At 42.4% G+C, this 288,358-nt stretch overlaps 4 protein-coding genes across 13 annotated transcripts in view; 1 reads left to right on the top strand and 3 right to left on the bottom strand.

The window, feature by feature from the left end:
- Positions 1 to 10,090: 10,090 nt before the first annotated feature.
- Positions 10,091 to 14,728, bottom strand: OTOR (otoraplin; the record flags this gene model as incomplete). The annotated part of the gene is made up of 4 exons (XM_082755467.1): positions 10,091 to 10,137; positions 13,295 to 13,405; positions 13,994 to 14,133; positions 14,605 to 14,728. The coding sequence occupies 4 exons, from the start codon at positions 14,726 to 14,728 to the stop codon at positions 10,114 to 10,116; spliced, it is 399 nt and encodes a 132-aa protein (XP_082611593.1). The 3' UTR covers positions 10,091 to 10,113.
- Positions 14,729 to 17,539: 2,811 nt separating this feature from the next.
- Positions 17,540 to 24,116, bottom strand: SNRPB2 (small nuclear ribonucleoprotein polypeptide B2). The gene is made up of 6 exons (XM_082758287.1): positions 23,982 to 24,116; positions 22,410 to 22,582; positions 20,521 to 20,661; positions 19,333 to 19,386; positions 18,618 to 18,706; positions 17,540 to 18,107 (listed from the first exon to the last, which is right to left on the bottom strand). The coding sequence occupies exons 1-6, from the start codon at positions 24,043 to 24,045 to the stop codon at positions 17,948 to 17,950; spliced, it is 681 nt and encodes a 226-aa protein (XP_082614413.1). The 5' UTR covers positions 24,046 to 24,116; the 3' UTR covers positions 17,540 to 17,947.
- A 29,125-nt stretch (positions 24,117 to 53,241) lies between these two features.
- Positions 53,242 to 191,794, top strand: KIF16B (kinesin family member 16B). Of its 10 annotated transcripts, none has more exons than XM_082756865.1 (27): positions 53,242 to 53,418; positions 66,728 to 66,797; positions 67,777 to 67,890; positions 72,455 to 72,571; positions 76,410 to 76,507; positions 77,012 to 77,121; positions 77,763 to 77,905; positions 79,292 to 79,460; positions 79,623 to 79,754; positions 82,577 to 82,752; positions 85,606 to 85,671; positions 88,753 to 88,812; positions 113,725 to 113,844; positions 114,403 to 114,454; positions 115,730 to 115,867; positions 120,434 to 120,516; positions 120,710 to 120,798; positions 128,400 to 128,432; positions 128,760 to 128,813; positions 130,258 to 131,613; positions 135,119 to 135,289; positions 136,127 to 136,232; positions 136,761 to 136,811; positions 144,108 to 144,230; positions 150,587 to 150,676; positions 174,500 to 174,583; positions 190,303 to 191,793. In XM_082756865.1, the coding sequence occupies exons 1-27, from the start codon at positions 53,372 to 53,374 to the stop codon at positions 190,459 to 190,461; spliced, it is 4,011 nt and encodes a 1,336-aa protein (XP_082612991.1). In that variant the 5' UTR covers positions 53,242 to 53,371; the 3' UTR covers positions 190,462 to 191,793. The 10 variants fall into 10 exon arrangements, with proteins under 10 accessions (XP_082612991.1, XP_082612992.1, XP_082612993.1 ...); XM_082756866.1 differs by having other exon boundaries at positions 135,131 to 135,289; positions 190,303 to 191,792; XM_082756867.1 differs by lacking the exon at positions 174,500 to 174,583 and having other exon boundaries at positions 190,303 to 191,794.
- A 63,047-nt stretch (positions 191,795 to 254,841) lies between these two features.
- MACROD2 (mono-ADP ribosylhydrolase 2) overlaps positions 254,842 to 288,358 on the bottom strand; it is an 852,361-nt gene continuing 818,844 nt past the window's right edge. The window contains exons 17-19 of the mRNA XM_082757433.1: positions 262,604 to 262,687; positions 256,929 to 256,997; positions 254,842 to 255,076 (exon numbers count right to left, since the gene is read on the bottom strand). Coding sequence (XP_082613559.1) covers positions 256,936 to 256,997; positions 262,604 to 262,687 — 146 coding nt within the window. The 3' untranslated portion in view covers positions 254,842 to 255,076; positions 256,929 to 256,935. The remainder of the gene's footprint in view (positions 255,077 to 256,928; positions 256,998 to 262,603; positions 262,688 to 288,358) is intronic.

Genomic DNA, 288,358 nt, shown 5'->3' with positions numbered 1-288,358 from the left:
GCAAGTACACAGAACCCTGCTGCTTGAAGTTGCACTGCAATCAATACAAACTGAAAACCAAAGCAATGAGCTCCATTACATCACGAGGACATTGAATCCATCATGCACTGCACCTCCCACAATGAGAAAGGCTTTAAAAGCTGCCAATCTTCCCAATCACACCAGCTGCTCTTCACACAATGCCAGCCATCAACGGCTACCAAATTAAGCAAAATGAGAAAGCCACTGCCCGCACCCTGCAGTCAGGGGCCTCACTACTGCCAGATTTAAGTTTCAGCCAGCTAGAGCCAAAATACCGCAATCAGCTCAAGGTAGAACAGAGCAGAACTGCAGAAAGCACAGCATGAGGAACACTTAAAGCAGCCTACCCTTCACTTGTCTTTGCAACAAACAGTCATAGGGGTATTTAGTTGACAGGCAGAGAGTGGGAAACAATCAATATATAAATTTGCAGGAAGTCAAAGTAAGGATTTTTCCACTACACTTCTTTAAGCTTCTCCATAAACTGTACCAGCTAGGTACTCGTGCAACATGGCTTTTCTGAGAAAGTTCCAGAGATGTCCTGCAATACTCCTTACGTTCACTAATCACGTCTGGAACAACTCCTCTTAGTGTCTTAACACTACCATTTACTCAAGTTGTATAAACCCTCAACAATCAAAACACTGAAAACAATTCAATCTTTTCCTGGTGCCCAATTTTGTCTAGCCCCCACAAACGAAGCTAAACACATGGAAGAGTTTGCTCAGCAGCACATTACGACTATTCACATGCACGTATGTATGTGTGCCGCAAACAGCAACAGATGACCCAGCTTAACAGCCTGAACCACAGATTTATTAGCTCACTACCATGGTTGTTCCAAGTATCCATGAATAGCTACTGGCTCCTGCATTTTCCTCTCACCCTTAAAACAGGTGAAAAAAACAAGGTATTGTGAACAGAGCTCTGTAGCTGGAACAAAAGGTAGCAGTTCAGGCCCTTAAGAACACATAGCATCTGCTGACACTTCTACAGTACCAACCAGAAGCTGGCAAAAGCATATTGGACTTGTTCCGGCAGAAAACCACATCTCACCCAGGGAAAAAGGGGATGGTAATGCCTTAGGGAGAGAGATTTTACAGTCTTCCCTCTATTGATTAGGTTTAATAACATAAGGCTCTCACAGTACATGCAGCTTTCCCTGTTGAAAAGCGTGACACTTGGACCACAACACTCTGACCTTTTCTCCCAAGTTAACAGCGTGATCCACAAGTCTGTCTATACTGTAAAAGGCAGCATAAGGAAGATATCTTCGAGCTAGCTAAAAACAAACTGCAGGCTTTAGAGTTACAACACTGCAATGCTCTGCAAAAGCCGTTTATTAGGTTGAAAATAGGGCGGATTTACACTAGGTACAATGTCACTCATGTGGCCAAGCATTTTTTGAGTCACGCCCATAGTTTGGGACACCGTAACTTGACATTGTTTAGGTAGAGTAAAGTCTGGTACACGCTGAGTATTCTTGCAGAACACAGAGTGGAACAGCACAAATATACTGTGGGTAGATTAATCCATGGTGGCTGAGATGAGCTTTGAAAAGCAACCAAGCAGGCTTGTGAAAGAAGAATCCATCCAGAGTTACTAAATGCAAAGACATCATCTCTGGTCCGAGGTGCATGGTGATAACCCATCACCTAACTCAGGCTGGCTGCATTCATCAATGCACAGCCATGATTCCCACGCCTGTTCCCCCAGTTTGGATCTTCTCCTACGTCAGGTCTGCCTCTCTGAGTTCTTGAGGAGTTCCAGTCCTCTCCCTGCCCTGGTATCATTCGGTCTCTCACTGCTACTGTTCAGCCCACAGTCCTCTCACCCCCATCGGTATCAGTTGAGCCCAGAATTTTCTGTATTAGTAGACTGCTACATTCGCTGTAGTCTTGCCTTGAGCTACAGCCACCTTTCTTGGTCCACGAACATGGCAGACAGAGCACCCCTCATGACTGTAAATTATTTCAAATTATTACTATTGCACTTTCACAACCAAACATCCCATGACTCCTGAGAACTGAGCCCAGGTTCTAATATTCACTGTCTCCTACACAGAAAAAAACAGGCTAAATTTTAGCAAGATGGGTTGTACACCAAGGTGAAAGGGCAGCACCACAGTAAGAGGTCAGGTTAACTATACAGCCAAAGTCACGGGAAACAGGTCTGTAGCAGAAATGGAAACCAATTACAGGTCTCAACTACTTGAGTAAGGTCTGCTCCTCCAGGGATTGCTTAACCTCTCTGCTTAAAGAGTTTCAGAGGAGCTGCAGCCCAAATCAAGAAGTTTTGCCAGTCTCTGCAGCTCCAATTGTACAGTATGAGGAAGACACATTGAAGACTTTGTGACTTAGCATCTTCTGCTTTTACTGTTATTTTGCATACTGCTACAACCCCCCAAAAGTTATCTCTCTCTTCTCAATATTGCTTTGCATTTTGAATCACAGGCAACTTTTTTTTTTTTTTTTTTTTTAAAAGAGACAATAGAAAACAATGGGGATATTTACAGATATCCTTAAAGAGGTCAGCTTACAATTTCTCTATTACAGTTCCTTCTAGAGATCTCATAGAACTGCATGTGGAATATTGCAAAGATCCATTTGCACATGAAAGACAATGCAAATAAATTTAATGTTTTCATTGGCATCAAAATCAATACAGGCTGTACGGTATACAGAACTAGACTGATGGTACATCAGACCAGTGCTTACAATTTCACATTTTTAGCTCTAATTGCAGCAGCCTGTCTAACGTAGAAGAACCCAGGTGCCAAGCTAGCTGCATTTAGTTTGCACCAAGGAGCGTCCCTGTTCACAAAGAAGTGTAAACAAGAAGGCAGTGGTAGGTTACATCACCTACAAGCATTTAAACAGCTACTGGATATTTCTCTCAATGTGAAGATTTTCAAAATATGCTAGAAGTCAGAAGGATGTATGAGGTTTTCCTTCAATGAAACTTGCTTAATGAGAAACTTCTCTATTCTGCATGAGAACTAGGAGCCATCCTATTCTGACACCAGTTGTTGCCCCAGTAATCTTCAGAAGTGAAGGCAGCTTTCAACTACCAGGAATTAGAAATAGGAATTTGCTGTATCCTGGTTGAGTATCCAGACCCCTCGTTTATTACACACGCAGATTGCAGTCTCCACCTCTGTTTCCTAAAATCCTAGCTAGAACTTGAGCAGCATCAGCCAACGAAAAATCACTGAATGTAATCAGTATGTAATAATCACTGAATGTCATCAGTAGCAAACTGACCGCTGTGGGCTATGCTCCCCTACAGCCACTAGGGGACGGACTAGCTGCCCTTCTCTTCCATAGTACTATTCAAAGGATATGCTATATAGGAGGAAAAAAAAAAATCTATTTGAGTAGAGGTGAATACTATACACGCAAACTTAGTACATCCTTTAAGCAATTTTACACACTCCTGTATAAAAAAAAAAAAAAAAAAAAAAAAACAAACAAAAAAAAAAAACAAACAAACAAAAAAAACACATAGCAGAGCAGTTTCCTGTTAAGGGAAGCAGCCTCATCTCAAAAAAATTTTTGAAGTCTTCTAAAAAATTTTAACAACAATACTACTGTTGTTTGAGGGCCTGATAACAGGCAGCATTTTACTGAGCCACACACCAAAACAAGCATTACGGTACAAAGGGGAGAGCTGCCTTTAAACTGCATTCTCACTGCTCTGTTGCATATGACAAGCTTTACAGTCTGTGCAATTGTTCAAGGCTAGGTGTTCTTTTGCGTTTTACAGTCTTCTGAGACATCGACACCTTCATCTAAGTGATACTGAAGAACTCCAATATTATGTGTATATACATATATATTCAGTGCTATTTACTAAACATTCACAGAGTTTTACCTAATACCATATATTTTGAGCTCCTGCTTTTCACGGGCTGGCAGTATAATTTCAGTCTGAGCAGGAAAAGCAATCAGCTTCACACTGGTTCCTTGTGATTTGTACTGACATAATACTATTCATTCCAAAGCCATTTTTTTCCACCCACTCCTAAAAAAACCTGCTATTTCTAAACCCAAAAGCCATTTAGTTCCATAAGTTCATCAGTCACCTTTGAGGGCTGGGGACAAAGCCATATCACACTGGTTCTAGACAACAAAGCAAGAGTGGGAGGCTGTAAAGGAAGAAAACCCTGCAGACATGTGGCTACAGATAAATCATCCCTCCTTCGCCACCCCTCCACCCTCAAAAAAAAACAAAAACAACAACTAGGAGCCTTCCAGTCTAAATCAGGAACAGTGTAATAGCAAGCACAATTTTTCAGAATCAGCTCAGGCCCAAAGACTGGCAATATTCTCCAGTTACTCTTTTCCTTAGTTTTCTCTGTCACACATACCCTACAGCAGGTGCAATTCTCACCTGTTGTTTCACTTGAAGTATAAAGTTCCTCACGAAGAAGCTACCTCCACCAGCTCTGACACCTCAAGTATTTTTAAACCATTCCTCTACCACCTTTTGGCACATCCACACTGGCATTTTGGTTTGAAGCAGAAAGTTGCCTTTCCAGCAAAACCTCTCCTCCATTTCCTCTTAAGGCACGGTGCAGAACAGCCTCACCACACATTTACTGTGTTCTTCAAGAACAAGTTGCAATGAGAGGTTTAACCCCAGGAATGCATCTCACATGTTCCCTCGCCAGGGATGTGTGGCTACAGGAGCAGACCAGACAAAACCCACACATCAGTATAGAACAAGAATCATGAATTTGCCCAGAGAGGTTGTGGAGGTTGTGGAGTTTCCTTCTCTGGAGATATTCAAGACCCATCTAGATGCCTATCTGTGCAGCCTGCTCTAGGGAAGCTGCTTTGGCAGAGCAGTTGAACCCAATGATCTCTGGAGGTCCCTTCCAACCCCTACAACTCTCTGATTTTGTGACTTTAGGGCCAGTTACACTTCTCACTATGCTTTGGGTCATGCTACTTGCTGATGGAGATACAGCCTAGCAGCACCCACAATCTCACTTCACAGCCAAGCCCAGCACAAAAGTCCTTTTTGTACTACTCTGTACTACTTTTTGTAATACTCTGTAACAGGGGCTCCGAAACCTCACGGTCATAAAAGATTCAAACTCACATCAGAAAGACTTCTCGCAAAAAAACAGCGCAGGTGAAGCAGAACACAGGCACCCCCATTTCAAGTGAGAACATTGCTTCTCATCTTCTTTTACTCCTGCATTCACATTACCTGTCAGCCTGAGCCCCCCTCTCAGCCTATATTCATAGCCCCTGCCTTCCTCTGCTCCCTCCAGGGTGGTGATTTTCACAGCTGCTGCTGCTAGTCACCCTTTGATCCCAGCCAGGGCAGCAGCGAGCCCTTCATTAGGCTATACCAGGGCAGCTGGGGATGTAGTTTTGCCCTCCTCCAAAGCCCTCATGCTGCAACCCATGAGCAGAAAGGGACTTGGCACGCACCGTCTGTGCTGCCTGCTGCTTTCTGTCGCTGACGGTTGTTGCGCTGAGTTGGCCAACATGCTGGTAGCACCACCACGCTGTGGCACAGGCGCCTCGCACGCTGTCTGCCACAGGACCAGCTGCACTTCAGGAACACACAGTGCTAGCGTTGCCAGAGTGCATTGGCATGACAAAATTGCGGTTGCAGGAACGCATTTTCTGTGGGAAAAACACATTGCAGGAAAGCCCTCAGTGAACTTGCCATCTTTCATAAGCCCCGAGGCATGTTTATCATTTGCAGAATAGATAATAAGATGATTAAAGCAGTGTATATAATTAGGAGAAAATCTCCGGTGTAAAACATTAGTGTCATCGGGAGTAAGGATTAGATAAGTTTGTTTAAATCCTTCATAACCTCAGTCATCTTTATTGTCACCAGCAAGCCAAACCAGAAACCTGGCCTGCTGCTGTCATTTGAGCATGTTCTGCAGAGAGCCGGTGGGGTGGCACGGGGCCACCAACATGATTGCGGAGGCTGGGGGAGCTGGGCTTGCTCTTCCCGGGATGAAACTGCTTCAGGGGGACATAGAAACAGCCCCCAGCAACTACAAGGGGGTTATTAAGAGGATGGATTTGGGCTCTTTATTGAGGTGCTCCGTGGGGGAAAAGGGACAACGGACAGAAATTCCATTGGGGTGGGGGGTTGGGGAGTTTTAGATAAGGAAAATAATTTTCATAAGATTAATTATTGGAGGTTTTCAGGAGAGCCCTGGGGGCCCTCGGCGGCAGGGATGTGCTCGGCGATGCTTGGCCAGGCGAGCCGCTAGATGTCAGCCTGCGCTCACTCAACAACGCTGCACCCACCGGCAGACAAGGCTCAAGCCCCATCGCAGCGGGGAGGCTTTCTTAATTACAACAAGCTTTTTACTTCACGTAATGACTGAGGGGCGTTACGCTTCTTCAAAACCAGCCCTGCTGAGAAATACACAGCATTTCTGGATCGCCACCCAAATAGATACCACGAGATCACAAGTTAAACAGGGTGGTTTAAGGCCACATCAAGAGTCCTCCACAGTCTTCTTTAAGCACAAAACATAACACACAGAACAAGCTGTGAGCGTATTTCCCCTATGCTGGGATAAAACGAATGAAAATAGACTATAAGGTCTTGTTATATGGCTACCACACACCGCATGTAAGATATTTTGTACATTTTACTAAAACAATAGTGGAGAAATTGCTGGGGTTTCCATAAGGAAACTGCAAGGGGAATAATCACTGTAGGGGAAAAAGAAAAGCTAGAAAATCAAAAGCATCCTCCGCTGCCTGCTAGCATAATATTGATTCTCCTCTCCTTCTCCTGAAAGTTGGTTCCTGTTTATTTCAGCCAGGTACGCTACAGCATGAACACTTAGGGGTCTGAATGGCAAGCTGTGTTGTTCTGAAATGAGCTTCACCTAGGAATGTGAAATGCAGAAAGCAGATCTGTGTTCAGTGTCAAAACTATCGATCTTCAGCTGTCAGGTTTACATTAATAGTGCTGCCAACTGCAAGTACTCAAAAGTTTTCTGCAGACATCCTATGCTCCCTTGTTATTTCTTCCTCCCCCGGATCTCATTGTACAAGTCTGGGATCATTTTGTTTACTTTTCGTGCCAGTGCTGTTAAGATTATGGTTGTCACACTTCCACTCCTTTGTGCCGGGCAGAAACTCAGACTTTGCTTTAAAAACAAGAGAGATTCTCAAGCAATAATCAGGTCTCAACAGTGGGAATTTTAAATTAACCAAACTTTGTGAAATTTGCAATAAAATAATGAAAAATGTCATACTGAAAATAGAGCCACGCGATGATTTAAGTAAATGAACAACAGTGGGGACACATCTTCTCTTGAGAGAGATGAGTATGTCCGACTGCAACATCTCCACCCTTCTGAGCAGAGACACCGTCTCTTGCAAAGCAAATCTACCCAACACGCTTTCTCTGTGCAGCATTTATATAGTGAAGAGATTGCCCCCAGAGCAGCAATGGCCATAAAGATCAGGAATTGCTGCATTTGTTGTACCACATCCCTGGTGACTAGTGAATGAAGTCACAATTCTCCCTCGGACAACTTAAAAAAGGATCCAGCCAATAAGTTACATGATGAAGCTATAAATTTATCTAGTCTGTCATACCAGAGTTCAGACTGTAGCATAGGTCACCAATGCTTGTGAGATGACAGTTTTACACAAAGTGGACGTATAAAACAAATACCTATGACATTGTGCAGACAAAAGGTGCTATAAAGCTTCATTAAATTGGAAACCATCCAACAGTTGCACATTAGAGAATGAACTCAGTAGACAAGTAGCTTCATCAGTACAAAGCTGCTTCACAGCTAGGTGCTTTAGGAATACCACACAAAGTGAACCCTTAGCTGTCTTTGCTCTGAATTAGGTTTTCAAGTAGCTAAGACAGACTTTGATGCCTATTGCAAGCCTACTGAGTTTTTTTTGTGTGTGTGTGTGTGTGTGCACAGAAGAGATGACCACAGAACAGTGTCTCTAAAGACAGGGAAAAGGTAAAAAGAAAGAAATAGCCAATGAGCCACCATCCACGTTCTCCTACTAAGGCCTCAGACTCGCCATAATAGGAAAAGAAAAAAAGAAAAAAAAAAGCATTGCAGGTTGTTTTTCACTGATAGTCCAAATGTTGTCCTTTGTGCAAGCTCAAAAAGGGAAATATATGTAATGTGTACCTACTCCCTGTTGTATGTATCCTGTACAGAAAGAATTCTCTTCCTTAGTTGTTGTGTTGTTGTCCTGAAGCATCCATAAGCTGGTTGTGGAGTTATCAGGAGCTGAAAGCAGTTGTCTGTAAGCTTTTCTTTACAGGGACGTGGGTTAAGGATTACGTGCAATGTCTAGGGTTATAAACACTGGTCTCATCTTGTACCATGTAGAGCCCAGTTATGGCATGGAGCTCCTGCACTGTAAATGGGGATTATAGTGCCTTTGTGGAGAAACGTATATAAAGCTTACACAACCGTCTTGTATATATCTATGCAGAACTGCATATGTTAACAACTCTAAGGGACTATCTGAGATGACATGAGGAAAAACTTGTATTTTCCAATAACAATTGCTAAACATCACCTCACCATTTTTGTTCATGTGCAATTTCATGTTTTGCTTGTTCTCAAACACCTAGTGCTGTGTACTCTTCATGTTCTCGTGGCTTCTAGCATGTACCCAGGGTAGGATGCATTAAGCCTGTCTAAAACAAATGCATACAAACACCTTGTTTGGAAATCTGAGCCCCAGCGCCTCCTCACACGGCCGCCTCGTCCCCACAGAGTCTCCTGCCTGGCACCACGGCCTTGTGGCAGGCGGGGCGAGGCGCGGGCCCGGTGCCATGTTGAGCATTACCCCTCACCTCTCTCCCCTCATGCACCTGGTGACACACTGGTGACACTGTCCCAGACACAGTAAAGCCCACCTTTAGTTTCTATCAGTTCCTCCAGCAGAGGATAGCGCTTGCAACAAAAAATGATTAACAGATGGCTCAACAAGAGAACGTATTTTTAACATTTATTTCATACATATTATGAGGCTGTGTCAGCAAAATGCAGGTCAAGATGCCAAGTGCTGGGTCCTCCACCTGGGGTGCAATAACCCCCAGCAGAGCTACAGGCTGGGAGATGAGTGGTTGGAGAGCTGCCTGGCGGAGAAAGACCTGGGAGTGATGGTGGATAGTCGGCTGAATATGAGCCAGCAGTGTGCTCAGGTGGCCAAGAAGGCCAACGGCATCCTGGCTTGTATCAGGAACAGTGTGACCAGCAGGGCTAGGGAGGTGATCGTCCCCCTGTACTCGGCTCTGGTGAGGCCGCACCTCGAGTACTGTGTTCAGTTTTGGGCCCCTCGCTACAAGAAGGACATCGAGGTGCTTGAGCAGGTGCAGAGAAGGGCGACGAAGCTGGTGAGGGGCCTGGAGAACAAGTCCTACGAGGAGCGGCTGAGGGAGCTGGGCTTGTTCAGCCTGGAGAAGAGGAGGCTCAGGGGCGACCTTATCGCTCTCTACAGGTACCTTAAAGGAGGCTGTAGCGAGGTGGGGGTTGGCCTGTTCTCCCACGTGCCTGGTGACAGGACGAGGGGGAATGGGCTTAAGTTGAGCCAGGGGAGTTTTAGGTTAGATGTTAGGAAGAACTTCTTCATTAAAAGGGTTGTGAGGCATTGGAACAGGCTGCCCAGGGAAGTGGTGGAGTCACCATCCCTGGAGGTCTTTAAAAGACGTTTAGATGTAGAGCTTAGGGATATGGTTTAGTGGGGACTGTTAGCGTTAGGTCAGAGGTTGGACTCTATGATCTTGAAACTCTGTGATTCTGTGAAGATAGCACATCCCATTTTATATATAGCATATTTATGCCACTCAGACATACAATAATTCAAAGGCTAGGTTTATTAACAAGCAAAGAATATGCAGATAAAAAAAAAATAATATAAAGAATAAAGTCCTGTTATGAGGCCTTTCCTCCTACCCCAAATAACTCCCTTTAAATCAACTGTTGCATTTGAAACACTACTTATCTTATAAACATCGATTAAAAATATGTATGTTCAGTGAGAGGGTCCATGTTTCTTTGTCAGCTTTTCTTGTAGCACCCTAGAGATTACGTAGCCATCTTCAGCACTATTCGCAGAAGAAATCAATGTCCTGAAAAAGAGTTAAAAGGAAAGATCTTTTGAGATTACTGAAGGATTAACATCCTTTTATCATCCCCCAAAGGTAGATAAGTAGATGCAAACACTGAATACACTGTAATATACTCAAAGTATGTTCTCTATAAATTAACTTCACAATTCCAGAGAAAAAAAGTCTTTTTTTCTTTCAACTCCTTTTATGTAGTTGGGATGATTTGTTCCTGCCATAAATCTTTAAAGTGAATTAGGCAATGCCATGTTCTTTCTTATTTCATGCAAATCCTTTATCTTTTTGTTTTGTATTCCCACATCCATATTTGGATTTATTAAGAGTTGTATGTAACCCCTTATCCTTAAACTGTTCCTAATCACACATGAAAAGAACACCTTAAACAGACTGAGGCTGTTACACTTCCTCTAGAGAAATCCCACTAAGAAAATAAATGCCTTTTTTTTTGCTTGAAAACTTCCAGCAAGCGATACATTTTCACAGCATATTGCTTTAATCTAGCTTTCTGCTAGCATTTTACATAGCCACGTAGATCTCATCTTGATTCTACTGTAGAGAAGTGTCACCTCATGCTGCTGAAACCGAGCAACATAGACATTAGACCAACCTATCACATGTACCTGTCCCCTGGAAGCAGAAGACACGGAGCTGTTTCAGAGCAGATGCTTACTGGTAATAAAAGTACTTTCATCTTAGCTAGCAAATGGCCAATTTTAAGTGATTGAGGGAAGAAAGGCAATCCAAGACCACTTTGTAGTACACATTCTATTGTATTGAATCTGTTGTGTTCAGTGCAATTCAGAAGTAGCAGCACTGAGAAAAACATCTTCCAAGACTTATCACTTGAAACAGCCACCGATAGGCATGGATTACCTAACACTGCAAAAAGGATGCTGACGGAAGTTCACAAGCCCAAGAATTTATTAGGAGGGTCTGTAGCTGATGGCATACATTGACTCCAGTTGTGAGAAGTTACTTTTTGGGGAAAAAAAAAAGTGAAAGGAGAGACAATGACATGAAGACCCCAATGCTAATGTCCTCTTTCCTGCTGCAGTGGAGAGGAGCACGTCCCCCTTTGATCTCCTTTCCTCCCCACACATCAAGCTGACTATTGAGTGGCTTACTCAGTGCTGTTATCAGGCAGGTGCATGCTGATTGATCATTAAGCTTTGGGCATCATCGGGTGCCCCAGTGCAAATGAAACAATGCAGTAAAGGGGTAGGAAAAAGAGTGGCTGGAGAAGGTGGTTCTCATACCACTTCCTGAGAGAACCCATGGTAGCAACAGCCCTGGGCTTCACAGGTCCAAGACCAGGAAAGCAAGGGAAAATACTGCCAACAGCTTAACATTGAATTACTGCCAAGAGCTCTGTAACTGAAGGGTTACAGAGCTGCAAGCACAAGACTGGCTACTGACTTGCAAATAGGAGACTGGTGGCATTAGAGGCATATAAGAGCTGTGCAATAGTAGCTCTTGTATAAGACAGTAACCTTTAAAGGAGAAGCAGTGCTGCCCATACAGATTGGTCAAGATGTGCTGTAGACAGTTTTAAAGGTAATCCTGCAGTCAGACTCTTAAGGTCATGTTTGCAACATACAACCAAGAACAGAGGAACTAGGAAAAGAACTGCTACAACAAGTTTTTGTCACAAAGTTCCTGTATAGCAAGAATGTGAAATGAGAATGAAATGAGTGTGAAGCTCAGTGTCCTTAGTTCCGCAGGAGGGCTGGATGAAGAACTTCTACTTGCCAGTTAAAGTTCTGCATTGCAGCCTGGCAATGTCCCATTCTGGACCCTCAGCCAGCCTGCAGGCTGAGACATCACTTTAACCTGCCTCTGCTTCCAATTCAGCTTGCTGTTCAGCAGACTGGCTGTCATATTGTTGAGTAAAGAGCTTAGAAACATATTTTAGTCATTCTTTCATGTTCTGTGACTAATTGCTACAATGCTTCTGGGCCAAATTCAGAATATTCTAATACAGTGTCAAGAAAAGCAATCACTTACTTCAAGATTTTCATTTGCTCATATGAAAGTTGTCTGACATTAATAATGCAAATCCTAGCGACTATTAACGTGAAACTAAGTTCTTCATTTTGCTTATTTCCTGTGTTAATGAAACCCACCTAGTAATCCGGAGCTAGGATTAAAGACTCCATATGTGATTTCAAGACTGACTCACTAATCATTGTATTTTGCTGTACACTTCAAAATAGAATGTAACTAAATATTCAATATTACTGAAGGTAGTTATTGGAAACCTACCGTTCAATTTGTTTTAAGCACAGACATAGGTTACCAGTAACGTTACTTGTAAGCCAGACCACATCAGCCTGTGAGAAAGGACCCTCCTCTTCCACTCTTCTGTGAGATGTGTTTCAGACCTTCAGTAAAATTAAGAACTGTCTGCTATACAACATACTACTGTATGATCAGGGAGAACCATTCTTTCAGAAGTGCAGCCTACTTAAAGACATGTTTTCCATGGCTTTGCAATTCAACTTTTTTTAAAATGTACTAAGAACTTTTGCTATCAGACAGCAAGCATACTCTTCTCATACACATACCGTACTCTGAACACAAAGTTTTATTCTTTAAGTTGCGTCCAACATTTTAACCCATTTTTACTATGGAAAACAAGAACTAAAAAATACATCTTTCTGAATGAAGAGTGGAAAAGTGAGTTTTCACATACAGTTGTTTGCCAGGGACCTCCTCTCACTGAAGTGGGAGATGTCCAGGGGGGTAAAATTAAAGTTATAAAAATGGCAATCAAAGCGCACAATTAATAGAAAATGGGGTTGGACACGTTAATAAAATATGCAGCACAATGTCCAGATTCCAAAGAAGAAAAACATTTGCAACACATTGCAAGAAGCTCAGGTAACAGGCTGATGTGGCCTTGCAGCTGTACCATTCAAATCAATAGGAACTCTAATAGTATCAAGGCCGCAACGCAGCATTTGCAATGTCTACAATATGAGAGCTTATGTTAGGATTTTATTGAGGCTATTTGCCTGTATAAAGGCCCAAAGATTGCATCCCTAAGCATCTGTGATATGCTACAATCAACTGCCACAATTATGATTTGTTTTTACAGCAAATTAGCATTACGCAGCCAAGTATAATTATGCAGCCAGCTGGGCTTCTGCAAATTCCTTACCGTTGTAGGAACTGTCTTATTTGCTTCTTGATAGACATGTTGTTCTGAGACTAAACTGCTAGGGAAATAACCAACCGTCCCCATATGGTCTTCATACTGCTCTCCATAAACCTTGAAGCAAGGAGATGTATAATTAGGTACCTTACAACCATCCTCATCTGGTTTAAGCTAGTTCATAATTTAGTCAGAAGCAGTTACTAATAGCGTTTCTTACTCTGGATATCTTAGTTCTCCAGTTAACTAGCACATGAAATGAACAATTAATTTCCAACATAGGCATGCATTTTTGGAGCAAAGTAATAGTTTACTTCCAGCTATAGTTTATCTGGATTTTTTTTTTTTTAATATACAAAAATACAGGTGATATTTATCTTTTCTTCCCTTAAATTTAAGAGTTTTATGAGCAGCTGTGACAGAAGTTTTTCTCATCCATAGTTTCAGCAAGCACCCACAGAAAAGAACTGTTGAGACATTCCATTAAGGTTCAACACCTAATTCTTGTACAGTTATTGAAGATAACATTACAAAAAAAAAAAAAAAAAAAAAGCCCTCAAGACTCCTCAATCAGTTTCTTCAGTTTTAACACCCACTTTGAAAACTAAATTGTTACATCAAAACCCACACTAGCATCCATTTCTTGACAAAAGTACACGTTAATCTACTTCTGGTTTGCTCATAGACACAAGAATCTCGTCTTACACTTCCAGCCCAGAATTCTCCAGATTCTTTTTCCTTCACTAGTTTTGAGTAAACATAAATCAACTGCCCTTTTTTAATATTAATGAATCTGCAGTCTGGAGCATTATAATCCTCTTCTGCTCTGACAAGGGAAATGGTGTCTAGAAAACAAACAAAAAAAAAGAATGAGCTGGATGAATTTAAGGACATACTTTTATAAAGAGAAATATAACTATATGATGCCTGTGGATGCACACATGTAAAACCACTTCTACAGACAAAAGTAGGTTATTCTGAAATTATTGTCTGCCAAGAATTTGTCCTGCTTATTTTTCCATCTCCAGTAAGCAAATGAACAGCTTAAGAATGTGTATTTCATCGGGATGGGAATCACAGTCCTCCTCTTTACACTTACCTTTCACTCAAGTGAAAAAGGTCCCTTACAAATTTTGTTTGCAGTAAAATGGGATGTGATGTTCTCTATCAATCCTCCCACACTGCTTTCAATTGACAAACCAACCTGGAAATGAGCTAAATAAGCAGAGCAGTTTTCTGTCAAACTCCATCCAAGCTCCGCAATTGTTTTTCAGAATATATTCTCTCATAATTTCAGTTAAAGCAGGATTACTTACAGACACAGTCATCATCAGCACACAGCTTCTTGCTGGCAAGTTTATCCATAAAAATTCCAGTGACAAGGGGATACATTAATCTGAGACACAGAAGCAAGATAACCAAATAAACACGCTGTGTCATTTTTTCCTTTGCCGCAGCACCTCCCAAATGCGGACCGGGTCAAGCGATCCGTATCTTTTATGGAAGAACCAAACATCTGGACAAACATCCCTGGCCAATGGGAAGGGATCGAGGGGACATTCCACTGCTACAGGAGGAGCTGCAGGCAGGAGGAAAGACTCAGGTTCCACTTACAAAACAGAATCCCTTCCCAAACACATTCTGGGTCAGCATTTCAGTGAGCAACTGTATTACTTACACATTCTTCAGCCTTCCGGTAGTCATCCATAGGCTTAATCTTACCTCAAGCAAAAATTGTCTGAGAATGAAAAATTAAGTCGGACTGTGATAAGTGGGAAAGGAAATCACATCCTTTCAAATCCTTCAGTCACTGACAAACCGTCTTCCCTGCACCATAAACCCACCACGGCAGAAATTTCCTCGTTACAGCCCACAGACAGGCCCTATGAGGACCCTAAAACATAGATGCAAATGTAACCCAGTAATAAGGCTTGGCAAGTCAGCCGTTTAAATTGGTGGTCTAAAATTTAAGCATTGCATAGTTGTATAGGCAAGATTTATTTTCCATGGGAAGATGCAGGAGGAGAGCAAAGTACTCAGGTTGTGCCAGGGTAGTGGCCATCTGACTTCTATTTACACAGCTGAACTCAGTTGAGATTTTCAATGCAGGACCCTAAAAACATACCATGCCACTGACTTAAGAGGTGCTCGTTATGCCTTAGAGGACATCCAGAACTGATCTAAGTTACCGAGATCTCATCGTAACATATATGTAAGGAGAAAAATAGGAGTATTATAATTAAAATATATGCACACACACACAAAGAGAAACCTGAGTTACTACACTGTAAGCTGCTCACATCACAGCTGTCACGCTACAAAGCGCTAGTTTGGATCAGTCCTTAGAAGTGACCAAAAGCAAGTGTGTGAATTCCCCAAATGGCACTCCAGCCCATCAGTGCTCTGTGATTCACAAGAAGGCCTGAAGAGCTACCAGCTGTACCATCTTTCAGGCAACTGTCATTGAAAAAACACAGTATTTTTTAAAGAACGAGCATCTTGCTATCATTTCTAACATCACCCTTATATTACAGCTGACTTAACAACATCCTCCTCTAGCCTTCCAGCCCATTACTCCATTACTCCTTCCTCCAACCTCCCATACATCTTCACTTTTGTTCTTCTTCTTTTTTTTTTTTTTTTTTTGCAGACAGCTCCACACAAACCCTTCTAATTGAGTCAAGGTAGAGTGTGGCAGTATGCAAAGGAGTCTCTCATAAATGAAATAGTGGAAAGCAAGAACAGCATCATTAATACCTACAAAATTGCAACTGCAGAGGATAAAACCCGAGGTTAATGACAGAACATAATCACTCTTACTCTTTACAGGTGCACAAACAAAATTCACTTGCAAGTGCTCTAAATTTGTGAATTTACTAAAAAGAATGAAAAATGCATACATGGAAATTAATCATGATTGATGACATTAATCAGGACTACTGGAAAGAGCATCATCTTGCAGTGTGATCTGAGAAAAAGATCAATTTGTTTGTTTTGCAGATCTTGTGCAAAAAAAGTTTCATGTAGCAGTTTCAGATGCCCTGAAACAGCACTTGCTCAGAAATTGTGCCAACGTGCCAAAATACGGAGCTCTGCACGGTTTCATAAAAAGCAATAAAAAACACAGCTCTTCGTCCACAGAACAGTCTGAAGTGAAATCTCTACCTTCTCAGAACAAACTAAGAAAAACAATGTTCTGCAGCTACAACTAAGCCCACACAACACAGGTAGGGACCGCATCAAGCCATGGTAACAAGAAGAGCTACAGCCACCAGCATACTCCCTTTTTCCAGTTGACCTACTTATTCTGGAAACAAAAAAGCCTCAATACTTGCAGTGTAGCTGCTATGCTAATCTGAACATTCTTCCTTGTAGTTTCTGGTCTTCACATCAGGTACTCTAATACTTGCCTGAACCACTTCTGAAGAAAGTCGTGCTGATTCTGTCCCATTACATTTTTGAAAGGGTAGTTAGAGGCCTCACAGAGAAAGAATTTAAGAATTGAGGAATGGTGCAACATGACCAGCACAAACACATCACCCCTTCCTCTCAAATATGGATCTCCAAAGGTCTGATAGAAATACTTCTAGACATCACCATGCAAAACTTACTGTTCCACCAGAAATATGATAATACTTTTAATTAAATTTCATTATTCTCTTAGCCTAAAATATCTTCCTAGGTCCTCCTTCACCTCAACAAAGCACTCCAGCTCTTGAAGCAATTTTTTTCCACGCAAGTATTTATAATAGTTACAGCTCCCAGTACTGCATCTGATTAATTCTCTGCATGTAGTGTATTTCATGTCCAACAAGCCCCTTAACTGTTTTAAACAAATGGAAAAGACCTCAGCAAACCACACACATTAGGACACGCATTTTGAAAAACCCATCTGTCAGACTGTCAAACATATCAGCAATGTCTTTGTATAGAGCAAGAAAGCTTTTCCTAAACCATTTATTAAAACTGCTGGTAAATAACGGAGGACTGGAAAAATAAGCTTTTATGGGCCCTCTATACACTTGCTTCTATTACCAGCCATCATTGCAGAGACAAAACTAAAGAAGTTGAACAATGCTATCGAAGTCTAATCAATGTCTACCAGTACCTGGAGGAAAAAAAAGAAAAAAAAAAAACAGACTCCAACGATAATCTGTTGCTTTTCTGTGAGAGTAATTTTGTCTTAAGACAACAATAATGCCTTAATGCCTTGCCTTAAGACTTAAGATAAAAGTACTGAAAACAGAGTGCTGCGTTCTGAATATGCTGACACTTAGTATACCTGCTCATGCTTTTTGCTCTGAAGAGACGGCTATTTTTCCAGCATTCACTTCTGAGAAACGAAGACCACCTTAAAAGTAGTTAAACCAATATAATTAATTGGCCCTGCACGCCTAACAGATTCAAGGAAAGACAAATTCAAGGAAAAACATCGTTTGAAAACAGCATCAACTATATTTATTTTATAAAAAATGGCATTTTAGCACAAAAGTTTACTATTCAACAGATCCATGGAAGTCCTGCAACTGGCCCAACAGCTGTGGCCATTTTACACAACAGTCTTATCTTTTCTGCATAGAACAGCAAACATGCTAGCTGACCAAAGTATCGTCATGATAAAAAAAATCAATCCAAAGAAGTCCTTTAAAGAGTGCCTAGTTATTTCTTAGCATAAGTGATTTTCATGGCATGAGACGGAGTGATCTTGAATCCTTGGAGGGCATCTCGAGCAGCTCCTGCTTGACATTCATTTTCAAACTCCACAAATGCAATGTCATGGCGCCCAGGCACTAATCGTACTTCTTTAAATCCAGGGAACCTTTAAAAGAAATTGAAAGAGTCAGATATTATTTCCTGGTTTGATAATTTATATCTCTTCAGTAGCTGTAGGACCTTACCATACGCATCTACTAGTATAACAATTACTACTAATAAAAGATTCAACTGAAGAATTTTTTGTATGTCCAGTCCCCATAACTATGGACCTAAGGATCATTCTGTGGAAGTAATTCAATCAGTCTTGCACACATGCAGAAGCAACTAAAGCCAGTTTTGAAACCGTTCCTGATATTGTAAAGTCTTTCATATTGATCACTAACTCAAATCCAGTGCAGACTGATAATAGATAACTTAAACAATCAAAAGCAACTCAAAAGAAAAAAGAAAATTGCACTTGGTTTCTGCACCAAGACATCAGACCTGACATCTGTAATCTTGGCAGTAACACAGAAAACTGAAATACTTTCAAAACCTCTTATTTCTAAAAAATCAACTTGCCAACTGAGACAGCATAAAGGTAACAGAGGGATTCAAAGAACTGAAAACTTACTGATTGAATAACATGGACAGCATCATCTCGTTCGTTTCCTCGGGTAGGTTATTAAGGAAAAGGATATAGTTCGGTGGGTTATCAGGCACCTGCAACAGAAGAACAATGCTCAGCAGATTATCCGCAGCTGTCCACTCCTCTGCAATCTATCTGCATTATTATTTGAACTAAGACTCGTGCATTCTCAGTTTTTACTCAGAATACTGCTAGTTGGGCTTTAGGATACCTTCATGCAATATGCAGGCAAATCCCCATTTGTTTTTTCAAACTGTCTATCTCACAGTGATAAAAATGTAGAGGGTCTCTTGCTTCCACAAAAAAAAATATATAAAAAAATCACATTAATATATTTTCTTAGACACCTTATTTAAACTTGACAGCTCAACAGTTGATGCTGCAGTACTCCACCAAAGCAGGTGCCTGACGACTACCCGTAGGCCATTTTAGATTATTCAGGCCATCCAAGATACCTGCGGGGGAAGTGATGAACTCAAGCCCTCCACAGCTCCCTCTCTGGTAGAGCAGTTGGAGGCCACAATAAATACTCTGTTCGTCTACAGTAGAACTGAACTACTGAGTTTCTTTGAGCAACTGAAAACCATACAAAACACTGGTTTTACTAGAGAGTGTTCTATTAAAACATATTGATTAGAAACCCTGTTAGCTTTTAAGCTTCAGAATCTTTAATGGTTTTGGTCACAAAAACAAGCGTTACCTGCTGATTCTGTGGTGAAGTCCCAGGGGCACTGGCTGAATTTTGTGTTGCTCCCTAGTAAATAAGTACAAAATAGTTTTTAAAAGATATTTTGTTAGAAATATATAAACACACATCACCATGTTTCTGTAAAACTCCAGCAGTATGTTAAGGTTGGTGTGTTTGTTTAATATTTTGATTGATTAAACCATAATCCAAGGAACATTCGTTGTTTATGAAATACCTGCTGTAGGGAAACAACAACATGTGCATTTCACTGAACCCCAAAACCAGACAACAAAAGAAAAAAACATCTAACTAATAGCTATGTCAGCAGAATCACTACTTCTCCACATCATAAAATTCAGTTCTATAAGACAGGAAGTTGTGCTGAAAATGAAGGCCTAGACAGGACACATCTAGTAGAAAAATAAAACCAGATGTTCCACTGATGACAGCAGTTTACAAAGGATAGCTTAAAGCTATTACCATTATCAACAGAGGCAACTAATTCTTCCTAAAAGGTTTGTATATAACCATTGATTTTGAATAAATTGTGAGAAAATTTAATGTTCTACTTGGAAAAAGTTGTTTTCTATGATCGCTCTGATCTCTCCTTAATTGGGTCTTAGCAGGAACAGTAGTGGGGTAACACAATATTCAAACCCTGCACCTTGGTGTTTTCTACTAAACTTGCGGATATAAGTGACTAAACGTTATTAGTTTATGCCAGGACAACCCTTAGTGGAGATATATTCCAAGCCAACTCCTTCCCATCTAACTGTAAATGGGTAATCTTATTCCCTTTTACCCCTTTGCCATTCTTCAGTGTCTGTAGTGCAAATAAGCGTTTAAACATTGAAGGGAAGAGCTGGTTGAGCATTTGAAGATAATACTAAAGCCAACATTAAAGCCACCTCTCGTTAGTTGTTTTTAAAAATAAAAAAATGTTTGTTTCTACTTTGGTTTATTGTACCTTTGCCCTTTATCTTTTTCATCCAAGAACAGGAATGAGAAAGAAATTATAGAAAAGCAGCAAGGACTAAGTAATCGCTCTCTCTCCTGTGTTCTAGTGAGTGATAGAGAGCAGTAGGTATCAACAGACAACAATTCAAAGAACTGAGAAATACTAAAAGACAATAATTAGTCTTCAGAAGAAAAACCTGAATAGCCTGCTCCCCCTTGTTTTTTAAAACAAGAACAGCTTACCTGGATAACCTTTTTATTTGCTGCGTTTGCTGACTGCTCCAGAGATTTGGCCTTCTTCTTTTCCTTCCTTTTTTCTTTATCAGCAAAAGTGCCACGCATTTTAGAGATGATATCAGAGTCTGTTTTTGCATACTGAATACGCTTTTTAAAAGAAAAAATACATTGTTGTTTATTATACCAAAAATCTTGTAGCAACTTTGTTGACAGTGTTCTACTTGTGCACTACTGACATGGTATTTTTATAGAAACTTCTTGTATTAAAAATACTGTTGCAAGTTGTAGGTATGCTTACAGAGTACGCAATCCTCATAATTAATTCTGATCACAACTAGAGAACTTTTTAGGAACTCAGATGGACCACTCATGAGAAGAAATTACTAATTTTACCTCACTCATTGGAATCGGAACTCTAATCAGCTAATGGCACCTTTTTAATGTTTATCAAGGTAACAGCTGTACAAAGCTATATAACGTCAGTTAACAAAACTGCCACCAGATGCTATTTAAAAAAATGAGGGGTTTAAAGCATTCAGGGGCAGGAAGGGGGGTGTTAGGCATTAAGACTCCACAGTAGTTTCTCAGATCTCTGCAGAAAAAATGAGTTCAGTAAAACTCAAATAAAAAAGTGAAGTACTTGCCTTAATTCAACCTGAACTGCACCAATTTTGTCAGCACCACAACTGCATTATTTTTCTTCCCAACAGAGGCTTCCCAACGCACAAATTCACGGAGTTAAACGGATTCGGTTAGAAACTTACAGCTGACATGACATTATATATGTCAATGTGTACACACGTGTGCACACATTTACAATCTTATCACTTATTGGAACTACCTCAATACAGAATTACACAAGGCAAAGATTTTTTTAAGCTTTTATATGTTGCCAGATGTAGTATGCGTGCTGCAGTCATTATTTAAAGAGGAAAGTATGCCCAAAAGCTTACGATGCCTCAATTTATTTATTAGTTTATTTCTTATTAAGTTTTACAGAGCACAAAGATCTTTAAGGGCAAATGACAGAATTAAGCTTGCACAATTCCTCATTAAAGAATTTGTTAGATAATCTGAAAGTGTCAATGAAACAAGCTTGCGGATCAGCAACACAACAGCCTGTGCACTCCTTAACACTCAAAGCCACGAGCTAAAAGCCAGTACAAATATATCCAGCTAGCACTGAAGTCAAGTGAGCCATTTGCATGTTATCAGAGATGCACAGTTATCCAAGCAGGCAACAACAGAAACGTGCCAACTGTTGTGCCATTCTGCCTGTAATCAAGTACACTATTAAATCAGCTTTTCTTGAGTAGTAGTGTTTTTGCATCACGGAAGCGATACCGAAATTTGGTCATTTGGCTTGCTAATCTGATGTATGCACAAGCAAAACTAGTCAACAATTTCAAAAAAAGATATTACTGACCACACCTGCCAATTTCTGGAAAGTAAAACTAGAGATCTTCAGCCTACTCACTGCTGCCTCAAAATGGAAGCATCATAGTCTAACTATGAACAACTTAAGTAATCAATAATGATCATTTCAACAGAAAGCACCGAACTTCAAGAACATTACTACAGGAATTTTATCTGTTCAGCAGAAGACATGACGTGTAAGCTGGAAGCATTTCCGATCTTGAAAACTTCAACCTACCATAGAAAAACATAATGCCATCATTTAAGATACCTAAATGCTAAGTTCAGCCTCACTGTACTTTAAGTACCGTCTCTCCAATCTCTCCTCAAGTTTGCATAAATATATCTATTAATTGAGAGAGGTCATCACTGAATAACAGCACAATTACATGTGACAGCTAATTCCTAAGGTGCAAATACCCAAACACTGCATCATACCACAATAAATTTTTGTTATGTAAAAGTACAAAATAACTCACCATTGGTTTCCCATAAAACGGAAAGCCTTGTAGTTGTCTCAGAGCATTGGTAGATGATCCAAGTTCTTTAAATATAACAAAAGCTTGTCCTCTCATCTTCATAGTCTTCAAAGCCACAATGTCAACCACATGACCAAACTGTGAGAATAATGCATACAAGGACCTCTTCAGCTCTGTTGACGTGTTAAAAAAAAATAAAAAAATATTATAGCCAGTTACATATAAATGTCTGCTTCTAGAGAGTTTGCTGTCCTTTAGGGTCATTTCTGCCACCTTGATCTCACAGTAATAAGTTACATGAGCTTAGTCAGACTGCTGCACAAGCGTAAGTTGATTTGCCTGGTTTTTACAAGTTGGCGTGCAATTCTTGGTTTCATATCACAAACATTCACCTAGCAAAGAAACTGTACCTCCATGCATTTTAACTTTTTAAGACAGCAAAAATTACAGGAGGGTACAAATACACATTCTTGAGTATACGTATATATACACACAAACATACACACTCCAGTATGATGTATTACAGCTATCGAAGACCAATTAGCAAATCAATACCATCGCATGGAACAGTAAAGGGGTATGACTTAAGAATACTGCAAAGAGCTAATCAAAGGCTAAACAAATTTGGACATTTAGTTTCTAACTGTTTAATCAATCCTTTCAAGTGCATCAAATATTTTTCATATTCTATATATGAATGCATTTTCATACGATCACACTGTAACTTGCAGTTGCCACGGATTTATTTTTATTATTTAAAGTCACCTGACATGTCAAATTAAACTTTAATCTTCTCCAATTAAGCTAAATATATCCTCTGTATGGCATAATTATTCTAAGTGACAAGTCCTACGCTTGAAACATTTCAGCTACATAAGAGCACTGCCTCTAGGTTATCGCTGTTGAGACCTGCCAATACCAGCCCAACATCACTTCTTCTGGCTGCTCTTGACCAGCCACAGCTCTATATAAAGAAAAAAAATCAAAATCAACAGGAAGCCAATTAAAGCAACCTGTGAAGTATGATACCTTCCAAAAGCAACAGATGCATAGAAAAATACAAGAATGCAGCTTGCTTCGTCAGCATTTTTTTGGTTTCTTATCGAAATTTTTATCTTTGAATACCTTAAAAAATGTACTTAAAAATGGGATTTGCAGGCTTCATTGGTCATTTGAAATATCGCGTTTAAAAACTATAACCAAACAATTTAATAATGGACACTTATTAGCTTATAGGGCACCTAAAATGCTACAAATAAGCCCTTAACATTTACTTCATTACACAGAACCATCTCGACACATCACTTTATTAGCAGAGCTGCTTCCACTTCCAGGCCATTCCCCGCAGCACCCAGAGGCACCTGAGCAGCACCCAAACGCGGTTTTAAGAACCGGACGGCTCTATACAGTGAATGCAGAGCCAGCTAAAGGATAAGGGATTTTTTATTCAGTTTTTAAAGCACGCTGTGAGGAGCCCAGGTCCCCCCGCCGGCAGCTGGGTCCCGGGGGCTCAGCCCAGCCTGGCCTTCCCGTGCACCTTCCCACCGCAGCGCCCCCCGAGCACAGCGGTACCTTCCTTCTTGATCTTATCGTTTATGTTGTTGATGTAAATGGTGTGGTTGGGTCTGATATCCATCCTCTGCAACGCGTCTCCGACGCAGGGCCCCACAGCCCCTCAGCGACTCAGCTCCGAAATGGCCGCCGCCGCCGCGCGCAGGCGGGGCCGGCGCTGCGCCCAGCGGCCCATGCGCGGCGCGGGCGGCCGCCGCCATCTTGACGCCCCTCAGAGCCAGCTCTGTGGGGTGCTTCAGCCCCGGGGTGAAGCTGACAGAAACTGGGGCTTCCTCAGCCAGATTCTCTCTTTATGGTGTTCTAATAAACAAATATAAACACGTTTAACTCTTGTTTTCGTGTCTTCTGTGGAGAACGAAGAGAAATAACACCTTAAAAATCCCCTCTTAACAAGCATCCAGTAGCTAACGTTTCTTTTTAGATTTCCTTTTCAATATCCCAACTATCCGAACATTTCATTTCTTGAAAGCACTTTGAAAATCCCTGCGGTAGTGGAACCTCTGGATAAATAAACAAGAGAACAGATTGGGGTTGCAGCCTTTGAATTTTTGGAATAATTTTCAGGCTGCATACCTTCGTTTCTATGAATGAACAATGATGCAGTCCCTTCCAGAAATGACTTCAAGTCGTCAGAGTTTAACCTGGCTGCATATCAAAAAGTTACTGGGGAAGGTTATAATCCATAAGAGACGTTGCGTTCAAATTAAACTGTATTTGGTCAGGTCCACACTGAAAAAAAAAAAAAAAAAAAAAAAAAAAAAAAAAAAAAGGCTATTGGAGAGCTCTTGCTTCAGTTGCTTGTCAGGGAAAGTGAACACATTAGTTCCAGATTCTAAAGTGAATTAACAGAGGAGAGAATCACAGAATCACAGAATTTCTAGGTTGGAAGAGACCTCAAGATCATCGAGTCCAACCTCTGACCTAACGCTAGCAGTCCCCACTAAACCATAGCCCTAAGCTCTACATCTAAACGTCTTTTGAAGACGTCCAGGGATGGTGACTCCACCACTTCCCTGGGCAGCCTGTTCCAATGCCTCACAACCCTTTCGGTAAAAAAGTTCTTCATAACATCTAACCTAAAACTCCCCTGGCGCAACTTTAGCTCATTCCCCCTCGTCCTGTCACCAGGCACGTGGGAGAACAGACCAACCCCCACCTCACTACAGCCTCCTTTAAGGTATTGGTAGAGAGCGATAAGGTCGTCCCTGAGCCTCCTCTTCTCCAGGCTGAACAAGCCCAGCTCCCTCAGCCGCTCCTCGTAGGACTTGTTCTCCAGGCCCCTCACCAGCTTCGTCGCCCTTCTCTGCACCCGCTCAAGCACCTCCATGTCCTTCTTGTAGCGAGGGGCCCAAAACTGAACACAGTACTCGAGGTGCGGCCTCACCAGAGCCGAGTACAGGGGGACGATCACCTCCCTAGCCCTGCTGGTCACACTGTTCCTGATACAAGCCAGGATGCCGTTGGCCTTCTTGGCCACCTGAGCACACTGCTGGCTCATATTCAGCCGACTATCCACCATCACTCCCAGGTCCTTCTCTGCCTGGCAGCTCTCCAACCACTCATCTCCCAGCCTGTAGCTCTGCTTGGGGTTATTGCGCCCCAGGTGCAGGACCCGGCACTTGGCCTTGTTGACCTTCATGCAGTTGACCTCAGCCCATTGGTCCAGCAATGAAAAACAAACAAACAAAAAAAACCCACAGCACTTGATTGAGAGTTTAGTGGTGGAAGAGAACAGCGTTATCTTCAGTTGTATAATAGCATTGCATGGTATGGGAAATAGTGCCCATAGAAAGCTGTATGCAATATATACACATAACAAAATGATGATAGACAGCAATTCAAGGCACGCTTTGTGGTCCATTTTAGGGTCCTTTTTTTTTTTTTTTTTAATTGTCATATAAGTATTTAACAAAAAATATCTTTGGAATCCAAGCATGAACAATTTATTTAAAAAAAAAAAAAAAAGTTTTCAGAGAGGCTATGTGCTATTTTATGTGCTGATCAGCAATACAACCCACATAACTCATAATTTAGTAACAAAGTTCAAAACTATTTATTTGTTATTGAATCAATGTAGCTAAGGGAATTTGATTTTCTCCTGGAATCAAAAACAATGACTTATTATAAATGACTTCATTTTAAAGTCTTTAAACTGTTCATAAAGAAACTAAAGAAAATAAACACAAAAAAAACCTCAACCTGACACAGAGTAAGGAAGAATTCATGACTTCTATAATTCTTCCAGTGCAGCGTGCCACACTCATACATGCTCAGCGTCACTTTAAGCACTGCTGATTTATTCTTGCCGAATGCGAATGCAATAAAGCAGAAAGCTGTGCCTTTCCTTTCCTGCTCTTCAGGTGGGATTTCAGCCTGACTGCAGGTTCAATGGAAGCAGCATTCATTTCTCAGGTTGGCTCCCCCACCCCTCCTCAAGATTTATTTGGATTACTTTTGTTTTCATAATCTCCAGGGAGGTACAATACTCTTGTATTCACTACCCCAGTTATTTGTTTAAAAGTCTCTGAAAGCTTGAAATATTGTAAAAATTATTCCAAGTTTCTTAGCAAGAATGCCCATAGCAACTTAGTAAGGAGTTATAATACATCACCAGTATAATGTGCTGGAAACATACTTCCAACTCGAACAGGTAGCCACTTTGCAGAGACTGTCAAGCAGTGCTGGAGAGGCAAAGCAAAGACAGGGTTCTTGAAAAATCTTAGTGTAGTAGCCACAGCTCTTCCCTCTTCTTGCCCTTTGCTCAAGGTCAAGGAAACCTAGCATTTCTTTATTATTGCTGTTGTTTGTTATGCCACCTGTAATAAAAATCCTTTTGTTATTATTTTTCTAAAAACAGCTACTCTAAAATAAAGTACAACAATAACTAAGAGCTGTGAACAGTAGAAATTTCACTTCTGGTTTTAAAGCGTCGCACAGTCTTCACAGCTTTGATGGGGTCCACATACACAAAATGATGCTTCAGACTTGTCACGGTAGTTATCTTGCTTCATTAAGATTGTACAATCATTAAAATAGTTACTCAGATTTATCAGGACAGTAATATCTTTGTCTCAACGTGGGGGGGGGGGGGGGGGGGGGGGGGGGGATCACATGCTACAAAGCATGCATGTGAATGCTTTGTGATGTGGCTGGATTTGCCTTTAGTATTTTGGTTCCACCCTTTGACTGATCTGTTCTGCTGTGTCAGGTATGATAATATAGCACATTGCTAAACAGTGGAAAAGGGACAGACACAATGGACAAAGGGTCAGGAAATACGGAAATTCCCGAGCAAATACCAATGTACATTGGTGGTGCGAGCATCTGCAGAGTCAATGAAATTCATTTCTGCGTGAAACATCGCATCTAAGGCATAAAAGGTTTTTTGAAGGTTGAGCAACTTTCAGATCTATATTCAATTGGAAGGTGCAAAATAGAAGATATTGTGTCCTGTAAATCAGTGGCTGCTGTGCCGTTACGCTGACTGCCATCCACTAGCGTAAATTGCCAGAGGGAGCTGAGGAGGCTGCAGTGATTTACAGATAGTTGTTCAAAGGCTCAGGATACATGATCTCTAAACTAACAAAGCAAAGGGAATGGACAACATGATGGCAGAAGAAATTTAGTATTGACAAGCATGTGGCAAGGCACTTGGAAAAGAATCATTTGAACTACACATAGTGAAGTTCTGAATTAACTGTAACCACTCAGGAAGAAGACCTAGATGACCCTGTCTGGAGGACAATAAAACACCCAGAGCTAGGAAAAAAAGCAAACAAAAACACCACACAGAAGGAAAAATAATGTACTGCAGTTCCCTTAATAAGGCTGCTTCATAATCACTGAAAAGATGCTTGAAGTTATTACTGCTCGGTCTAAAACAAAACCCCATATGTTCCTCTGACATTTATTATTAGCAATTTATATTTCTAATTATTAAATACACTGCCTGCTAAGCCTTTCACTTACTGTGTGACTTAGTCAAGGAAGCTTCACCAACCAAGAGCAAAGTACACCATCACAACCAATTACTACTATTGCTTCAGAGGAAGAGTGCTCTATCTTGATTATAATATGTAAATTTCTGCTTCTTCTCTTGACATCACATTTCCAACTCACCAAGAAAGAAAGAAAGAAAGAAAGAACACTATCTCTTTATAATATATTCTAATTTATGACAATAGAAAGCAATTGCATTGCTTTAAAAGGAACAACTAATTATCATGGTTAAATGAGCCAGAATTAAATTTTAGTTTCTTACCTTTCATAGCTTATGCTGGTTATAACTAGCTATGAAAGGATTACATTTCACCTTTGTGTTTTATTAACCATACTAATAAATAAATAAATAAATAAATTGAACTTAGAGGGGGACTCAACAGGCCATAGAACAAACTTCTTTAACAAAACCCCCATGCAAGCTCGCTAATGAATTAATTACTCTGTTCCCCATCTCAGCTTGGTTTCTTCAATTTAGTGGTCAACAGATGACAGCAATTATCATTGCTATATAAATACCTAAAAGTTTCAGCTAACATCAGGGCTGTTGGAAGCCAGCAACAGCTGTCTTCTCCCATTCCTTCTGCCTGCCCAAAGTAAAATAAAAAACAGAAAGGAAGGGTCTATATCCTAGGGAGCTTACTAAACCCTTAGTAGGCTCTTTAGTTTCTTCTGTGGTCACACACTTTCTAGACTGATCTTTCCTTTATCAGAGAGCCTTTTCCCCCTCTCAGACCAGTTGTTGTTCCTGACAGGTATAGGGCTTTGCGTAGGGTTACATCTTTTAGACTACTTCAATTCCCATAAGGAAAAAAATAAATCAGAAATTACAAGTACATTAAACACCACCCTTGGAAGAACAGAGAATTCCTCACATTTATTCTGTTTAATGTTATGGTAATTCCCCATTCACTGGGGCATGCTAACATACTGAAAAACATGAAATGTGGGTGGTGTTTTTAATTTCATGCAGATGGCTCCAAATTAGGGTGCTTGGGTTTCCCTTTTATTGGCATTGATTGGTGGCAGCATCATCTGTCCTTGCTGACTTTTTGTTGAGAAGAATGGCAGCACTCGTTTGTTTTATTACTCTGCAAGAACACGTGAATTCCTTTCCCTTTTACTTCAGTTTGGGTTAAGTCTTTAGTTTTACTGGAATCAGCATACTAGTACAGGGTAAGTGAGGTGACTAACGTTATTTTGGTATTTTAAGTTAAATTCTTTTAAATCCTACCCCATAGGAAACACTGCAGTATAATGCGATCAAGACTTATCTGCATAGTTACGTGAAGTTGCCTCATATTTTTTTTTCCTTAATCTTACAAATAGCCAATTCTTCACTAAATATCTTTACCCATGTTGATACAAAGCAGTTTTAGCTACAACTCTCGCAGCATCTCCCCAGTGCATGAGCTTCCAGCTCACTGGGGATTTTCTGGCTACAAAATCGGGAGAAGAAACAGAATTATGGTTTCTCTGTGCAACGCGCCCACGAGGGATGCTGGGCACAAGAGGGATGGGCTCTCACCGGGCAAAAAGTCTGGCCAGGAGCAGAGGCAGGAGGCTGGGAGCTGGCTGCAGGGCATGACTTGCTGCAGAGCCAAGCCCAGGCAATGCAGGAGGGAACAGCTGGGGAAGGCACTGCTGCCTGATAGAGGGGAGATGGAGACCAAAGGGTCTGGCTCGGGCTGTCAGAGAGCAGCAAGGGCAGGTTTATGAAGAATGGCAAGCCCAAGAACCGCGCACGGTAAGGCCCAGCAGGGGCACTGTTCTTCAGTACCTGCACAAGATGAGCAGATCTGGCAACAGCAGTGAGAGTCGGCTCCAACACGCTAACCAGCGGACAAGTGAGGAACAAGAAAAGGTCTCAGATGAGTCTGCAGGTCTGGATCTGAGGTACCTGGCCAGACACAGCTCAGGCAAGGACTAGAGGCAACAGACTGGGTCTAAACACACCTCCCACACAAAGACAGCCCTTCTCCCAGCAGTCTGAGCCAAAGTCACAGCTGCACCATGTCAGAGCTGGTGTTGAGCACAGGCAGGTAAACAGCTGGGAGGGATACGATGAGGGCTGTGATGCAGATTGCAAACACCACAGGGACTGCTGATGGTGGAGCCAGGAGCATCATGTGCAAATGGGTGCTGCAGGCATAGTCTGTGCCTCTGAGCTGGCAATGAATTGGAAGTACAAGGCTAGGGGTGATGTGTGTGATGGCCTGGGTAAGCTGTGATGTGCAGGTGATTAGCCAGCATAGGCTGCTTTAAGGAGTTTTGCTGGGTTGGAAGCTAAAGCAATTGCTAGGTATGGTGGTCTCAAGCATCTATTGTTACTGCTCTACTGCTGAAGAAACCTTTCCATAGATGAGGAGAAAATACAGTATGCCCTGGATGGAAGGGCAACTTTCCCTTGGAAATACAGGTTGACTACAAAACTGAGACAAGCTTGTCCAGCAAGAGGGCCTTAAAAGCAGAGAGTTTGTCACCTTGATCCTAACTGAGGGAAGTCTGCCTAGCTGAGGGTTTTCACAGCACTAGCAGCTTGCTGTTAGCATCAAGTGTGGGACTTTATGGACCATAAGATCCTGTAAAGAAGCTCTCAGATTTCCACAGCTTTTTTTTTTTTTTTTTTTTCTCAAGCCAGCTCAGCCTTGAAATTGCTAAGACCCATGCCAGCGTCAAGCTATGAAGCCATAAATAAGCTTGTTTGTTATAAGTCTTGTGCTTAATAATTCCTGCAGCTTAGGCAAACAGCAGTAGTAAGCCTCTCTAACAAATTCTGCCCGGGCTTGTGTTGAAGCTCTGCCAGTTCTCCGTGTGGATACTAAGAAAGCCTGAGAGCTATTTTGATGGTCTCGTTCCTTCAAACATTTATTGACCTAAATCATTGAGTTCTCAGTAACAGCAGGCACTGGGGAGCTGATGGTAAATCATACCATCTCTGGTACTCGAGTTTCAAATTGTAAATTTACCATATCTGGTGGACTCAAGCAGGCCATAAATTCTTCTAGTGTTCCTAAAGCTTGCCTGTCTGTGGAAACGGCTGCTCGTGTTGTGCTGCCTTGTGTTTGCAGCCATGCTGGGATGCAGAGGGCCTTTCGTTGCCTACTTCTCATTTAGCCTTAGCGTGGTGTAGCCCCTTCCAAGTGTTAGGCTTCTCGTGTGCCACATACCCTTAAAAATATATATATATGGTGTAGGTCAAGAGCAGTGTCAAATGGGGCTTCGATCTTCTCTCCGTCAGAATTCCACCCTGGAGCAGCTGTGTGTGTGCATTAGCTTCTGAAAATACTCCGTTCCAGCAATGATTTACGCTGTCCTGCCTTCAGTAACGTAAGAAATAAATCTTAGCTCCGTGAGATGAGATTTTTACCTCTGAAGGAATAAATTTCTCACCTCCGAAGAATGAAATGAGAACAGGTGCTTGGATATATATGGATGTACGGATCTGCTGGCTTAAAATTAAGTGTGCAGGTGGATTAAGACAATCCCTCCTGCTGCATTTCTGCTTACAAAGTAAGACTATACAATATTCAGCAGCCAGCATCCTAAATCAAATAAAATTTTCCTGTTTTCTGACTGGAAGGTAATTATTCCACGTGTAGCTGTTGTAATCTTTCAAGAGAAAAGTAGCAGTGACAAAAACCCAGACATGTCCCAGATCTCCATATTGATAAACACTCTTTGGAACCCCTCTGTTGGCAGGCATAAGAACAGGAGTTGGCCTGTTAGTACCTTGGCACTTCTGTTTCCAACCAATTTAAAAATAATAATAATAAAAAAATAGCTACAAGGCTTTGCTACCAGCCTGGCTGGCTGGCTGGTGTTTAATACTGCCACTCCATTGGGGTTGGAGGGAGACCTATTGTGAATAGCAACAGTTTGTCCCAGATCTGTCGTACATTGTCAAACCAAATATTTTCTAGTCAATAACAGTGGCTGAAAAAGTTCTGGATTAAGGCAGGGTGATTTAACACATAACCCCAGGGACATTTTGAAGGAACTTTAAAAGTCAGATCGCCACAGCGCATGTAATTCCTGAACAAGGCGTCTCATGAGGAGGGAAGTTCTCTGGTGCACAGCAGATCCTGAGCCACAGTTGGGATCTCAGGCTGTCATCTCAGCTTGACTGGCTCGCAAAGTTGGAAGTATACAGGCAAATGTTAATGCCTTCCACACATTTTAGCCCTAATGTCCAATCAATGGTGGTTTGTAAAGGAGTTTTTGCACTGGCAGGAATAGGTTCAAGTAGTTTTGTGGCAATGCAATGTATTTTTGGAGGTTGTCTTGCCCTTTTATGCATCTGCAACTTCCTCTCTTCATCGAGAGGAGACATTATGAAGCTTGAAGTTACAAATCTCGTATGCAAAATATGAGCCCCACAAAGTAAAGGTAGTTGTTCATCTTGGAGAGCCTATGTTTGAATCCAAAACTCATTTTTAGGACAGAAGCAAGACATTAAGCTCTTTATATTAATAGGAACATGAGTTTTTCTGCCCGGAACATGATTCAACAGAGCAGTCAACCATTTCTTTAGCTTTGAAGATGTTGAAATGAACCCTGGATTAAAAAGAACAAGTTCCCAGCCTGTCTCTAAAAATAGTTGCTTAGGGCTAAATTCTCAGTTTCCATTCTGTTACACGAAGATCCAAAGAGACTCATCCTCCCTTCTCAGTTGAGTTCGGTGCTGCCTACTCAAGATTTTCAGTACTCAGTAGCGTACCCCAGACTCTCATATTTTGAGAGGGATTGCACTCCCCTTACATAATATGTGAATCCCATTTTTCTGTCTCAAGGGTGAATGGTGTGAGGCACTTACAAATCATTGCAGATTGTGGTTGTTATCAATTGCCATGTAAATTAAGGCCATGCAAGCACCATATACTGTTTCATCTTCCCTTTCATTTGTAGTCTGGTTACTACTAAATATTACATATTCAGTGAAATGGCCTAAAAAAATATATTACTTTTTAATTTTAACAACTTTTTTTTTTTCTAAGTCTGCCAGTAGTTGACAAAGTAGGAAGATGTGCTTTTCTCTTTCATTCTTGTGAAGTTAGAGGCAGTGCCAATTTAAACTGTGACTGAGGCTCTGCAATGATGCAAGTCTCTCTTACTACTTCAAATTCAGTGATGCAACCTGAGTTTACATTAATTAACTTTCAAGGACCTAACCAATTTAAAACTTCTGTACAATGACAATTATTTGAAAACATTCCTACAGGTTTATTTTCCTCATTTACATTTGTTTGCTCTCTCCATCTCATTCAGAGCAGACAGGACTGGTTTGCTTCTCTCTGCTCTGGAAATTTGCACTAGGAACCAGTGTTAGAATCAGAATTCTGATCTAAGAGCACGATGAAAAATGTTGCACTCCAAGTTGGAAACTGGAGAGGAAAATGTTCATGTATATGTAAGAATTGTACTCAAACAGCTGATTACACCTTTTCTTACACCTTAATAGATGCTTACATCTTTTAAGGGAAAACTTTAAACCTGAAATGCAGCGGGTAGTTTCTACGTTTCCCTTGGGGATAGTGTACTTTTCTGTATTTTGCTTCTATACAAACAGTTCAAGATTTTAAAGTCCTGTTGTCAGTCATACAACCAAACAACCTTGCACGGCATTACAGGTTCCCCCCCAGACAGATCAAGCCCTGAATGCAAGACAAGACAAGTAAATAATGCCAACATGTAAAACTAACTTGTAAATACATTACTTTTTGGCAGGTTTTTTGTGGGGCTTAACTGTACTTTAGTGAGAAGAATGTCTTCTGGTGTGAACTGAAATTATACCTCTATGCCACAATGTCTTTTTTTTTTCTTTTTCTTTCTTTTTTTTTCTTTTTTTTTCTTTTTTTTTTTTTTTTTGTGGAGGGGGAGGGAGGAGGAGGCGTAATTCCTTGTGGACACCTGAAGGAGTTGCAAACTAATAAAATTTAGGTGAAGGGCAAGTTCCTTCTCTTAATTTTTGTTGTTATTGTTTTTGTTTTCTTTTCCATACAGTCTTAAAATGAAGGTCCCATTTTCTGGCCTTTGGCAGATTGTAAGCATGCTGAACACTTCACGTTACGTATATTTGTCTGAAATGATAATATCAGAGCTATAGTCTGCTGCAGGCTCAGAAGTAGCCTATGCCTCAGGTACTGTTTTATGCTTTTGCTTTGGTTACTACATCCTTGTAAGTCTTCAAAAAGGAAATGAAATTATCCCAAACAGAAGAAACACCGTCCAGAAGAAACTTCAGTTGGTAGGGCATGAATTTTCACTGAAACCAAAGGCAGGTGTCTTACTGACTTGAAGAAAGAGGCTTTAATCTATCCTGGTTTGTTTACTAATGAAGGAGCGTGAAAGAGACACATGTCCTTGTACCTGAAGAAGAGGTGAAGGAACAGCCAGTGCAAGGAACAAAAACTTTCAGCCCAATCCTTAACCTGAATAGTAAGTGAGGATCCAGATCCTGGCATTCATACGTGATAGTTTATATGCAGCCAAAGTAAATAGTGTAGTCGGAGGGCTAGATTTTGAAAAGTCCTGCATAAAGAAGAGAACTCAGAAAAGCAAATTTAAATAACATGAATGTCAAGAAAAGTAATTCTGATTGCTGTATTCTTTATCTGTTAGGACTATACAGATGAAAATCTATTATAGCAATTTTGTCTTTAAGGCAATTTTATTTTATTTATTTTATTTATTTTATTTATTTTTTTTTAACAGGCTCCATGCTAATTTTCCTCACAGAACGACTAACAGAAATATGACCCTTGTGCACTTTTTGTAGTTAATTCATTAGGTCAACTCTAACCACTAAGCCCCTTGTCAGGTTATTTCTATAAGGAGCGATTGACGTTAAGACATTGAAGCCAGATAGATGAGCCTATTCCACAAGGTCATGGATTCTAAGCTCCGTTCCCAGTCCTAAAACAAACCAATAAGCCAAAACCCCACAACCTCAGAAGCTCAAGTGCATACAGGTAAGCCTGACTTTGAAGAATGTTCTTAATTATTTGTTAAGATTGAACAAGAGGCTGTGTGAAAAAGGTGCCTTAATGTGAATTCAAATTTTGCCTTGTGGTGAGGAGAAAGAGATTTGGATAGATACTGGAGGCATTATTGTTACTGTCACTAAGTGGAAATCGTGAGAATGTACTGTTCATAAAAGAAATGCTCTTTTCACAATATGCAAGTCAAAAGACTTTAAATTACTAGAAGTTATAGTTCCAAGGAGGTAACTTTAAATAAATAAATAAATTATTGTTGGATGTCTCCCCTTGACCCCTCCATAGAGTGGCTCCCTGAAGAAAAAGCATGAAATGTGTAACCATTAATAGTTTCTGAGGTAGCGTCAGGGGAAGATGTTTTTCCCACTTGTTCACTCTCCCTTTCTTCTCTAGGCGAGTTATGGTAGCTTTCCAAAACTTTCAATGTCCTTCAGATATTCTTCAGATATTCCTTCAATATCCTTCAGATATCCTTCAGACCAGCATGTTCTTATCATTATGTCTCCTGAACGCACTCCGGGTTTTGTCTGAGGTTAAATAAATACTTCAGAGTGTCATCCAGAGATCTGTCCTGAGGCAGGATAGTTATGAGTGGGAGGATATGGGCAGGCATCTAGAGCAGTGGACAACTCCAGTGCTTTGGACATTCACCCCTGAACAACTGGAAAAAAAAAAGGGAAGCCAGGCGGCTGGGATCCCTTGCTGGAGATGCAGGCATTGGCAAAGCAATTGGAGACGGAGCACCACCTTACAGCCTCTGGAGGCGTCTCCTGTCAGCTGGGAAGGAAAGGTGTCCCTACAGGGAAGAACTTGTACGTCTACCAGGCAAGTGGACCACTATGGAGAAGGGAATCCAGTACCTGAGGGAATTAGCCCTATGGGAGGTGATTTATAGGGACCTAGACAACAAAAAAATATTTTGCTTAAGAATATTTTAGAAACAATATTACATTTTTCATGGAAGGCTTTCTCATTTTATAAAATAAACCATACATTTTCCAAGACCAAAAGTTTTATTAAAAAGGTGCTTTCTTCTTTTCTTGCAAGATGCAGGGACTGTTAAGTTCCCTCTGCAGTGCTCCTTTTGCCTCCTTAGTTGTGCTCGAGGTGATGCCTCGTACTGCAGAGCCCCATTCAACTGATGCAGCCTCATTCCTTTGAGGCTAGTAGTTTTTCAGATAAATGTGAAACCGTGATCTTATGGTTGCTGTCTGAAGGGAGATCTGCGTTGCTGCCAAGGATGTGATTTCCAGCACAGGGAGACGTTTCTGCTCTAGCAGCAGTTTTCCTAGCTCACGTAGCAGTAGCATCAAGGTGACAAGAGCCGAGAAAGGTGACTTCTGCAAAGCGGCCAGTGACCTCGGGTAGTGGGATGGCAGGTTTCTCTTTCCTGTGCTTGATTCAGGTATGCACCGAAGCCCTCCAAGAAGGCATGGAGAACTGTCTGTAATGTAGACAGGAGAAGTGATAGTTGAGCCTCAGCTGAACAAGATGGCAATTTTCTCCCTGACTGCAGCTTTTCCCTTGGCTCTGCTGCAGCGCTGTAGCTATTTTCCACTTGCCCTTCCAACCAGACCTTGGGCTGCTGTTACCTTTTTGCCCACTTCCACTGCTACCTTTGTAACCGGGGTTTTTACTGGGAGAGGTGCCGTAAGCCAGGGCAGCATGGGCATCTCCTCAGCCTGAGAGCTACAGGGCAGGACCAGCAGGCAGAGCTAAGCCTGTTTCTGTGAGTTTGTCAGTGAAGGTGTACCTCATGGGTAGCACTGCCTCAAAACACACTGCCTTTTCCTATATACCACCCCCAAACCTGGGATAGCATTAGAAGTATAACGCTACCTTTTCCACGTTACGTAAAATCTCTTCTCTAAAAATGTAGAGCTGTGTAGTCTTTTTCTGTTTGCTAATTGTGAAACCTTTTGGTTTTCTTATTGTCTGGGTTTTAACTATGGAGTAGTCGTCACTAACACCATGTTATAAATCAGTGTTAAACATTCCCAAGGAACAGTGAACCTAAATTTGGTTCACACAAAGCAAATTCCCCCTCTTCCACAGAAAATGCTATGGTCTGTCCTATGCACTATTAATAATGTCGAATAAAGCCCCAAATCTACTTCTGTTCCCACTCTCCTGTACCAGGCCCGGGCTCGCAGCAAAGCCTCCCTCTGGCAGTCTCCCTCCAAGCACCAGATGCTGGTTTGCAAACAGCCCTGGGAGAGACAGCCCGTAGCTTCTCAGCTCTGGCAACTCTGCCTCTAATCTCCGCAAAACAGGGACTGTGAGTGGGAACTGGTGTCCAAAACATGTCTGGGAGAGTAATCAGATGTACTTGGACTTTATCATGCTGCATCCTTGCCTGCTCTTTGTAGCTAAGCAGCAAACAAGACTTGGGACTGTCATTGCCCTTTTAGACTTCGGCAGACCTTGAGCTCTCAATTTCAAGAAGTCTCGCAATGGAGAAATCCATACCCCGGGCAGGGAGTCACCTGTTGTTTAGCCTAAGTGGGTATATCGATGAGGAGAGGATGAATATTGCTCCTAGGTGCCCAGTGCTCACGTCTCTGCACCCTGTGTGACTTCCCCAGGCCTGTGTGGCTGCGAAGGTGTTGTCTCTTGCCCCTGTGTACCAAGACCACAGAGGGCACGATTGTGTCAGGGCTCACCTTGTGGGGTTTGGCTTCCGAAGGACTCACCGAAGAATAAAAACTTACATTTTTTTTTGTGGGATATCTGCTTATATGCAGGAAATGTCCTGGTGCAACTTGTCTCCACAGCCACTGAGCCTGGGTAAGTCAGCTAGGGATGCTGTCACCCCGAGAAATACTGCTAGGAAGCCAGATTATATGCCCTGAACCGTTTCTTCAGGGAATCCATCTTAAACTCATTTTAGGCTAACACAGTCAGAGCCATATATTACATAAAGGGGCTGCTAACCCTTTATATCTGCTAAGTGTGATTGAAACACATTACTCACAGGCTTTCTCACTACCTGGACAGTTTTATCCGAGAAAACAATCGTTGGGGGGAAAAACTCCCTATGCAGACAGTCATAGAACAATGTTAATGACCCAAAAGGTTTCTTTGCTCCGACTTTAAACAAGAGCCAGCTGCCAGAGGGAAAAGCACAGAAAATTGCCTGTTCAAGGGTATGCTTGCATTCTTCCCCAGGATAAACAAATGTTGCCTTAGGGCTTCAAGGTATTAGCAATATTGGCAGCATCAATGCAAACCTCTGTATTGGTTCTTTGTCAATCATATTTTTTCTTGGTAATGGGACTGTGCAATGCATCTTCTCTCTATCTGCATGCTGTAAAACTGACAGCAGTTAGGCATGAGCAAGCCCTTGGGGAAGGCAGACACAGTGCATGGAGTGTGTTCATTTGTTAAATGAGCACTGCAGCATTAACTAAAGCTTCACCAGGGCTGGGGAGGAAGGCTGTAAGGAGTGGGGGATGAATGATGTGCCCATCTGGGGCCAGAGGACTGCAGATACTCTGCATAACCTGAGACAACCAGCCAAGCAGGAATGAAGGAGAGAAGCCTCGTATGAAAATACTGGCAGAAGTTCTCCGTCACCAAGAATGAGGATCAGTATTCTTTCCCTTTTGCTCCATGTCCTTCAAAACTTGTCCTAATACAGGCAATGCTTTTGGTTATCCATTTTCTTTTGGCTTTTTAACCTCTTCAGGTTTCCTAGAGCGAGCAAGGGCTTGCTGGTGCACACTGCTTCAGCCAACAACTGCAGCTGAGAAGAGCTGCTGGTGCCCAGCGAAGTCCACGGCACGGCAGAGAGGTGAGAACTTCTCTGTGCAGCCCCAGTAGGTACCATCACACCGCTACAGGAGGGCTCTGCCCCTTCCTTTTCTCCTCATATCATCTGTGAGGATTTGGGCTCAATTCAGAGCCTCCAAAATGGCAGCTGGAAGGGAAAGCAACGGGGAGGAAAGGAAAAGAAGGAAGTGTGCTCTATTCGAAAACACAAATGTGTATTTGAAAGTGCTTATGAGAGCTGCGAGTTATGCATTGTTGGTCTTTCTCATCCCATGCCTGCTTGGACTAGAAGGAGAAGTCGCTTGGCAAGGGAGCAATCCTCTCCTGATGTGCATTCAGAACGTTGTATAAAATACAACCAGCGTCTCCGTCTGCTTTTCTGCCTTTAGTTATTTCTGCCTTAGTTCTGTGCTAAAAAGGCTTGAGAGTGGTATCGCTCAGATAGTGGAAAGTGTAATGGCTTGTTTTTTGTCTTCTAGTCTTTATATTAACGAAATGATACCTCTGCTTAGAAAGGGAAATACTAATTATGTTCCTTTCTAAAATAAATAACTTCTATCCCCAGTACTAGACTTCTCACATGACCACACATTCATCCTGTAAACTGGGAGGACAAAAATCCAACCATCAAACTATCCAACTGATAGAGCTGAATGTACTGATAAAATCAGGCTTATTCTTCACAATTGGAGCAGAAATGGTATTGTTATCTTTCTGGGTGAAATAATATGCTATGATTTCAAAAAATCTGTGTCTAGATAGAAACAGAAGTGATTTTTAGATAAAAATCACATTAATAATGCTTTCTCTGTACAGTGAAAAAAAAAACAACACCGTGATTTGTGTTTGAGCCTGATATTCCAGGAGCTGATAACTCTGATACGCTCATTCATTTCTGCAAGGCTCTCAGGAAATGTCTAGAGGCTATATGAATAAGGATTGTTAGCATTCATGAAAGTGCCTGGGTGCTTTGTTGCCAGGAAACTGTAATGAAAGTATAGCAATGCCAGCTTGATGATAGGGATACGGGGCTGCTGCATTAATCCTGTGTTTCGCAGACACGAGATCTCTATCATTTGCAAACACGAATGCCTGCACAGGCTGGCAGGGATTTTTGGAAGGTCATTTCGCTAACAGTTTTCTAGAAATGTAGAACATTAAAAACCCCAGCCAACAACAGCATCACCCCAGAGCTCTGAAAAATGTCCTCTGCTGCTTCAGATGCAGTTTTATGGGGTGTTGTGCTTGTGCATAAAGCATTTCTACTGGTTGCTCCTTAGATGTGGGGAGTATGGCCACGGTGACTTGCCTCCGCAAAGACCAGGGACCACCAGGTGTTAGCGGTGGTTAATACACAGAGATGCTCATTTTTACTACAAAAGGCAAAGGAGGGACCTCATTAATTAAGACAGGGCTTTTCTTTATAGGCTTTTGTGTGAGCAGAATTAAGAAAATATCTTTGAGTCACAGGCTATAATGTAATGTATAGGATTTTACCAAAATATGGAGGGTTTTTGTTTTCCCTTCTGCCTTATTTCCTGTTGTTTGCTCAGTGGGAAAGGCATAAGGTTCACATCTACATTTGCAAGACTGTAGTTTTTTAATGGTCTGACCCACACAGGGAACTTTCTGCTGTCCTGCTGACTTTCAAAGGATTAACATGAGTTCCTAGTAAGGGTAATGAATTCTAGTAAGGTTTTGAGTCTCCTTTGTCTTTTAGCAGTCATTCAGAAAAATGTGTTTAAGTTTGTGTAAGAAGCATAGTCAGCTGTGGCAAAGACTACAGAGAAGTTGAAAGTATGTTTTTTAAAGCAACAGCTTTCTCTCACTCGTGTCTTTTGTCATTAGGTTGGGATTTTCAAAGCATGGAAAAGCCCTGGAAATAAAGAAAAGTTCCAGTGTCCTTGGGCTCTGCTGGAATCTGCTGCAGGAGACTTCTTGCAAGTTCAAAGGGCTGATTATAATGAAAGTCCGAGGCTGCTTTTAGTCTTTCTATTCTTTTAATCTTAAGGGAAAGCAATTTTTGTGTATGGCTCTTCTAAAATGACTCCATACATCTTTTATAAATACCCGCTGGAAAGCACAGTTCAGCTGGGTCAGGACGTGGGCAAAGGACATCGGTGCTGGTAGCAGCTGTGGTCTCCTTGCTGCTCCCAGTGCCCATCACCCCGGAGAGCTGTCTCTCCTCTTGGCAGCTGGACTATCATTGCTGTCTTTGCTTGCCATCTTTTTGAAAGCAGCAGGCCGACATCTTGGTCTTAATTATTCAAATAGCACCTCTTAAGGAGTGCTTAAATGATGAGACTTCCCTGAAAAGGTGATGCAGGAGTCATGAATGCTGCAGTGAAAGGCAGCTCCTCGGTAGCACGGAGAGGCTATTTGTAGCTTCTCTTTGGAAATTAGATACTGTGATATGACATTTCCTTTTAGCAATCTTGGGAGGCTCTTCCAGTGCTGATAGCAATCATCTCCAAAGGAGGGAAAAAAAAAAAAAGTGCCCTAACCTCTGGTAAATGTATGTCTTGAGAGAAGCAAAACCAATCTTGTGAGAGGTATTGCCCGGCTTCAGAGGGAAGGAGCCTGAGCGAATGTGCCTGGCATTTTGACCTTTCCAGCCAACGGGACGTGAAAATGTGGAGATGAAAGAGGCAGAACTTGTCCATCAGGTGGGAGCTTCTAATGGAGAACAAAACGGCCCCACCGCATTGTGTTTCCCTTTGTGTTAGAGGCCTCGTCTAAACAGATTCAGGGAAAAAGTGAGATGGTTCCCTGGAAGACCGATGGCCCTGTGAGACAGGTAATGGGTATAGCTGCTGCCGCTCTCTAATAGCAAGCGCTTTCCTGCCATGCCTCCCTATTTCCCCCCCCATTAGAAGGGGTTCTTTCCTCAGGGGGATGAAATCTGATCTTGAGCTGACTTTGTGGTGGGTGGAAGCCTGGCAGATGTCCGTGATGGAGCAACCAAGCGAACTGTCATCAGTCAAAGGGACGTCTTTTGGGACTCTGATAACCGACAGATAACTTTGGGCTGAAAAGGGAGTGGCTGAAAATTGGGATCCTGATTTAGCTTGCAAGCACTGTCACTGTCCAAGGCATCTGGTATTTCTTAGGCTCTTAAGGATCCTCACTTAGGGTCAAATCCCTCCTGTCTTTAATCAGCCCTACCAGCCATACTAAAACTTGCTAGCAAAAGGTCCCACACCCAGGAAGAGTTTATCTACGTTAATTTGGAAAAGGCCTTTTGCTGTGCTAAATTCAATGGCGTGACAGAGCACGGACAAGCTGCCTGCTGCAGGGGTGCCCAGACACCCTCTTCCTGCATGTTTCTCTCCCTGTTTCCATGTTCAATTTGAAGCAGGCCCTTTGGTTTCATCCTGCCCCTGCTGTCAGTGCCAGCAGAGCCACAGTCGCTGGGAGCAGAGGGATGGGCAGAGCAGGAGCAGTGCAGCCTGCGTCTCCTCTGCTGTCAGCATGGGGGGGGGGAACATCCTGACAGCCACGAGCTTTGCCATGTGGGATTAACACCCAGTCTTTGGCCTGTGTGATGATATGAGGAGTTCCATTTCAGCCTGTGAATGGTAAATACACCTTAAAACTGCGCTGACTGTAATTTCAGTACTTCACCAGAATTAATTTCATGCATGAGCAGGTAGCTTTTTGTTCAGAGGCAGGACACATTTTTCCCTAGCATGCCAGACGGGGCTGCTGTGTGAGATAAAATGCCCACGTGCCATTATATTGTCAGTCTTCCCCTCCTCGTTAATCAGGGGAGCGATTAGCTGGGGGTGTGCTGGGGGCCGCTCATCAGTTTTCCAACATGACCCAAGTGTCTGTGCCCTCCTGATCCATCTGTGGGACCTGGGTGTGTTGTTGGTAAAACCTCTGTTCTTGCTCGCTGACTCGTAGCGTTACTGCAGGCGTCTCCTTTCCCTTCTTTCTTGCCACCCTCTTTTACCCACCTTCCCTGTCTGGGCTGCGAATTCCTTGTTCAGAAGGAGCCACGCTGCGCCGCCGCCCCTGCAGTGGGCCTTCTGTCTGACTGAGTGGGTGCTCCGGATGTTTTATATGGCAGCATAAATTGTTATTGCCAATAGGAATATCACCGTATTTATCCCAAGGCAAGGAGGAAAAACATAAATTCTCTCTGGCAGTGCTTATCTGAGAGTATGTGTACAACAATATCCCATGCAAATTTTCTAAGGATGCCATCATTGTTACAGCAGCAGCGATAGTTCTTACATCCAACGTAAATGCTATCACAGGTTTTTAACGCTGTCAAGTATCACTGAAATTCTGTATTAGTGTTTTAGGTGTTTATACACAACTTTTTGCTAATCAAGAAAGTGATATTACTTTAAATAACTGTAGCGCTGCTTCACCTCATATCAAACATGGAAACTATAGCAATTGAAATACTTAAACGTAATGCTAAAAAGAAAATTCTGTACCTGAGTTTTTCTTCTGTTCTGAACTCTAGTGAAGAGTGGTGACTCTTTAATGCAGTCATTATATGGCAGCTCAGAAATGTTTTTAGTGCTTTCTTGCTGGAACCATAGCTCAGCGATTGAAATGCAGCTGGCCCCTCTCCAACAAAATCCTTCTGACTGTGCTTTTAAAGCAGATGATTCTCGCTGGAGCTCATGCATGAGCATACGAGATCTCAGTGGCTGGCTTTGCCCAGCAGTGTTGTATCAGCCAGGGAGATGGTGCTAAGCAGAAAGGTAGACACTTGAAATTAAGAGCAGTCTTAGGGTTCTTCACTCTGCTTCCTGACGTTGCTTTTGCAGCACAGTACAATTTATCTCCACACCATTTTTTAATTTTTATTTTTTTTTAAAGGGAAATATTGGCTACTAGAGGGAGAATAGGTTGTGTTTGCTCTGGACATGCATGATTCTCATTCACACTAAAAACATCTATATGCAATTACTGACACACAAAGCCTGTTTTTCGTGTTCTGATCCATGTGATCCTAATCTAATTTTATCTCATTGAAGAAACACAATGAAGTCAAAATTACAAGCTGTAGTTTCATTAAAATACTTCATTTGACTCAATCTGAGTATAGATTACAGCAACCATCACCAAATGCACTTTGCAGTTATTATTAAAAAATAAATGATGTTACAAGTTGGAGAAATACTTGATAATAAACAAGCCATCTCTGCTCAGTAAAGGTTATTTCTAAAAGAAACTAGCACTGGGTAACACTGGCCACTTGGAAGAGGAAAAAAAAGCTTTCTGGTAGTGTTTAGCTGCTTGCTAAATTCTCCTTAAAACACTCTTTTGTAATATATGCCAGTTCCTTATTATTATTATTATTATTATTATTATTATTATTATTATTATTATTATTATTATTATTATTATTATTATTATTATTATTTCTATCCGGTTGAGCTGTTCAATTCCCTTGTCTGAACATCTCCGTTTCTGTTCGTGGACAGTGAGCGAGATCGGTCCCGCGCTGCCAAGTGAGGAAGAGCAGGCAGTGCGTTGTGAGGGCTCGGTACCCAGCACACTGTGAGGGGATGCTCCCTTTGGGGGAATCGATCTGCAGCTGAAGCAACACGGGCAGGGGTTTTGGAGAGCACACCAAGCTCTACCTACCCAGCTCTTTTTCAAAAGAGGCCAAGTCCTGCGGTCCTTCCTCCTTACTCAGGCCAAGCCGGCCTTTGAAACCAATGGCAGCTTTGCATGATGAAGTTTATTTTATCTTGGGGGGAAAGCGGAGGCAGTTCTATACATCTCCAGGGGCTTGGCAGGAACTGCAGGGATGGATGTATGCAGTGGGCTGCTTGTGCTGCCCCCACAGCGGGCTGAATCCTCCCCTTGTCCACCCCAGACAGGAACACAGCTTGCATTCATCAGCCCGTGGCTCTTCTCACGCTGGTGCTCCCCAAATGTCCCTTTCTTCAGAAGAAGGCCGCCTGCCCCCGCCAGCCCCAGGTAGCGATCTGTCACCACGTGCCTGCCTCTGTTTGCTGTTTGTGTCGTGGCCTCCTCTTTGGTCCCTTGAAATTCTCAGCGTGACTCTGCCGCTGCCACGCTGGGCAGGAGACTCGGCTTGCCGCTGATTGCTCCGAGCCCCGTTAGAAAGCCGGCTATGTTTATTTTTCATGAGCAAGTGTCAGGAAAATGGCTCTTCTGGAGCGCCTAAAGATTTCATTCCAATCGGGTGGAATCCGTAGATCCTTTGAAGATGTGTGCGTTGTCTTTGAAGTACCTTCTGAAATAGTTTTGTTATGGATATTAGCATATTCAGCAGTTCAGGCCTACACCATCTCCTTCCCTGGGGGTTACAGATACGGCTTATCTTCAAAAAGCTGACCTGTACTCAGACTATTTTTCCACTGATCCTAATCTTAACATTAAATACAAGAAGGCTTCGCGTAGAAGCACTGTATTAGGAAATAAACATGCACTATACTAACTCAGAGCGATCTTTCTCAGTGAATTTGGCTTATCCAAATCCTCTGTTTTCTCTGGGAGCATTATTCCAAGAATGCATTCGTCTGTCTTTCCCTGTAGATATTGATCACATCGTACTGAGGTCAATACAAGATTTCTTAATGATTTTCAGAGTTTTACCTTAGACTTTGTATCCATTTATATTTTCCTAGGTTCTAGGTAGGTATTTTTGTTATTTTTTGGGGGGTATAATAATAATTTTAATTTCCACTGAAATCAGAAATACAGAATGAAAGCTGAATTATTACTTTCTGTATGACATCAAGCAAACCTTTTGTGGTCTCCAGAGAAACTTCACAGAATCATCTAGGTTGGAAGAGACCTCCAAGATCACCTAGTCCAGCCTCTGACCTAACACTAACGAGTCCTCCACTAAACACCTCATGCTGTTTAACTTACTCCACACAAGTCATGGCCTCAGTCCACAGCCTGCTGTTCCCCAAGGCTGGTACCTGGAGGACCCTTTCCTGCCTTAAACCCAGATGCCCTGACAGCAGCTGTAGCTGATCCTGGACCTGGCAGGCCAGATGTGCACCTCGCAGCTTTTCTTTCTGGCTGATGAGGTGGTCGCCATCAGCACCCTCTCTTCCGAGGCCTTGGATATGAGATGGCAACAGGTAGCTGCTGAATCTCGTGACTCATTGAAAAGCCTCAGAGAAACCCTGCGCAGCCCCACGCTTCTTCCCTCTTTAATGCCAGCTGTGGAGAAAGCAGCAATAAACATTTCTGTAAAATGGGCACAAACAGTAGGATTTCTCCTCTGTAGAAATGTTTTTTTCACACTTTTTTCTTTAATCTCTATAAGGAGAGACTTGAAATGCGTGGCTATTTTTGGTACCGAGCATTGACACTTCTTAACTCAGTGGCACCAGCCAGAGACAGCTTACGTGTTAATGGATCATGTAAATCCCAGGGTGCCTCCGAGAGAGCATCTCTGAATACAGCATTGCAATAATTCATTAGAAGTTATTAGAGATTTCTGTGGCTTGCTTATCAAGCGCTGTCTTATTACCTTTTGACATAACAGATTGCCTGTGTTAATTGAGTGATGTAACAGAAAACAGAGCAAATGAGGGAGCTCAGAAGCTGCCACTGTACATGAGTTGTAAATAATAAGAACTTGATAGGGAAAAATTATCAGAACATCTCCCTATTATATTTAATAAAGAAACAACAAATTGCTATGTTCTTGGTTGGTTTGGAAAAATAATGGATTGAACAATAGACAGTCTCATTTCTCTTTCCAACTGTGCAGAAATTAAATGTCAACTACAACCACTTATTCTTCATTTCTACTTCTATGTACCATACTTTTTCTTGTCAGACTTCTTAACTGAAAGTGAAGCGAGAGGGGACAAAAACAAGCTCATTTCTGAGAAGCCAACAATACATTTAAAATGCTGGAACGTACTCTCTGAAATTTCTGAGTGCTGCTCGTAATTAGAAAAGTTTCTGGGTAGGACAAACTTTTCCTGTTGTGCAAAGCCATCTCTCCTTAGTAGTATAAAATAGAAATTAAGAGGCTGCGTTTCCAGGGGTAGGATTTGAGGTGACAATTGTATGTCAAAGGGGAAAGTGGTCTCCTGTAAAACATATAGAAATGTAAGCAGTACATTTGTTTCTCTGTTCTTATGTACCTCGTGATTATTCCCACATGAAATAGGTTTAAAATTCTTTGAAACTAAAGGGAGATAAAAAATGCAGCAGAAGGGATATCAATTTGCAGAAGAATAAATGAAGCAATCAGCAGTAGACCAAAAGAGCAGGGAGGCAGAGCAGTGGATTCAGCTCAAAGCTTTGGCTGGAGCTGTTCTGGTTCAGCTCTGGGTCAAATCTAAGAGAACCTGGAAATGGTGCCACGTATCCAGCACTTTGAATGGTTGCTTCATCCAGGTTTGGTTTGATTAGTTCTCCCAGATGGTGAAATTCAAAGGTTATTTACAAATCACTACCTCTTTTGTGCGGTCCAGAAGAGGATTTGTTCTTGATGCTCAACCTGGCAAGCTGAAAGAAGTGATCCCTGCTCCATGAACTGGGCTTTACTCTTGGTTAGATGAGCACCCTGAAGCATTTGTTTCCCTGCTGCTCCCACAGAGCAGCTCACTGCCCCTCGTGCCACGTGTACTCAGGCATCTCCTCCGGGAGAAGCCCAGCATGGTGCAGCACTAACAGCAGATCCAGCAGGAGCCTTACAAGCAGCACCGCTCATTTTCTACATGCAGGAAATTCAGCTGTCTGTACCCAAACGCTGCACTGGCAGTAACTCACCACTCCCCATGTGTGTTCAGCTGCAGCCCTTTCCCCCTCCTGCCACCGCAGCAGCTCCTCCTCACCTCCCTGGCTGCAGGACGAGGTGCTGAGGAAGCCCCAGGGTTTGCTTCCCCAGCTCTGTGCGAGAGCCAGGGGCTGCTGGCTGGGGTGGGTCCTTCTCCTGCTTGGGCAGAAGTGGCCAGCACAGCGTGTTGAGCCTTTCTCCACTGCTCCCCTGGGACAGAGGGAGGAATTGCCTGGGAAATCCTCTGCACCATCCAGCAGGAAGCACCTGCCAGCTTTCTGCTGGAGAAACACAAGGTCAGGAAGCTTTGGGCACGGACGTTTCTCCATGCTCAGTACGGCTGTTAGCCCTTTGCATCCTCTCTCATTATACAGAGGTCTGCACAGGGGAATCAGTGAGGACACCCTTCAACACAGCCACCCAATTCTCTTTCTGCTCTGGCAAGGAATCCAAATAATCACAGTGGATGTGCTACCTGCAGTGGAAATGGGTTTGGACAGCAGCTGCTCTGTCCTCACTGATCTCCTGTGCAAGCATGTCTTGGTGCAGCCTCCAAACACGGTGATGGGCACAGGGCTCTCCAGGAAGGGGGGCACCTCGGGAGGAGGAAGGTGTTTGCCAGCCGTGACATCCAGCTGCTGGATGAGCCAGGAGTTGTGTTGTTTTGTATATTGTCATTGTTATCGCAACCACAGGGGTCAATGGGAGGGATGCAAATAAGAAAGACGTGAGGGGAATGGGCCCACTAACATTTAAAGCCTCACAGGGCTTCCCAAGCGGTGGCCAGGACAGCACTCAGCCTGGCACACAGCCTGATGTGACTCTGCCCACTGCCACCACCACTGGCACTGGGTGCTGCCGCCTCTGCTGCAATTGCTGCCGCTGCTCTCCCTGAGCCACTGGGCTCCTGGTGACCAAAATCCAGCTGCCAAAAACTCCCGGCTCCAACCTCAGCTGCTAGCAGTGCCCTGCCAGATGGGCTGGCTGAAGGACCCCAGCATCCCCAGCCCCAGCGTTTCATTGAAAGCAAAAAGGCAACTGTGGGAAAGAGCAAGAGGGAAGGTGCCAAAATCCGGCACTGGTGGTAGCTCATTAAAACTGTACGGCTCCAAAGGAGAATTTCAAGCTGACAGCTTGATACTTATTTACTTGAAACTTCCTGCTGAGCCCTGCTGGAAATTGAGTAATTCTCCCTGTTTAATGTGGATGCGTGCAGCACTTGGTTTAATTCTTAATAGAGTGCAAACCTTTTTTTTTTTTTTCAACCATCGGGGGATTCCATTTGGATGCTCCACCAGGAAGATATGAAGCAGCTTTGGCAGCCCCCAAGGGAGCAGGGCAGCAGCTAGAAGTATGTAGAAGTTAGCCAGGACAAGTGCAGCTGCCTGAATTGAAGCATCATCTTGGGGACGGCCACCAAAGAGTGACAGCAGCGAGGGCAGCGCAGGCCTCATGGAGGGATGCGTGCTGCTCACTTTTGTTTCTGCAAAGAGTTCAAAAGGGAGATGCAAAGGTGCATGTTCTGTGCCAAGTGGGTGTGAATATACACCTGAAAGTTACCTAGAGAACAAGCCCACAGAAAGAATGGTATGTGGATGAGGAGGAGGATGTCAATGGGCAGGGGCAATGCTGTTTGCTCCTCATGAATTTGACAGCACGATGGGAATTTGACAGCAGCCCGGCCAGGAGGACAATTCCTCTAGCTGAGATAGAGTTCACAACATGTCTTGGTGGGGAAGGCAGAAATGACAGCTAATTCTGCATGGCAAGGTAGATTTTAAAAGCACCCCCAGGCTGTGGCTCACCATGGCGGGGAGCAGCAGGCCTCAGGAGGAAGCTGAGTGAGTGTTTCTCTCCGAAGACTTCACAGGAATCAAGAGAAGGATAACCTGCTTGATGAATTGATCCGTAACGGTGACAAGATAATACCTTGTTCCCAAACACTGGCCACAGAGGACCCTCATGTCACTTTGTGAAACCAGTCTCTTTAGTGGTGACAGCTCGGCTTTCTGCATCAAATTAGTAAATACACGCTCAGAGTATGCAGCTGGGGGGGCTCACAGCGAGCTCCCCGCAAGACAGGGAGATGTCTGTCTGTCTATCTGTCTGTCCCTCCTTTCGGCTGCCAGCTGAATGGATACCTCAGCAAGCTTGGGTAGAAGTCATGGTCTCCAACCTGTTCTCAGGAACATATTTCTAAATGGGATAAAGAGGATTACAGCAAGTAGGATGTCACCACTGGCCAAGCTGTTAATCGCTGCCCTTTGAAGATATTTGCATGTAAAGGGAGTAAAGTTGGAAGGCCTGGGCGAGTAAGGGAAGCTGGGCATAGTCATGGGGAAGGGTGCATCTGAAGGGTGTGAACGAATGAATTTGCATCACTCATTATTAAAGTCCAGGCTGTCATTTTCTGGCCTTGTGACCTGTTTTGCAACCCCAGGAGACAACAGTGTGTGCCTGAGGGCATTTCTGAGTGAGCAGATCCATGGTAAGAGGTCAATTACACTGACCAGGAGCAGAAGGAAGTGCAGAAGACTATGGTCAGGAGTTAGGTCAAGCCCAGTTTGTCTCCTTTGCAGACTCACAGGAACACTAAAGGTCCCATCTCTGAGTCCAAGCCCAATTTCTACAGCAGGCGGAACAGGCTTTCCAAACCAAGAGTGAAAGGTAGCAGAAACTCTTTCTGATAACACAAGGAGGAACCTTGGAAATGCTTCATTAACCGTATCCCAGTGATGTCTTTACTAAATGCATTTATGCCAGGGAAATAAAGGAGTACTTGGGAATGTGCGTTCTTGGGTTTGGTTTGGATTTTGGTTTACACCGTTTGCCACCATTTTCTGAGTGTAAAATATTTAGTACTTAGAAACTGACAGCTGTGCTTTCCACCAGGTTTTCAAGTAAAGGAGGTTAATGCACTTTTTGGGATATGTAAGTGTGCCTTTATGTTTGCTTTTTCATTGATATCTACACACTCTTATCTATAAATGGAAGCCTTAAAAATACCATGTTCTGGCAACTTTTGTAAGACTCGGACTGTGTATAGAGTGACTTCCTTAAAGGCTCAGTCTTCTTCCAAACACCCACCAAAAAGCTTAATTACAGGATGCATCCATAAGGAAGCAGACTTCCTGCTGGATCCCCATCTTCTACAACTAACATGGTAGTTACTGAAATTGCAAAAGATGTTACATGCGTGGTGTGAGAATGTGTCAGACTGAAACAATATGAATTTCAAGGCAAATATTAACTCACTGCTGAACAGAGCCATCAGAGGGGAGAGGGCCCCAGAGACAGAAATGGATCCAAGGAGCAAAATTGTGCTCTCTGTGGATGTTTGTTAAAGATGGGCAAGCAGTGCAGGTGCTGAGTGTCTCTAACCAGAGCAATATTTAACTGAGGGCTGCTTAGTTGTACTGAATGGACTAATCTGTCCCACACTGTTTATGCCACCTCCCTGGCCATAATTTGTGTTGGGCTGAATTACAATCAGAGTGCAGTCAGGGAGGTTTTGCTGCTTTACTCTGGGTGCGTTGCACGTGCGCATCAGCTGCTCCAACTTCCATCTGTAATGGAAGCTTCCTAGTGAAATGGGAAAATATTTTCCATTTCATGGGAGGATCTGCCCAGGCGGGGAAGCTCATTGCGTGCCCTTATGGCTGGCCTTAGGATGCAGCCTTGAACAGCAGTGTGTGGAGATGTGGTCAATGAAAGGTTGTACCAGAGGCCTTGCTTTATAGCTTTGTTGGTCAGAGCTAGCAGAGGCACAGTTGTCTGGGAAGAGTTAGTAGATGCTCTACAAATCAAAATATGTATTGTTTCACTTTCCTAGCATCTCTGGCTGATGCTGAAAATAGCTATATTTTATTATTTTATTTTTACCATTGTTTTTTATTGTCTTATTATGCATGCATGTATAGGTTTATCTACACACACTTTTTAGCTTATTCTTCTGTTTCTAATTTGAATGTGGTATTCACTGTCATCTCATTGCACTTTCCCCATATCCTTTTTAAAACTTCCGACAAAATTCCAGCAATGTGCCCAGTTCCTCCATGGGGAGTCCCACGCTCTGCCCATCTGGCTCATGCGCTGGGTTGGCTCCAAACCCATTTCTGTGTTCCTCTGTCCCTCTTCCTAACACTCTGCCAACACCTTTAGGTTTTACACATGGGGCCTGTCTGTCTCTTCCTTTTCCTGGATCATCTCATTAGCCTGCATGACCCTGGCTGCCACCTATGCTAACCGCTCACTAGCTGATGTTTCTCTCTACCTTGCCCTCTTAGCATCCCACTCAGAGCCTCCCCTTCCCTCTGTTTCTCTGACACCCGTTCCTGCTGCTCTGCACCCCACACAGCTTCCCCTGGAAATGGGCATGGGCCAGTGCTCACAGAGCCAGTGTCGCATCTGCCAAGTGTGGTCCTTCTGCTGTGGGACTTCCCCAGCAGCTGGTGGGGACTTGTGGCATTTATCTGATTTACTTGGTTAGCCAAGTACATGTTTCTAGTCCTGTCCCTGTCACCCCCATGCCTCATTCCTGTTTTTTGGACACAATCAGTTGTTATGATGAGTGTTCATTGGTTTTGGGGTCCTAGGTCTTCTCAGGCCAACACCACTGCAGTGACGGCGATTGTGTCCATGCAGTGGATGTCTCAGTCCTGGGTGTAGCTTTCAGACACTGACAGCTTCAAACAAACCAACATATGTATTATGTATTGCGTTATTACTTTTAATCCAGCTTTCTGTTGTTGTTGTTGTTGTTCTTGTGTGTCCTGCTGCCCCCCTGGAGCCAGTGCTGGAGGAGCCCACCTGCACAAAGCCCACCTGCCTCGCACCCCTCCTCACAGAACTGCACCAGCACCAACAAGGGGGGACCATGGAGGCTCTGGTGGCCACGGCCACACCGGGTTTTGTTGCTGTTTTGGCATGGCAATGGGGCTCCTGCTGGGGGCTGCTTGCAGCTGGGATGAGAAAATGAGGAGAAAAAAAGGTACCAGTGGAAATCTGTAGGGAAGTGTGGATGTGGATGTATGGACATGGATATGCAGATCCATTTAGGGTGGATATTAGGAAGAACTTCTTTACCGAAAGGGATGTTAGGCATTGGAATGGGCTGCCCAGGGAACTGGTTGAGTCACCATCCCTGGAGGTCCTTAAAAGATGTTTAGATGTAGAGCTTAGTGATATGGCTTAGTGAAGGACTGGCTAGTGTTAGGTCAGAGGTTGGGCTCGGTGCTCTTGGAGGTCTCTTCCAACCTAGACAATTCTGTGATTCTGTGTGATTTATCGATGCAGATCTCTCTGGCTGTTGTGGATGTATATTTATGGACACAGATCTCTGGCTATTGCAGATGTGTAGATCTGCTTATGGAAACACCTGTGTCTGTTGTGAATGTATAGACCTGCTTACGGATACAGATCCCTGTCAGCTGTGGACGTATAGATACATAGATACACGTTGTGGATGTACAGATATTGACAGACGCTGGAACCAACACTTAATATTATAGTTATTTATTTATCTAGACACGGATACACCCTGAGAGCCGTGGGCGGGCAGCGTGGCGGGCAGCTTCGCACCCCCCACGTTACCACCGCGCCTCTGCCCTCACAGCTTCGCCACGGCGCCCTCCGTCTCCCAGCGGGAGGCCCTCGCTAGGGGCCGCTCCTCCCCACCCCGTGCCCTTCCTCCTCCTCCTCCTCCTCCTCCTCCTGCCCACCCGAGGGCGGGCTGCGGCAGCGCCCCGCCGCCATTCGTTTGTCCCCGCCGCGGCCCCGTAGCGGCCCGCTGGGGCAGGGCGGCGTCGCCATAGCGACATGGGCTAGGCCGCGGCCTGCCCGGGGCCTGGCGGCACAGGGCCGGCAGCGGCAGCGCCATGGCGTCGGTGAAGGTGGCCGTGAGGGTGCGGCCCATGAACCGCAGGTGGGTGCCGGCCTGGGAGGGGGGTCGAGGGGGGCTGGTGTCGGGCAGCCTCTGACACGGGAGGGCTCTGGCAGGTGCCACAGGAGGGGACAGCTCGGGTGGGAGCGGGTCAGAGCACGCCTAGGTGAAGTTAGCTTGGGGTGCGATAGGGAAGGAAGGGGCGAGGAGCAGGGCAGGCTGCAGCCCTGCTGCGGTCAAAGCAGCAAGCGGAGAAGATGGGCACCGGCACCCTGTGTGTGGGGTGGCTGTGGAGGAGCGTCTTTTTTCTGAAAGTTTCCAGGGCTGTGCAAAAAAAGCAGTGGAGAGGCTCCCTGTTAACGTTCCCCAGACCCCACCGTTTACAGGATGGTGCTTGATGTTTGCGGTAGGTATCAGGAGGGTGGATTCGGTGCCAGGGGTGTTGCTCCGAAGCCCCAACTTTTGGGTGCACGGCTGCTGTTCCTTCTGCCTGGCACTGAGCAGCACAGCAGATGGCTCTGGCAAGCCATCAAACAATTAAAGAATATGCATAAAGGGAGGCATTAGACCTACACAGGACACACTGGAGAAATGCTTAACGATATGAACGTTAGGTGTGTGGTACACATTTGGCAAAATTATAGGATACAGAATTTTTGTCGTTCTTTTTCTCCACCAGAGCAAGAGAGATGCTCTTTGGATGTGTGATTTAACTCACTATAAGTGAGATAGCTGAGTTGGTTGGTATACGTGGGGACTTGGAAAGTTGGTGCTGCCAGCACGTGCTGTAAGCTGGGTGCCCGCTGCTGTGTCCTGCTGCGGTCGTGAAGGTGTTGTGAGCCCCGAGATGGGACAGCAGTCGTGGTTTTCCTTCTTGGTTTCCTCTGTGTCTTCTCCTCGCTGTGCTCGGCTGTATGGGTCGTTGCTGTAAGCACGGCAGGGTTTGAGCTGTGCTGCCCGCTCAAAGGGACTTCCCAATGGGGTGTTCATTCTGCAGTGCTCCCTTCCGAAATCTTTAACGTGGTCCTGTATAGGGTTAAATTTGATTTCATGTGTGCCTGTAAATTTGCTTTGGTTTCTTCTAAGCTTAGTCATAGAATGCAACTTATTTCGTGAGTCATTTTTAATTAGAGAAGACTGAGTTAATGAACAGTTGTTCAGACTGCTGCATTATGGAGCAGTTGCACTGTGTGGTGTCATACCCCTGCTAATTGTGTAATAAGTCATGAACACGGATCTTGGAATGGATCATGTGGCAGGGCGGGGGTTGTTTTGGGATTGCTTGCTGTGCCATGGCTTAGATGACAAGCTTTGATCCTTTTTTTTTTTTTTTTTTTCTTTCCTTGCTCCACTTGCTCCAGTGACTTATTTTTGTTGTTCTCTTTCTCTGTCTTAACTTGGAAGGAGTTTGTTCATTTCAGTGTCACCGTCAAAGCTCTCGACCGTTCCTTTATAAACAGTTAACATCCCAAATTGATCACACAGAGGTTACCTCAAAGGTTTTTGACTGTATCTCTGGATAATGTAATAAAAGTGGTGTCTAATTACTTTACAGTTACTGCTTTGAAGCCAGTTGTGAGCATGAGCTTAGAAAGTTCAGTTACTTCGTGAGTCTCCATCTAATCTTTGCTTTCCCTAATTCAACATGCAATTGCAGTGACAGTCTTTCAGTTTGTACTGACATTGTAATAACTCTACAAAACGTGTAAAAACCTGTCAGCAGGTTTTAAGGCTAGTTTTTTTTTTCATAGAGTAGAAGTCTATGAGAAAATTAGAAGTCTAAGAGAAAATGTTTTGATATTTAATAAAGGGAGTGGTATCTGAAAGAACTGAGTTGATATTACTAATTATTATGCCCCTCACTTTCTTATACCTGACAGGTCTGTTCTGTTTGGCTTTCGGTCCATGAAGTAATAAAGAAAAACAAACCTTTTCTGTTTTTTTTCTAATGTTTTTTTTTTTTTTTATCTGTTTCTTGCGTTTGCATAAATTAATTATTGAATTTAATTAGTTGAATAAACTAAGTAAAGGTCATACGCAGCCTTTCCTGGCTTTGCCCTGCAGCAAGTTCTTCCTCCTGCGTACTTATCCATGAAGATGCTCAGGGGGCTGGAGCACATCTCCTATGGAGCCGGGTTGAGGGAGCTGGGGTTGCTCAGCCTGGAGAAGAGGAGGCTGCGAGGAGACCTTACAGCAGCCTGCCAGTGCCTAAAGGGGGCTACAGGACAGCTGGGGAGGGACTCCTTGTTGGGGGTGTAGGGGTACAACAATGGGGGAATGGCTTTAAACTAAAAAAGGGTAGATTCAGGTTAGATATAAAGAAGAAATTCTTCACTAGGAGGGTGGTGAGGCACTGGCAGAGATTGCCCAGAGGGGCTGTGGCTGCCCCATCCCTGGAGGTGCTCAAGGCCAGGCTGGGTGGGGCTTTGGGCAACCTGGGCTGGTGGGAGGTGTCCCTGCCCATGGCAGGGGGGTTGGCACTGGATGGACTTCGAGGTCCCTTGCAACCTAAACGATCCTGTGGTTATCCAGTGCTGTCAATGTTTTTAAACATTTATTTAAATGAACTTGGTAGACTTTCCCACAGCTCTGTTATTATTTCTGATATCAAGGAACAGGAATTCCGATTTGATTTCTCAAAGTGATCAATTTTTAGCTCTCCTTAGATGTGCTCTCCAACCTGAAGTGGCTCACAGGTATTGCACGAGGATTAACAGCTTCTGTGTTTGATAGTGGTGAGACACAGAAGATGTTTTACTGCTTACAGAAGGCTTTTGTGTGGCTCTGGGATTTGTGTGGATTAAAAGCCATGCCAGTACTGACAATTTAGTCGTGTAGGCCGTAGCTGTATATTAGCCATTACACATAAGGCTGTCCCTCTCGGTTTTACATTTTTATGCTTCTCGGTTAAGTCTAAGTAACTCTTCAGCTTCAGGGCTGGAGTCTGAGTACCTTGGGATGTATAGGACCAACACTTTATTATCTTTTAAAAATAACTCCTTGCACAATCGAAGCCTTAGTATCAGTATCAGAGTTTTCAACAGCTCCAATTAATATAGCACTGCAAAGGACAAGAGATATAAAATGAGGGGCTTCATTTTACAAGAAACACATGACTAGAGTGTTTTTAGTGGCAGCAGTGATAAACAAGTAAACAACTAAGAGCCAGCAGAAATCGCAATTTGTATTCCTTATGTTTCAAAGTGATTTATGTGGGAGATTATTGGGAGTGTGAAAGTTCTTCCTAGCTATCCATGCTTTTTGGAATTGAGACACACGACATACAAATGGAGAATATATTACAGGATTTCTAATGCAAGGAAGAGAGGAATGCGTTGGTGTCTCTTCATAAATTGCTCTGGCTGAAATACATGTTACTGTGGGTATTTTTCATTTTCATGAATTTATTTTATCAAAACACTCCATCTTTATATGTAAAACATCAGTATAGCAGGTAGAGTAAGAAAAGCTGAAATGATTAGAACAAAGCACACCAACGGTTAAATCCTGTGTTTGTCTCTGAAGTGCCTGGTGAAATTTTGCTGGGTCTGTTTCTGAGCACTGCTCACCGGTTGTGGTTCCTAAGAGGCACCAGGGCGATAGGAGAAGCATAACTCAGAGCTTAAATATGGCCAAATGGTGCAAAACCATCGCTTCTTAAACTACAATACCAATGAGGATAAGCCATTTGTCAGCAAGCAGAGTTTGCTATTTCTTATGTTAACTCTTTGAACTTCTGTTGTAACAATGGTGCTTGTGACTTCATTTATTATCACGTACAATTTCCCCATTATAAAAAGAAGTTGAAAGATCTATAAGGACAGGTGAGGCTCTGGTGTGCCTAGAGTGAGCGTGCTTCTGTCTCGCCTCAGCCTTTGTCAGTGGGGGAGTGTGAATCCAGTAAAAATATACCTAGATGCTAGGTTGGCAAGACAAACTAACTGTTCTGAACGTGACTTTCCACCTTGCCATTGTTTATATCCAAAATCTGGAACCTCCAGTAGATTTTTCCTTCGGGAAGGTTGCGAGAGGACAGACACTTTTCTCCCTGAAAATAAGGAGGAGGGGGTGTGTACAGCCCATCTTCAGTATGCTATTTCTTTTGTAAGTGTTGGACCAGTGCATAAAGGTGTAGGCTGAAATCTGAGTTCTTGTATCAGGTAAAGTTGATACTAAGAGATCTTGGGGAAAAAAAAATCAGTGGTTTTGTGCAGCATGTAAAGGAATGTTTTTATTTTCTATTTATTATCTTATCTTTTCAAGAGAAGCAAACAGTAGAAAGAGCTTTATTCTACAATGTGGTCATGCTCATCTTTTTAGGATAGGTCATAGGACCTATCATGGGAGAGCTGGAGAACCAGAGAAACGAGCATCAGTTGACAGCGTATGCATCTTCTGTCCCTAATAATTGGTGTCTTTTAACTAACCCCAATGAAGAAACTAAACAGATGGGTAAAGCCAGGCAGTGGCTTGATGATACCCTGTAGGTTCGGTCAGGTCCCCAGGTGGGGTTGACGTGGAGAGACCACAAGTTCTTCAGGCGTCTGCAAATGGTGATGTGGACTTCTCTAAGTGTAAAAATGCCCTCGAAGATGACGGAAGGCTCAGTGATAGCAGCTTGTGACTGTTCCTGCTGTCTGTCATCCTGGAATCAACGTGCTGCTGAGCTAACAGAGATTGCCGGGAAACAGAGGTGCTGGTGTTGTGGGGCTCCTTGAAATGTCAGCTAAGGGCATTATGCTTGAGGACAGGATGTAGTAAGGCGTGCTATAAGGCTGCAAGCAGACCTTTTGAAAATGGGGGCAAGGCTGGAGAATTTCCTGTTGGAGCAAATACATTTAGAAATCACAGTTTGCTCATAGCAGAGCATTGCCTCTGTCATTAATTGTCATGAATTCAGGTCATCATCGGTGGCAAAACTAAGAAGGAGGTGACAGAAGTCTTACAATCAATATAGTAGCATGGGATATGGTTATGGTTTAAGGTTTTGTGGTATGTGGTGTTTTTTTTTGGCTTAAAGGTAGTAAGTGGTAGGTGTGGAGTTCAGCCCTGGCCCTGTAGGAATGGAAGAAGCGGCAGCTGTGAGTGTTGGGGGGGAAATGCCAAAGGTGTCCTAGTAGTACAGAGAGAACTTGGCAAGTGTCAAACACAACAGTTGCTCTCCTCGAGAGCTTAAATAGCAAACGCCACGTGTTTCCTAAGGGGTGGTGAAATGTGGCGTTGGATGGAGTGGGGTCTAATGAGCGTGGCCTTTGCTAAGATGAGAAATTAATGCCAAAGAGACGCCAACAGCAAGGACGATCGTTGGCAGGGAATTGGGATGCCACAGGTCAGGATATTCTAGAAAAACTTGTTGGACTCTCATTAGGCTTTTCCACAATCAAAAATGTCAGTGCTGCTGAAGCAAGCTGAAACTTAGGGGTGCAAGCGGTAACAAACGCCAGCACTCCGGTGTTTCATTTCTTCAGAACTTCTCACCTACATTAAAGTACGTGGTCTTTGGACATCAGTGGCTTGTGACTTGTTTTCCTCTTCTTTTCTTTCTGAGCCCTTTTCCTCGATGGTTAATGTTTGAAGTTCTTCAGCAAGCTGATGAATCTGAATTTCCGAGTGTGATCGGAGTTCAGCTCTTGCTCGCACGTAGCTCATGTGACCAAACAGAAGCTGTGTTCTCTGCTTCTCCCAGTGAGCCCCTGCATCGGCGCCTTTTTAAATTCAGTTTCTAGAAGCTCATTATCTGAATTACGTGGGAAAAGCTTAACAAAACTGACTGGAATCATTGATTCAAAAAACGTCGAGCTAAATGTGTACTTCATGCGTTATGACTGCTGGAATAGATAAGGAGATGCAAATCTGGAAATACTTGCGGGGCTTAAATGTTGAAAAGAGGAATTAAATATTTAGTTATGGCTTCTTCGTAGTATCTTGGGAATAATGGATTGAAGCTAAAGATGCATCAGCTTAAGCTGTATCTAAGGAATTACTGCTAATGAGATAGTTTAGGTTGTGGGAGAGCCAATCTCCCAAGGGGAACGAAAGCCCAGGCAGTTGGGAAGAGCTAATTCCTTTGAAGAAAGTCATTATAGGATGTGATCTGGCATGAATGGGAAGGGGAGACTAAATGCAGATGACTTCAGTAGCTCCTGCCTCTGCCATTCTGCCTGTGGCTTCCTCTGCGGGGGTTTTGGCACAGCCTTACACACGGGCCCAAAACAAAACCAAGTACGCCGTCTTTCCAGCAGCATCTTGCCATTTTCACCGATAACGCAAGGTGTATCGGGGAGGGAGAGCCCCAGCCGCAGAGCTTTATCCTTGCAGCAGCGAGGGGCGAAGCGAGAGGTGAGCGGGACACGGCGGGAGGTGCTCGAGCGCAGCTCTGTGTTCGTGTTACCTGGAGGGTTAATGGCTGCAACCCACAGCTCAGCCTGCATAAACCAGGAGAGAACAGGAGACCCACACAGAGCTTCTGTTGATGTGGGCTCGTTTTTCTGTCCTTTTCGGTGCTTAATGCAAATGCTTCGAAGTTTTTCAGGCCTGGGGGATTTGTCACAATCGCCACCTTGTTCCTTCTGTTGCCCTCCGTGGCACGAAGGAACAAAGACCTTCCAGTGCCAGCGTGACCGGAGCACAGCAGGAGCGTGGGCACATGTGGCAGCATGGTTCAACTGCCCTCATTTACAATTTCTCACCCCCCAAAGCTTTATGACCTTAAGCATTTTGAACTTGAAAGCCTGCCTTTAGAACAGCATTTCCTAGTTCACTGAATTCAGTATTACCGAGCACATTAGCAGGTTACCTACATGTTATATCACTAAAATGATGGACGATAAAATGTTTTCAGACTCTGCTTTTTGTTGAGAGCTCCTTGAGACCAGCAGAGAAGGGCAGTGAGTCTCTGTGTTGTAACCTTCCTAATGAAACAAAGCAAGAGAAAGGTGAGTCTGTTGGATTCTTAGGCTCTGTTTATTTGAAATGAAGACCGATTTTCGAATAAATGGGATTAGCACTCAGCTGTTTTAACCTAACTGAGCTCTTGGACTAGAAGGCTCTCAGAAGTCTGAGTATCTCTGAAAGGCAGGTATTGTTGGAGAGAACAGCTGACTGAACTGAAGAGCAAAGTCCTTTCTTTTGCAGCAGCTATAAATACAAAGCCGGGGTTATTTATTGAGAGAGGGTTTTTCAGAGTTATCTAACAGAAGGAGAGCATACATGGCAGTAGGCATCTTAATTGCCCATGGGCTGAAGTTCTTATTGTTGAACACTCAGACACTTCAAATACTGGCTTTATGAAGGCTTTCCTCCAAAGAGTTGATATGGTGAATATGAAGCAACAGAGAGACACGGAAACCTGGATCACACCAGCCATTTCTCTGTGTGCTGATGGTTGGAAGATATTTGTACTTGGGGAACTGAAGTCGTTTGTTTTTCAATCCAGATTGCTTGTGTGTGCCTCGGCTAAGGGAAAGAGTGACCAAAGAACAGCCTTACGGATTACTTGGGAGCCTAATAGATGTGTGAGGTCAGGCACAGTTTGTCAGTTCTGGATCTCAAATTAGAGGACCCCCTACCCCAAAAGCCAAGGACACTGCAGGGAAGCAATCTGCTTCCTTTGAATCAGGCTTTTCTGTACACAAGAGGTTAAGTCAATACTGTCTGTATGACTTGGCACAGCAGCAGTAACAACAGAAGGAATCGGAAGAGACAGGATATTAAAAGCAAAGTAACATGCGGCCTAAAATCCAAGTCCTAGAGAAACTTTATACTTTCATAATAATGGCAACAAAATGCCAAGATGTCAAATCAACTTGATGGTGCATGAGGTTAGTCTACGTTGCTTCTGCTAAATAAGGGATTTTGCTGCATTTTCCTCTAGAGTGCCAACAGAGAGGTGTAAGAGGGGGTTCACGTGTGCGCAGCTCAGAGCCAGGCAGGACTGTTGCTAGTGGTTAAAAATTTACTTATGTGGATACCCGCTAGGCCTGAGGTCTACCTGTCGTATTGTTAAAAACAAACGTAAGGAGCAGGTCAGGCACACGATTTAATGCAGTGACCGGTCTGTAGGTGTTGCCATGAGCATGCATAATTTTCCAAGGAAAGCGAGGTATCACTGGACACAAGACAGCGCAAGGACACCCCCACGTTTATTTTCCAGGAGAGCCTTCCTGCTGTAGATTAAACCACTGCCTTTCGGTATTGTTGGTGAAATTTATTGTTATGGCTACAGGCATTTAATCTAGGTTGTCCTTCATCCAAGAACTGATCCGTGTGTACTAGTATAGAAACAGAGGGAATATTTCTGTTTCGGGAGCTGTACAGTATTTGTCCTGTTTCTGCATTCTCTGTGCCTGAGTTTGGTATCCTGGTTTCAGCTGTGTTGTGGGAAGAAATGTGCCGAGAGTGGCAGAGCTCTCCTTTAATGATTTGCAAAGTTTGCCAGCTCTTCTTATAAAGTAGTATCGCGAAGGGGAATGTGGCTATCATCTTAAGCCAGCAGTCTGCACTAGCAAAATATTAAGATTACATTGACCACAGAAAAATGGGCTTCATGACAGAACTGCTGCATTTTTTTTTTCAAGTCTCAAGAATGTGTATCATGTCTTTGTCTTCCTGAGACAAAGACATTTTCCTTTATTTCCTTTCCTTTCTTTCCTTTCTTTCTGCTGTTTTCTTCTTGTCAGGCTGCTTGAGGTGAAGCAGAAGATGTCGTGCAGCCCGTCGGTTCCCATGTCACAGCTTCTGAATCTGTTGGTTGATGTCATCCAGACGTGGCAGCTTGGTAGAGGCCTCTAAGGTGATGAAGTTGTGGTGTTTAGAGAAAATGGGAGGCGGTGGAAGTCAGCAGAGCTTCCCCCAGTGAACCTTCCCCCAGGCTGCTGTCATGTGGCACCGGTGACTCAAACCACCAAAATCTTGGGATTGAATTGGATGTTTCCTACACAGACCTCCAGATTTGTTCTTAATCTGAACCTATATATGTTTTTAAAAAAACACGTTTAAAGAAAATGCACTTTCTAAAAAATGATTCGATAAGCATTGAGGAAGCTAATACACAAAAACCTCTGGAGAACAAAAGGAAAACTGGAAATTGTGTGATAGTTTACTTTGTGCTGACTTTCCCTGTAGTTAGAGAAAGCAACAAAAACATCCTTGTGCAGTGGGCTTTCTGTTTGACATCTTAAAGCATACAGTTGAATTGAATGTTCTCCTTGCAAGAGTTCCCCAGACAAAGGGAAGTGCTCTTGGTCTGTGCAAGTCAATGAGACATGAAGGCACAACGTACAGTCTGCGCGTTACCGAGCTACAAGAACAAGCCAAGTTCTTTCCGTGACACACTGTGTTTGTTTTGTAGTTAAATCTACCTTGAATTCTCCCGAATCGTGGTGAAGCAGCCCTCATGCTTTCCCATCGTGAGCCCAGGAATGCGCCTGGGCAGTGAACAAATGGAGTGGTAAGATAGGAAATCTGTAACGTCGTGCCTCAAGTGTGAATGTAGGAAGCAGGCACTTGGCTGAAAAGAAAAGCCATTGAGCATGGTTGAGTTGCTTTAACAAGCGCTCAGACGGTGTTTTTGAGTAGTTGAAAAACAAAATCACACGCTTGCTCTTTGATAACCCCGTTTTCCAACAGGTAGTCCATTAGATGTCTACAGTAAAGTGAATTTCCAAGACGTATTTTACAGGCCCTGTCTTCATTTTGACACAGATGCTCAGCAGGCAGTTCAGGGAGTATCCGTGTCCTTGTCTGTGCAGCCTTGGAGGCCTGCTGAAGTGGTCTTTAGAAACATTGTGCTGGAGAAAACTGATGGCACTTTTTGTCCTGTCCTTTTTTGGTTTTCCCCTCCAGTCCCCTGGCCGAAACACATCTTGTTTTTTTTCCCTGTTCTTTTTCTCAGAGTCATGTCTGTCGGGTATTACGGTAGTCACAACTGATCACCGTGGCATCAACTTAATGGAAATCATATCATGATTTTCTGACAGGAGAAGCTATAGCAAATGCTCTGATGTCTGAATAATACAGAACAGATTATTAAAAAGCCACCATTTGAATAACTTAACCTTCCAGTGAAGGACCTTAAGGATGAGCTTGGAAAAAGACCAAAGGTGTTTTGCATCTTTGTAACAGGGTTCTTCCTAAAGCTTCCCTTGTTAGTGACTTTGAGGGAAAGAAACTCCCTTTAGAGGTGTCTCCATTGCAGGTTGTTCCACGAAGCTGCTGTGTTTTGACAGGGCTGCTGAACCATCTTCAGGTTGGGGCACTTCTTCCTAACTCATCCAGGAGGAGGAGTTGCTGAAGCTTTGCCCAACTGAAGCATTTATCAGCTTATCCCATTAAAAGAGATGTACGCAGGCTCTTCTGCACGTGTCTCGGTACTGATGCTGGTATGGTTTATATAAAAATAGAGTGACGGTGTTATTTGAAGAGCTTTTTCTGATGGCTTCTTCTCGCTTTCCCTTAGTTATGAGCTGACTAGCTAGCTGAATTCAGCAGTAGCAGAGGGTCAGTAGCAGCACTGAGGTGATGGATTTCCTGGGATCTGTGCCAAAAAACTCTCCTGCTTGCTCACACCGCCGTTTGGTTTGGGGCCAAGGGATCACGGGTTACACGGTTCATTCCCTTGTGATCCTGGAACTCCACGTGGTGCCTGCAGGCTGGCCCAAAACACCACTGCACAAACAGATTGGGCTTCAGGGGAAACAAGTCATCTTCTGCCTCCAAAGCAGTAATTGGGAACTCGTTTTGGCAGCCAGCCGGCCACTCGGCATCGCCTTGTTATGGAGGGTGTGGGACTCGCGGGGCAGCGCCTTTGGTTATCGGCTGGTGCTTGCCTCCGGGCCAGGCTGGTTGCAGCCAGGGCCTCTTCCTAAAACTTGCCTAAAACTGAACTCCACTTGCTCACAGCCTGAACTTTTAAATGGGGTGGAACTGGCAATCAGAACTTTTTGAAAGGGATTCAGCCCCTTCTGAGCTGCATGAAATGGTTGCCTGGAAGTGACTGGTGGTAGGCAAGCAGGTTTTTTTTTTTTTTTTTTTTTTTTTTTTTTTTTTTTTATGGGATCTTCTCAAGCTCCTTATGTTCAATAAATCATACTCAACTGTCCGATAACAAAGTGAAGCTTTAGTATTTGATTCGAATGTTTTCTCCTGCCAATGCAGCCTGCTTCTTTCAGGTTGGCTCACCGACTCCGATAACAGCACTCCTGCTTCGGGTCATTCTCTCCCTTCCCATACAAAAATGCAAAATTATTTTTTGTTATTGGCTGGTGCTTAACTAGCCTTTTATTTATTTATTTTTGTGGCTTTGGAATCCTTATTCCTTAATATTTAGTATAATAATAAAATAATATATAATTTTTAATATTATTATTCCTCAATAATATTTACTACCACTCTTATCATAAAAATTAATGATTCCAGGCTTGTCAGAACAGTGGGCGGCTGATGTATGGGTATTAGACATTAAAGATTTTTCTTCAGCTTTTCATTATTGAGTAGCTGTAGGTTTGGTAACATGGAGAGCCAGCTGGGTGCAGCAAAGAAAGCACAGCCACGTCTTCTTGTTTCCCCTTGTGCCACCTCAAGCATGACGGAGCCCAGACAGACAGCAGGAGTTCTGGCACAACCTTCTGCCCACGTGGAGTTCTTCCAAACTTCCTAGAGGAAGCAGGTTGCTAATTAGTTGAAACATTTTTGTGACACAATAGACCATTTAATTGGGCCAAGTTACTTATTACACCTTCTCCAAGCAATTAGTTACTGACAGGTAGGGCGTGGGGTGGAGGTGGGGTGAGCAGGAGCTGTGCACAGCTGCATTACTGCTCTGTCCAAGCCTTTTTCCTGCTAAGAAGGACCACTGGAAACTTCTCCTTTCCCTGTTTATTACCCATAGCTGTGTTTTAGTATTTGAGTCTCTTAAGTTTAGACCTAGTAGAAGATGATGAGGATGACTTAGAAATGACTGAGAGGCATCTCTAAAAGTATGCCTCTAATGTTTTTCACTGGTAGATCTAAATTCAGTTGTATAATTATTGCTGCAATTATTACAATTATATATTTTATTAGCTTAGAAAATAACTTAATGTGTTGATATTTAAGTAAGCACTTTTATTTGCTTAATCTTTATTCATTAATGTAGATTTTAAAATAGGCTTTGCTTTTCTTCAGAATTTCTACCAGAAAACTGGCTGTGGATAGAGGGTGACTTCACAGTCAGCTGATGAAGGTTGGAGAATTGGGTGGTCCAGCACACCATGGAGAGGAAAAAGTCATGTTAAAAAGCCCAAACTCAGTTCTCTTGTTAATATGAAGAAGTTTCTCTTTCATTTTTAGGTTGGTGTAAGCGGATAGCTGGCAGTTGCTGAGATGCCATACAGTATGGTAAAGCCTCACATCGCTGCTTTAAAAGCCCTCTGCTGGCTTTTGTACCAGTCAGCAGTACCCACTTGTCAGGTGCCTTAGCAGATGGATTCGGAACAGGCGTGTCTGTTAGCATTTGGGGAACAAGGTTTTTTATGATGTATAGCAGTCTTCCTCTTGTTTCCTTTTTTTTTTTTTTTTTTTTTTTTTTTTTTTATGTGCGTGTTTTTAATAATACAGGAGGTTGTCATTCAAAAGCAGCCTGTATTACTTTTATGGCCAGGTGTGATGAAATCCCATCTCTAGCAAGCAGGTTGATACATGTGGGTTTTAGACACCCAGCTAACAACTTTTTGTGCCACTTTTGAAAACATTCAGAAACAAATGCTGAGATACAGACCTGCGTGCATGAAAACGCTGCTGCAGAAATGGACTGCTTTTCTTCCTGGAATCGTGCTGTGGGAGGCAGCAAACCTGCGTAACACACCTTTGGTAGTAGATCCTCTCTCCTACACTGCCACGTATCACGTTTCAAAAATAAATTAAGAGTTTAAAATACTGGGCGTTTGTGCTTCTAATATTTAGTCCCTGTTACCTAAACCACATGGGTGAACAGGTTCTAAGATGGTAAGAGCTGGGGTTTATCTTGCAATGTTCTGTTTCAAATTCTTTTAGAGCCACATGATTGACTTCACTGACCTTTGGATCAGACTACTTCAAATTAAGAACAAACCGCTTAGTTGACTTGCGGAGTCAAACTTGTGAAGTAGGTTTCCCCAAGCTGGTTCTCTGCTCCTGAGTGAAAGGATTTGGATTTGAGGCAAGGCCAAGTGCTTCAAATATATCCATAGAAAGAAAATAGGCCTCGGTCACAACAGTCAAATATGGATTCATTTGATTGATTGACTGTGGCAAGTAACTTATTGAACGGAAATATTACTGTGGATGATTGTGATATGCTCTATGTAACATACTCAAATATTCTTTTTACTTTCAGGGAGAAAGACCTCAATGCAAAGTTTATTATTTCAATGGAGAAAAATAAAACGACAATCACCAACTTAAAGGTGAGTAAACACAATTTCAAGAAGGAAATTCTAACCAAATAGCTGCCGAAATATGGACAAATCAGTGATGCTCGTGACACTATAGAGAACAGCCCTTAGTTTTGGAAATAGAGTGTTGAAGTAATCCCTAGGTGAAATGGATTAAACTGTTTCTTTCTGTACCAGGGTTTTCTGTTAACTAAACTGTAGGACGTATCTCATATGTTTATTTTTCTGGTCATTACTGAGCTGGAAGAAAGCCTGTGGTAGAAGAAAAGTACACGCCCAGTAGCTATTAAACCTTCAGTTCATCTGTAGAAGCAGTCTTTGAGAATTTCCATGAAAATGAACTAAACCCAAAGTGCCTATCACTTGCTATAATATTTTGATGGTGTATTTTAACGTTTCTGTTGCCAGAAGGAGAAATCATGCACAGCAAATAGATTTTTGCAAGATAGCTTCCAATGACAAATATACGAAAAGTAATTTCATGTAGTTTGGTTAGATGGACAGATTCAGATAACTGTGAACATTGCTGAAGTATATTGCTAACTGTCAAGTCTTGAGCAAGATGTATGTAAGTAGCAGGTACGTGATGCCATTTTAATTATGGCTTCTCACTGAATGCTGTTCACAGTGCAAAGGTCTCTCTGGATCCTACTAACTACAAGTGTAGGATAATCCCTTAATATAATCTGTTTTTCATACACAGGATTGATTTAACTAAACATAAATACTGTGACAAGCATATAATGCTTGGAGCAGTACGCTAAAATCCAAAGGATTCCTGCTATGCTGTCCTGTAACACGATTATCATTACTTATGAATGTGATAGATCTACGGCTAATTTTTTCACTGTTAGAAAAGCAGGCTAACCTGTCATTACGATTGTTTTAATGTCTGTAGCCTGATGTTAAAATTGCATTTGGATTGGTTATTATAAAATGTTTTTAATTATTTCATCAGCACGTATTGTATCATCTCTTTATTTTTTATTAGATACCAGAGGGTGGTACTGGAGACACAGGAAGAGAAAGAACTAAGACGTTTACCTATGATTTTTCCTATTTCTCAGCAGACAGTAAAAGTCCCAGCTTTGTTTGTCAAGAAACGGTAGGTTTTTTCAATGTTAAAAAAGAATTTTGTTTTCCACCCACCCCCCTTTCCTTTGTGGTGAAAGCATTATTGAAACTTCCTTCCACTGGAAGTGCTTCTCCTCTAATTTAGAAATTCCCTAGATGCCTGGGAGTTTGGTTTTTGTTTTCTTTTTCTTATCTAACATTGTTAAGTGCTGTGTTTTCTAATACAGCAGGCTAAATGCCTTCTTTCTGGTTCTCTTGTCTGATGTGTCTTGTAAGGTCAAGCTAGAAAACCTCTCTGGGCTATTTTGTGGGAGGAGGCACTAAATTTGTTTTTGAAAAGCTTTTTGTAAAAATCACTTTTGAGAAGCAAACATATATCTTTAATTCAATTAGACAGAAACATTCTTCTTAGGTAGTTGAAGTGTTTTTTTGTTGTTGTTTTGTTTTGTGTGGTTTTGTGTTTTTGTCCACAGGACTTGGTACACATTGAAGAACCTTCTTGAAAGCGATTGTTTCTTCTCTTCCCTTGAGTATTCAGCTTAGGAAAGGACAAAATCACCTTTCTTACTGCACACTCAGAATAGAAAATCTAACTTTGAACAATAAACATAGTTTAGGTGAACAGCTTGGCCCTGCCTGACCTTGCATTTCATGTGAGCATTGAACCTCTTTACTGTTTCACATCCCCAAATACATTTATTGAGCGAAGTTGAAGTATTCCATTATTGGTATCTTCTCTTTTGGTTTTGTGAGACTTGGGAAATGTAAGCTCAATATGTGAGTCTGTCTTTCCCCTTAAAGTAAGGCAAGGCTTTGCTGAATATACTGTAAGCCAGTTGACTACATCCCTTTTTGGTATGTACCTTATCTATTCTGTAATCCCCAAATTCAGGGATATTAGAGTGACTAATCCTAACAAGCCTCAGAATTAAAATTAATAAGAAAAAACAATAAGATTAAGTCAATTTTAAATATTTATAGGAATGGCAAGCTGTGCTGACATTCCTAATGACTAAGCTGTTATATATATTTATATATATATATAAATGGGGAATTTAAACTTGAAATTTCTCTTGAACCATTTGCATAAACAAATAATCATCTTTTTTTTCTGAAAACTTCTTAGCTTCATAAAGTCAATAGTTAGTGCTTAATTTAGACATTAGATCACATACTCTTAAACTTTATTTCTTGATGATGATTGTTTAACATTTTTTGCTGTTTCCTGAAATATCAAGAAGTATATTTTTATTTGGATATTCATGTAGGAATATCCTAATTGCTTCAGCACTGCTGGAAACTCAAGAAGAAGCATATTTGAACACAAGGTTTGGAGTGCTAGTTTCTAGTGAATAGTTGAATAATTTAGGGAAAAACATGCCTATATAGGGATAGTTGCAGCAGCCTTGAGCAAAATATACATACGTATATGTGTTAACGTAAGTATACATTAAAGCTGTGAGCTTTATGGTTCCTAGTAGTAGGATGTTAACGATAAATCCTAAACACAGCCTAGACGTCTGTGCTTAGTATACTGATATTACAGTGTGTGCCTTGATCCCAACATGCCTCCTTGATCCTTACAGGCAGGAATGGTAACTCCTCTTGTTCTGTCAGAAAAAACAATGTTGTCCCGGTATCAAGTGTGGTGTGAATTACAGCGTATGCAGCGCATTGAAAACAAAAGGAGTTCTTGAACAATGGGAATGCAGTTTCTAAACAAAAGCTGCACAAGCTATTGTTTTGGTTGTATTATTCATTTCATATTTAATCGGGAGACTTTGTAGTTAAGCTCTTATCAAGTTGCTGCAGAATTTCCAGTTTACTGCACCAGTGGTGTGGAAGAAGGGCACCCTTCATTCATGTTCATCTTTCTGTGGAACAAAATTGATCTTGATTGTTGGTAGTGTGCTTTGTTCGTGACTGTTAATGTTTTTCCATTTGAATGGCAGAGAAATAACACGTGAAATTCTGTCTAATATTATGTACCCCATTAATATGTCTTGTAGATGTGAAATATGCTTTAGAATTCAGAAATTAGAGTGGGAGTGGCAATTTATCATCAAGCTACTTAGTTTGTATTCATGGAAGAGAAATGATTAGAATATTGACGAGCTTCCTGACCTTCTGTGACAAAACAGTATCTCAGTGGTTTGATCCTGACGAAATCCCATCCTATCAATGTATTTTCCTCTGGCCTGTACGTTAAGTCTGTGTTCAGACAGCTGTGTATAATTGACTATCCTATGTACTGCTTCAAATTGCTTTGCAAGGTATGCACAAATTTTTAAAAGGGGAAGTACATAAAGCTGACCAGATAGATGTGGCTCTGATTTAAAATCGGCTGGAATGATGAGAAAGAAGAAACCACTCTGAAAATGGTTTCCAGAAGCTTAGAAAGGAGGAAAGAGGCTTTTTCTCATGATACAGCAAGAAGGAAGAAAGTGGTGCTAGTTTTCTGGATAAAAATAGTGATATGCATTTTCATAAAGTCTGGTGTTGATGGCCTACAGACATTTTAACAAAAAGGAAACATTTCAGGTTTTGCTGTGAGTGAAGGATGTGTAGGGAGAAGCATTTGGGGAATAATGATCTCACACCTCTGTGACTACAGGAAGACAGTTAATGGTAGCCTGTGCACCCTGGATGACTTGTGGGACTTGTCCCCCTGTACTCGGCTCTGGTGAGGCCGCACCTCGAGTACTGTGTTCAGTTTTGGGCCCCTCGCTACAAGAAGGACATGGAGGTGCTTGAGCGGGTGCAGAGAAGGGCGACGAAGCTGGTGAGGGGCCTGGAGAACAAGTCCTACGAGGAGCGGCTGAGGGAGCTGGGCTTGTTCAGCCTGGAGAAGAGGAGGCTCAGGGGCGACCTTATCGCTCTCTACAGATCACTCCTTAAAGGAGGCTGTAGCGAGGTGGGGGTTGGCCTGTTCTCCCACGTGCCTGGTGACAGGACGAGGGGGAATGGGCTTAAGTTGAGCCAGGGGAGTTTTAGGTTAGATGTTAGGAAGAACTTCTTCACTGAAAGGGTTGTGAGGCATTGGAACAGGCTGCCCAGGGAAGTGGTGGAGTCACCATCCCTGGAAGTCTTCAAAAGGCGTTTAGATGTAGAGCTTAGGGATATGGTTTAGTGGGGACTGTTAGCGTTAGGTCAGAGGTTGGACTCGATGATCTTGAGGTCTCTTCCAACCTAGAAATTCTGTGATTCTGTGGGTAGGCCCAGGCAGTGCTGCAGGACATAAATGCAGGTGGGAGTTTCTGGAAAGCTGCAGTCAAAACAGTAGTGCATACAGACGTGGTCCAGATGGTGAAGTAAAAATTTGGACATAAAGAAAAGAGAAAAAGGGAAAAGTCAATGTAGCTGGTACTCAGGAGGGAGAACTCTACTGAGTTGCTACTTTTCAAATGACAAGAGAAAGGGAAATTGTGCCTTGCCTGATCCTTGTACTCTTTCTCTTTGACAAGCATAACTGATTACAGCATTGTGTAGTCTCTTTGCTCAAGGGAAGGTCAAGTTAAGTATTCTATAGGCACCCTTGCAACTGAGCATTAATAATTGAAGGAACTACTGGCATTCCTCCATGAGGAGTGGCGTAATTACAGCGTGTGTGCATGTACACTGTTCTTTATTAATAAGGACTTGGACACCTTGGTTGATTTATACCACATATCCTGAGAAGTAGAATTGTGTAGAAGCCATAGAAGCAGCTATGGGATTTTTTGGAAACCATTTATCGATTAGGACCCATAGTCATGTTTTCATTGAGGGGGAAGTTGCACCAAGTGTTACTTGGGCTAGTGGGGGCACAGATGGAAACAAGGAGTAATGATAATGAAAGGCCAGGTTTCCAGGGGCGGTGGGACGAACTGGAGGCAGTACTGCAGAGTAAGGTGGTGAAGGCATCTAATGAGAGCTGAACTTACTGGGTGAGAACAGACCAACCCATATTATGTGATGGGGAGGATGGAGTGTTACCTGTTTCAGACGTAAATGTTAAGGGTAAAAGAGAAAAAGGATTACTTACCATTATAAAAAACATGCTTCCTTATTTGCCAGAGTCTAAATTACAACAATAATCAAAAGCCAGTTAGAAAATTAACAGGCTATTTTCTTCTTACACTTGGTTAAAGTATGCAAAAAAGAATCCCATCCCAAAGTACCGACAGGATCATCAAAATGTTTCCTTTTGAGACCAGGGCAGATATTTATAGGACATGCAGAATTGGCAAAGATGCTAAAAGTAGATATTAACAGTAAGGAAAACTGAATGAAGCATCTGAGATGAGCTTAAAAAAATGGAGCTATAGAAAGGAGGAGTGTTTTTTTTTTTTTATTACTTCTGCATGTCAAGGTGGTGTCTGACAGAAAAACAAGTAGGAAATACAGTGTTGTGCTGCTGTAAACGAAATACAATAAAATTTAGCAATTTTATTAGAAGCACTTATTTTCAGTCATAGTAAATATTGCTGATTGATGGCCATAGTTTATAACGTGGTACTTCAATATTATTGTTTAATATTTATTATGCTGGGCTGATGACAACTTTTTTTCCCCCCAAACTTCCATTGTCTTCAAAAAACTTTCTTTGTTTGTAGGTTTTCAAAAATCTTGGTACAGATGTACTTAAATCTGCTTTTGAAGGTTATAATGCTTGTGTTTTTGCATATGGACAGACAGGATCTGGGAAGTCCTACACCATGATGGGAAACGTGGTATGTATATTTTGCAAATGTGCATTTTTATTCCGTAGCAATGCATTGAAATTGTGCTATTGCGAGTGCATGCCTTTATGTTATTATTATCACCAATCCGCTCTGAATACTACTGGTTCCCCTTGTATCATAACTTCTAGTAGTAGTCAGAGGTTTTAGAAGCTCTCTTTCTTCTACATGTTGATATTTGCAGCTGGAAGATGTGTCTTTAAGGGATACTTTGTTATATTGGACAAATAACAATCATTTCCATTGTGTAACAGAACCAAACATTTCAAATGCTACTGTTGATTTTCAGTGTCCAAAAACAGATACTGATTTTGGGTAAGTGAATGGTCAGCCTTCTGAAGAGATCTGGTTTTTAGACCTCTTTTGAAGGGCTGGAAGATTGAAATGGGTCCTTGACCCTCATTTCGAAAAGGGTATCAGGTAGGGAGTAGAAATGAGATGAGTTTGAGTTGATACACTGATTTTTGATTTTAAGGATTTCGTCCTGCTTAGCACTGCGGTAAAGACCCTGGAAAAGGCAAGGTGTGATAGGAGGGATATTGGGCAGTTTTTGAGTAAAAAACAAGAGTAGTGTCTTGCAGCTTCCTCCATGATTGCCCAAGGACGCAAGGAACTGATAAAACTGTTGGGAGTGGAGCAATTTAAAGGGCCAACTGATGAAGCCTGTTTGCAAGGCAGCTTCTGCGGGTTTAGTTCTCCTGTAATCCTTGGTAAAAACACAACAGGTCTGTTCCCAGCAGAACTGAAAAGGGGAATATTGCCTCTTGTCCTTCGTTAGATCACTCTTTGGAAATGCAGTGAGACTGGCCACTTTGCACCTCCTTGAGTTTAGGATAGTAAATTACCTGTAAGTGTTTCTCTTTCAGTTGTCAGAGCATAAGTAGCTTTATATTCAGCTTCAGTATGGTGAACAGAACAGACTTTTGTAACCAGAAAAGATCTTATGACCTAGATGTGGATTTCTGTTTCAGAATTTTTTGTAAGTGACATTTTTATGGGACTGCCTGACTATATGTAATGACCGTAATCATCAAGACATTTTGCAAATGAATAGGTGCTGAAGTTTGTTTGACATTATTCAATAATAAAGGTCTAATCTTCTTGCCATGATACATAAATACTTTAATCTGGTTTTGTACAGTGTGTGTATAAAATACACTCAGCTGCCAAGTTAAATGCTTTAAAATTGATGGCCCTGTCAGAGACACTACAGTGCTGTAAGAAAACTTGAATTGGAAATAAATTTTCTTTTCCCTACTTCTCCTTAACAAGTATGAATTCTATTCTCCTATTGCTTTAAGTATCTGCTGCTGTTGGCTCTGGAAGGCTGCTTCTGCAATACTGTGTGCAGCAACCGTTTCGAGAAATATGTGGACCAGAAGAAGTCTTGAGCAGAGATACTGAAATGGTCACAGGTTTATAAAACATGAGCTATCAGGAGAGTCTGACTTGCATACGCTGAAAAAGGAAGGCTGTGGAGGAACAAAAGTCATCTAAGATCTGAAAGGCTGCTGCAGAATAGAAGGGAGTGTTTTTTTTCCCTGTGTCTAAGGTAGATGGGAAAGCAGCAATATGCTTAAATTGCCATGAAGAAGTTCCTGGTTAGATAACGCAGAAGGAAAGCAGGCTTTTAATGAGAAAATTCAGCTCTGGAGTGAACAACTTACTTTGGTTCTACAGGCTTCCATGCCTGGAAACTCTGTAACCCAGAAAAAACCCTGTCAGGGATGCTGCAGATGTACTTAATCCTGCTGTGGAGCTGTAGGGGGTGAAAAGGGAGAAAATGTTTAAATTTGTTTCCTAAAAAAAGAATATACATTCTGTAAGATGTGCACTTTACCAACAAGGTATTCTGGGAATTACGTGTTCTTCCTTTCTTGCCACTGTATCGCTATGGTTGAAGTTACTCAGTTAGAGCTAATATTTCCTATTTTAAGACTTTGCAGTTGCTAAATTATGTCAGACACTAATGGCTTGCCTAAAACTTCATGATGGATCTTTCATGTTTTTTTCCTTAAGCTTTAATTAAAACTATTCAGGGGTTTCCAAGCATGAGATGAAAGAAATGTCTTTTTTTTTCTTCCTATGTTCAAAAAGGAAAAAAAGAAAAATGTGTGGGGAAATGCCGATATTGCACCCAGAAATTTTAGCTGGAATAGAGGTTGATTACAAAGGCAACTCTCAAAAATAAGCCTTATTAACGTGTACATTTATTTTTTAAACAAGGTGCAGTCAGGTGAAGGGCTAGGTGTGATTGAAGGAGGGAATAGAAAAATTATTTTGAAGAATAAAGGCTGATTTGGGTAGGGCAGTGCAGCCGTCGTTAAGATCTTGGAGGAAAAGGGGAAATGGGGGGGAAAGCGAGTAGTGATTTAAAAAGCAAACAAACAAAAAAAAAACACCACCACAACAAAAAACTGGATGAAGAACCAAGAACCAGTTAGGAATGCCATCTGAGCAAAGGAAATAAGATGAGGAGCTCAGCTGTGGCACTGAAGAAGGTGCTGAGGAAGGATGGGGCCAGTGCAGGAGCAGGCTGGAGTGAACTTGGGCAAACAGGGTGAGATTTTATTTCCAAGTAGAAGAGAAACCTTTGCTATGCAGCAGTTGTCTTGCACTGGTGCAGGTGAGTCCACGGGTTTGGTGTTTCCCTGCAGCCAGATATCTCTAGAATCCCATCAGGCAACTTTTTTAGGGTGCCTGGGCTATATTCACATGGGATGTTAGTTCTAGCTTGTCCTACTTCGCCTCCTGCCTGATTACAAGGCCACTAACTCTAAGGAAGAATGGTTCTCATCTCGGTGGTGCATAGAATTAGAATTAGTCCATCGCATCAAATCTCTTCTGCTTTTTTGGACTGGAGGCAAATTGTAGCTGACAGACTGTTTTGTAAGCTACTTCTGGTTGTGTGTCCCTGAGCCCAGAGCTCATCTGTATGTCTGTGCCCTCTCCCTTTGTCCCTGGGAGCCAAGTTCACTCATTTCAGCTCTGGCGGGGCGTCAGCTGCTGTCTTTCTGAAGTGCTGAGGAGGAGGTGGGCTCAGGTAGGTGGTTATCTACCCGCTGGGAACCAGCCCTGCGTGGGGACATGGGGGCTGGGAGCAAACAGCCACTTGGCAGCTGAAACCAGAGCTACATGGAGTTCTCCTTCACCCCTCTGGCCCTGCCAGTAAAGCATGGCCTGTAGGGATCTGTGTGAAAGGATGAGTTTCTTCAGTTTGCTTTTTTTAAACTGAGCAGGTTGTGCATAAAAAGTCTTTAATTGCGGAGTTGAGCATCCAGAAGGTCAACACTAAATGTAATTTGTCTACATTGGGAGAGGTAGTGAATATAGTTCTAATACTAATTTATCCAGAGGTATCTTTTGAGACAGTGGATGGACTGTGAGCTGGGGGTTGGAGATTTGACAGAGGGTGGCACGTGGAGAAATGTATATAGCTCATCCCATTCACTGCACATGTTGCTGGGTCCATAGTGAAGTGGAATAGATGGAGGGGTTAGAAAAGATAGTCTTGAGATAAGGCAGTTCGTAGGTTGTGTACACTCAGTTTTTGCCTTAAGCAGCCGGGGTGATTTGAACTAAGACATAAGGGTGGCGTATAGCCCGATAGCGAGGCATCGGGGCTAGTACATACATCACCACACATGCAAAGATTAAAGTAGCACGGTGAATGCAGTTGAATAAATGGCAAGACATTATTTGCCAAAAAGGTTTTGTGTCCCCACCCCCCGCCACTGTTTCTGGATGTTGAAGCTCTCGGGATTTTATTTTTCAAAATATATTGCGCAGGCATGTATAGCCTCGAGAATAAGAATTGTTGTTGTTGCAGGGTGATGCTGGCTTAATACCTCGGATTTGTGAAGGATTATTCAGCAAAATAAGTGAAAAAACAAAGCGGAATGAGGCATCCTTTCGAACAGAAGTCAGGTACTTCTTGGCACATTAATAGTTTGCTGTTTTCATCAAACTTGTCTCATTTAGAACCACCGTGTTTCGCTTATCTCTGAGAAAAGTATGCTTCTCTGATAACTTTCCATGCTTGGCCTCAGTCCTATAATTGATTTTTGTTGGCAGTCATAGTCAAAAAGCGCAAAACCTCAATCTACAACTGTATATTTTGCTTTATTTACATGGTAGTGAAAATGCCTTTGCTATTAGAGGGCATATTTCTTATTTTATCCTTTTATTTAAGGCTGTCATTAGTTGCTCTTCATCTTGCTAATGTGCTTTTCCTTTCTATTTCTTGTTCTTGTTTTTTTTTTCTCCCTCATGATACAAGTACACCATAGTCATTACTATGTTAAGTGACTTTGAATCTTATCTTTGGATTTGCTTTGCCAGGCATCTCATCTTGCTTTCAAACAACCTTAACATGGCTTTCCTTGAAAGAATCTTGAATAAGCCAGTGGTTTTCTGACCTTTTTCTTTCAGTTATTTGGAAATTTATAATGAACGGGTGAGAGATCTTCTCAGACGGAAGTCATCAAAAACAAATAATTTACGAATACGAGAACATCCAAAAGAAGGGCCGTATGTTGAGGGTAAAAACCCTTTCAGTGTTTTGCACTGAATATTTTATTACCTTTAAAATATATAAAGTGTTAGATCTAATTGCATAAGACTTTTTTTCTTCTACAATATAGATGACGATGGGTACAGAACTTTGCTTTGATATAAAACCAATCAAGGAGAATAGCCTTTCATTTTCTATCCCCACCTGCTTTCCAAATCCTAAGATTATTACACCTGTACAGTTTTTATCTGTAAAATATAACATTTTAAATAATGCTAATAAATGCAATTAGTTTTAAGAATTTGTGGAACGTAATTTACAAAGCTAATGTTTGAGATGGAAAGAACTAAACTAATTGTCTTAATCCATCTCCTGCCAGGGAAAGGTTCCTGTCTCTTGAGAGATTATGCTTATGCGCTAAATTCTTCAGTAAGATTGCATAATTTTTTCTTAACTTGCTGTAACTGTGTAAATTCTCCATTGTTCACATGAGGCCCTGTTCTTTTCCTTAAGAGTGGTAAAAACAAGCGTAACAATAAACACTGTAATTGCATCAATGCTTTATAATAGTGATAATAATCCTGCCATACCTAGATTCCTACCTGAATCCTCTTGTAAAGAAAGTCCAGTGCATGCATGAGCATACTGTAACACCCTACTCTTCTTCAGATTTGTCTAAACACTTAGTGCAAAATTATGCTGATGTAGAGGAACTGATGGACGCAGGAAATATGAACAGAACTACAGCAGCAACTGGGATGAATGATGTCAGTAGCAGGTCTCATGCCATTTTCACAATCAACTTCACTCAGGTAAAACAACCGTACTTTAATGTACTTGAATTCAGTAACTCATCTGATAGTTAAAAAATACACTTTTCAAATCAGCAACTATGGATAGACGATGGCTGTAGGTTGTCTTCTCACAGAGAAAGTTAAAAGTGTGAAAACAGAGTTTTGAGAACTGGAAGTATCTTTATCAGTGATCATACACAAAATTTACAGTGCAATATGATTACCTGGTCATTTAATAGATCTTGAGGCAATTTGGCTAGGAAATTCAGGCTAAATAACACCGAACAGTTAAGGCACATTTCATGACACTGCTGTGACAGGAGATACGGCTGAGGAGAACATTCTGGGTGACTTCAGCATGAGGTGGGCATGAGCTACTTTTTATGCTGTGATGTTATCCAAGGTTTAAAAAAAAATAATAAAATTCTGTCTCTATGACCAAAATCAGAGAGAGTAGAATTGTTTTCTGAGCGTTTTTTGGCTGACTCTTCCTCTGCTACTATTGGAAACCTATTTACATACCTTGATTTACTGATGGAACGATGGAGAGGCCGATTGCATATTTTCAGAGCATAGTGATATTTTTGTTTATATTTGATGTTTATATACTCTTTTTCTAATGATACCTGTTCTTTGTCATTGTTTTGGGGAGGGGTTGGGGAGCTTTATAGACAATCCGTGGGTAACTTGCTGGGAGAAGGCAGCACAGAGATGGTTTGCTGCCCTGATGGAACTTTGCATGTCTCCACCCCAAAGCAAACACATGCGAAGTGGCATGCACTAACTGTTGACTAGTGGCGAATTGCTCGTCACAAAGCTTATAGAAGAGGGTGAGGGGCAGACAGCAAGGCTTAAAGATTTTTGCTTTACTGTTGCGTTGTAAAAGAAGTCTGAATCAATCTATACAAATTAAGATAAAAATTGGTTGGAAGCCTCAGTTAAAAATCGTAGTGTAAAATTGCAATTGCTACTTGCTTGAACTTGGAGGTGGGGGGGGCAACGTGAGTGTAGGTGTATCCGTGTGTGGAATGTGCAACTTTAAATGTTAGTTGAAAGCCAGATAATATGAATGGAGCTCAAATGTTTACGGTGCACCAGGTAAATACAAATTCACAGTTGTCATTGCATGTGCTTAAATGGCTTGAAAGTTGCAAATATTACACTTTCAAGAAATAGCTACTCATGTGGGAGTTATGCAGCGATTCATGATCAAATGCCTTTCTGTGGCACCTCTAATACACCTGTCTTCTGATGCTGTGCTAATGTAAACAAGATAAATCATGACATGAAAAAGGCAATTAAATTGGTTTCAGTAAGATTTCAGAATCTGGTAGCTTAATGCTTTAATGCTTTTTTTTTTTTTTTTTTTTTTTTTTTTTTTTTTTTTTTTTTTTTTTTTTTTAGGCTAAATTTGATTCTGAAATGCCTTGTGAGACTGTCAGCAAGATTCATTTGGTAGATCTTGCTGGAAGTGAGAGAGCAGATGCCACTGGTGCCACAGGGGTTAGATTAAAGGAAGGAGGGAATATTAACAAATCTCTAGTTACTCTGGGAAATGTCATTTCTGCCTTAGGTAAGTCGCTGGTCTTTATGCTTGGCTGTTTGTTGTTTTTTTTTTTTAATTGTTAAGTACTGTTCTGCTAATTTACAGTTTTTATTTACACAAACAGTGGCTTAGCACATAGCAGTTATGTATTTTCATAAATGGTATTTTTTTCCTACCCCCACCTCACAGCTGATTTATCTCAGGATGCAACAAATCCTCTTTCAAAGAAGAAGCAAGTATTTGTGCCTTACAGAGACTCCGTGTTGACTTGGCTGTTAAAAGATAGCCTCGGAGGAAACTCTAAAACTATAATGATTGCCAGTAAGTGTTTTTAAATTACTTTTTTTTGCATCCTGAACAGTTCATGCTTAATAGGATTAGCTGTAAATATTTAGATTCCAGATGCTTCATTAAGGCAGAGTGTTATTTACATGTTTTCATTTCTTTGTTTCTTTCTTTCTTCCTGAGTTTTCTAGTAACACTCTGCTTTTACCTATGCTCTGCAGAACATCTCTTGCAGCAGTAAAACTGTAGGTGGTCTCGTTGTGTATAAGGGGACCATCTAGTTTGTTCAGTAATGTCGTGAGCAATAGCGGGGATGTGTGTCACCAGAACTTGCGAGTTTGATTCCCATACCCACATCATCTGTGTACATACATCACTGGCTACTTGGTCACAAATGTAAGAGGGCATCCAGGTTGTGTATGTACTGTCATTAGGTATAAATAAAGGTCATCCAAGTGTATGTGCATAATGGTTTGCATCTGCTCTGACATCAGACTCATTGCCATATTCATCTTTAACACATGCACAGTGTAACGATAATCTAATCTGACTAGTTAAGCTTCAAGTAATAGCTCTTGTGGCTTATTTACATTCCAGACAGCTCTGTTACTTGTGATAAATACTCAAACTGGGATCTAGATCAAGTCTTGTACCAAGACTTGTACGTAAGCCTGTCCTCCATCCTCCCCAGGTTGCAAACTTTCATTCCCATTAAAAAAAAAAATAAATAAGATTTATGCGTCTAGACAATATTGATGTGTGAATTCGTTTGCTTTTTCACAGCTGTGTTGTTTTTGTAGTGCTAGTTGCAGAACAACCTGGTCTCTTTTGACATTCAGTGGATTAGAATGTCATTTTTGTTTAACCCAATTTTTGAGGCATACAGCATTTTAACTTTTAGTTTAAATTTAATTATTCATGATCAGTCATGTTACAAACTTTTTTTACAGCTTTCTTTTTTCCTTTTTTATTGGAAGTTCTTTAAGGATCACTTGTTTTAGAAATACACATATGCCATAATTGCAGTTTTTGAAATGAATTGGAATGGGAGTGCCAGTTCCAAAAAAAACAAGTGAGAGTATTTAAGGAGAGGGATGGATTTGGGATGTCAAAGGTGTAAGGTGTGAAGAGACGAGCAGCTCTGAAATTTTTCTTCCTTCCCTGTTCAAATGAGATGCAGTTTAACTGATAGAGTCATCTTTTGGGAATGGTGAGGGAGCAAAGGTGAGATAGTAAAATGCAATGGATCAAATTCTGGTTCTTCACATGCTTTGCTATAGGCAAATTCTCTTCTTAGCTCTTCTTTTGTTGTATGATTTTGGGGATGTTTTTGGAATCCATGCTGCTTTCTTTCCTGAGACTGCTCGTAGTATGAAAAGAGGATCTCGGACCAGATGCTGCTTTGTTCTTCTGTCTGTTCAAGTACCACTGTACTGACATTCTTCTTGATGTTTTCTTTCAGTTACACGCCTGACTAACTTGATATTTTCTGTTGTAGGGATGGGGAAGAAGTTTCAGAAACACAGGGAGCTTTCAGTGCCTTTACTAATGATTACAGTGCACAGCTGTTTTTTCAGCTACTTCCCCATCTATTAACGATGCATCTGCTAGGCAGAGCCCTGATGGTTGATCTCGTCTCCAGCAGTAACTCCACTGATAATGTGGCTGAATCGCCTAACAGAGCCTGACAAGCTGTCCAGATATGTTTGGTGTGCCTTTTCTGTAACTAAACACAAAAATGCAGGAAGATGATCTCAAACTCTAGGAAGGGATCTTATAAAAACATGTTCAATTCTGATTTGTCATGTTTCTATAAGATATTGTAACATTCTTTCAAAAGGAAAGCAGTTGAGTACTGGAAAGGAGACAGTAAATAAAGTAGTAAAGTGAGTAGTAGTTTGAGCTAAGGGAAGTATATTCTGTTGCTATAGCATCTCCCCCTAATTCAGGCAGTATCTACCACAGAGTATTTATTACTGTTGGTAGAATGAGGAAGGACAGAATATTGGTTGCTTAAGTATTTTTGAGGCGTTTTCACTGCCCGATTCTTCAGGTTTCTAGTTCAGTTGAATCACTAAGACGTCTGATCTCTCATTGCTGAATGGTGTTTCCTTCTGTTTTTTTTTTCCCCTCATCTACTGGGATGCAGTAAATTATCTTTTTTTAAAAAATTTTGAACATCTTATATATTAGGAAAATTAACTGAAGGACAGCATTAGCACTTTCATTAAAAATCCATCATGTTTCCTGGTTAAGCTATCTGCAAAAATCATCCTGGTTTTCCTTGATGCCTCAGCTAAGTGATAGTTCTACATGCTGCCAGGCACCTGCAGCTCAGCAGGGCAGGTAGACTTGTAAATGGGTGATAGCTCTTCTCGTTTTTGTTTTCATGTCTGCTTTTTGCATAAATGCTGTTTAATTTCTGTTCAAAACTTGGAGCAAAAGTACAGTGTTAACTCGAAATGACTTTTCCATTACGTGATTACATTGATCCTCTACAAAATACTTGCTGGTTTTCCCACTGTTGATGTAGAAATTCATGAGAGCACCTATGAAGTATTCGTACAGGACGTTTACACTTAACAGAGAGTTGTAAATATTAAATAGATTCACAACAAGATTGCTTTATAAATCTTGATCGCTGGACCTAATTATTCTAATACAGTGTTCACTTAAGCAAAGTTGTATTGACGTGAAAGTAGTGGAGCAAGGTGAAGAGCTGGAGCAAATTGTAGCTGTAGTGGTTATGTATTTCTGTCTCTTCCATGTTAACTTTATCCGACTTTTAAACTATGAGCTAACTTTACTAAATGAAACATATGGTGATGGATAAACTGTTTCTGATTTCATCTCCTTAGCTATTTCACCTGCTGATGTCAATTATGGAGAAACTTTAAGTACACTTCGCTATGCAAATAGAGCCAAAAACATCATCAACAAGCCTACTATTAATGAGGATCCTAACGTCAAACTGATCCGTGAGCTGAGAGCCGAAATAGCCCGATTAAAAGCCTTGCTTGCTCAAGGGAATCAGGTTAGCTTTACTTGAAATTTATGTGTAATTTTCCTTGAGTTATAACATCTATTTCTAGAATGTAATGAGATAATTATCTTTCATTATATTGATTTGAGTAAACAAGCTCTATGAGGCTATGAATGAATATTATTTTCCTGATTGAATCAGTTTCCATATGGCCAGTAGATTTCCTCTTTTAACATAAGGGGGAAAAATTGTCAGCCTAATGCTTCTAGTTTTCTCTTAATATAATCAGACCTTGATTGCAGTGTGCTGTGAAACAGGTACTCACCACAGCCAAAGGAGACTGAGCATAAACATTTGCCATGACTAGTCTGATGGACTGAAGCTGTACTTTAGTATCTTAAAAGTAGCAGAAGGTATTAAGTACCTTAAATACCTAAAATGTCTATAATTCTGCATTTTATATTTACAAGAATTCGAATGGCATTTGTGTTTGAATGCACGGTACATTAGAAAGCATGTCACGTGCTAAACGTGTGAAAGTATTTTCAGTGACGGTCTAAGAAAAGATTTATACTTATTACTTGAACAGACTGGAAACTCTCATAGTTAGGTTTGTCTTAGATAAGGGAAGATGAAGAACTGCTGAGGGACTCTGTCTTTTTAGACTGCTAATTCTTTTCTTCCAGTAAATACCAGCTTCCACTTGTGTGTATGTAATACAGAGCAGAGAAAACAGGATTGATCTACTAGTAAATCCAAAAAGATAAAAGCACAGATCTTAGATATTTTTCTCACTTTTCTGATCTTGATTAGTAAAACTTGCAACGTTTATTTGATACCAACTGCTTGCTTAACCTTACTGTTTTTGAAGTAACACGTGGTGATTATGATAGAGGTTATCATGAACAGAAATAATGTACCCATTACTGACTGGGAGTTCATATGGCCAAGAAATGCCAGTGGTTAAAAGCTATATTGTTTTGGGGTTATTTTTATTGTGAGGAAGGATTCTGAACTTGATTGCCTGAACAACCATTGTTTTGTTTTAAAGCATGCTAATTTGGCTTACGCTTGCAGTGTTGAGTCACTGAGCTATTTCGTTTGTAGGGTCAGAAAATGCATTGTTGTTGCTGTTTTCCCCACGTGCTAGGCAAGCTGACAAAAATAAAGAAATAGTGCTGAAATAAATGTAAATCTTCCCTAAATCTTAAAGGACAGTGATAGATTCAAACTTATGAATAAACTCAAGAAAACTGAGGCATTAGGATTTATCAGATTTGAAAGCTTTCCTTACATCAGTACAGGTTATTGTCATAACCATCCTGACCAGTATAAAGGCTCTGCATACTGGAGTATATCTTCTGTACTTATGGGGCTGTTCAGAATGAAGCACGGTTTCTCAGAAATGTCTCACTCTCTCTATATACAGAGTGTTGGTTTGCTTCAACAAAGACCTTTTGTTGTGTCTCCTCTTTTCCTACCTGTATTGACCAGCAGAGTTTCCATTTTGCATAGTTTTGCTATTTCTTGTTCTTCTATCAGTATTGGCCACTATAAACATGTGCTGCACAAGCCCAGTTAAGCTTAATTTCTGCTGTTTTCAGGGTGATGAAACCAAGCTAACAATAAGGAACATGCAATCGCTCAGGCCAGTCGTATCTTCTAAATAATGCCACTTGAGATGGCTAGATTTAATACGTGAGCAAATATGATATGGGAAGACGTGAAAGAATACTTTAGATTTATCTCTAGAACTTCCGAATTTTATTTTAGATAGGCTGTGCAATGTGAAATGTCAGTTTAGCACATACTTGTTTCATGGAAGTTTAATACTTCAGGAAGATTTCATTTTATAAAAGATTCCCTGAAAAGGGGATGGGACCACAGTATGAAACAGTAATAGGTATTGTAGATGATTGAAGCTGAGAGCTTTGTTTTGTTACAGACAATTAGAAAGCTCTTCATCGGTTTGAATTACTGTTCTACTTTTGTATTTCTTTTGTATTCTTTAGGAGGGGAAAATGAATTTTTCTTCCCTGGATTGTCTGATCACTTTTATTTTCGAAATAAGTTGTGTTAGAGTTGAAGTAGATATAACATAGACCTCTTTGAAGATCTAATGCTTTGACCTAGTTCCAAGCTGTAACACAGAGGATATCACAAAGTAAATCTAGTTCAGTTGTAGGATGTGATAGATGGTTGTGTTGGGCACAGCAGAGAACTTGCTTAAGTTAATTGAATTTGTGATGCTTGGTAAAAAGCAAAGTGGTGTTATGTATGCACAACAGAATATAAAAACCTGTATAATTTCTTCTGTAATCTTCCTTTATATTCCCAGAGTACTGTATTGCAAATGCTTCTGTAGATCACTGAAGATACTGGTACCCAAATACAGTGCTGGATTCAGTGTGGGAGGTCATATAACAATGAGTATTGCTTGTGCGTGTTGTATAGTAATTTTCCTTTTCTAAGGCCAGTTATCTTTATATATTTTTTTAATAAAAGATAAGCAGTAAGATATTTTTTATAGCAAAGTCATCAAATGTTGATACATCATAAATTTTCATGTTTAACAGGAATATAGCTTTAAACGTCAGGAATTACCTGTTATAAACTTGTGTCTGGTTTCTGTGTGCATGTGTGTGACAATATGTATACATAGTGAATGAAAACAGTACACCTAAACAGGTGATTTGTATTCAGAATATCTGCTTTGACAACACTTTGATTACTCTGTTTATAGTATTTTAAGGTAAAATGGTATACATTGGAGCTCACAATATTACATCTTAAATAATGAAAGAAGTTGATCAAATGCATTTCTTTCATTTGATACTGCCAGAAAATTCTCACCATTTTTTGTTGTTTTTCTAACTTGATACTGTGTGTTTTTTATGATTTTAGATCGCTCTCTTAGATTCTCCGACAGCTTTAAGTATGGAGGAAAAGCTTCAGCAGAATGAAGCAAGGGTGAGTTATTTCATAAATCAGTTTGAAAAAACAAAAAAGTATTCTTGATGCAAATTATAGTCATTTTCATTTTTTTTAATAACGTGACTTAATTTTCGCCCACCAACCAGCATTTCCTAGTTTTACTTTTTTTTTTTTAATTATACATTAACTTGTATCTTCTTGTCTTAGAAGGTAAGATAACAGATTACAACTAAGAACAAGTTATGTGTCTTGGATATTTATATTATGGCTCTCCTAAAGTAATGAAAATATTCGTTCCCTGGCCAGCTTGCCCTCTTTTATTAAAAAGAAAGTGTGTTTGGCGGTAGAACAGAGAGGGAAAACTGACTGCTTTATACTACTAAATCAGACGGACAAAACATTCAGTGCCTAGACAATACAGTAAATATTTTCCAGGGAAATGGCCAACTTGCTCATGCTTTCAAGTAATCAATAATTTATATTGCAGGTTAGGTTTTCTGGAAAGTTTCAGTCTTTAAGTCTGGAATGGACATGTACAAATATGTTCAGTTTCTAATTAACTGTCTTTCTGGGGGAGTCTAAGATCTGGGTGGATGTACTTCAGGTGTGCCCCTATAATAATCCAGCCCAGTGCAGAAGCTGGAAAGAATTCCCAGACAGTTGAGATTTATTGATAGGGTGCAAAATAATATAAATGTAATGGTACTCAGATTTCTTGAATTTGCAATCATTCCCTCTTTATTTTGTCTTTTTGTGTTAATTCTTTTCTGTCTATTCGACTGTTCTTAAAGCTACTATAAACCGTTTAAAAAACAAACAAAAAAAACCACGAAAAGTATTACACAGTTTGGAAAAAGAGGGAGGAAATAATTTGGAATCATTCAGCTACGTGGCATATTGCAAAATAATTTACTGGCATATTTACTTTTGAGTATTGTCAACAACATGCTAACCAATATATAGATTCAGAAGCCTCAGAAAAAATAGGGGTTTCTTAGCAGGGTTAAATTGTAAGGCTTTCACTGGTGCTGCTCAGACCTTTACAATTAGAGAATCAATGCACTGCTTTCTGAGAATCTTGTTTTGACTGAAGTAATTGGTGGTATAGTATCTGTTTGCACTTCTTGGGATTCTAGTTGGTAATGCCAATTTTGAAGAAATGTCGAAGTACTTTTCTGTGAAACGATTCTTCAAAAACAAACTTCTTGATGAAAATGTACAACGTGTATTAGTGTGAACCATAGCTACAAAGCAGACTTCAGGCTTCTTCATAAGCCAAGTTTCTTTTAGGAATGTATTTTGCAACTCTGTAATATATTCAGGAATCCATATTGTGGTGCATTCAATACTTCAAGTAAAACCTACAAAGCAGTGATAGGAGCCTTCAAGTTGTAAATATTTTTTTCATATTAATACGAGGCATTAAAAATGTTTTCAGCTGAACCAGAAAAATTGCTGGTAGTGTTACTAATGTAATATGCTTTTATTTTGTGCACAAACACAAAGCTTTTATCTAAGAGCAGTGAGCAATATGAACTGCTGGATATATGCTAATTAGAATGTTATTCATGCCCTGACAGTAATCACTGCATGTCCTGCTCATAAGTGTTGGGCCTCTGCATGGAAAGTATATTGAGCATATTTTATCTTTTGTCAACCTCATTAGAAGGTTATGTGATTACTATTTAATGCAATTACTACAGCCACGATTACTGAAAAATCTTAGTAAATATTGCAGTGTTTATAGCTTTTTTATAATTGAGTGCAATAATTAATTTGTTTATACAGATCTACAGATTTTATCACCATATTTAAACGATCTGATAAATATATGGTGGCTTTCTTTAACGAATTGATTTGTCCTTATATAAGGACAATTTTGAATAACATTCTGTTGCATAAAAATTGCTCTGGCATGGTAATAAGACTCACGATGGACATTCTTCATATTTTTCGTTTCGGTTGTTACTGTTCTGTTTTAACATTCTGATTACCAGCACTAATAATGCACTGAAAAACGTGTTACTTTTTCTCTGTTGAAATTTTGAAATGTAAGTAGAAATGAGATAAATTTCTTCAGTTGATCAATTTGCACTTGAAATGCAAAGTGGTGGTAGGCTATAGGCTACAAATGGAGAGTAGTTTCGAGGAAGAGCTAAAGACCATTTTTTCCCCCAGTGGATTTAAATATAAAGTATTAAAGGGACTTAGCCATTGTGTTTTTCAGCGTTCTGCATGCTGAAGTGAATTCAACTATAAAAAAGGCTGGTGTACATTTTCAAAAGTCTATATATTCCTACGTGGAAATCTGGTGATTTCAGGAAATGGAAGTGTGTGTATGCATGCGTGTGTGTGTATATATCCATATATATTTATATATGTATGTATACAAACATGCACACACATCAATTTAATATGAGTATGATTCCAAGTCAGCCAGAGCTTTGAGGCTGATCTGCCTGAAGCACCTTCTATACAGCGCCTTCTAAAAATTCGGAAGGGCTTTGAAATGCAAAGAGCCTTTACTGGTGGATATAAGCTATGAGTTGGGCAGCCTGGTGAGCAGAAACAGCAGGGCAACACAAGCATTGATACACATTTTGCCCACCTTTGCGAGCAGGTCCTCACTTCAGTGCTGATTTCCTCCGAGTGTGTGACTTTTCCGTTGCAGCAAACTTTGCTTTCATTCCCTCCTGAACGCTGTCTGTCTGCTTCTTCCTCTCATTCACAAGGCTGTTTGAGCCAGAACATGCCTAGCTGAGATGTAGGAAAGAAGCTGTCTTCCCGTCATAGTTAAGGAACCATTCTGCAGTAATTTTCAGGACTGACTAGGCAATTTTTGAAATTATTCAATTTCTTTGAAAATACCTATCATTATTTGAAGTGGCTATCCCTGTCTTTTGTTTCATTTTACATTATAAAGAAGAGCCTTATAGTTTTCCTTTTTGAGAGAGAAAAATTGTATGGTCACTTAATGCAGGAGTAGTAGTTCTCTTTTAAATATTTAAGTATTAAACTTGGCAATGAATTTCTCAAATTTTTAATACTTGTGTAAGAATTCATTATCAAGAACTTGGGAAAGGATGTGATTTTTCAAATATTTGTTTTCTTTTATAGGTACAAGAACTGACCAAAGAATGGACCAACAAGTGGAATGAAACCCAAAATATTTTGAAAGTAAGGCAAATACATCCTTTTTCAACCTGGCATTTGAACTAATCTTACAGTTTTTTCCTTATTTAAAAAAAAAAAGGGGGAGGGGGATTCCTGTGCTAAGTCACCTTCTTTGGCTTTTTTTAATAACACAGAACTTTCTCAGCCTTTTCACTTATTTTTTTTTTCTTTCTTTCTTGAGAACTTCCAAGAGCAAAGATTCAGGCAAGGGGTGGTATTTGCGAATTAGACTGTACATAATATTAATAAAAAGCACAACTCTCTGCTTTTTTCAGTATAAAACAGTTTATTACAAATCTTTAAAATACTGAATGGTTCCATCGCAAAGGCAAGTGGATCCCCTTGGTGTTTGTGTTGTATCAAGACCTGCGAATAATCACCTTTTAGGCTACACTGGGTATCTCAGGAAGGCAGTGCGTGTGGATACAGATTTTTGCATTGGCCTTCAGATTTGTTTCAGTCAGAAGGAGCATGTAAAGTTGAAGAAAAACTTTCAGTGGGACTTCTGCAGTTGAATATCCTCCAGTAGGTCTCCATCAAACAAAACAGATGCATCTGAGCTAAGTGTGCTGTGGAGTCTACAAGGACAGGGATTTTTGCAAGTGATTCACATAAGCTGGCTTGCCTGCACTCTTTATATGACTCCAGGCTACTTCTGGAGCAGTTAAATCCATGCAGCGCTCTCTTGCATTTTGTAGATTTAGTATAGATCTGAGAGGGCAACTTGATGACTTCCATACTGTGTTTTTGCATGATACAGACTGAGACTCTTGTGTTCTCTGTGTATATCTTTGCCTCTGTACAGTCTGATTGTATTGGTAAGTTTTTATGTTGGTGTTTGGCTCTTGATGAAAGTGATATTCTGAGGTGATATTTTAATGAGCTACTTCATGATTCTGTACATGTATGCACACAGAGTAACGAATCCCATAGTGTCTTTTTCCACAACATTCACCAGCTTCTTTGCCAAATGTTTTATTTGTTCTGTTAAATAAAAATACGGAAAAATAAACCTTAAGCTTTCATGCCTTGCTGTATATGCTGTGCATATGCTTGTTCAGAGTGCAATTCAAGCACGCATATGGGAGTATTTTTTTTAATTCCCCCTATCGTTGACCTGAGACTTGTTTTTGGAGTTGATTTTTGCTGTATATCACTTTTTAATTGTTAGTTTATTTTTTGTTTACCTCCATGTCTTTTATCTGACTTCCAAGTAAGTCAAATGACTCCATGCTTAAAAATAAAGCACAGATAGCCTAGAGAACAGAGCAGGGCTGGTAACTGCCTAGCAGATGGCATGGCAGAATGGACTGTTTAATGTCTGTCCAGATACTGAACTGGGAATTACCATTTGCATATCCCTCAGAGATGTTTTGGGTCCAGTTTTACATTATTCCTCTGTTTTGTTATTTTGAAGCATCTTTACGGATATACATCTATATAGAACTTTGTTAATCCTCTCTTTACTCAGGTTTAGATTGGAGAGTTCATTGTTACATGGAGAATTTTTGAATTGAAGTTGTTCAGTTACGAAGTCAACGTGATGTAGGTAGCATGTGGAAAATCTTTATACCATAATGTTGGAAATGCGCTGATTATTCCACAGAAATTACAGGATTGTAAGAGGAATTAATTGAGCAATTCAAATAAACAAGGAAAAGCCGTGTTTATTAAATAGTTGAACATAAAGGACTTAAAATCCAAGAAGCTGTAATTCTGCTCTTCTGGTACTGAGCTTTTGTTAGTTTAATTCACGCAGCTTCTGTATTTTGCACTTTTATGTGCCGATATTTTAGCATATAAATATAGCTTATATTTCACTTTTGAGTTAAAGGCATTTGATGAAACTTTCTTGGCCCTGAAAAACTGAAAACCTGCAAAAGCTTCCTTGTTTTTACTGCTTTATTTTGCACCATTTTACTGAAGCTATCTGTATTTTTATTTGCTTCTTGTTTAACAATTCTTGAGATCCCTGCCAGCATATGAGTGGGAAAGAGCTTTTTGGAACTTTGCCAAGCTGAATAGCAGGAAAGCAGATTTAAAACTAGAGAAAGCAGTGGTGTTTCTTGTAATAGACTCCTTTAACTTCACTGGCTTTTTTGTTTCTTCGTTCATATACCACCTCTCACATGCACGGGTCATACCTCGGGTTTATGAAACTAGAAGGTCTTGGTGCACTTTTAGAAATGGGATTGTCTTCATGTGCCCCCATCAGCACTGTCACAGCTGCAACTTTCCATGCCATAATCCAGTTACATTCAGAATATTCTTCATTAAGATCTTTAGTATATCACGTTTGTGTTTAAAACTTGTTTCTCGTTACCTTCTTCTCCCTAAGTAAATAAGTATGGTATGTAGGACATTGATGCTGACTGTGTGGAGGAGTCTGGTAATTTCTTGCCTGTGTGTTGTTCCTTGTCTGTGCGATTTGGGCTTGGTTAAATGGCAGTTCTATTTGAGTTCCATTTATTGGAAGATTGTCTGAGCTGTGCTTGAGCAGATGAGGCTTGTTCGTTGCTGTTCAGTGGAAATGTTCAAGTCTTTAATATGTTCTTCCTGCAGCGCACTATGGCAGACTCGAATGTTGAGTTCGTTCTTTTCTAATCTCTTTGTGATGGTTCAAAGGTTCAAAAAATTTAACCAACTTGATCGCTCTTCAGAATTACTTGAACCTTGTCTTAAACTATATCAGCAACAACTAAATGCTACCTTGAAAATGCAGAACATTCAGAATGGAAAACTGTTCAGATGGGAAACACTGAGAAAGAGAGAATACCATGTGAAGGCAAATTTTTGATTAAAAAGTATCCGACAACTTAAAGCTGAAGTACTTCAGTCAGTACAGTTCCATGTGTGCAGCTGAGATAAACATCCAGGTATCATTCATTATTTCTGCTTGTAGCTTTTAACATGCTTATTCCCCTTTTGATGTTTTGTCTCGATGTAGTTCACCCGAACTTAGGGTTTCCATGGCAGGGTGCATCTTCACGTTGAGGACATTGAACCATTCCGTCTGGAGGTGTTACCAATCCAGAGTTTGGTGCCAAGTCTGTGTGACTTGAGTGCTGTTATCAGCTCTGAACATCGTTTATAATCCTTCATATGTACCACTGCCAGAATGAACTTGTCTTGGACTGGCGGTGGTAGCAGTGATAGTGTGCTCTTTCTTCCATGCATTTGGAAGAAGCCCTTTCTTTGTAGGGAGATTGTCTGGGTTCATATGGAGTCTGAACTACTGCCAAATCACATCTAAAGCCAAAATCCTCCCGCTATCATAATGCAAAGATGAAGATACTGCATATGTTTTAAAATGAGTTTAAAAAGGGGTTTAAATCTATGCTAATTCATATGAATTATCCTTTACTCCAGCATGGCAGCTGCTTGGACTTCTGTCTAAAGGGACAAGCATTGTTTCCAGTGGTGGTGTTTACTTCCATACTTGACCTCCTCACTATAGTATAGCATGATACTCTAACCTGACTAACCTAGCAGTAGATTCTGTCCTCTATCCCTCTATTTAATAAAAGGGAGGATATTCTAATACCTCATAAATAGGTAGAGTGATGGTTAGCATTGGGTAAAATACCGCATGGTAAACAGAAGTGATAGTGTTTGATTTAAAGCCTGTAGGCTTTGGGTTATTTCCTCAGATGTCATCAGCTGTCAAAAGAATTGCACTTTACAAGACAGTACTGCTTTGCATCGCTTCTCTGTCTTCAGGTGTCTTGCAACCTCAACACTTGTTTAACTTTAGGATTTTGCTTTCATCTCACTCTCACTGAGTCTTTCTCTGAATTTTACTTCCATTAACCTTCTTCGATGCACATCCGTGTGAAAGAGGAGGAGGGAAGAAAAACTTCTTTCCCTTAGCTTAGTCCTTTTTGCATTGTTCTGTTAAAGATCAGTCCTGGGGTCTATAATTTCTTTGGATCATTTCTAAGATGTTAAGGTAGCCTATCCAACTTTTGATTTCTTTCTTTGAGACTTTAATTGGTACAAAACTTCTTGTGTGGTGTGGCAGCTATATTTGACTGCATGTATTGTCATTCTTATATTTTTCTTTTACTGGCGTCTTATTTTTTTTGTTCTGTGCATGTTCCAATTTCTATTTGTAACCTTTACCAGCTTTTATATTAAATTTTTAAATGTGCACTCCTTTATATAATTCTCCGCTGTTTTCTTCCAACTGTCTTTTAAATTTCTTCTCCCTCTTACTGTTTGTATAGAAATTGGTTTAATACTTCTAGTGTTTTCCTTCTTTGATGTATGCCATTCTTACCTAGTGTTAAGGTATTCAGATGCTCTTTTGTGTGTGCATGCATGCGTTTTAAGTGGATTTAGTTGCATTTTATTTCATTATATTGTTGTTTGATTCTAATCATGTCATTAGCTTTGTGTAGGAGCGCTCAACTGATGTCAAAGGATGCAGAGTCTTCCCAGAGTCTATGAGAGGATAGACGCCTTTTTTTTCTTTTTTCTGTGTGTGTCTAATTCTCATGATCAATAGTTTAACTAGTAGCTGCTTCTTCTGGCTTTGTCTGGTTGGATTTAGTGACATAGCCTCACTTTAATCAATAACACTAATTCTGCTGCCGTCCTTTACCACATTGTATAAATATGTTATTGAGCACTGTCTATTTGATCCTCTTCTTTTTTGTGCCCTTTGGTTGAGTATCAGTTATTAGTACATTTTTATGTACTCTTGTTTTTCCTACAAAAACAATTGTTTTTCCTACCTAGGGAAGAAAACTGTTGCTAATTGTGTCCATTTGTAAGCATTAATATTTACTGTTTTTTTTAAATTATTATTTGTTTTAGCTACATACGCCTTTTTTGAGTGAGGTGAAAAACTCACTCAAATTGCCATTATGAATAAATGCAGGCTAATACTAAACACTTATTCTAGTAGACATTTATCTAAACAGGAATTTATTTTCTTTATGAATCTTGGCTACATCCAGCAAAGGCATCAGGAAACCAAAACTGAAAGTAATTATGCTGCTCTGTGTAAGGTATGGATTAGGGTGGCAGAAGCTAATAGATTTTGATTTTAATTATTTCCTTTCCATGCTGGCTTGTATACTGGAGTGAACTCTGTCAGGAGTAGTCTGTTGTGTTCTATAGAAATTCTGCATTACTCGGCAGCTATTTGCACTTTCAGATAGTGTTTTTTATTTTTAACCCTCACTTGTCAAATGGTATTTAAGAACATTTATCTCAATTCTCTTGCATATAAGGCTAGACATATATCACAGTTTCCTGTTTTATGCCTTTTTGTTAGTTTATATATAAACTTTGACTGTTTTGGTCCTTGACTATTTTGGGTCCTTTTCTTCTTCTCACATGTTTCATGTTCTTCCCCAGTACTTTGCCCTTTGAGCATTTGTTTTCTCCATTCTTTCCTTCTCTTCATTGTGCTTCTTGAATTGGCCTCTGCTAACTTCATAGCTTATTTCTGTGCTTTACTCGCTTTAGCAATTCAGTCATGTTAACCTAAATCTTGTCTGTTCTGACTTAACAGGTCTGCTCATCTTTATCCTCATTGACATCTTTCTCACCTGCATCATTCTGTGTAGTGACTATTATAACAAGACAGGCAGCAAGCAGGGATAAAATACCGATTGAAGGACTTTCTTAACCGTTTTAACATGCTCAATCCTCAGGTGAAAAGTGCTTTCAATTAATTATCTGCGACTTCAACATAAAATCCTCCTGTCTACTAAATCCACTCTGACTGTAGAGTAGAGAACTTGTGCAGACTGTTGGGTTTTTGAAGAACAAACTCTAGATTATTATATTTTTTTTTAAGTACGTTAACATCATGAATTAATGGTAGTTCATGACTCATGACATATTTCAGTGGTTGTGACACTTCCCCTATTCAATACTTTTAGCAATCAATAAAATCTTGTTGGTACTAGAGCATTAGGACCCTAATGCATAATCTAGTTGTCCTAGATCACTAATGAATAACTGAATACATAATGAATAACATATTCATTGTACATATATGTATATATGAAAATTATCTGACAAAAGCCACAATGTGATACTTACAATCATTTCTATCACCTTTAATTGTTTTACCATTGGGTATTGGAAAATCATATATTATGGAAGTTTTTCCAAAAGACACCAGTATATACTTCAGTCCTGCCCTTGAAAAGTATGTGCAACTCTTCAAGTCTTCTTGGATGTGTGCCTTTGAAACACGGGTCCTAAAATGGTTGTATTTATAGGTCAATGAAAAAAAAAAAAATGAGTTAGAGGAATGGTGTGCGTTTATATACAAAATGTATGCATGATACCGTGTTTAAACTGTTCATTTTCAGCTTTGGCATATGTGTTTATTTGTATGTTTGGCAGGAATACCACTTTTTTCTAAGGATTTTTCACATTTCAGTTGGTGAATCATTTTTGTAAAATTGTTGCTAGTTAGACATGTTGGTGTTGCATTTTGGTTAGAATGTGTGGTGTTGGCTGTGTCTAAAGCATAGCTGTATACTTTTAATGAGACTTAAATCTGTATTTTCTTTCAAACAAATTTTGTTACTTTATAATACAGATGACAAATAGAAGTTATACAAGACTCTTTGCATGCTTGCAGTTTTTGTTTCCTACTTTAGAAGTTATGTCTCCTGCTTGAGCTTTTAAAGGACGAGGTTTCAAGATCACTGGCAGGAAGAATTTAAGTCAGATGTTATTCCTGGATTTGTTTCCTTTTTTTGAAAAGTTGACAGAATAAATAGAATACCAACTAATCTGAAGGTTGGTGGTTTTGTCAGGGCAACCGCTCTGCTCAACAGTTGCATAATGTATGTACATTTATCAAACTGAGTTTATATGTTTTTTTAAAACTGGATTTGTATGGAAAGGCATGAATGCACACTTGTGTTAAATAGCCTCTTATATTATGCCTAATATTCCCTTCAGCAGGCTTGTGAATGTTGTGAAGAAGATGATATTAAGAAAGATTTAAAAGAGCTGATGTTAATGTTTCATGTCTGCCTTTGTCATTCGGAAATCACACAGATAAGAGCTTCTGTTCCTCTAGAAGCCTGTTAAAATGCAGTTTTGTTTTTTTAACACTAGATGTCACTGCAGATACAAAAATCAGATGTTTCTACATCCTTAATTGAGGTTTAATTCAGATATTTTAAGGCAAAATGATTTGCAATATCTTGACTTTCATTGCTGTGCAGATGTACTAAAATAAGATTATGAGAATGCCAAAACATTGGTTTAAGAACAAGTCCTGAAGAACCTGAGTAACTGTTTTGACAGAAATGGTTCTGAACAACAATTCACAGGTGGAATGAAGTGTAAAGTGATTGTGTACGTTCAAGATTATCACCATTATTTGTCAGTACCTTTTTCAACTCTCTTTTTCAAACTACTGTGTATCTAGAATGTTTGACAAATCACTTTAGTTAAGGCCTTTAAAACACTTATTTTCTCAACTTTGAAGCTCTGATAATGTGGGGATAATAAAAAGTAGGTTATGAGAGAGGTAGTTCCTGTTATTTGGCCAGCTAGTACAGTCGAAAAACCAAACAGGCTTTTGGATATAGATCCAGGCCACTTCATCTATTTTTCTTTCTCTTTTAATGTATCTTAGAGTTGGAAAAAAACAGTTAGTTAAGTTTCAGTTAATTTAGTAATTTTTTTTAAAAAAGAAAGTTGTCTGATAACAAGGAAACGTTTATTAGTTATTAGTCCTTGTACAGTATTTAACTTCTGCCCCCTGTGTCATGACACATAGTGTCTAATTTAGTTGTCGGCTTTATTAGCATTTGTTGTCTGATACCAGTGCTTTGTTTATTTATTTCTCAAGTGTAGCAGTTACTGGCAGTAGTTGTAGTTCATAAAATCATCTACTCTGGTAATGACATGGAAAGTTGGGGTACATCGTAGTTATTAAATGTCTCTTCTCTTCCTGCCTCCACAGCCTCTGCATACCAACTATTTGTTTGTTATGAGTTGGTTCACAGACGCAGGGACATGAAAGCATATCATGTTTTTTGCCAGTTTGATGAAATTAATTTATTTACATGCCAGGATCTGTACGCTGTTGGTCAATACACAGACTTCTGCGTTGGCATTTGAATTTGGACAGAGATCGTGCAAACAGGATACATGGTTTCTTTCAGCAGAAAACAGACATTGTTTCTCATACTATGTTATGGATCAGATGCCATTATTAAATAAAGATGATTTCATCATCAGATTGCTCCCCTTGCTTAAGTCTGATCAATATGTGCAGGTTAGTGTAGACTGAGAATAAGGAAGAGAAATTCTATAAAAGCAAACAACCCAAAACTTTTAAAGGGAATATATAGTTGTCTTGAGGTACACATTGCTTTTTCTTCAGGAGAGCAGCTCTCATTGCTCTTCACTCACCAATGATTTGTTAAAGTGCTTTGTCCACAACGGCATTGGCTTGCTGTTGTCAGAGAAAGGAAAAATACTAAATTGGGAACTGGTGCTACTGATCTACTGTAGCTCTTTTCCTAATAGAAACACTATTGAAAGTGTCCCAGCCACCTGGGGAACACTGAGTGCAGCAGTCAAAAGTAGATTTCAAAAGAAATAGATGTCTGATTTCAAGTCTGTCTTTGCCACCTGTGTTCATCTTATTAAGAAACCTCCTTTCTCTCGTGTAGCTTCTTTAGCTGCTTGCTATGCCTCTGTGGTGGTCTGACCACTTTTAACTTTCAGTTTCTACTAAAAAGTCGCAATCAAGAGATGCCTAATGCTGCTGATTGTTTTTTATTTCACTTTTAAGCCATTTTCCCCCACTTGAAACCACCTGGACCATCAGAGAAGCACAGCTGGGGGCTGCAGCTTCTGAGCTCACCAGCCGTGGATTAAGGCAGGCTTGAATAGTTTGGTTGATCCTGGCTGTGCATTCCAAAAGAGGCCCTCTGGTTTCTAGGAATAACCATACTCCCAACTATTTTGCTGCCATCCTTCTCCTTACAACTGGGGCCCCGCATTTGTAGATTATCCAGGCCATACTTAGCTTTAATCCATCCCTAGGGCTTGTAGGCAGTTTTCAAATGAGAGGGAGTCAGACAGAGAGAGTTGCTTTTGAAATTCTTTCTACAGCTCAGATGCCACTTGTTCAACAATTTCTCCTGGGCATTTGGTCTGCTTTTCTATTAATTTTCTTGTGGCAGGAAGGGGAGCTAAATTGAAAGCAGAGGAAGCTTCTGATTTAGGCTGTAGAAAAAAGAGAAGAAGAAATAAACCCTGAAAGCCATTTCTTCTAAAGGATCAGCAGAGCAGTAATGAGAAGGAGCAAAGACAGAATGTAAATTCCTTGTTGGACTTGGTTATGGGAGGGTAAAGAAACATTCTTACATCAAGATCTCAGAAGAAAAAGGCAAATATGTCTGAGACCTTCACAAAAGAACTGTTTATAATATTTGTATGGAAATGTGCGTATTTGATATGAAATACTAGAACTGCTTTATTCCACTTTTTTTTTCCAGCCTGTTTAGGAGTTTATTACTACATGATTCTGAGAGCTTTGAATACATGGTACTGCTGTGCACCTGACTTAATGTCTTAATTGGCAACTGAGCATTGCCTTGCTTCATACAGTCCTACTGCTGTAGGAGTGGTGTGTTTGCTCTTTGTTCTTCTTCTCAAGTACAGAGATGATATTTTTAATGAAATCCACTAAGATGTCTCAAACACAGATGGCAGCACAAATCTGCGGCTATTGCAATCAGACTGTCTTCCTGAACAAAGGAGAGGACAGGTTCATTTTTCTGGCTGCCATGCGTCTCTCCAGTTTCATTTATTCTGTACCTCACTAACTGGGTTGTGAGGGACAAGAATGCTCTGGCAACCAAGCTGTTTTTTTTGTTTGTTTGTTTATTTTTAAAAGATTTTGCTGTTGCATTGCTATTCCAGATTTTTTTTTCTCTCCTCTTCCTTGGTATTTACTACATACTGCTGTCCATAGTCCTACTCCTTTCTTGAGTTTCTTTCAGTAGTGAGGGGCACATTTTAGCTGTAGTAAGGGACTAATAGATTTAAGGTAATCTGCGGAAGTAGAGATGATGTTCTAGGTAAATAAATAAAACAGAATTCCAGAGAAGTGAAACACTTCCTTAATTTTCCCATCCCTCAAGAAATACAAACAAGAAAATAGCTTTTAAAATGAATAAATGTATTAGCTAGGAGACTAGTCTTTTTTCCTCTACAATTCCATGACTCATTCATCATCCTGCTTGAGCAACAAATGAGGTAGGAGTCCTGTAGATAATAGTCTTGTTCACTGCATTCACTTGATTCATTCCCAGAGTACAGTCTGTAGAATGAATTATTCAGAGGTCCTGTAGACAATATATGATCATGTAATTAAAGACTGTATCATAATGCATATGGGAGAAGAGCCTGAATTAAGATTGGCTGTTTCTTTCTATTCCAGCCAGGTCCTTTCCCTTCTTTAGATGGAGAATACTGAGGGCAGATTTGCTTTCTCTTAGCTGGAAGGTACAGTACTTCCTGCTAGGAAACATCAACAAGGGCAAACATGTCATGTTTTCTCCTGTGATAGTCAGCCTTGAAAGTCATGGATATAATTTTCCTTTGAGATTAAGGTATGCTCGGTGCAGTCACAGATAGAAGGCTGCGAAGAGGTGAGGCCTGTCCTGCTTCAGACACAGCTTACCTATAAAGTACTTGGCGTGCCTCATTTGTTGAATGTTTAAGAATAGTTGTCCCTTAAACTCAAGTTGATGAGGGCACAAACCAGCCTGCTGCAGATGCTTCAGCGTGGATAAATGGCAGCTTTGATGGCTGAAGCTTTATAAGCCACTGGAAAACAGGATTTTACAGCCGAGTGTCCAGGAAGCTTAAGCAGCCAAACAAGCATCTATACTTAAAATTAGCCAAATCCCGCAGTTCTATTCAGGGATTTTTTCTCTGATGTCAGTAGCGGTTGTGTCTGTACAAGATCTAAAGTGTCAAGGCGCAGGCATTTCAACCTGTTGGATTTGTCCTGGTAATTCCAGGAATGAAGGCCAAGGTTCCTGAAAAATTACTTTGAATTTGCCAAGGCTTCTAATGAAAATAACTTAAAGTACGTTAAATATAACGGTGCTTCTGGGTGCCACTGCAATAATAGGATGTCCGTGTATTAATGCACAGCTGAATTTCCATGGTGAACATGGAACAACCAGTTTTGAGGGGGAAAAAGAAACAATAAAAAATGGAAAAAGTAAGCTGACCTTAGAAGAATGATAATTGCTTGAGCAATTCCCTTATTCTTTAAAGGAATAGCATCATTAATTTTCCATAATTTTAGCTTCACTATATTAGCAGTTGCTCATTTGAGTAGTTTTGCATCTGCCTTTTTAATCAACGCTCATTTCAGACAGCTATTGATGCCTGTGTGGACTGCTACAGGAGCACATGTACTTTCACAGTAAGCTGTTCACAACAAAAGTACAGTTTTCTGATCTTGGTTGTTGCAGGCTTTTTAATGGGTTTTCTTGATTGATGAGGGTGGTGTGGCCTAAAGCTCTAGGAGACGGTAAAAAATCTGATTAGAGAGTTTCTTCTCAGTTGTGGTTCTCTTTGTGGTTTTGGGTATTAGAAATTTCTTCCCCTCGCAAGACCTAAGTGTCTTATCTGTACTAATTGTACTGAAACTGGCTTTGGTAGCCAGGAGGATGGTGTTATTTCTTTGACCTGTTGACTGGAAGGAGCAGGCATGGTAGGAATTTGTGCTGCATTTAATACGGGTATGCAGGAGAGAATCAATATCACCTTTCATAATTAATCATTATATCAATAATTAATTTCTTGCTTTTAAAGGAAGGGCATATTCCTTAATTTTCAAAAACAGTTTATTGAAGTCCTGGGATAGTACAAAATGTAGTTTGGCTTTTCCGCAGATTATGAAACAGATGCTTCATTGCCGGTGGTATTATCCATATTTCCTCCCCTCCTCCCTTTGCCTTCCAAAGTGTCTACTTTTATGGTGATTGATAATTTTTTTTTTTTTGTTATTACCAAAACTGCATCTGTGTCTTGCTGAGCATTGTATAACATAGGACAGACAGTTGGTATTGTATGTACAACTTTATAGAATACAGAAAAAGCTTAAAATGTGCACTAATGAGACAAGCAACGTCACTGATACAATACAGAAAAAAACCCTGCTTTTCCTAGTTGATATGTCATTTCAGTGGGAATTGCAGATATTTCAAAGTTGTTTTCTTGGAACAGTTTTTTCTCTCTCTTTTTTTTTTTTTTTTTTTTTTTTTTTTTTAACTCTGGGACTAGACACAATTGAATTTTTCAGCTGCTGCTCAGCGTTTTGTCTTGGCTGATCTTTGTGGCAAGATTTTGCAAGGGTGCAGGCCTGCAGAGCAGGAAGAATATACGTGTAACCAGTTCCCATCTAGAATTTATGTTAAATAGGCAGTTCTGCTTATCCCCCCATCTCTTTAGGAGTTACTACTAGTAAGCCCAAACCATTTTCAGTGTGTTGAAATCTCCCCCAATCCCCTATCATTTGCTCCTCTCATTTGCACAGTTGTGTTGACAATAAATGTTTTTTGTTCCTCTTCTATTTCTTGAGTTCCTTGAATATTAATGACACTTTTTACATCCTAAGCCATTGTAACAGTAACTTTCTTAATATTGACATTTAGAATACTTTTTGGTACTCATTGCCAATACTTTAGAATAGTGGTAGGTTGCATGCATGTGTGCTAGTTGTGTGGGAAACTGTTGAAACGCCTTTCTCTCTCTTCCAAGAGGCAATGTAATGTTCAAATGTAAGAAGTGGGTCTTTCCCATCTCTTCAGCATGTAGTCTTCAGCAATAGGGATAATTGAATTGGTATAGAGAATATCCAGCCCTGATAATCTAATGTAGCTCAATACTGTTCTCTTTCTATTCTTAGCCTTCCCTAAAGGTAATGAAAGGCCAAAGTGATGCGTGGGTGATAGGTGGTAGTAGGCCAAGACAAGTGGCTCAAGAAAACACCATCTTTTGAATCATTGGAAAAAGGAGTGATTGGTCTTTGCTGTTTTTCAGCTGGATGCAGGGGAGCTTGTTTTGAAGAATAATTTCTTGTTAGGGGTAACTATTTAAACTTTCATGTCCTAGGCATGGTGGGAAGCTTGTTTGCTCTAAAGATCAAGGTAAGCTGTCCAGAAGCTTCTAAAAAAATAAAAAACAATCAGGGTACCTAATTGTGGATTATGTTTTTGCATGAAGAAATGGTGTGTCTTTCCTTTTTTTTTCTTCACCAGCAGTGGGATTTACCTGTCATTTGTATTTCTGCAGCTTCTGTGGTGACAGCTTTTTAATGGGGACCCTGAGAAAACCAGAGTTTGAAATACTGATATGGGAATTCCTCTGCAATATTCATCTATTTGCTGATTACATGCTGCAGGAGCACTCAGAATTTTGGGGAAAAATTATACTTAGGCAGAGTGACTTTCAGATAACCAAGAATTAACTGTGATAAGATGAGTAAGGGAGAAGAGAATATGCTTCCAGTTCTCTGGTGTTCCTTTGAGTTGTTAATTGACCCCTATATGAAAGCATGCATCCATTTTTCTTTTTGGTTGCATGTACCTACTTAATGTTTGCAAAGAAAGCTTTTATATTGACAAATGCAACTGATAATGTGGCAAATATAATATTGGACTTCTGAGCAGCTGAAATGTGCATGTTTAAGCTGCCCAGCTGAATTAGAGCAACACCCACCCCTTTTACCTCTATTTATGCAGTGTTTAATTACATGATCACATCACAGTTTCCCATTATTTCTTTCTCCGGTTTCAATCAATGGAGACAGAGTTCCACAATCAGTCTAAGTTAATGAAGCGTTCAAATGAATATTTCCAACACCTAGTCCTCTTTTTATTGAAATAGTTAAAATTAGACCCATTACAAGGTCTAATTTAACTTTTGGGAATGTGAAACTCCTGGTGTCTGGGCTGTATCAAAGGTTTGGGCTTACATGGTAGACTTCTCTAACCACAACGAATAGAGGGTAATTTACTTGCCAGTCATAAAGTTGTTGAAAAGTGCTACGTCGTACTCTATGCCAGTGCATAAATCTTTTGTTTTGAGCTCATTTACTTAATGGCAAGAACTACCTCGCACTAGATCTAGGACTTTGAGGTGCAGTAGCATCTGTCAGAAGTCACTGAGAATTCATGTGAGAGGCAAAGCTGCCATGATGCGCAGCATTTGTGCACTGATGTTTGGAAATCTCAATATGGTTATAAAAATATCATAAATCTTTGCTGCTGGAGAAGGAAAAAGATAATGTCATGCCTCCTTTCATGAACTTGACTTTCTTATTACTCTGTAGTAGCTCTGTAGGCCCGTAGAGGTTTTTCTGAGAATGCAGGAAAGATGATGATTATCTGAGTTAGGATTCAAATCCATCAGTGAAGTGCAAAAGTCACTGGCAGCATCTTGAGGTTTGTGTGGATTGCTTTGAATTTTCTCCCTAACGATACAGCAGGTTTACATCCTTAAATGAAGTATTATTGTCTGCTGATAGTTGGCAAAGCTGTGCTAGTATACTCTCATGGGCTAAATGGACACTATATTTTAAAAGTGTTCTAACCTGGAAAAACTTTAGTCTGCCAAGAATGCCATAGTATACCTTAATCTAGATTACAAAGATTTCAAGAAATCCCTTTACCATCACCCCAGCCCTTTTTCTGATTACTTCTATTCAATGTTAGTTGACATGACCAAAAATGTGATTGGAACTTTTCAGTGAATATTTGGAATTTCTGTCTTGATTCAGAAATAGGATTTAAGCATTATTATTTTGTTCACTAGATCTGATATTTCTTTTGGCCTTAGTGTTAGGGACTGGTGCCGGATTATAGATTTTACCTCTTAGGTAGGTTTTATTTATTTAATTTTATAGGACACTTCCATTTGATACAAATAGTACGTTTCTGGTGAGTATATTTTGAGGATTATATTGTTTTGATTAAGATGACAAGAGTCATTTTCCCTCTTCTCCCTGTTTTGTGTGTGTTTATTCTCTTGATTCTCTTTTTTTAAATGGATGTTTCTGTCATGTTTGAGGTGTGTATTAAGTGATTCATTATTGTCACTGATTAAAACAGGTGTTCTTTCATTATGTTTACACTTAAGCATTTGTTGTGCCCTCATGCTGTTCCTTTAAAAGCAGTTAAATGACTGTATCGAGATATTGTGAACTAGAGTAAGTTGTTAATCTATATTTTGTTATTAGAATTGTGAAATAGTGTAGCTTCATTAGTTAATTAATGGGCATAGGCATTTCCTGTGTCTCATCTCTTCTGACGTTCAGTAATGGTACAGTAAATGCTGCAATTTTGAGAATTCAGTTCAACTGACATATTATATATATATATATATATGTATATATGTAGACAGTTTTTATTTACATATTTTTATGTTCTTAAACAGATCTTAGATAAGTATAGAATGTGTTATAAAATATACTTTTAATGATATGATTTGTGTTTGTGTTTATGTAGGGTTTATTTCACTGGAATTTGGATTAAAGATGCATATAGTTGCTAAGAAAAGTTTAATTCTCCTGAATTGACCAGATTTTCAAAAGAAGAGTATCAACAAACATAGTCATTTTGTGATGTGCAACCAATTACTAATGACATTTGTGTCAGCTTAAAGCACCATTTATTTTATGCTTTGGGTATACAAAATAAAATTGATAGTTTTAAAAGGACACTTTATTCTGTCATTTTGTAGCATCCTCAAATGTTTGACTTGAGATCAAACAATATTTTTTTTTTTTTTTTTTTTTTTTGCAATTTCTGACCTTTTAATAGTCCTTTAATATGCATTAAAAACTTGACATCGGTGACAACTCGTGTTTACTGTCACTGACCTAGTAAAAAGTAGCACATTATTTCTGGGGAAAAAAGTAAGGTGATAATACCTTCATGAACTACCAGAAAAGTCATTATAAGCTTTGTTCTCAACATGAAATGAAAGAAGAACAGTTTGTTAAAATGCTACCTAGTGGAGCTAAACATTTAAAGTTAAATCAAATGTTAAATTCAGAACTGCTACTTTGACCTACATTCATTATGCTGAAGTAAATTGTGGAGGAACTCAAAGCCTTGACTAATATTAACTGGATTGTATTTGCAGGGTTAGTGAGGAAATTTAAGAAATGCTTTACTTCTGAAGATTTCTTTAAAATGGAATACTTCTGCCATGTGTCTTTCAAAGTTGGAACAATTTGTTTTTTAAAAAAATGCTTTTAATATAATTCTTGCCTTTTCAGATAGTATTTAAAACGTTGTCTATGATCTTGTGGTAGTTTCTAAAACTAGTTGTTAATACTTTGCCATCTCAGTACACACTGAAGTCTGTCTGTGATCTGGTCTGTCAGTGACCCATGCTAGAAACAGCTGTAGGACTTGTCCTCATCTCTGTGCCTATCAGGAAAGCCACCTGGCCATGGGACACAGGAAAATGCTTCCTTATTTAGCTAGTGTGGAGATTAGACCTTAAAAAATGGTTGTAGCAAGGATATGATAGAAGAGGAGAGGGAAGTTGGTAGTGGGAGCTCATTGTTGGCCCTGATCATCTTTAATCTTTTCCTTAGGAGTGTTAACTGGTGCAGTTTGCTGATAATAAAGTTGGGAGACATCATTTGTCTAGCAGAACATCTCACAGAGGACAGGATGAGTCAGAATTAGAATAATAGAAGGGAGATTGATGGTAGATACTTTGATGTGCTGAAGCATGGGGACTAATAAGAACTTGAAACACCATGGAAAGGGGGGAGGACAGCATGAGACTTCATTGTCAAGAGATAGTACAGTACCAGCATGAAAGACGAATGAAAGCTTGGAAGATTCAGATGTTTTGTGTAGTGACTGAAAAACAGAGATACCTGACACAAGCAAACCTGCATATCCATGAGGAACACTGCATGTAAATCTTCCCCCAGACTGGGGGATGAACGGCTGGAGAGCAGCCCCATGGAAAGGGATCTGGTTAATGGCAAGTTGAACATGAGCTACCAGCGTGCCCTGGTACCAAAAGGGCTGGTAGCCTCACCTGTAGCACTGCATGCAGTTTTGGGCGCCACAGTGTAAGGATACAGAGCTATTAGCCTCCAAAGGAGGGCTACATAGGTGGTGAAAGGTCTGGAGGGCAAGATGCGTGAGGAGCGGCTGAGGTCCCTTGGTTTGTTCAGCCCCCAACAGAGCAGGCTGAGGGGAGGCCTCATGGCGGCCTGCAGCTCCCTCATGAGGGGAGCGGCGCACCTGATTTCTTCTCTCTGGTGACAGGGATAGAGCCCAAGGGAACACCATGGAGTTGTGACAGGGGAGGTTCAGGGTGGGTGTTAGGAGAAGGTTCTGCACTGAGAGGACGCTGGAACAGGCACCCCAGGGCCGTGGTCACTGCACTGAGCCTGCCTGAGTTCAAGAAGCATTTAGACAACGCTCTCAGACATGAGGTGTAATTTTTGGGTGGTCCTTTGTGGAGCCAGGAGTTGGACTTGATGATCTGTGTGGGTCATTTCCAACTCAGGATATTCTATGATACTATGATCTTTAGGCAAGGAAGATGAGTTCAGATGAGAGATGCAGACAGCGGATGTGTTAAACACCACGGTATGGCCAGGCTGGTCAGGTGAAAGGAGACGCTACGAGTTTGGCATGTTAAAACTGCAGTGAGAAGAGGGGATACAAATGCTGTCAGTAACCACATCAATAAATAAATATAAAGGAAGAAGAATAATTATTTCAGCTGAATGTCAATGATGATGCAAAATACGGGAGTATGAAATATTAGTAAGTTCAGACAGAAAACAGTTGAAAACAATTTCAGTTATGCAATGGATGAGAGTCTGAATGGAATCTCTCAAATGGTTTATTATGGAATTTGGGAACTGCACTGGTAACATGGGAGGTCACTTTCAGTTCATCCTTCTCGGACAGGAGGAACATTGCTGTCATTTTAAGCAGAGGCAAAATTCCTGGAACTTTGTTTAAACTACAGACTTAATCAAGTAAGTTTTCTCGTCATCTGCGGTGAAACCTGGAAATTTCACTATTTTTTAGTGTGATCATGTCTTAATATGGAGTGCAACTTTAGTAGTATGCCAGGTATTCTTTACAGTACATAACAACATCCCCTGTATACAGTATTATACTGTTATGTAATAAAGTATAATCATTAGCATGCCATGCAGTTGAAAATTCAGAGTAGTCCATCTGTTTGTGTAGCACTTCTCTTCCAGAAGAATGAAATCCAGAATCATTCAGATAATTTCTGTAAATAGGAGAATACACTGCAAATAGACTTCTTAAATATTGCTATTTGTAATCTACTAAAAACCTTTCCAAGCGCTAGGACTGTATGATCGCACTTATTAGTGGTAATAAGCTTTCAGTGGAAATTAAGTTAGAAAGTTTGTGTTTGGAAGGGAGGAGAAATATGTGTAGATGGACCTGGGCCATGACCTGCAGCTGTTTTTGTATGACTGTGGTGATCCTGTTGCATAGTTGAGTTTACAGGACTGGCTTTTCTCAGAGCTCTTATACAGACTTTGACTTGGTAATAGGTTGGTGTTTTGGCAAGCATTTGTTTGCCCACCTGAGAGTGCACAATAGAAATGCTTGGTGGGTTTTGCTTCAGACATGAGGCTTTAACAATTACATGAGTCATGAGAATAGCAGGCAAGGTGAAGTCCTTAGACATTTTAATGATGGACAGTTACTACCTACCTACGCCTTATGGAATTCATATATTTACAACAACCTTTTCAAGGATTCTATCAGAAAACAATTGCATGTTGGAGGATGGTCTGTCTTATATAGGTAAGTAAAAAACGTTCCCTCGTTTAAAAAAGAAAAAGGGGATGGGTGAGGTTAGGCAGATAATGAAAAGCAGAATGTTTTCACTTTCATTGAAAGGTCTCATATTTTACAAGAGTATTTGATTAACACATCTAAACACATAAATATACTACTTTATGGAGGATGACATACAAAAAATAGAAGCATCACATATCCCAGTGCCAAATCTGGAAAAGTTTTAAACTCCAAAGATAAATTAGACTTCTCTGAGACACACAGATAATGCATACAAGAATATGATAATATTTTGTTGATATGAGTTCCTGATTATTTGATAATTTAGTTAGTGTGTCAAAGCAATACATTAATGTGGAAGATTGCAGAATAATTTAGCTTGTGTACTTCAATTGTTTCACGGCAGATCTAGTAATTTATTCAGCAAAACAATTTCTGGGTTTATTCTGTAAGACTTCCGTGATCTATAATTTAGCTTGTTCAGCTTTATGATACGATGACAACCTTCATCTCTGTGCAGAAAGGATTTAGAGGTTAACAAAATTTAACTGAAAGTTTCTTTCTGCTGGTAAATTAGAATGTAGTTTCTTTAGTCATTGGGATGGTGAGTGACTGAACACAGGTTTTTACTATCTAATGCAAATGAATGTTGTGAGTTTTTCTATTAACAAGACATGCAGTGCCCTTTGGTTATAAAATTTAAAACTATGGATATAGATAAAACTTGTATTGTTGCTACATGTAAGAATTCAGAAAGCTATGTGCTATTAAAAGAGGGGGGAGGTTATATATATATAAACGACAATACATTACCTATAGATGTCTTGAACTACACCTTGAAAAAATTAAGAAGAAAAAGAGGGCTAGGTAAAGAAAGACATCCAACATAACAAGAACTGTAGGAGTTGCCACAAATTGCAAAGGTAGGGAGGTGGCCAGGGAAGGAGGCATTTCTCTTCATTCAGAAGTGCTGCTGTCACATTCGCCGCTTCTCTGCAGACATCTCTTGAAAGGTAACTCTCTGAAAGCAGACGATGCTGCATAATGAATCATTATGGGATTTTTGTATCACAAAATTGAGTTTAAAGTATTAAGATCCTATGCCTTCAGAACACAGGAGAAAAACACTATTATATGAAACAAAGCAGTAAATGTTTTCTTATGTTGTTTTTTATGCTTAATAGCTGAAGAACTCATTGTTCTAAGGATTTTTTAAAGTCAAAAATCAGTGGGATTCAAAAAGAGACTGGATTTTTATTTGTAACACAATTTTCTAAAGTGTATTTACTGGTAATATACTTTAAAACACTGGTAAATCTGGTTTTAAATTAAACTTTAAAACATTCTCATCCTTTTTGCATTAGTTAAAGATGATACTGGATCAGATTAAATGCCCCTGTAGTTGAATTCAGATTTATGCAATGGTGCCCACTGTTGGAGCATAAAACAGGGCATGCAGAATAATAATAATCCTTCCTCAGAAAACTGTGTTTTCTGTCTGTAGTTCTTGGAGTTAGGTGATAGATACCCTTGCACAGTCATCCGCATTCCCTCCTTTCTTTTTCTTGCTGTTTGTCCAGTTTTTCTTGTACCTATGTAAATTATTGATGTCAGTGGCATCCTTCAATTTAGCAAGGGATTGTTTTTCATTTCTGATCTGCTGTTGGATAATTTTATTTTCTACTCCCTAGTAAAGGAAACAGCAAATAAGCATTGCTCATTGGGGACTTCTCCTGCTTGGGTTTTGTATGCTTTCATCGTGGTGCCTGTCCTACAGTTACGCCTTATTTTCTATTTTCTGAAAGGTTATCTCTGGAAATGCAAGCAGGATAGCCCTCTTACAGCACACATACATAAACTAGCTGTGACTGGTGTATATGCGTTTTTTGTTGTAAATCAGGAGTTACTCTGCTTCCTGGATTTATCAAAAACCTCTACTGCAGAACTGGAATTGTAAGTCACCTTATCTTTCACCATTTGGGGATGGAGATTATAAAAATTGCTTACTTCAGTGAGTGAAGTCCTGTTTTCTCACCCGTCTTCATCATGGGATGACTGGCTGAGGATGTTACATCCATGATTCTTACTGTCTCTGAGTAGCCTCTTTAATTCTGTGTATCTGCTGGGTTTTAAAATACACATTTTCAGGTGCCTTTGAATTCTGAGCAATATGGAATATCTTTTTCTGCAGGTATGAAGCATTTGTTTCCAGTGATTTAAAGGGAATGCAAAGTATAGTGAGTACACTACTGGAGAAAAAACAATTAAGAATTTCCTTTGTGTACAGTTTGCATATATATTTCATAGGGAGCTTAATGTTAGTGCCATGGCACAGAGGATCTTCAGACAGTTTTGTGAACCCAGGACGTAATAGCATATTTTCAATGAAATCAAATGCACCCAAAGTACCTGTTAGTGTAAGAATTTGCTCTAGTATATAGTCTGGTTAAATATTAATGTGAAGAGTTTCACCATTGCACGTTTCTACCCATAACTTCTTTAATTTGGTATTATGCATTTTTGCATAATTTAAATATAGACATCTGGACAATTTACTTAGCTAGCATAATGTGTTTTACTGTAAGTCTCTGCATGGTGTATTCTCAGAACTGTGTGCCAGCAGTTAACTGTTGAATATTTAAATAAAAGAATTGAGATTTTGCAGTGGAAAGCGTGACACAAATTAAACTTCATCAAGCAGTTCTGTTCATTGAAAGGACACCGTACTAGTTACGTATGCTTTTTAATAGGTGCTGGGCCAGTAGCAGCTGGAAACAGCAAAGGTTTTGCTATTTCTACTGTATTGGTAGATTGGTCAAGGAATATTAGAAGTATCTTTTGGGCTCACTTTCTTTTTTGCAATTCAGTATCTTGTTGGTTAAAATCCAACAGGAATGTGATTCCATTTTTGTGTGTGTTTGTGTGCATATGAATGCATTGAAAGAAACGTTATGTATCCTAACAGTTCTTCATCGTGGGCAGTTGTGTATGGTGAAAATTAACTTACAGGGTCATGCCGGTACTTTACACAAACGTCATGTTTCTGAAGTGCTGGCATGTATCTTAGGTGCAAGCTTGGGGATGCCGCTAGATCTGGTTAATAGAACAAACATAACAACAGGAGGTATGAGTTTCCCTAATAGCTCTCCTTATCTGCCACCGAAGTGTTACTGAATTTATTCTATCAGGATGTTTCTGACTGCTGAGTCAGAGCTGAATTCCGAGAGACCTGCGTTTACACAAACAATATAAATCCTTTTATCTTTACTGTGACTCGGAAAGTATTTCCTTATGTACTGACTCAGAAATTCAGTCAGAAAATAATTCTACTCTTCACGTGAGTCCATTTGGTCTAGAGGCTCCTAAAGAAGCAAACTTTTTTCTCCGCACAGAGCAGCCATTTATATTCACTGGAGCGCTCCTTTGTGTGTAATACTTGGCTTGCTTTATTTTCCACAGTTTATGAATGCATCTTAAATACAGAGGGAGTACACGTACACTTCTCTTTTCAAGGATAATTCAAGATAAGACGCATGCAGTACATGCGAGTTTTTTAAATCGTACCTTGAGGCTTTCATACATTTTCTGAATTAGTACTTTTTTTAATGGGGACAGTGACCTTTCCTACTCCTGTCATTTTGGCTTATAGATTCACTGCTTTTTAAAATTGTGTTACACAAATGAAGGTGAATCAAGTTGCGGATCAAACCTAATCATTTCTCTGCCTTATAATAGCTTACAGACCTTCAATTTATTTCAAAAGAGGTCCTTCCTCCTTTAGATGTGTCCTTCCTGTGCCATCAAGGATGAAAGAGGGGCAATTTGGCTACTTCTTTCTGGCCTTTTTCTCATCTTTCTTTCAATGTGAGAGAACGGAGTAATAAATATTGTTGAAAGGGTTTCTATGATTTTGGTTTGGGGCAAAAGTTCACAGGTTGGAGTTTTCTTTTGAATCTAAAATTAAACTTTCAGCCACATGATTAAAGTTTGGCAGTTGTTCCAGGTAACTGATTAAGATTCAGGATTTTTAGTAAGTAGTATCTGAAGATAAAACGTAACAGACAAGAAATATTCAAGGAAAAAAAAAAGGCACTTAATCCCACTAGTCTGTTGCATTTATTATAATGCTTCCGTCAATAGGATGTATTCTATGTATGAATGGTAGTCATTTACAAAGTAAGGATTTAGAAACTCAATTAATTTGTGTTCTCTAATTTTAGACCTGAATAAATAAGCAACACATCAATTTTAAATCATAATTATACATGCTCTCTTTCTGAATATACTAAAAATATATTAAATATTTAAAACTGGAAAATGATGCATTTTTTTTCTTCATTCTTAATTATTTGTGATAGATTTTTCTCACTCAGCAATAATTGCTTTGCCTCCTGGGATGCCTGTTTTTTCCTCGGTCCGGGATGTTAGTAAATGCTTTGTTATGCTGGAAAAAAATGTTCAGCTCTTAATATTTTATCAATTCCATTGGGTGAAAGGTGCCAGCAGTTGTGTGAACAGCCACCCGTATTCACTCTTCTAAGTCATCAGCCTTGTCGTATAGGAACGTTATAAATTATGTATAGCAGTAGATGCCACTCAATAAATATTTAATATGTGATAGGTATTTTGACTGAAATTACTTTTCACTTGAACAGTGATTTAAGCTGTATTTTTTGGTTTTATGAGGTGACACTTTTATAATATCAAGGAATAGCTGGATGCAGTGTGAATGTCAGGGAGCTGCAGGGCAACGTTAATCACAGCTTTTTTCCTTTCTTCCTGAACGCTGGAGAACTTCTTAATTCGCCCGTGACCAGGGGGGGATTTCCTGGTTTTCTTTTGGAGCGCTTTTAGCGTGTTGTGTCACCGTCTCATTTTGCCCAGGTGTTTGCAGTCACAAGAGAACTTTTTAGACAGTATCAATATTGGCGACATTTTATACTGTGCAGGAGAATGAAATATTACATCTGTTTTCTTCAGATTTGTCAAGTTGCTGTACTTAGGAAAATACATCCAGCAATCTCTCTGCTTTTTCTTACAAATACTGTAATGTCTTGGTTGGCTCTGAAGGATGCATGTTGATGACTTGGAAAAGGAGCAGTAGTCGTGCTGTCGTCAGAAAATTTGTTTTCTGTGTTTGCTGGCACCAGGAAAAAAGTGTGTGCCTCATAATACACAGAAGCGATACTTGCTGCTGCTGCCTCTCCCTCCTGAGTTGTCAGTCTTCCTTGGCTCATAAGGGTTCAGTTGTTTAGGTAGTAAAACTGATTCACTTTGAAAGGCAGTCTGCGTACATGTTCACAGCCTGTTGATGTTAGCTTTGGGGTCTAAGAAATCAGTAGGATTTGAGTTCAACTTGTAAAATAAACTTTTTGAATACTAAAACCTTATTTCAAAGGTATAGTTCATCTCTTATTTATTGCATATACTGATGAGTACAAGATCACGTTTCATTCGAGTTATTGGAGCCTTCCACTTGTACTCCTCTCCTGCTGAATGATACCTTACCATACATGTGACTGCAGAATGTGGCCAAAAGGAATTTTGGAAAATTAAAGTTTTGTTCCTACGTTTATTTACTATTGTTGCTGCTTCCATTACATAGCACGATGTTTTATCTGCTTAGGCGTACTAGATTTTCAGGTGCCTGGGATTTTCATTGCACAAGATTCAGTTTATTTAAAGGATTGCTAAAGAGCTTTCAGTTTTCTGTTCCTTAGCCATACTGAATTCTGTGTAGTTTCAAATTCTTTCTGTCATGCAAGGTGGTACGTAGCTTGCTTTCAGACAACATTGCTTTGTTATTCTCTTGATTGATCTCCCTTATCTGGTATAATTCAGCTGTTTGTCTGGCTTCTTTCAAGTAACACCTTCACAGATTTCCTGAATGGCAAGCTTGGAACACTCACTGGAAATATAAAAGTTGCATTTAGAATGTTAGGAAAAAAGCACCAAAAAATAAGCAGGGCTTATTACAGAGGATAAGTTACCTTAAGGGTGGTTTAGAAAGCGAAAGAAGAGTGCTATTTTGTGCATATTTTAATAACTATACTCTTGTCCTTTACAGGAACAAACGTTAGCTTTGAGGAAGGAAGGGATAGGTGTTGTGCTAGATTCTGAACTGCCTCATCTAATTGGCATTGATGATGATCTTCTTAGTACTGGTATCATCTTGTATCACTTGAAGGTAAATACACATCTATGTTTCTATAGCCTTTATATATGCCTTGTGAGTTTTCAGTAGACAAATTGTAGTAGGCAAATAGTAGTCAAAATGCTCATATAAGTGTTCATTACATCTCACCACTATGGAAAGAAAAGTTCTTTACATTTCTCTGCTAGAGTAAGAAGTTATAATTCATTGAATTACATTATAATGCCAGTTATTTTACTATTTAGGTTTATGTAGACTGGTTAACCAGAGATAGGCGCTTCATATGCTTATCTATCTATTTTGGTTTTCCATTTATCTGATTGTGAAGCGTGACTTGAAATCTAGATCTATGTTAAATGCCTCAAAACTACAATGGTGGCGTTGTGCAGTATGGTTGAAACTTAAAATTGCTAGTAACATTGTATGATAATGACTGAAAGCATTCTTAAAATACAAGGGGAAGAAATCAGGTAGTATGTTTAAACATATATTTCATCCAGAATAATCTGAGAAAGTAAAAGAATAAAACATCTCTGTGTGTGAGAGAAAGGGAAATTTCAACTGAAAATAATACATCTCCTTTTTAATTAGGAGGGCCAAACATATGTTGGCAGGGAAGATGCTGTGACAGAACAGGACATTGGTATGGAATTTTGCATTACTTTATGGTCTTTCTTCATTTTTTTTCCTTCTTTCTTCATTTTTCCCCTCTTTCTTCCAACATTCCCATAGGTTAACAGAGCTTTGTAATTTTCCTTTTTTTCCTAGTAGTTAGTTGTTTATATGTTCTTGTGTATTTTAATTTTTAGAAAATTTATGAAAAGTAAATTACGTGGGATTTGCTTCAAAAAGCATGTCTTCTGAAATAGCTTGTTGGCTTCAAATCTATTCATGTACTTGTTACTAATTTATTTCTTGCTACTTTTGAAAAAGCCTCCTATAAAAACACCATCCTTTTTCATACAACACCTGCCACAATTATTGCACAATCATTCTCTTAACCTTTGTATAAAGACAGTATTGCTATATTGTTATACCTAAAGCAGTCTTTGGACTTCAGATTTTGGAAGAAAATTCTGGAAGTTAGTGAAAAGTAGGTAGCCTTCTTGTGCTGATTTTTCTTACTTTTTATTAAAGCAACTCCATGCCATTGCTGGACTAACCTGTCACATAAGCTGCTTAGAGGCAGTTTAATCAAATAAGCTACATCCTTTAGTTCTCAAGTGAGAAATTGAGAGACAAATAACATAGTTTTATGTATTTCCTTTGGTCAAAAGATGCCTGGATTAAAATTTATATATAAATTCCATGAAATTCACATTGCTTTGTAAGATTAAGCAATACGGGTAGAGATAATCGCACATTACTTGAAGAAGAGATGGAAAGTAGCATAACTGATGGATAACTGCCTGAGTGTAATAGAAGATATAACCTTATTTCAGCCTTTCTTATTGTCTACAATTATATGTTATATCCTACCTATTCAGACTTAAAAGCTTCTAGACCTTAAAGCAGCTACACTTATGATTTCCCAGTGAAACTAGCCAAAAAAACCTGTCTCTACAAATACGTAAACTTTTCTTCACTGATTTCCAACAGAGCAAAATAAGCATTTACTAATCTGGTGCCAAAACAAAAGAGAAAAGAGCATTATGTAAAATAAATCAGAAAAAAAAAACCACCTCTATTTCCACTACAGTAAAACAAGAAATAGGGTCAATGTTTAAGGAATGCAGGAGGTCGTGAAGGAATGAAAAAAAACTGTCTGCAGGGTGGGGAAAAAAGAAAAGAAAAAGAAAAGAAAAAAAAGAAAAGATGCTTGCAAATATGCAACATAGTCTGTCCTTAATAAATCACCATCAGCATGCAAATCTTATTAGTTGTTAAGAGACTAATTATTTTTTTTGTGTGTGTTTAGTTCTTCATGGTCTTGATTTGGAAAGTGAGCATTGCATCTTTGAAAATCTCAATGGTACTGTGAATCTGATACCATTGAATGGCGCGCAGTGTTCTGTGAATGGAATTCAGATTACAGAGGCCACGCACCTAAACCAAGGTATTACCCAGCATAGTATAGTTTTCCATACAGCATCTGTTTATTTCTGGCAACACTACTGAAAAATCTGTGTGTATATTAAGAGTTTACTGTTTAATTTTAATTCAGTTTCTTCTTAGCTGCAGCCCAAAGTTATCTGGAGAGAGCCATGGAGTTTTTGTTCTGTCACGGAATTGCTATGTGGTGAAAAGAGAATTATTTACTAATTTGAGCCACTTCAGAACCTTGAGTATGAACTGATCCTTGCTGTCTGATTTCATTCAAAGTTTATACATAAAGTGAACACCATGGCAGATAGCTTAGGTTGGTGTGATATTAAGAAAAATAATACTGGTCTCTGCATGACTAAAATAACATCAGAGTTGTGTTTTTTTTTTTTTTTTTTTCCTTCTCAGGGCTTCAGTGCAGTCCCACTTAACACTCTATTGCCAAATCCTCTTGGGTAGCAGGAGATTTAGTTGGAGTATCTGTTAACTACAGCTGTAGGAAAGTGACAAAAAGAGGGAGGCTAACCCTTACAGATGAAGTTCAGAGGATTACAATTTTAATATAAAAGCTTTAAAATCTGGAAATGATTGAAAGCAGCCGGGACAACTGGGAACAAAGGTGTATTTTGTTGGCCTGGAAAGGACTGACTAACAAGTAAACTGAAGAGTGCTGCAGCAGAGGTTCTGGATGTTTTAACTTCCAGGATCACCCAGAATACTTTCCCATTTAGCTATGAGCTGAAGTCGTGTTGAGAAGTGAGGTTGTAACAGAGCTCAGCTGCTGAAAAGCAGTGCCCCTCTCCTGGACAGAAGCTTTCAGAATAAGCTCGTTCTAACAAATGAGGAACACAGTGGACAAAGTAGTGCTGAACAACGAGTCTTGCACCTTTTCAAACTCAAGTGCTGCAAGATTTTGCTTTCAGAAAATAGCTTTGTTATGGCCAGGGCATGTTGATTCTGTGAAGTGTCTATTCATGTGAAATAAGAGACATTCAGTTGTTTCTGTTATAGATACAGAACAAAAAAACAGAAAGCCCAACTCCTTTGTCTTGGATTTGAGTAACTCCTATTGATAAATTGTTAGGAACATTGGCATTGATGGCAAGAAACACTGTTAACACGAATTGTGCTTGCAATGGCTCATCTTTATTTTAGCCTACTGTGTTTCTAAGGCATTATAGGTTTGATTGGCTCAGAAGTTTAGGTCCTGTTTCCTTCTTTCAGGCATATGCAGCAACTTGATTTTTGTACTGTGAAGAGTAGAAACATGGTTTTGTTTTTGTTTTTCTTCTCCTGAATTTCTGTCTAAAGAAATTTGCAACTCAGAAAAAGGGGGACGGGGAAAGGGTTGCTTTGAATTACTAAATTTTGAAAAACAGCTGCACAAGCGGATCTGTAGACTGTGTAACCAGATTGAGTCTGAAGGAAGGGTGGCAGCTTTGACATCAGGTGGGCAAAGCTGATGAAATAACTGGTTTAACAACTCGTGCACAATATATCTCTCCTAGCTGTGTTAGCATTTAGTCTCACAGCATGAAATGCCAGCCTCTTTAAATATCTGCTTTAGGTATTGCTGATTATCTACTGATATATTTAAATGCTTCCGTTTGTGACAGTCTAAAAAAAAATCAGCACACTTTCAAATGAACAGTTATTAATAATAGTTAATATAAAAAAAAAAAAAAAAAGAGGCATTAATTACTGCTTCCTTCTTCAGATTACTTCTACCATTTGTGAATTCTGGCTAATGTGGCCTCTTGAGTAATGCAACTTGCTATGATATTTTGTTCTTATAAAGAACATCTGATAAGATTTGTAAAGGTAATTGAACAAATACTCACTGGAGTTTGTTCTTTACCTTAAATTTATCCTCAGTTTAAAATGAGCTTTCCGTTTCGAGGCCAAACTGCTAACCTGTCTGTAGTTAATGTCATTTCTCCGTGCTTGTTTTTTTTTTTATAGTTTGGTAATACAAGTAACTTTTAGAATCATAAAATAAAATTTTAGAAGTTAGGAAGATCTTAATTATGGATACCTTTGTTTCCTTTTTTTGCACAGTTCCAAAATACTGGTGTGTGTAGATGAGAAGTGCTTGATGGTATTTGAACATACATTCTTCATACTTGTTTCCTATTCTCTGGTCACTTTTGTGTTGGAGTCAACCAATTAAATTACCAGATCAGAGTTCCCTAAATGATAAAGACTGTTCTTGAATGGTTCTTGTTGTTGTTCTTAGTACTGTCGGTGTATTTGAGAAACCTTTTTTTCTTTGTTATTTAACATTCTAGAAGAATAAGAATTGTTGCTTAGAGTAAACAAATGAAAAGCAAACCCCATAGCAAAGCCAGTTATGTTTCCATGACGACATCGATGCTGCACACTTGCATTCTGATGGGGAACTGCATTGTACGATAAAGGACAATCTAACCCAATGCTTAGGAAATATTTGACAGTATGCTTTTGATCCAAAGTTTTTTTCCTTGATCAGTTTTCGTGTTGCTGCATATCTAAGTTCTGTCAAGTGGGAGCTAGGATTATATTAATAAAGAAAAACTACAATAATAATAAAATCCTACAATAAAATCCTATATCAGCAAACAGAGGTTCCATAATGCAAAAAGTGGCATTGTGAAGTAACAATGCCTATGACATTCTGGGATTAAAAAAAAAAGGAATGTAATGGGAGAAGCACAGGAATTGCAGTTCCCCTTCAAATCTGTGCATTGACTATAATGGTGTACTAAAATGAGCAACCTGGCCTACGAGAAGGTGTCTCTGTCTGTGGCAGAGGGTTAGGAACTAGATGATCTTTAGGGTCCCTTCCAACCCAAACCGTTCTGTGATTTGAAGTACTTCACAAGTGTATCGTGTGACGTGCACGTAGCCCTTTTCCTTCTTCCTGTTCAGACGTATGCTAGGCTCATCATCGTATGATTTGGAGAAGTACTGAAAGAGAAACCTGGTTGTAATTCATATGATCCTCCATCTGATTTTGAATGTCATGTGCTGCTGTTAAGCCTCTTCCACCTGTTTTCTTTCAGATATGTCAAGTTAGGAACAAGTATCTTTAGCTGAATTCATTCTGAAATTTTTAATAATTTACTTAAGTAACTTCTACCTCGTAACATGGCCAAAAATGTTTACAGTATCTTCGTTTGAAAGTAACTGAAGGAATTTCACTGGAATCCTCAGTGTCTCCTCTGCTAAAGTAATCAAAACATCCTTCCAGGCAGGCAGCAAGAGTGGAGCAGAGAGATGTTTGGCACGACTGTGAGCACGTGAACACTTACCCCTTTCACTACAGCAGTCATGACTGGCAGCGACCCCTTTTAATGTGCTTACATTAAAAATATGTGTATATATGTGCCCAGCGCAATTCATGAAGGAAGGGTCAACCAGCTTCTGTCACAAATTACAGAAGTGGTATCAAAATGACTTGGCAATACAAAGCTGCATACAGATCTATGGAAAGTAATTCATCTTAACGTTAGTCTGAGGTGAACTGTGCTTATGGTCCAAAACTGAGGTGTTGTGTAGACAGCAAGAAGTGATATTGTGACTGTAGTGCCTCTTATCATTGAATTGCCAAGACTGAATGGCCTTATTTGTGTTGATGTTCCTAATTAAGCTAATCTTAAGAGAAGCACTGCTTATTCAGGGCAGCATTTCATTCTCAGATGATAACCATTTGTTTGTAGTAAGCAGCTGTAAGTGCATTTTTTTCAGGTTTTAAGTGTAATAGAATCCGTTCTCTTTTAAAATTCCTTCACACCGTGCGACAGATAAATGGTTAATTTTGTGGTGGTTAATTTGGAGGACTTCAATGTTATGACAGCAGTGAGACATCACTAACAATGTGCTTTTTAGTGGGAAAGTATTAATCTTGGTGCTAGTGTCTTTAAAATATTATAAGAATTGCCCAGAGTCACATTATATATGACCTGTACCGTAGCTGATTAAATACGATAATGGATGTGCATTGAACAATATGAATTATTCAAGGTTCTTTCCTCAGAAAATAACTATTGGGTATAAAAGACTAATAAGCCTGTTTTGAGTGATGACAAACTTCAGTGTTGTTCTACATAAAGAAGAAAAAGGTAAGTGAGAGTACAAATTATGAAAAAGTGTAGCTTTCAGTTTAGGTAGATTCAATCTTGACTTCGATCAGAAGTGGATGAATAATGATTAGTTTGTTCTTAGTCACATTTATGGATGTTCCCATGGTGTTCCGTACCTGCTGGTAGCCTCCAAAGTAACACGAAGTGTGTAGGTCAAACTGCGGCGGCTGTTATGACTGCTTCCTCTACTTATTCTTTAAACTAAACTGCATGAACGTGATTGACCTTTCTGTGCATGAACATATGTGGTTTTTTTTTGTTTTTTTTTTTTTTTTTTTTTAGGTAGGAAGAAGGAGGAATAAAATATACACATCCATTAACATAGCTGTGTCAAAGTGCATTTTCATTTTGTTCTTACTTAACGGAAGGCTGTGCTTACATATTGGATGACAGAAAAATTATTTGGCATTTCCTGATACAGTCTGTTGTCAGTAAATGGTGTGTGTTTTTCTCATCAGGTGCTGTTATATTACTTGGAAGAACCAATATGTTTCGCTTTAACCACCCCAAAGAAGCTGCTAAACTAAGGGAAAAAAGAAAGGTGAGGTAAAATCAGCATTTGGGGGAATTTCAACCTCTTCACAACTTTACTGCTAATATAGACATACCTTGAACGTTGTAGGTTTGCTTAGTTTTGTTTTACATAGAATATTTCATATTTCATGAAGTGAAACAAAACAAGTTTGCAAGCACAGCAGTGTTTGTCTAATATATATTTTATGGTCTGTTGTTAGAGTGGACTGCTGTCTTCCTTCAGCTTGTCTATGACAGATCTCTCAAAATCTTGTGAGAACCTATCAGCCGTTATGCTTTATAATCCAGGGTGAGTATGTTAAAAAACATTCTTGTTGCAGTTGGCACCCATTCTTCATTTTAAAGGTTTGAATATTCCAAATGGCTGTAATAGAAAATATTTTGTTCTAATGTTAATAGTGTACTAAATAATGAGCTTCTGAACGAGGTGAGAACTTCTAAGAAATGTTATTTGAACTAAAAATTCAAGTCCATGCTAGAAAAAGGGGTAAAAGGACACAGAAGCTTTCCATCCAGCTTAAAGCTTGCCTTTACCTGGGGTCTCACTATTGAAATACAAGAACCGTAACTGAACCAGACAACAGCCACACTGACAGATCTGACATAAGTTTTCTGGGAGAAAAGATTTGGTATTCTAACGAAGGCAGTTCAGCACAGTAATGACATTGCAAATTTGCATTTATGCTTTCTTCAGAATTACAAGTTAACTGTTAACTATTTTTCATAAGAAAAATGAATTTTAAACTGAAAATTAAGATTTCTTGAGTCTAGTATAAAACCAATGCAGGCATAAGAAGTCTGGGAAATGAATGTCTTATGTTCTTGCTTGTATACTTCCTAGTAGGTGGCCAAGTTAGGATATGGAAAACCATTTTTATTATATGGTTACAGGGAAATAGACTACTTATTGTAGAGAATCTGCTTTAATGTCTTTACCAGTGTTTTTTAAGTGACTTATATAGAATTGATGGTGTTTTTGTTCTACTTTTTTTCATAAGCTAGTGCCTGTGTTTTTAATTGAGAGTGAGATGAGACGCGTAAACCACCTATGTGCTTTTGAAAAATTGGCCATAAATTGAATTACAAGCTGGGATAGTACAGCTCTATTCCTGAGTTTTACAGGGGGGTTGTTCTTTATCTGTTAGAATTTAGGAAGATCAGATGGGTAATAATAACTTCAAGTTAAGCGAAGTCTTAAATACAGTGAGTATATCTAATAACGTTGCTTCAAACGCTGTCTTCTTTATTACTCTTTTGCCACTAAAATACCTGCTGAGAACTTGAGACAATGAGCTAGTTGTTCATAAATTACAGATTTTTTTCTGACAGAGAAGAAAGAGAAAGTAAAAAACAACAACAAAAAAACCCTGTGTGTGGATATATGTGTATTTTTCTTCCTGTTTCTTTAGCCTTTTTGAAAAGTTAATGAACTTGTAGTGACAACTGCTAGCATTACATCTTCTGAGGGCCAGGGAAAGTTCTATGAAAGTTCCTGACTGTTCTTTGTTACCTCCGGTTATTGATCTACCTTGGGCTGTAGTGGTTTTTTCTAGTCTAGTGACATGACTGTTAAAATACTTTTATGAATAATTGTATCATACTGCACAGTGGTGGCCTTGACTTTGCAGTCAGTGTAAACCAGGACAGATTTTTTCAGCATTGCCTCGTGTTTACTCTTCCAGATTTACAGCAAAAGATAACTGCATGGGCATGGCCCAGTTGAAGGTAGGCTTAAGAATGATTTCCCTGCCCAAGGAGTTCATACTGTCTGCAGATAATGCTAAATCATGTCTTGTAGAAGGGAATTTTCCCGTGACTTGTGATTTCAACAAGAACAAAAGAGCAAACAAATAGAAGAGTTACTTGATCTAGGATAGAGTAGTTTACAACGAATTCTTTTTTTTTTCCCCCCAACCTTTTGTGCAATGTAGCTTTTTTCATTGTCAGTTCTTCAAATATCTGGCCTTGCTTTCCTGGAACTCAATAAGTATGACTCATATAATTAAATTATCAGTGTATTCAGCAATTTTTAAAAACTCCACCCATCTAGCACTTCTTCTAAACTGTATTTTGCTTTTTTTGGGTGTGGTGAGAGCTGTTCCTGTTGAAATTGAGGCTCAAGTTAGGTGAAATACCTTCATATTCCTGAAAACTTTCATGCCTGTGTGCTATTAGTCTGTAAACTATGAGCAGAGGGCTAATAATATTGTCCTGTTCTTCTGCCTTCAATTAATCTTTGTGGCTTGTCTTGCAGGAATGGATATTTTGTCTTGCTTAATTTGTAAGCACAAGCATAAGTCTCACCATACAGGAGAAATGCATGACTTGTTTGTGAGCAATACAACCTACCTGTTCCAGTCATTGTTACGTACATTTGTTTTTTAAAGTGAGGAAGCTCATAGTTGCATATTCAGAATTTAAACTCTTATCCCTGTCTTCAGAGGCTTTAACGAAGTTTAAAACAATATATGCCATACCTAATACTACACATTGCCCACACAGTGCAGAGGCGGTTCTCATTCTAATAGATCAGTGATTAAAACAGAAAAAAGAAAATCAAATATGACTGGTTTTACTGTTTCTATAACTTCTGCAAAGAGAAAGTATGTTCTGAAGTTTGCACTGCTGTTTAACTGAGCATTGGTCATGTAAATCAGTAGAAGAAAGCGTGTTCCATAATTGATGCATTGTTGTGGACAGCAATTTGGCAATAGCAGCTTTTCAGCTTAGGCTGTGGTTCCATGATAATTTTAAGCTTGTTTATGTTGATGCTAAAATTGTTTGCTTTCCATATCATCCATTGTGACAGTAGTGTGGTTTTTTTTTTTTTTTTTTTCCCTGTGATGTTGTGAGCTTGTCCAAGGAGGTGTAATTCTGTAGAAAATGTCACTTTAAGGGAAACAGGTGGCTGGGGTAATTGCAAGTTAAAGAAAACATGTTTTGAATAAAGCAGTTCCCAAGTAATTAGGGCTCGGTCATATTCAAAGCCAATGGCACCGTATCCATAAAGTGTTAGCTTGCAATATAGGGCATGGGCTCCTTCCTTTATTCTGAACCTTTATTGCAATGGGCTGTAGTATCAGTTCCCCATAACGTCATGGCATGCTGCTCACCTTCTGTGCAGAGCTAGATTCAGTAGCAGGCCAATTATTTTATTTATTTATTTATTTATTTTGTGAGGCTTTGGTAGATGACCAGCATTCTGCCTGTTGTTAATTTGGTAATTCAAGCTCTTCTTTTCTTCCAGTACTGAACACCTAAAGGCTGGTAGCTAAATTTGCAATTTCTGTAGGTTGCAATAAACATCTTGTAAAGTCTAGGATCTTTACCAATCAATGCCAGAAGAGCCTGTGGGATATTCCTTTCTGTTGTGATAACAGCAGATAGCAGATAAATGACAACTGCTCCGTGTGTGTGGCTCTGAGGGTCTATATAAGTAGCTGTCTGAATTTTCTGAATTTCTGAATGTGTCATTAGAGGCTGTCCCTTTTGAAGCTGTATGTGATCTCGACTTATTTCAGAGCCTGAGAGAAAGTGATAGTATGAGATTTAAAGTACGGTGTACTTAAAAATAAATAAATAAATAGAACTTAAAATAAACTTGTAATGTTTGGTAATAACTCCTAAAGCACTTGGCGTTAGCTAGTTTTTCTACTCTGCTTTCAGAGCACGTTAATGCTTGTTATTCTAAAATGAAGAAAATGGGACAGTAGGAAGAGTTTATGTTCTTTTGAAAAAGATTCACCTTTTAAACAGTAAAAATACCATTACTTCAAGTTTTGCCTTTGTTTTGCAATTTGAACAACCACTAAAAACACTTAATTTCTTCTTTGGGGAGAAAAAGAAAAAAAAAAAAAGCACCAAAACCTACTTTTCCCTGTCATGCAGGGTGAAATGTAGGTGCATTACATCTGCATTCCACGAAAGCTTTCCCCAAATTGTCCCATGCTGATACCCGAAAGGTGCATCCTAAACATTAAAGCTCTGCTGCTGCCTGTGCCCAGAACTGCTGCCATCCTGGGGAGCCAAGCTGGTGATACCTCTGCTATATCTGCCCCGGGTTTTCCTCCATTGAAAGTGAGGGTCTCCATTGCTGAGCTTGGAGTCCTCCTTTGTGGCACCAGAAGTCTTTTAGATCCTTCTGCACAGTAGCACAACTCCAAGGAGCAGATTGTCCACCTATGTCCTTCCCTCCTCTGCAGGGTAGGAGACGGGCGTTTTACCTTGCTTAACTGGCCCTGGTATTTTTAGGCCTTGAGTATTTCTGTTTTCTATTGTAGAAAAATCCCTTCCTCATTTGGTGTTTTTCTGGCAAGGAGATGAATGTGTCTATGCTGTTCAGGTTAAGTGTTGTCCAAATTAGACGTTGATTTTTAAACCTGTATTTTCTCAGTCCCAACACTTTTAGTGGTGGTCACGGAGACATTATTCATAACAAAATCTCTACTGTATTTTAGACAGTGTGTCTGGTAATGATTGCTAAATGCTGCTTGAGTAGAGGCGTTTGCTGCACTTTGTGTTTCTTTCTATATGGTTCTGTTCTCTAACTTCATTTGTACTCTGAGATTTTGTTTTCTTTAAAGAAGATATCATGCAGGTCTTGCTTATTTTATGTCTTTCCCATGTGAAAATCAGTGATACCTTTAATTTATTTTTATTTTTTTTCAGGTGGGTGGGCTGTATGTGCAGCTTTTGCTGTGTTTTTCTTTCTTTGTGTGTTAGGGTGTTGATTTCCCATATGTGGAGATAGTTGCATAAAACTTTGGCTTGCTGTGCAAAATCCTGTGTTCTGTTCATTCCCAGTCTTTGTCTTTAATCCAGTGTCATGCAACGCTGCTTCAGGTAATAAGCTTTGGAAAAAACAGTTTTGCATGTAGATCTGTGTTGAAGATTTCATTTGTGGACCTTCTGTAAGGTATATTATATTATAACTCTAAAACCACTCATGAGAAACCTTGATCTTGTCTTGTCTTCAGCATGTTGGGTTTTTTAATTAATCTCATAAATTGGGCTACTGAACAGCATTGTAACATCTTTGTAGTCCTGCTAGTACTCGGTCTTTCCTAACAGATGTAGTACCAGATCACACTTTTGTGCTGTGTAAATTAAGCTATTGTGGTATTGTACCAGTAGAACTGACTTCCTTTTCTCTGTGGCTTATCTGCACTGTCCTTATCACTAGATACGCCACATTTTCCAGGAAAATGGTGACTATTTAATTCTACACTGATCAGATTAAGTTCCTTTGTGGTAGATCTACAAAAGAAGAAAGAGTAGATTCTAGTCCTTAATATCTGTATATATATTTTTTTAATTTCAAGCTAATATTATTTTCTATTCACAGTAGTGCTCACATTAATAAAGGGAGTAGAGTTTATGAGAAAAAAAAAAAAAATTATTAAGGATATCCTACTCCAAAAAACATCAGTCCTGTATCTGTGCTTTGTAAAACTGGCAGTGATTTGTTACAGCCAATGATGTTTTTGGGGATGCTGAGATTTTTTTTCTTACTAGCTTCTTAAAGAAGGAAGGCTTCTGCAATCACTGCCTGCCTGTTCTGCCTCCTCAGTTCCTTTCCTGTCCTGAAACACCTTTTGAACCCGTAACCAGTTTGAAGCAAATATTACAGAGGTGGTTGTCTCAAAAGTAATGAATTCCTGAACGTGTTGATAAAATGGGCAGCCAGATGCGGAAAACATGCATCATTATTACCCCTGTGATAATAAAGTCCGCAGTGCAAGCACTGGTAGAGAATAGAGATGCTGAGTATCTGTGTGGGAGGAGAGCCTTCAGTGGAGCTCAGACCATCTTAGGCATCACTGAATCTAAATAAGCAGCAATACACAAGGCTGTGTTAGGCTTTCTGTTCACAGAACTATTTTTCACTTGTCTAAAATGCATTAAATATACATTTTTAGACCAGCTAGATGTAGTGTTTGGAAGCTGCTGATGGGGATGTTGATGGTGATCTGTATTTGCTTTGGGAAGTAGCCAGTTACACTGAAGAAGAAACTATTTCTGTGTAGCTCATTCCTGTCTTTTCTGAGCAACCCTTTGAGCAGCTCTAGTTTCATTTTGGTGTAAGATAAAACTTATTGCCTTGACATGACTGGCGAAGGTAGTAGAGATGCTTCATCAAAGAGAAAACAAGGGAGTTTTCACTGCTCACGTGTTTATATATAAATGATTGCTGTGATGGCTCACGTTCTTTGGATAAGATCTCTATCAAAAGCCCGTTACCGTTTTTATGTATATATAAAATATGTTTGCCAAATTGTGTGTTTTATAGAAGTGTCACAATATCAGAAGATTTTGCTCTGGGTTTGTGCATTATATCATCAGATCTGCAATGTTTTACTTCACTGTGGCTTAACTAAGCATGGGAATACTTGTAAATCGTCTCTGCCAACTCTCTTAGCATAGATGGTTTACATCTGACAGTGCTTAATGGGCATCTGCATTTCCAGACTCCAAATCCCCCAGCTCTATATTATTTTGGACTGAAATAATGATGAATATAGTGACAGCCAAGCCCTAGCTAAGAAGCGAGAGCTAGCAGCTATGAATTCCAGAGGCAGACTAGCTACAGTGAGGGATTATCAGGTATAGCTTAAAAAAGAAGAAAGCTTGGTAACCATTGAATAAGACTTTTGCTTTCTGACAGTCTCTTAAGATTGCTTTTGTACTTGCTCTCGCATAACTTTGTGAATTTTGCACTATATTTATCTCTCCTTGTGCTGTGGCATTGAGATGGTGGCTACAAGTGCCCGTTTTAGACATGATCTTAACGTAAAGGGGTCTTCATGAGAAATGTATATGAAGGCTCTGCATATCTGGAGTTGTGTGTAACAATCTAAAATGGGGAAAAATAGATTTTTTTAAATGAGTGTTTCTCCACTATTCCAATGGTTAGAAAGATGCTTCTTGAGCACTTTGCAGTCAAAGTTTACTTGAATTGTTTTATAAACATCACATTAATGTTGTATTTTCTGCATGTTTCCAATGATAACTCCTTTTCAGACATTTGTATGATTTTAGAAAGAGATATTAAATAGACCTTATATTTAAAACACATGCCTACACAATTGAAGTTGTGACATCTTAAAGTGCAGTTCCTCAAATAATTGAAGTTAGCTTGTGGTGCAGTCTTGCATTTTTTTTCAGCGTTTCTCTCACCTGTAAACTCCTTAAGTTGTTTTTCAGCTCTGAAATAACTGAATATTTGTGTATTTGGTAGAGTACTTCAGCTCATATATAGATTCTTTATGCTTAAAAAAAGCACAGAGACCATTTCCTTTGGAAGATTGCCTTAAAGAATACAAGTCTTTCAAAGGAAATTAAAATAAGAGACTTCTGTATGACCGTAATAAGAGCTGATATTAAAAATGACAGAAAATACTCTCCTGTAATTATTCAGAACCTTATCAAGCTAAACATATTAAAATCTCAAAATATTTTAGATAAATGGGCTTGTATTGTGTTCTGTTCGTGAATGTTTCACTTCACAGGAGTATGAATTTTTTTCAGCCTCACTGATCACATCAAAGTAATGCTTCTTTTCTTGGGAGGAAAAGGAAGAATTGCAGGCATATGCTGTAGCATAGTTCCGTAGCTCACTCCCTTCTCAGAATTGGCCAAGCTAATAAACCATAGGATTATGAGCATCGATTAACTATCACTGGCAGTTGTAAAACGTGTTTAGAAAGAATAACTATTTAAATTTTACTTTGAATTGTAATGTGATGGACTGCTGTTCCATGAATCTAACCGATTTAACCTCTAATAAAACAAACTGTTGGTGATGTTACTATAGTCTGTACTGCTAATATGTTTTTGCTATCAATTCCTCTCTTAACTGATTGCTCTGTTTCCCCCTACCTCCCATGGCAGTCTTTTCCCTGTAAAAGGACCGATCTGTTTAAGGTAGAGAAATTCAATTCCTATGTATTGATTGCCATGTCCGCATGTAGTTAACTTGCAGAGGCTATGCTAATCATTTGTCTTGTTTATCTTAACTTTTTAAATAGTCTTTTCCCCCAGAAATTCATTCACTTTTTTGTTTGTACTTAAGTGTCAGACAGCATGATACCTAATTTGTAACCCTAATGAAGGAAATACTTTCTTTTACTGTAGAAAGTAGTTTCATAAAACTTTTCATTTGCATCATTGTTATAATGATCATTGTGAATTACATAATTGTGTATCTTGCTCATATATATTCAAGATTTTATTTTTTTTTCCTTAAATCAGGCTAGAATTTGAGAGACAACAACGAGAGGAGCTTGAAAAATTAGAAAGTAAAAGGTAACGTTATTCTCTTTAAGTATACATGTATGTATATAAGTATACACACACACGTGTATGTGTATATATAGAGAGGGAACATTGTGGACTTGATGACAGATGAGGCTCTTTACCTGGATCTTTTTTACACTCCAGTCACTTTTGAATTGAATCTTGATTAATCTGTGAACTCTGCTTCTGCAATGGTATGGGCATGCTAATAATACTTATCAGAATGATGTTTAGCAATCAGTTCAAAACAAAAAATAAAGCATTGTTATCAGCTGGAGAACTAAGCTGATTTTTCTGACTCATCATATCTGCTAAGATTTTACAAGTAAAAGATCTCACCTTGTTGCAGATCACAGCATTGATTAGATTCATAAGCTGAAAGACGTTTTCTGCCTTCTCCACTTTATACTGCTTGCTCAGTTTTGAAAGAGTTTTTATATAGTTGGACCAAGTTAAATAAACTCAAAATAAATACAAAACAAAAGCAAAAAACAAACAAAAAATAACCACAAATCCCACCCAAGCTCTGAGCAATTAGAAATGTCCTTCAGAAAATGATACAGTAGAATCACTGATCTTATCCTCTTTGTTATGTTGATAGACTTTGAATTCAGATTACATTGAAGTTGATTTGTGTTTTAATCGATCAGATTTTAACTTCTTCCAAACTAACCAAGGAATACACGTAGAAACAAGCTGTAGTCCAGGTGATTGTATTGTAGGGGTAATTGTGGCATCTTCAAGTCTCAGTCTTTCCTCACTTGGATTCCCTTAGAACCTTTAAAAGAGTTATTGCACGGGCCATACTTTGTCTTAAAGTAATTTGCCTTTCAACTCCATCTGTTCCTAAGCTTATATTCCCATTTATCAATAGATCAGTTGGGTTTGCAGAAAGAGAAGACATTGTTTCAATTCATCTGTTGACTCAAATTTGGTGAGGCAAATTTCACACCAAGTCCTTTTTGTTTGTATGCAAATAAGTGTGCATGTGTAAAAAAAAAAAAAAAAAAAAAAAAAAAAAAAGGTTATTTTTCACTGTGCCCTGTGTGTTCTATCAATATTCTTATTGGATTGGATAAAGCTAATAGAGTCTAATGTTATGCTACCAACATAAATGCTATCTAACATGTTTTCTTAGAATTTAATGTATCCACAACATTACATTTTGAAATAAATTATGAGTCTGTGCCATTTTCTCAAGGATTGAGTTACTTCCAAGCAGCAAAACAAAATTATATATATACATTATATTATATAAAATTATATATATATAGTATTATATATAATATATACAATACTATATATATACATATATATATATATATATATATAAAATTGTGGTATGGGTTGCAAAATCTCTGTCCAAAACATTTTAACTTCTAAGTGATATATTGTCTTTTGGATAAAACAAACATAAAAGTTTGATATATTTCTTGTAAATGTCTTGCTGCAGGAAACAAATAGAAGAAATGGAGGAGAAACAAAGATCTGACAAAGCAGAGCTTGTAAGAATGCAACAAGAAGTAGAGTCACAGCGCAAAGAAACAGAAATAGTACAGCTGCAAATTCGAAAACAGGAAGAGAGTCTGAAACGCAGAAGTGTTCACATTGAGAGCAGGTTAAAGGATTTGCTGGCTGAAAAAGAAAAATTTGAAGAAGAGAGATTGCGGGAACAACAGGAGATAGAGCTTCAAAAGAAGAAGCAGCAGGAAGAAATTTTTGCCCGTGTCAAAGAGGAATTGCAGCGCCTACAAGAACTTAATCATAATGAAAAAGAAGAGAAAATGCAGATTTTCCGAGAACTAGAAAAACTTAAAAAGGAAAAGGATGAACAGTACATTAAGCTGGAATCGGAAAAAAAGAGACTTGAGGAACAAGAAAGGGAGCAGGTGATGCTTGTGGCTCATCTAGAAGAACAGCTTCGAGAAAAACAGGTCATGATACAGCTCCTGAAGAGAGGGGATGTACAACGACTTGAAGAAGAGAAAAGAGATCTTGAAGATATCAGGGAATCTCTTTTGAAAGTCAAGGAAGCCCGATCTGAAGGTGATGAAAACTGTGAAGAGTTAGAAGAAGCACAGAATAGTTTCATAGAGTTTAAAAGAAAACAACTAGAACAGTTGACTATTTTGGAAAAAGATTTAGTTCAGCAAATGGATCACCTAGAAAAGGAGATTGCACATGAAAAAGGAGCTGTAGAACACTTAAAGTTTGCACAGGAAGAACGTGTAAGTTTCAAGAAAGATGATGAAAACTTTGCAGATGCTGTACTCAAGGCTGACGAATTTGACAAGATAAAGCCAGCGGAATACAGGTTTCAATCTAAAGTACGGCAGCTTGAGTACCTGAAGAGTAATCATTTGCCAGCACTGCTGGAAGAAAAGCAAAGAGCTTCTGAAGTCCTCGATAGAGGCTTCTTAGGATTAGATAATACTCTCTATCAAATAGAGAAAGAAATAGAAGAAAAAGAAGAGCAGCTTGCACAATATAGAGCTAGCACAAATCAGTTGCAGCAGCTTCAAGAAACATTTGAATTCACAGCCAATGTAGCTCGGCAGGAAGAAAAAGTTCGGAAGAAGGAAAAAGAAATCCTTGAATCAAGGGAAAAACAGCAGAGGGAGGCGCTGGAACAAGCTGTCGCTAAGTTAGAAAGGAGGCATTCTGCTTTGCAGCGTCGTTCTACGATAGACTTTGAAATTGAAGAGCAGAAACAGAAGCTTGCTACCTTGAACAACAGCTGCAGCGAGCAGGCAGGTCTGCAGGCTAGTCTAGAAGCTGAGCAAAAAGCCCTTGAACAAGACCGGGAACGGTAAGTGTTCTGATAGCTTCAGTTTTTAGGACCTGCGATTCACGAAAAATACATCATTTTTATGGTGTAGATTTTGAGAGGGCAGCTTGTTCTGTGTCCCACTGTTTGAGTTTCTTATTGTTTCAAGTAGTTTGCCCAAAATTGACATTACGTATTGCTTTTTGAAAGATTCTTGCCTGCTCATTGATTTCTGTTTGGACACTTAACTCATCCCCCGCAGTATAGTACTTGCATGAGCCATCACAGCATTCAGTTAAGTTGTTTTTACCTATTTAGAAAGCTCAGCCAACCCCATGCTCAGCCCTTACAAATGCATGCACTATTTTACAAGTTTCTTTTTATTAATATATGAATGTATAGTATTTTGTTTCTTTATTGGTAGCAAGCTATTTGTTGGTTCAAGATTTGGAGATTGATAGTCAAGGTAGATTGCCAACTGTCTCTCTCAGCTGATGATGTGTGGAACACTCTTGGTATTCCAAGTAAACCAGTGTAATGTTTAATGTTTTGTTACTGGCTTTAGGGCTAAATAAAGTAGACTAGCCATATATCTGTGTAAAAATTGTTGTAAAATTTGTTTTTCAAACATATTTGAAAATATACAGCTGCTTCGATACAGCCCTATGTGATGACAAGCCCTTTTAGGTACAGAAGCAATGTTATCACCTACACATATGATATTTGGAACTATAGCCTAGTATTTGTGCTAAGTATAGAAGGCTCAGAGGAAAATTTTCAGGTAAGGAGGGTTCTTCCTTCACAGGAGAGGAAGAATTTTTTTATTGTATTTTTGGCCTGAGCAAAAATCCACTGGGGTTAGTGGATTCAATCCATGCAGTCTGGAAGAAGGGCAAAATTAGCATTTCAAAAAGGCGTTGTCTGATTTGCTAACACAAGAGCTTGAAGACTTGTTGTTATTGGTGAAAGAATGATTTTGCTTTTCTTGAGGTAGAATTAGATTTGTTTTATTTTAATATTCCAGTGATTGCCTGATTCTTCTTCCAGAAGCACTTCAAACCAGATGCTTGATGAGAAGAATCACCAAAAATACACTTACCTATAGCAAAACTGATGAACTCTTCTGTATCTTGTTTATTTTAAACTGTTAATCAGGAGATAATAGCTCCTTTTTTCACACTGACCTTTAGGTCACTCTTTCCACGTGTAAAGCTACATTGTGTGGATTTCAGTTAGGCTTTTTCAATACTGAGTTATCATCTTGTTGTGGCTATTTGCCTATATTTTTCATAATTGTCTTGAAGAACATGTAATCTAGTTTTCTGCACTGAGCATCTCGCTTGAATAAAGCCAGCTATAAACAACTGGAGGTTCCACAAAAATAGACAGCTTTTTAGCTAGCCCTCAAGATATTGCTGGTTTGTGTAATAAGTGGGAAAAATATGTTGTCAGCTAGAAAAATTATGTTAGAAATAGATGCCAAAGAAGCGAAAAGGTCTGTTTATTTTGTTGTTGTTAACTTTAAAGACCTCTTGCACAAACTGAATAAAACTTTGTAGTCATTCAGCGAGAGGCCCAGGGGCCTGAATAATTTTGTTCGGAGTGTCATTTATGCACTCACACGGATAGCTAACTTTCTATGAATGTTGTGGCAAAAGAAAATCTTAAGATACATGTTAAATACTTCAGACTATTTATATAACACTTGTGCACAAGTGTTCAAGTTTATACTTCCAAGTAAATAATGTCTTGGACCCTGACAAGCATATTAACTGTATGTGCTGCTTATTATTTATCTAGATAATATTTGGTAAGAGCGTGCTTCAGAAAAAGAGGTTCAAATCTCTTAGCTATCTAAAAATATTTAAATCCAATATCCATCTGAAATGTTCTGTGAGCCCAAGTCCATCATAACTGGATAAAATGTTTTTCCAGTTGGCATAATATGCCAGCTCAAAATCCTTTCACCTACAGGGATGACCCCCAAAATGATAACCTGGAGCCAATTCATACTGGAGTTATGCACCCGCACTTTGTCTTTATTGGCAGAAATTTGGGGCTGTAGAATGAGCACAAAGCAACTTCAGAGCTATCTTTGAGGCGATGGGATGCATCGCTCAAAGGGGGCAAGGAGCAATTCAGTGCACTTACTGGCAGAGGCATCACACAGCTGGATAAGCTTATAACTGTAGGAAATGATATCTTTTGATAGAAGGATGTTTACAAATGAAGAGATAAGCTATGTTCCCTTAATATAATTGTGATTTTTGTGGTTAAATTGATTTTCCATAGATGCAAACACTCCCCCATATCTATCAGCCATCTCCCATCCACTTTCCCTCAGGATGCAAGATTGTTTTGCTGCTAATCAAAAGAAACAGATGGCTTCTGGCTGTGCTGCAGAAAGTACTCTAAAAATGAAGTAACAACTCAGCCTGCTTTATTCCTGCCGAAGCCACAGCATTTTTACTCGCTATTCAATTTTCAGTTTTAACCTCCAGGAAGGAATACAGTAGTTGTAGCATTGTACTTCAATTTTGATATTTGCAATTGCAGTTAAAATATTAGAATCCCTACTTTGCATGCTTTCCACTCCTTCTGCAGGAACTTCTATTCTTTTACTCTTTAATTTTCAAGTAACCCCTAGGAAAACAATTACCTTTGGAGACAAAAGTTGTAATGGAAATGAGGAAGATTATTACTGTGTTACTAATCTAATCTCAGCTACATTATAAGTGAAAGCTGTTCTGCAGATTACTTTGTTATAATATAGTTTAATTTGACTAAATGATAAATATTGCAAGAAGTGCTTCTTATTTTATACCAGATGCCTCAGGCATTTTTGGTCAAAAATGCTGTATCTGATTTTACATATTCTATTGTGTGCACAAACCTGGCTGATACGAAATTTATTTGTTAGAGAAAGTGAGGAGGTTTCCATTTCAAAAGGTGATTTATAATGTATGTAAAATAAATACTAGACTTTTTATTTTGTTGGTAAATTTTCAGAAATATATATGCAGAAAAGAGTAGCTGAAAAATAATGATTTATATGTATAGTACACAGTTTTAAGATTTTCTTACAAATATGCTCTGCCACATTGTTGTCTTGGGTTGTTGTTTTTAGTACTACTGTATTTTGAGTTATTTCATTTTTTTTCCCTATTTATTAATCTACTTCGACCTAGAAGCGAAGTAACTGACGTAATTGGTAGAGTTCTGTAATGAGGAAAGTTTTATTCAAATGATCCTATTAGATTAGTTTAGTCTTTCTGAATTAATATTGAATGTGCTGAGTTTAGATACCACTTGTGTTGGAGGATTATGAAGTTGTTTTATTTAGCCTAGCATTGCTGTTGGAACGTGTTTTTTGAGCCATCTCTATTTTCCTATCTAAATATGCTTAAAGAACAATTAGTATGCTCGTATCTTCATAAATATTAATAGTTAAGATTTAACATGTTTCTCAGTGTAAGTACTGCGCATCTTTTAAGAACTATGGGAATCAATGGTACCTGAATACAGACAACATGAATTACATTTTAAGATACCTTTGCAGCCTGGACCAGGAAATTCAGCAGCTGAAGCAAAAAATTTATGAGGGTGATGGTGGTCAGAAAGGAAATCATGGAACATTAGAAGAGAGACTGTCCCATACCAATTCCCCTACCAGCCCAACAAAGCCACAGCCACCCTGTGCTCCGCTAGTTGATGATAGGTAGGTAACCTGGATTTCTGCAACTTTTTGGTATGAAAATAAATATTTTGAAAGTTCTGTTCTTCTAGGGTTGAACTGGAATTAAATTCTCTAACTGTACCTAAAGAGTAGTCTGGAAATAAAATTAATTTGCTATACTTTAAATAACCAGCAGGCTTATCTGTTGCTCCCGTGCAGTTTGTTTTTTAATAGAGTTTTGTGACTTCTAGACTTAAGTGTATTTAAGTTGGTTTGTGTTTACAGTTACTTGTCTGTATGGTATTGCTTTATGTACACTAAAAGCAACAAAATAAATAATTAAGCCTTTTTTAACAGGACAATTGCCCACTATTATTTAAAATCTATTATTTTTCCTCTTTGTTCTTTTTACACTTATACATGAAATCATTAATATCAACTCCTGGATCATTCTTTCTGTTTGAAGACCAAAAGTTTGATAGTTCAAGTTGCCTACCTTACAAAACTGATAAAAGCAATCCATTAAGTAATAAAAATGCAACCCCAGCCTTCTACTTCTTCCTCATCCATCTTACCTTCACTGCTACTTGTACATAGTTCCATGCAAAGCAGTGGCTTAACCTGTGGCCCATTGAATTCTGTAATTGTGATAACAAATTTGTTAACTTTTGTCTGTGAAATGAACACTTGCTCAAAAATCCACATTCCTTGAGGGATAAAGATGGTCTAATGTTAGCCTAACAATTTATATTTGTGCAGTGTTTAGGGTTCCTAAGTTAAAAGACTCTTTGAAACGCTTGTCTTAAATTTTATCTAAGAATATACATACATATATATATATGTATATATATTTGTTTCATATTTTGCTATGTCTTATAGGATAAATGCCTTTATTGAACAAGAAGTGCAGCGAAGGCTCCAAAATATTCATCATAAAGCTGAGGATAATGATAATTCCCTGTTCTGGTCTACAGAAAGTTTTAAGGTGAGCAGTGACTGGTAGGAAATTCTGACCTTCAATGTATTGTGTGTAACCACTGATTTTATTGTTGGTCAATAATTTTCGTGTTTTCCTGCACATACTTAAAAAATAAAATAAAATAAAATCAACCAGTAAGTCAGGGCTATCAGTTTTAGATTTTGCTGTTCTTATTTTCTAGTGGCTGTATCATGTTCTATTCCAGTTCTTTTCACTGAGGATTGTGTAAATGGTAATAAGAAGCTTGCAGATGGAATCATGATTTTCATTTTATACCTTTAAACTACATGGAAAAAATTTCCGTCATAAGAACTGTAACCGTTTACACTGGAAACAAATGTTCATTTAAAAACTGATAATCTGATTCATCTGAGGACTGGCTTGATCGACTTCTATGCCAGTGGTTTAATAAATATAAGAAAACAGTTATTTTTAGATATTAAAAATAAAATCTCTTCCTATAAATATCTTTAAATGAACTTACACAAGAAAGGCACTTTATTAAATAATCACCTGTACCTTTTTTGTTCTTAGGATAATGAGAGACTTAATAATGGCACTGTTCAGCGCAAACTGAAGTATGAGGTAGGTCATAATTTGCTAGAATGAAGTGGTTGCCTTAAATTATGGCATGCCCTGTAATTAAATTTCTTAATGTTTAGCTGCACAATTAGAATTTTGAATTCACAGCAAGATTAATGGCTAATAGAGACAGCAATTTATTTTTCTAGCTTGCAATTAGTGTTTTTTTTTTTAGGTTGAGCACAGCTTTTTCCTTATTTGAAAGGTGTATTGTTGTGGATGTTTCTTCCTTGCTTTGTCATGATCTTTATTTGGAACAGTATCCCTTTCCTGATTTTTTAGAGGATAAAAGCATTTAATAAGGAGATTGTTTGAATGCCGAATACCACTGCACGTTTTGTGACTCATGGTAAACTCGCTACTGTATGGATGTTTGTGATGATAGCAGTAGCACTGGGCAAATTTACCTGAATGTCATGAAGGATTAATACATGCCTTCCTAAACTGAGTTTAGATCCCTCCCACTGTATTCGGTTGCTTAACTTGCTTGAAGTGTTGTTAATTACTTGACTCAGGGAGTAATTCCTAAATAGTGTTATGGATTTAAACCTTAATAGGAGGAGGACTGCAACCCCTCTCCTTAGGACATTTTTTTTTCTTTTGGACTTCTCCACTGTTATTTTTAAACTATCTTGGAGTCTTGACATTATCTGTTGCTTGTTTTTGTGCAGTCTTGGATGGTACAGGATTCCTTTTTTGTGCATGTGTGGAAAAATAATAAAGGTCTTATACATTTCTGCACTGTCCTTTGACTTCCCTGTGTTTTGTTTTTTTTTGAGTAAAACAGATATAAACCAAGTGAAATGGATACTGTAAAAAGGAAAAGCAGTGGTGGGCTGGGAAGATCAACCATTCCTGAATCAGACCTCAATCTGTTTTGTTTGATTTTTCTCTCTCTAATTTTGGGAGATTATGCAATCGTACAAATTTTGGATGATTGTACAAATGGAATCAAAATCAAATCTGAATTAAAGAAATTTTCAAATCAGAAGACTTCTAAAGACATTTGTTTTCTTCTTTTGACATTTTTAACAGAAAAGTCAGCAGTGGCAGCCACATTATGACTTTCCATTTATTTCTAAAGATGACAAATGTGCTTCTGAGTTGCTTGGAGAAAGCGCAGGAATAACAGATCATAACAGACAGAAGGAACATACAGAGATGTGGAATTTCTTTTCCAGGCTTGGAAGAATCTCCTCCCCCTTTACATCAGAAAAGGCATTTGAGAATGAAAGGGGTAATTCAGAACAGGAGAGCTTTGCTTGTCTCTGTGACACTGAAAGTAGTTTAACTCACTCTGAAAGTAATACTTTAAAGAGTAAGCACGTTCCTTATCAGAACATTTTATCTACTTCTTTACCAAGTCATGACTTAAATAATGTGGCTTACTCACTCTGCAAGTTTGAAAATTTCAATCATTTTGACAATAAAATAATTACTTCTCAGGATTGTGACAGCTCAAGAGCTGAATCCGATTGTTCCCACTTTCAACAGCTGTCTCCTTTAGGATCCTTAATGTGTGCTAATGAGCAAGCTGGTTTTAACAGCTCATCATGCCTTGTCTTTTCTCAGTCTAATATACACTCTGGAACTTGTAAAGAAAAAAGACCGTTTAAAACAGAGCAACGGGCAATGGAAGACCAGTCTAGTAGTTCTCAGCTTCCAAAGGAAAAAAACTCTGATTTGATCTCTTCCACGTCAATAGGTTCTCATTTGGATGTCAGACCAGAACGCGCCTATGGTCTGGGATATGTTTTCAGTAAGCTTTCCTGCCTTTACAAAGATACCAGCAGTCAGCTGCTCAACAGTACCTTGGTTCCTAAACAAATTAAGGAGTTGGGAAGTTTGTGTGACAAAAGCGAGAGATGTGCACAAGCAGTATCATTAATAAAACATCTGCCACTTATAAGAAACTTGCAAGTAGATGTATTCTTCAAGTCTGATATGAATCAAGATGTATCCCACGCTAGTGATGACGCCAAAGCTCGTACTGAAAATGTGCAGCTTCAATCCCCTGTGCAAGAGAATGTCATGATGTGTGGAAGCACAGGAATCTCGGGTGCCCACGTGAGAAAGCCCACTGGAGGATGTGTATGTGGTTGTAAAAATGAAGAGCTGGAAAATAGTCTTGTGTTAAGACAGACATTTCTGCATTTTTCTGACGTCTTTTTGAAACTCCAGGTCTGTTCTCTGGGAAAAGTGCTTGAATTTATGACCCGTGCCCTACCTCAAAATTGTATTAGTATGGAGGAGTTGAAAGGTATCTATTGGCTTGCTGTTGGCAATTGCAAAAATCCTGATCCAGAACCTGCTTGCTTGCTTTTGTTCAGCTCTGTTTTATATGTTGTTGTTTCATCAGTCAAGGAAAACATCTGTCAGAGTTCCTTGTCAATATTTCATGAGGTTCCAGTCATCGCAATAAGGGAGATTCATCTTGGCTTTGCTGGACAGAGTGTGAATCTTCTTTCTGCTGAAGATGATTTGCTCACAATATTTACTTATAACAAGCACTACACTCAAAGACTTTGCCATGACATAATGAGCATTTTGATTTCTACAACAGAGGATGCTGTTTATTTAAATCATCAGCTCTTGAAAGATGATTTGATGCGGATGTCACTTGACTGGACGTCAGAAGTAAATGACTTAGTTCTATCAAACGGAGTACTTTTGACCTGTAAATTCAGAACTATATTAGCTGATCTGGCTTACTTACTCCATGAAAATATGGGAAATATTAAACCTTCATTAGCTGACATTCAAGTAGTGCTGTATGTCACTGTGAAAATAGACTGTGCTAAGCAGAATGTGTATAGATCTCTGGTTCTTACAACTACTCATATAGGTCTCCTAAGGGAAAACAGTAACTTTTATCCTGCACCTAACCTTTTGGATGCTTCATGCCAGCGATCACAATTTGACAGCCTTCAGTTGTACAGTTTGAAGGATATTCGATGTGTAGTTTTGCCAGACAAAGAGAATTTCACAAAAATTGAGCTTGTGTTTTCTAGAAGGAGCAAGGTTGGATCTGATTCAGGAATTGGTTTTTCGAAATACTGTGAAAAAGAAATAAATACTCAAATGACAGTCATCCCATCAATTCTTCAAAGCAGTTTGCATATCCCATCGGAAATCTGGAAATTAACATTCAGTTCAAGTGAAGAAGCCATTTGGCTAATTATGCATCTGACTAGGTGTTGAAATCGAAATACATTTAGATACATTCAAAATAGGAGGCTAATGAATATTGATAAAATACTTTTTTTTTTTTTCCCCCCATCAATAGGCAAAAGAGTCTTTTGAGCCTTTAAGGGAATGCCTTAAAGATGTGTACACGCATCTTACCAAAAACCATTATTACTTGATTGCTTACTTTTTGTGTGTTTCTAATATGCTGTATGTACATTTCCTTGGGAAGGTGAGGAAATTAAACAGTTCTATTTAAAGTGGTATTGGATCAAAACTATAATTACAGCTGTGTCTTCTGATTTCCATTTTGGCTGTTGTTTTTGGCTTCCTCCATCTCCTATCCATCTTCATTAATGTCTTCTCCATTCCTCCTTGATTGCCTTTTCCTTAATCTTTCTGAGTATCTTTGTTTTTTATGCTTCGCATCTGTTTCGTGCCCTTGATCTCAATGCTTCAAAACATTTGCAATAGATGTCTGAAACGTAAGGTGTGTTTAAGCCTGTGGTACATCACTATGTGGTGTTAATAGTAAGGATGTTTATGGCTTTCATTCTTAAAATTTTGGGAAGAACACTACTGGCAATTCTTTTCTGCTTTAGAGTTTCACAGGATTAATATGCTTCTCGATTAAAGTTTGTTGCAAGTGCAAAAGGAGTTGTGTGGCATGTTTTAAGTCACGTAGGCTGAGGTACCAGGGATCAGTAGATGTACCGCCTCTCTTTTCTCTTGGGTTTCCCACCTTTGCCTACAGCCAAGAGAGTGTAGGCTACATGGAAGCAGTGAGTCAACAGCAGTGAGAACAAAAATGGAGAGAACATCCAATACCCTTTTTCAATTTCCACTCCTCACACCCCGCCACCCCACTCTCCTCTTGTGGAGAAACAAGATATGGCTTTTTTGAGTCATTCCTATCTACTTTGTCCAGGCAGTTAACTTGTACTCTCACGAATGGAATGCCTTACAGTCCTATGATATGAGGGCGTAAGAAAAATGTGATGTTAAAATGATGGAGGTTAGAGAATGTAAGCAGACGTTATGCTTTGGCTTTTTGACCTTTGGTCACACCATTATAACTACAGTAAGACAGCCATTCCAGGTTTATGATTTGTGTACATGTTTCTCGTGATGTTAAACGGATAGCTAGCAACTGGGGATACTGCCTGAAGGGTGGAGCAAAATTAACCCTAGAATTGTCTCCATATAATGTGTCAGATAACTGGCCTGAATTTCCTCACTTTCTCATGTTTACTGGTGGGGTTGATGATGCTGTGAGACTGCATCTCTTCCTGGCTATTTAATATCACGTACCAAAAAATAATGAAACTACCGAAAATAAATAGAAGATTTCCACTTGTCAAGGCTTGCCTCGAGCTCAGTAAAAAGTTACTCCTAGCTGAAGTTCAAAAGATAAATAAGCCATTGTTTCCCATCTTTTGTTTTTTCCCTTGCAATGGGAGCTGAATACCTTTGGATCCTGTTGCTTGAATGTGCCATCTGCCTTGCTGGAGGAAGATGGTCCTTGGCAGAAAAAATGGTGGCATCTAATCTGAAATTCTAAATGCTGTAAACATATTGCCAGGAGAGGTGTAATCTTCTACCAGACAGTTAGACTTCAGTCTCTCTACTAGTAGAAGAATGTTTCCCATTTGTTCTTACCATACGTTAAGACATGATAATGTAATTCACTTGATGCTTAAAAGGACATAACTTGCTTTGGATGGGAAAGTCGTGTCTGGAAAGATGAAGGGTGGTTTGGATAGCAAGTTGTGTTATGACTAATAAATAAATAAATAAACAAATAAATCACAAACTTTATGCTACCTAAAGCAATTCCAAAGATGAGGGCAAGATGTGTCATTTTACTTTGATGTATAGTTTTTGTTTTTAACAACAAATATATATATATATATATATATATATATATATATACACACACACAAATGTCTCACAGACCATGGAGTAGACACATTTTGTTGGAGTGGAACATCACAGCAGCCCACTTAGAGCGTGGCTCCCTTACTCACAGTGTTAGGGCATTTCTTCAGTCTTGCTGAAAGTTAACTTGAAGCATGGCACTGTCTGTGAGGATGGTCTTAAATCGAGGCTGCTAAATGACAGCAATTACTGTAACTAATTGCTTTTCAGATGATGCCCCACATTTTAAAAAACGTTTGTGCACGTTATGTTCCAGATAACATGATTTTCTTCTTTGTTTTGAAATCTAGCTTGCTGGATATTATGCATTTTTATGAAAAAAAAAATGACTTCACTGCAATATCTTTTATTCCACTGTAAATTAAACATAGCATAATGATGGATATTTATCACTATCAAAGAGTTATTTAATGTATTAGGACATGTTTTTTACAATGCATTGTGTTTGAAATTATTCTTCTACTAGCTGTAATAGTTTCCTGAAAATGGTTGCCAATAAATTACATGTTGACAGAGGTGGTTTTAAGAGTGACTTTATGGTTTTCTTGTTGTTTTAAAATGGATCATGTTGTTGTCAAGGCAATGAACTCCTCTTTCCCCCAAGGAAGGAAGTGCTTACATTTCTACACCCCATAAAGCTGAGAACTTGAAAACGCTAGGAACTTGGGGAGAAGTGAAAGAAAAGCAAAATGGAGGGAAGAAAAATTTTGTTATGTAAACAAAGATCGTTTTTAAAAAAAAAAAAAAAACAAAAAAAAACAACCTTCAAACCCAGCCTTTTTGTTTTAAATATTCAGTAAAGAAGAATATTTGTGGAAAACAATTTCTAGCTAAAAGCAGTTGACTGAAACTAAAACTCCCCTCCTTTGTATTTTCTTTTCCAATACTATTAATATTATCATTAAGGAAAACAACATTTATAATTGACTACTAACAAAATAATGAGATAGCCTGTCTTCTCAATCACCTGATGAGGATTTTAAAAAGTTATCTGTAACAGTACTCAGAGGGGCATCTACCCATGAGTTTCCAACTCTGCTGCTGCTGCTTTCAATAGCATCACGAAGTATAACGTGTACTTGGTCACTGAGAGTTGCTACAGAGAGGCCAAGCGTCATGAAGCAGAAGTGTGAACCACATTCACATTTCTGGACAGTGTTGGTCAAGACTAAAGGATTTTGACCAAGCAGTATGTCTACTTGTCTGTGGAAGTTACTAAACTACTGAAAGTCAATGTTGAGAATACAGTTATGGATGAAGTGATGGATAGCATCGCTAAAAACAAACATGTAGTGTGGCCATAAGTTTAAAGTGATAGTGTTTCAATTTTTTTAACTTATATTTGCAACGGTGTTGTTGCTTCTTTAAGTACGGTTAAGGTTTTCAGATCAACACTCAGTTTTTCAATTGAGTTAGTGGATGACTTCATAAAGGCAGATTCTACTTTTATTCCCTACAAATGGTTATGCTACTTTTTGGACGCTGTCACTGCAAAACGTTGAGCTTTTCAATTGCAAAATTATTTTATTGTTGACAAAACTTCACAATTAGAAATCCTACCTGGCTGTCAGACCAACGTACCTTTGTTACAAGTAACTCCTTGTAGCTCTGTTCAGACATTGTAAACTTATACCTGAGTTTTCTATTATGAAATTTAAAGGAAATGGTAGGAAACTGTTTTGAGAGTGGATTACTAGGTTATTGTTTAATTGTAAAGTGACTTTGGATTTGTCCGAGATCTTTCTTAATTGCCTAGATCCCCTACAGCTTTGCATATTTGAAACAGATTTTTTAATATAAATACATACAAAAAATAAAGGCACGATTCATATATGTATTTTTTCAAAGAGGGTTAATAAGTCTTCTGTTTCCCTTTATTTTTGATATTTAAGCTGAAAATGCCTTTTGAAAGAGTAAGCGCTATTGTAAAGGAATTTCACCTCGTATTTTTCATGCATAACAAAATGCTAGGGCTTGCTTACAAAAGCAGATCCGTTTTGTTTTCAGATAATTCCTTCATTTTCAAAATAGTTTCTGCCACCTTCATACTCTCTTGTCCCAGCTCTTTTGGCTTCGAATGTTTTCTTGTTTTTTAGTGAAGTTTTTTTTCTTCTTCTTCTTTATGTAGTGATTTTGGTTTTCCTTTGTTCTCCCTATTTGGTATGCATATGAAAGCGGATGGTCTGTCGTTCTCTGGGAGCAAATCCAGATGACCTAAAGGACCCAATTAAAATTAGTATTCCGCGCTATGTCCTGTGTGGGCAGGGAAAGGATGAACACTATGAGTTCGAAATAAAGGTAAGTGCTTTTCAGTTGCTTCTCCTTGATGTTTTGTATTTGTACAACAGTAGCGTCGTAGTAACAATAATAACAGAAAAATATGTTTTGTTTAAAAAGTTAGCTCCTAGTTCTCTCTGTCCAGTCACTGATGTTCTCTCTGACAACATCACATTTAGCAAAGGTGGAACCAGCAATAGGAAACACGCCTGAGAACCTCCAGATTCCAGAAATCCCCTTACTAACCCCAAGGAAACAGATTCCTAATGTGCAATTTTTGTCCTTTGTCTATGTGGCCTCAGTACTGTGAAATATGAGACGAGGGGTTGTGATAAAGAATACATGATACAGGATACTCTCAAGACAAGTATTTTCTAGATGGGTCAGTTGTTCGCAGCAAGTTGGTGGTCAGGCTCTTTGGATGGACATTTCCAGGTCTTACTGAGCTGTAAGCGGAAGGTATAGAAATTTATTAGACTTGAAATACTTACCTGTAGTAATGAGAGCCTAATTTAAGTATTTTTCACTTATCCACAACAAGAGTTCATTTCTGGCCCTTGGTTGTTCTGATTCTTCATTTACAATAGGTCTCCCTTCTCCAAACTGTTATCTCTTTCCCCTCCATTCTAGTGTCTTTCTCAGCTAATCTCCTGTGCAGAAATGCTGGAAAAAAATGCATATTCATTATGTTTCCTCTGGTACTAAGCCAGTGTTTTTTCAAAGCAAGATGTGAAATCTAATTGGAAATGTGCTCTCAGTGCATGTGGACACGTAGCATAACTGATGTACATGGCATCAGAGACTGAATTGGCAGCCTTCTTCGCTGAATGTACTGCCAGATGCTTCATTAGGTGGTGAAAGTTGGAGTGACCTGCCTTCATACAGTGCAAAGCTGTTTTTGAAGTATGCTTATGGTCTCTTTTGCAAAGTCTTTCATTAAGATGGTCAATTTTAGCTCAGTTTATGCTAATTAAATTTTCATCTTGAAACACGCTATGCTTTTTGTGGATGGAATACTTCCTTCTGCCTTCTGAGTGTTGACTTTGCTGGGGCCAGTGAAAGCCCAGTAGCCATCTGAGATGCTAAGTAAAAATACATGTGAAACTGCCCCATGGACTAGTTGCCATCTATTTTTAGCAGATAAGGTTTACAAAACTGGTTAATGGTTAGTAAAGGTAAAAAAAAAAAATAAAATGTTTTGTCCTTTTAGTAACAATCAGTGGATTTCTTTTCCAAGTACTCTCCATTCATCCCTAAAACCCACGGAAGCACGTGCAAAGTCCTGGGATAGAGGGATAGTTGAAGAATATATGAAGGAAGACTTGAACTTATTTGGAAGGAAAGGTAATGGGGAAAAATTTTAAAGGAACGTGATTCTTAACTAGCAAAGAACAGGATGATGTCCCAAGAACAGGTACAAATGCTTATGAAACTAGGCTTCAGCAGATGCTGGTGTTTTGTTGCCATGAGGAGCAAGACTTGCAGACTGACCTCTCTGAAGGCATGGAATGACCTGATGCAATCCTGTGGCTGAGAGCAGGGTATATGGAGTGGCTGTTCTCTTCTGTCGTACTCGTCGGTATCATCTTGCTGCTTCTCCTGTGCCATTTCTAGGCTGCCTATGAAAGAAACTGCTGCTTAAATAACTGCTTTGATGAAGTTCAAAGCAAGGGAATGATGACATACAGAGTAGGGAATGGGCTATCACTTTAATAATTGTATTCCATTGCTATCAACTTCCTTAGAGCAATATTTTTATTGCAGCTCCTATGGACCTTAATTTGGCAGTCTTTGGAATATTTCTTACAGATACTCCCTTACACAAATCGATCAGCTGTGTATGCTGCTTTTCATTTGCCTCCAGGTCTATGTCACACTGGGCTGCTTTTGCTGTGGTCAGGATTTGGCTCCAAGCTACAATCTGCAGAGCTTCCACAAACTTTTCTATGTTAAATGTTTTCCCAGCAGAGAAATCTCTGATTTGTCTTTCTACAGGCAGGGAGGAAAGAATGTGTACCTGTTTCGCCCCTTCTTGATGGCTAAGGGTGCAGCGTCAGTTGTTGAAATTATTCCTTATTTAATCCTGCTTTACTTTGCTCAAGTTAATTTTCAGGTGATGGCATATTAGATTGTACATCAGTCTGGGGAAGGAGCTGGAGTGGTGTTGATCTCATTCCCTTTGCTGCTATCCAAATGAGCTTTCTTTACCAAGGTTGCTCTTGTTGGGAACATGGGTAGCTGACCATTTGCATGTAACAGCCGAGTTACCCAACAAAGAATTAAGAGATGGAGTTGCATTGTAACACAGTCCCCAAACCTTTGAATCCTACATATCTCCGAAGTATTTTTTCATCAGCAGATGTTTCTAATCGTTGTAGATAAATGCTGGCTTATTGCTGTATAGAGAAACAAATCTGAAAAATGTTCTATATAAATTTATTGTCAGGACATGAAACAGTATATAAGAGGTGAAAAAGTATATAATATGCTAAAAGAGAGGGAATAAGACCCATGAGAACCTATAGGAGAGAATTTGCAATAGAAGCAAAAACATTCTATATTAGATTTAAGTTAGCACCTTCTTTTACAGCGAGAGAAATCATGGAGCTGTTTATGATCTGCTATTAAATATTCAATATTAATGGTTAAATTTCCAAATAAACTTCCATTTGGGCAACGGTTTTATATGCAGTCTTTAAAGACGTGCTGGAGCAGTGGTAACTTAATCAGATCTAAACCTAGTTATCGTAGACCTGAATTAGAATACCAGAACCCTGCTCTTATGTTCTCCTCTTCCTCTCGTGTTGCTGTGATGCACAGAACATTCAGGCAAGGCCACAGCAGAAACAGCACTTGGGAAGATTTTCTACATTGTCGAGATGGTTGGCATCTGTTTCCGAGAGTACCTCTGGTTACAGGCAGCACGTTTGGAAGGCAGAAGGAGCAGCAAGGTGGTAGGGAAGGGGGAACCTCCAGCTCGATGACACAAGAAGGTCTCCTGAGGGCAGGTGATGGAAGCCAAGCCAGGAATCAAGCACAGCCCTGCAGGGGATCCTTTGACAAGAACCGAAGTTCTGTATATATAAGCGTTCTCATTTTTATTCAGCTTTCCCTAGTTGTTGTGACTCGTTTCGTTTTCTTTATCCTGTTTGATATTTCATCAAAACTGTCTTTTTCTTGTGTTTTGAAGTCTTTCAGTCATCGTTGATATGTTCTCTACAGAAGATCCAGGCAGACGCACCCCAAAGCAGTATTGTTTTGTTTTCCAGATCCATTCAGCCAAGTGCTGTGGTGGGTCTGCTCAGCGTGTTGGTATTTTTAAGACATTGTTTTCTCCTGAGCTTTATGAGCTATTGCAGAATTTTGGAGTAAAGCAGAAGCAGTGCTCATTATTACACAGCTCTTAAAGGAAAAGATGCATGCCCTATGTGGACCTAAATTAGACAAAAACTAAGAAACCAAACCCAACCAACCAACCAAACAAAAAGCCCAGCCTTCCCTCAACACAATTGAACTGACACATTTAAAGATTGTTCAAAACAAGTTCCAAGAAACAGGTCTGGATAAATTCCTTCCTACATTTCAAGTTCTAGATTTTCATATGCTGTATTCATAGATCGCCTAAGTGTCCGGATAAGAATGATTTCAAAATATCTCACAGATATACTCAACTGTGCATATTTTAATTAAGAAAATACTTTAACTACTAGTAAATTACAAACAAAAAGTCAATGGCTATCCAAATTTACTTTACTTGTTACTGTTCACAAGATCTGCATTTGTCCCAGTCCCATACGTACCGAGTTTATATTATCTGTCATACATCTTTATTAAAGAGGGGGAAAGGAATCCCAGACCAAACCGGCTGCATCAGCTGTAGGATTAAAAGACAGTGTTCTAGAAATGTTACTGCTGTGTCGTGTGCACTATTGTTTTCCTGTTTATAGGAGTGGAGTTTGGTCCCATCTGTTTTAATAACAACATTACTGTGGAGCTTTGGGCAATGGTTAAGATTTTGTTCAGCTTTGAAATTCATTTTCCAATAATATCTGTGGTATGGAAGGGGAGAATGGCTAATGGCATCTCACCTGAATGAAGGGGAAAAAACCATCATTAGCAACAATAAAATTTTGGAGTGTGTTTACTTGCTAGTCTCATACATGAACTGGGAAAGTAAACGAAGAGCACAAAGGGGCCCAAGTCGAGCCAAGCCACCAAACACCCTAGAGAGCCAGCATCAGGTCCTAGGCAGCACAGATCTGTCTGTGGCTTTGCTGTTTTCCTTCCTGTGCAGCTCTAACAAGTATTCCTGAAGAGATAGTTAAAACAGTTGTATTTATTAGCTTCCCTTAAGAAGTTTAATAAAATTGGCTGCAGGCAGTTGGATAAATTCGATGCTGCCCCATCGCCTAGACATCTGTCATGCACACACGACTTCGCTGGCAAGCTGACGTACCTGCCCTTCCCCAGGCTTTGCAGCTGGAAGAGTCCTGGATGTGTTGTGCTAGACTGCTCCCCTAAAGGCATGCTTCTGGGAGAGCTCTAGGGAAAAAAGAGGTCACTTCTGCATCGAGACTGTACAAATGAAATCCATCACAGCAGAATTTCACAATTCAGTTGGCAATACAGAATTAAAGCAAAGCAGAAATAATGAGTCGCATCTTTATTTTATGATTATCCATCGCATGCTAATGTTTACTCGAACATTTAAGTCACAAAGCGCTTTACTGAGTTCTGAGTAATTACTCAGAACAAAATGGTTAATAGGTTAATCAAGATCAGCCTAGCATGCATATTCCTGAATCGCTGCTCTGTTTGTAGTTAAACCTGCCTATGCATGTTAAATCCATTCACTTGATTTGTAAGGCTTGAGACATTGCTAACAGTCTATTGAGGGAGGGAAACTGCATGATTTTTTTTTTATGAGGGAATATAGACCATCATGCAGACATCCTAGTAGCAGTCAAGTTTATTGGTGACATGAAAGATGAATTTCATCAGAAATAACGAATTTGCATTGAGGAGATATGCTAGAAAAACATATGCTTTAGAACAGACTAGTTCAGTTGGAAGGGACCTTCCAAGATCATATAGTCCAACTGCTATCTGTAAAAAGTACATATTTGTGAAAAGTAAATGTATATTTTGAGAAGTCCAGTTTTGTTTGCGTATCTTTTTAGCTAAAAATTGGAAAACGCAACAAAAACGGGTTGCTGATGTCATATGACAAAATATGTTTTGGTTTCCAAAGCACTTCTCCCAGTTTCACTGTTCTGTATGCCCCAACAAGGGCAGAGGAGATGGGGAAGGGTGTACGAGAAATCAGCTTGTTGAAAGCCTGAGTCAGCAGCTGGCAGCAATGTTTCTTGGTTGCTGGCTTCCTCTGGCTTTCTTGTCCCACTTTCATTTTATCCTACTCAGTTATCCTGGTCCATTCCCGTTTTCCATAACCCTGTAACTTTGTGGTGTGCTCAGCAGTGAGGGAGCTGCCTGTTCATTTTAGGAGCCCCTTTATTATTAAAAGCCAAGCACACGGCTTTGTAAAATGCGTGTTATGAACATACTTATTTTTGATCACACGCAAGAGCATTGCTAGACAGAGGCCCATTGGATTTAAAACAAATACAAACAACAACAAAAAAAAAAACCACCACAACAAGAAGAAGACCCAGTACACAGGTGTGGGCAATGCCAGCTGTTTTTCTCCAGCAATGCTATTCGGTGTAGAAAAAATGCCCACCTCTCCCTCTAGCATCGTTTTGTGATAGCCTTGGATCATCAGAGCTATGGAAGGACTTTGTTGTAAAATCAAAGGCTCCAGTCATACCACTTTTATGACCCACGTAGAGATTTCTTTCATCACACCTAATTTCAGGCAGTGAAAAAAAATTCTTTTACTGAAATTTTTATTTCGCTTTTGCAGTTCCAGTGAGGTTTTGGTATATAACTGGTGGCAAATGTGGGTAGTTGCAGCGCCTTCCTCTTTGCTCCTGTTGCTTTTTCACAGGAACATTTCTGTTAATTTTAATGAATTTTCCTGTGTAAATGGGGTTTTCATCAACATACTGATGACACAGGCCCAGAGTATTTTAAAGGAATATCTTCTACTGAAAACCTATATAAATATATATAAACCTACATATATATGTAGGTTTTTTAATTTGCAATCGGTTATCCTGATTTTAAAAACAACAAAACAAAACAAAAACCTCTGTCAGTGTAATAACAAAAAATAAGTAAACCTATAAAAGCCTGCGGAATTTAAGGAAACTAAAATTACCCCTTTTGATCTGATAACCTTGTATACTGCACACCGTTTTGTGTAGTATGTTGTGTAGTTTTACTTCTGTTTTTTCTTTTTATATTATCTGATACAGATAACAGTCCTGGATGAGACGTGGACAGTATTCAGGCGATACAGTCGTTTTCGGGAAATGCATAAAACTTTGAAGTTAAAGTACCCAGAGGTAAGTCGTAGTGATTGTCCTTTTGCAGGAAAGGCTGGAGATGGAGATGGGCAGCAGAGGGGAGTAGGGTTGGTTGGCTGGTTTTTGTTTTTTGAAAGATTCTTACGCAAAAACATTATTCTTAGCCGTATACTTCTAGTAAGATTGGCAAGCCCTTTGGTAGTTTGAACCTCCAAGGCTGCTAGAGCAAGGATGGATTGTTGCACGCTGTTGCTACAGTGAAAACTGCGACTAAATGTGCTGCCTCTAACCATTAATTCCCTTTACTGCTGACTGGCATCGTTCCCTGGAGGTTGCTGTTTTGTTCATTGCAAAATACTTGCAGTCATATCATGTCATCCTGACAACTCCTCATTTAAAAGAAGTGCGTTGTTCCACAGATACCCTTTTGTAATAGTGGCTTCCAGGTTTCTGCAAAATGGAAAATTGATCTTTCTGACCACCTCTGAGACTTTGAGCATTCAGGATATGAGGAGCTGTGCCTGACAGAGCCTTAGTTCATTGGAGTGAGCATTTGTAGAATTACGGTTCTTGGTTTCCACATCTAGCTTTTAATTATTCATACTTTGCTTCCTTTCTCCTTGTTCCATTGGATATTAGAAGAAATAAATCATTCAAGTGAGTGAAGTGATCCTGATTTGAGAGTTGTCAAAAGTAAAGAAGCCTGGTCTGTGTGTTCAGATGCTATATAGTAATGCATTAAGGTTTGAGAGAGCACAATTCAATAGTGTGCGAAGGCTTTCTTGGTCTACCCTAATGTAATTTTAAGCTAAAAACTAATTAAGCATGGGAAGACCTTGAGGTTTAAAGAGTAAAGAATCCAGAATCTGTGTCTTGTGGAGATTCAGAAACTGAAGATCATTTTAATTCCAAAAAAGAACGAAAACCAGAATTTGAAACTACCACACGCCAAGTATCTGAAGAAATGTAAACCTAAGGAAAAGAAAATTACAGTCATCTTTTCTGATTGTCAGGAAGTTTTAAAAGGGCAAAATGAATTATGAAGAGAAAATTGAAACATCCTTTTCTACAAAAGCTTTTAAGAATATTATTTGTGAATGAACATCACAGTGATATTTTTGATCCAAGTAAGTTGCTGTTTCCTCTTGGATGTCAGAGATCTAGGATTTACCCTAATATCCTAGCTCCTGAAAAGATGGCTAGACAGTCATGCAGGTGAAACAGAAAAGGGTTACCTATATCCCTCGGCAGACTGAGCTTCCCCATTTAGGAAAATGTGTTCAAGTAGTCTTTTTCAGAGTCATGACAGTACATAGAGGAACAATTGTATTTGACTTTTTCAATTATGTCAGAGGGAGATCAACTTCACTGCAGCATGTAGTAATCAGATTCAGGAGGAATCCGATGTTCTTAAAGCTTCCTTTGTGCTGCAGCATGTTATTGTCAGCTTTTTGAATTAAGCGTTTGTGACTCACAGGCTGAAAAAAGTCAGGCTTTTTGGTGTTACAGCGGGGAGGTTTTTTTGTTTTATTTTTTTCTGAAGAAGCATAATAACTTAGGAGTGGTATTAGGAGGTCAGAAAAAAAGGCGGTAACGCCTTCTGCAGGTATCTTACCAGCTTTGAGCAAGAGGCATAGGGGCCCTGGTGTTATATTATCTCCGTGCATCTCCTGAGAACAATTACAGGTAAATCTTTCCCAAATATGGAGAATATATGCTTGAAATAATCGGTTTTTTATTATTTTTTGCTTCTTCACTCTGTGTGCCGTCATGCTGGCAATCTCAGTCTATTTCCCATCGTAGTGTGCTAATTTCTTTCTTATTGGCTTTTTTGTGTTGCCATCTATCTGGTCTTAGGTAAATTTATTGAGATTAACATCAACTACATTAACAGAATTATTGGTTTAACTATACAGATGATTAAATTTCTAATTTCCATGTAGGAGATGTATTATAGTGTGTTTTACCAAGTTATCTGTTCCGTTCTCAACAGTTTCTGTGTAAGTCAGAGCAAATACCAAGCCTTACAAGTTTGTCAATATACCTTTTGCTAAAATATGGTGCTTTTTGAAGAAGCACATTAATGTGCTTTGGCTTCTAATGCGCATGACAGAAATGTTTGCTTTGTTACTTTCTGAAACAACAGATCTGTGGCTTTATTAGCATCTTCTTCCAGCTTTTATTTAGCCTTCACTTTAAAACAGCCTCGGGTAAATTATCAGTCAGGTTCAATATGCAGATCTTTGCTAAGTATAAAGCATTCTAAAGTTCAAGAGAAGAGAGGTAAGTGTTTGATCGTGCCATCTACTCCGTTTGTGGTAGTTTTCTCCCTGTCACTGAAGTACCTGTTCTGGAAACCCCGTTCCCTGCAACACTGATGTTGTCTTCTCTGTTTTATACAGTACAGGCTGTTGTGTTGTGTCCACTTCTGCTTTGAGACTTTGAGGCCCCACAAATAAATGGCAAGTTTGTGGGCAGAAGAAACCTCACTAATACACAGCTGGTTTCTTCTGCTCATCAGCATTTCCACAAACGATGGTGCCTTTGTTTGTTGGAGGGGACAAGCACATTGTGACGGATGAAACTGATAATGTTGTGCACTGGAGTAAACACTTGGTGTTTGTTTTCTTTGAAGGAATTTCATTATCAATGTTACATATGTGAATGATTGATGGCTTCCATTTTTTTACCTTTTTAAAATAGTCTTTATGGTAATTTTGGATTGGTTTTGCAAAGTGAGTAGGAGTTTGGTTTGTTCGGCAAATTGAAAGTCATCTGTCTCCTGCTGATTTGTCAGTGACTTAATTTGGCATTCATTATGACACTAAAATACATTTTAATACCAAACTTGGCAAAGTTGCATTTGTAGTTACTATATTTTGTTCCAAAGAAATTTGGTTCTTAAAAGCAATATTATCAGAAGCCATCAGAGATGTGTTTTATTTTGCATCGCTCACCTTCCAACTCTAAATTAATATTTATAATGAACAGGGAAAATATGGTGGATGGTGCTTAATATATGAGTGTCCTGCTTTTAGAAGTGAACTTTACATCTCATTAGCTGCTCGGCTGTGAGTTACTACATCAGTATTTTAATAATTTGCTGACCTCGCATTTCATGTTGCTGTCACTGAATTCCCAAAGGATTGCATTGGAAAACTGATTTATTGGGAAGGCTTAAAAAAAAAATGTCTATCTTTTCAGAGGCAGCAACTGTCTGTCTTCCAGTCTCAAAATATATTATATTTTATATGCCTGCACATTCCTTGTTATGTAAATAACTGGGTGGTGAGAGCTGTGTATCTAACTGAAATGTGTCACGTGCAAATTCTGAAAGACTGAGGAAGCTGAAGTAGGGTGAGATTGTGCCAGAGGCAGATAAATACCAGCATGTTAACAGTCCCTGTGTTTGTTTGTTTATTTATTTATTTATTTATTTTAGGCCTACACAATTGCCATGTACCCAGCTACACTCCCGATTTGTTAATGACATTCTGATTATATTTTGAAATTTAATTAAGATCATACCGTGGTTTTCAGTCGCAGTGGTCTGTGTAATTAATGTACTTTTTGTTTGTCATCACTCAGAAACAGGAGTAAATGGGCTCTTTAATTGAGATGTGAGAACTTTCAGTGTAAGATTCTCTTTTTTTCCTTCTTCATCTTTTCTTAGAGGTTCGCAGTTTTGAATTGTACTGGATTGCTGGTTTCTACAGAAAACTTTTCCTTCCTGATCCCTGCCTTGATGAGGGGGATGCTCTCTCCTCTCTCTGCTAGTTATTCAAGTTTGAGTGTTGTAAATCTGTGATGGTCCGTGTTCCCCGTTTCTCATCGCTTTCTTGTCACTTCTTTCTTTTCAAAGGACAGCAGAGGACTATTTATCATTCCTTACCTGAATCCAGGGTTGGTGAAGGGCTCATGCATGTGCGGGTCCCTTGTTCCCACCTCCATCTGCGTGGAGAAGCCATGGTTCGTGGGGCTTTCAGTGTTGGCTTTGCTTACAGTTTCCCATCACTCTTCTCTAAATTTTTCACGTGCGTAAAAGTCTCTAAATGGTGTTACGGGAAGCACCTAGTATCAAGACGTTTTACACTTAATGATGAGTCTCTGTCTTAAAATATTAGTAAATCCATGCAGAGATTGTCAAAGAGCAGTTAAAATGTATATTTGCATTTACAGGTTCATTCATGAAGATAAGGATGTGTGTAGGCAAGATTTCTGAAGTGCTAAAGCTGTTGACTTCTAGCCCATTGAACAGAATGTAATAATTTCTGTATCTGTATATGATGTATGGAGGTCTGACTATAAACACATTTTCACATCTTTCACTGTCGAAAGCACAAAAAGACTGGTTATGATTTTTGAAGAATTGTAGATCATAATTGAGCCAGCTTCCCTTCCACTAGTCTGCTTTTTGTCATGTTCCATGACCAAATGGATGTATAATATCCACACCCAAAGCAGCAGCAATGTCTACCTAAGCTTAAATCTTCGATCCAAAGTTGCCACCTGACCTGGGTCTCCCCATACGCTGTTCCCAGCCAGGGGCATGAGTGTGCGAGATAGATTGCAGTAACACATAGCGTGAATCTTGAAGTTGGGATTGCAGGCAGCTGTGGGAATGTTGCTTGGATGGTCGGGTTTTTCAGGAACATTACATATGGGACAGTAAAGATTGTATTTTATAGCCATTAGGTCAACATGCTGTCTGTCTGGTTTCAATTTTTCAGTCTAGATGTCTGGAGGAAAGGCTGGTATCGGTAGTGTCAATGAGAGCCATATGTCTTCTTTTTACTTCTGAAGAGAATATCCTCTGCTAATCAGAGATCTGTGCAGCAGAATATAACTCTGTTGGAGCAGACTCAATTGTTGGTGTTAATAGACTCTTGCTTTGCATAAGAATTGCATGAAACTCGAAGAGCAGAAAGTACTTCTCAAGTTTGTCAGAAATGGTATGTGAACATTTTAAAATATATATTGAATTCAAATTATTTGTTGCAAGCTTTTAAAATATTTTAAATACTTCAGGTTTTTGAAAGTCCGAAGTAGTTTGCCTTTTTTACTAAACATACTTTTTATTTCAAAGTTGATGTAAGAAATGTTTTGTATCTCAGTGAATCCAGTTCCTATTTCATCCAGCCATGCTGCCTGCAATGACCCAACTTTATGTAGGTGCATGTTATTAAGATACATCACCATTTTTCTAATCCTTTCTCAAGTTCTCTACTCTCACTTATTATTGAGAGTAATTCTGCCCTTTAGTAATGAGTGAAGAGTCATGAACTGTTTATTTAGCCATCACGGACTGATCTCACGGTCCTTTCCTTTTGCCTCCATCCTCCTCTTTTGGATGACCACCAGAGAAGGAGAAGATCTTCATTTACTTTTTAAGCGGTCCATACCTCTGTTGCTCTTGATAAGTAAGAAGTGGAAGAAATCTTTGACATGAAATGCCAGCACAGTTAATGAGAAGGGAATGAATATGAAGTGAAGCCACTGATTTTTGATAATCACAGGTTTGGAGATTATCAAAAGGGTCACTGACAGATAAACACAACTTTTTGGTAACTTCCAAGGCATGGTTAGTGGAGATTTAGTTTGTTAATTTTGTTGTTGTTCTTCTGATAGTTATAAAGTAATTGGGAGAGCTCTGTGTATTTGTGTAATAGTTTAAAAAAATAAATCTTGTCTGAGATGCAGAATTCTCCCAGCTAAGAAAGAACACAATTAGAGAAGTTAAACCCCGACCAGCACTAGGTCGGCGTACCTTGTGCAGAGCAGTTAGGGCAGCTTTTCAGCTGCAATCTTTCTGACTGCTTCCACTTTCTGACTTGTAACTGTGCAGCTGTAGCGTTTCATTAAACGTAAAACTGTGTTAATCTCCTGGGATTACTTCAAAAGGGAAAAGGATGAGGAAGCAATAACTTTGAGGCACTTGGCTTGCGGGGCTGCTGAGCCAGTTGCTATGTAACTGGTGAGTTTTGGGAGCTTAGGAGCTGCTTTGGCAGCAGAAGACAAAAGCTTGTTGCATCACAGCTGGTCTGCCAGAAGCTCTGCTGGTTTTACCACTGGATTTTGTCATTTACTGGTGCGTCAGTAATGGTATACTTAATTAATATATAAGATTTAGGTCGTACATATGTATCAAATGCAAAATTCTCGATGCCTTTATTGTAGGAAATGGAAAGGACTGTGGCTGTAAAAAACTAAAAACTTCTAAGACAATATTTAAAATGAATTTGTTCTGAAATCTTCAATGCTTATGCCGAAGGCTCGATCCTGCTGTGACCAAAGTCCCAATCCTTTCACAAGTTCAGTGATTGCTGAGACTGATGTTTAGAAACTTGTGAACAAGAAGCAAGTTAAAATCACAGGTTTATATACGCTCTAGAGAGCAGGGTGTAGCATACAGTAATGAACATGATGGTAGAAATCTTGCTGCAAATGTTATCTCGTTATTTTTAAAAGTCTGTTTTTGCCTATGTGTGGATTCTTAATTCAGGTTCTTTCAGTTTCTACCAGCTCCATGTCTCTTAGCGAGCATAGTATCTAACAATATTTTAAGATTTATTTTGTATTTGAAAATTTGACCCAGTGAAAAAATGAACTTGTTGATGCTTTGTTGCTTGACTGAACAGATGCTTCTGGATACCAACCATCAATCTTGAAATTACTTTTTTTTTTTTAATAATTAAGAGTATGTACTGTAGGTTTCTTTTTATGCAGTGGAAATGTAATAACAATGGAATGACAACGCAAAAATGTAATAAAATAGTAGTAAATCTAACATGCTAATGCTACGACAAATACAGAGCATGTATAAGCAGTCTAAAAGTTGTTTTTGTCTTCTTTTAGAGAACTGGATATTTGAGCACAGGTTAACACACAAGTTGTTTGCAACACTTATATACTTGTAAATAGCGAGTGCCGTGATAATCACAGAATCACAGAATTTCTAGTTTGGAAGAGACCTCAAGATCATTGAGTCCAACCTCTGACCTAACACTAACCAGTCCTCCACTAAACCATATCCTTAAGCTCTACATCTAAACGTCTTTTAAAGACCTCCAGGGATGGTGACTGCACCACTTCCCTGGGCAGCCCGTTCCAATGCCTAACAATAATAATAATAATATTAATAATAATAATAATAACAACAACAATAATAACACATCTGGCAGAATTATATGTGTATAGGAAAGCATATGGAAAATAGTTTTTGAAAAACAGACCAAGTCTTGGCAGACCTTATTTCTTGCTTTCTCTCCCAGGACTTTGCTCTCCACAGTAATGTATCTTTCCATAAATATTGAATAAAAAATATAGTAGTAATCTTTAGAATCCATATCTGTATGTAAACCTTATAATACTATTATCCAAGCATGTGATTATAGCCTTCACCTTTATTCAGTACAAATTACAGTAATTATGGTATAGATAATTTTAGATTTTAGCATTTATATTCTTGTCACCTCTAACAGCCAGGAAGTACAAACACAGGAAGCGTATTTTGTCACATACACTTTTTCAGCTCACATTGCTAATTACATAATGTTCAGAGAATGGTGAGAGCCTGTAGGTCTGTATACATAGTGCTGCCATGTCAGCCTTAGCTTGCCATTAGCTACAGAAGTAACTGAAGTGGTAGATCCCTAAATGCTTCATCTGGCCTTTCTTTCCGTCGCGTGAGACTTTCTGCTGCTGCCATCTTCAAAAGAATTTTTAGCACTTTGCTTGGTATGTCAGTCTGCAAATGTATATGAACAGGAGAATTTGTTCCCATAAATAAAGTGTAAAAACCATCCCTGCTAACCACATCATATAGTTCATTGCAGGTTCGAATGTAGAGAAGTGTATTTATTTCATGTGGCCTGTCTGATTTCATAGCTGCCAACTAGGACACGAGCATCTGAGGCATAGCGCAACCACTGGCATAGTCGCTTCCAGCATACTGTACAATTCCCTATTAATTTCCAGTGGGAAAATTAATTCAGTGTCTGAATTTTGCATCATAAAACTGAATTTGAATGTTTAAGAGCCTTGCGAAAGCCTGGCTTTGGGATTCATTTGCAATAATTGTTGTTTGGTATGCTAGGTTTGTGCAGCAAAGTTTTCTTGGGTTGGCAGAGGCAATTCTGCAGAGCAGTTTCTCTCAATTCCTCCTCCTATTTCCACCTTCCCTGCTGTGGTTTGGTCAATGACAACCTTTTTTTTTATTGTTTATTTTTTTTTGGTCTGTCCTGAACAGCTAATGAAACCTGTGAGTTTCCAAACAGTTCCATGGGAAAATGCCATTGGCTTTATAGGTCTCTGGATAAATTCAGCACAAGACAAGGTTAACCTGCAGGCAGAAATCGAATGCCAGGTTTCACTGATTGTGCTGTGCAAAAGTCTTATACGTTAACAAGGTAGAAATTGAAAAAAGAAGAGTTTGAAAGGGGTGAGTCCTTCGTCTCATAATTCATGAAGCATTTGACGGGATAATTGCTTTGATTATTTGATAATCTGATTTTCAAAGCTCTGCTCAGTTATCTAGTAAATCTGCATGGTATCAAAATATTCATTTTGTTTTACCAGTAAAATGATTTTGGATGGATAATAGCAGTCTGTGAGAGGGGCATGCCTCTGAGAAGAACAATTCCTCGACAATTTAACTAGAGTTTTACTGGCTCGCTACGATTCGGCCGTTTTTAGCTGCTCCTGAGTGTCTGTAGGCACTGGGAATGCTGCAACCTAATGCTGCAACCCTGTCTTTCTGTTTTCTTGGTGCTTAGTGAAAGGCAGAGAGGAGGATTGGACTTCTGGCTGTTCTTTTCTCTTTTTAAATAATTGCCTTGCTTTGGAAGACGTTAAGACTTGTGCTCCATTAATCATTAGCTGTTATTGACAGTCCCGCTGTCTTCTAACAGCTTTGTGAAGAACAACGTGTTCTCAGTGTGTTGGTCAGGGATACGCCGCTAGGTTAAGCAGACTTTTCAAGAAAAATCCTTTTGGTTTCAGTTGATTTAGGATATGACTCAACTGCAACTCCAGTTTTTGTGAACATATCCAGGCTACTTCCAACCAGTAGCGTAGATAGTAGCAAAACCTGGCTGCTTCCAGCTATGCTGCCAGTTGCATTTTTTCCTTTAGATGTATAGATGGTATTGCTGACATAGCTGGAGGCACAAAGTTATTAGGATAATTTTAATTCACCTGGAGGTTTCTCTTGAGGTTCGCAGGACAGGGTTCGGGCAGGATGTTAAAGGATTGTCCTCTGTTCATGTGGAACCTCAGGGACGAGGAACAGGCTGATATAGGCTGCAGGTGCTGCTGCATACTAAGAATATTTAGATGTTTCTTTTGATTTTGCTGTATTAAGCAAACGAGTGAGTTGTTGTCTAAATGAGATTAAGGTACAGGTGATTTAACTGGTGGAGGTGCCATTCAGATAGGGCTGAAGTAGTCTGAAGGAAGGAAATGCTCTTGAAAAACCATTTTTTGCCCCTGTATTTGACAACAACAGATGTTGGGTGTTCTAACATAAGCTTCTGGCTTACAGTTTATCCAGCTGCTCTTGAAGAGTTGAAGAAGAGGTGTATTTTGTGCTGAGATATTGACTTACTGTCCCAGCTTTTGGGATATAAAGATTAAAATGAAGCATGGTTCCTTGCTTCCATAGCCTAGATAATTACGAACTAATTGCACATTTTAGCACTGGCTCCCATATTTGCCTTTGCTATAGAGATGAATGCCTTAAAATTACCACTTGAAAGCACCTACTGCGGGTCCTCTACCCTGACCCTCCCACTGGAGGATCCTACACACCTGCCAGAGAGCCACAAGATCGGGGCTAATTCACAAGGGAAGGCAAGCCAGGAGCTTGGGGTGGCTGCGGCACAGTGCCCAGGGGCAGTCTAGCAGGACTCAAGCAGAAAGCTTACAGGAGTGTCAGCCGTCATCCAGCAGGGGCAGGGATGCAGTAGGGATGCATCCCCCTTCTTACCATACAGTGCTTGAGGTAGAAAAGTTAAAGGGGTGAATTGCTTGCCATAAGAGGCACTTCTTACCTAAGGGTCTTTTGTAAATATTAGTTTATCGTGTTCCGCTAATGAGGTTTCAGATTCGCTGTGGTGAAAATAGTGTTCTGTTTCTTATTTAGAAATGAGTTGGCTTTGGAAGAAAGGAAGAAACCAAATTTCTTGACCCTGCATGGCCAGTAATACGGTTTGTTTCTACATGAGCGACCTTGGGTTGTGTGTCCACAAGGAGATCTTCCTGTAAGCCTCTTGGGACGCTTCCTTGACTGCTGCAAAGTAAATACATAAAAAATAATAATAATGATAACCTGGAAGGGTCTTTTACCATCTGTCTGTGCAACACAGAGCATAAAGAAGGCTCCGTCTTACAAGAGAGAATTTTCTATCCCACTACAGAGCCCAAAGCAAGAAAACCCAAGCAGTAAAATTTATTAGACATCCCTGCATGACAAAAATCAATAAAATACAATCTCTTGTGGTTTAATATGAAAATATACCTAAAGAAGCAGTAGCTTTCAAGAAAAATATCGAGCTGGAGATACAGAATTGAAAATGTCAAGGAGAAGAAAAGTAAAGGTAGAGGATGCAGTCTGGTTCACTATAGGGCTAATTTCAGAACCAGAGCCAGAAGTAATAGTGCAGAGGGCGAACTGTGTGGTCTCCTTTAAAAGACAAATGCCATTATGCGGATGTCTGTGATGCAAGTGCCAGTGGGATGAAAAAGCACACCTTTCTGTGGGTTCAGAGCTTTGGGAGACAATGCTAAAATGTGCAATTAGCTCGTAATTATCTATAAATGGCTGTGAAGCTGTGAATGATAAAAGGAATCAGAGCTACGTTTCTGGCCAGTCTCTTCTGAACTGCAGCTATTATTTTCTGTCATACTCAGTTCTAGGTACTGTTGGCATTAATGATACTTTAATGACTTGTGGTGTACAGCGCTGTTGGCAATGCCGAGCTGAGGTTGAGTGTAGACTGTATTTTTTATGAAATACTTTAAATTTTTTTCAGTCTTCACCTTAACATTGCATGTCCTAGTCTTATTATGCATTTATTTCTGGGAGAAAAAAAAAAAAAAAAAAGCTACAGCAGTGATTTAGCAATATTTTAAATCCTTAAATTACTTGCTGCACTTTAAGTTCTAACTCCAATTTGACTTTTTTTGAATTGGAGTTTATAGCAATACACTTCTAAGGTCAGCCCAATTTTTGACTAAGTACCAAAGTTGTTATTAATAGGAATGGCAAACTACTGTATTTCAGGGGGTTATTTACGTATCTGGAGCAGCATAATTTCCATTCTGATTGTATTTTAGGTGCTGTAACTCTTTGTAAGTATGTTGAAAAACAAAACAAAACAAACACACAACAAAAAAACAACAACTTTACGGTCTTGTGCCTTGCCCCTTGCCCGGTCTTGTACCCCTGCTCTCCAGGGTTACTGCAACCTGTGTAGGTGCAGCAGCAGCATTTGGAGTGCCTGTAGGTGTAGGTGTAGGGCCTGCTGGGGACACAAATACCGATCTTGTAGAAATCAGCTGACAGACAGTAACTGGGAAGTTGCTGACGTGTCTCAGCCCCGAATATATGCGATAGTTAGACATATCCCCACCTCGAACCATCCTCCCTCCCCCCCCATAATAATGATGCTGACTTCAGTATGGTGGCATTTTAGTCAAGTGTGTCTCGGAGCTTTTGCATGTGTAGGGTGTGTGAGGATCTGGCTTTGTCAGCATTTCTCATCAAGTGTGCGATGAATAAATTGTGGTATGCTTGGGAACAAATATACGTCCTCGGTCACCTCCGTGACGCTGAGATCTCAAGAGGGTAATGAAACAGAGAGTAGCAGTGGTCTTTGTGGTCCCCATAGCTGCTTTTTCAAAATCCTTTGAAAGCAGCCCCCTAAAAATGTATCTCCTGAGCTTACTGCATTTAGTTATCAGTCATTTTAAGCTTCGCCTAGTGACAACGTTGATAGCAGGGGAAAATCCCTACTTTGTATGAGGTTTACGGCTTGTTTTTAATCCTGTGATAAAGCAGCTAGCTTTATGGTGTCTGTAAGAGTAGACATAAGTGAAAATTTATGTATAATCCATGTGGCTATAAACCACTCTCACTCTTGGAGGGGGGGAGTCAGTAGTTGCTTTTAAACTTCCCATTTGCGTACTTAGACGGCTCTTTCTCTGTTTTCTATCATTTTAAACGACACAGAAGGCTAGCTAACTTCTCCTTGTAATCAGTCCTGTTTGTTGGGAGAGTTGCAGCTTTATACTTGTAACAAATCAAACGCAGAGGCACACTACGTATTTGTTTGCAGGTATATTTCTCGGTGACAGCTGTTCTTTAAGACCCTGAGATCTGCCATTAATTTTGAGTCGTCAGGAAGGCATCCATCTAGTCAGCAGTAGAAATTACTGCTGCTCTTTGATGAGTTTTCATTATTAGCATTTCTCAAAGGCAAGGGTGACTGAAATTTATGGCATCAGTTGGTCACACGAGACGGGGATGTTTCATAAACGCTGCCAGATGTCGCCGAGATGAGCTCGTATGCAAGAAGCAAATCACTTCTGGAAGAGCTGTTAAAACGGCTACGGTGACTTCTCTCTGAACGTGCTCCTGTTGGGGAAGCCAACAGGCACAGAGGCTTCTTGGGGTGCAACCCGAGTGTCCTGCGTGGGGAGCGGGCACGGCTCTGCCCAGCTGCCTGTGCTCTACGGGGACGCTGCCTTAACCTTGCTAGAAATCCCAGTGGGCGGATAATGAATCAAATCCCAAATTATTTTTGAAAGGTAAATAAACCCTGTTACAGAGCACCAGAAGATTCCTTGTTCTTCTGTTTGAGAAGTGGTATTTGTGCCACATGGTTATGAAGATAAATCAATGTGCTGAGCTTTGAAGATGTGACCTTGCACACCCAGCAGTTGTTGCCGTTTCTTTAAAGGAATAAACAAGCACCATGACCTGAAACTACACGCAAAAAATAATGGTTAGTTTGCAAAATTACAGGCTAAAAAGGTAGAGGGTATGTTTTCAACTTGTTCGTGGGTTCTCTGGATCCTTTATGTTAGAACATGGTCTGCCACGTGGGACTGGTATTCTTCCCCAAAGATTTCTGTCTTAGAGCAAGGGATAGACAAACAAGGGAGCAAAGCCAAGGTCGCAAGGGCACAGCACGTATTATTGTTTTTTAAAACCTAAAAGATATTTTCCAAATATATCTGAGAAGCATATTTATCTGTTCTTCATTTGGTTTTGACTGGTGTACATGTGAGGTAACTGTACCCTTTTGGTTGATGTATGCTGTCTCTGCATCTTCTTATTCCGCCTACCTACAGCCTGCATGGGAAACTTAATGCATTTTCTTAGGCACCTGGGCCAATTTTTGTCCCTCTCCCCTGGGTTAATAATTCTCAGCTACGCGGGTAGTGGTTTACATTTAGAAAGATGCCCTGGCTATATTAATTTCCAGTTTTCTTAAGAGACTAAAATTCCCAGAGAAAATAGCATGGTTTTATAGTGCTGTGAAAGGCTTGCACAAACTGTGATATATCCTATCACTCATTTTTATAGTTTTATAGGTATTCTGTATTTAAATGCTATCGTACTGCTTATAATGAACAAAACGACGAAGTAATTTGTCAAATATTATATTCTGCATCATTTATGGCTCTATTTTGGTGTGTTATTATTCCGACTAGTCTAAAAATTGCTTTAAGGAAAGTAAAAACACCTCTGTAATGCCGGGTAACTTCATTGGCTGCAGTTAATTTGATTTTCTCAATAGCAGGCAATAGACTAAATGGAGTTAAAATAATGCAATAAATAGTGGCATCCACGTCTCACCGTAGCTCAAAAAAAGCGTATTGAATCTAGGTCGATCTGCTTGAGAACTCTTGAACAGTTTTGATAATTACGGATGATTTCGATAGACGGGTGGGCTTGATTCAAGGACGGTGAGCCACGGTCAGCAAACTGCAAAAGAGAAACTTGTGGTGTTCCATCCTACGTGGCAATTTTGCATCGTCAGAGGGAGGTTTCAGGGAAGTTCACAGGAAGGTGAATTGCTTTTCTGTGTACTTATCCCTCTTCAGTGATGAAATTGAAATGTTCTTTGGAGATGACAGTCTTTGAGGATGGTAGCTGGAAAGGATGCCAGGAAGATCTTACAGCTTCAAAGAGTGGAAATTGCCAAGAAGGTTACCCAGAGTTAGAGACAGCAGGGTTGTGGGAACCCCTGCATCCTGAGAAGGTGCTCGTGGACCGGGGACTGTAGAGAGGATTGTCAGGGGAGTTAGTCATGGCATCTAGACTTCGAGGGATGCCACAACAGAATTGCATATGCTTATGGGAGGGGATGTAAGTGGTGGTGCTTCTCAGTATGTCTGTGCCAGTGTTGCAGTGCAGTGATGGAGAGCAGGAAGAAAATATTCTTCTCGTGCATGTGGGCAAAACAGCTTCCTTTTGGAGAAAAGGTTGGGCTGTAAAAGGATGGGACACTAGATTGGGACATAAATCGTTCTTAAGACAGAGAGAAAAATAGCAACTCCAGTGCGTTGCTCTGCAGTACAGTCTCTTGTGTTTTTCAGGAGGGAGTTATTTGTTGGCCGATTTCTTTAGGATTTTCCGGGTGGATTCCCTCAAGGGAGAAGGGAGATGCTCATTGCTCTGTGCACGTCTGAGTGAGATCCAGACGTCGCAGCCTGTAGCAACAAGGAGAAGTGAGGACGGAAAGCTGGAAACCGGCAGCACCAACAGAGGAGCGGAGAGATAGCAGGGATGGGCCTGGGGCAGCTCCTCGGGTCTCAGAAACACTGCAAAGAGCTGGGGAGCAGAGGGGCTGGAGCAGAGCGTGCTTCCCTCCAGGCTGGTGAAGGACTGGCTGTCAGGCTGGTGCCAGGGGCCCTTCTGTGGGACTCTTCTTGTGGGTAGGAGGAAAGGTGTGTAAAAGCTTTTTCCAGTTCTGTTCCCTGGTCACTTAACTCAAGTTTAGGAGGTCGATTATCCTTGTTTGCTTGCTACAGGAAGCGGTGGCTTTGTTGCTGTGTAAAAGCCGCTCATTCTCTGAGGAGTTCGCTGTGTCAGAAGGTTGGCGTGAGTCCACCTCAGGGCTTTGGCGATCCATAGCTGCTCAGGTGTCCTGCCTCTGAGCTTTCAAATCTCTCTTCTCTTCCGGCAGATAGCAGAGAAGAAGGTATGGGAATAGGAAATTTGATGTAGCAAATGGACAGTGGAATAAGAAAAAAAAAAAAATAGGTAAAGCTTAGTGAAAAAGACAGCAATAAAATAGAGACGTGCTGGGAAGTGGAGAATAACACGTGGGAAGAGAAGTAAATGGAAGTCAAGAGAAAAAAATGGAAATGGGAGAGAAAAATAAGTGACAAACTGAGTATCCAGAAAATAAACCTATGGTTACTCCCTCTCCTCAATTAGTTGACAGTGGGAACACTGCCTTTAATCTTCCTGTCCTCTGAGGGCATCACTTGCCTATTGCATCTGCGTCTGTGAAACACTGTAGGGTTTACGTGACTGTGAGCTACATTTTTATTTTTTGGATAAGGGGAAGTTTAGAATTTTATTGGCTCACTCTTGGGAAAATGTCATTTAAGCTTCAAATATTTTGAGCTATATAACTGGAAAATGTTACTTAAGTGGCTTTTAATTGATTCTGTTTGTTTCTTTTTAGTGAACAGTACATGCTCAATTGACTTGTTTTTGATCTCCATTAGATTTTTTTTTTCAGAATTTATAAAATAGCCTTCAATCTGTTCGTTAAATATTCGCTATTTCCCTTTGCTTAAGGCTCTCCTATGAAATTGTATAGAACAGGTGATTTATTTCAGATGAAATACCAGTAAAAAACAGAAGATAAGCTTTTTAAAATCTTGTTGCTTAATTTCTAAATATTTAGAGCAACTTCCAAGTTAAGAATACAGCTTTTGTCCAATTTCTTTAGAGTCTGTGAGTCTTAGTACATCTTGAGAAGTTGAGGCTTAAGTTACTTTGTTTAAACTTCAAAAAGTGAAACTAGGACAGTTTTTTCTTTCATTACTCCCTGCAAAATCAAGTCAGGTGCAGCCATACCAGCTGCAAAACCGTGCCACATTCTTCTCTTTGATTTTTCTCATCTGTGACAGAGAATTCGGGTACAAAGGATCAAAAGTCAGACATGCCCTTTGAAAAATGAGAAAATTCAGAGTTGTAAAAGTAACATGAGAGTTAAAGAAGACTGAGTTTTTAATTTAATAGTTAGCATTTCCTTAATTTTCTTTTTTTCCCCTTTTTCCCCCATTTAAATATATCAAAACACTGAAGTACAAAGAGAATTTGGGATGAAAGATTAAAGATGACTCAGCCTCCATCAATGTCTGCCCTGTTTTTCTTCTTAAAAAAATCTTTTACCATATTGTAGGCACTAAAACATAGATTTTACCCACCAGAAATAATGAGATGTTTCAAATCCTGTAGATTTTTGCTTGATGTAGGAAAATGGCACTTTTTTTTTTTTTTATGTTTAGGCAGCATAACACTTTGAACAATTTCACGCTTGAGAAGTGACAAGCCTACGTGACTGCATGATGTGGTATTTTACTTGGGTCCACTCTGTATTGAAATATCATCGGCAAAGTACTTTGCAAGACTTGCATTAAGATGTTATGTTCCACTGTACCATAAAAGCCCTAAACCGAATTAAATCCAGCAGGTCCCTAGCAAACTGCCATTAGTGTCAGTGAAGAGTTTCCAACTGAATATAGAGGATACCCTTATACTGCTGACAGTTTTGTATCCTAAAGAGCGTGAAATGAATATTCCCTGTCCCAGGCAAAATCTATTACTGTATTAGAGCTTTCAATTGTACTCTCCTGGTTTCCAAAAGGCCAGTCCCCAAATTTGCATCTTTTTCTGGGGCTCAGTAGATGAAGGTTATGAAGATGTGTGGTTTTACCTTAAAAGTCTGTGCTTCCATGTATGTGTTTATAGCTATATGCTTGTCCTGGAGTTAATTTTCTTCTTAATAGCTGGTATGGTGCCGTGTTTTGGATTTAGGATGAGAATAATGCTGATAACACACAGATGCTTTAGTTGTTGCACAGCCATGCTTAAACAGAGCCAAGGACTTTTCGGCTTCTGGTGCTGCCCTGCCAGCGAGGAGGCTTGGGGTGCAAAAGGAGCCTGGAAGGGACACAGATGGGACAGGTGACCCCAACTGGTCCACACCAGCCCATGCTAAATATTCCATACTACACGGCATCCAGCTGAACAATTAAACTGGGGGGATGGCTTGGGGACAGGTGAGTGCTTCTCAGGGGGACTTGCTGGGCATCCGTCAGCGGGTCATCATCTGTCACCAGGCATCACTTGTTTTGTGTATTGTTTCATCATTATTATTTTTTTCCCTTCCTTTTCTGTGCTATTAAGGTGTCTTTATCTGAACCCACGAGTTTTACCCTTTTTCTGACTCTCCCCCATCCCACCGGGGTGCATGGTGCTGAGCTGCCAGGTTAAACAGCAACAATGCTGTTGCCAGAATTAGGTGAATCTTAAGAGTTGTATGTAAGAAAATACAGGTGACTAAAGAAAGGGCACTTGCTGTTCTACTCTTACCAGCATTAAAGGCTTGCTGATAACCTAGTTAAAACCAGTCTCTTGGCTGAAATGTGAGAGCAATACAGGAATTGAATAATCTGTGATTTGCTAGGATAATACCTGGTTGGTCTGAAGCACCTTTGACTGGAGGATTGGACCTGGGACTGTCTAAACTTGATTGCATTAATCTCACAAACACTATATCATGGTAGGTAGGCATCGTTTCTTGGAGATGACGTTGCTGAGACACAGACAAATAACATGCCCCCAAGTAATACAAGACCAGAAATAAAGCACAGCCTTTATTTATTAAAAAGAAATTAGGGAATAAATTGCAAATGACTGTTTGCCTCTCCTGAAGTCTGCTACTGCCTAGCAACAATTGCTAGATAGGATAAACATCATTAACTGTAAAAAGTTCGATGCCTAAAAGACATTAGGAGTGCTGATATGCAGTCTTAAGGTCTCTCCGTACTATTTTAAAACATTATCTTTTTTTGCATATGGAGCCTAAGGGTAGTCCCACTTTTGCCCATGGTACGTGTATGCATGCATGTGCCCACTAGCTTCTATATAATGCAATTTGTGATGCTGTAGTTAAGTGTGGTAGGGAAATGCTTCTGCAGCCAAAACAAAAATTAAAAATCTTGCATACTACATGCAGAAGCTTCTCGGGAAATCATTCTAGCTCACTGTTCCTGTCAAGCTGGGGAATATGCCTGTTAATTTCCCCTGACAGAATACACATCACCTCATCAGCCGCCCTAGAAAAATGACAAAACATCCAAACTGAAGGAAAAAACTGACTGCCAAACACTTTCATTGCCCCTGCAGGAAGGGGGGAGGCGGGCTGGGAGAGGAGGGGCATGCTTCAGAAATTTCAGGAAAGTAGAATAATTTACCTTACCACCTGTAGTGTCCCACAGTTACGCTTTATATTTCTGCAAAACCCTCATCTCGTAGTCAAGATGTGACCCTTTAAGAGTACATTTGAGCTACGTGGTACGTGGTCATTTAATTTGAAAAAGAATAATTTATACCTCTGAATCTGGAGAATGTGAAATTCTTTTAGTGTTGGAGCTGAGGCAAACATCTCTGTGCAAAATCTATACCTGCGTATATCGTACATACTGAAGTAGTACGAACAAATGCAATTTGATCACGTACTGTGCTGTGTGTATTACCTGTAGCAATGGTAATTTCATTTGAAGTTACCGTGTAGCTTCTTGAAGGCTTTGTAGCACTACTAATAACAAAATTTGATGAATTTATTGAAATATCCACTACTGCGATTTGGCTTAAATGAATGAGGTATGAAAAACTTCAGCTGAATTGTTGATTTTCTGAATTGCACACAATTTGCTTCATATTCTGAGTCTTCCCGTCAAGTGGCACATCATGGTAGAGAATATTTATAGGAAATTATGGCAACGTTTATCATTGCATCAATATATTCATATTACTGGACTGCTTTTTTGTTCTTTTTATAAGTGAAAATTACAACAAGATGAGAACATTTTTATAAACACTGCATATTTCTGGAACTCTTGCACCAAAGTATTTTTCCCTCACGCTGAAGGACTGACTTTATAAGACATTGACAGAGATCAATGGTCCATACGTAAAAGTACGTTACTTCTGGTAAACGTATTAATATAGTATTTTTATATAAATATACTACAATGGATCAGCTTCCTATGACAGTGAAATTACACAGCCACATAATTACATAATCCACATTGCTGTACAAACAGTTCTGGTTCTTATGTTGCAAAGATAATTTTCAGACTGTGAACTGGGTGAAAACTGGTGCTGTGATGTCTGCTTAAGCATTTGGACAGCCTGAAATTAGAGCCTAGAGAGTTTTGGATGTCTCCTTTTTGTTTTGATGGGTATTAGGCTCTGCAGTCTGACAGTTTCTGCTGTAATGGCAAATGAGGAAAATTAAGTTTGCAGTGTATTCTAGAGAATGCATTTGCTTTTGTATCTCGTGTGGTATTTGGCATAGAGCAGAGTAGGACATACTGGAACAATTCAGAGCTTCCAGGGGCTGCTGAAATGATGATGAAGTTTACGGTTGGAGGTTTTGCTGCCATGTAGTTGGGAGGTCATCTGGCGTATGACAGAAGTGGCTTGCGTTTCGTTTGTGTGATGAGCAACTGCCAAGAGTTTGGCCAAGAGAAGAGCCAGAGAACCCTTGAGAAAGACAAAGCAGCCAAGCAGGGACACGGAGTTACGCCAGCAGACCCGAGGTGGTGTGCCTTCTGCATCCAGCCCACACAGAAATGGTTACTGCAGTAGATAATTGGTAATTTGTAACATGTCCTGTGCAGGATGTAAAATCTTTCCAGGTACATACATGTATGTGTGTAGGTATACTCTGTACATGTGAGTATTACAGACATAAGTAACATACACACGTGTTGCAAATACAGTTTGGCACAGTGGCATTCTGACCTGGGTGGCAAGTTTTTGTTGCGTATAACTCTCCAAGATCAAATTGCTGGTCAACATCTGGACCAGAATAATGAAAAAATGATTTTCATTTAGGTTCAGTTGTAACTTGAAGTGTTTTAGAGCCGGGTTTACTGGCTGGGGCCTGTCTTTTAAGTATTAAATTTGTCTGTGGTAATGGAATTTTGTTGTCTTGGTTTTAAAGATTTATGCATCGGTGCGATTTGGGAATTAAGAAGCATTAAATCTATGTGACCAGCGACTTTTGTGAGAATGAATTTCATAGAATCTCAGAATGGTTTGGGTTAGAAGGCACCTCAAAGACCATCCAGTTCCACCACCCTGCCATGGGCAGGGACTCCTCGCACTAGACCAGGCTGCCAAAAGCCCCATCCAGCCTGGCCTTGAACACCTCCAGGGATGGGGCATCCGCGGCTCCTTTGGGCAACCCGGTCCAGAGTCTCACCACTCTCATAGTAAAGAATTTCTTCCTAACAGCTAAGCAAATTCTACCCTCTTTTCATTTAAAGCCATTACCCCTTGTCCTATCTCTACACTCCCTGACAAAGAGCCTCTCCCCAGCTTTCCTGAAGGCACCCTGTAGGTACTGGGAGGCCTCTATAAAGTCTTGCTGGAGCCTTCTCTTCAACTCCCTCAGCTACATCTTCATGGGAAAAATGCTCCAGCCCCTTGATCATCCCTGTGGCCTTACTCTGGACTCATACCAAAAGGACCATGTCCTTCTTGGGGGCCAAGAGCTGAATGCAGCATTCCAGATGGGGCCTCGCGAGAGCAAAGGAGGGCAACCACCTCCCTCGCTGTGCTGGCCATGCTTCTGTTTTGAGGCCCGGACACTTCTGGCTTTTTGGGCTGCACGCACGCATTGCTGGCTCACGTTGAGCATCTCATCCACCAACACCCCCAGGTCCTTCTCCTCAGAGCTGCTCTCAATTCATTCTCCACCCAGCCTCTCTTTGTGCTTGGGATTGCCGTGGCCCAGGTGCAGGACCTTGCACTTGGCCTTGTTGAACCTCATGAAGTTTGCATGGGCCTGCTTGTCAAGGAGTTTAGCAAGGCTGGCTGTTTTTAGAAAATACAACTAACCATTTTTCTCCTAAAATATATTCAAAAAGCTAACAGCTTTGGAAAATACTTCAAAGGCCGTTGCCCATCCCAAAGTTTTGTTGAAGTAGTCCCCCAAAACCTGTTAAAATCAAACTTAATTTAGATATAGAAATCATTCTTGGTTTCAGATGTGATACCTTGCTCTGACTCTACAGAGTATGTCTGAGGAAGTGGTAGCAGTAGCTTTTTTTCATTTGTGCAAATTGGCCTTTTCTTGACAGACACTATTTTAAAATTCTATAAATAAAGTATTTATTAGTAAATAAATTCAAAAACAGTCTTCCTAGAGCCAGGAGGGGATTGTGGTGGCAGTTGTTTTACCTTGTTTGTTTCTAGCAGTTACATGATTCAGTACTACTTAATAAAATATAATTTCTGCAGGGGTGGGATTTTGAAGCCCTTGAAAATATTAGCACTTATATTTCTGTATAGGTTAAGGAGTGAGTAATGCAGTGAAAGTAAGTCCCAAGGACATAATTACGGGATACTATTTGGCTGCGTACTGCTTGTCCTGCCAACATGAAGAAGCAGGCACACAGAGCAGAATATGATTGGAAAAACTTGAGAAATATAATTGGGGCATGTTGGCAAGACTGATGCAGAACAGACATCTCTTCTGGTGCCCCACATCACTTGATATCTCTCATTTGAAGATGTCTAGACACTTCTATAAAACTATCCAAGTCAGAGTTGAACCAGACAGTGGGAATAAATTATTTGTATTGCAGAATTCCTTTGTATTTAAAGAATGGTTACATTCAACATTAACGATGAAGCTCCTCATTTAATTCGGTATCCTTCTGCTCCTTGTAACCAGCCATAGACTCTCTACAGTCCTCTATGTGCTGATATACTAGAAAATGATGCATCTTGTTTATTATTTCAATATCATCAGATAGCCTGGGGAATTCATGCAAGAGGCATTTTTTACACATGGGTTCTGCCTGCAAAACAACTCCAGCAATAGCACTGTGAGGTTGCATATTTCCATCTTATACCATAAAAGCTAGAAAGAAATTGTTTTCAACTGCCTTAAAATGCAAACACGGACTACGTGGAGAGGACTTGCTTTCTTGTACGTCGTTCCCAGCAGCAGTGGTTTAGCAGACAAAGTTCATTGGTATGTGTTACCGACGGTTGAGCTGTGTGTATGTTTTCCAGATATAGCTGGCTGGAATTAGTTCAATGTTTTGTTTGCTGATATACAAGAAAGGAATAAAGTTCCCTTGCTCTCTCCTCTACTAGAGCGGCTTACTACAGTTCCTATGGAATAAAAAAGAAATGGAAAAATAGCTTTTCACACCTCTGTGTTGAACTCCTAAAAGGACAGTCATTTTTAGATGTTCTGCTCCTGCCTTCTTTTCATTTTGATTGTGATAAATAGGATTTTGTTTGTTCATGTGGGTTCTCTTTAGAAATTAAACTATCCCCTTCCTGCCTGGACATCCATTTGAATGCAATTGAGCTCTGGTTGAGTTATGGCTCAGGAAGTCCCTCTTGCTATCATCCGAGCTGCCATCACAGTGGGTGTACGTGCTCTTAGCCCGTCCCTGTTGTGAAAGAAGCTGTCGTGGTTTAACCACGGAGGTCCCTCAGGTTGTGCGCAGGTGTCAGCTGGCATCTGCTAGGGAGGTGATCGTCCCCCTGTACTCAGCTCTGGTGAGGCCGCACCTCGAGTACTGTGTTCAGTTTTGGGCCCCTCGCTACAAGAAGGACATCGAGGTGCTTGAGCGGGTGCAGAGAAGGGCGACGAAGCTGGTGAGGGGCCTGGAGAACAAGTCCTACGAGGAGCGGCTGAGGGAGCTGGGCTTGTTCAGCCTGGAGAAGAGGAGGCTCAGGGGCGACCTTATCGCTCTTTATAGGTACCTCAAGGGAGGCTGTAGCGAGGTGGGGGTTGGCCTGTTCTCCCACGTGCCTGGTGACAGGACGAGGGGGAATGGGTTTAAGTTGAGCCAGGGGAGTTTTAGGCTAGATGTTAGGAAGAACTTCTTCACTGAAAGGGTTGTGAGGCACTGGAACAGGCTGCCCAGGGAAGTGGTGGAGTCACCATCCCTGGAAGTCTTCAAAAGACGTTTAGATGTAGAGCTTAGGGATATGGTTTAGTGGAGGGCTGTTAGCGTTAGGTTGGAGGTTGGACTCGATGACCTTGAGGTCTCTTCCAACCTAGAAATTCTGTGATTCTGTGATCTAGCCGTGCTGCATTCCAGGGCGTACTTCAGTGATAGTTCTTAAATGCAAGGATGTTACATTTATTATCTAACATAAGAAAAGATGAACAAATGACAATTGGAGACCACAGTTCTTAAGAGACTGAATGCAGTCTTTAAAAAAAAAAAATAATAATAATAATAAAAAAACTTCCTGAAGAGATCTTTCTACCTTCTTAGTAGGTGTTAAAACATTAGATTCAATTTGCAACTTCGTAAATGTGACAGTCTAATTCCCAAATTTGCTTTCTGTCACTCACGTATGAACAAAATGTGTTGTTATTTTAGCTGTGCTACAGACTAGATCATAATACTGTCGGTAAAAATGTATAATGGGATATTTGCTAATAGCATATACTGTAGCTCATGAATATTTGGCTTTTTCTTCTTTCCAGACGCTTTGTAGTTTTGAAGAGAATTTTCTCATTTTAGCCTGTCATTTATGATGCCAATTCATCCTTTAATATCTTCTAGCTTGCTACTTTAGAATTCCCTCCGAAGAAGCTCTTTGGAAACAAGGATGAACGAGTGATTGCAGAAAGACGGAGTCACTTAGAGGTAATGGCATCTTTCTCACAGCCTTCTGAAGTGTATTTAGGTGGAGTACTATCTGCTTGACCAACAGAAACCATTCCCGGACGGTCGTAGTTAAATAGCCTACTTGTAAGTACGAAGTTACTTGCTGCTTCATTTAACACAGGAGATGGCAGCAGTAGATTGCAAAGTAATGAAACATGCCTTTTAAAAAAATTAATCCTAGTCTGGAAAAAAGCGACTCTTCGGAGATGTTCACAGGAGGTACATTTATTTAGTAGGGAAAGGTTGCGGATGAGGTAAGTGTTCACTGTAGACAGATGGTCTCTGTGCAAGACGAGATTAAAAAAAACTTGCTGCTTTAAATGCGATTTGTTATCTGAAGATTTACTATTTTATCATGGTTACTATATCCAAATATCTCATGACAGAAGGAAAGCGATATTTAGGCATCTCTGAGCTTTATTTTGTAACCCAGCTTGGAGTGTTTTGTTTTTTTTTTTTTTCTTTGAATTAGTTTTAAAGCTTAATTTTATGGTGGACAGAGTTACTGAGTGAGGGTTTGGGGTTTTTGTTTGTTCTACAGTGCTGTGTGGATGGCACAGTTTTGACTCCTATCGCACTTCAGGTCTTTATATTTCCATGCTAATGCGCGTATTATTGCAGCCCGGGGGCAGCAGGTGGGGTTTTGGGAAAGAAGAATAGGAGGGAACAAAGACTAAACCATATACCCCACAACTATTTTGTAGCCACATGGGGATAACCTGATCATGCAAGTCATAAAGAATTACTTTCTTTGTAGGGCTGAAATAGCATTAAGTAGAGCTTTAGAGAAATTAATATAAAAGTAGATTGCTTCCAACTGGGATATTTTCTGGCATGTTTTGATTTTTTCTATGTACTTCACCTTTTCTTTGATCCAAAAACAAAACATCCTCCCACTGACTTTTGATGTGAGGCTGTCTTACATATAGCACAAAATGTAATCTGTTTTTTGTTTCATGTCCTCCATAGAGGGCATAAAGGCATGGCCGCATTCCCGTCTAGTACTCAGTTTGCATATTTTTGTACCAGTAAGAAATTTAATCCCTTAATCTTTCTGACCTTTCATTGATTTCCTAACCGACTTTATTGTAATGTTTCTGAATGTTAAAACTGCTGTGTAGAGTGATGCTTTGATCACAGTCATGTAGTATTTATGGCTCTCTATGTAGCCAGTTTTTAGCTTTACATTAAGTTGTATCTATTTTAGCGAAGTCATTTAGAACTGTATTGCCTATATATTTTGCGAATACTATAATAAAAATATATGAGCACTGTTTACATGAATATGTTTTGCCATATGCCAGGTAGTACACTGGGCCATACCATTCAGTAATCTTGGCAAATCAGTCAGCATTGGAGAAACTCAAGATCTCCAGTGGTCAAGAGAAAGTTGTATTAAGAGGACAAGGAGCCAAGTAAATATTACCATTCCTGCCATGAGGAATTTGATGCAATAAGCTTGTCGTCATTTCATGAAAATAGCAAAAATGCCTGATGTTTGGACCTCTGCTCTTGGTATTTTATTCTTTCTTTCGTTGTGCATTTTTGCAGTAGTTTGCTCTGGCTTTGCACTGAAGGTCGGTAGCTGGTGAGTTTCAGCGAACATAACTGCAGCCTCCTTGCAAAGCAGTGGAAGAAACCACCTAAGTAGTGATTGTTTCCCATGAAGTCTTCGAAGACTCAAAGCACATCTTGAATTATACTGGGAAACTATTTGGCAGACAGAGAATGTGTGATAGGGTACTATAGCACAGGCACCGATTTTATTTAAAATGCCATCTGTTGCTTTCTCATCATTTTCAGTCTGGAATGAACTTTGAGCATGTTTCAGTAGACTAACCTGAAAGTAGTAATGGATGGATTGCCTCTATAAGGGACATGGTCTCTTGGCCTTTTGAACAGGGCACATTTCTCATGTGGAAATTGGATCAGGTAAAGGGTGAGGAAGTCAGACCTTGATAATGAGCTGAAACATGGCTAGTACGCATTCAGTTGGCTTTCATACCCCATTCTGTGCCTTGATTTGCTGTAAACACTATGCAATGGTTTGCAAGCCTCGCAGGTGATGTTATTCTAGTAATTTTATGTGGTATAAAAGCTTATTTGATTGTTTCCCATGGTTAGGCAAGAGCTAATGAGCTAATACAGCGCTTAATAAAAGCAAAGCCCATCTTCTAGACCAAAAAAAAATAATTGTATGTTCTTACCTGAAGTCTGAGCTGACCTTATTGACTAAAAATACATGGCAGTCTGACAAATATCAGTCTAATAATAGTGTTCTGAATAAATGTTCCATGTTGTAGGATCATTAGTAGAGCTGTCATCTCTGTGGTGGACAATAAAGAAATTAATCTCCTCTTCCAGTTTCTGTATTAGATCTTTGCATATCTTGAATGGGCTTTGTGTTGTTTTTCCCGGACTTTTTAGATTAACTTTGGAGTGGGATAGAACAGCTTTGACTAGTCCAGTGCATTCCTGAGCAGCATCCCCTGAGGAACAGCAGTTTCTTTTTCTAATCTACATTTTTTCCAAGCACGCACATAAATGAAATTTCAAGATGCAATGTGCACCTCTTTAAGGGATGAAACAACCAAGGCTGTCATTTCAGTCCAACAGCCCGTCTAAAGTGTGTGCTGAATTGAGCAGTTGGTTACTGAAATGGTCTCGTAGGCTCTTCTCCTTATGTCAAGGCTAAATTGCAACTCACAGTCTGATCTGGGAAAATGAGGCAGTTAGACTGGGAGTTGTAGGAGCAAAACTACTCTTCAAAATTAGCTAAATGTACAGCAGAGAACTACTTCTGTTGCACACATCTAAGCAGCTACTGTAATTGCTTCTCTTTGGGTCTAGTCAGGGAAAATTTTCTTGTGCCTAATTATAAAATCATTTGCCCAAAATGTCCTTTGTGGGACCCATAGCAGTTTAGGAAGTTGTTTGTTTTTTTTTTTTTTTTTTTTTCCTACACTGCACCCCTTGGGTTCTAGCCACAAGAGGAGCAGAAGTCCTGAGAATAGCAGGAGGGCTTTTGTGGCACTGCTCAGTGCAGATAGAATGGGGAAGAGTGTATTGGGTGCTGCTGGTGGGCTGTTGCTTTATTTATTTATTTATTTATTTATTTATTTTATTTTTAAGATTGCCATGTAAATTACCTTGTTTCAGCTTTAGTTAAGAAGTGGGTGTATTACTGTATTGTAACAGGTATGACATTACTTTGAGTAAAAGACTCCCAGATTACGAGGGTTGTGATTCAAAATCACAATAAATGCGAAGTTTAGGTAAAACATTCAGTTATTCGTTTATCCTTTCTATCCTAGCTGGTAAAAATGCTTAATAACCGAAACCTTGACAGTACGTTGTTGGTAAGAAAGCACCTTATGCATATTTTTTTGTGTGTGTGAGATGAACCTGGAGAGAAAAAACTCTTTGATCTCTAGCGTGATACATATTTGCAATGTAAAAACTTTTGCTTTGGTTCTTGTAGGTATAACATAAAGTCTTTTGACCAATATCTTATATTTCCATTGAGGTTTTGAAAAATAATAGGCAAGTTGCCACAGGGTTTTCACCTATATATCACAAGAGAAAGCACCTAACCTATGTTTAAAATCACCTATCCTAAGAGCCTTGTTGCAATCTATTAATTTAGTATTTCATCAGGGACCTGTTGCAGGGCAAAACTCTAAATTAATTGTTCCACAGTCTAAAGACTGTAATTTCACTTCAGAGCCAACCTTGCTTGATTAAATCCGCCTTAAATGAAACAGCCAAGAATTCTTTTGATTAAAGTTAATGAGTAGAAGTTAGTGTGTATCTATCCTTTCATGCAATTAGAAACCGGTAAATAAGGATATAGGATCCTTTTTTTTCCCCTGATGAAATCAGATGTATACCTCCTTTTCTAGTTTATAAGCAAAAACTTTGTAAAGGAAGCACATGTCACAGGAGAGAGATAATTCAATGAAGGTATCTGTTTCCATTTTGTCTGCAGAATATCTTTTATTACTGGGGGAGTTACTAGATCTGTGGATGACAGTAAAAAGTTTTCCTGAAATCCCCACTGCCCTGGACACTGCATTTTTGTATCATAATCATTCCCCTGCTTATTTTTTCTTCTTCTCTTGGGCTCATGCTTTGTAGTAGTAATGAAGGTCAGTATTAGCCCTGTTCAACCATTGTACAGCCAGGAAAACTGCACAAGTAACTGTCTGAGCTGACATAACAGATGGGGTCATGTTTCCTGACTCCTTACTCAGAAGTCTTCTAGCCATGGGCCCGCTAACCTTCTTTTCTAGTCTTGCTTCCATCAGTGTACTCAGAAGACCACGATTGTTAAGCTGACAAAATTCCAGCAGGCTGTTGCTTAAAGGCAAACAAAACAACCCCACAACTCAAACCTCAGCCTGTCTCCCCTGTTGTTTTGCACTCTTCATCCCCACTGCTGCGTTTCCTCGGGTATGTTTGTCGACAACAAAGGGGCAAGAGGCAAAATCCCTGACTGGGAATGCACCAGCAGACAGCACAATGGTTGGTAGGAGGTGTTTTTCCTTGTGCTTCTCCTTGTGGAGCTCAGGGAATGAAAGTAAGTCCACCTGTACCAGTAGGGTAAAGCAAATCCTCTTTGAGTTTTGAAGGAGCACATACATCTTCCTGGCATTGTCTCTGCCTTTTTTTAATACTTTGAATCTCTTTAAAAGATTGACATGCTCAATTTATTTAAAATTAATAATACAATTGTCCTTAACCTCGTAACTTTCTGGGGTCTGATGATGAGTTTATCAATGAGAGGTGTTAATGCAAGAGGCAGAAATAAATCTTGTATGAACTGCATAATTCAATTATCCTCTCCAAGCTGTAGAACTGGCTGGTGAAAGCATCACAAGCACTGAACAGAAATATTGCTGTTTCCTCTGGTCAAAATTAAGCTTCCAAATTATGATTCTTTAACTTAAGAGGCCAAATGCTCTGTTTTGTTTTTAACGTGTTTTTAACCTTCCTTTGAAGGTGATAATTTCTAGGGTTTTCTGTACACAGCTCTGAAGCTAGCCTCTCCATCTTCTCCCTTTGAAGCGGGTTCTGCTATTTTTGCATGACTCCAAGAATCTAGTTCTTAAGGAAAACACACATCAAACATGAATTTGTTGCTGTCATTTAAATGTATTACTTGCTTCGGAATTAACACCTCAGTGGCAACCAGAAAAAGAGATATTTGAGAAAACATCTCAAAATACTTGTCCACAAATTTGGGCACACTGAGTATGTTCTAGCCAGTTTAACTCCTCATTTCTTGGCGGTTTTCCGTGGAGTCATGAGGGCAGAAGCATTTTAACGAAACTGTAGGTGATTTGTCATCTGAATATTCAGTATGAACTTCATGAGTACGTCCCACCAGCCTTTGTTTCACAGTCCATGCCTTTACCTGTTTAGCTGAGACAAGTGGCTTCGTGCTAGTTCCAGGTGAATTGGAACTTCTATGGGAAAAATAAATAAATCCTGTCCGGTGAGGTCAGTAGGAGTTTCTGTTTCTGTGTGATTTTTCCTGATGCTGACGCCGACGCCAGTCACAAGGACCTTTCTAAGCTACTGATTGTGTGTCAGTTCAAAGTGATTATTAAAAGGAAATTATTAGACTCCAGTATCAGCTTACAACAACATCCCTAATACCAAAGCTTTTTAAAAGAGCTTTAAAGCCAGCTGCTCACCAGCCTGGCTCTTGCAGATTGCATGTTTGCCTCTGACAGTGCAGTTGTAAATACTGGTCTTCGAAGCATCTCAATGAGACGGACTTCAGAAAGCATGCAAAATGTATTTGATAATCATTGAAAGATAAAAGGAAGCTTGTCCTTTTGTTAGAGATATGGCTGCATACCATACGACTGCTATTGCAAAAGCAGACTGCTGCAAATGTCAGCGTTTGATAATCCTTGAGAAGGTTGTTTCATAGCCGTGGTCTGAAGTACAGAATGCTACATCTTAGAGTGATGATTTTAATTTCCCAGCAGAGAAACAGGGGAACGTAAGAGGATGTAATAGGAGCACAGGAAGAAAGAGCATAGACCTGTCCACAAAGAGAAGAGCACAAGTGTGTGGGGAAGGGGACCAAATGGTGAATATCAGTTATATGAAACCCACGTCAAGGACAATTTACTGGATTAGGTATAGTCAGTTTGCACCAAGAGCCTTTCATAACCTCTAGTAACTGTTTAAAAGTATTTTTAAACAAAACTCTCTGCTTCTCAGCAGCAACACTGAAGTCTTGCCTTGTCTGCAGGTAGTAAAACTTTGCAGTTAACCATTCGAGAACAATTTCCCATGTTGGGTTCGTGGCCTTCAGTGCGTCATCGGGACTGCTCAAGGCACCTGGCTCCTCTTCTTTGAAGTGGCAGCCCTCACAGAGCAGCTGTAGAAGCTTTCAGCAGTAAAGCATTTCATTTCATCTGGTTTTGGGTGTCACTGCTTCTTGTGCAAGGCTGCGTTGGCTTCAAAAAGTGAATAATGATTTTAGTTTTACTCATTGATTACGTTCTCTACATATAAATAAGTAGAGATTAGGACTTTGCATGTGTCAGCAGCTGATCCCATACCAATAAAATCTTACTTTGATTAAAAACCATAGAATCTCAGCCAGGATGACAGCAAATGCAAAAGGCTAGTTTTATAATAGCAATAGAAGAGCAAAATGATAGTTTGGAAGAAGTGAAAGCTTGGGATTGTTTTCTAATTGCGTTCAGTTCAAGATCTGTTCAACAGGCTGCTAGACACAGAGGGACACGAAGCATAAGCAGCCCCTTGGTCTCATTTGCTCAAACTTGTCAGCTCATTCAAGATCAGGTCTGAAATCCTGTTTTGCAGAGTTTGCTAGAGGTAACTCTCATGTAGTGTACATATCCCCTTACAATAACTTTGGTATTTCTTTCTTTAGATGCATAACTTCAGCTCCCTACCTCAAAAACTGGATCTTTTATGATAAAATGTTCATCTGTGTTTCAAATAAAGAATTAAATAGGATGTATGCAACTCACAGGCTGTTTTTCTTTCCTTTTAGAGTATCAAAAAATAAGAAGGTATGTTGATGATAGAATCAGAGAATGGCTTGGGCTGGGAGGGACCTTAAACATCATCTAGCTCCAACCCCTCTGCCATAGGCAGGGACGCCACCCACATGATTTAGTTCAGGATATGTGACAGAATATAGCTTGAACTCTAGTTTAGCTCTGCATCACAATGTGTTTTACTGTTAGTTCTGAATAAATTTCCCAACATCCTGCTACAAATCACATTTTGTAGTGGTGCACCTTGATCGGTCTCCAGTAATGGCTCCCCACCTCCAGATGTGAGTAGATGAATAAAGGGAGTGCTCGACCAAGGACACTGGCTTGAACTCGGTGCTATCCCTTTTCAAAGCAAGCATATCAGTCATCCTCCAGCATCTGACTTCACCAAAGGAAGCAGAGGGTGATGCATGTCAAGTGCTTTGGTAGCTGTTTGCCAAGGCCACTCCAGCAGATGACACGCTGTCACTGCTGCCCCGGGGATGCGTGGTAAAATCAATTGTGTTGTTATTCTTTCTGAATAGATTTTGACAGGACTTGTTTTGACTTGCACTCCGGAGAAAAGATTGTTTTCCTTCACTAGCCAGGCCGTTTACTTCCGAAAGAAGACTCAAGCTGATGGAGCACCTGTAAATCATAGTCCTTGCTGGCTTCCTTTTTTTTTTTTTTTTTTTTTTTCCAGCCTACAATTCAGTTTTCACTGGGGCTACTTAAAGCCCATGAATGTAAGCTTTTAGCATGCAGACGTTGTAAGAAATATTAAGTCCTGTGGATTTTAAATGAATTTCAGGTAGAATAAGATTGTAATTTGGGATGTGGACTGACTTCAGCAGTTAATTCAATTGATGCAGCATAATAGTAATTCAACATAATGTGCTCATGCCATTAGACTTGCACAGAAAAATGCTCTAAATAGCTATAATGAATAGTTTGGATTTTGAAAACCTAGGAGAGCAATTTCACCTTGAATCATAACTGGCATCTCTCGGAATGCCTGTGCGTTACAAAAATTCAAAAAGGTGTATGCATTCAAGTAAATTCCAGTGCCACCCTGGGTAAAATTAAATTTTAGTGGCACTCTAACGCTTCTGGAGCTGTAGTGATAAAATCTGCTCTCACCTAGATGGCTAGAGAGGAAACTGTAACCCTGCTTCAAGGAGTCTGCAAAGCACTGTGCATAAAAACAGGGAGAATTTTCCAAGGGGCTAGTCTTGGGTGGGTTTTTTTGTTTGTTTGTTTTGTTTTGTTTTGTTTTTAATTGGAATTTAGGTATTGGAAGAGCTTGATTCTTACCAGCTTAGTTCCAAAGCCATTGAGGTACCTCTAACCATGCCCAGAGGGTGGTGTGAGTAGTGTTGCTGCTTCACTCTCAGCTCTGGGTTAAGTCCACTGCCAGCACGGGTTGCTGCAGCAGTGGTGGCACTGCAGTGACTTACAGGAGCCAAGAACACAACTCTCCATAGTTCACTTTTGTAGCTCCAACAAAAGCGATGGCTAAACTCTTCGCTATCAAAGGAATATCCTATTTTTATAGATCCAGCACTTAGTCATTCAGACTTATCTCCTCCTATCTAGCTCCTTAACAAACAAGTTGGGTCTAACAAGTTAAGAGTTTACATATGCATATCACAGGCAAATTGGCAAGATATTTGCTAGCTTATTAAAACAAAGACCCAACTTGATTTGCCGTACTCATGCTCTCTGTGCTAAGAGAACCCCCTGAACGCTGGTTTCTTTGCAAGCATCTCCAGCTGAACCCTGCTGCCTGCTCTGCAGCAATGCTCTGCTCCCTGGGCAGCTGCTCTGCTCAGCTGCTGCTTCTCCAGCAGCACTTGCTCCTGGGCTTTCAGGTTTTCTTTCTTCCATCGATAGGAGGACATTACAGTGGAGGCCCTCGGGGAGGCATCTGTAAGTTTAACAGGGGTGTGCTTCTGTTTTGGGGGCAAATTGGTGGTGGGTGGGGTGGAAGTTGTATGTGTAAGGGATGCAAATACAGGAGGGGTGATGCTGATTGGGAAGGTCTTCGTTTCTGCCTGACTACTCGGCGTTATCCTTAAACAGTCTTGCCTCTGATTAGGCCTAATCAAAGTGAACAGTAAGGGTTTGATTAAAACGAGCCAGTCCTTTATTCTTTGCTTGTATAATGTGAAGCCAGTTAATCCAGCCCTGAGCCTAATTAATGTTTGCCAGTCTGAAGCAGACAACCCTCCCTCGAATAGTCTGACTAACAGTTGTGACTTGTCGTTTTTAAACGTTTGTGAATTTGTCTTCATTCCCCTGAAAAATCTCCTTGTGCTCGCACAAGCCATGTGAGACCAGAACAAGGTCTGTGGTACCTACGGGACAGATAAATTCTGGAGGCATTTGTTATCTCTGACTCCTCAAGGAAGCTCTGCAGAACTTTGGCAGTGTCTAGGACTGGAGTTTTTGTAAGGAGAACCCAGCCTCCAAGGTCTTTCTGCAAAAGATACTGGCCCAGGTGATCGTGTCATCATTTTAGAAGCTTTTGTTTCAAATATTTCACAGCAAAAAGATCCTTTAGGCAGAAGGTTGTCTCCCAGGCGCTGAGGCTTTTCTCACTGTTAGGAAATCACAGCTGCACATAAGGACCTGGGGGGTGCGAGGCAGATGAATGTGTCCGGGTACAGAGGTGACATCAGGTACTTCCTGCAGGGCCTGAAATATAACTTGAGATACAGGATATCATATGCTGTCCTGCTCACATATTCTACTCAGATCTGCGTTACGATATCCCACTGTATATGTCAAGCTGTTGGGAAAAAAGGAATTGAGGCCCCACATTTTCTCTTTTTAAATACAGCAACAGCAAAAAGCAAAAACAAAAAGCAAACCAAAAAAAAATCACAGAGGACCAAAACGCTTGTGAGTAATTATATCTGGTGAGTGGAGAACTGAATGAGTCTTGAATGGCTGGAGGTGAAGATGTTAATTGTAGTCTCCGTATGGTCCCCAATACTTCTATGCTGTTGTACTCCAAAGCAACGGCACCTTGTGTTTCACATTCTTGCTGTCTGCCAATTCTTTCCCTGCTCGCTCATATTTAACAAATCCAGAAATGGATCTGAAACTACTTTTATAGAGCAATCAGAGCATTTTGCTGGCAATTACTCGCACCTAATTAACCAGTTAGCCTCAGAACGTCCCTAAGGGAAAGGGAAGATCATCTTAGTGGCAAACGCAAGGCAGAAGCTGCGCTGTGATGACCTGAGCCATGTCCTGGAGGAGCAGGCTGGGACTGCTGGCTGGACAAAATGCCTCGGGTTGGACAGCGTGAGTACCCCTCGCTGGATAATGTCGGCGTATTTGGCATACGAGAACCTGGTCCCCTGGAACTCAGTTCCTACAGAACCTTCCAATAGTTTGGTTAATGGCTTTTCCTGCCCTCCGCTTCTGACCCAGATAATCCAGTCCTGTTGGTGTTTAAGATGTGCGTGTCCCCAGTGAGGCAGCACTAGCCTAGCTTGCCATCCTTTTGCCAAGGGTTGCTTTGTTGTGCGCCCTCCCTGTGGTACAGCTGGATGCAACCACAGCTGACCTCCCTTGGCAGCATGCTGATCCCTTCTAACCTCTGCCAGTAAGGAAAAAGGAAGAAAAAAAAAAAAGCCATGGAAGAAGCAGATCTGATGAGAAGTTTGCATCCTATTTCTGTTGGGCAGACGTAAGATCCTTTCTCTTCAGATGCTGTGCATGGTATCACCGCAGACAGGGCCCTCTGCCAACCCCAAGTCACCACGAGACACCATCTCCTGTCAGGGCCATTTAAGCCAGGCTTTTTTTTCTTTGCTGGTAGGGATTGTTGTTTGTGATGAGAGCTGGCGTTTCCCTAGCGCTTCGTATTTGAAAAACCACCCTGGAAGTCTTTTTTTCTCTCTTCCCATCAGGACACCAGTGGAACTGTCTAAAACAGAGAAAGCTGGTTAATTTAGGAAAGAGTCCCCAAACGCTCATTTTCCTTTGCATGTGTCCAACAATTCCCTCCTAGGAGACAAAGGCTCTTATATCTAAGCAGTGACAAGGGGCTCCCTTTGCGTGCTTTGTCCTCCGAGCAGATATTTGGTTTTGTGATGGCAGACTGGCAGCTAAGCACACTCCTGTCTGCTCGTTTGGGGCCAGATTCTTCCTCAGGAATATCAGGCTTTGGTGAATATTCCCTTTGAAATCGGTGGGACTAATTGTAGCGTACTACAGTTTTTCAGAGTCAGGGAATATGCTCCAATCTGTCTTTTTTTTTTTTTTTTTTTTTTTGCAATCAGGTACCTATCCTATAGAAAACAGCTGTGGGTACCTGCATATGCTCTGCTCTATGAATAATTCAAATCAAGATTTGATTTAAAGCTTGCAGCACTTAACACTAGTCAACAGAATAATTACGTGATTGGTGCCAAGAGAAACTAGCATCTCTATTAAAGGGAGAGAGGAGCTGATGCTCAAAGGTAGATGAGCAAGTTAATTATTCCTGCCTCTGCCACTGGCGACCTTCTGTGACCTTGTGGCAAAGATTTTCACCATCAGATTGATGTGTAGGTGTTGAAGGAAGGTTGGGGAGAAGAGGCTATTGTTTCAAAAATCCCCGAAGCCTTGCGAGGCTGACCTTGATTCCAGTTTGTGGTGCTTTTAGGCCTGTCAAATATTAGTGATATTTATTATGCTAATGGTGAAGTGTTACATTTAAAGAATTTAAGACACTGTTTTTCTGGGGGAAATTGCTAGAAACTGCAATAGGGGAAGGAGGTCAAATTTTTTTTCACTTTCTGGAAGTACCAGAGTTGATGACTTTTTAAACAAGCCAAAGTTTAATGAAAAATCCAATTCTTCCTAAGCTCTGCTATTGGTCTCGGAGGCTGTCGCTGTTTGTAATGGATTATGAGAACAATGTCATTGAACTGAATTCCCCTTCAAAATGCCACAGTTGAAAGGATGATAAGAACATTTTCACATTCGAGAAAGCTTTTTGATTATAACTACTTTAATAACTTTAAATTAAGTTATAGATTTATATTAAAATGTATAAAATTATGAGGTCCCCACATTATGAAGTAGTGCAAAAATCATTAGAATGACTTTGCTGTGCTGATGGATCAAGTCTGATCACTGGCCTTCTGCTTAAGAAGTAAACCTTATTAAAGTAATAATTTTTAATAAGCTTTCAAAATGGTTACCGTTTTGCCATTTGCATAATGAAACTGGAGGGAAAGCTACTCAAATCCGTAGGTGGGCCTCGCACCGTTCTCCAGTCTTGCTTCGTTTCCAAACACTCAGAATCCAAGTTGAAAATTTGCAGGTATGACTTTCATAAATTTTAAGTTAAAGGTCATTAAGGATATAATGCATGCCAAGAGAGGAAAAGCACTGCTTCTCCTATTTTGCAGGTGTGTTTTTTTTTTTTCACCTGGCTTTTTGTCTCTAAAAGTTTGGTACATGCCAAAAGTATTTTCATTCTCTTAACTGCTGTTCCTGGATGTGTGCTTACATTGAGGAACCAACACGAGCTAAGTTACCCATTTTCCATTCCTGTTACAATGCCAGGGTCCTGTGCCCTCACACTGAGACATTTACAAATTTGTAATTAGGATATTTTCCAGCAAACCAACAGCATAGCAGGTTGAACGCTATTAGTGAAATTAAACTCCTAAGTGCATTTTGAAGAATACTGATTACCAGGCTAAATAATCCAGAACGAATGACTAGTTCTGAAAGGCTAACAAACAGAACAAGTAAGACAAGACTTTGGGAATTTTTGTAGCATTTACCTAGGTTTTTCTTTCTAAGTTAGTTATGCATAACTTGCAAAAGGAGGGTTGCTATAACGTGGTGCTTTGCATTTCTGGGGTGATGCTGTTTAGATGCTGTTGGTGAAGTGCAGGTAGGATGTCACAGCATTAATTTATATAAAATTTGTACATGTTTCTCTGCTGGCACTCTGAGCTTGCCAGCATCAAAGACTTTTTTTTTTTTTCTTTTAAAGGGAACACATCAAAAGATACCAGAGTGCATCCCACCTAGTTTTAACTCAGCACAAACAACAGCGTTGTTCTGTAAATAGAGAAAAATCGTATCTGCTGCTGGAAATGGATTTAATATAAAAGCTTTGAAAACAGCTCTCCCCCTGTCCGTTGTGTCCCAGCAGAGGAGACCATTTCATCTAGCCTTGCTGCAGCTTCCAGCTTCTTCCTGGGTTGCAGCAAAGTCCGTGCCAAGGTCCTCCTGGATCCCTGGGAAAGTTTTCTCTCTGTCATCGCCAGTGTTTGGTGTTGACGTGCCTGTCCCTCTCTCTGATTGCTGTGACCCTCATCCTCTGCCTATCCTGTCTGAACTAGGGATGCTTATTTCCACACACCAGTAAGGAAGGCTCTTCCTTTTCTCCTGACACACTCTTTGACTTTGTCCACATTGCAGCACGCAGGGCAGAGCAACCTTCCCCCTTCCTGCCTAGCCGCAGCCCTGTAACAGAGGCATACACACCAGTAATTGTGAGAACAAACGCTTCTGCCATCAATCACTGTTTTCCATTTACGGGACTTAACTCCTAGCCAACGTATCTGGACAGAGCAGCCTCAATTTTACTGAAGCAACAGCTTCTTCATGTCAAGGGCGCACCGGCTCTGCGCTGTGCTAACACATCAGCATTGCAAACAAGGGCGAATGCAGATATGGGATTTAAAAGAGGGCTAATTTGTTCAGAAATGGTTGTTGAAGAGCACATAATGCAAAGCCATATGGCTGAGAACCTTCCTACAAAATGAATTCCATCATAATCCGGTAGGGTCTGCTTGTTGCCATTTTCCCAAGTATCTTCTTCACGTTCAAAGAATCTGATATTCATTGAGCAACTCTTGCATACAGATCCAGGAAAATAAGGATACCTGCTGTTCATAGTGTTTCCCTGTCAGATAAGTACACGCTTACAGCAGAGGGATTTTTCTTTTCCTTTTTTTTTTTTTTTTTTTTTTTTTTTGTTCATTGCCATTAGAGCTATCATGCCAAAACAATGAATGATGGCTCTACAGCAAAGGCATGACAGTCAATTATCTGGCCATACATACCAAGGTGAATGCAATAGGTCTTATAATGTCTCCGGTGAGAAATTTTGGTACCTTTGAGCCTTCAGTAGCCATAAACTGAAATTACTGCAGTAACTTTTCAGCACAGTGCTAAAACTCTAACAGTATGCTTTGTTTTACATTTGATTTTCCACCATATTCATCCTTCAGGCATTACTGGATTGGGACTTTTTTAAAGGGCCCTACTTTGCGAACTAATTATGACAAATGTCGATATGACATCTGTTGCTCACTTTAAATTACCTCTTAGTCTGCTGGAATTCATCTTGAAGGCATTTTTGTAATGAATTTTGTTCACGAGCATTAATACAACCTGTGGGAGATCTGAATAAAGAAGAAAATCTACCAATCCTGCCAAGAGAATAGCTTATGTGCCAGCTGCTATTTTTTGTTGTTGTTATCCCGCTTTCTGTGATATTAATACAGCTGGTTTCCAAGGTACTTTAAATAGATAACAGGTTGTTATATTATGGAGAAATTCTCCTTGAGAAGAAAGTGAATAATTAGGACTGCTTCCTGAACGAACCTCTTTCATGACCCAGAAGTTGCTGCATTCAATGACGAAACCTGGTGTTTTTCATAGGATATCCATGTCGTTCTGTCTTACAGATGTACTTCCCGCTGCATCCAGGATTAGTGAATAATTTCTCAGGCTATCTTTTTCTGTGGTCAGTCTGTAGCAGAGGAAAGGAGTTTATTATCTCTGTGTTCTAGATGAGATTTCCTATGCAACTATTTGGGTGACATTCGGTAATTTATTTTTTTTAGTACCTATCTGATCAACATTTTACCTAACTGTGTTTTAGTTCAAAGTTATAAATGTGGCTTATTAAACTATGTTAAACGATTGTAATAATTCAACCCATATGTGAAGGAAACCCCATCAGGTTGGTGAAAGCTAACTTTGTGTTAATGTACATCTGTCACGATTTCTGTAGATATACATGGATGCGAGTCGCGCAGTGGTTGGTGAATATTAACTTCTGGGAGGGGGAATGCTTCTTAGGTGTCAGACTGCTTAAAAAAAAATAATATTTAGAGGGCAACTCAGTGAAAAGATGCTGTTAGGTTCTGAAATGTTATGGAAGTCATACAATATTTGTGCAGATGGCCTTGGTCAAAACAAATCCTTTTCAATGCAGGGTTCATAAAGGCTTGATGAGGGAACGATTTCTGAAGTCCTTTTGTGTCCATATGTAGTGAAATTCCTGCAGAATAGATTTGAGGCTTGCACCTGCTGCAGTGTTTGGTAATGCTAGACAGCAGTATTAGCAGGTCATGATTAGCAGAAGCATCACACGAGTGCAGAATAAAACAGATAGCGTGCTTGGCAGGGGAAGCAAGTGGGAAATAGTTTTTTTTTTTCTGCTTTTCCTGATCTTAACGTGGACGTGTCAGGAGACATTTTTAATGGATGGATTTCAATGCTGGTGGTAATTAAAAGGGCTTTTCATAGTCCATGGAGATACTGTTTTAGTCTATTTTTTTTGTTTGTTTGTTTTGTATTGCTGTTCATTTAATTCTTTGAAGTGGTTGTAATCATGACATTTTGCATTTTGTTCCACAGAAATACCTCAGGAGCTTTTTTGCTGCAATGCTGCAATCTCCATCATCTCCACTGCACATTGATAAAGTGGGGTCAACTCTGTCCAAACACACCATCTGTGAATTCTCACCCTTCTTCAGGAAAGGAGTTTTTGACTATAGCAGCCATGGGACCAGCTAACTTGCCAGGACCCTTGTGCCAGAGGAGCACAGACATTGGTGCCTTCACTTGTGGTACGAGCGGAATGAGGGGGAAGAAAAAAGAGTATCTGCTTTCATGCCCGAGAAGTTGCATCAAACCAACTCCTGCTAAAGACAGCTACGTACGCCCTGACGCTAGCTTTTGTCCTCTGCCACTTCGCATTAATATGAGAAGTGCCTGCATTTTCCTGGCATGGGGTATGCAGACGTTGATGTGTGAGTTGCTCTGTTAATACCATATGAAAGTTCTGACTCACGTGCTGGGTTTGGATCCACTCCTCAGTGGGAACGCTTCCCTCACTTCTGCTCAGACAATTTGTTATGGTCGTGTGAGATCATCTCATGTTGCCTGTGCCGGTGTGTCATACTGACAGGGTTTTTGAGCAGCCTTTCAGTTTCTGTCCAAGTTGCTCCTTAAAGAACATTGCCTCTTTTGATTCCCTATAGCATACTGTCGCATTTAAGGTAATGCTCATACTCTGCTGTTGTTTCCTTTTTTTCCCCAGGACACATGTTATAAGTATTTGACTGTACAATTGTATAGTTTTTCTCAGAAGAATTTAAGGGCCTGAGTGACTTGAATGTTTACAAAATATATAAAGCAGAAAGAATATCATTTAAAACCCGTAGAAGTCTTCCACACTTGGTTATTATGAAGCAGAATAAATCACTTGCCACTAATTAAGAAGTAAAGGAAGCAATAGTTAACCGAAGAATGCGGTCAGCATCTTTTCACATTTTCTAATTACCTGGACCGTAAGTGGATACTGTGCAGTGTACAGAGCGCAAAGCTATGCATAAAGCTAATGCAAAGCGCTATATTTCTGTTTTTGAAAAACAGCTTCTTCACAAGAGCATAACACTGTAAGACCTCAATTTTATTTGCATCAGTTAAAATTTACAGGATTTTACTAAGAGTACTTTAAAATTACTCAGGATTTATTCAGACTTGCACATGTATATACAGGTAGAACTCATTTTATATTGCTGCGGATCCAAAAATATGTATACACTGTGACTGGAATTGGGTACATGTACATGTTAATGTATAATTGGTTGTATAAAAAGCAGAATAAAGCAGCTTTCGGTTATTAAAACGCATAATGGAAGGTAAGTTTTGTGTGCCATTTCTTAGTAGTATGAAGCATTATTTGGGAGTTGCCATCACTGACCACCAGTAGGTCTTGGTAATCAAACTATTTCATATTGTAGAAAATGGTTATTAAAACCAGAAGCAACAACACTGGTAATTTTTTATTTCGTGACCTAAATTATAAGAACAATAATGCTTTACATTTAATACAATGAATAAAGACAATTGGATTCCATTACTAAAGCTAGCCTGCTATGATAAGTGTTTCTAATTAAAAAAAAAAAAAAAAAAAAAAAAAAAATTAGAATGGATCATTAAAATTTTGAGAGCATTATAATTATTTTGATTTGTTTCACTGAAAACAGCTAAAATTAAGGTAAAATTTCAAAACCACCAAAAACCTGTTGTCAGTGGGGATACCAGGGTAGACTTAAATGTCTTTGTGTATATGTGACTATCTGAATACCTTTCAAATATCTGTCTCTTGGGACTTAGGCATTGTAATAATTTGAATTGGGAGGCAGGTTCTTAGGTGACTCATTCCAATCGAACCTGTTGATTTCCAGACTGGTTTTGCATCCTGTATCCCAGCCGTTCCCAGTCTTCCTCAGGCACTTCCATGTGGGAGTGCTAACTTCACCAGTGCATCTTCAACAACAGGGACCCGACCCCGACCTCACTGTCCTCACCGTGCCCTGTGCTTGTATTGCACCCCTCCGTTTTCTCCCAGCACCTTTCTGTGCACGTATCGTCCCCCTGACCAGGAGGCCACATCCTCGTTTCCAGTTTGTAGCTCCCTTCCTTCTTTCAGCCTGACATTTGGCTTTGCTCACACTTCCCAAATCAGAAAGTTGAGGTTGGGCGCTTGCTGCCTGTTCCTGTGGTAAGCTGGGTAACTGGACTTTGGTGTTGCTGCAGGCATTAATGGGAGCTTGGTATTTTCACTGTATTAACTCTGATGGCCCATGTCAGTGCTTCACAGAGACAGAAATTGGGCATGATGCTGCTGGGTTTTGCAGCAGCGTGGGAACTTTGACCCTAAATCTCACTGCAAAACCAGAAAGTCTTTTCTGTCTCTCCTGGCCTGGCCTGCTCCTCCTCCTCCTGCCTCATTGCGCGGTGATACCATAAAGAATTAATTCTGAAGAGTTTTAAAAATTGAATTTTACATAACTGTCTGTGGAGCATTATTTCCTGTGTGCCGCTGCTGTGATAGATCCTGGCAGGGCAAGAAATGGCAGGCTGCTTCATCTGCTGTGCAAAACCAGTTTCTGCAGATTTTCTACCTGAAAAGCCATCAGTAGTGCCAAGTGCTTTCCCGCGGCAGCCAGTGCAGCGCCTGACAAGGGAAACTGCCATGTCACACAGCAAACACTACTCTGTGAGAAGGGCTGAGCACGCAGGGCTCCCAGAGGTAGGTCACGTACCTCGTGTCAGCTTGGATTTGGAGAACCTGCTAAAGAAAAACACAACTGGACTGAGAGGTAAGTCGAGTGAAAAGTTGAATATTCGTATTTTTCACAGGAGTTCAAAAGACGACTTGTGCTCGGTTCCTGTCTACAGTACAGATTAATTCAGGGAGGACCAGATGCTCTGGTGGTATAAATCTGCCAATAAGGTGGCTAATTTATGTTGGCTAGTTTATCTGGCCTGCAGCGTTAAATGTGTACATTGCAAATAACAAAGTAAAGGCCGATTAATCACTCCATTTAAAATGTCACCAAGTTAAAAGCTAGAGAAATGCGAGTGTAAGCATGCAATTAGGACTGCAGCCTCAGGCTACCAGCTTTTCCCACCTTCTTATATATTCTTCAGCGTGACCCAGAGTTTAATAAATGATTGCAAGGTACGGCTAGGCTATGAGGCATCTTTTAATGGTATCATCACTAAGAATATGATGGTTTATAACCTACAGTCTTTAAGCCAGGCTGTGTCTCTTCGTAAGTTTTCAATAGAAGCTGAGATGTATGTTGAAATTACCGGCTACGTACAAGATGTCCTACCTGCATTCCTGCATAGTTTTCCTCAGGCTATAAAATTGTCCATTAATTCTGCTTTCCAAATATTGTCGCTTTCAGAAATGAAAGTTACTTTTGTGGAAGAGTCATCTTCAGGGCCAGTACGGGTTTTTCAGAGTGCCTCTGTAATTGTGCCTGTGGGCTCTACATCAGCAAAGTCCTTAAGCAAAAGCTTCACTTCTGTTTTAGGACTGTTTATATATAAAGCCAAGTGTTTATTTGTGCTTTACTGACCTGAGGCCATTGTTCCTGCCTTTGTAACTGAAGTTGTGCCTTCGTTTGAGTCATCGGACCTCTTGTCTCATAACCTTGATGACCCTGCAACAATTTTTCATCGATAGGGATGCACAAAAAAAGGCCAAAAGACACAGTGGAGTTGGTGCTGAACTATTTTTCTGCATGACAACTTGGTCAGGATTCCAAAAAACTCTAGGCAAAGCCGCCTCATTGGTCCTGATCCCTCACTCCTTTTAACTGGAAGTGCTTTTCCTCTGAATATGCTGCTGCTTGTAGGAAAGAGGTGTTAGAGCAGCCCCCGAAGCCCTGCTGCTACACAGCTCCTGGCAGTCCCCTGGCTCCAGGACAGCCCGCAGGGTAAGTTCTAAAGCTGATACCCAGCTGCTGTTGCCTGAGATGCTGCACTGTCCTGATCCATGTGAAGATCTTTGCAATTGCCCTAAAAATGTGAAGGAAAAAAAAAGAAAAAAAAAAAAAGAAAAAAAAAAAAAAAGCCTCGGTAGAACTTGGTTGATTACTTCAAGTTTTTTGTGTTTGTTGCAGATAAAACGAGAAACTGCACTAAGTAAAAATGATAATAAAAACAGAAAACTAAAAAAAAAAATAAACCTATGTAGGACACTGTGAATGTGTTGCTCCAGACATTCAGACACAATCTTTCCAGTTTAATCAATGAGTCTTTAAAAACTATTGCAGAATTTCCCATTTATTGTCCATGCGAACCATCCTGTATGAGAATGAGCAATATGTTGTACTAGACTGTGATAAAGCTTGCAATTTTCTAGTCTGCCAGCTCGCTGCTTTATCTTTTCACTGAAGCTCCAAAATCCTAAGAAATGAATTATTTTAACTTAGCAAGATTCTTATGTTCAGCCCCAGGTTTGTTTTTTCTCTATTTCCTTAGAGCCTGGGGGGTGGGTGGGGGGGAAGGAATAAAGAAAAACATAACTTTGGATAAGTTGAAGAGCAAAAATGTTTTGACTTCCAGCCTCTTCATGGGAAATAGAAGGTGTTCTTTCACAGGGAGGTCTTCATGAGCAACTGTCATCTGTGGAGTTGCAACAGGCCTTAAGATCTGGTTAAAGGGTTGAAGTACTCGTGTTTTCTTGGCAGACCTGTGAAGTGTATTTTTGACATCCTAGGTCTTTTTTTTTAATATATAATTTTAAGAGATTGGTTGCAGAGTAGAATGCTGTAATAAACACACTTCTTTTCAGAACGGTGACAACTAAATGACTTGGTTGCAGGACTCGAAGGGATGCCAGGTACATTTGCTGACAGTACTAAATAGGGAGGAGCTGTTGACTCCCTCAAGGGTGCAGGGAGATTTTTAAAAATTGGGAGTGGGGGAGGAACCTTGTAAAGTGATGGTATTAACGTTTGATAAAATGGAAGCAGGATTTTGGAATAGTGCATTTAACCTCATGTCTCTGCTGCATAAAAAGCCTTAGCAGCAAAAAAATAAAAATAAAAATGCAGGCAGCACGGAAGTCCTAGTCTTTATTTCCATTTTCTTCTATATAATTTCATTTGAACTGCTGATGTTTTTCTCCATTGCCATGCTGACAGCGGAAGTATCAGCTCCTCATAGCACAGCTTGCCTGCTCACAGTGTTCCAGCAGCATTTTTGTTGTTGTTTTTAAGAAATTGGTCTGTTTCTTGAGTTTTCCAAGCTCTACAGACTTTTTCAAAGTCCCTGGCAGTTTCTTTTGATAGATTCTTCTGTCTTCACATAACAATTTTGTCTGAATGGCTTGTTCTCATTCTTTGTAAATTTTCGATTATTTCCTTTCTGTTTTCCTGCTTTACAGACAGTTTATAAGAATGTGTTGGGAAGATTTGAAGAAAAAGAAAAGCCTTTTTTTTCTTTTTCCTTTTTTTTTTTTTTTAAAGAGGTAGTTGTCTCATCTTCTGATCTAACAAAGTGGAACACGAGTTCTTTGATCTTTCTACACGTTTGAACTTCTGAGCCTTCAAAGGTCTCTCATTCTACAGCTTTGGGGGCATTACTGTACTTTTTTATGATCGTTCCTATATTCTTTTCCATTGTAATTAACATTTGACATGAGCCGTTCTTCAAACAACGTGTTTGAGGAGAGGAAACCTTCTGCCTATTGGTACCTCCTTGTTTAGGTCAGGAGTTTATAACTGGACTCTGCCTTTTGTCACCATCACTGCCAAACAATGTATTTCCTCTACATGAACCTGCTTTAATGTTGCCTTGAGACAGGAGCTGCCTCTGTGGTAATCTGTTTTTCCTTAAGATGGAACAGAGCTCACGGACTGAGGCAAGGTTTTAGGCAAAAAAAAAAAAAACAATGTTCTTGCTTTTTTGGTATTGTGAATCCCATCTGAAATCAGGATCTCAAAAATGAGCTCTCCGTGTGTTTTCAGGACCTCTGCATCACGGTTGTCTCTTACTCCCTAACGTGGATAGTTAGATGATGCATGTGTTGGAAATTACTCCTTTTCATGGTGAAAATGAGCCTGCTGTTAATGAGAGCTTCGAGAAGTGGTCTCTGGAACTGAAACCATCCAAGTATCAAATCACCTGTTGTTCCCACTGAGTTCAGCTGGTAATTTACGGTTGCAAAAGCAAGCCATGGCCCATTTCTGCACCTAACTCTCTCTATTTCTCCTAATTTTTGTATCTGAGCAACACGAGAAGAGTGTTGGACAGTGCAGAGGTAATGCCACACTGAATGTAAAGGCATAAGACCGTGCAAGGGATTAGATACCTATCTAATCTCACCAAACTTGGAGGAGTTGTGGACTCAAATGAGGGCGTAAAGGCCTTACAGAGGGATCTGGACAGGTTGGAGAGCTGGGCGATCACCAACCGCATGAAGTTCAATAAGAACAAGTGCCGGGTCCTGCACCTGGGACGGGGAAACCCTGGCTGCATGTACAGACTGGGCGATGAGACGCTGGAGAGCAGCCTAGAAGAGAGGGATCTGGGGGTCGTGATAGACAGCAAGTTGAATATGAGCCAGCAGTGTGCCCTGGCAGCCAGGAGGGCCAATCGTGTCCTGGGGTGCATCAAGCACGGCATCGCTAGTAGGTCAAGGGAGGTGATTGTCCCGCTCTACTCTGCGCTGGTGCGGCCTCACCTCGAGTACTGTGTGCAGTTCTGGGCACCACAGTATAAAAAGGACATGAAACTGTTGGAGAGTGTCCAGAGGAGGGCTACGAAGATGGTGAAAGGCCTGGAGGGGAAGACGTACGAGGAACGGCTGAGGTCACTGGGCCTGTTCAGCCTGGAGAAGAGGAGGCTGAGGGGAGACCTCATCGCAGTCTACAACTTCCTCGTAAGGGGTTGTCAAGAGGCAGGAGACCTTTTCTCCATTAACACTAGTGACAGGACCCGCGGGAACGGGGTTAAGCTGAGGCAGGGGAAATTTAGGCTGGACGTCAGGAGGGGGTTCTTCACAGAGAGGGTGGTTGCACACTGGAACAGGCTCCCCAGGGAAGTGGTCACTGCACCGAGCCTGTCTGAATTTAAGAAGAGATTGGACTGTGAACTTAGGCACATGGTCTGAACTTTTGGGTAGACCTGTGCGGTGTCGAGAGTTGGACTTGATGATCCTTAAGGGTCCCTTCCAACTCAGGATATTCTATGATTCTATGATTCTATCTCACGTTGTCCAGTAACCTGATCTGTCCAGTGATTTTCCATTTTTGAGCTCAGAAGTGTTCCTTAGTGCAGCGTGGATGAAGCAAACAGCCAGTTCGGAGAGGCAAGCACTTCCAGGAGGCACAGCAGACGCGCTCCGTGCTCCAACGCGACAAGGTTGTTTGGCTGCATGTGAAATCAGACTCTGGGACGGGCTTCCAAGCTGCCCGAGCATATCCATTCTGGCACCTGCTACCATAAGCAGGTGCTCTGGTTTATGTGTCCAGATGAAGCTACCTCTTAACATCTTAATTACGTTCCAGGCTTTGACTTTATGTGTCGTGTGAGTAGCACTGGGTGTCATTAGGAAAAGCAATGGAGAATTTAGGTATGCAAAAAAAAACATTGCAAGAAAATTAAAAACGAAACAACCACAAAACCTATGTGCTTGTTCTAGGCATACGTGTCACACTTTTTTAACCTGTGGTAACAATAACATTTGCATAGCGTTATCTGCTCTGCTGAATGGAGCCAGGATTGCTCAAATGCAGCAGGCGCACCAGCAAATGAGAGCATCCTTCAGCACAGCAGCACATCTCGTATGCAAAAGAGTTTCAGTTCCCCTGTTTGGTGGTGGTGGTAGCGCGAGACACGATACCGCAAAGCAGAGTGTACCAGCGAGAAATGCCAAGGGCTTCCCAGTCTGAACTGGGACTCCACTAGGGCACGCTGGCTACGTGTATTGCCTTCTGTGTGACCTAAATCTTGCATGGTGTTGCAAAGTTATTCCGAGAAGTTTGGCCTTTGCGTTTGGGATGAGATTGTACATGACAATTTTTGCTGCTTTAGTAATGCCTGTCTGGCATCCTGCACCTTGTAGGACAAAAGGCTTGTAGCAATTTTCACCACGCCATTATTAAAGCTGTTGTAGTGTCTTTCCAGCAGGAACTTGACAAGGCTGTTAAATGAGAAATGCCTAGGTGACATCCTGGAAAAAGAGTGCGAGCAGCATCTTCTTGCGTTGAATGATTTCTTGGCCAGGTAGGAGGGGTTGGGCTATGGTTATTCAAGCTTCCCAGAGCTCTCTGCTGAAAAATTCATTGTCAGTATCCCTCCCGTCAGAGATGTGCAGAACTCAGAATAGCTTAATTTGTTCTGCGAGCTTGTGGTTTGTCTGCATGTTGGCCAATATTCAGTGTTTGGGTGGACGTGTTCCTTCTTGTGGTTGGTGCCCATGGAACGTGTAGGAAATCATCAGTGCTGGGAGGGTAAATGCAAGGCAGAAGGGGACAAAGAGAGGAGCAGGTGTTGCTTGGGCACCTCAAGAGCTAAGTCTGACACCATGTCCCCTGTCCCCACGTTATCCGGCCAGAATCAGGTCACTTGAGCTGCTGCTTTCCCTTTGCTCTGGCGTAATCCTGAGGAAGCTCAGCACTTGCTGATCACTTCATACGACTTTTGCACAAGTCAGGGCAAAGGAGCTGCTCTGGCTTTTCTTTGTGGGTTTCCAATGGCGTTCAGTTTCTCCAGTTCGTTTGCTCAATCTCTTTTCAGAGTAAATCATGGTTCAGTCCCAGCTGTTTTGGATGTATGCATTGTGTTGATACCTTTTCACTCCCTTGGTGTAATTTTTTTTACCGTCCCCTTACATATTGCCAAGTGGTGGGGGGAAAAAAGCTGAAGTACCAGCTTGTTTTCGTATTTCTTCTCCGTTCTTCCAACATTATGATGTTCAAACCCCTCGTTTTCACCTTCACATAGAATTGCACCTTCAAGGACAATTTTACACTCTGGTTGGTCTCCAGGTAACCTAAATTTTTCATTCCTTTATTATTAAGCCTACGCTTGTAACTGAAACTGAACTCTCATCCCTTTTCAAATTAACCCCTTGGTGCAAAATGTCAAGGAGTTTCCAACTCTATCAAATGGAAGTTACCGAAGCCAGCAACCTATTGACACCAAGGGGTTAACCCATTAGCAACTATTTAATGTCCTTGGCTTTAATCTACGGAATCACAAGTAGCACTGTGACTTCCTAACCCTGCCACAAAAATGTCCCAGAACTCATATTACTAGGTCTTCTATTCGAGGATAGACCTTGGAGAAAACCAAACAACTTTACAGCTGTAAATGAAAACAAATAAAGGGCCTGGAATTGGAAACTAGAAGTAATTAAAAAATATATATAATAAATGCATCCCATGTTAACAGCCCTCAAGGCAAAAGCAACTCTTAATTACAAGAAATGCAAGGGGAAAAAATCCTCAGAATGCATTTATCCTCTGTTGTTTGCTCCACTGTTCCCTCCTGCCTTTCTCCTTAGCAGCTTCCTGGGGTATTACTGGGGATGGGATCGGGCTTCCCTAAGGGAAAACTTGTCACAGCTGGGGCCGTGGCACCAAACACTGGCTTTTCTGTGACAAGTATGGCTGCTCTCGGTCAGGACATGTGGATGCTCCGGAGAGATGCTCCAGGACGTGAGAGTGGAGGAGGCTCCGAGGCATCCTGCCACTCCTGCTCCCCGTGCTGGAGCTGTCGACAGATGGCTGCATATTGGAGAAAAAATAAAGCCAGGATTTCTGCAGACGCACGGGGTACCCCGGAGAGCCCCTCCTCGCCAGCTATTAGCTCAGGTAGTGCAAATAGAGCAGGGAGGAAGAAACGAGCTTTCCATCTGACTCCATCACCAAATGTTCCTTCCCTGTAGCACGTGGGCTGGGAGCGAGAGCCGTGGGCAGACGGCGAGGAGGACCCCAAGGGTACGGGACGAGCACTCCTTCCCCAGCCTGCTCCCTGTGCTGCTTGGGTACGGGCCGGGTTCACAGCTTCATTTGATGGGCACATAAAACAGTTTTAAAGGTCTTTGGCGTTTGGGTTTTTGGAGGAGTGAGCTCCAAGTAAGATTTACTTCTTCCTTAGGGAAATCCGATTACCTGTAATTGTATGATCACTAAGGCTGGAGACTGGCAGCCTCACCCTGTGTGTTATTCCAGATACGCTGCTTCCCTCTTGCCATTGCCTGGTTTTTCTTCTACAGAAATGTCTTGACAAGATATTGCAGCAATTCTCCAGACAGATCTGATAGCCCACCTCTGCCACGGAAGCTTTAGAAGGTATTTGCTCAAGGAAAGCATGTTCCCAGAACCACCAATTCTGTGAAAATACGAAATTAGGATATTAGTTATTAAATTCTACTACACAAATTACCATTTATATCATTATAAAACTGTCTCTACTGAGCAACCATTTTTATGGTGATGATCCTTGTATTTACATAAAAATTGCAGTACACAAGGTAAATTATGTATTCCAACCTGCAATTTTTGCTGAGGATTTGCACATGCAGAATAAATTATTTTCTCCTTAAGCAACAGTAATCATAAGTAGTGTGCAGAAACATTCATAACCGTAGTCTCACATGAAAGACACTTTTTTTCCTGTAACCTGCTGTAATTACAGCGTACATCAATTCCACCAAAGGTAGATACACCAGTTTCCCCCACCACCACCTTTTCCTCATACAATTTTAATGACTGTCCCTGCTTAGAATACAACATTTTAAATTAAAAAATTAAAAATTTAGAAGTAGATTGTTTCCCTGACAACAGTGACAGCAACATTTAATTCCCCCCTGTGTCATTTGTAAATAAATACATACAGTTGCTGATACTAGTGAGATAATGTGCCTGAGGCTAATTGTGCCATTACAAATATTTTGAGCCTGAGTTTGATAATGCAGGCCCTGGTACTTAAATATGTATGAACTGAACTAATTTAACCTTCTTGCTGCTTACCAGCGCATTGGCAAACCCCTTCTGAGCGGGGCTGTGCGGACAGCACGAAGCAGCTGGATTATCCGGGATTGGGTCGCGGTGTTTGGGTTCTTTGGGATCTCCGGGGAAGAGGCTCGTGTGGGATCCACCTGCTCTTTGACCAGCTCCAGGGCTGCTCCCAGGACAGGAGGAGCTGTGTCTGGGTGGGTTTTGTTCACAACCAGGAGTGTGCTCTGCAGAGCAGCCGCACCGGCGGGTCCCGCCGGCTCCGTACTTTTGGCACTTCAAGTAATGAGTCATTAAGATAGGGAAAGATGAGAGGGGAAAAGGCCAAGCTCTTCAGTCTAATTCTCATATCTTGCCCTGTGTCTGTGTGAGGAATTACTTAATTTTACAAGCTCCCTGTTGGCAAGATGTTCTGCCTGCCCTGAATTTGGCTCTCGGCTCTGTCCTACCAAGCCTTGAGCTCAGCTCTAATGCACAAAGTCCTTTTAATCCACCACCCCCTACCACGAGCACTGCTTTTATGCTCAAGACTGCTGCTTTAGCCTGTAAAGAGCTTTGGCCGGCCTCGGAGGTGCTGTGCCTCTCAAAGCAGCCCACAGCTGGAGGCGAGGAAAGCAGGCTCCTCTCCCCTCTGCTCTGATTTCTGGGCTGAGCCTGGCTGGAAGGAGGAGTGCCTCCCGCAGGGCTCTGTGGAGCGGGTTCTCAGAGGTTTCTCTCCGATCGTCGTGCTCTTTGACAGCTGATTAAGCAGGTGCTGAGCCAAGTGAAAATTCACCCATGCGCAGTCAGGGCTAACCCCGACTCCAACGCCAGGAAACCTGTAAGACCGAGTTGTGGTCGGCTCCTTTTTGGTGTGGTGCAGCTCTTCCTCCCTAAGGCCTCCCAAAGGATGCAGCCAGTGCTGCAAACCTGAGTTTGCTCGGGCTTTTCGGTACCTGGGCCAGTTGTTTGTCCTTCATCCCTCAGCAAAACCTTGACCAGGCCCAGTTGGGGCTGGCTCGCATCCTCAACCTGCTGGAGCTCAGCTGAAGTCAGTGGTGCTACCATGTTTTATAGAGTCTGAGGCACTCGCTGTGTGCTGTGGGGAAATATAATCCTGAAAGTGGCGCGTTTTAGGGGATGCAATTTCAGCAGAGCTGAGCAGTGCTCCTGCAGGGCTCTTAGCGGGGAAATGTGCTGCCACGAGTCACCTAATAAAGCTCAGGGCAAGGTGCCATGGCGTACCGTGATGGAGGGGGGAAAGCAGGCATAAAGGGAGAAGAAGTAACGAGAAAGAAAAGGCTGGAAAGCCACGCCATCATGGTCTGAGTCACCCTAAAAGGATTATTTTGTTGTGAGTAACAGGGTCAGCAGTTCTGTACCGAGCTGGAAGAACCGTGTGCTGTCCCATTACAGCAAACTCTACTTAAAGCTTGTTTTAATGTGCTGAAATAATGTTACACTCGGTAGCCTTGGTCTGCACTAGTAATTAATGTGAGTGCAATTAATCTGAGTGGAGATGACACCTTTTGTCAGCACCAGGTAATCCTTTCTAGCAAAGGTAAAGCTGAGCAAGCAGTTGAAAGGGAAATCATTAGCAATATTCCTCTGTGATGGCAAAGTTTGTCTTCACACCTTGTTACTTCCATAGATGGATGAGCTAAATGCAGAGAAAAAAAAAAAAAAAAAAAGAAAACACACACACAAAAAAAAAAAAAAAACCCTTCGTGAGCAGCTGAAGCCATACTTGCTGGTTGAAAGGAAAGCCTTCCTTTGTATACGTTGGTATTTCTTCAGTGGGATGCTTTGATGGCCCCTGAGGGATTTAGCTCATCTCACAATAAAAGTGGAAATTAAGGGAAGTGTGTAATTTGTGAGACAATCATATTGTTTGAACAAAGATTGGCTACGAGTGCTTTTGCTCAGATTTATCATGTTTAGGCATGTTTATACCTATTACTTCTTTCCCAGAGTCTCTGTCAGAAATATGGTCCCCGTCTGGGCACCACGCAGGACGCGGCTCAAGGCTGCTTTCCACGGCCCGGCCAACCAGCGCTGCCTGCGGCTGTCTGGGGAGCTCTGCAAAAATGTCAATTAGCCATAAAAGTTCTGCAAACAAGCATTATGCCATCTCCTTATACCTCCCCTGCTGCTGCTCACAGTCGTGCAGTAATGTCCAGAGCTTAAAAAATGGATGTTGTGGGCTTCTGCGGCTGCTGCTTCTCCGTCGCTGTAAGTTCAGGGGGGTTGTTTTCCTGGACACGTCGTCCCAGGGAAGTTTGGATGTCAAATTGAAAATAAAGGAGTTAGCCACTGGTAGCCTTTCTCAAGGGGTGTTTTCCAGACTGGAGTGCCCGTGGTTTGCATCTAATTCCACGTGGGCTCGGATGCCTTTGCTTGCAGTTCCTGCCTGCGCTTCTCTCACAGGCGGTATTTCTGCAGGTAGCTTGGGAAGCTCCTAGCTCCTGGGTGTCATCCACATAGCCTGGAAGGGCTCTGCAGGCAGTATTTTCTATTTCTTTCCACGGTTCTTATCTATTTACTTTTTACTGCAATCCCCTTGATTTTAAAATGGAAACGAACTCATTTCTGAGCAGCGCCGGTATTTTTCTCCGGGGTAATTAACTCCTGTTCACCGTGCTGCATAGCTTGCCCCGCGAGAGGCTTTGTAACCCAGAGAGGCTTTCCAAGCAGAAATCCCTTCCCTGTGTGCCCCGAGGGGAATCTGCCACGGATTTGCCCTGTTTCTATAGAGCAGAAGGAGTTAGCCCAGAAATTTCCCCAGAACCAACTTCGTGCAGGTGCAGAGGTGGCTGTGTGCAATGAGCCAACTGGGAAAGGGCGGCAACAGCGACCATCACAGAGGTGACAGCCACGTGAGGGAGGTGAGAATTAAAAGAGCAGTTAAATTGGGGCTGGGGAAGGTGCCCTGTGGCTGCTTTTTGGGGACCTCCTGCTTCTCTAGACCTCAAGCGAGTTCAGGAATGCATCCGAGATGGTTACCCAGACAGGCTCCAGGTCTTCTGCAGGTCAGCTGGATGGATGCAAGTCCTTACTGTGCGGGGGAAGCGCAGGGATAGGAAAGGTGAGCAAGGACTGGTGCCTGAGGAGCTTTAACCTATGATACCAACTTCCTATGTGGAAACAACAACCTTTATGTGCTGTGATCTCTAGGTGGAATTTGGACACTTTGGCTGGGGAGGGCGGTCTGGAAAAGCATGCTTTGGTTTTAAGGGACAAGAGAAGGGCGTGGGTTAAACCCTTCTTCCGTTAGGCATGTGCTTGGATAGCAGATGCTGTGAGACTTCCCAAATAGCACCCATGATGCTGGTTTGAGTCTTTAGGTGCCTTTTTCCTACCCAGACCCGGTGCATCTCCTAGCCCAAGGCTGTGTGTCTGATGCACGTGATCCACATGGCATCGAGCTGGTCAGGCAGTGCAGCATTTTGGTTGCAAGCTGACGCGGGCTTTTGTGAGCACCGTTAGCAGCCGGGTGCAGTGCCGATCTGGTGTACGTAGCACTTCTTTGCAGGGGGATTCTTCCTTCCTTTTGAAACAGTCTTACAAAGTCAGTGTGCTCCAGAGATGAAGGGTGCTGTGGGCACACCCGTGCATTTTGCTTGGCTTAACTCATTTGTTCTTTTAATCATTCATTATCCAGTTGGGAGCAACTTCAAAGCGCTGCTTCTCAGCAAGCCACATTCTCCCCCCTATCACTGAAATATGCCTGAAGCCCGTTTCCTGTAGCACTTACCTTTTTTATTTTTTTTCTTTTTAAATGTATAATATTTCAAAGTTGCTTTATGATTAGACCAAGATCACTAGCAGTTGAATCTGTCACGATCCAAAGGTGTTTGAGGGCATATTTTTCCTAAACTAGGATGCTGGTATGAGGGGCTCAGCTGCAGAAGGCCTCCAGGTGCTCCACTGCTCCACATAAATAAAAGAATAATAATGGATGTTTTCATTAATAAAAGTGTAGACCATAGCTTATGCAGCCCTAATCCTGGAGTAATTAAATGACTGGAGAGCAGGATGATTCATACTGACCCTAACAGTGCTCAAAGGGTTCCTTCTCTGTGTGTCTGAATATGTCTCTAAGAACAAATTTGGTTTGTTATATCTTGTAAATAATTTACTATGCTCTTGCTAATAAGCTGCTTTCATCCAACTGGGAAGGAACAAACAATTGATGTATTTGGTTATCGTGGTGTGCTGCACTAACCGAAGCCTGACTTGAGAGCGTGCAAAGAGAGGGGTGCGAGAGCTGGAAGAGCTTTTTGGGAAGAAGCAGTTCAAGGCATGAGGCTCTGCATGGGATCAGTGACACAGCTCTGTAGTGTTTTTTGGTGCAGTGAGCTCCTGCTGCAAGTCTCGTGGTTTCGGGGGGTTACACACACACGTGCTCCCCCCAGCTTTGGGAATTCTCCAGTTCTGTGGGCATATCAGCTTTCATCACAAAAGCATTTTCTTTTCTTTAGTCCTCATGACCACAGAAAAATGGTCACAAATGTGACCCTGCAGGCTCAAAAACCCAACAGAAAGTACTCAAGTCAACTTGAAATTTATCTCATGATTAATATTGGAGCTGACTTGCCAATTTATACTACTTGAAAGGCCGACTTAAATAACCTGTAGCATTTATACACTACCCTTCAGATGTGGATTGAAAAGCCCTTTCAGATGTGAAATTCTGTCCCTTGTGATATACCTGTGATAGATTGTTAGTGTGAGGTTCAGATAATTCGGTCTCATTTTTCTATGGTGATTTTTCTTAATTCTGTCTCACTTTTCTGTGAGTGATTGACTGTAGATATATGTGTTGCTCTCTCTGGGACCTATGGAAGCCTGCAAAATCCAGTGATTTCACTACAAAATCATCTAGCTGGGGAATTCACCTGCCCGAAAGTTAATCTGGGGAAGGGCGTGTGTACAGAAAAGAACTGACAACTGCGAGGTGATATTAAGATAACCTAGCAAGGAAATCCCCCAGGATGTGGTGCTGCAGCAGAAAAGCAGAGCAGCTCCCCGTATCCCCCAGCTGAGCTGGCTCGTGGGGCCTGGAGAACATACCCTGAGCAAAACAGAGTGCCCACCCTCCCTCTGCTCGCTTTTGGAAACAATCTTGCCTTGGGTAATTTCAAGCTGCTCAGAGGTAAACGTGCAGGGGAATCAATTGTTATTTGCCAGAGAAATTTGGGGAAATTCTGGTGGTGGATGGCAGCGGGTGATGTAGGACGCAGTGGTGTCCTCGTGGTGGCTGTGAGCTTGCGTTGTGTGTGGCGGTGAGGAGTGGGATCTGCAATCGAAGGGCTCTCACAGGACCTGCAAAGCTGCGCCTGCAGAACCAGCCGGTGTTGATGGAAGCCTCTGCGTGTCTGGAGCTGATTTGTTAGCATGAATTTGCAGCATCTTCTCCGTGCCTCAGAGCATTTCAGCTGAAAGCACTCAGAACTAAGCTCTTGTCCTGATTGGGCCAGACTAAATCAAATTGCACACAAAATCTTCTCTTTTTTTTTTTTTTTTTTTTTTTTTTTTTCCACTGTAAACTCTGGAGGGACCTTTGTGTGTGCCTCTGTGTATTAATAAATACCTTCTCGTCAAGGCTGGGGTGGTAACCATGTGTTAGCTGACCCAGGAAAGCTCACAAGTGAGCAAACCCAGCCGTGCAGCTAATCCTCCAGCCTGGCTCTCTGAGCGTCTCATCACATAACTCTCCTTTCCCTGCTTGCTCAGAAATAGCAGGCATCATTTTCCACTGAGAGATAATTTGTAGGGCAGACAAGCTCACAGCAGCAGCAAAACACCCCCAAAATCTCACTGCTCTAGGGTAAATGTAGCAGCAGTTGCTCATACGCCGGCATTGGCATCTCCGTCTCTGCTGTCAATGTTTTTCCTCTTGCAGTCTGGGAGGAAATCTCCCTCTTGCATAGGCATGATCTGGTGATGGTTCAGTCATGTGCCCTGTGCAGGTCTCTTGCCAAAATCTTTTCCCCTTTTGCCTTCCAGCATCGTGTTACATTCCCTGCACACACTCACCTCATGCATCCCCAACAGTGTGTTTCAGTGATCCCCAAATGCATGACCTGCTCCTGGCAATATCAAGCTTCATTCCCCTTCACTTTTTCCCAACTCCTCAAGGTCTTCTAGCTCTTCCCGTTTAATGCTATGATCCTCTTCTGTACTGATAAAGCCTCTGGTTTGTAGTTTGTGTTTTACTTCCCTGTGGACATCTCTGCTCAGCAAACCCTGTTGCCTCCAGCTGTCCCTCGGGTGTCCCAAATGCAGGCACTGGGCAGCAGCTGGGGGATTTAGGCAGCGATGCTCCAAGTGTGTGTTTGAGGAGCAAGAATCAACCCACCTCAGAGCATCTGGAAAAAAAAATAAATAAATATGAGAACGTGCATTAAAAAAAAAAAATATTATATTTGTATTTTTAAATACACTACTTGTGCTGCCAGTACCTGCTTACATGTGTGCCCGTACATGTGCACGTAAGTGCAAGTTCACCAACAGCCGTGTGTGCAAAGCGCTGCGTGCAGGGGTTGGCAGGACTGCGAGGTGCTTCCCCTCCCTTGCAACCACACGTGAGTCACGGCTTCCATCGACTGCGATCACTTCGTGTGCCCGCCTGGCAAACTGTCCAGAATGTGTTTGGGAGGGGAGATATTTAATTCATGGGTGAGCGTAATTAAAGCTGATTCAGTCTGCAAAATCAGCTCGGTGGAGCGCTCCAATTACTGCCTCTCTGCTGCTCTCCCAACCTCCTCCTGGATAAAAGAGCGAGGCAGAGCCAGTGGGAGCCGGGCAGCCCTCCCTTCATCTGCTGAGATGAAGCCATGATTTGACCACCCAGCAGAGGTGAAGAATATCACTGACTGGATCAGATTAGAGAAAACACCACAGAGAGAGCAGCACAGCCACCAAAAAGATGGGAACAGGATAGGAAGGCTGGCCTTTTTTTTTCTTTTTTCCAGCAAGTGAATGAGATGAGATGAAAGAAGGAGATCAGTGAGCAGATGAAGCGCAGAAGTTGATCAAATCCTCAGACTTGGGAAGGTTTACCTGAGTCTCTTAAAATACAGCAGGTTTTCCTCACTGGGACCACATGAAGGGAAGCATGATTGACAGAGCAGCCAAGCCTCACACCTAAAAGCAGAATTAGAAGGGCAGGAAAATTAAGCCGTGGTGGTGCTTGGAAAGCCCATGCAAATTACTGTGAGGCAAGCAAAGGAGAAGGGATCTGTCTGTGCAGGCAGTGTGAACGCCAAATCCGTGCTATTAACTGCGAGGGTGGTAACAGGCTTTGCTGTCCAGCGAGGAGCAAACTGTCCAGCCTGCCAGCCAGCCTTGGAGCCAAGGGAGAGGCATGTGGATGAAGGCGGGCACCTTCTGCTTAACGTTTCCGAATGGTCGGTACAAAATCCTGACTTGTGTTTATGGAGTCCCTCTGAATCCCTTCTTCGCCCTGCGAACAGGAGCCAAGATTTCTCGCTGTGGTGCTCTTGGTGCCGCTAACCTGCGGGGCCGCGGCCGTGCCCTTGAGCCGTACAAGGGGACTGTAAATCAGCAGGGCTGTGTTCACACGCTGCCAGGGTCTGAAACCAGGGAGACAACTTGTATTTTCCCCTCTCCTCTTGTACCAGCTAGACTTTCCTTGGAGTTTTCAGTTTCTTAGGTCATCTCATTATTGCTGTATGTACGTTTAAGTCAAAAATAATGCTTTGGAGTTAGCATCGAGAGGATTCCCTGCGCTTTCACGAGAAGACCATTAACACGCACAGCAAGGAGTCTGGCATGGGGATTGATAGAAATCAGAAGTGGGATTGCTCAGGAGGGGAGGCTTAATTAGCCTGTGAGGTCTTTCTTTAAAACTCTTATAAAATTAGAGATCTGCTCCAGGAGTTTATCATGGGCTGCAAAGTCATTCAGGAGCTTAAGGGTTTGACCCAAATTTTGTCATTGTTACACCTTAAAGAGATTGCAAGGTGAAGTGCGGGAAAACCTGGAAGCTGAAGACATCTTCCAAGAAGCTGACCCAACTCCTAAAATACTACGATCAGAATCTCCTCCCCTGCAGAAATATGGAGGATTTGAAGCCAAACATTTGCATTAGGACAGGTACCTCTGAAGCAGGGCTTTGCTCCACTGCATAATTGAGCCTGGTACGGAAAATCCAGAAAAATAAGACCGAAGGCTAATTTCCCAAGTTGATGTGTTGAAGGGGATTTAACTGGAGGCTGCAGATGAAAGGCCAAATTTGTTTAGTTGCTATCTCCTGGGAAATTAACAGAGTCTTTGAGGAATGCTGTAAACCTCTAGGCAGGAGCTTGCCGTCTCTCCAGACGCTTGGCAAATCAGCTTTTTATCATTTTATGTTGTGCCTAAGAATCTAAATGGGAGAAAATCACGTTTGTGAGAACCCAGTGATGCCTTGGTGCACAGGGGCAGCAGAGCTTGCGGAGCACTGAACGCCAACCGGTGGGCTGGAGAGCAGGCAAACACCTCGAGCCTCACGAAGCCCAGCACACCGAGTGTATTTTTTTTCCTTATTTGTGTGCATTTGAAGAAATCAATTATTTAACCAAGCCACATTGCAACTTGGTTCAGTCAGATAATAGCCCTGAAATTCAGAGGCTGTGAATTTTTGCATGGTCCAGGTCTCTGAGTCCTATTTCTCTGTGTCCTGGTGTCCCAGTGGGGCACGGAGCAACCCGAGGAACTGCCTAACCTCCAGCCCCTTGCCAGCGGCTCGGAGCAGCAGCTACAGGCTAACAGAGCAGAGGCTGCCTGAGGTCCAGAACCGCAGACCCAACGGGAAGACCTGGAAGTCATCAGATACTGAGCGAGATGAGGAGAGGAGTCCGTCTGCCAGCAGAAACGTGGAGAGGTGCTTCCAGATTGATCTGCCTCATCCCCCAGCAGCATTAGCCTGCAGCCTGCAGCCTTCCCGCGCTCTGGCTGGGGCTTGGATCACGCAGAGCAGAGGAAGCCTTTTTCTCTTGCTCGCTTTCACAGCCTGGTGCAGGCTTTCCTACCCCGAACCTGTGGCAGTGCAGCGCCCCGGGCAGGAACCACCCCACAGGCACCTTCCCCCCGTACCTGCGAGTCCTGCTGCCTCCCACCCTGCCCTCTCCGAGCAAGGTGCTTCGCCACTTGCAGCCCTGGTTAGGCTGCTCTCCTCTGCTTTGCACCCAAAGCGGGTTGTTGGTAGTTGGCTTAATTAAGCATCTGGGCGCAGCGAGCGCCTTAGTTAATTCGCTGCATGCTGAGGGATGTTTATCACTGGATAGCATATGCTCACATTTCCCCAGTATTTTTTTTTGCCGCAGAGACTTTACAAACCCTGTCTGTTTTCCTGGTTCTCTGAGCCTCTTTCTCAAAACCCCATTTTTCGCTGCTTTCCTGGCCATTCCTAGCACCTGGTGCCACCGCTTTCCCCCCCCCCCGTAACAAGTGCTTTCTCTGTTCATCTTCTCCCTCTCTCCTGAATCTCTTTCGATAACATCGACTTTTTTTTCTTCCAAACTTTCTCGTTCCTCTCCTTTGCACGTGAGCTGACACTAGCTCGCCTCGCTGCCTCTTTGTCTCTTAAAGAGCATCTGCACCGTGCGGGTGCATTTATTTTTTTTTATTTTTTTATTTTTTATTTTTACTCTGTACAAACACAGCAAGCAGGGACCAGAGTGATGTCGGCCTCGCGTTTATACAGAGAGGGAGAGCCCCAGCCGGTGTGGCAATTAGAGAGTCGGTGATCTGACTGATTAACGCCCAGCACAAGAGCTGTGCAGAAACGTTTGCACTAAGTGCTTGCCATTAATTATTCATCCTGCCTGAGCAGACTTAGCTCCAGCTCAACGTCCCGCGTTGCAGGGAAGCTGCAGAGCCTCCTGCAGGCGGAGGAGATGGGCAGAGGTGACGGAGGAGGTAGCACCTCATGTTTTACTGTCTCCTGCTGCTGCGGAGGATCTCAGGAGGGTCAAATTGCCATTTTGCTTCTGCACTTTCAAGGGAAAGATTAATGGTGTCCACTGTGGTGGTTTTGCCCACATATGGTTCATCCTTCCTCCCCCTGAGAGCTGGCCACCATCCACACGCTGATCAGAAGCAGCACCCTTGTGTCTACAAGCCTGCAGCTGATAACGCTGTCTTTGCATCAGAGATGGGTATGATATGCACGGTCAACCGCTTCGCCTTGGCTTCAGGTGCCCCTCACACGGCTCTGTGCCTGCTGTGCACATCTGGGGACACAAACACCATCGCTCTGAACGTCCCCCCTTCCTCCTATGTCCTGGCTTTTATCACTGAGCACGACACCACATGGCGGGGGCAGTCCCTGCAGAAGCATCCCTGGCTCTGTGCAAGCACTGCCCTGCAACAGCCGAAACCTCGGTGTGTTGCCGCCACTATCATCAGAAATCCAGAAGGCAGCATCAAGCAAGCCTCTAGGAGGAAAATAACCCATCCTGACCAAAGCCGTGGCAGGTACAGAGAGCAAAGTGGGGTGCAATAGGGCCAGCCAAAGGGGAGCAGGTCCTGGGGGCAGTGAAGGAGCGAGCCCACCTGCAGCTCCCTTGCTTCATCGGCACCTCCCAGCTCTTTGGAAACCTGTGATGGTCTCTGGTGTGGATTATATTCTCGCTGGATGTGCCCCAGGCTGATGGGATCTCACAGTTTTTTAGGTGTTATGTTGTTGTAACATCCTTATTAATATCTGTGACCTTATCTTAGCCTGCTCTGTAAGAGCTTTAAAAAAATTAAAAATTAAAATATTCTAACCCTTCTAATGGATGAGATGGAAGCTTCATTGACTGACTTACCCAGGAGAGATGTGTGAGGCTCATCGCACCTAAATTAAATTATATCTTGAGCACCTTTCCTTTGAGCGCTGTCATTTTCCTCCAAGAGACTGTTTAAATTGCTTTTTCACTTTATTTGATGTGGCAAAAAGCCAGGACTGGGATCTGTCGTTCTCCAAATCCTGAGCAGTGGTGATGGGTCAAAGCAATCTAACACGAAGGTTATTATCAGCGAGTGCGTGGGTTAGCACAGTTGAGGAAAATAATGTATTTGCCTGAATTAACACCCAAGTTCATCCTGGCACAGAAACTGTTCTCTCTGTGGACGTCTACAACTCGCAGAGGCACGGGAAGTCCTGTGAACTTCATTGATTATCTGAGTCCTTGATTTCCCATGAGCCACACCGAAGGCAAATTACGTTTATGGTAGAAAGTGCCCCTAAAGGTTGTTTAAATCTTGATACTAATTCTGTTAATAAAATAGGTGGGATGAGCTCAGGTGGTACTGGCTGAAAGTTGCCTGCATAGTGAAGCCATACAGGGGAAGAACTTAGACTCGCTCATGGAAAAAGGGACATTAACATGAGAATTAGCTTTTTTCCAGTCCAGGTATGTGGGGGAAGAAGATGACACTGGCCTGTAATTTTTATTTTTTTTTTATTTTTTATTTTTGTCGTGGAAAGGAGCTTTGATCAGTTGGTTAAGATTTTAATATTTTAGTATGTGTACTTGTGTACACAGGTATATGTATTCACATCTATACACGTGTGATTCCAGTAAGAATCTGACCTACAAGGGAGTTTGGGGTCTTAACGTTTGAGCTGAGAGAGGTTAGAGTAATGCAAGTGGAAACAATTTCTGATGCCCAAGTATTTTTACTAATAATGCTTTGTGGTTTCAGCGTGGTTTATGTCTTTGAATGCACTGAAAATATGGCCAGTCTCCACAGCAGCTGTGAAGTTGGTGAGTGTTATCGCCCTATTGTTGTTTAAAACTAAGGGATTTCTCTTGGTGTTTTCATAGCTCTATGCTGGCAAGAAATGTTATACAGTGATCAAATCCAAGCCTGCTAGAAACAGAGACAAGGTGGCCACTAGCTGCCGAGCCTTGGATCAGACCCTAATATTTTCTTGGAGATGATTTGTGCAGCAGTTCAGTCCCATTTACGGCGCGTTCCTTTCTGGTTTATGGGCCTGTTTGGTTTCAATTCAGCAAAGGACTAGAGCTAAGCTAAGATTGCTCGTCCCTTCTCCATCCCAGCTCCCAGCCAGGGGCATGCTTCTCAGGGGACAAGGCTTTGGCTGGAGCTGGGGCCCTGGGCTGCTTCTCCTCTAGGTATTCTTCCTGCTCTCAAGGTAGGTCCCAGCCCAGCTCTTGGCTGATCAAAGGCATTATCTATCCTCGCAGCTTTGCAGCACCTTAGGAGCATTAGCAGAACATAAATCTGTGCAAGTTGTCTCCCAGCGTGTTAACAGCATGGAAGTGCGATCCATTTTCAGGCCGTTGCTGGCGACCTGCCATTGGGGTTTATGATTTGCATGGGGTTTATGGGCAGCTTGTGAGTCCTCTGGCCAGTTTTGAAGCATCACTTTGAATTTCAGGGCTTGCTTCCCTTTCAGAGTTCTCCTGCACCTCCCCTGGCAAGCTTTTCCAAGGCTGGCAGCTGACTGGAAGGAGGTGGGGAAGATTTTCTTCTGGGTCTCTGTTAATTTTTAATTAATCGGTGAGGTTTCGTTCTGGCTTGGGCTCCTTCTAGCTTCAGTGCCGCCATCTCATTAATTGCAGCCAGTTAGCACAGTGGAGATGCAGCCAAGTGTCAGCTGGTATGTGCTTTTTGTCTCTCCTGTCAGCATAATTAGAGGGTATCCGCCGACTATCATGTCGCTCAGACACTCCTTCGTGCTTTCCCCCCTGGTGCCAAGCTGCATTTCATGGCCCTCTGACAGAGCTTGGGCTTCTGCAGCGGGGCGAGGCGGGTGGGAGCAGGGTATGTTCTTGGTGCTAAATGCAACCTGGGCTTGGGATGGAACAGCATTGCTGGGGTGGGCTTTCAGGTTGATGGCAGCGTGTTTCCTCAGCAATTTGGGATCCACTCCCCATTGCTCTCAGCTTCATCACTGCAGGATACGGACATCGCTGTGGTGTGGTGGTTGGGGTGTATTATTAGCACCCCGGGAGACCTCCTCTGGCCTGGGCAAGGAACCTCACAGCCAACAGCAGGGTTAGGAGGTGCAGAAAGTGCCTCTGTGTGGCTGAACGCTTGTCTTGCTGGACGAATCCCAGGCTCTGGTCATGGCTGGGCAGTAGCTTCTCCCTTCACCTTCGTCAATTAATTGCCACCGAGTTTGCAGGAAAGTCAGGCTTCCAGTTATAATGATCTTATGAGTTTCCCAAAGTCAAAACCAAATGGCTCATTTCTGGGTGTATGAAATGGTTCACTTGAATTGATGCGTGGCAAAATTAAGCAGGCACAGGGTTTCCTAGGTAGCTTACGATCTACAAAAATGCTGATACTTCATCTCTGGATCCAGCCTGATTTATTCATCCAGTTCTGCACACTCAACAAGAGCAACCTCTGCCCTCTATAAACCAAAGATGAGGCATGGAGAAGCCCAAACCACTCAAACTCTTCCCTCCAGCACCAGACCTCCCACTACCCATGCTGGCTGCATCCCCACATCCCGCTGGGTCCTCTGCTCTCTGTGCTGCAGGTGTGTGGTCCTTTCTTTTCCCTTTTCTCCCCTTGGTTTGCAAGCAGAGCCTTCTGCAAGGATGTAAGTTACCGCTCATCTCCACTGCGCATTTCTCTGTCTCCTCTCTGTGATCAAAGGGAGCAGATGGAAAACTCTGCAAAAAGAACAGGCATGTCTGTTCCCTGCTGCAAGTCAGGAGGGGCCTCAGGTGTTATCTCTCAGACTTTGTACTGGAGCTTACTGCATTCGTCCAGGGGATTTAGGAGGATAAGATGCCATTGCCAGGCATCTGCGTACAGGTAATTTGTCTTGATATGTTTTCGGTGTTACTGATGAGAGAGGGAGACGGATGTTTAATTAGGGAATTAACCATCTTTTGAAAGATTGTTTTCTTTGAACACATTTATCAAAAAAAAAAAAAAAAAAAAAGGAAAAGAGTGCTGCAAACTTGAAACTGTGATGGAAATCATATCTGGGTATGAACACAAAGGCTGAACCGCTAGAAGAAAAGACCAGCGTAATGACAAGATAAACTTAGGACTGGGTTTGCCCTATAGGAGTATCACTTTCCATCACCGTGTCAGAGATAGCAGTCTGCTGTGCTGGTCCTATTTTTGTCTCTTTCTAGAGCTACTCCCACATGGGAAAGCGGGGCTGGGGGGGAGGGGAGCATATTCAGGTAAGCCGCATGCTGCAGGCACCGATTCTGCCCCCATCACACAGCACTTTGCTCCCTGAGTCAGTCTCTGTTATCTAATCCCTGTTAGCTGGAGTGCTGTGGGTTATAATTTTAAAGCATCCAGTCACTTTGGGGGGGGGACGGTGGGGGGAAATTGGAGCTTCGTGCTCAGGGACTATCTCAGGGCAACATTAAACCCTGTGTCTGATGCAGCACTGCTTCCCACAGCCACATCCCAGGTTACGCCTCAAATCTTTAAGTTGATCAAATATTAATTTGTCCCTCCTCCATTAACGAGGATGAGTCCAGTTTGATACATGAGATGGGAAGAAGTTTATTTCCTACGATTTATTTTTTTTTTTCCCTCTGTGAGCTGAAGTCAGATATTGGTGATTTTTGTCCTAAATTCCTGCCCAGCACTTTGTGGAGATTCTCTAATTGAAATTGACAGGTGCTTGTACAGTAGGTTGAAATGCCAAATAACAAGCAACATTTTGCATCTTTATGCATGTATGAGTGGAATATTAATTATTTTAAATTTGTTGTAGGAATGGCAGGGAAATAGGTTATATAGACCAAGAATTTTTTCTTTTGCTGATGCACCCTATCTGCCCCTCATGAACCTCAAAGAGTGCCTGGCTATGAGTGGTTTCCATTTGCAGCAAGGGAATATCTCTGACGCCTCTTTAATATTTGCTGGCATTGGGCTGGAGAAGGGGAATGCTTTTTGCCTCTGAAACGCCATGCTTGGCCGCCTGCTCACACTCGGCCCCTCTTGTATGCCTCGAGCGATGATTCTGCTTTGCTCTTGCCAGAAAAGGCTGTCACTGGTGCCTTGCAGAAACAGCAGCTTCTGCAAAGCCTTCCCACATGGGTGCTCCTCAGCCGTGCAGCTCGGTCTGTCGCTGGTGGCTCGTGGCAGTGCTCAGTGTGACCTGGGTTCCCTCAGGGGCCATGGGTGAGACCTGGGGTGCTGCACAGCTTTTGGGAGCACGGGGCTTTCCAAAGCAAACCCGTTTGGGTGGATGTGAGCGTTAGTACATCCCCATCTGCCCGGGATGTGCTACCCCACCACCGGGCCCCTCTGTAGGAAAGCCCCAGTCAAATCCCTGCCTGCAAGGGACTTCAGATGTCCCCATCCTGGGGACACCCCCAGGGAGCCCAGCAGAGAGGACCCATGCATGGGTCATTGCCTCAGCTTTCTTCTCTCCTGCAAACCTTTTTGGGGAAAACAATTGTTCATGCACCAGAAATGAGTAGAGATTCACAGTAATCTCCCCAAATATTTGCAAATGTGCCAGGAGTTGTCTCTGGAGTCCTTTTTTTCTTGTGTGCTGGGAAAAAAAAAAAAAAAAAAAAAAAAAAAAGTCAATATAAAAAGGAAAATCAGCATAGCTTCACAGAAACCCAGCAACTTGTCTGTGTTGGGCTGGGAAACCGGAGCAATAATTGGCACCTCGTTTGATGCATGCAGCTCGGAGACAAGCCTTTTAGCCTGGTTCAGCACTCATTAGCACCTCTGTAAAGGGAGAGTTGCAGCCACGAATTCACCTGGATGATGTGGCACTGGGAGGGATCACTCCCTGCCTGCCCGCTGAGCCAGCGGGACCCCCTTGGTAGACCCCAGCCCTGCTGGGGTGGCCCAAAACTGCGTCCTGCGCTCATGTAGGGCCGCTGGGCCTTGCCTCTGACAGCCATCTTGTAGGCCGTGCAGGCCTACCACTGAGAAATGAAGCCATTTCCAAACCGTGTCTGCCAGTGTGGGGTCGTGGAAGGGAAGGAAAGTCTTATTTATAGTCTTTAGTGACAGCTGTGAAAGTGTCCCTGTTGCACAAGGGCTGCTCTGGTGGTGGGAACCCCTCACTGCAGCAGCAGCGACCCCTTACTCCTTATTCTCTCTTGCCCCTTGAAGGCACAGCCACGACTGCGTTTTCCAAGGCCTAGTTGCGTGGAATAATTTCAGTGAGACTGAAGATGAAAGGGCTGAGGGCAAGATGCAGTTTGCAGGCTCCTGCATTGGCAGGGTGGCCTTTCCACTGGAAAATGGCTGCTTCTAGTTTTAATGGGGTGTCAGCTCAGGTTGGAGTGCTTGTCCCCTCGTCCCTGCCCTCAGGCTGGTGTTGTCAGAAACTAAAGGTGTTGGAAGGAGGTACCAGCACCAAGAAATAGCCACGAGCTCCTTTCTGCACAAGCTTGTTTCTGCTAAGGAAAGCTGAGCGGATGGGGCAGGTTGGTCAGACAGCTAGATCCATCGTGGCGGTGCCCCCCACGAGTTTGTTTTTTTCTGTGGGCAATACATTGATGATTAATTAAAACACAGTGACCCTTTCAACTAGAGCTTCCAGAGCACTTGCCAGGCATTAATTAAGCACAGTAGTGCTGTATGAGACAGACAGTATGTTATTGTCCCCGATTTGCAGGTGAAAAAAAAAACAATTCAGCAAAATAATCTAATTTAAAAGCCAGAGCTCAAATCCTTGTCCTGTGCACAGTGATGGAAACATTTCCTCTCGGTTCTGTAGGACCAAGTTTTTACTTCATGGACTTTGGGGTACAGTGTCCCCAATAACAGCTGCAAGCAAAATTCTAGTTCAGAATGTGCACTTGGAAAAAATGTGTTATGTTGTCCTCAGACTTGCTTCACCTTTTTGAATAATTTTCCAATAACTTGTGATGAGGCACCTGTAATTACTGTGCCAGTTTAATTTAGAGTAGGTATTTACCAATCAAATTATATCTGACACAGTACTTGAAGGGATGGAAGTTATCTTAAAAAAAAATAAATCAGTGTGCATCAGTAATATCCCAGAAATCAATGTTGTTTAGCAAGCCATATTGACCTTCTTAGAAGCTGAGATTTTTTTAATTACACCTCTGAAATAAGATTAAAACCTTTCATTATACCTTGAGAATTGCCTTAAAATAAATAAATAAGAAGCACCTAGGCATTTCTTATTGATTTAAAAGTATCTCGAGTCTCATAATACCAGTCTTCCAGTCCAAACAAATCAAAATGGAAAAGAAAAAAAAAATTTTTTTGCAAATGCTTTGTTAACGTTACCTGCACTGGCTTTTTTTGCGTTTCTGCTTTTGGTGTGCCAGCAGTTAATTCTACCTTTAAGCTCGTGAGGCCTCTGTGGAGATGGTTAATAAATGTTGGTATTTTGGCACCTGAAACTATGCAGCGAGTAATGCTGCTCTGTTAGCGCCAGCGCCAACATCTGTTGCTCATGAATCATCGCTCATAGTTAGAATGCATAACTGAGGATTTGTTTAAATAAAAAATGCTATTAGCAGCGGGCTAAACGAATACAAAAATAAGGTTTCGGCTCCACCGGGAAGAAGGATGGTTCACGTGCCGAAACGTGCCCGGAGCATCTGCGAAAGCCCACGCTGGAGCCCGAGGCACATGCAAGTGTGTCAGGAGGAGGCAGGCGTGGAAGAAAAAACAAGTGTATCTGGGGAGATCCAGCTGGATTGCAGATTGTCTCTCTGGTTGTCAGCTGCTTTGGACCAACCTGACTTTTTAGGCTACGTCTGTTCTGGAGGACCAGAGAGGGTCATGGCTGGGACGTCCGTGGCTGTCCTGAGACAGTTTGTAGCTGGGGTGTAAGGCGCAGCTTGCCCTCCTGTGTGCTGGGTGCTGTGGTCGGTGGGTCTCCAAACATGGGAGAGGTGATGTTCAAGTAAGCCATGGGGAGTCATGGAAAATATTCAAGTATGCAGTGTGCATTTGGCAAGTACTTGGAGAAGAGAAGTGGGATTTTTTTTGCTTAAAGCGTTACTTCAAAATGGCTCTTTCCCACTTAAATATTGACTTTTGCATCAGTTATCTGACACTGACTTTGAAACACTGTGAACAGGTGAAAGGAGAGGAAGAGCAATATCGGAAAAAAAAAATGATCGAGTGAGGTGAGAGAGGTGAAGCCACCGCTGCAGGGATGTGGGTTGATTGGGGCATCATCAGGGAGACATTGCCAGGGTGGTATTAATGTTTCTCCTTTTCTCTTGCAGCACGAAGTGTTTGCCACATGTTCAGTGCCTCAGTTGGGAATTTGTGTGTCAGCATGTGCCTGGGGCATGGTGAAGAGCAGGGGTGGACAAAGCAGTGTCCCTGTGCTGCTCCTTGTGAGCCAGGGTAGGTAAAATAGGTAGGGAAGTGGTGTGGGGGCTGTGGGGGTGCAGCCCTCCTGGATGCTGGGGGAGGCACCCTGCAGTCCCAGAGAGGCTTTCACACGCTACCTTTGATATCAAAGCATAATGCACCCAGCATGATGGCTTAATTAAGTCTGTAAGGCCAACGTCTTCAAAATGTGGCATATGCCCTTACCCTAGTTTGTCCTGGCAAACACCTGGTTAGCGTTACATAGATTGGAGATTTACAGGGCCAGTTCCTTGGTCTCAACTTACATGCAAAAGCTCTGCATGTGCTTCAAGCACTCCCTTACTCCTCCACAAAACGAGGTTACTGCCTGCACTACAGCTGCTCATGGTGTGATGCCAGGAAGTCAGGGGTAGGGCGGATGTACAGGAGGATGCAGCAGGAGAAGAAATCCTGTGATAGCCGCAGAGGGGATGAGGCGCTTGTGCTGTATTTTGAATTATGTTTACACATGCTGGAATAGGAATGCTTTATACTGGAGACTAGCCTGTTTTGATAGCTGCGAATATCTCTGATCACACTCTGTTCCTCCAGCTTTCCCAGCCCCTGCCCAGCAGCTTCTCAGGTGAGGCAGAGCAGCTCCAGCTTTGCTCTGCTCTTCTTTAACCTTTCCCCCCCTTCTTTCATGTAATGTGGTATCTCCGAAAATGTAGCATGCGTGCCAGTATATTGCCTGCTGCCAGTGTTCAAGAGGGTGAAGATGCCCTGCTGAGTGAGTGTTTATCCTTTCTTCTGGATAAAATCCCATCCTCTTGAGGACTGAAGGAGGAAAGGGGGGAACCCTTTGCTCCCTACCACAACAAGGCAAAAGTAGGGCAGATTAAAGCAGCTAAAGATTGACTTTGAAGATCCCTCATCTTGATTCATAGCTGTTTTTATGAGCTGCATCAGTTCATTTCTTCACCTTTTAAGCTTTGCTTCCCACTTCTGCATCTCGATGTAGTGGAAAACATCTCTGAAATGGCTTTTTGCATGCACGCCTGCAATTGAGGTTGTAAAAGTGAGCTCGGAGTCCTGAGCCAGGGCTATTCCCTTGAGTGCTGGTGGCTCTGAGGTCGCTGTGCCACGACAAGCTCTGCCGGCCAGGGTGGTGGCGGGAGGGTAATGCCAGCACTGTGCAGTGCCATCTCAGATACGTGAGGAGTAGGAATGAAAATCCTCAGTTATTAAAAATGCTTATCTTGTGAGAAGGAGGCTTTGAGACCCTTGACCCGAAAGCTGTGCAGAAATCATTTCTCATGTTGTGAACTAACCTCAGGGCCATGTTGCCTGGTTGATGTCCCCAGAAGAAAATGAGACAGCGTGATGTTTTCTTCTCTGGGCTTTTCACGACAGCACGTCGGGAGACACGGTGCTAGCACTACACAGAGCTTTCCCTTTGGATCTCTCGGAGGATGCTGAGCTTTATTCTCTTTGCATTTCAGTTGTGCATTTGCTGATCAAAGCATTGTTTCTCGCTTTAGGAGAAGCACACCTGATGGCAAAACTCAGCCCCGATTCAAGGTGCTAAGTATTTGGCAGCATCTCACCTCACAGACTGGAGGCTCCTTGCAGCTGGGGGTTGTATTCAGGGAAGTGTCGCATAACGGAGTCCTGCTCCGCAGGGCTTAGAGACACAGAGATAATGCAAATAAAGCTAATAATGAGTAATTAGCAATCACTGCGAGAAATGCCGCTGCCATTTTACGGTACCGTCAGGAAAGGCGATGAGAAATGAATCGTTGCAAGGGGGGGATACCACTATTTTCAGGTCCTGCCAAGCAGCCCGTGACTCTTTTACAGCCCAGCGCATCCCACGCTGCACTCACAGCACCGGGGCTTGTCCCCGAGCAGAGGCTGCTCATCCAAGTGCAGGTCCCTCGTCTCCTGCTTCTCAGTGGGTGAAGTCAGGCTGCCGCACTCCCCTGGCCTGCCCAGAGGAACACAGAGAGTTGCTGGCTGTTTTTAAGCACTCTTCAGCGAACCCAATGCAATATTCATACCCCAGCCGGCACAGTCTGGTCTGGGGAAGCGCTGGGGCTTGGGATGTTGGCCGAGATGCACAGCTCGTTGCATGGGCAAAGCTGGGCCGCAGAGGAGCCAGCGCTGCCTTCGGCGCTGGCCTGGGGCTGTGGGAAGAGGTTACACAGGAGCAGAAGCCCCCTGGACATCCCACCTCTGCTCCCTGGACACAGCATGGGTCTTTGGCTCGCCTCTGCCATAAGCACAGAGCCACATCCGTGCAGAAATGAGCACAAAGCTGCCAAAATACATCCCACGAGGGACAGGCGAGTGCCAACTGTTAGCGAAAAATGCTGCTGATGTTATCCTGACCTTAATGTAAGGTATCTTTAGCCTTATGTAAGCTCACAACCAGCTTTTATCCCATGTTTGTTTTGCCATTATGCGAGTTTGCCCAACAGCTTTTGGTGATGTAGGCGATTTTGGTAATTCTAGCTTTTCAGGCATATAGTAAAGTTTAGCCAGTGTGTGTGGGGGGATGCATCTGCATCTCTTTCTCAGGACTAGGGATGCCTTTGTCTTCAGACACTGAGCAGTGGTCACGGTGGTCACCTGTACATTTCCACCCTTGTAAGTATGTGTCTTCTCACCATTTCTCTCCGTTGTCACAAATGCCTCTGCCTCCAGCCCTGTACCTCTCCTGCTGCTCTGCAAGTGCTGTAGCAACTCATTTCAATCCTCCTTTTGCTCCTGCTAGTGTCACTGCGTTGATTGCTGGAGGTAACGCCCGTGTCTTCTGCAGCAGATCAGCATGAACTAAGACCAAAGACTTGAACACCAAGACACTGAACACAGCTTTTCAAGACCAGTGGGTTGTCTGGCCTCATGTCTTACCTATGCCCATCAAGTCGGCCATGTTGTTTGGTGGTTTCTCTCTCGCTTTGACGTCCACCTTTGTTTCTTGCTGCCCAGCACTTAAGCATGATTTGGGGCAGTAGTCAGGGTAGAAAAAGTCAGGTCTTTCAAGAAGGTTGACTTATAGGCAGAAGCAGTTTCAGATGGGCTGCACTAGCACCAGAAAACCCTTTTGCTTTACTGGTGAAGGAAAATGGTTCAGAGAAGTCAACATTTTTCTGAGAAAACACATCTTAAAGAAATTGCATATTGGGTGGAGACATTAAAGAGCCACATAAAATGTGCAAACAGCTGTAGGAGTTTTAAGAACCTCACAATATGTTGTTTTTGTCCCAAGCAGGAGCCCCTACTGGTGTGAAACGGTGGCCCATAACTTGATTATCTCTGAGTAATTTTCCTCTCTTCCATTTCATACTTCCAGAGACATAGGGGGATGTGAGTGCATGTGCGTGTTTGCAGTTATGTTTTGTTCTGGTGATTTAATTTAAGCAGAACTAAAACTCAAATTGAAATTAGTGTGAAAATGTAGTAGCATTGTAGAGACAGTCCTGAAGGGAAGAAAAAAAAAAATCCTTTCCGTGTTGCTAGCTTCAACAGGGAATTTCCTTTTGTGTTCTGAGCTAATCTTCTTTATAGTATGTCTCCATTGTTAAACATTTAAGGACCTAGGCTGCAAAGAATTGATTAAAAATCTTGGCAATTGCTGTGTGCCATTAAACTTCATTTTTGCTGTAACATACTTTGCTAATTTGCTATGATGTGTTTGATTTAGTAGTTCATTTAGCCATTGCCAGCAGCATTAGAGGAAAAGGTAAATTTTCAGCTTGTTGACTAGTTTAATAATTTGATTTAGTCTTTCCTCTTTGACGAGTTTACACCGATGACATTAAGAGCTATAGCAGTTACTCAGTTAATACTTGAGTTTTCCATGCACTAAGAAATTCTTCAGGATACCGTGGGGTCAGGGCTTATTTGTGACCGAGGCTTTCTGAACAAACAAATGTTGCAGCAGGCTAGCCAGTTCCTCTATTTATTTATTTTTAATAAGCTCTGGACTCTTATAAGCTACTTTGCAGAAACAATTGCACGGACTAGGTCCATATTAATTACTTCATTTTCCGTATTGGGCTTTAGAGCATACGCTCAGCCTTTGAGTGAGTTGCAGAGGCAAGGGTTTAAAGCTCAGCGTTCCTCCAGATAGAGGGAGACCCAGGGGGGCACGCACTTACTGCAGACAAGGCGTGGGAGAAAAGGACCTTTTCTCAGAGAGACTCTATTAGGTGAACACAGATGGAAAGTGTCTCTTTGCCTAAAAGTAAAAATAATTTTGTTTCCAGCCTTTTGGAGTTCACTTAGCATGAATATTAAAGCGATTAGGTTCGGGAAGGAGAAAATTTCAATGCTCAAATATTTATGAATTTTAAATTTGCAGCTGGAAGTGCTCCTAGTAGACTTCTTTTTTTCTTTCTTCCAAAGAAGTGGCCAGAAACTGTTGTATGTGTGCATTTGTGACTGCTTTACAGAAGGCTAATGGTTTGTAGGTATTTTATGCCACAGTTAATTGGCTGTTACAAGCAAAGTAGGCAAATGATAACACAGCACAGGCAAAAGACACTGGATTGCTCTGGATCGAAGGGCACAGTTTAATGGATCATAATAGGATTCAGCGTGTCTTGCTACTGTAGAGACATCCCTGGTGTCACTTTATTTTCTGCCGAGGATCTTGTTAGTGCCTATATGTATTGTTTGCCTGTGATACCATACTTAGCTGCTGAGCCTATTTCCCTGCTTAGCAGTGGATATACCAGGTACAGTCGAAAAGCACCGGGCAATAAATGCAATGGAGTCGGTGTGGGGGAATACCAAGAGCTGGATGTAATTTAGGAATCTAAGTTGTAATGTGAAGTACCTGTTGGAGAGACACCATGGAGCTCTGAAGGTACGTAGAGGGAGAACCTAATGTATGTGTTTAATCCAAAGATGACAGGCTGTCTCTCTGAGGTCCATATTTCTCTCTACTGACTGCCTAGGAAACTAAGGCATTGCATCTCTATGCCAAAGGATTTTTTCTCCACTGATGTGACGCTTCTTGTCACCAGCCCTCCTGCTTGCTGCTATATCTGGCTGCAAGGCCATGTGAACAGTTTTCAGAAACGAACAAATCAGGCTCTGCTGAAATTCCTTGTTGGCCAGCTGCTCTGGAGACGTCCCCATCCAGGGCAGGGGCAGAGGAGCTGCTCCCAGAGAGGCTGGGGTCTGTCTGGAGTCTCTGCAAGCAGCTCACTTTGTTAGAGAAGATTGATGACGTTTTCCAGAGCTGGAAAAGCTGTCGAGAAGAAAACCAAGAAGACAACACAACTAAACTTATTCTAGCTGCTGTTACATGAGATTTCTCCTGTAGCTTCTGTTAGCTATGGTCACTGCAGCATCCCGCACAACATGGCCACACGATCTGCTGACAAGACAAACCCTCTCTGCGGGCTCTTCATTTCCATTTACACTTCATAATTCAGTTGCTTCTTCAGAACTGTTGCCATGGTTCAGATGTACCTTTATTATCTCCTGGTTCAGGTGCTCACCTCCTGGCGGAGCTTCTCTTTTGCATGTGGGCATCCTCCAGGTTTTGAGAAGGCACTTCTGGGCACACATGAGTACCCCTTTTGCTAGCCATGGGGGGCCCGGATGGCCCCAGGCATGTAGGCATGCACGTACAGCATCACACACCACCGAGCAGGTGCCCGAAGAGCATCACCTGGCAGTTTTACCCTCCTGGAAAGCAGAGCCTGCAGCAGGCTTGTTATCGCAAGCACAACCTGCTGCTGCACGCAGCCTGCTGTGGAAGGCGTTATGAAAAAGCATTATTTACACAGTGTTTTGCCAGCCTCTCAATTCAAGCTATGCTGTGGTGTTTCCAAATAGCGTGCATATAATATATTATTAATATCTGTTAGTGACTTGGCTCACAAGTGCCTGAGGTTCCCCATTTGCAGGATTTAGGGCATTCTGCCACCACCCATTGAAAAGCTCTGAGACACGGAGTCCTTTCCAGAGCTGTTCTCTCAGGCTCTCCAGGAGAATTACAAAATTATTACTGCATTGATGGCTCCTGGGCCACATATTCTGTTTTTTTTTTTTTTTTTTTCTTTTTTTTCCTCTAGAGCAGTAAAGCCTGGGAAACCATTTTCTTTAACACTTCATCGAGTCTCCCTGACATTTTCTTTAGTGCAGTGTAATTATTACGGCTGCGTGTGTTCATCTGATATTCATTCTTTCCCGTAGCTGCTCTACACCTTGATGTTCATCCACACGTAGTCACCATGATCCTACAACGATTGGGCACGTGCGTGGGAACCATGGCTTTGTGCATTCGGTTGCTCACCAGCTTTTTTCAGGAGGTGAAGCCTGAAAGCGCTTTCAGATACACTTGAAAGCTGAACAGGGTCCTCTATTTCCAGTCTGCGAGGGAGGGTATGACAGTCTTTTATGAACAAGCTGGGAGCAAACAAACGATGAGTGAGATGCATCAATGTTACAAACTGCATGCTTTACCTGCTATCAAATGGAAAGCCAAAGCAGCCAGACCAGAAGAGATGGGAGCTGAGGGTGTTCTGCCTCCACCGGCTCCAGCCCATCCATGTTCTCACTTGACACTGAGTTACAGGGCCAAGGAATATGTACTGCTGCTGCAAGACTCGTGCTAGAAGGGATGCTTTCTGCAGACTACTTTATATCCGAGAAGTCCCTTGGCTTATTTTAAGTTGAGGAAAGCTTTGGAAAAAGCAGTGGCTCTTCTTCACAGCCTCGGAGCTGGCCTCTTTCCAGCCAGCGCTCAAAGAGCACCCTTGGCACTGCTGATGGCCTCGGTGCAGGCAGAGGGCACAGATTCGATGGTGCCATCTCTGAGCCGTCATTTATGTGAAAAACCAGGCTGGAAAACATCCCAGATTTTGCATCTGTTCTTCTAACAGAGCCGATGGGCTGAAGGAGGAGAAAGTGTGGCAGAGAAATGTCATCCGCTCCCTAGAAAAACGTGGCTAGCTCACCCCGCAAAAGCCTGGCTTCCACCAACTTCTGGCCACCAAAAATGGAGCCACCGTGTCTCCTGCACCTTCCAGGGTTGTGCCCTTCATTCTTACACAGAGAAAATCTTGGAAACATCATACAAGTAAATCCTGAAAGTCAGATTTATTTTTTAAGTTCTTACTCTTTATAGCTAATCTTACGAGGGTTGAGAAATTTGATGGGTTTTTGTGTGTGTTTGGTGCTGGCAATACCCCACTGGACATAATGTGAAAGCGACCCAGATAGAGCTGATCAATCTTTTATTCTGCAGCAAATATTAATGAAAAATCACACCGTAAAAAGGCTCTGTAACTTCTTTTCAAATAAAATTCCCGTGGAGAGTGCTGAACCTTCATCCAAACTCAAGGCGCCACTTTTCCTGACACAAAAAGTTTTTTCATAAACGGAGAACATCCTTCTGAAAACTGGCTAAACCCATACCGTGTTCCAGCATATTTTGTCTGCACAGAAAAAATGAGCTTATCTCACACTGACCTTGGGGAAATAAGGACATTTCTCAGGAGAATCTGGAAACTCCCTCTCCAATGATTTTTTAAATTGGGGTATGTGTTTTTCAAGGTTGTCTGCTAAATTCATATTCCTTGACACCTTTCTTGCAGCTCAGTGTCGGAGAAGGATCATAGGAGCATAGAAGCGGGCAACGGCAACAGCAGATCATCTCTGAAGAAAAGGGGAACGAGGCCAGATGTCCAGGAGAACAAGGAGCAGCACCAAGTGCCTCAAACACTGGTGCAATGAGCTTGCTCGCACCTTTTTTCTTGGGCTGCCAACATGCTCAGCCTTTGGCGGAGTGCCCTTGGAGCCCCGCCGGACCTTGCTCCAGCCCCATCTGTCTGCAGAGGATGCTGCTGCAGCCACCGCCGTGTGTTCAGGGTTGTGTTTCTCTCCTGGTTTCCCCAACGAGCTGCCACCGTTGCTATGGCAGTTCTTCTGTAGCTTACTAATCAGGGAAGAGGAATGGTTAATTCAGGGAAAAGGGAAACATAAAATATTTACAGCAGACTTTTGTTATTGCTAGTTTTCTTTCTTTTTTTTTTTTCTTTTTTCTTTTTTCTTTTTTTTTTCTTAGACGTGGCAAAAAGAACGCCCAGTTTGCAAAAAAACACAGGTTGGATTTCTGATTCAGGACTTTTGCTTTACGTAATCAATTCCTAATTGTAAACACCTCCCTCCCTCCCCAAGGAAACCTGACACCCAAAAGGAACAACAGAAGGAATCAGCTGAAGCCAAACTTACATGATGTTTTTCATTACGTAACCGTAAAATGCTCCTAGTGAAAGGGTTTATTGATCACCCAATAATGAAGGAACAAGACGAAGCTTCCAAAAACGCAGCACCCAATCTATATGGACTGATAGACATAATTGATTCCTTTCAGCGTGGAGGTGTTAACGCAGGAGAAGATTAGGTTATCGGAGAGGAGCAGCCTGGATGTTTGGATTGGTACTCAATAAATGCTTTGTATGATACCAGCACTTAGAGGGGGCTGGTTCATATTTTCCGTCTTATCTGTCAACAGCTGTGCATAATCCGCCACGGGTGGATCGATACAAGCCAAAGGTATTGCGTTACAGGGTGGTAATTCCTCAGAAAAGAGAGCATGCATTTAGGCTCCTTTGATAGTATTGATGTCGGTGGGCAAGCTAAAAGCTGGTAATTATCCCTCCCTCGAAAATTGATTATTTAAAAGATCCCATGGATTGGCAACGTGTGGAGGCCAGCCGCAGAGGAGGGGGCACTGAGCACGGTCCCCGTGCACCCACCCACGTGCCCCCTCATGGTCAAGGCGACCTGCCGAGCCCCTCACGTTGCGTGTCCGTCTGGAAGAAGGCTTGCAGCACCTAGTACCAACACCAAGGGGTTTGGGCAGCATGACTGGCATCCTCCAGGCTCCTGGCCTCTGGACCTAGTACAGCAGGGCCTGGTAGAGGAGGTGGTTTTGATGCTTGGCATCTCTTGCACTGGCTTCTTTCATGGGCTGTGGAACACCATCACCAGGGCTCTGCTGTAGCACAAAGGAGTGATTCAGCCCCAAAAGGATGACCCATCAACCTGTCTGCCTGCTGCAGGGCAGAGAAGAGGCAAGTGCCGTTATTTGCATGCTGATGCTGAACCATCTGTCTGAACTTGACCCCCTGTGATGATCCAGATCAGTGAAAACAAACCAGAAATGAATTCTGAACCTGCTCCCCCTTGAGCCCTCACCGCAGTTACCTCTGCCAGCATCCTGGATCCCCTGCCAAAGCAAGCAGGGCACCACGAGCGGGGCCAGATGGGACTTTTTGCCTCTGGCAGAGGTCAAGTGCACTCACATTGGTCCACCCCCTGGTTTATCAGGCTTTTCTGATTTCCTGTCTGTCTGCAGTCCCACGTGAGGAGTCGTGTAATCCGCTGGCTCACTCAGGAGCACAGAGTTCACTGCTCAGCTACAGTTATCGTGTACTGAAGGGAATCACACCCGATCCAGTGTGCTTTTTGTACACCATGAGATTATTTTTTTTTTTGGTAAGACTTGTGTTCCCCAAACCATCTATATAATCAGAGGAGGCAGTTTCAGACGAAGATCCCTTTCTCAGCCGTGACCGTAAAACATAATGAAATGCTGGTAAAGCCAGTGCCTGGATTTTTCAACCTGGGGCTGCCAACCAGATGAGAGTGAGAGCATCCCAAGTCAGAGAGCCATCAAAGGAAGGGCAGCAAAAATACTGGTGCCAAGCACGTGCCGAAGCCTTGCCCAGAAATGCCCAGGGACAAAAACATGCAATCTGAGCGAGCTGAGCCAAGCGAGCTGTGCCATCGGAGAGGAGAAGGGTCTAAAAAAAAACCCCACCCCTTTCTGCAAGATCTGCATGCATGCACAGCATCCCAGATGGAGCAATTCTGGCTTCTTGCTCCCAGCCAGGGGCAAGGAAACTCCGGGAGCTGGGCCAGCAGCCGGGGGCTGTGTAATTAGAGCCGAGCCGGCCGTGCCGAGCGCGGCGGTGGCTGGCAGCCCCGCGGCACGGCCGTGCTGCGCGCTTCCAGCCCCGGGCTGGGATCCCTGCTGGCAGGCCGCTGCCTCCTCCATCAGCTCCTGTGGGCTCTTCTGCGCCTGGTGCATCCGAAATCGGCTGCTTCTGCAGATTAGTGGCTAGGGAGGCGTCAGGTGGGGGTTTGCAGTGATAGTTTGTTGGCACCGTGTGTTTTTTATCCAGCTTTCTGCGCTGTTACTCTGCAAGCTGGTTAGTTTAATTAAAGCTGCCCGGCATGGGCTTCCCACTGCATGCACTGAGTGCTGTGTCTAGGTCTTTCAGCGGGCTACCTCCTAATTGCTCTAAATTAATCTGCATGCCTGCTTGCTTTTTTCCTCAGGGAATGACAGCATCCTGCTACCTCCCCCGTCTCCATGTCCCGCTGTGGACAGCCAGGGCACTGTCAGACCTTTGCCTGCCGTCCTGTGCAGCCAGCCTTGTGTGGAGATGGAGAAGCCACGAGAAAGTTTGCCCAGAGCAGGAGGGGATTTTAGCACGTGAATCTTCTGAAGGAGTCATGAGGTACCCAGACACCAACCTGTCTGTAATAGCCACACGAAGGAAAAGCCTCACTCACCCTGGCGATGTGCATTTACTGATTTAATGCACACAGCGGAGCAAGTGCCCACCCTGAGGTTGGAGCCAGCCTGTGTGCTTCGCCCTGCCTTTGCTTTTTGAAGCTGTGCTCGTAGCCATATTTATGTTTTAAGTCCCCCCGAAGAAGAACGGAGCTGTCACCTTTCTGTCGCCAAACGCCAGGAAGAGCCTTTAGCTCCTCAAAACCTAATAGCCAATCTGCTGCTATCATTGTGCTCCCCTTCCTTGCTCGACAGCACGTGAAACAGATGTCGCAGCTTGTACCAGTGAGACGACACAGATAAGCAGCAACTGTCTGGAGTTTAACAAAATGGAGAGAGGAGGAAAAAGAAACCACAAAGCCAGCCAAAATTTGATTACCAGGCCGTGGTGAGGATGCCTGCCCTCTGAAAAGCAAAATGAGCTGAAGCCTCAGAGGCCCCTGGCTCATTCCTGCTCGCCAAGAGCCGCATGCCCACAGGAGCAGCTGCCCCTCCGATGCATGGTCATGTCTGTGCATCCCTCGTGGGAGCGTGGGGTGCAGACCTGTCTCCAGGCTCTCCACCACCTTCTGACTGCCTTTCCCTTAGCCTCCTGCCCTATAACCCACCATGCCTTTGACTCATACCATGTCTGTGAGCAGCCAAAGGAGCGGAGCTGGTCTGAACATGCATCGGGTGAGGGCTTTACAGCCAGCAACTGCTCCTCCGAGTGCAGGGCCTTGAATTTAAGCTGCGAAGCCAGCTGGACCATGGCTCACCTTATGCCCGAGGAACTCACCTTCCTGTTGAATTTGGGTTGACAGCTGGACTCAAATCCACGGTGGGGGTGACAGCACCAGCCTGTTAAACTGCAGCAAGGAGCCTCCTGTAGCTGTGCTGCTGGGCGAGTGCCTCTTCTGGGGAAGTCAGGACGCGGACCGGTCATGCTCAGAACTCGACACAGGCCTCCTCGCCCCCTGGTCTTTGCCCAAAGGGTTTCAAAGCACCAACTGTAACCAAATGAGATGATGGATGAACGAATGAAGTGTATGATCAGGTTGCACCCTCGGCTATGAAGAACACAGAGGAGTTGCTAAGGGGTTGGTGGCCTGACTGTGTCCTGACTGGGAGTCTGGGGAGAAGAAGCAGTGAAGCTGTTGTGCAGGAGGTCACATCTGCCCTGGAGATGCATTTCAATTAGCACTTAATGTTTCTGGGACGTTGTCTGTCCTGATGAGACACTAGCTTGAACTCTTCCAAGTGGCTTCAGGTGACCAGGCTGTAGTCATGCCCTGGAAGGCAAAAGCACCAGCATACCTCAGGGCTGCTTTGCCCAGCCCACAGGCCAGCGATAGCCGAGCAGTTTGACTGCGTACCTTTGCTTACTCTGAAATTTCTTTTTCGGCCTAATTTAGACTGATGGCCCGAGTAACGAGCTTTCTCAGAAAGCTCTGAGAAGCTCTGGGAGCGATGTCAGCACGAGGGGGAAGAACACAAAGAAGGTACATACCACGGGCAATCTGAGAGCAAGAAGTGACAGGGCTCTGCCTCTTTGTAATGAAGAAAATGTTAATTAAAATCCTTGTAAGCCGAGAAAGAGCTGTTTCCAAAATTAAGTGCCTATTTTGTCATATAACAAGGGACACAAAGCAATATTTTGCAAAGGCTGTAGAGCTGTTTCAGCATCTGCTTGCTGTGTTTGCAACAGTCTCTTTTTGACAACCAATTCCTCTAATTCCTCTGTAAACAAGGGAGCTTTTTGCCATTTTTTTTGCTGCTGCTGCTGCTGGGCTGCCATTACTTTCATGTATCCTGGGGTGAAGGAGACGATGGCTCAGGTTTGTCAGTGCAGCAGTGGCAGAGCCTAAGGTGGCCGTGCTGCAGCCTGTTTGTGCTCTGTAACGCTTCGGAGCCTCGCGCGCCGAATGAATCAAGCCAGAATAATAATGCCACATCTCGCAATTCATTCTCATCAGTTTTAATGAAGATAAAGGGGCTCACTTTATGAATCCACTTGGGCTTAACAAATTAAACATGCTGCTGAAAGGGTACATGTGCACAGAATATCTGTCCTTATAATGTTCATTTGGACGGACGAAGTTAACTAACCTTATTCCATATATTTTTGTTTGGCTCTCGCGGCCTCCAGAAGGCCTTGCAGCTCAGCACTCGGCTCCGATCTTGTTCCCTGCTCATTAGACACGTTGTTCCATTTTCATTTTAGCACCACGCCTGGTGATTTAGCAGCAGTTTGCTTTGAAAAAGCTACTTCGTGTGTCCAAGGAAACCTCCCCTGTTTTCTGCAGCAGCTGCTGAATGGGTCCTGGCCAAGGGCAGCTCTCCAGCTCATCCACGAAGCTTCATTTCTCAGCCCCATCTCTGCAGACCCACCATGGAAGTAACTTGCGGTTACTTTTGTTATAAAGAGCCGCTCCGGTTGTCCTGAAAACACAAAACAGTATATGCAAACATCAAAAAGGAGAGGGGAGAACATCGAGTCCAGAAAGTGGAGCTTTCCTGCCTGCTGTTGTGTTTTCCTTGCAGCCTCGTTGCTGAGGAAAGATAAGCACAGTATGTGGTATTATCGGTCGCTCTGAACCTCGGCCAACTTGTACCAGCATCTGCCTGTTCAAAATATTCCAGGCTTTGTTTTTGGTCACGGACTCACAGCAGTTGTTAGGAAAAATCCTGGCTTGGCGGATGGCCTTGGGCAGGAGGCAAAGAAGGGGGAGGAAAGAGAAGAGGACAGGCAGGGCGTCAGCAAGAACACGAGCGTCCAGGTGTCTGGGTGATTTAGCAGGGCTGTCCGGCAGCATCCTGACCTGGGGTCAGGATCATGCTCTGACACAGTTGTTCTTGGGGGGTGACACCCCTGGGCGGTGTGTCCCCAGCGTGATGAAGGTGTGCATGGTCATCCCATGTTGTAGGGACACACAGCTGTGGAAGACCTCTGTGGTCTGTCCTAGGGGCTGAGGCCAAGCAAGCGCCGAGAGCCGTGGCATGGCACGAGCACAGGTACCCCAGGTCCGCCTTCCCCAAACCACTTCACACTCCATCCAAAGGGAGCGTCTACAGCACCGATCGGCTTCAAGCACTGAATCGGATTCAGCGGTGCTGACCCACACCAGCTTACACCCTACATCCTCCCCCTGCAGGGCGCAGGCAGATTGGTGCGGCCACAGCACTGGCAGCAACGGTGTTAAAGACAGGAGATCGTAAAGGAGCAACTCGACCAAAAGTTAAAGTACTTATTGGCCTAGCAGTTATTTAGCTCAGTGGTTTTCTTCATGGAAGGAGGCAAAGATTTGGAGACCATTATTTAAGAAAACCTGTCTGCGACTTTTAAGCAGCGACGTTTGAGAAGAGACGATGGTGATTATTTCTGAAGTATCTGTAATAATGATTTCCCACCAGCCATCCGATTGTAAGGAAGAACAAAATGTTCATCCTTTATTGTTGCCACTCTTGTCTTTCCAGCTATAAAATGCCTTTTTTTTTTTTTTTTTTTTTTTTTTGGTCTGGTGAAAAGCCTTCATCAGCAGGAATTCCTCATTAACCTGATAAGACAGCTGTCCCTTTGCTGAGCCATTTCAGATGTCCCCCCCGGCTTCTGAGGCCACGTCAGTCTCTAGCTCGTGCCACAGCATTTCATCTTGCAGGCAGCGCCATCCAATTTGAGAATCACAAGATACGAAATAGTGAATCATAATAATAATAAAAAAAAATCTGAAGCTCCCCCAAAAGCCCCAGGTATCTGTGCCCGGTGGGGTTAATCACAGAGCCTATCATCCCGGCCGATTCTGCGCCTCCCTTTTCATTTCCCTTTGCCCAGCAACATCTCTAAAGGTACATCAGAAAATATGGCATGGCTGTTCGCACGCTGCGCTCCGGTTATCTTTGATTTGCTTAACCATCGTTGACCTTTTGATGCCTCGTAGCTGTGTCCAAATAGATTTTGCCTGGCGAGCCACTATGGGAAGGAGTCAACGTGTGCGGCCCCCTCCGGCGTCTCCGAGCCGGGGTGGAGGCGCTGTTACTGCCCTCTGTGGGGTGATCGCGCATTAAAAACCCTCTTCCACCATCTCATTTATTACCTGAAATCGCACTGCACCAAAACATTAGAAGACCCAGCATCCTCCGAGATAGGCTCATTTTAATGATTAACCAAGGAACTGTTAAATTTTACTTCAGCGCTCCGCTGTCATTATGGAATTAGTATTAACGGCCATGTACCACGAGAGCTGTAATGAGGCTGGCTGGAAGTGGCAGTGCCAGGGAGCTGAAGTTCTATAAATATGAGCTTAGCACGTATCATTAAAATAGGGGAGAAAAAAATAGGGAAAAAACCCTCAAGAGCCTCACTTTGTCACCAAATTGTGCTCGGGTCCCCGGAATGCAACGCGCAATAGCTTTATCTCCCCCCTTCTCCTCCTCCCTCCATCTCTCCTGCTCTCTCTAGTTGCCTTTAATTAAACCTGGATAAAATTAGCGGACAGAAAATCAACACTTGTAAAAACGTCTCATTACAGAGTGATGGCGGGACAGCTTCCTGAAAGCTCCAGCAGCTTCTAGACTGGCCATAAAGCTTGCAGGGACTCCAGGCTTCTCCAGCTCCTCACGTAGGTAATAAACCCGAGGCTTCTGGCGCCGACCCTTCCCCTCTCCCAACCGTGCACTGGCACCTTCGTTTGCCACCAGCGGGTCTGTTTCGCTGCTGTCCCGATGCCCTCATTCCCTCGGGTCTGCTCACTTTGCAGCAGATCAGCCCAAACTCACCGCATTGCCCCGTCCACTTGGACCAGCCGCAGCACACGGGATGCCGGCTCCCTTTGGTCTCTGTCGGCGCCACGCTTTGTACCGCTTTTCTGTGGCCCTTGACTTAATAGCTGTCTGCTTCCCACCCCCTTTCAAACACCTTCCTGACTGTATCCTTTGCTTCAAAGCATCTCAGCCCTCCAGTGAATAGCCTGGCACTCTTTGAAGATCTAAGCTCCCGCTTCATCACTTGTTTTGGCTGTTTTCGCTTTTCTGTCATGAGCATCTGATCCACCCACTGGAGCTTCCTATTCTCTGACAACCATTTATGCCTCATTATCTCCTTGATGGTTTCATTTTTCACTCTGTCTTCTCTACTTGATCTTCCCAATCTTTTCCAAACATTTGTTTTCAAAGTTATTTCAACTTTCTCCGTTTGTTTTCATGTGCCGATGTCTCGTGTCCCTACACCACCTTCGGGGCGACGCTCCCTTTGCCAGTCCTCCCTTTTTGCCCACGGACAGCCTGCCTCCTGGCACCTGATGTCCTGAGGAACTCCCAGCAGTGCCCGAGGCACCAGAGAGCAGAGCAAGTGACCCGCTGGGCACGTTAATCAGCTGGGGTTGGTGTTTCCTTGCTCAGTCCCGGTCCTCTTCAGCCGAGAGGAAGAGCACCCTGTGAAAGGTATAGGATCTGAAACGGAGGCTCCTCCGGTGTGAGGAGATAGTGCAGGGCTTTTTCCTTCTCTCTCCAATTCCTTCCCCCTGCAAGGTGCCCGCGTGCAGTCCTTGTTATTACTGTCAGGTTGTAACACCCGCAGGGGTTTGGCGTGCGAGCCTGCCCACTTCCTCTGCAGAATTTCTCTTTATTTCTCGTCCTGCAGGTTTGGGGTTATCTTAAATGCCGGAATTGTTTATCGCTGACCTTGAATAGCAGCTCTTACACCATAAAAAGCCTGCTGTTCCTTCCTGCAACCTCACTTAAATTTATTTTTGTTCCTTTGGCCGTAGTATAGCGCAAACACCTGCACTGCCTACCCTGGAAGCATTTTCATTTAAGCCCTCTTCCTTCTGCAAGGCCCTGCTCAGTTGCCCACTGGAGGTGCTTTTGCCAAGCACTCCCTCTCCTAACCTCCCTCTCCAGCATGCCTCGCAACCACGTCTAATCCTGTTTTAGGCTATTCTTTTCAGCAGCAAACATGGGATGGGACTTAAGCTCTAAAAGTTTGGTCAAGTTGTCTTTTGCCTCTCTTCTTTGCAGACAGCAAAGAGATCTCTGCAGCATCGATACTGCGTGCTGAAGAAGACGTTTCCTGAGATGTCCCCACGCTCGTAGGATACGCCACTGTGCATGCTTTAAAGCAGGTTTCCAGAGATTTCCTTGGGTGCCCCCGTTTGCCAAGGCACCAAGGGGAGAGTTGGGGTGCTGGTCAAAACAAACTGTGAACAAACCACAGCTCCATGCTGTACCCAGAATGCAGACATTAAGTGTAGGGGCTGCGTCTGTGGGTGAGCTCAGCGACATGAATTGTCTGAAGGGTTTTTCATTGCCCGCAGGTACAAAGCCTGCAAGTACAAAGGAGAGAAGGTGACTTGTGTTCAAAGCTCATCTCTGAAGAAGAAAACAATGACAAAACAGTTAACCCGGTGGCTTTCAGCCTGACCTTAAACCTTTGGGCTACATCACATTGCGCACAAGAAATTAATGTTTAAAAAAATGTTTGTTGTTGTTTCTTTCACAGCTGGAAGCTACGATGTCCTCTGTCTTTAAAGTTTCATCAGAAAGCAGCTGTTTACCATGCTGGGGATTTGTTTGGACCCACCCACGGTGCAGGCACTGGTTTGCATTTGGTCAGCAGAAGGTTTTGTCCCTTCTCTCTGGTTGTCCTCGTTCCAGCACAAGGCATTTGTGAACTTTTCTCTATACATCCTCCTCCTCATGTTCCTTGCCGTTAGAGGAATTTTTCTTGCATGGTAGCGTCTTGCTGCCATAATTTAAGTGGGCCTTTACATTTCTGTAGGCATTGCAAACTTTAAAACCAATCTCATGACAATCATTTATCTTAATAACCTGCTAACTTCACGGGGTATCGATCTGGTGCCGCGTCCCCGTGAGGCCTCTTGCATGCGTATGTCCAAGCGGTGCCTCGCTCATCTCCTAAAATTGCGTTGGCAGGCTGGCGTAAAGGTGACACTGTTAAAATTGACTTAATAAAAACAAGATGAACTTTTAAATAAAGGAAACGAGAAGAAAGCTAACACCATCCTACACCGTCAGGCCGTGCTCTTCCTTCTTGGGAATATGGAGCATCTCAGTTTGCCCAAGCCTCCTGCACGGTGTGATGCACTGAGCTTGAGATAAGCTGTGTTTTTTCATCTCTGTCCTCAAAGGCCAGTGCCTTTTCTTATTTTGGGGAGCGGGTGCAGTGATGGGCATTGGATACAGCTGAGCAGCTCTGCTTGCCTCCTGGCCCAGTAGCAGGGCTGCTTCATTTGATTTGTACCCTTTTTCTGCTCAGCAGCACCTTTGCCTGTGGGTGCTTCACTCTTGCCTGAGGTGCACCTTGGCACTCAGCCTTTGAAGGGCTTCTCTGGCAAAGTGCAGCCATCCCCACGCCGTCCCCACGCTGCACAGCCCCTCACCACTCTGCTTTCATCTCAGGTCAGCCTCTTAAGTCTGTGTGCCTCCCCATGAAGAAATTTAATGATCAAGACCCTCAGAGCAGGATTTTACCTTTGGAAGTTCCTCTTTGCTGGCTCCCCAGCTTGCAATAATCATAATAGTTGATAACACTTGGAGATCTGCTTTTCGTTCCTTACACCTACAGGTCTCAAAGGGCAGCAAGCTTATTCCAGGGGCTTGCTGCAGTCCTCGGGAACTTCCCCCCAGTCCCCTCTTTCTGGTGTGATTTCATTCCCCACTGCTCCCTGCCAGAAGCACTGTGGAGTGCCCCACAGTAGTGTCCGAGGCACAATTTTTCACGCTCAGTAAGCTGCCTGAATTGTTTCCAGTAAAGTCTAAAAACATCAGGATTCTCTTTCTAAGCCAATTAGAAATATCCGTATTTTAGAGAAGTTTTATTTTAGGACCCGATCTGAAAGTTTTTTTTTGAGTAGAGACAATGAAATGCTCTGCAGCAGGGAAATAAAGAAGCATGAATGTTTGGTAAGGATTACTGAAGTAGGCAGTGGAAAAAGGTAGCAGGATAACCATAAAGGAAGGTCCGAGCTCGTAAAGCACATGAGAATCAGCAACATAGTGCATCGCTGGGGCTCCTGGAGAGCAGAGAGGAGGAAGTTAGTGACAAATGAGCCCTGGGCAAATGGGCAGCTGCCAAATGCAGGAGAGTCCTAGGAAGCAGCCGTACATCCCGTCAGACTCCAGAAATTGTGGATCTCCTACAGGACACCCGGCCTCACTGATGTCAGGGGTTGCTTTGCCTTCAGAAAGATTTTACAGAGCCCAGATTACTCCTTCAGACTGGGTGGTGCATGCCTGAGGTAGGTACTTCGTTGGCCAAATTTTTATCCTCAAAGATCTCAGTTACCCACTTGGACAAACACCTCATGGCTTGCTCTTTAGTGGGTGTACACTGGCTTGTACCCGTTCTCTCTCCAAAGGACCTGTGTCACCTCAGACCAGCCCACACATGGAGGACAGCCTTCCTAACAGCAGAGATAAGGTTGGATCAATATAGCAGAGGCATGCTGGACCACCAGGTAGTTAGCGTGATGCTTTGACAGCCTTCTGTAGAACCAGAGGGAACAAGCTCTGGATTGACGCCGTTGTAATAAGGTGTGTGGTGAGGTCTGTGGGGGCCACGGGAGCCCATCTGCTCAGCACTCCTGCTGGGGAAGGCTCCGCAAGCCTTTTGCTGACAGTATCAATTAAGCACATTTCCAGGTGTGGCAGGTTATTATAGCTTGTCCAGAATTGGGCAGTTAGTGGAAGGATCAGCAGTAAAATGGGAATCCTTTTTGAAGGCCGTCAGAGCCAGGGCCTACTTCACAATACTGTACAGAACCTCGTTTTTTGTACTGCTCCGCATTTGTTAAGATGGGGTTTCCCAACAGGAATTCCCTGGATCTTTGCCGATAGCTTGTCTGTTTCCTCGATGAGACATCTAGAAGGGTTTCTGAAGAACTCGAAACTTTGCTGGAACACAGCAACACGTTCATGAAGTTTTCTCAGGGACCTTATCCAGAAGCACCACGGCCAGCACAGCCCGCCCGTTGCTTTTCAGATGCTCGGAGGTAGGCCTGGGAAGCCGTGCAGGATGCCTGCCAGCGCGTGACAAAGCGATCATTTCCTCTCTGCACAGGCAACACATACGAGAGCTTTCTTCCAAACCAAGCAAATGGATCCGACCCCTCTTTCCTGTAGGCTTCTTAAACGTAGCTCGCTCGCGCTGTGCGCTCAGTTAGCAGCGAGGGCATCTGGTCTCTTCGCTCCCCGCCTCCCCAGCCGTCAGCTCTGCTCCCTGAAGACGCTGGCTGGTGCGAGCAGAAGGGCTCTTAAAGAGGGGCTCCCCGGGGAGGTGCCATCCCACCGCTTGGCCTCCTCGCCTCCTCATTCTGCCACAGGCTCCCGCGCCAGGCGGCTAAGGACCGGCTTTGGCTGCAAACGCAGGGCCTGGAAGTTAAGGGGAACCGAGAGCGCATCCAATTTGCACCAGAGGGAGCCTCTGTAATTCATTTTGTTGGAAAGCGGCATCCAATCAGCGGCACACATATGGTGTAAGCATTCGAGAAGTGCACAGCCTGGCAAGCAGAGCCAGCTCATCCAAGCTAGCAGCAAAGAGACCGGCCCATCTGCGAGCAAAGTCCTTGGCCTGGGGGTTGTTCTCCCCTTACCTTTCTTCTTTGTTTCTTTGTTTGGTTTGGTTTTGCCTTTTTTTTTTTCCTTCTTCTCTCGTTGTCATGTTTTTTAAAGGAAGTAACAGCATTTCGGCAAGACGGTGCAGACAGCGTGATCGGATTTATAGCATTTCCACTATCTGCTTCTCATTAATATTGATTTTTGTGTATTTCATCTCTGACAGCAAACATGACTCTTACCCAAAAAATCCTCTTTTCCGTTCCCAGCCTTTCAAGAACAGGAGATATGTGCCCGACTCACTCCGAGTGTAGCTCACACCGTTCCCCTGCGCGGCTAATTGCTGTTATCTCAGCATTGCTTTGCTGCCTGCCACTCCTAAACAACGGCTGCAAGTTTCTCACCGGAGTCTGCAGACCGAGGAAATAATTTCTCGAGACAGAATTGTATTTACTAAGTTAAATCCTAGCACCCCGCTTATTTTGCTACACTTCACGTCTTTGTGTAGCACTGGGGCATTAGGACACGGTCTGTAATTCGTGATAATGCGATTGCAGATTCTCAGGAAAAGAGCTGGAGGAAAGTTCTGAACAGTGAGCGGTTTCTCGAAACCAGGAGGTGATTTCTTTCCTTGCAGCAATCCCAAATGGTCAGGCCAAGGAGCCAGCTCTCCTCTCCAGCAAATTAAAGCAACCAACCTAAAAGGACAGATACAAGCCTTTGGGTCCATATTTTTTTTTCCCATCTGCTCTCTGCAGATCCGACACTGTTGGTGGCACCAAGGAGATGCCTCTCTCTCCAGAAGCACGGGTGATAAAAGCTCTCCTGAAAGCCCAAAGTGGCCGTTCCTGCATTGCTGCTGCAGGCTTTGGTGGTGTGGGGGCTGTGCCCGCATGGTACCACCTCGGGACCCACTCTGGGGTTGTTGGTGGTGTTGTCTGTCTGGCCTGGGCAAGGCAGGAGTATCTGGAGAAGCACAAGGAGTCAGAGCACAGCTCCCAAGGAGGTAAAGCCTGCTGCATTGAAATGGAAACCATCTGTTAGTGACTATTTAAGAATCATCTTTGTTTCCATGAAAGCGACTTGCTCGTCCCAAGCAAAACAGAAGAATCACAAGGCAACCGCAAGCAAGGGAGCCACTCCTCAACTCACTCCGTGAAAACAAACAAACAAACACACACACAAACACAAAACGCAAACCTATTAGCCTGCCCAAATGAGACACATTGACCCAGGTCCCTTCGTGGGCCACCATGTGCCTGTAAGCTGGGGTGTCCTCCAGGGATGCTCTGTGCCCCTGCTCTGCCCCGGGGCAAGGGGCTGTGCACCCTACAAAGCAGATTAACAGAAAACTAAATCTTGTATTGAGAGCTAATCTGCTGATTACAGCACATCTTTTCTTCTGCTATCAAAAAAACACATTTAAGCGACATTCACGCATCTGCGCATGGCCCAGAAGTCATACCTAAATTTGGCCTCCATGCTTCATCAAGCTGATTTAGCATTTTGTGCATTGCCAAACCTCCCCAGATCGGCAGGGGGACTGAGGAGGGCTGGAGGAGCTGGGGAAATTCTGGCAGGAGCACGCAGCTGCTCAACATCTTCTCTGGGGCTGGGCAGGTGAAGGGTTTTGGAAAGGTGGAGTAAAGTTATCCATAGTCTCCAGGAAGCATTGCCCATGTTTGCTGTTTCGTTCGCAGCTCGGTGCTTGAAAAGGAAAGATTGATTGGTTTCAGAGCACGTCATGATCGATACAGCACATTTGAATGAACATTGCAGCTTTCCACTTAATTAGAGTTGACTTGGTTGTTCAGTATTTCAAATCAGTAAAAGGATCGTACCAGTGCCGTGATTCCCTAAGAACAGAAACATCACCTGATTTTTTTGGTCTGCAGTTTGGTGGGTGCATAGGCCTCCTCGTTTCTGCATTTGCTTACACTTTGCAATTGAGAGAATAACCTTTGGTGTTTTTGCAAGCTACGATGGAGCAGGCATTGCCACTGAGCCAAGCTCAGTCCCAAGGGTACTGAGAGAACTGGCAGAGGAGCTGGCCAAGCCGCTTACCATCATTTATCAGCAGTCCTGGCTATCGGGGGAGGTCCCAGTTGACTGGCGGCTAGCAAACGTGACGCCCATCTACAAGAAGGGCCGGAGGGCAGACCCGGGAAACTACAGGCCTGTCAGTTTGACCTCAGTGCCAGGGAAGCTCATGGAGCAGATCCTCCTGAGAGTCATCACGCAGCACTTGCAGGGCCAGCAGGCGATCAGACCCAGTCAGCATGGGTTTATGAAAGGCAAATCCTGCTTGACGAACCTGATCTCCTTCTATGACAAAGTGACGCACTGGGTGGATGAGGGAAAGGCTGTGGATGTGGTCTACCTTGTCTTCAGCAAGGCTTTTGACACCGTCTCCCACAGCATTCTCCTCAAGAAACTGGCTGCTCTTGGCTTGGACTGGCGCACGCTTCGTTGGGTTAGAAACTGGCTGGATAGCCGGGCCCAAAGAGTCGTGGTGAATGGAGCCAAGTCCAGTTGGAGGCCAGTCACTAGTGGCGTCCCCCAGGGCTCGGTGCTGGGGCCGGTCCTCTTTAATATCTTCATCGATGATCTGGATGAGGGCATTGAGTGCACCCTCAGTAAGTTTGCAGATGACACCAAGCTATGCGCATGTGTCGATCTGCTTGAGGGTAGGAAAGCTCTGCAGGAGGATCTGGATAGGCTGCACCGATGGGCTGAGGTCAACTGCATGAAGTTCAACAAGGCCAAGTGCCGGGTCCTGCACCTGGGGCGCAATAACCCCAAGCAGAGCTACACGCTGGGAGAGGAGTGGTTGGAGAGCTGCCAGGCAGAGAAGGACCTGGGAGTGATGGTGGATAGTCGGCTGAATATGAGCCAGCAGTGTGCTCAGGTGGCCAAGAAGGCCAACGGCATCCTGGCTTGTATCAGGAACAGTGTGACCAGCAGGGCTAGGGAGGTGATCGTCCCCCTGTACTCAGCTCTGGTGAGGCCGCACCTCGAGTACTGTGTTCAGTTTTGGGCCCCTCGCTACAAGAAGGACATCGAGGTGCTTGAGCGGGTGCAGAGAAGGGCGACGAAGCTGGTGAGGGGCCTGGAGAACAAGTCCTACGAGGAGCGGCTGAGGGAGCTGGGCTTGTTCAGCCTGGAGAAGAGGAGGCTCAGGGGTGACCTTATCGCTCTTTATAAGTACATTAAAGGAGGCTGTAGAGAGGTTGGCCTGTTCTCCCACGTGCCTGGTGACAGGACGAGGGGGAATGGGCTTAAGTTGAGCCAGGGGAGTTTTAGGTTAGATGTTAGGAAGAACTTCTTCACTGAAAGGGTTGTGAGGCATTGGAACAGGCTGCCCAGGGAAGTGGTGGAGTCACCGTCCCTGGAAGTCTTCAAAATACGTTTAGATGTAGAGCTTAGGGATATGGTTTAGTGGGGACTGCTAGCGTTAGGTCAGAGGTTGGACTCGATGATCTTGAGGTCTCTTCCAACCTAGAAATTCTGTGATTCTGTGATTGAAGTGACAACTGAAGCTGCAGCTGAAACCTTTATTTTTTTTCACCGGTGCACAAAACGAGAACGAAGCAAGGGCACGGAGCGTTGCGACTGCGCTCAGGTGCTCGAGCACCAGCAGTCAGCCCACCTCCACTGGGTCTGCAAGCTGATTTTGGCTAAAAACACTGCAGACGAGGTGAATCCGCATGAAGTGCCATTGGCAGTGACCCGAGCATGCTGAGGAGCCTCGTGCATGCGCCCCTCACGCACCACAGTGCATTTTTTTTCCCATCAGGAGGCTGCTTCAGAGGATGCCTGGCCATTAGCTGCCAGTCCTGGAGAAGCACTTTGAAACAGGACATGTGGCTGTGGCTGAAGGAGTGTTTTGTACGAAGAGTGATAGATGGATGTGCATGTTACCAAGTGTACACACACATCTCCATGGGCACCGGAGATGCTTAGAAATCTGTGTAAGGTCTAGGCATCCCCAGTGCCCCTGCCAGCACCCCAAGGTACCACGTGTGAATGGCGGTGTCAGCTCTCTGGGCCGACAGCTTTAGCTGGGCCCCAGAGAAGAAATGGGAAGGGAAGGGGGGAAAGGGAAAGTCCAAAATAAAAAATAAAAAATAATCAGATTTTGGCCCTTTTGGTCTCGTTTTAATTGCAGACATTTCAAAATACGAAACACTCCAATTACCTCTCAGCAGCACGTTGGAGGTTTCGAGTGGCTCCTGTTGGTATTTAAATATGCATTAGGGTGGTGGGGGATCTAATTAGGGGATGGCTGATTGAGGCGATGCCGTCCCGAGAAGCGGCAGTCTCTGGGGGAGCAGAACGGTCTGGGGAAAGTAGAGACGCTAGAAGGTGCCAGAAAGGGGCTGCCATCATCATCTCCCGAGAAGAAAGAGATGAAATGAGATCCTCCCACGTCTCAAAATGGGATTCCTTCACCCGCGGACTCTTAGGACTGGGTCTGAGCACGATGAGCGGCAGAGATGGGCAATGATGGGACCGTGGGGACTTCCAAGTCTTTCAAGCATCGTAACAGCTTGAAAATCCTATGAAGCTGTGAATGCTTTATCTTTTGTTTTCCTTGTGGCCAATTTGCACTTCCAACCAGCCTTTGCTAATAGCTTGTTTTATACGCTTGTCCTCTTCAGCCCTTCTTTTTCTGCCTCTCTGTTCCCCTCCCCAACACCTCTCCCCTGCCTGTTTCGTCCACCTCTGCGTCCACTGCCACGAGCAGGGACAGGCAGGAGTGAGTGGGGCTCCTCTTAAGGGCACGGGTTGCCCCAGTGGGACGGGACATCTCGCACTGGCCCACCAAGGAACACCGTGAGAGGGGCTGATTTCCCAGGTCCATGGACATCGAGGCCATAGGAAATTGCACGGGGTCAAATGAAGTTAGATTTCACATCACCCCAGCCCTCAAGGTCCACTTGCCTTTCCCAAGCCTCCCTGAGGAGCTGCCAGTGACAAACACGACGTATCAAAGCACTGAGAAAGCCCGCTCTGTTGGGAGGGCCCGAGCTTCTGGTGTGCCCATGGGTGTATAACAGCAGCTGGTGAGAGAGTGACCAAAATCGGGAAGAAATTTTCGTGCCCAGGGCAGGCAGATATATCGAGAAATGGCACCTGACATTGTGAGGGAAGGACTCGGCAAGGCAGCCTGTTCTGCATGCAGCTCCTCCAGTGGTCAGTGAAAGCTCCCCAGTGGTGGAAGTGGGACAAACTCCAGCCCTTGCTGTCTGCTGCCCTGGGGGGATCCAAGGGCTGCTTGGGGGGCACCCGGCCTCAAAACCCCCTGCACCTTGCCAGAGGGGGCACAGTGCCCTGGGCTCCGGTGACACGGCGAAGAGATGGAGGCAGGAAACACGCTCTGAGGAAACAGGAGTTTCATAAATTAATAGGCAAATTAAAACAATCAAGCTACATTTCCTATCAGCTTCTGGCAGTAATGAAGTTTGATGCTAATGAAATCGGGCACCCCACTTTTTGTCTTCTTTCCTTTTTCCCCTCCCTGGCAGGGAAGCTGCAGGAAGGCACAAAGAGGGAATCAGGGCCGAGCTAAACCCGTGCTCATCTCACCTTCATTGTGCCGACTGTTCTCAGTGCACAGGGCGGGCTTTGTGTTGTTGTATGGTTTTGCGTTTTTTGGGGGGAGATTTTAAATCAAGTGTTTTGTCATGGTGCTACCCGCCTCACCCCGACGCAGCTCAGACACTGTAAACCAAGAAACACATCCTCCATGTCTGGTGAGAATTTGGGAAAACTGGGGGAAAAGTAGGAGTGTGTCTGGCCATGGGGAGCACCGTTTGGTGCTCCCCTTTTATTAATAAATAAATAAATAAATAAATAAATAAATAAATAAATAAATAACCTGGAGAGCTGGTGCCAGGATGTAGGAAGCCCCACAGCTGCCTGCCATTCCCCCAACAAGGTTGCCCCAGGTGGGGCTGATGGAGTCCAGGCAGACCAGCAGCCTCCGCAGCTCTGGCAGCAATAAAAAGGCCCCGTCTGAAAGCAGGGCAGTGGCAGTGGGATTTCTTTGTGTTCCCTATTACTGGGGGTTGAGGAGGGGCTGCTCTGCAGCCACATCCCTGTGCTTGGAAGGGGACCAGGATGTGGTGAGGAGCTGTGACAATGTGTCTGCTGCTGACCTGGATGGGTTGTAGCCATTTGCTTCTGAAGTGCTTGTGGGCTTTGGGCATTAATGTTATCTTGCTTTCCTTCAACAGGAATCATTGATGTGTGCGGAGGCTCTCAGCAGTTTGTAGTGTGTTAGGTTTCTAGAAAAACTTCTTAAATAAAGATCCCCAAAATCCTTCCTTAGAGAACTTGGTGTTTCTAAGACCATCTGAATCTGTCTCTTCTCTCAGAGTGAGAGGAGAGGAGGTGACCAGAGCTGAGTTGACAGTGTGCTTTGAGGCTGTACTGGTTGAGGACATGGAGCAGTGCCTCAGCTGCTCTCCAGGGGCTGGAGGTGATGGCTCTCAGCTGGAGCAGGGGGAGGTGTTGATTGAGCAGCTAAGGGAGAGACCTGGTTGTTGTCATCCCCACCTTGTGCTGGCTGGTAGGGCAGAGCAGTGCTCAGGGGAGCCCTGGGGGAGTGAGCGGGCTGAGTGGTGACTGTCTGGAATCGGCTTAGGGAGCAATTCCAGTGGGATTTGGCTCTTCAGGGGGTCAAAAACTCTCCTGGGCACAGTTGGTGGTTGTCAGTTCCGCTGCCTGAAGCGTTTGTTTTTCATCAGCAGATCTGGTGATGTATTGGCAGTGGTTCCTTGGAAGCACCCACTGAATGCTTACTGAGGTTTACTGGTGAGAACTTGATGGGCTCTCCAGCCCTGTAAGATATGATTAAAGCCAAGACACAAGCACTTTTTTTTTTTTCTGCAGCCTCAGGGTTGTGCCAACAGCACAAACCCTACTATGAATGTGGCCAGAAATGGCTGCCACACCTGCAACATCTAACAAATGGGCCACAGACCTGCTAGCTGATGAAAGCCTCTCATGAGCAGAAACTGCTCTGGCTGAAGGAGCCCAGCCTGAAGGTTGCCATGGGACAGACAGACCCTAAAGAGACCAAGTCAAGTACTAGGCTACAGGTTCCCCCCCCCCGCCCCCCCCCAAGGAGGGGGTGTACACTGTAGGATAAGTGACCTCAAAATGAGCCCTTCTCTAGCTCATCTATTTTAGCATCTCTTGCTGTTCATTTATAGTAATTGTTTTGGTTTGTCTGTTTGTGCTGCGTAGCCATGTGTCTGTGGCGAGCATCTGGATGGCATCCGTGGTGGAGTTGAGGGCCACAGGGTTTGTATCTGTTCTTTGTTCTGTCCCCTTGTGTCTCCTGTGATGCTTGCCACTTATAAGATGCCTTGCTCTGAGGAAAAGGTGCTTTGTGGTCTCATCATGGTAGGCCCTGCACCCCAATGGGTGGCTTGGGGCTGGCTGGCCTCCAGCAGCCCAGGTTCCTCTGCAGCTTTCCTGGGTCATTTTGTGTACTTTTTGCAGGTGGAAGGCCCCGTTTTGTGCTCAGCTGTTGGACCCCCATATCTGCCTGTAACACTTGCAAGCTTGCTGAGGTCCTGCTCCTGTGATTTCCTCTACACTTGTATGTCTGTGTGGGGAGGCAGCTCAGCCTCCTCCCTGAGGGAGCAGCCTGCCCTGGCTCGCTGCAACCACTGGGGCCATGTCAGCCTGCACTGGGCCTGCTGTAGGCAGCTCCCCTCTTCACTAGGTTCCCTCCATGCTTGCATTGAGGTTGAACTCTCTTCCCCAAACTTTGTGGCCTGAGCTGCTCTCGATGTGGGCCGTGGGTGGTGGTGTCTTCTAGCAAGCCTACCCCTCAGAAGGCCCTTATGTCCTCTCCCTCTGTTGGGGCTGCACATCACTGCATACCCTGGCTTTCCAAGGCCTTGCATTAAGGGGGGAGTTCTCTTGTTTGGTTTGTTCAATGGCTGTGCCGCTGCCACTTCGACGGTGTTCTTTTAGTGGTTTTTCAGATCAAGCAGATGCTCCTCATCTCTTTTTGTGTGGACCTTTTGCAAAAATAACTTGAGTTATGTCATCACATCATAGTTGCTCAGTGCAGAGGACCAGTTCAGTGCATCTTGTGGCCTGTCCCTGAGAGCAGGAGGAACCGTGGGCGATGATATCTTCCTCAACAAATGGACCAGCGATCCACTGCCAGTCTACTTTCTCCGGCCATGGTGAGACTAAAGCAGCAGGAACTAGCTTTCACTTTTTTTTTAGCTGATAGCTTGTCAGAAGCACTCCGCTTTTTTAATTATTATTCCCTTGGGGTTGTGCTAGTACTCATGCTGCTGTGCACCTCTGAGGCTGACTCCATGGGTTATTGTGCCCTTGTCATGTTCCCACTACCTCCTCCCCTTCCCAGACATGAATGGGGTCCACAAAAAGTGTTCTCTGCCTCAGATTCATAGCAGAAGAGGAAACAAAGATGTAGCACTGCCAGACAACTTCATCCTTATCCTAGGCTTTGTCATAACTGCCATGTAAAGCAGGAGATAGCAGCTATAGCTGTTTTTGTTGTTGGCTTTCATTAATAAATGAAACTCTGCTTTTATCTTCTCCATGTGGCAGTGGGCTTGACTGGAAATAACCCAACTGAAATGCTCCACATTGTCAAGGTGTCATCTGAATGCAGCAACTGCAGTTTTAATGGCACAGAGCAACATAGCTAGATGGAGGTGTTAGGTGCTGCTGCTTTGTTTTCCTTTTTCCCTAACTCTGTAAGTCAAAGGTGGGTTGGGGTGGGGGAGGAAAGCTCAAATCCACATTATTTGGGACCTCAGAGCAAATCTGGGAGGTGGGGGTTGTTCCTGCAGCTCTGGCCTCAGCTGGGTGTAAGCAGGTGGGATGGGATGTGGGGACCCTGTGAGGGATGGGGTCAAAGCAGTGCTGTGAGCTGTTGGGATGGCTTTAACAAGATGACAAAGCAGTGCAGGTGTACCATGGTAAGGGCTGGCCTGCTGTGGGAAGCATACCCATGCCCCTTGCAGGGCCATGGGGGGATTTCCCCACAGCAGAGGGGCTGAGGGAGGCATCCAGGGCAAGGAAGGAGCTGGGATCTCTGAATGGTGCCCTTCAGAGAAAACAGACTTAATTTGAAAGAGGTGTTAATCTCTGCTTTTAAAAAAAAAAAAAAAAAAAGTGATTACTTATGCCTGCATTTAATGAATAACAACAACAAAAGTCATGCTGGAGTAAACTAGTGTTAAAGGTTTTTGACCTCATGTAACTGTAGATGAAGCTGGTGCATCAGAAGAACTAATGGCAAAATGTGTTCAGGTCCAGCAACTGAACTGTAATGCTGTATTCCATCTGCAGGAATAAATTAAGAACACAGTAGACTACTCTCCTCCAGACTCGCAGAAGTGTTTATCATTAAATGCTTATCTGAAACGCCTGCAGAATCTGGTCTTAGCTTAGGACACTTAACCTGCTTTGAAATTCTGTTGATGCCAGCACGTGAAGAAGGCTGGTGCACTTGCTCCTTCTGCAAAAGGCAGAGCCCCCCAAAGTTTCCCCAAGAAGGGCAGGAAAAAGCAGCCGATGAGGTTGTGAATCAGAACCTTTATTTGAGCAAGGTTTGACAGAGATGTGGGGTGGGGTGGTGCAGAGGCATGCCGAGCTCTCTCTGTCCATAGCCGTGGGGCCTGTTGGTGTGCTTGTAGGACCATAGCTGAGTAGAGATGGGGTTCTTGTGTGCTTCCTGCTCCTCTGAGGGCTGTGGTTGTAGAAAGCTGCACCAGCCTTCAGGTCAGTGGCCGCGGAGGGATTAGGCAGAGGAAGGAAAGGCCAGTGGCAGACCTTGGTGTGCTCAGGGGTTTCTGCTGGGCAGAGAAAGGAAAATGACCAAGAAGAGCAGCCCCAGACTGTTGCCAGAGTCAGCCCCTGCCTCCCTGTGTGAGGCTCTCCCAGCCTCACTCCAAGTCCGTCCATCTCATGTTCCCCCTGATGGCCAGGAGATGCCCATCACAGCCCAACCATCTCATCTTCTGGCATGCTGTGAGGTGGTAGTGGGGAATGGATTGAGGATAGCTTATCTGTCCTGTGCAGTGTTGGCAGTTCTTCCTTCCACCTGAGTTCTCAAGGGGAGAGTTGCCAGGAGTGTGCGGTGGTCTGGTCCCATTGCTATGTGTGTGTGTGTCTGGCTTTCATAAGAGAAGGAACAAAGAGAGCAGCATCCCCCTGTGACCACAGGGAGCCTCTGCCTCTGTGCCCGAGGGTCACGAGGTCTCACCACATCCATCCGTGTCCCGCTGTCCTGATGGAGCGGTTGCTGCCATCCTGGCCTGATCGTGTCACCTGGCTGCTTGCTGTGAGAATGTGGTGGGTGTGGGTTGGGGCGATCTTACCTGTCCTGGAGAGCATTGGCAGCTCTTCCTTCCAGCTCAGTGGTCGAGGGCATTGAGGCCAGGAGTGTGCTGTAGTCTCATCCTATTGCTGTGTGTTTCTGGCTGAAAGAGAAGGAGCACCTAAAGGAGCAGCATCCCCCTGTGACCACAGGCAGACCCTGCCTCTGTCCCCAAGAGTCTCTAGCGTCTCACCGAGGCTGTCCGTGTCCTGTAGTCCTGATGGAGCAGTCACTGCCATCCTGGCCCGATCGTGTCACCTTCCTGCTTGCCGGGGACTGTGGTGGGTGTGGGTTGGGGTCATCTTACCTGTCCTGTAGGTTGTGTACAATTACCCAGCACAGTGCTGGAAAGGAGCAGCCGGCAGTGTGCGGTGGTTCTGTTCGCTCAGTGTCCTGTAGGGCGCTGTGAGCTGTTTGAGGCGAGGGCCTGAGGAGAGAGGAGCTGAGTTCCTGTGCTCAAGTTTGTGTCCAGAGTGGAGCTGGAGCCGCAGGAGAGGAGCAGGCAGCCAAGCAGCCTCCCCGTCAGCACGGGCAGCCATGGCAGGGCCCAAGTGCAGCTGGGCCAGCATTGTGAGGACAAGGCGTCCCTGCCCCTTTGTGACATGGGGCACCCCCTGCCTGCTGTGCCATGGGCAGGGTGTTACCGGGGGTGGGGGGGCAGCAGGGGATGAGGAGCCCAGGCCCAGGCTGGGTGGTGGCAAAGGTGCCCTGGTGTTTGGACAGGGCTGGGGGGCCATGCCAGCAGGCTGTGGGAGCGTGCTGGGGTATGGCTGGGGCTGTGCTGCCTGCCCTGCAGGGCTCTGAGAGCTCCCCGCCGAGGGAGAGAGGCCAGGAGCGTGCCCCATCACTGCCTGTGTGTGTGGCTGGGAGGGGAGAGGCTGCCCCCCATCTGTGCTCAGGGTGACATGTCTGTTCTGCCCACCGTGGGAGCATGAAAGAAGAACTAAGTGAAAAATAAACATGGAAAAGCCCAAAGCCAGGGGTTGTGATTCTGGGGAGGGGAATCAAGCAATTGCAAGAGCAGCTGCTCAGCAAAGGTGAAATGAGTTCATTGAAATGAACTTTATTTCAGGTAAAGGGTAAAGTTAAGGAAAAGCTAAGAAATCCCAAAACTCTACTAAGAATGAAAGCAGCTGAAGTGGTGTCAATTGTATACGTCATTTGCAGGGACACTTCCCTTAACAGCAAAGATACTCCTGAAGGAAACGCTGAAGGACATCGTTAAGCTCAGTCTTGGTGTGACTGAAATCAGCCCAATTTTGGGTCAGAATTCTGCCTGACGTCATGCAGTAGGGCCCCAACCCCAGCGACAGACATCAGCGACCTTTGTTGGTCGCTTATAAGGACAAAGTGGCATTTGGTTTTGTTTGACCATAAGTAAATGCACGGAGCTTGTGGAGCAGCTTCCATGTTGCTGCATGAGCACATCAGGCTGTTGGGAACTTCAGCCTGTGTTCCTGCAGAGAGCCAGGTTAGAATAAAGCAGGCAGTCGTACTGGGGATGGGGGAACACTGCCTGGATGGCCTGCGGCCTCCCCATAAGGAAGAGAAGGCATTTGTGCACAGAGCACCCTGTATTTTCTCCTCCTTTCCCTACTGTCCTGGTTTCAGTTAGGACAGAGTTAATTTTCTTCCTAGTAGCTGGTGGAATGCTGTGTTTTGGCTTAGGATGAGAAGAGCGCTGATAATACCCTGATGTTTTAATTGTTGCAGAGCAGTGCTTACACCAAGCCAAGGACATCTCAGCTTCTCGCTCTGTCCTGCCAGCGGGCAGGCTGGGGGTGCAGCAGGAGCTGGGAGGGGACAGGCCCAGGACAGCTGCCCCAAATTGGCCAAAGGGGTATTCCATCCCATCTGGGGTCATGCTGAACAATATATAGGGGTGGCTAGCCGGGGGAGGGGGGCTGGACTGCTCGGGGTTCGGCTGGGCATCGGTCAGCGGGTGGTGAGCAATTGCATTGTGCATCACTTTTGTACACATTCCATGTAGTAGTACTATTATCATCGTTGTTGTTGTTATTTTCCTGTCTTAATAAAATATCTTTATCTCAACTCACAGGCTTTACTTTCCCGTTTCTCTCCCCCATCCCGGAGAGGGAGGGTGAGTGAATGGCTGTGTGGTGTTTAATTGCCGGACGGGTTAAACCACGACACCACAGGAAATAGAGAAGTACTGAGGACTGGTGTGTTGGTTGTTCTTGGTTTCTTGCTGTATTTATGTGTGGTTTCTATTCAGATTTTGGGTTCCTATTCACGTTTTATTTTCAGTATTTTATTTTTATGTAGTCCTACAGTTACAGCAGTTAATGTGTGGCACAGCATTTACCTGGCTGAGAAGGCAGCACCCCAGGGTGAAGCCCAGGTAAGACACAGGAGTTTCCAAGCCAGCTGCCTGTGAAGCTGACCACACGAGGCTGGAAATGGGTAGGTGAGGAAGTAGCTAGAGGGTATCAGCATGGGCTCTGATATGAACAGGGGCATATCAGAGTGCTACAGGCTACAGCCAGGATGGGGCTGCAGGTACTGGCTCAGCTAAGGGCTGAAGCAACAACCGGGCCTCACTCCTTCGACCTCCCCTACTCCCCCTGCAGACCCCACAAGGTTTATCTCTCTCTTCACCACAAGTGCACCTTCCCCCTCTGCTCATCTCCTGCACCCTCCAGAGCACACACCATGGCACTGGGAGATGGCAGGGAGCAGAGTGGTAGGCCTCCCTCCAACCCTCCCCATAGACCCCAAGTCCTATCAGTGTAAGAGAGCCCTTAGGGCCACCTCGGGCTCTGATCCCACAGGAGCCCTCTTCGGCTTCTTGGGTGCTCAACTGGACTTCAGGCTACGCTCATCTGCAGTGCCCAGGGTGATGATGCTTTATTGCCTTGTCTACATGGGAAGCCGGCCTCCCACCCCAGACCTGGGCCCCTGCCCTGCTCAGCTGCTGTCTTGTGATGACAACTCCCCCTGCACAAAAAAAGAGGGGGTTGGGGGAATTCATTGTGGAAAAGGTTTTATCAGTGAATTCCAAAGCAATGAAAAGTCATTTCCCCTTCGTCACAGGGGTTGCTGATAATTCAGATGGGGTAAGAACCTAGACTATTTCAGCATCACTTCTATTTAGAGGAAAGAAACAAAACAAAAAACATCTCACCTTAAGAGAGAAAAACATTTATGAAGTCACCAAGGGGCCGAGTGGGACTGGGGCACCCACACCTTCACCTTTGCTGACTAAGAGTGACCCCCGTTGTACCAACCCAGGGACATTGGCTTGCCTCAAGGCACAGCTTCCCCAAAATGTGTTCCAGAGGGAGGCAGCAACCCAGCCACAGACTACAGGCCTACAATCAGGTGTACCTTGTCCTCTTGTCCTTTCCTCTCCACCTTACCTGCTCCGAGCAGCCTGTGTAAAGCCACCTCATTGCAGTCTTCTTTGCCACCTGTGACAGCAGAGGCATTCCTCTCATCCTCGTGTTATACAAAAAGGGGAGGGATGAAAATTGCTCGCTCTTCACAGGAGATCTGAATCCTTCTTCCTTTCCTTTCAAAAATGTAAGGCCGAACTTCAGTGAATTAGCCCTTCTCCAGAAGATATTTGGCGCACAGAGACAAACCCCTGAATGCACCGATTGATGATGGAAATCTTGGCCTCGTCATAAGAGGGGACCTGCACACGTCTTCGCCTATGCCTGGTTGATGGAAAGAGAAAAAGCCTCTGCCCCGCTTTCCGCAACACCTGAAAACTGTTCGGTGTGTCCTGAAACAAATGGCTGTGCCGAGGGAAGAGCACTCTTCCTTCCATCGTGTGTTTTGTCCGCCCATTCCAGTGATGGCGCAGTTGAGGGCATGACGCAAAAACCTTTTATTCCTTTTCTACAAATTTCCACATGACATTCACTAACAAAGCAATTGACATTGGTGGGGAGATGTCCTTATCCAAATATCTATTTGGATAGTGCCTTTTTTTTTTTTTTAATTATTTTTTTTTAAAAGGCATGCATATGCAGTACAAAATGTAACCAGGGCTCATGCAAGATACGTGTGAAGCTGTTAAAGCCAGATGCCCTATCTAAAGGTGTTCTGAGTGCAGAGAACCTGTTCTCCTCCTTCACTCACAGGCTCTGGGAAAGATCTGTTGCCTCCCCCTACCCAAAGACGGCACTTACAGGCTGTGGATTTGGAGGAGTGCAGACCTACCTGGGAAGCAGTCAGGTGCTGACCGTTCGAGCCCCGCGCATTATTCCATTGTGAGAACCACAGAAGGGCCAGCCGTGTGGTAGCGGTCATGGTTCACTGTTATCTCACCCGAGAGACCTCCTCCGGGCTGGCAAGCAGCAGGGTCAGGGGAAATCCCGAGGCTTTGGGTCAACGAGACGATAGAGTTGGTGTGTGAGCTCAGCCCCAGGCACGCACTCTGCATCCGGCCAGCACCTCTTGTAGTGGGCAGGGTTTGGAGCCACCAAGTGCTCAGCCTGGGCAGAAGGTGCCAGGAGCTGAGAAGCCTGGAGGTGGGCAACACACAGGGCTGTCCCTGTCGGTATTTGACAGATTTGGGAGCGGCCCGTCTTTCTGATCCCTAGGGAGGGTTCTTTTTATCGGTGCCTGGGGATGATCACACTGCGGCGGCCTGTGTTCTCAAAGTAAACCTCCATTTGTATCCTAGGGATTGGTTTAATAAAAGGGGTGGGGCAGGGCAGAAATAGACACACAACATCACCTGCAGAGGGTATCACAACCAGGACAGAAGATAAGGATGCTAGAGAAGGACGGGGCCTGGAGACAGGCCAACGAAATGACGGAGGAGGAAGAGAGACCCAGTACGACACAGGGACTTGTTCAGAAGAAACTGTTGTAATTGCAGGGATAGTTGCAAAACAGCGTTAGACCTGGGAAGTTGTGTTTCTTTCCAACAGGTTTACAGAACAAAACGCGATGAAGGACAAAGAGAAATTAAAGCAGAGTCACTTCCCCAAAGCTCCCTCCCTCCCAACCCGCGGAGCACCTCCGCGTGCTCTTTTCTGCCAAGGACGATGCCGTAGGGTGTCAGCGCCTGCCCTTCGGGTTTTGTCTGGTCTCTCATCTCCTGCATCCTTCCTGTTCATCACAGCAGACAATAGAGAAAGAAAGAAAAAAGACATCAGTTAGCAAGGCTGCATGGGACCCACATCTCATCTTTCTAGCGCGGCAGCCTAGCATTCTGCTATCCACCATGTGCAGAGTATGCAGTATATACGTGTATGTAACAACTACAGTTCCCTCTGCAGCATCTCTTGTTGGCACAGCTCCTCTCTCTCCCACCAAGGGAGACCCAGCCAGCTTGGTGCCTGTTTCGGCAGTACTGTGGCCTACGGTCTGTAGCCTGCACCTATTCCGTGACCTGCCAGAATATGTCCCCTCCTTCGCTCGCAGCGTATCACACCAGCTTGCTGGCTGGGCTTGGCTGACCTTCTGATTCCTGTGCCAGAGCTCAGTCCTGGTGTTATTTGGGGAACTGGGGCCTCCTCCTGACATCCACATTTATTCCCTTGCGAGTTCAAGGCAATAATTTGCCTCCACGAGGATGAGGCAGAAAGCATCAGTGAGGCTTTTCTTTGGTCCACACGAGCCATTGCCCATCTGCTGTTTCCTGCCTTTTTCGAGAAGGAAACCTGCCTGTTTTTCCTGGGCTGTGTGCAGAGTGACTTTTCCTGCTCCAGAGTACCCTTTCTTTACTTTCCTCTCCCCTGCTTCCTCATCACCAGGTCTCTAACAGAAACCAGAAGATACTTTTTTCTTAAGTCAATGCAAGGGTATTACCCTTTCAATGCATTTTTAACAGTGAAGATTTCACTGGTTTCTTGTCCTTCTCCCTAACAGACCATGCAAACAGAGGCTCAGGAAGGGGGAAGGAAGAGCTGCAGAAGCTGTATTTTAATTGTGAGTGCGCCTTCTCGTTTTGCCTCTGAACGTTTCCACAGCGACCCCGTCGGCTGCATTTCTCGCTCTGGCGGTACGGTGGCACGCTGTCAAAACGCTGACAAGGACAAGGGGGTAGGCTCACTAATAAGGCCTTCTATTTCAAATCTCACTGAGACGGCTGCCATTGTAGCAAAGCTTCTATATCAGGTCCTGAGCTACATGAAATCCTATTCTGAGCATAAATAACACACCTCATTGTATACGACTTTGGCAGCTCGCTGTTGCCCTGCACTGAGGTAGGGTTGCGTATGAACACTTGGAAATTCTAGTTTTGAGAGAGAAATCGCAACCGCTTCTGGTAGTTGAGGGTGCACCTGGGACTTGAACAGTGAGATGTGCCCTCACAGCTCTTTTTTACTTAAGGGCGAGGCCATTTACACCCGTGACAAATCTCAGGGCGGTGATAACCACTGTAGCATGCTCTTGTGCTAGCACCCACCCGTCATTCAGTGTATAAAACAGCAGAGCTTCAAGAATCTGCGTGGCTCCAGAGAGCAGCTCGCTACCTTGGCCTCGTTTTTACAGCAGCACAGCTACAAGCCACGTGAAGCATCGCACAGCTGAGGGCAATAAAGCCCTCGTGACATGAACCTGTTCTTCCCAGAACACAGACCGTATGCAACTGGACTCTGTACCAGCCAGTGTAGGCTGCCTGTCCGTTTCCTAAGCGATGCCAACAACCATTTGCTCGCTTACTCTTCTCCGTGCTGTCCCGCCTTCCAACAGTCTAGGACCAGGCACTGTCAAAATCCATTACCGCTTCAGAATGGTACTATGGTATCTACTTGACAAATCCAACCTACTAGCTATTTTTATCTTTTTGTGCACGAGAAGCCCTGTGAGCCAAATTCTTTCCTTTGGAGCACCATCTTCCTTCTCATTTTTCTTTTTTGGTGAGCTCTAACTTAAATTGCGGTCATTTGCCGAGCAAGTGTTCAAGTAGAACTGGAATGGAAAGCTGGGGGGGAAACAGCAGTAAGCACCTTACCTGTTGGTTACGCTTCTGGCACGCTTTCTGTGGGATCCTTCTTGCTCTCACCTTGGCTACTCATTTCAGCTGAAAGCAAAACAGGACAGTTGTCACACGCTAGCCACCATACCCATTCAGCTTATCCCATTGCATAATAACCCCTCCGAGCCCGAAGTTTCACTCCGGCACCTAGTGGAGGCACCCAGCTCAAGAGCTTACTGACCCTCCTTGGTCTCTGCAGGCCACCGACAGAGACACAGGACCCTCCAAAGGGCAATTTAGAGTTTTGCCAGGAAATGCAGACTCAACCCTTGCCCGTCGCTGCTGCCACGTCACCGTGCTGCAGCAAGGGGGTTGTACAGATGCGCGATTGTTTCTTTGGCATCTGACAGGGAGATTTTTCACATCGGCCATGCTAACGAGGCCTACGGATCCCTCAGCTCCCCTGCACAAGGAGCAAAAAAAAAAGGATTCCCTGTGTGGAGCCTTCGGCCGAGATAGCAAAGCCTTTGATTTGAATGTCCGCGGGCTTTTGACAATGTCCCCAGCGGGACGCGGACCACGCCGTGGGCCAGATGTGGATCCATCTCTAATTACAGAGAAACTGCCTCTGCCTCCGGCTGTTCTTGAACTGCAGACAGCAGGAGCCGGGGAGAGCAGACAGGGGCAACCGCATCATCTTCCTACACATACTCATTTACTCGCCTACGAACAGTTTACACAGACAACCTTCTATTTCTGTACAGAAGTACTGAAATGTGAGAAGGCTTAAGTCAATTTCAGTACAATCTTTGTCCAAAACAACATCTACATGATCTGGCATGCCGGACCAGTCCTTGCTAGGCTACATACACGTACAAGAGGGCTCCTTCAGCACGTGCATTTTCAGAAGGAACATTTGGTATTTGTTCTGGAATGAATTCAATCGAGGTCATTCACTGTTGTTTTCTGTTTTTAACTTTGCTTGATGGTGTGGCCTCAGCTGTGGATTACGAGTCGTTTGATGTGGGGGTCAGGGAAAACCCTCACACCTGAATAGAAGATTTGGAAACTAAGGGGAGGCAAGGGGAAGCAAAGGGCCAACAGTTAGGAGCTACTTCCAGCCAGGCAGTATGACCTCTTCCCAAACTGATATCATATCAACACACCTGTTAGGACTTTGATGGATTACTTGTAAATTATTCATTATCCGTACGCAGAACGTATCCCGTAACGGCTTCCTGGATGGATGGAGCGAATAACAAGGAAAGCATCTGCTCCAGATTGCGGAGCTCTGCCACACATCGCACCGAACGAGGTCGCGTTCCTCCTATGTGTCTGCATGGCAAAGGCCAGATACTTAATAAAAAATCCTTACGGGAAGGCTGCTGCACACCGATGACAGCAGCCTTTCTCAGCCTTATTAAGTTGGCTGGTTTCTCCGGCTTGGTTTTCTGACAGTGCCACCAGGCTTTGCTCGTGTTTCTCCAAGATCTTTCTCAAAACACAAGCTTCCTTTGCAACCCGAGGCAAAGCCCTGCTGGCATGCTGAACGAGCACGCCTCCTTCCCACCCTTTCCCATTCTACAGGGATGAGCAGTTGGCCCCACTGCCGCAGACAGCACATTGCATTGACGGTGGTGAGTCGGAAACTGCTCAGGACCTCTCTGAGGGTGGCACAAATGCCCAGTGGAGCCCTGGAGAAGCCCTGACACCTACAGCCAGTGGGAGGGCAGGAGGAAGCACTGAGTCCCACTGAGTCCCACGCTGAAGGCTAGATATGTCACTACGATGCTTCCAACATAATCCTTTATGGTTAGGCCAAAAACAACACAGCCGTGAAGAGCCTGCCACGAGGGCAGATGGAAGGACCACCACTGGGTACGAAGGGCCGTGACTTGCCACCCACACTGCCTCCCAGCAGGTTAGCCCCGACGCGCTATGCTCGATCACGTCGCAAGCCCACAGTGCCCTTCTTACTGCTTCCCCAACATTTTTAGAGGTGCTGAACGGCCACCTCATGTCAACAGCCTTCTGCGCCGACAGTAATGTGCTACGACGGCCACCAGCTCAGCCAGGTGCTCCAGCTCCAGGAGGCTGCCCACCACCTACACTCAGTTTTACCTGCTGCCCCTTCCGCACCTTTGTGCAGGGCTTGCTACAGCAGGAGCAGACATTTCTGTGTGATGGAGACGGACATCTCTCTGCACTCCTCCTATCTGTTCTCTGATTCAATTCTTGCCTGCAGGGGAGGGCCTGTCTGCTTCTCCTCTCTCCATCCATCAAGCTGCTTAACAGCTCTCAAGCAAAGCCTGGGGAATGGCTTCCCCTCAAAAGCAAGCAAGCTCCCCGCAAGAGGACAATAAAATACCCTGGCACATGGCTTGCACTTGCCAGAGCCCGGCAGCTGAAGGGGTGGATGTGCTTTTGCAGCATCCCGCCTCTACCCTGTGGGACAACTACGTGCTTAAAGGTCAGGTAGTTGGGCATCACAGCGCGGCATCTAAGCAGAGAAGACGGGTAAATGGGAGACTGGAAAAGTAAGCATAGAGTCATCCAGGAGAGACAGCCTGTTTCCCCCCAGAGGATATTACCCTGTAGACCCAGGCAGCAGAGGACAAAAAGTATGATTGTGTTGATTTAAATAGGAGCTCTGTCAGCCTCTTGCAAACATAACCTCTTTCTTCAGCTGCTTCCTAAACAATGTTTCCCTTTCCACCTATATAGCTCTGCGATAGCACGTTCAGCTCTAACTCCCGACTGCTCAGGAAAGCAAATTACCTATTTTGAATTGAACCCGCTGTGCCGCGATGAAAGCTGTGCACCTGTTTACTCGGTGGATACCTTTTCCTTGGGCACTGCATCTACAACAGAAACGCGTGGCGGCGTTAGCTGCTGAGATCTTGATTTCGTATCGCTCCTGTCAGCCACGGAAGGTCAGGGTGCTGATGCCGAGCTCATCAGCTCGTGGCGGCTTAAGAAACAAGCTCAAGTTTTGGGTTTGACGCCTCTTTTGAGCTCACTGCCTCATTTTTCTTTTCTCCTATTGTGTCAGCAAGTCAAGACGCAGCGCTCCGCAGGCTCAGGATAAAAAAGGCAAGCAAAGAACTCCATTATTAAAGGAGTAAAGAGCTCAAGCCACCTAATACCAGCTGGAAATTAACAGTTACCTTAGTAATCTTCACAGCTCTGGTGGAAGAGAAAAAATTGCCCATTCACAGAGAAACACCACCTGGGAAACCCACCGCCAATGGTGGGTTTTGTCGTTGTTAAAAATACTAACTGGCAACTCTGTCCTGGGTAGAAGAAATTTAATTACCAGGGATCTTTGCTGCGGTTGCCGACAGCAACCTGTACGTTGGCAACAGGGCCCTGCATCTCTGTCTCTCTGTGCCCACTCAGGCTTACGTGCACCCCCGGCACTGGCCCATCAGGCAGCTTTCCCAATGGACAATCACAGCCAACTTTCTGAGACCAGGAATTTCGGAAATATATTGCCACATTACATTACATCCCTGCTCGCTAGGTGGACCAACGCTGAGATCTAGCTAATCTCTAAATGCTGCATTTGTGGAGTGCTTTGTCCTGTGGCACAGAACACGGGATTGAAAAACAGAGCTGGGCTGCCAGGGGGCAGCCGGTGATTTGCTCTTGGGCTTTCAGCTGCGGAGCGATGAGCTCCGATAGAAGGGGTCCGGAGGAAAAACAGGCAGTTTACATAACAACAACTGTCAAAGGGAAACTTATTAGGTTTTGTAAATGTTCCCTGTCCATTTATAAATGTGGGGGCTTTTACAGTGAAACTTGACGCTTCAGATAAAGCGTGAGGAGTTAGATCTTTCCTCCATTTTTTTTTTTAATTTTTTATTTTTATCACGCAATAGTTTTTTGAATGTGTACTGTATGACCACATGAAAAACAACCTTCTGTTAAGTTGTGGAGGAGTGAAGGCTTCCCTTGAGAGCAGAGTACTTTTCTGCAGCTTGAGTAAACACACTTTTCCCATCACTTCATGTAACAGGAAGTTTGCAGAAAAGTTACAGGATGAGCTATGTGTAGAAGACTTTGTGAGATGAGCAAGAACGGAAACAAAGAAACCTACAAAGATCGGCACTTCAGAAGCCATCTGCTGACCCCACTGTGCTGCGCTGCAGCGCGCATCACGATAGCTGTGCCATCGCTCCTCTTTCCAGCGGGAAATTCCTACAGACACTCCTCTGATAAATCTGAATTTGTTTTCTGTAAGTAGCTCATGCCACTCCAGGGATCAGAAATTAAAGCAACATAACGCGACTACAGATTTTTTGGCAGGTCGGTTATGGGGGGATGAGGAGAGAAGGCTGTTTTGGCTTTATTTGGCATGCTTACTATCGAAAGCATAATCTCCACTATTTACAAAACAAATGCAACAAAACCCATTAGGCATGCTTCCATTCTCTAAAATCGCAAAAGCTCCTCTACAGCCAGTATCAGCATCGGCCACCAGTTCAAATGCTGCAGCATGATCTGACAGCAGAGAAAGGAAATCAGCATTCAGTTCTTTGCATAATCGCTATCTCATTCTTATAGTCGTATTTCTAACTTGGAGATCTGAAAAAGTACACTTTGAATTGTTATTACGTAAATGCCAAAGAGTTTCAAGGGTGGATTTGGAATCAGCCTTCACTACAGACAGGGGACTACTCTGGGATAAATAAGAAGATGGTGACTGGAAAGCCCAATTCTGAGAACACTGCTTTTTGGAGTCGCCAAAGAGCACCCAAAGAGTTCCTGATGTAGTTCTGTTCAGCTATAGGAGTGCATCTATGAGGGTGGTAAATTTTTGACCTCACCAAAGTCTAAGCACCGGGGCCTTGATCCCGTCCAGAAAGAGCACAGAAGGTCTTTTTCTTGTTTACATGCTGATGGGCTGGAGCAGGGTCCCGGTACTCAGCTAGGCAGCTAGGTCACCCGCTTATTGAAGGTGTCAACCAGAACAACTTCATGAAGCTCCAAGTCGGGAGACTCGGGCTGCTAATATTCATAAATCCAAACAGAACCACTGCTGAGTCACAAAATCGTCATAGTACTGTTAGCAGTACATGCTCTAGGGAGAGAACTTCTCTTTTCTACCAGCCTGAGCTGTGCTGGGACTCCAAGGAAGAAGAGAAAGGAAGTCAGCTCAGAGCTGGATGGAGCCTGATGTCTATTAGAGTTCACACTCCTACCCCTTGACAGAGAGAGACACTAGCTCAGAAATTTTCAGAACTATTCCTTTCTGACTACTCTCCAAAACCAGATACATCCTGGCCAAAACAACCTGTGAAACAAAATTCTTGCAGGCCTAAACTACTGTTGAGTTACAAGGCAGGCAGACTGAATATACCAACCGACCGGATAAACAGAGTCAATTAGCAAGGTGGGGGTACGACACCGAAAGGTACTTCCACCAGACTTCCAAGAAGTCCCAGGGACTCCGTTTCATGAGAAACATACTCTGCTGTATCTTGATGGGACACTCGGAACATGGTTCCAGACATCAGAGACCTAACTGGAATCATTGCATGAACTTGCATAAGTCTCTTAACAGGTGACAGTAGACATCACATAAGCTCCCAGAGGACTCGGTGGAAGGCATTGTAAACCTCTTATTTTGAGGAGAAATGTACAGACAAATGCTAGAAAGCTATGCTACATATTCACTTTAGGACAACTAAACTATTAGAACAACTTACCATCATTACTTGAAGCTTCTGCTGCTTCGCATGTGAGTTCAACTTTCATTGGCTCTGCAGAAGTTTCCTCCTCCTCTTGCATCCCTGTAAGACAAGCCAAAGGAGAAAATATTATACTTAAGTACATAATGAATGTATAATTCTCACCTTTGCCAAGTGTGTGTGTATTTTTTTTTTTTTCTTTCTCTCTCTCTCTCCCGGAACGCTCTTATCTTTGCAGACTCTGCTGCTGCATTGAGGCAGCTGTTAAGGAAAAGGGCAGAGGATATAGGGGGAGGAACATGGTTTGAAAATAATTGATCGAGTATTTGCAGTTGTCTGCACCCGTTCCTAAATAGCAAACCCCATCATAGTGCGGGCTTCTTCCCCCCCCGCCATCCTTTCCCTCATCATTTTCGAAGCAGCTCTTTGCTCATAAACAGCTATATGTGATGGGGACCTAATCACACTCAAGTTTCTCTAGCCAGCAGAATAAAAATAGATACTGTGAGAGTTCAAATACACTGGTGTTCAGATGCAAAACAGAATTTGAATGTAGGAAAATGCATTTTATTGCTGAAACTCCACATTTTTATCTCTTCTGCCTCAGGCTTACCTGGAAACTTAGATTCAATCTCCTAACAATATTTGAAATGAAGGGAAAAAAATGTTTTTTTGCAGTTTCATACACAGTTCTCCTCATGCTCTGCTATTCAGAGCACTCAGAAGCCTGTTTTTCGTTGATTTCCACCAGGGTGCTTCTTGACTTTTGCAGCCACCGTAAACCTGTTGCACCTATCCCGCGGTTCAACGCCAGGATGTCAAGCTGCTGGTTGCTTAGCAATCGAGCCGTTCAGGCTGCTCTTGCGAGACAGCCCAGCGTAGCAAGGACTGGAATGCTTCATAAACGCTTTCCTTTTGAGCACAAACCATTTACCACCTCAGTAACAAAGTCCCACATTCAAAGTCTGTCCCTTTTCGGTACAGTTCTACTGTATTTCATTTTGTTTTTGTATTTTTGTTTGTTTGTTTCGTCCCTAAACACATATTTACCACTGAAGTTTTCCTTCTGATGTACCTGCAAGCCGACACACCTTGATGGAGCAAGCAAGGCTCTCACAGGCAACTTCCAGCATGCTCCTGAAGTTCTATTAAGCATGAAAATGCTGAAACAAAGAGCCGGCAAATACAGAAACCAACAAAAAGCAGCCACCAGAAAGCCTGGTTCACCGTTTCAGTGAATGTGGGGGAAAGGGCGATGGATGACTTTACAGTCAGAGAGATGTCACTCATCCTTTCAGTAGATCTTAGTTGTATGGCAGAAGCCCTTTGGTGGGTCGTCATACCACCAGTTTCACCTCTTCCTCACTGGTGTAAGTCACCGCCCCGCACAAACACACAAAATGCCTGAAAATGCCTGCGATGGTGAACTTGGCACGTCAGCGAATGCCGGTGATGGCCACTTCACGCGCACGTCAGATCCCTGATGCTCCTCCCGGGAACTGAGGAGAAGGAGCTTGGTTTTCTCCTGAGGTTTCTCACACAACAAAAAGCCCATCGCTCTTCTTTGCTTGTGCAGAGGGTAAGCCCATGCCACTCCACCGTGGAAGTGTGTATGCACACACCAGGAATTTGCCAAGCACAAGGATGGTAACACTTGAAATCTGCCTGATTCCTTTGAGCAAACTCACCATGAAATCTGGGCAGCCATCAAAGCACTCCTTTTTGAGGAAGCTACTCTGAAAGATCTCATTTCTGCTCCTTTTTGATTAGCTTGGGGAAATAGCTGTACGCAGAACAACATTTGGGGAAAATTACTGCCCCGCCACCAGCGCAGCCCGTGCTGAATGCAGCGTTTCCCACTGGGACGCTCAGACATCTCCTGTGGGGATCCGGGCTTCTCGCTCAGCACCAGCGCACTCCGACTGGCAGCTGATGCCTCTGAATCAGGCTTTGCCTCCTCTCAAACACCGTCTATTAACCAAATAAAGCAGATGCGATGTGACAGGTTGTGTCTGGGCTCCCAGCTCCTCTAACAGCTAGAGATACCGTGGCGGCTGGCAGCTTCTGAAGACGCCTGCATGGAGCTCCCCAGCCCTATCCCAAGATCTCCCATTAACTAGCCGGCATGCCTGGCTGCCCTGCGCTGCCAAAAGGTTTCTCGCTTTCAATTTCAGAAACCTCTCATGCAGCTGACAGGTGCAAAGGATTATTGGCATGATGCTAGCTGAGGACAGAGCCTAATTAAAGCCCCGGCACCTTGAGCACGCGTGTGCGTGTTTGGGTGTGCACGTGCACGTGTGTGCTAGTTGGGGCTGCTGGTGCAGGGAGTGGAAGGCATTGAGGGCCCTCAATACCAAAAGCTGAGGCCAGGAAGGGGGCTACAACAGCAGCAGCAAATCGGCCAGATGACCTTTCACAAGGTTCAGGGCCATGAACTTTGTCAGAAGAACACTAGTGGCTTGATCTGTGTTTTCCCCTTCCTCCCGAGACCAAATAGTTGAATTCCCACCCCTTCGGGGACTGGATTATGGCCACATCATGATTTTCATGGCATATGTTGATTGTTGCATATTGTGAGCAAGAACACGATAGCGAGAAACAACATTCAGGGACAAAAAAAGGCAGACGATATTTTAATCCTTAGCAAAACTGAGTACCACTGGGAGCTTTGCAAGGACGTTTGTACACTGTACCAGCTGATCTTAGGGAAGACTTTCAAACTCTTTTAACGTAAACCTTCATCTCTTCCCTTGCTCTTCTTGTGGGTGGGGGGTAGCTGTAGTCTCTACCCTGACACGTATGTGGAAAGGGTATGATCCACAAAGCTTCTCCCCTGCCGTGCCATAAAACTGAGCGCCTTGCAGAAGCAAGCCTATTTCACAAAAGCAGCAGAATCTGAACCAGACCAGAACCGCCTTGACAGCCAATTTATTCCAGAGGCCTCCCCTGCCCCCCACTGGTTTCGATCGCTGCAGGTTAGAGCACAAACAAGCAAGGTATTTCGGGTCTCTGAGCGGGAGCTGAGCGTTACGGACTCAGAAGAAGCCTGGGAGATGCCCCTTTCAATTCCAATTACCATTTCCAATCATGCTCCTGACAGAGCTCATTGCCCCAGCCCTTTGTAGGCTGCCTACAGAGCTAGCAAAGCCGTGGGTGACAACTGGATTCTGGTGCAGGTAAGAGCGGCTCCCACCCTTTTTAAACAAGCAAGATAAATATTTACTAGGGAGATAGAAATCTCTGTGCTCTTATTTCATCTTTTTTTTCTCCTTTACGGTCACAATCTGTCCGCAGTTCCACGTGGTTCCAGCTACCCTGCCACTCTTTCTCTGGGAAACACAGCTCCCAGTTGAGGTGCAATGCACGACATTAAAATGAAGATGTGTTTGTGGTCTGTTAGCATCAGTTCTAAAAGTGCCTGACTACAGAGGTCAGATATCTGTCGCTTCCCCATGCTCCTGATAAATTGATAAGTGAAAAGCATAACCCTCCTCCTTTTCCCTCCTCACGAGGCTTATATCTATATCGAGCGATGAAATCGGGCAACTACGTGGGCTTAGAAGCTATAATGCAGAGCGATCCATAAAAACTCATTTTTGCCCGATCATCAGCAAGGCTTTGCTGTATACTGAGGAGTGCCTTTGTAATCAGGAGAGAGAGAGGCAGGCTCCTCTCCCAGGTAATTCAAAGCAAAATCCTACCTCAGTCTCTCTAGAATCAATGAATCTCATTCCTGGAAGGTGCCGCAATTGGGTTTCTGCTCTCAGCTGCCCAGCTCCCGGGGGGTTATTTCTCACCATTAGCTGTTGAGGGAGCGGGGGAGATCAGGTGCTCTTGGCAGAGCCCAGCCTCCAAGCTGCGCCTTGGCAGCGCCCTCCTGCCGGCCCCGAGCAAGGGCTTATCAGATGGGCTTTGAAGCACGAGGCTGGATTTCTGCAATTAGTTCCCAGCCTCTTCTAATGCCAGGGCCGAGCTTTAAGACAAACAGAATATGAGATTTCATGCATGAGTGAGGTGCGCCGGTGCAACCAGCCAACACCAAGATAACTTAAACCTTCACAAATCCCCCACCCTAGACGTCTTGCAACCACGTGTGAAATCCTTGCCCTAGGACCGTTCTGAACTCTTGAAGAAAAAACAGTTACCAATAACACAATGGTTCAAGGCTAGGCTATTTTTTTTTCCAGTAAAACGGCACAGTTGTTGCATCTGGAAAACCTCTGCCCAACGGTTTCAGGTAACACCGCAGGATTTCTAACAAAATGCTATCCTGTCCATGGACGATTTGCAGCCGGGGGACATTCATTACATTATTTGCCTAGCAGTTGCTTCTGCTCTGGTTATATACCTTGAAAAAAATCACCTCCGTGGTTACATAATGTGAAAACGACATCGTAGCTATTCTGAGTGATCCAGATTTCCCTGATTCAGAGCCATGAAATACAATTTATTGTTTTTGCATTTAGCTGTAAATATGCTTCCCCTAATTGGGAGACAGTGAGAAAGAGAGGCTCGTTAAAATCTGAATTTCTCCGGCTACAGTGCAAAGGCACCATTTTTCATCCGCAGCCACAAAAATGAAAGACAAAGCTCTTCTGACCCAGAGCTGTATTGTCTGATCTGTCAAAACCGGTTCCATTTCTCTTGCTCTGCAAATAGCCAGGGCTGTTTTTCCCTTCTTCCCAGTCATTTCACTGTAGCCGTTTGCTAATGTTACTGTCAAGCCTTCACGGGCTTTGTTTACTGCAGTATTTTAGTAGCATAAACGCCGTTTCACTCAGGAACTAAGGGGCCTGGTTTGACTCCTATTCACCACCTCCATCTGGCACGAGTGACCCTTTCAGCCAGACCAAATTCTCTCACAAAAAAGATTTATGATCTCTTCATGTATGGCTCTATGTGCAAAACCACCCCCACCTGCTGCTCTCAGGGCTCTAAATCACAGCACTCGTGGCCCATCTTAATTTTGTTATGCTGATGATCGAGGACAGTTTCTCCCTCGCCATCCTTCCACGATGCCCAGGTCGAGTATGAGGTGCGATCAGTGCAGCTTCACAAACAATAAACATCTCCATCTGTTACCTCTGGAATATTTTAGCTTGATCAAAGAACTCCCTGGTAATTAGACACCCTGGAGATGAAAATGAAATCTCGAGATTTCAGAGGAAGGTGTACTGGCTGGGAAGCCAGCTTCACCAGGCTTTGGAAGGAGCTGAGCATCATTTCATAATGCCACGTGCAGGCTATCAGGATTCACAGCCCCTTCATCATTAAAGGGAGCATTTATCATCCCTTTTGGCATCTTGGCTTTGTCTCCTAGGGTAACCAGTGCTGTGAGGCTCCCTGTCCCTCCAGTGCAGTGTGCATTGTGTCGCCTCTGTGTTTGCGCGTGCATCTGTGCCTAAAGGCATCGCACTGCTTCCAGTCACTGTTCTTTCCAGCTCAAGCTGTACTGCAACTTTTTGAATGCGACTTAAAAGTCTCCTAGATCCACTTATTGCTATCCCCTTCCAGTTCTTTCCTAAACATACTCTTAGGAAATCTCCTTATGCCTCCTTTTCCCTAAAGGTGGAAATGGGAGCGCAGGGAGGAGTGTCTCACAGCAATACAGCCCAAAAGACCCTTACAAATTGGGCGTCTCTAAAATCACTAATGCCCATCAGGAGCTCTTTGTATCCTTTGTCTCTCTGCCACAACAGGATAAACCTGCACGCAGCAGGCCCTTGATGAATGCAAGGGCATGTAATTTTAAGAAAAGGCCTTTCTGAGTTTTTACTCTGACAGAAAGGCCACAGTGCTGTTTTCCAGATGCTCTTTCTGTGAAACCTTTCATCAGAGAAGAGCCCTACGGCAGGGAATATCAGAAATGGAGCACCCGGAGGCTTTTATCGCATTCTTCAACTACTGTCTGTTAACCTAACTAAAATGTTGCCTGGTAGTATTCAAACCAGGAGATTACCTGGCCCGAACTGCTTTCAAGGCTCTTGTGCGCTATTTGCCTGACTGAAAATGAGGCAGATAGCATGCTCAGAGGTCTTACAGAAAGTGTAGGTGTTCTCAAAACACAGAGGTCTCTAGGAATAATTATTTTCCTTTCTTCCCCATTCTGTCATTTCCCCTGCCACTTCTGACCACTTACCGAAATTCCTGAGTTATGGGGTTCAGTTCCTGATCACCAGCACCCTGATGGTAAAGATGGTGTGAGGAACTGCAGCACTGGAGGATCTCTTCACGTAAGCCAGAGGAACCCTCCAGGTCTCCCGAGGCTCAGCTTCCACCGGGGAGAACCAACTTTTGGGCATTTGGAAACATTTCTCTGCTCTCTAGGTTATTGGAACAAGCCTGCTGAGCAACCACTGCCTGCCCGAATGATACCAGCACATCCATCCCCATCACACCACACACACTGCCAGGCTTCTAGTCTGTCTCCAGATACTCTTGCACAGCAGGTTGAACCCCTCCCTGAGCCACTAATCTGGGGTGAGGGCTCGGATCCTTAATTTTGAAGAGCTGACCCAGGTGCCTGGTATCTTCAGTAGGCCTTGCTTTCCCCTCCATCGCAAACACCTGAACAGCCCGCGCTGCCACTGCATTTTCCATCGGCATGCACCATGCCCCTTCAATCTCCCTTGCCACCTCACGTTCACCATGCTTTCTGAACATTTCAAATAATCCTGATGCAGCTACAGCAAAGCAAGACTGTGAAAGCAAAGAGGTCCCAGATCTCACAAGCAGGATGGGTTTGTCAGAACATGGCGCTATTTATTCCAGAAATGGTGCAGAGCTTTTCCATTCCCCTCTACAGGAGCCACCCCGACAGAAGAGGTCACATTGATCCTCAGCCTGAGCAGCTGTACCAGAACTAGGCAGGTTTTGGGAGGGGATGGAAGTGATAATTAGAAGAAAGAGAAATCATACGGAATGGGTGGTGAGGCAGAGGGTAAGAGCCTGAGAGGACACAAATAGAGAGTTGCTTGAGAACTGGAAGAGACAAAAGTCCCCGTCAAACATTACAACGCTCTCAGACAAGCCACCACATCTTTTACAAAGTCCCCAACCCTGGCTACAACGGCAAGAACAACAGGGTGAACCACGAGCACAGGACAAAAGGAGGCTTTGCCTGAGTGTCTTTTAAAGTGTAGCCAGGGCTGCTCACCCTTACGACCGCAACCATTCATTTCTGGGGGCACTGCTTCTGAAAGAGATTACTGCGGAGTCAAAGAGGAGCCCTGGAAAACGCTGTTTGCTTCCTTTTCAAGGAGGCCTGCGGCCAAGTATGTGAAAAATGAGCTTCAAAGTGGCAGGGAAGAGCAGTGGAAGAGTAAATAAGGAGGGTGTGTGGTTCCACCTGAAAGGCAGCAACAAAATACTGTGTGAGAGAGGAGACTCTTCCCTGTAATTTATCCAACCCGCCTTTTGCAGCTTAAAATGGATGGGATGTTCTCAACAGCCAGAGGTGGCAAGGTTCAAAGGCCTGTTACCGGATGGCACCTCGCAGGCCTGCTGGAATTTGCAAATGTTTTCTGAGGCAAAGATGCCACAGCCAGCATGAGAAAGCGAGGGGGAGGGCAAAGAAAAAAAAAAAAAAAAAGAACAAAGAAGCCCACTTACTAAAACCCTGGGTAACCAGAAGTAGAGTATCCATCGCACCTGGCTGAAACATCTCGCTAGTCAGAAAGAGCACTTCCTTTTCTAAAGGCTCATCAGGTCCCAGCCGAGCACCCTGTTTTCATTTTTATAAACCTGCTAGCTTCCTAGAACCAAGCTGAACAGAATATGAAACTCATTTGCTGGAAAAGAAGTGGTAATTGGCAGCACTCAGTAACAAAGGCCTCACAGGTGATACTCATCATATCTTTTTCCCCTACCAAGACGCATGTTTGGTAATGATCCTTTTTCAAAAACAATTAAAGAACTATACACTGTTTTGTGTGTTCCTTTTTATACTGAGTTTTGCTCTGACTCTTTCACAGCCGAAGCTGTACAGCCAGCTTCAACTATACGGTAACAGATGTCTGAGCAATGCACATACACACGCTTGCCCGTGTATGTGTGTACATGCATATATAGTTACTTCCAAGGGCAGTAGGAAATTTCTTGTAAATAAATGGCTGGGGGTGGTTTTCCCTCTGTAAAGGGGACAGCTGAGTGACAGATGACAGTGCTGGATGCGTTCCTGACGGCGATGCTCCCCACTCTGCTCGGGAAGCGCCACGTGCCCTATGGAGAAAAGCCATCGCTGAAATCTGGCTGCTGGAGATTCGGGCTGCTTTCACTGTCAGAGGGTGTCATTAACGCTGATTGCTGCACCCAATTCTCCAGTGAAAGCCTGGCTTTCTCCTCTACAGCGCTAAGCCTGCCAATGCTAGCCAGCTTGAAAGGAACTGAGGGAAGAACAAACGTATAGCGAGTGCTATATTGCTGTATTAGCTCCTAAGCACAGATGCCATTTTTCATTTCTACCGATAACTTGATGAACATAAGAGAAAAATTTTACCACGATTGCACTATAAGGAGGCACCCGCTGTTCCTGCCCCGCTTTAATTGAGAGCTCCGGGTCAGCTCAACCACGCTGTGATATTGGAAGCACCATTCGGCACTTGTCTACTCGGTTCTCATTTTGGGGTGTTTATAGTCCCATCAAAACATTTCATATTCTGAATAAATTCATTGTACCAAATGATGAATTTGGTGGTGCCTTGCTTTCAAGCAGAGGACTGTTTAAGATAACTGAGCAATACCTGCAGCTTATTTTGAAACAAGATAGAGCCCAGCAAGCAGATTCAGTAGGAGGGCAAGAGAAAATAAGTGCCTTAGTTTTACCTCCAGAGAGGAAGGAGGGCTGGAACCCCACTCACTGGCATTTCCCGGTCACATTTGTCCCCTGAGAGCTGAGGCTCAGCTGAGAAGAGCTGAAGCACTCACCTGGCATCTCCCTACAGGGTGCTGGCCCGGCAGCCTTCAGAGTTCAGCTGGGCACAGACAGGCCAGGGCAAGGGCAGGGCTCAGCTCTGGGTGCCCCATGCCAGCAGGGAATGACCCCATCTTCCTTTCAACACAGAGCACACGTAGAAGTAAGCCATGAGAGGGGCCAAAGTCCCTAAATCGCAGCACTGCCGGAGGGAACTGCATGCTACATACACCCAGACCGAGACAAGCCTCAAGGAACAGCCCAGTTACCACCGCAGTTGCTTCAGCTGGGTGGTGGCAATCGTGCTTTTCTGCTCAGCTTTTACTACTGATGTTCTGGTGAGCGAGGGAGGTGCAGAGCCAGACCGCGATAGTGTAGCTGGTGTTAGCTACTCAAAAATACTTGCTCCAGTCCTCCTGACGGTTGCCCATCTCCCACAACACTAGGAATGTTTCCAAAACACTAAAAAGCAAAACGAAAAGGAAGATTTCTCCAAAGCAACACCCAGAAAAGTCATCACCAGCCCTGGGTGTTACCACCCGCATCTTAGGAGCTCACCGCCGCACAGCGATCAGTTTTTGGCATTCCTGGAGTACTTCAGGGGCATTGACTGGATTTTGAGTACCAAATCTATCTGCTCTATTGCATGGGGAAAATTTTAAGGCAAAAGTCCAGGCTTGAATTTTTTTCTGCTACAGAGCTTCCAGGAAAACAATTTTGCAGGCCAGGACAGAGCAAGTGTCGGTGCTGGCAGTCATACGCTTGCTTCTCTTCCTTGCGGAGAGCCATTATGCAGTGTTTTCTAAAATTGTAAATGTTCTTTCGGGCTCACAATGGGAAACAACACTAATATGCATCACAGGGTGTGAGATAAAATGTGCGGCGCTATTGTTGCCTTTGATTTGTCTTCCATTTATATCAGCTCTCGGGAAGAATTACAAAAAGACAGAGCTGCAGATTTTTCTTCTCAACTTTTTCACATTTAATCCTTTGTTTGGTTCATAAATGCTAGGGTCTAACTAGGATGCTACATCAGAGAGAGACATTTACATTTGGATAATGTAATGCAAAGAATACTAACAACTACAATCCTCCCCCCTCCAAACAGCTCCAGAGTACTTCCCACCTGACCTCAGCTTTGTAAAACAGGGATCTGGATTATTTGATTATTTGCTTTAAGCTGAATGTTTCTTTCTCTTTCTCCAGTAAGTCAGCATTCAGAGTTATTATTTTTTTGCCTTTTTCTTGATTAGTGGAAATCTCTGGATTTCACATGTACCAGAGACTTACTTGTGTGAAAAGGAAGCAAACCCAAATAGAGAGTTATGCCAAGGGTGGCTCGTGACTAGAGCGTTTTTTTTTTAAATTACTTTGGGTAGAAATTAGAGCGACTTGTTTGGAAAGCTTAGGCACAGTTTTTCCTCAGCAATCTCACCTACACTCCAAATTATTGAAGATTCCTCAAAGCCAAGTTATATCTTGAGGCACCAAATAGAAATTGGAGGCCAAAACCATAAACCACATAATACACAGACTGCAGAAAACTCTATGGAAAAAGGGGGGGAGGGGGGGGAAGGGGGGGGCTTTCACTTTTGTCTGAATATGTTTCTTATCAGAGAATATACTTTCAAATAGGCCAGGATTTTTCCTTTTAGCACTGGAGATCATATCCCTTTTTCTCCATCAAACGCTCCTTTAACACAGGGATTGTTCTAGATAGTGGCAGACGTAGGTCAGTATTTTCAAAAATAGGTGACTGAAGTTAGGAGCACTTTAAAATGGAGTTTAGATCCTGATTTTCAAAAGCTCCAAGCACCCAGCAGATCCAATTGGCTTCAAAGGGTGTCACTTCATAGGATGCTTGGGATGTGCTCAGCATTCTTGAAAATCAGGCTGCCTATCTGGCATCCTAAACGGGGATTCATAAATTCAGTGCCAATTCCCACTGCACTGAAGATGACGCCACCTCTAGGACCTGTGTGTAGAGAGCTCAGTGACATTATAACTAACAAACTGGCTTTTGCCTTCTTCTTCCCACAGCAGAGTTTACAGAACAGCTAATAAAACCGGTGTCTGTCATGAAAACTGTCAGACTCTCAAGTCTACTAAGATAAGTCTAATTTTCCTTCACACTGTTGAGCGGGTCTGTAACAGCTCCCCAAATCCACCTAAATAACTGATGGCCTGCAAAGGTTCCTTACAGCGAGGTGTCCTGAGGGCCAGCTGGAATACAGCAGCCATTGCTACAAGATACTCTGACACAACAATCATTAAAGTACCAAAATCCAGGCTAGCACACTGTAATCCTCAGCCCTTCCGTAATGCCATCCTCCCACAATGGGGTGCCTCAAAACTTAGAGGCTACTGCCCGTGATCTTAGCACCAAAGTTAAGACCTCTGCCAATTAAGCCAGAAGAGAATAATTGTGTTAGCAACTGATAGCAGCAGACGATTGTCCCACTAAAGGAGGATGACATCTATACATTAAAAGCGTTTCCTCAAGGCAAACTCCTTCAGATTGCTGGATTTGGACCATGTTTTATGATTTATTCATTATGAAGAGCTTCTTCGCTCATGAACTTGCAGATGCCCAAAGCCTTTTTATAAGACAACTTTCAACTATTCCGGGCTTTAAAAAAAAAAAAAAGAAAAAGAAAGAGAGACATTGACATAGTGATTCCACCCTTGGGTCACCCAGCAGCAACTTCTCCCCTTCTTCTCCTCCCCTTGATGACCCAGAGCGAGAGTACAACACAGAGCTTTTGCCAGCACATGGCACGAGGGTCAGACCTGGAGGCTTCAGATGTGCACTGTTTCTCGTGGTCCAGCCCCAAAAGAATTTGTACACCAGTGTAAAGGATTGCTGCTCCCTCCCGGTTTCCACAAATGCCTCGGTGTCTGTTACCTTCATGGAAATTACTGAAGCTTTCAGAAGAATGCAAAAATTGCTAATCCCCTGGTGCAAGTGACTTCAGCCTTGACAGACCTTTTCCTAGTCACAGATAAAACTGAAGGATTCAGCCATAAAGGATTAGGAGTGGTGTCACCTAGAATTAAGTCACTGGCCTTGAACCGTGTTTATGTTCAGCCCTGTCAACAGCCAGTTTCACCATCCTAAAAACAAGGTTTATTGAGTTTCCTTAAAAATACATATATATCTTGATTTCCTGAGTAGGTTTAAAGGTCTAGACAATTCACGTTATATTGCTTTATAGTTTCCATTTTTTACTACACTTCAGTGCGCTAAAAACCATCAACCTGACAAACAGTCTGAGGAGCCTCCAACAACTTCTTTTCGCAACTATTTGCAGGACGTTTCTATGTAGACAACAAAGGCAGAGAAATAAAATAAACCCCTTGGATAGCTCTTTTCCCATTGCATCTATTTTAAATACCACAGACTCTAAAGGACCGGCCACGTAGAGAATAGGCAGCTCTGTGCCTAGCCAGTTGTTAGTTCCCAGCAAGTCTAGATACAGTATCTGTCCTATTTTGTTACCCTGCTATTCCCCCATAAACCCCAACAATTGGTCCCTAAATGAAGCATGCTTAAAGTTAGAAGTCTGTAGCCTTTCAGTTACCAGCTGTTGCAAGTATCTGGGGGCAAGAGCAGACAAATAACCCTTGTACCTTAACGGGTTGACTTGATTCACAAAACACGCCCACGACAATGCCCAGAGCGGGTTGAAAATCTTATGAGGGTCCTAAGCACAGAGTGCCACTGATCCTCTGCCTGGCAATACCTACCAGAATTTGGGAGTATTGGACAAGGCTGGCCTTGATGTAAGCACTGCATGCTAAGAGTTGAAGAGGAATTTACGCAGCAGAGGCTAGCCCAGATTTACACACATTAGGTTTGAGCGCGGAAAACAGTCTTGCAAAAATGTGAAAGCAGAATAAAACAAAACCTTACCTAAGCCTCAAAAGACCTCAAGCACCAAAAAGGAGGAGGGGTGGTTAAGTCTCCACACCGTGCCACTGGAGGCACACCATGCTTCACGTGTTGCATTTTGTTCTGAGTCCTTCAGGTCCTGGGGTCTCTGCCCAAAGATTTTGCGCCTTCCAGTCAATTAAGAGAAGGTACAAAACACCGGAGAAGTGGCATATACTAGCAATTATGATAAACAAAGTACATAACCAGCTACTTTCAAAGCAGATTTGGAAATGCCACTGGCTCACTTCATTCTGAGCACACTCCCAGGGAGAATGTCAGGTCACATAACTCCTTCGTTATCTTTACACAGAGGATCTCAAGTAAGCAGCAGCAGCCATCATAAAAATACTAACATTTCTTTTGGGGGAAAACAAATACAGAAGAAAAACACAGCATCTCTCTTAATAAAAGAGCCAGTTAGCACTTCAAAGATTACCGCGTGATCTGTAAATAGCACCGTCAGTACACCAGGGAATCAAGCTCCTCTTGGTTTAATGACATCCCGAGTTACTCCAACAGGGGTAGCAATGTCACAGGCCTTCCCCATGACACAGAGCTACATCGTGTGTTCTTTTAGAGCACACTCTTTGCATTTTATTTCCCTCGATGCCTTAAAAATGCCAAGAACTGCAGTAGCATAAAAGCAGCATTTCATCCTAGCCTCAGACAGAGCATTGCTCTCCTCCGGGCAGTGCACACCCGTTAACACCCACTTTGTGCACACCGTGACGGGGAGTGTTGGGAAGAAAGTTGCAGGGATCCTGCATGGTTGTGAAGAACCTCCTCCCACACTTCTCCCTCATCCACAGACAGTGTCGTGGATTTACAGTTTAACAGCACCTTAATGGCTTAGATATAAGTGGCTACATTGGTAGGCATTTAATTGTAGTGACGCAAACATCTGATGGCTGGGTGCTCTCCTTTGCCTGTCCATGTGAAACACAAGACACTGCATTCAGTTACATGGCAACTGCCCACAGGTACCTCTGAGGTATCCGACATCCCCCACAAAATCTGTGCTTCGTGTGTTTAAGCAGCTCTCCCCGGTGCTTTATAGGAATGGAGAGAGGGAAGGATGGAGGGAGGGAGGGAGGGAGCTGTTTTGTTTTAAATCTCATTTGCAGTTGTATAGCTAAAGCTTGGAGATTAATAATAAAAGTGCATATGTGACAATGCAGAAACAAATGCTGCTCCATGTCAAAAGCAAAGCAAGACGCGATTTTATTTTTCTGTTAATTAACCAGCCTTTCATCTCAACTGCTCTGATCTGTAAATAAAGCTCACGAGCTGGTTTCAAACAAGTCTAGGAATTAGGCGATGAAACAAAACAAACTAAACCAAAACGCTCCAACCCAACAGTCTCTTAACACTGGTTAGCTAATTATGTTGGCCTTTATTCAGGCGGCCCCGAACGGAACTTTCTAATTGAAACAGATGAAAAGCAACAGCACTCTGGCACCGGCCTAAAGGGTGAGCGCGACCAGCTACCAAAGGCTCCCGAACGCTGCCAAGGGGCATCCCTGAATATTCTGAGAAAGAAGGGTGGGAAAGGAAAGACGGGGGGAAGGATGGAAGGGAGGATGGACAGACGGAAGGAAGGGAGAGAAGAAAGAACAAACCACCGATCCCTGAAACTGGTATTACATCTGCCCGTAGCTATGCTGAGCCTCTGAGGATTTGCTTTCCGAGCTCCTTATTGAAATTGTTCAGGTCCTTAACTGATCTCCTTGGGGGGTGAATCAGGGGGAGCCAGGAGGGGGGTTGAACAGCCTTAAGCTAATTAAGCAAGGCTGAGACATGCTTGATGAGATGGGAAAAACACGAGGCTTTTGAAAGGGTGAAAAATCTCCAACCATCTGGTAGTGGCATTGCAGGGAGAAGAAAGAGAAAGGACAAAGGGGCAGCTCTCTGCGGCGAGGAGGGACAGGACTCCTTTAATTACTGGGTCACCGAGACCATTACTGCTCCGAATGCCAGTGAAAGCCTGCAAAACAAGCTTAGGAGGCTCAGCAAAAACAACAGCTCTTAGCAAGGAAAGCATCCGCAAGAAAGTGAATCAGAGCAGTTTTCCCTGAGAGACGTCTGCTAATTAGAAGTGATAGGTAATGGATGGGGGCAGCAAGGCCCCCGGATCGCAGAGAGACTTTTCCCGGCGACCTCCCTACCTCTCCCCTCCCATTTGCTGTTCTCCAAGGCCCTGCAGATGGTGCTCTGTTTAAATTAATACCACCCTGCCAGCCAGAAGGAAGCTTCTGTTGTACTTGGCAATCCAGGTGAACAGCCTGCATTTAGGTTTCAGAATGAATGCCCCAGGTGTTTCATCAATATGGCACGCAGCTTATGCGCTCCAGCCTCTTCAGGCCCGGTTACGCCTCATCTGTGTTTTCCCATCTCCAAGACTGGCTAGAGAAAATCACAGCATTCAGAGGGCAAACTTCGCACACCGGAGCACGATCTGAGCTATCTCTGTACTAAATGGCTTTGTCAGCCATGAGCTGCAAAAGCGCCAGGGCACTCCCAATGAGGAGCCCTCCCCTGCCTTCTCCTCTCAGATGAGCTGGATGGGGCTACGGCAGACTACAGGTGCAGGCTAGCAAAGAGCAAGCTGCTTTTGACACCAGAAGCTGTGACCAAACCTGTGCCAAAAAAGAGTTAGCACTTCGCTAACTCTTGCCTTGGGATGCGACGATGTGCAGCTGATTTCTTTCCCTCCCACACATGCATTCTTCTCCAATTATTTCGGCCATGCGCTGTGATCCAGTCTGATTCACGAGCTGCACAAGAGAAAGCTATATGCATCCTTGGGTGGGAGACCTCATTAACACATGAAAGCAGTACTGATAATCTAATGCATCACACAGCACTGCTGTCTCCAAGATCAGATAGAAAACCCAGGCCCTGACTACCTGCGGCCATTAAATATGCTGCAGCAGTTTTGATAAGAACAAATGGTGTTAGCCCTGCTCTTCGGCCAAATCTCAACGTGCATTTTTCTCCCCTAGGTTCTCCTTGAAGGTTCATTTGGAAAGAGTTGCTGTGTCTTAAACTGTCACATTTTTATTCAGTACTGTTAAACATTGGCTGCATTTAATGGCAGAGGGAACAGTTTCACAAGCAGATACTGTAATCTCTGTATATATCAGTTTCTAAGATAACTTTGGTTCCTTTAGATAGGTACCGGATATATACGTACTTATCATCTGCTTTTCATGCTCGCATACTTCAAGAGCCAGCTGGAGCTGCAAGCAGAAACACATCCAGAAAATCTATTCCCCTCTACCTCCTATGTAAGGCTGGAAGCAGGCATGATTAGAAATATTCTTTGAGGATTTTTTCCTTTTTCTACTTTTCCATTTTTGAGCAAGCCTGCTAGCATTGCAGGACCAGAAGATTCAAAACCAAACTAAAAGAGCACCTGAACTTCTGGACACCATCCTGAAAAGCAGCTCTATTCCAGCTGGCCCTTGATGCTGTGGAGTGCTGTGGGGTTACTGAGCCATCCATCCAGTGTGGACTCTGGTTTGTGCAAGCAGATCAGGGATGAGACAAGCATCAACAAAAACAGCAATTGCATAAAGTGACCATAATAGCTGTACTCGCTATACACTGGGTAGTTATTGCTTTGGCAGAAGGAGAGATGAGACAGACAAAACCACGGAGGATGACAGTTTTGGCACTCTGAGACCAGAGGGGGAGTTGTTATCTACAGTCACGTAAGAGGAATTGGAAAAGATCTGCTGTCTGTTGGAGGAGGCCAGAGAAAATGAGAGGGCAACTCTAGTCTCTGTCAGAGATCCGACTTTGTAGGCTGATGCAACCACCAGAGATGAGTTCCAGACATTCACAGGAAGGACTGGGTGTGCTGGCAGGGACAAGGCCAAGAAGTTGTGGACCCATGAGGTGAGAAGCCAAGAGGAAGGGCCAGCGACTGAACTGCAATGTGAGCACAGCAGCCACTCAAAGCTCCCGGCCACGAGCATCCAACTGCAAGCAAGGGAGAGGGACAGTGACGGTGCTCACTGTTGGCCTCATACCCTGCTGAGCAGGCTGGAAACAAACCCGCTTTTGAGTCCCTCTCCATGCTGGAAGGACTCAATCCCTGACCCTTGTGTCCTAGAGATCCCTGCAAGGCAGCCATGGGGGAAAGCCCCTTCCACCCTTGCCTTGCATGATGGGCTGCTGTCAGTGAATGCTGTCTAAGTTAGAGTCCTTTCGACGCTCAGGGAGAAGCACAATGACAAGCAGCACAGCTGTTCTACCCCTGAAAGAGCAAGTCCTGCTCAGTTTTCTGTCCTCTCCGGACTGGTGGCTGGATCTTTGGCTGACAGAGGTGCCACGCTCGGGTACCTGCACCCCAGAGAGGGAGAGATGCTAAGACATGCCTTGCTGACTGCCTCCCCGGTTAGTCCGTGAGCTTCTCTGCTAATCTTCCTCGTTGCCTGGACAGCTGGAAGAATCAGGCAATTTAATTTCCTTGAATCGAGCTGCTGGAGTTAGATACCGATTTTTCAGCACAGTGACATCTTATTTTGAAGCACCTGAGGTATCTCCATTTGTGCCCATTTGATGTTTTTGTGCTACGTTTCAGGCTGACAGACTATACAAACACACCCAGAGAATGTGTTTTAACTGATGAAATACCTTGTAACCATGATAGGATTTGGCCACAAATCAGGATTCTCATTTTTTTCCAGCCACTGAGGTGGTGACTTTGCCGTGCTGACCCCCTAACTATATACCATTGTTAGCTGTAACCAGGGGGCACTGAGAAAAGATTATTGACTTTTTCTTCTCAGAATCCAGAACACAGTTTAACTGATTTTCAGTCCAGGTAAGAAAGGTAGAGCCTGTAAGCAACTGCTTATTTCCTCCGCAGAGAAAATGCTGAACGTGTAAACATGCCGTCTTTCAAGGGCTGTCAAGTAATGTAAGTATCAAGTGTTTTTTGACAGGATGCTGTAAATGGAATAAAGGAGGTTTTGGCCTCTGTGGTAGCTATGATTGCTGGCAGAGCTATGCCCTTCACACTCGTGATTGAGGGAAAAAACAAACAAACCAGGCTACACATCCAATCTATGGAATAATGAGACAAAAGGCTTACGTGTCCCAACGTTTCAAGCTAAGGATCCTGCACCAGTGGAACAATAACGAAGGGCTTTTTGCGGTTGAAATTTGTCAGCTGAGGAAAGTGATGGATTTTCAAACTTAGGATAGAAAGCACAAGGAAAATCTGAATCTGGAAGAAAAATAAATGCTTGAGGAAAGAACAGTGTTAATCGGGTAGCGACTGATTTGGGCATCCCAGCAAATGTAAGGGAAAGTAAAAGACAATGCTATTCTGTACTCTTTGTATTTTGCCTGGACCTCTCAAACAGAAAACGGGTTGCTTTTGCCATTGCCCACAGACTGTCTACAGCTGCAGCCTGAAGCACATCATCCAGAACACCTTTTTTTGCTGCACTGGTTTAATTGCAGATTAAAATGCGCTCACAGCACACAGCAGTACTCCAGGAAAGGGTCTTTGGAGCTCACAGAAGACTCAAAAAAGGACAGGCTGAACTTTCCATAAGGTAAAGGGAAGTCCCAAACAGCTGCAATCCCGCACCAATACGTTGAGGCACCACTATGGCACAATTAAGGTATGGGTGCAGCCACAGAGATGTAGGAGGAGAGGTCAAAAGCTAGCTTCCTCCCTGGCAGGTAATTCACAGCAACGAGACTCTGGGTCAGCTCAGGCTGCTGGGCTAACACCAGAAGCCAGGTGTACCAGCAGTGACCTAAGCCAACCAAGTGCAGGAAAACTCTTCCAGATGGTGAGATCTGCTTGAGAGAACGCTCACCTGCTGACTGCATTAGGAAAAGGTGATGGCAGAGAAAGCCTGATGCCTAAAAATTATGGGTAACAAGCACACAAAGGAAGAGGATATGTAGGGGTAGGAGGAAATGATAACGCTTTGAGATCTGAATGATATCATGTGGGATTTTTCCTGCTCTGGCCAGCAGTAGTAAGAGGCAGATTTACTCTCAGTCTGGGTCAGGCCCTATCACTGCAGTCTCCACTTGACAAGCTGTAGGCATATCTTCCCCCTGCTGGTGTAATAGTCCCTCCTTGTACTGCACCAGCCTTCCTCCCCAAGCACCAGGAGCAAGGGCACCAGGGCACCTACGAAGCCAGTGTACCTCCCTGGCAGAGCCAGTGCCATGCAGAGGAAAAACACAGATCAGAGCTGAATCAAAAAGAAGGTCTCCTGACCCAGCCAATAGTGTGAAAAATGGTTAAATGCCTCCCTTCTGATAACAGAACACAGGTAAACTACTCACCCACACCGCTGGGCACAACTACAGTGATAAAGCTACTGACACAGAAGAAGGGACAATACATCCACCCCCCTAAAACAAATAAGAATGTCCGAGGGAACCAGGGAACCTTTTCATCTCAGGAGATATGATGCTTTCTTTGATTTCATTCTCAATCTGTACTCAAAATGAAAATGAAAAAAAAAAAAAAAAAAAGCCCTCCCAGATGATCTCTTCCTACCCTCATTGCTAGTTTTTATTTTATTTTGTTTTGCATAAACCAGCATAACAACCTGAGCAGCATGGCACGTTCTGCTTGCTGTACATTATATACAACATAAAGCATGGGGAAGCACAGAATTTCCAAAAGCCATCTCAGTTGGATCTTGTGCACATCCTGTCACGGACAAACTTTATTAAAGGTCAGAGTCCAAAATGAATCGTTACATAACAAAATTAAGCCTCCTGTTGTAGCATGCAGGGCACAGGAACATAACATTTGTTCCCGAGAGATCAAATTCTTACTTGCATACCTCCACTGCACTGAAACAGCCTGGTGGATCTATTCTACTTAATACTGAAATTCCTATTGCTGCAAATGGGAATGAAACCCACTGCTCAGACAGAGCCCTCTGGAGCTGTATATTATATTTAAAACAATGGTACTGTTTCTCTGAAAGTGCTACACCTCATTTCCAGATGCATCATTAACTATGATGCCATCTGTAAAACCACAGGCCTTGGTCAGCGAGCTCTCCTTTTTCACTTACGTTACAGGAAAAAGTTTCTAGGGTGTCGAAATCTCTCCTGTATTCCTTTCACTTGTCACTTGGATGCCATTTGATATGATTTGAAAGAGATACGTGCTTCATTTGCATAAGGTAGCCCTGCTTCTCTGGAGATTTGAGCTAAAACCAAGGACTAGCAGATTTGAACACCACATGAAATATGCATTATCTTTCCAGTTTTCATACACTACAACGGCATTATCAGCCTCTTAAAGCCCTTTAAGCCTTGTATGTCAGAAGTACAAAACATGCAACATCATGTAATAATATTATAGACATATGAGGACTTAGAATGACTTCACAGCACCTGCTTTTCAGTGGAATTTTATGACTTTATATTAATTTGGCATTCTTACCATGAAAATAAAATGTAAACGGCACTTCAAAAATATGCCATTAAAAATATCCAGTTTCTCCTCCAGCTTCTCAGAGGATTTAATCTTTTCTCTTTTTATTTTCTGTATACGGAAGAGCTCTAAAAATTATTTTATTAGATTTAATGCTGAATGTGTTTCAGTTCAGTACTGTAACATGAGTTAATTAAACCAAACAAAGGCCACACTGCCAACGCTTTCAGAAGGAACAAAGAGATGATATTTTTAAATGAAATAAAAATTGCCAATTCATAATAGTATTTCTATTCTGATTACTGAAAATGACATGAAGAAAGCAATCAAATACACACAGTAAACCTTAAACACTACCATTGCTAAAGCAGTCCATTTTCTTGTTTCTTTTTGCTTTCCTGTTGCCTTTTTGTCTTGTACCCTGCCATCACGCCTGATAACATAAAGCGACCGTGACAGCAGGCAAAATGTTTAAGCTGCAAAATTCCTTCCTTTTTCCACTTTTTCTTAGAAAAGCACCCAGAAAAAATATATCATTTGTAACTGAAAGAGATGAAAAATAATTAAAACTTAAAACTGATCTTGCACCACCTGTTCAGGCTAGTACCTGATATATGGAGAGCAATGAAAAGAAACGGATTCCTTCTGTGGCAGGAAAAAAAAAAGAAAAAAAGACTTCTTCCCCCCCCAGGAGATTGAAATCAGTATCTGGAGCAGAATACTGACAGTATAATAACCACCCCATCCTGCAAGTACACAGTACTGCTCAGTACGGCCCAGGCAGCACCCTTCGGGAAGGCTCGTAGGGGTCTGCTTCCCGCTTGCAGCCTCTCAGAGGAGGGAAGGAACATCAGAAAGAACATCATTTGGAGCACTGTGTGCTGCCCGATGTGGTGCAGCTCTTCTTCTGCTGCACCAGACGGTCCTTAGGAAATGAAAAAAAAAAAAAAAAAAGAAAGCCATCACACTGCTGGTCACGACAGCCTGCGAGTGACACTTCCTCCTACTGATCGTGCTGATCCTTCATCATCACTGAAGCGACTGTTCTTAGCACCCAGTCTCGGAGCCTGGAGACCTCCCAGTTCAGCACTGACAAAGCCACCACAGGCAAATATAACCACAGGCACCAGAAAAAGCACTCCTTTCCCCCAAGCTGCAACACGCAAGAGGAGCACAGAAGATGCCCACGCAGAGCCATTCGCAGGCACGCCAGCCTCACCTGCATTCAGAGGCATTTAAACAAAGCCACCCCAACCCCAGAACCACGCAGAACATTTTATGTGCATTCATCACAATTGACATACTGTTTGCCAACTTAGAAAAGCCTGTGACCCCTCCCCTTCCAAAAGGAACCTCTGGCTAGGCTGAAAGGTTTCTTTTCCCTGCCTACAGTTATGGCCCTTGCTCAAGATTTTACACTTTGAGTTTTTGTAAAGTTCCCCAGAAAACGAAGACATGTAAAGGGAGAGTTCTTAAACCCCAAAGATATCACCCTGGATGAAGGCACTTTTTTGGCGTTCCAGTGACAATCTGGTTACCGCATACCTCCAACTAATTCCAGTGACATTCTTTGCAACAGTCTGCTATCTCTAGCTCAGCTTTAGACACGTGAGTTTAAATTCACGATTTTCTACTTCCCCAGAACAATCAGCGTTTCTGCAAAGGGCCCAAAGGTGTACTTTTTTTTTTTTTTTTTTTCTCATTGCCATCTACCAATGCATGTTAGAAGCAGATTTTTAAGATATATTCCAAATTTATGGTCAGACTTACTCTGCAACAGCACATAAAATGTCATCTGACCCATTCAGTGTGGGTCATTATCAAAGACCTGTGCACTGTGTATTTGAATCAGAATACTTATTCCTTTCTTTTTCAGGAAACCTGAATAAAAGGAGTTGGAGCCTCTAAACTCTCTTCAGCAGCCACCACGCTCCAAATATCTCTGCATTCTTGTCTCCCCAGGCAAAACAAAGTATGTCTTTTTAAGGATGCATACAGAAGATTATTAACATCTCTCTCTCTTTTTTTTTTTTTTTTTTTTTCTTCTAAGATGTCCCATCCATCTCCACCTGAAGCTGAGAAGTTTGGTTAAGAAATAAAAGGCAGTTATGCTTGCCATGACTCAAGAATAAAGATGTCAGGTTCATCTCAAAAGATCTTTCTCAAGTACCTTGTTTCTCTATAACTACAATGTCACATCAGAGAAAGTAGTTTCTTTTGACAATATTTGCAACTGTACCAACGCATGTAAAAATCATATAAACGCATGAAAATGAAACTGTAAAACATGGAGAGCTCTTTCTCCTTGAAGTTTCTGAATATTTAATTCTCTCCAAGATCATGCTGTCAAACGATCTCTTTTGCTAATGTACAGATGGATAACTACCTTGGAAATCCAGTTAAGTGAAGAACGGAGGGCGTGGTAGCTACAAAGGTACCTATCTATTCATTTAACAAAGATGGTTGAACAAAACCAGGCTTAGCTAAGAAAATGAGGCAGAATTCAAATTTACATTAAAGGGCAGTGACCAAAGGCCTGGCACTGCAGGAAATCGTGTACATTGCACGTGACCTAAACCAGTCAACCTCCCTCTGGTCCCTTCCCAAGCCTGCCTTAGGATCACATGGTTCATACACAACCAAGGTGGTTATTGCAGTCCCCTACACACAGCGCTCAAAAAGGCTGGGGAGCAGCTACACACCGAAAGACTAATTGCATGGGCCGTGTCCTGCTCTTAAGCTAAATCCCCGGGCACTAATATCTTTTTCATAGGCATTAATTACAGCACTTTGATGCTTGATTGTGCTTCAGCAATAACCTGCTTCTGTGTTTCGGGACTTGTCCAGAGGAAAATAAACATATTCTTTTCCCAGGGAGGATGCCGCCCAGCCACACGTCTGGGGCATGAACCAGCCTATCACCAAAACCATGCAGAAGTGGCAGAATAGCTTCACCACTTTCCTCTTGCCCACCGCCACCAGGTCAGGGTCTCTCCCACAGCTCTGGTGGTCAGAACAATGCTGTGAAATGAGTTGATGTGAAAATTGCTTCTTAGGGGGAAAAGAATGCCCAGCCAAGCCCAAGTAATCCTACAAACAGCAGCATAGGGCAAAATTTTTTAGTCTAAATACAGAAGATGATCAAACAGAGAAACAGAAATTGAAGGGAGAGGAGGCTTCGAGTAGCAAATGGCTACATATTCAGACATGCTGGAAATTGTCTCCTAGAAAAATTGAGCTGAGCAAAACTGCAGCTAAATGTTGAACATGTGATCATTACAGCGTGACAGGACTACTTCTAGGTGGACGTATAAAGGGGCTGCCAAGCGGTGTATTAACAACACGTACACTTCCCTAGTCAGCAACTAGGTCAGCGATCACCACTGACTCTGCTTTTTAATAAAGGGATTTGAGAATATTCCCTAATCTTATAAGAAACACATATTTTCATTATTCTTTTGTGAACTAGAATGGGTGCGTTATAGTAGTTGGAAAATAACAGAAAAGGCATCTTAGCTGGTCTTTTTTCTTCAGGTGCTCCCTAATAACATATAACTTCAAGTTACAGTAGGAAAATAGGGAATAATTGGCACACGCTGTATTTTATTACTGATTTTGGAAAAAGCCGCACCAGGTTTTTATGAAACACACACAGTGCTTTACAACGTTACATTCTTCAGGGTAATCCGGCTTACTTCATTCTGCTGGCAATGGAGCAGTTAAATTGCTAAAACTTGGATTCTTCAAGTCCCAGAACGGCGCCCCAGAACCTGGGGAGCACCAGGATCCACGGCTCCTTGGTAAAACTACAGGCTATGGAGTCACCCTGGAGCTGCGAAGCCATGTGGCCTGTGTAAGAAAGGACCCTGCAAGCCCTAAAATCCCCAACACCACACGGATGAGCTGATCAGCCGCACACCTACAGTTTGTCAGAAGTTTGTGAAAACTGAGACACGCCTCTGAACCATCAAGAAAGACTTTTTTTTTCCAAGGAAAACCAGATCACTGAAAAAAAAAAAAATCTAGCAGGCTTCAAAGCCACCATCAGTAACTAGGCAGAAATTTAGCTTTAGGTTGGGAAAGGGACTTTGATCTTTGTTGGCAATTTAGTGGATTCCACAGCTCCAGCGCTGGGGACAGCACAGGTCACAGTGGACTCCCATTCATCTAATGGCTCCTGGTGAGACAGAGAGAGCAGAGAGGCAGTTACGTGATACCCCTCGCTCCAGGATGAGCTCGGTAACACAACAGGAAAAAATCAGATGTAGAACACAGAGAGCAGATAGCTTACAGATCAGTAGTTGCTACGCAGGGCTGTGCATGTAGAGCTAATACAGGTCAAAACCACCATTGTGACACCTAGGATTCAGTTTTATGACCGGATTTCTATTTAATGGGAACTGCAGCCCCACATCAGCTTTTTTTCAAGTGTTCTTATGCAAAAATATGCTGGTTTATTGTACACCAAATGTACTGTGGATGCTGCTGGAAAACAATTTCAAAGAATTAGGTTATGCGATAGCACTTGGGTTACCTGAAATGTTGTTATATCTCTGTTTTATGCCCAGTAATCTCTTCCTATTAAAAAGAGACTCTCTTTGGGAAGTATGTATTATTTTATCAGCTTGAACTTCAGCTGATTTTCTGTTTTTTCAGCTCCTTGTCCAGACTCACCTTGCATCGTGGCAAACTTTCAAATCTCACATGGCTGACAATGTGCCCACAGAATGGGAAGCATCTGACAAGAATAGCTCTGAAGGTTCCCCTATACGTTCTTGTGGGTGTAAGAATGAAACAATGCAAGGGAAAGACTTCACTTCATTTTGTTTTCAAAACCAAACCAAACAACAACAACAAACCCACCACAACACAACAAAAACCAAACCAATTTATTTTCTCTGACACAAAGCCAGTATGTTCAGAAAAAGCTAAACACAGTATCCGTGGAGTTACCTAAGTGCCATTAGCCCGCACGTAGACTCAGCACAGCATCTCCTCCTATTAAGGAGCTGATCGAAAGCTCACTTAAATCAATGAGAGTCTTTCTATGAGCTTCAGTAAGCTTTGGATCAGACTGATCTTGTTCAAGAGCAATACCTGAGCCCCCTTGTAGGAACACGTTCCACAATGTTTGGAAAGAACCTTTTACTTAGTACCTGAGCCTTTTAAATCAGGGGCAGGAAAAGGAAAAGTGCCAAGAACAACCCTTTTCTGACATTACCTTCTTTTCTTTAATGTTGCATATTTTAATAGTAGGTAGAACAGATGGTGAAATACAATCTCTCCACTGAGAACTAAATGACAGCCACTAGCTGTAGGGGACACTCAAGTATTAAAGGGAAGGAAATGCACAAATAATGAAAGTACATTTTGTCCAACTTGCTTTTGATGAGGCATAAAATAAAATGTAAATAATTTCTATTAGAAGGAAATTAACATAACGACTTTGGTATTTGCAATCAGAGTGAGCTCATATTACATAACCTGGATTTGCAA

The sequence above is a fragment of the Aythya marila genome (genome assembly GCF_965140915.1).
Source record: "Aythya marila genome assembly, chromosome: 3".
In the NCBI taxonomy this organism is placed as follows: domain Eukaryota; kingdom Metazoa; phylum Chordata; class Aves; order Anseriformes; family Anatidae; genus Aythya; species Aythya marila.
Note: the sequence above shows the minus strand (reverse complement) of the source record. Positions and strands in the feature narration are given on the sequence as shown.

What these genes read in the sequence shown, in the direction of transcription:
- SNRPB2 (XM_082758287.1), bottom strand. Translation starts at nt 24,045, where the DNA reads ATGGATATCAGACCCAACCACACCATTTACATCAACAACATAAACGAT. An exon ending in CGTTTTATGGGAAACCAATG is followed by an intron (nt 20,662 to 22,409) that starts GTGAGTTATTTT and finishes TCTTTTAAAAAG; the next exon opens with CGTATTCAGTATGCAAAAAC. An exon ending in CTTCACCACAGAATCAGCAG is followed by an intron (nt 18,707 to 19,332) that starts GTAACGCTTGTT and finishes CTTCTGTTGCAG; the next exon opens with GTGCCTGATAACCCACCGAA.
- KIF16B (XM_082756862.1), top strand. Translation starts at nt 53,372, where the DNA reads ATGGCGTCGGTGAAGGTGGCCGTGAGGGTGCGGCCCATGAACCGCAG. An exon ending in GTGCGGCCCATGAACCGCAG is followed by an intron (nt 53,419 to 66,727) that starts GTGGGTGCCGGC and finishes TTTTACTTTCAG; the next exon opens with GGAGAAAGACCTCAATGCAA. An exon ending in AAATGTCATTTCTGCCTTAG is followed by an intron (nt 79,461 to 79,622) that starts GTAAGTCGCTGG and finishes CCCACCTCACAG; the next exon opens with CTGATTTATCTCAGGATGCA.